The sequence below is a fragment of the Suncus etruscus genome, chromosome X (assembly GCF_024139225.1).
Source record: "Suncus etruscus isolate mSunEtr1 chromosome X, mSunEtr1.pri.cur, whole genome shotgun sequence".
NCBI classification, from domain to species: Eukaryota; Metazoa; Chordata; class Mammalia; order Eulipotyphla; family Soricidae; genus Suncus; species Suncus etruscus.
In genome coordinates, this window is record NC_064868.1 from 118,698,750 (window position 1) to 118,987,107 (window position 288,358).

Genomic DNA, 288,358 nt, shown 5'->3' on the forward strand with positions numbered 1-288,358 from the left:
CCAGTCTCGGAAGATGGTAATTTTCCAGGAATCTGTCGATTTCTACTGGGTTCTCTAGACTAACTGAGTATAGTTGTTCATAATATGATCTTATGATGTGTTGTATTTCTTGGGGTTCTGTTGTAATCTCTCCCCTTTCATTTGTGATCCTACTGATTTGGATGTTTTCCCTCTTTCTTCGTGAGTTTTGCCAGTAGTTTGTCTATGTTATTTATTTTTTCGAAAAAACCAACTCTTGGTCTTATTGAATTTTTGTATTGTTTTCTAAGTTTTTTTTTAATTTTTTATTTTTAACTATGAGAACAAAGATGCAAAGAAAGAGGACAAGGTAAAGTTACAGTGGAAGGACAATCACCCATAAACAGAATTTTCAGAAATCCCCTTGCTGATATCTGAACTTTGAACTTTCAGCCAAAGAACATTAAGAAAAATAAAACAGAACCATGTACAATTACTTTGTCCCTCAAGTCCCCAGATTGTAATACATAATATTTCTTAGCAGCACACAAAGCACACTAAAGCCATAAAACTTATGTAACTCCTTAAACATTGAAGGCAAAGTACTTTTTTACATTTCTATGCACATGCATATTAGTTTAAGTTAACCTCAAAAGTTTAAGTGGGTTGTTTTTCTTTTTTTCTTTTTTTTACATTTTTTTTATTTTATTTTAATTATGACAACAAAGATGCAAAGAAAGAGGACAGGGTAAAGTTACAGTGGAAGCCCAATCACCCATAAACAGAATTCTCGGTAGTCCCATCGATGATATCCCAGCCTTGAACTTTCAGCCAAAGAACATTAAGAAAAACAAAACTGAACCCATGTACAATACAATTACTTTGTCCCTCAAATCCCCAGTTGTAGTACATACTAATTCTTAGCAGCACACAATATAATCTAAAGACATTAGACTTATGTAACTCCTTAAACATTGAGGGCAAAGTACATTTCTCTAGTTCCCTGCACATGCTTACTAGTTTAAGTTAACCTCAAAAGTTTTAGTGGGTTGTTTTTCTTAAGGATTGGAGTCAAGGGAACATAATACAAAACGGTATTAAAGTGGCATTTGTTTGCATAGGCCCACCAAAACATAAGGGACATGGAAAGACAAATTATGGTCTAAATACAAGGAGACCCTACCCCTGAAGTTTCCTGGCACAGGACTGACTCTAGGCTCCAGGCAAACTAGTTTGTCCAATTCAAGTCATCGTCTGTAGTGGCAATACACCTCCATTCCTCACATAGTCTCTGTTGTTGGTATCATGCTTCTGTATTAAAGATCCTGGAGTCTGCATATCCCATATTGCAGTCAGAATGGTGCAGAGCATCCTCTCGTTTCACCTCACACTTAAGGGGCACTAGAAAGAACCATGTCCTGTGGAGCAGGTCATTGTTGTTGTCAAGTCTTCTCAGTGTAAACGGAAGTCTCTTTTTAGGAGGTCGATGTCAGACCATTGGTAGTGTCTTTCCTGGTAGAGGACTGCTTCCAGCTGTTGCTATATAAGACCTTGGATGTTTCGTAGATAGCTTGCCTGGTTCTGGCGTGAATGGAGGATGCCCATTCTTCTGAGGCCTGTGCCAGGTCATTATATCAATGTTCAGGGTGTAAGGTACATTGTACTGAGATTTATTAGATAAGAACTTATCTGTATGTATGGTGTTTTCCCATTTTAATGTGTCTATGCAAACAAGGATCAATGCCATGAAGCGTTATTGGTGCATCTGGAAGCAATAGGAACAAGACCAGCAATTTCCATGACATAGTTCAATCATAGGCATCAAACTGAGGGACAGTTCCAACAACAATCCTTACTGAACAGCTTACAAAGAAAAGGCAAGATGAAAAGTGGATAGAAACATCATGGTAGAAGAATATATAGAGAGTTATATCAGTTAAAGAAAATACCCATAAAATATACAAAAGATATATGAGTTCAATATGTGTTCAATTTGTGTCCTTCTAAATAGTTCTAGGATTTGTTAGATCTACTGTATGTCTTAGGTCAGAGATTAGAACTGTGTGTTACTGAAGTTAAGAAGGGTAAATCTGGGGAACTGATGGTTGGGAGGAGCGCCCCCGCGCGGTTTGCAAAATGTAGACTAGTATGAAATTGCCAGTGACAGCCTGAGTATAGCTGAGCAGCTATCTGCCACCCACCAGATCAAACTCCACCCCCTCAGCCCCACCCTAGGCCAGTCTCTGGACAGACCCGGCCTGGGAGTGGGGAAAACCCAGGGTGCCCCTTCAACTCCTTCCAGGAACCCACCTGGAGATCCTGAGGAATGGGGGAGAGGGGGGTCGGGTGACCCAGGTCCGGGCCCCCCTACCCTGGGCCGGGCCAACAGGCCGCTGGCACATGCGGAGGCCTGCCAGCTGCCCACCCGTGCCGGCTAAAAATTATGTTGTTTATTTCTGCTCTGGTTTTTACTATTTCTTGCCTTCTGGTTGTGGTTGGATTTCTTTGCTTCTATTGTTCCAATTCATTGATATGATCCTTTAAACTGTTGATTTCGTCATTTTCTTCTTTCTTGACATAAGCCTGTATTGCTGTGAGTTTCCCTCTAATTACTACTTTTGCTGTGTCCCAAAATTTTTGACAATTTGTCTCTTCATTATCGTTTGTCTCAAGGAATCTTTTTATTTCCTCCTTGATTTGCTCTTGGATCCAGCTGTTGTTGAGCAGCATGTTGTTTAGTCTCCAGGTATTAGTTTTTCTCCATTGCTTCTTCTTGCAGATAATTTTGACCTCTCTTGCATAGTGATCTGATAGGGTGCTTCTAATGATCCTTACATTTGTAGTCTTATATAGGTTAGATTTGTATAATAAGACATGGTCTATTCTGGAGAAGGTTCCATGAGGGCTTGAGAAAAATGTTCTGTTTTCTGGGGGTGGAGGGCCCTATATAAGTCTATTAGCCCTAGATCTTCTAATTTTTCATTTAGGGCTCTTATTTCTTTGCTATTTTTCTGTCTGCTGGATCTGTCCAGTGGTGATAATGGAGTATTGAGATCTCCTACTATTATCAGATTTCCTTTCATGTGTTTCTCCAGGTTAGTTAGCAACTGACTCACATATTTTGCTGACACTACATTGGGCGCATAAATACTGATCAGGGTTAGTACCTCTTGATCTATTGTTCCCCTGATTAGTATGTAGTGACACTCTTTGGAATTTGGTCTGATATAAGAATGGCTGTCCCTGCTCTTTTTTGTTTTCCATTGGATTGAAAGATTGATTTCCATCCTTTTATTCTAAGCCTATGACTGTCCTGTACTTGTAGGTGTGTTTCTTGCAGGCAGCAGAAGTCTGGTTTATGTTTTCTAATCCAGTTCTCTACTATGTGTCTTTTAATGGGAGAGTATAGTCCGTTAACATTTAGGGAGATTATTGACAGAGAGGGCTGTTGTGCAGTTGTGTTGTGTAGAGTGGTTGTTGTTACAATCAGGGTTTGGATTGTTTAGTTTGTCTCTGAGTAGGCCATTTAGGAACGGTTTTGTTTGCGCAAATACTGCAAGTTTGTTTTTGTTTGAGAATGTTTTTAGTTTCTAAGTAGAGTATCATGTCGTCTGCAAACAATGAGAACTTGACTTCTTCCTTTCCTAACTGGATTAGCTTGATATATTTTTCTTGCCTAATCGCTATAGCAAGAACATCCAGTACTATATTGAAGAGGAGTGGTGAGAGAGGACAGCCTTGTCTTGTACCAGAATTTAGAGGAAAGGCTTTTAGTTTTTCTCCATTGAGGATAATATTTGCCATTGGCTTGTGGTAGATGGCTTCAAATAGATTGAGAAAGGTTCCTTCCATTCCCATCTTGCTGAGAGTTTTGATCAAGAATGGGTGTTGGACCTTATCAAATGCTTTCTCTGCATCTATTGATATGATCATGTCATTTTTATTTTTCTTGTTATTGATGTTGTGTATGATGTTAATAGATTTACGGATGTTAAACCATCCTTGCATTCCTGGGATGAAACCTACTTGGTCATACTGTATGATCTTCTTGATGGTGCATTGGATCCTATTTGCCAGGATTTTGTTGAAGATCTTTGCATCAGCATTCATCAGGGATATTGGTCTGTAATTTTCTTTTTTGGCAGCGTCTCTGTCTGGTTTTGGTATCAAGGTGATGTTGGCTTCATAAAAGCTGTTTGGGAGTGTTCCCGTTTTTTCTTTTTTTTTTTTTTAATTTTTTATTTGTAATTATGAGAACAAGGATGCAAAGAAAGAGGACAAGGTAAAGTTACAGTGGAAGGACAATACATAACATAATTCTCAGAAGTCCCCTTGCTGATATCCCAACTTTGAAATTTCATCCAAAGTACATTAAGATTGTAACACACTATAATATTTCTTAACAGCGCACAAGGCAATCTAAAGCCATAAAACTTACATAACTCCTTAAACATTACAGGCATAGCATTTTTTTTTACATTTCCATATTCATGCATATTAGCTTAAGTTGACCTCAAATCTTAACTGGGTTCTTTTTAAGGATCGTGTTCCCGTTTTTTCAATTTCATGGAAGAGCTTGGCTAGGATTGGTAGTAGCTCCTCTTGAAAGATTTGAAAAAATTCATTAGAAAAATCATCTGGGCCTGGGCTTTTCTTTTTGGGCAGATGTTTGATTACAGTTTCAATTTCCTCAGTAGTGATGGGGGTGTTTAGATATGCTACATCCTCCTTACTTAAATGTGGAAGGATATAAGTGTCCAAGAATTTTTCCATTTCTTCTAGGTTCTCATGTTTTGTAGCATAAAGTTTCTCAAAGTAGTCTCTGATTACCCTTTGGATCTCTGCAATTTCTGTCGTGATCTCCCCCTTTTCATTTCTAATATGGGTTATCAGATTTCTCTCTCTCTCTTTCTTTGTGAGTTTTGCCAATGGTCTGTCAATCTTGTTTTTTTTTGTTTTTGTTTTGGTTTTGTTTTTTTGTTTTTTTGTTTTTTTGTTTTTTTGTTTTTTTTTTTTTTTTTTTCAAAAAACCAGCAGCTTCTGCTTTCATTGATCTTTCGGATTGCTTTTTGGTTTTCCACTTCATTGAGTTCTGCTTTCAGCTTTGTTATTTCCTTCTGTCTCCCAATTTTTGGTTCCTTTTGTTGGTCATTTTCTAATTTTTTGTGCTGCGCCATTAAGTTATTCAGGTATGCTCCTTCTTCCTTCCTGATGTGTGCTTGTAGAGCTATAAATTTTCCTCTCAGAACCGCTTTTGCTGTGTCCCATAGATTCTGGCAGTTTGTGTATTCATTATTATTTGTTTCCAGGGAAGTTCTGATTTCCTTTTTTATTTCATCTCGAACCCACTGGTTGTTCAGTAGAAGGGTTTTTAATTTCCAATTGTTAAAGTTTTTCTTCTGTGTGGCTTTGTAGTTCACATCTAATTTCAGAACCTTGTGGTCAGCAAAGGTAGCCTGCAAGATTTCTATCCTCTTGATTTTATGGAGGTATGTTTTATGTGGCAACATGTAGTCTATTCTGGAGAATGACCCATGTACATTGGAAAAGAATGTGTATCCAGGTTTTTTGGGATGGAGTGTCCTGTATATATCTACTAGTACTCTTTCTTTCATAACTCTTTTCAGGGCTAGTATGTTTTTGTTGGGTTTCAGTCTGGTTGACCTATCAAGTGTTGATAGGGCCGTGTTGAAGTCTCCCACAATGATTGTGTTATTATTGATTTCTTCTTTCAGATTTGTCAGTAATTGTATTAGATAATTCGCTGGTTTCTCATTGGGTGCATATATGTTTAATAGTCTGATTTCTTCCTGTTGCACATATCCCTTGATTAGTACCAAGTGTCCATCTTTGTCCCTTACCACTTTTCTGAGTATAAAGTTGGTGTCATCAGATATTAATATGGCCACCCCAGCTTTTTTGAGGGTGATGTTTGCTTGGATGATTTTCCTCCAGTCTTTGATTTTGAGTCTATGTTTGTTCTGACTAATCAGATGTGTTTCTTGTAGGCAGCAGAAGGTTGGATTCATCTTTTTGACCCATTTTGCCATTCTGTGTCTTTTAATTGGTGAATTTAGTCCATTGACATTGAGGGAGATGATTATCATAGGATTTAATGTCATCTTTGTAGATAAGTTTGCTGTGTTTGTTGGTCTCTCTTGTCTAAGAGTAGAAATTTCAGTTTTCCCTTTAAGGCTGGTTTTTCATCTGTGAAGTTTTGAGCTGTTGTTTATCCATGAAGCTGTGTATTCTTCCTTCAAACCTGAACGTAAGTCGGGCTGGGTGCAGTATTCTCGGTGAGGCATTCATTTCATTCTGTCTTGTCACAATATCCCACCACTGTCTTCTGGCCTTGAGATTTTCTTGTGACATGTCTGCTGTAAGTCTTAGGGATGCTCCTTTGAATGTAATTTCCCTTTTTGATCTTGCTGCTTTTAGTATTCTATCTCTATCTATGGGATTTGTCATTGTAACGAGGATATGTCTTGGAGTGTTTTTCTTTGGGTCTCTTTTAGCTGGTATTCTTCGGGCATGCAGGATTTGATTGCATGTAGTCTTTAACTCTAGGATTATCTCTTTGATGATGTCTTTGACAGTTGATTCTTCTTGGAGATGTCCTTCCTGGGTTTCTGGGACTCCAATGATTCTTAGGTTGTTTCTATTGAGTTTATCAAAGACTTCTATTTTCATCTGTTCACATGCCTTGAGAACTTTTTCCATTGCCTGTTCGTTTGTCTTAAGGTTCTTTTCCAATTTCTTCTGTTGAGTTGAGCTTTTCTGCATCACATCTTCTAGTACTCTGATTTTCTCCTCAGCTGCTGATAGCCTGTTGACGAGGCTATTCGTTGAGGTTTTCAGTTGAGCAGCTATGTTTTTCAGATCTGTTATTTCCGTTTGGAGTTTTCTGATTTCTGTCTTTGTGTTCTCTTCAGATCGATCTATGCTTTTTTTGAGTTCTATGAACATATTCCATATTTCTATTCTAAACTCCTTATCTGAAAGGTTAATCAGGTGGTTGGAATTTATTAGGTCACCCGAGCTTTCATCTTCATTCTCTGTGGATGGTGTTTGCCTGCGAGGTTTCCCCATTGTCACGCTTGTAGTGTGGTTTTTCTTGCGTGTTGTGGTGGAGTTCATTGATTAGAAAAAGTGCGTGGCCGTGAAGTGAAGCAGCCACACTCTTCTGCTGCCTCTAGTTGACAGTCCTCAGAGTGAACAAAGGCACAGCAGGGCAGAGCGATCCCGCAGCCAGAATGTACTCACTCAGCAGCTTCAAAATGCAGTTTTTTGGGGGTGCGCTCCCTAGGCCTCTGAGGAAACCTTCAGGGATTCAGAAGCACAGTCTCAGGCAGACAGAGATAGAAGTTTCTCAACTCCACTTTTGGACATCTAACTCAAAGACAAAAATCAATCAAAAGGAAATTTGCATACTATTATTCATTGTTGCACTTTTACAAAAGCTTAATTATATAATCAATCTTAGTGTCCAATGACAGATGAATGGATTGTGAAGATTGTTGTTTATACATATAATGAAATGCTAGGGATCTGCAAGAAATGAAGAAATCATTCAATTTGCCGCAACCTGGTGTAACTGAAAAATATCATGTTGAGTGTAGCAAGCCAGAAGGACAAAAGCAGAATATCATTTATCTTTGGTATATATATACAATAACTGGATGAGGAACTAAAATATATGTGGCTGTGCACTGGAGATATCACAGTTTGTTGAAGAAACAAAGATCAAAACCATGAGAGCAACTCTGGTGCTTTATAACTACTGAGTCATATTTGTGCTCCTGTTATGGTTGTTTTAATAAAAATAGCTTTACTTCTTTTTGTTGTTTAGGGGCCACACTCAGTGATGCTCAGGATTTACTTCTGACTCTGAACTCAGGAATCACTGCTGGAAGTGCTCAGGACACCATATATGATGCCCGGGATCAAACCCAGGTCAGTCTCATGCAAGGCAAGCACACTAGCTACTGTACTATCACTCCAGCGCTGGCCTTTACTTCTTACAGGTACACTGTGAAGCATTTCTAGAATAAAGATAATTTAATCATGTGCCAAACAATCAACTATCATGACTTTGTAAATCTATGTAGGTTTGGAATCACAGACATTTACCAAGATATCATATAAGCTAGAAGTGTAGCTGTAAGATATGTTCGGTGAAGTAAGCAAGAAGCAGAAGAAAAAGCACAAGATAATATGTCTTATCTGTGATCTATAGAATACTAAATGATGAAATATATTGTAGTAAATCCATCTTTTGCATTTTGGTCTTTATTCCTACCTGCCAGCAGGGAAGCTTTTGGTTGTGGGATTTATGTAAATTTATTTTTTAAAGTAATATCTTTATTTAAGCACCATGATTACAAATTTGATTGTAGTTGGGTTTCAGTCATAAAAAGAACACCCCTACACCAGTGCAACATTCTCACCACCAATATCCCCCATTTCCCTCCTTCCCCACCCCCTGCCTGTATTCCAGACAGCCATTGTACTTCTTTCACTCATGTAAATTTAAATCTTTGTAAATATACTATGCAGATTTCAACAAGTCTAAGATTTGCTTCAAAAGAATTCATTGCTCTTGATGGTCCTTCTTCCTTTATCTCCCTTTACCTTGGACTTTTGCTTGCTACCAGATTTCATTCCTGAGAAATCCCCCTCTTGAGGACACTTCCTGATATGGGACTGTTGGGAGCCCTCTTTCCTAGACTCCACAAAACCAAATCACAGGTTGAAGTTGCACCCCGATCTTACCTTGTCCCCGCCTATTTCAAAAGATTTAAAGAGGACATATAAATTTCCTTTATATATTTATTTTAGATACCCTCCTTTAATAGGCATAACTTTTATAGAATATCTTCTCATGTAGCAACAATTTCCCCTATCCTCGGATTTCATTCAATATAGGCTACTAGTAGACAAATCTCTGTTCAGAGTTCATGTAAGCAAAAGGCTCTGGGGACTGTTGGTATTGATACCTTGGCCTCCTGCATAGAATAGTAAATCCCTGTGGCATTGTCCCTTTTTGCATAGGCACATTAAAATGGGAAAAGTTAACAGATACAGACAAGTTCTTATATAATAGAGATTGGAACACAAATTTTTTATACTGCAGTGGGACCATACACCCTAAGCACTTGGCATAATGACCTGGCTTAGACTCCAGTGGATTGGACATTGACCGTTCACCCCTGAACCAAGGATACCACCTATGGGAACAAACATGATTTCCCACACCAGCACCAGGAATATAAATTCTACCAAAGGAAGGCCCCACTACCGCCATGGCACTGAATTACTCCAAAGACAGTTCTTCTATCACCCTGACAACTGGGTAACAGCAATAGTTTGCTTTTAGGGCAGGATTCTCTGTGATGCTAACTGATGGTGAGATGGAACCAGAAGACACTACACATCACCCAGTCTTCGACACAGGACTTGTACAGAAACCTATAACTACAGGAACCTGACAGCAACAGCTGTGAGACTGAAGAGCTGACCACCTAGAATTACTAGGGGGTTGGACAACCGACTATGCCCAGAAACTTGAGTTGGTCTCATGCCAAAATACTTTGGGGGAAAGATCCCTGTTTTTTTAGGCCAAAGGTCTTTCTTACCAATTTCTTCCATATTTTGCTGTGTTTACACAAACAACTGCCACACACACACACACACACACACACACACACACACACACACATATATATATATATATTTAGTGTATCTTCCATCTCTAAAGAAAAAAAGGAAGCATACTAAACCTTCAGCTATTTTATTAAAGACTTTATTGGGCATACAACAATTTTCACAAATATAACTGCTAATGAACTCTTTCACCCTCTTTTTCCACTTTATTTTTAATTCTCTATACTCTTTCTATTTCTTAATAACTTTGCTTTCTGTCAGCCTGAAACAAGTGTATTATGATCAGTTATGTCAACTCTGTGATACATTTTTAAATAAATTTAAAAATTATTCATTGTTTGGGGAGTGGATGGTAGGTAAAGGTAATGATGAAACTAAATTGTCTATGTTGATAATTACTGAAGCATATGAAATATGCATTGTGTACTCTTTTTGTTTGTATTTCAGTTTTTCCATAATAAAATTCTTTTGATAGTTATTTCTTTACTTAAGCACCATTATAAATGGAGCCTCAGCTTCCAAAATTAGGATACGGTGAGACATAGGTCTGAAAGCAAACATAGATGCAGAAAATAATCCACAAAATGAAAAGGTACAAGAAAGGGTTCAAAAATTCCAACACTCAGGCCAGGAATCCCACCACAAGAGCCTTCTGCTCCTAAGAAGGAAAGCAGTTTAGACCAAAGAATGAGCTCCTTTTTTTCTGAAAACCCGGTTTTTATTAGCAAAAACCAGGCCACACCCTAGGTTGGAGGAAGAATACCAAATAAGAAGTGATCCAATAATCCCATCATCAGATCACACCCTAGGGTGGAGTGTGAATACTGCTAAGGGTAGGGGAGGACCAGTAATTCAACACACCATGGTTACAAAAATGTTCATAGTCAGGTTTCAGCATCAAGTTTACACTACCCTTCAGAAGTGTAACTTTCCCACCGCTAATATTCCCCATTTTTCTCCTCCCCCACCTGTCTGTCTTTGAGACAGGCATTCTAGTTCTCTCTATCTCTCTCTCTATCATTGTCACAGTAATTGTTGGTATAGTTACTTCTCTAACTGCACTAATTACTCCTTGTGGTAAGCTTCGTATCATGGGCTGGTCCTTTTAAGCCTCATTTCTATTTTCTCTAGGTATTAGATGGTAGTAGTAAACAGAGAGAATAAATGCTCAAAGAAAGTAGTGGGCTTGGAAGGAGGAAACTTTGTATATTATTTTACATTTGTTGAAGGAAACTACTATAAAGCTGTATGAATATAAAACACAGAAAATTCAATATGGCTTTTGCAGAGATCACTGTTCCCTTTCTAGAGTCTTTGGGGGAAATAAGAAATTTAGAATCTAGGCAACTGAAAATAAAGAATTTAGAATCTAGGCACATGCATTGCCTGGGTACGTGGTGCCCAAACACATGTCACCCAGTTCTCCCCTCTTGAGACTTTTATGGTGGTTTGTGTACCAACACTCTCTCCTCCTTTGGAGAAGCCAACATTATCTTGAGCAAATTTATTTATTATTCTCTCTTGTCCTCTCCATCTCCTTCCTGGGTATCTTCGTTTTTTACCCAAAGAAAAAAAGAAATTTAGATTTTGGGTTTGAGAGATAGTACAGCTGGTACACTTACACTGCATGCAACCCAACCAAGCTTGGTCCCTGGCATCCCATAAGGTCCCTTGAGCCCCACCAGGAGTCATTCCTGATTGCAGAGCCAGAAGTTAAGCATTGCCAGTTGTGACCCAATAATAAAAACAAAAAAACAGCATTTATATTCATCCTTAATACAGTTATCAAATCAAGCAATTGCTCATAGAATAATTTTTTGATTTTGTTCCAATTTGAAAATGAGTTTGGGCCAGCTGCTGTTTTTCTAACTCCAATTCTTTCTGCTTTAAAACAGCTTAAAGTTCTCACTGTATTGACCCTAAATTAACCTAAAGAGGTCCTCTTAGATCTCATAGATCAACGACTCCTTTTTTTTTTTGCCACACCGAGGAGTAATGCTCAGGGATTACTCCTGGCTATGCACTCAGAAATTGCTCCTGGCTCAGGGGAACATATGGGACTCCGGGTATCAAACCAAGGTCTGTCCTGGATCCGCTGCATGCAAGGAAAACCCCCTAATTCTGTGCTATGTCTCTGACCCCAAAGACTCCTTTTTTCACAGATAAGAAAACTGAAGCTCAGAGAGCAGACGCCTTTCACATCATATAGTGTCCAGCACAATCTGGATACATAGTAAGACCTCAAAAACATATGTTTGAATCCAAGACTGACACATAATAATATGACTATACAAAACAATTATAGCTGGCATCATTTATATATCTGGTGCTCATGCCATATAGTTTTAATATCAATCTTAGATGGTGCAAAAAGAAATAAAGCAAAGCAAAATTGTTACAGATATGAACATTCTTCTTTACTTTGGGTTCTTATGGTCTCTAATTGTATACTACCTGCAGGCAAGGAAGTTCTTGGCTAGGGAATTTACAGCTGATTCTGGCTTCTTGGTACTGAGGCATAGCACTTTTACTCCCTTTTTTATCCTTCTTTTATTTAAATATTTTATCAAAGAATACTTCCTTACTTCTTTAGTAACCCTAATGTACTGGCAGCCTTGTTTGGAGTTGCACAGAATAATGGACATCAAACCTCATGTTAAAGATGTGAATTTGGGGGGCCGGGCGGTGGCGCTCGAGGTAAGGTGCCTGCCTTACCTGCGCTAGCCTAGGAGACGGACCGCGGTTCGATCCCCCGGCGTCCCATATGGTCCCCCAAGCCAGGAGCGACTTCTGAGCGCATAGCCAGGAGTAACCCCTGAGCGTCACCGGGTGTGGCCCAAAAACCAAAAAAAAAAAAAAAAAAAAAAAAAAAAAAAAAAAAAAAAAAAAAAAAAAAAAAAAAAAAAGATGTGAATTTGTTCTCCATCTGGAAAATCTGGCTAAAAGGGAAGCAATTACCCATTCATCTATCAAGAAGCATCTACCAGGAATGCTGGTAGAAAAAAACAGGATTTTGTCAGTTTCCATCTACATCGAGAATAAGATGATTAAGACCTATATATTTCTCCAAGCAACTTAATAAATGAGAAAAGGAGTACTGGAGATACAGTACAGCACTCAGTAACTCAGATTTGATTCCTAGTATCACACAAGTCCCCCAGCCTTCAACAGGAATAGTCCCTGAGCTCAGAGACAGGAATAAGACATGAAGGAGACAAAGAATACTACAGAGAAAGTGGGAGACATTTTTATTCTAAATATTTAAAACATAGGTGAGTAAGATTCTAATATCAGTATTTCTAACTAGATATATATCATAAAATTATTTAAAACAGTGCAATTCTGACAGAAATTTGCAAGAAAAAACATCTAATCTCATCAAAAATGGGGAGAAGAAATGGACAGACAATTTGACAAAGAAGAAATACAAATGGCCAAAAGACACATGAAAAAATGCTCCACATCACTAATCATCAGGGAGATGCAAATCAAAACAACTGTGAGTTACCACCTCACACCCCAAAGATTGGCACACATCACAAAGAATGAGAACAAGCAGTGTTGGAGGGGATGTGGAGAGAAAGGAACTCTTATCCACTGCTGGTGGGAATGCCGTCTAGTTCAACCTTTATGGAAAGCAATATGGAGATTCTTCCAAAAACTGGAAATCGAGCTCCCATACGACCCAGCTATACCACTCCTAGGAATATACCCTAGGAACACAAAAATACAATACAAAAATCCCTTCCTTACACCTATATTCATTGCAGCTCTATTTACCATAGCAAGACTCTGGAAACAGCCAAGATACCCTTCAACAGATGAATGGCTAAAGAAACTGTGGTACATATACACAATGGAATATTATGTAGCTGTCAGGAGAGATGAAGTCATGAAATTTTCCTATACATGGATGTACATGGAATCTATTATGCTGAGTGAAATAAGTCAGAGAGAGAGAAAAAGATGCAGAATGGTCTCACTCATCTATGGGCTTTAAGAAAAATGCTAGACATTCTTGCAATAATAAATTTCAGACACAAAAGAGAAAAGAGCTGGAAGTTACAGCTCACCTCATGAAGCTCACCACAAAGAGTGATGAGTTTAGTTAGAGAAATAATTACGTTTTGAACTATCCTAATAATGAGAATGTACGAGGGAAATAGAAAACCTGTCTAGAGTACAGGCGGGGGTTGGGGGGAGGAGGGAGATTTGGGACATTGGTGAAGGGAATGTTGCACGGGTGATGGATGGTGTTCTTTACATGACTGAAACCCAAACACAATCATGTATGTAAAAAAATTGTTTAAATAAAAAAATTTTAAAAAAGAGTACAATTAGAAAATGTGACATTATGTATTTAGTACAAAGATGGTAATCAGTCTATCAATGTAAACTAGATTGTTATTTGCAATTTGGGCAATCTCACCTGAATTTCCATATCCAGATAGGAGGAATTTCAGAGATTGACAAAATAGGAGGGAGGATATTATGTGAGAAATAAGATAATGTATCAAAAATTAAGTGTTTTTAGATCAAAAGGACTTGGAAAAACCTAGTCTATTACATTAAAAAAATACCAGAAGATAATCATTGTCAATCATTTTCTGTTTTTTTTTTGGGGGGGGGGAGAGGAATCATACCTAGCTGTGCTCAGGGCTTACTCCTACATCTTTGCTCAGGAATTATTCCTGGTGGAGCTCAGGGAATCTTTTATGATATTGGGTATGAAATCTGGATTAGTTCCATGCAAGACAAGTGCCCTACCCACTATACTATAGCAAGGAAGATTAAATAGCAATAGGAAAGTAAAATTTTCCAAAGCAATTCTTAAAATCAATAACATACTAAAATAATAATTCTCAAAATTCTAAAAGGTAATTATTTCTAGTCAGGGATTTTTTCACTAGTGAAAATTTTAGTTATGTTTGATGAGGGGAGGAAACTATAAAACCAATGACCTTCCATGTAATCTTTCTAAGAAAGTGCAGGGTGTGGTGCAGAAAAAGTAGAACATAAAGCAAGAAAGAAGACAACCAAAAATAATAGGAATCTGTTACAGAAAAAAATTCAGAGAACTGGCCAAATGATTATAATCATTGCTCAAAGATGCCTTTTGGGTGGACCAAGCAAATAACCACTCCAGAATGCAAGCTAGCATCCCAGTGGTTGCTTCCATGAAAAAGAAAAGATTGCCTAATATCTCTAATCAAACAGAATGGAGTTTCACAGTTCTGTGAGAATTTGGGTGCCAAAATCATGATAGGTGCCTAGAAAACAAATCAAATCAAATCAAAGAAAAAGATAGTTGAAGAGTCGGAGCGATAACGCAGCTATAGGGCATTTGTCTTTCAAGCAGCTGATCCAGGACCGACCCAGTTCGATCCCGGCGTCCCATATGGTCCCCTGAGCCAGGAGCGATTTCTGAGTGCATAGCCAGGAGTAACCCCTGAGCGTCACTGGGTGTGGCCAAAAAACAAAAACAAAAAAAGTTGAGAGTAAAATATGAAATAAATTATGTACAATTAATCATATATTAAGAGAATCAGCTGGAAGCTACATCTATATGATCTAATTCAAAAAATAAATATTTTAACCTAAATTTTGTTTTATTAATGGAGAGTGTGAGTGTGTGAGGCGTATGTGTATGGGGAAAGCATGAATGAAAGACAGTTTTTCACCTACCATAGCATAAATTTATGAAATAGTTTCTAAGCCTATGTTAAAATATAAGTATAGGGGCCGAGTGATAGCACGGCTGCAAGGCTTTTGCCTTGCACGTGGCCAACACAGGACAGACCCCAGTTGGATTTCCAGTATCCCATATGGTTCCCCGAGCCTGCCAGGGGTGATTTCTGAGCGCAGAGCCAGGAGTAACCCCTGAGCGCTGCTGGTTGTGACCCCAAATTCACAAATAAAATAAAATCTAAGCATTAAGTATTAGGATAGTATCCAAAATAGAGTCATATACCAAAATAAAGTGTTGAAAATGTTAGTGTGTTTTGAAACAACACAAATATCTTATGGTACACTTTTGGAAGTCATTTTCTGCTTAGGTCTCACAAGATTTTCAGGTTAGGTGGCTCAGACTTATCTGGAAGCCCTGGAGGAGAAAAATTACCCAGGCACACCGGAAGTATTAGCAATATTACAGCTAGTTCCTTCTAGCCCTCTCTACAAGGCTTCTTCCTCCTCACATCAGCAAAAGCTTTGAATCTTTTCTGTGCTCTGGGCAATTTTTTTAGTACCAGGGATCAAATTTAGGGCTTAGCCAATAAGCCCATAAAGAGTGAGAACTCTTTTCAATGCTTTATATTTCTCCTCACCTGCTCCCAGCCAGAGACATTTGTGTACTGCTATTAAGGCTTAGAAATTATTGATTACATAAATGTAGAGTCTGAAAAATAAAAAATCTAATTTTTGTTTATGGCCCCCAAATATACATACAGACACATACACACTCTATAAAAAGCTAACTTTGCTGGGTCAAAAAAGATAGGACTACCACTAAAGCATTTGCCTTGAATGCAATAAACCTAGGTTTTTTTCCCCCTGACATTATATATGTTCCCCTGAGCCATGCTAGGAGTGATCACTAAGCACTGGTCCAGGAACAAACCCTGAGAACAGTTGAGTGTGGGCATCCTCCTCCTCAAAAGCCCTATAAACAAAAAAAAGGCTCACTTTTCAAAAAAAATTATTTAAGCCCCCATTCTTTCAGAGCTGAGATGTTTTAATAGTTTGGGCATATTTTTTGTATGCTACAAGGCTGGATTCAAACCCTAGTACAAACAGTCCTTCAAGCTCCACTAGAAGCAACCTTTGTGTATCACTGAGTGTGGTCCTCAAACAAAACAAACCAAATCAGTCTTCCAGTTGAGAAACAATATAATAATTTGAACTAAGCCATTTCTTCTTTGCAACTTTAGAACAAATACAACACAGACTGCTTTAAAGTCAGGCTGACCTGAGTCAAAATTCTGTCTCATTGACTTAGTGATATTTCAAACATAACTCTATCAGTTTGTTTCTTTATACATCTTTAAAGTGAAAAATAAAAATGCAACTCTCTCTTGGGAATTGCATGGGATAGTGACGTAATACACATAACTTGGCCTAAGTTAGCTTCAAGAATTATGACTTCTCATTCATATAATGACCTATCTAATAAATAAGAAAAATGAGTAGTAAAATATTTTCCTGTTGCTAATGGTAAACTCAAAGTTTGAGCATTAAGAAATACAGTTAACTGCCAAAAAATCCTGACAAAATTTCTTCTACAAATTGATGTCAAAACAAAATCTAACACTTACTAAAGGACATAGTTAAAAGAACTGAAATCTGTCTAGTCAATGTAAAACCCCAAATTTGAGCCTTGGCATTGTTTGAATCCCAATCACCACTGGATATAGCTCTGGTGGCCAATGGCACCAATGCATCTGATCAGTGAATCATCTAGCACAGTTGTCAGAGTATTTCAGGGGGTTCTCCTGAGCACTGATTATAAGACAACCCCCCAAATAGCTAGGATATCCAAATCTCAGTAAAGTTCTTCCTTGTTTAAACTCATGACAGATCAAGATTTGTCAGTACTTTTCGGTTTTTTCTTGCTGATTTTTCTTTTCTTTTTTTTTTAATTTCTTTATTTAATCACCATGGTTACAAGGTTATTCATAATAAAGCTGGTTATTTAACAGGCACAAAATTGATCATGATTGAGTTTCAGTCATACAATTTACAGAACATTTCACCAGTGTACATCTTCCAATATGAATGTCTCCAGTTCCCCTTCTACCTTCCCCCACTGCCTCTGCTGCAGACATTTTTCTTCTCTTTCTTCCTTTTAAATCCTTTTAGAAACTGTGATTACAATTATGTTTGTAATCATAGTGTTTAAATAAAGAAATTATAAAAAATAAGATATTCAAGATTGGCCTACCCTCCAGAACTCAAAAAACTGTGATTTATAATATTGTTATTGAAAGGGTAGCATACCTATTTCTTCATATCATTTCAGCACTCAGTTGTTGTCCAGTGTGATCATTTCCAACTATCATTGTCATAGCGGGCCATTGTATCCCTAATTGCACTCCCCACTATTTTTGGCAAGCTTTCTACCATAGACTGGTCCCCCTAGCCCTTGTCTCTATTATCTCTCTATGCTGTTAACATACTATCTTATTTTTTATATCCCACATATAAGTGTGACCATTATATGTCTACCCCTTTTCCTCTGACTCATTTTGCTCAGTATAATACTCTCCAAATCCATCCAGGTATCAGCAAATTTCATGACTTCATTTTTCCTAACACTATGTAGTATTCCATTGTGTGTGGCTACTTCTTTATCCATTCATCTGTTCTCTGGCACTTGGGTTGCTTCCAGATTCTGGCTATTTTGAATAGTGCTGCCATCAACTTGGAATGCAGAGGGCTTTTCTACATTGTGTTTTGGGCTCGTAGGGTATATTCCTAAAAGTGGTATTGCTGGATTATATGGAAGCTCACTTTTTAGGTTTTTATTTTATGAATATTCACATTATTTTCAAAAACACTGGAATAGTCTACATTCCCAACAGCAGTGAATAAAAATCCTTCATCCTTATTATGTGCTAGCAGTGGTTTTTCTTGTTCTTTGTGAGGTGTGCCAGTCTTTGTGGTGTCACATGACATATCATTGTTTTGATTTGCACCTCCTTGATTAATTTATGATGTGGAACATTTTTTCACTTGTTGTTTGGTAATCTGTATATAATATCGAAGAAAATATTGGTTCATTTATTCTTCCCATTTTTTGATGTGGTTAGATGTTTTTAATCTTGCTAGACACTGATTTATATAGCTTAGATATTAACTTCTTATAAAATGGTATAGGGTTAATTTCTTATCAAATGTGTATAGGGTTAATAGTTTCTCCCATTTCTTGGGCAGTCTTGATATCACAAACAACATTTCCTTTGAGGCTTCTTAGTTTTATGTAGTCCCATTTGTTTATCTGTTTCTACCTGCTTGGCCATCTGTGTTTCCTCTTTGAAGATGCCTTTAGCTTCAATGTCACAGAGTGTTCTGCCTAATTTTCCTCTATATACCTTATGGTTTCAGGTCTAATGTCAAGATCTTTGGTCCATTTTGATTTGACTTTTTGCATGACATTAGAAAATGCCCTAGTTCACCTTTTTACATGTAGTGACGAATTTTCCAAACACCACTTGTTGAAGAGGCTTTCCTTGCTCTACTTCATATTTCTTGCCATTTTATCAAATAGGAATTACTCATATCTCCGAGCTTAATTCTCAGAATATTCAAGTCTATTATATTGATCTGAAGATCTGTCTTTATTCTAGTACCATGCTGTTATAATGACTACTGCTTTATAGTACTGTTTGAAGTTGGTGAAATTGATGCCTCCCATCTTTTTCCCCAAAGTTTGCTTTAGCTATTTAAAGAGGGTTATAGTTCCATATAAATTTCAGGAGTATTTGATCTGTTTCTTTGAAAATTTTCATGGGTATCCTTATAGGGATTGCTTTAACTTTATAAAATGCTTTGGGAAGTATTGCCATTATTATTATTGCAATCCTCACAAGGATTCTCCCATGAGCAGTGAATGTTTTTTCATTGCCACGTGTCCTCTTTTATTTCTTGAAGCAAAATTTTTTATTTTTCTTTGTATAGATCTTTAACATCTTTATATGACTTCAAGGTACTTGATTTTATGAGGCACAATGGTGTATGGAATAGATTTTTTCATTTCTCTTCTCTTTCATTTTTTGTGCATAGCAAAGTAAATTTTGGGGTTTTAATTTTGCAGCCTCACACTTAACTATACAGACCTGTAGTAGTTTCTAGAAACATTTTGATAGCCTTTACGACTTTCTAAATATAGTATCATGTCACCTGCAAACATTGTGACCTTGGCTTCTTCCTTTCCTATGTGGACATCCTTGTTATTTTTTAATTAATTGCTGTGACAGGTAATTCCACTACAATATTGAATAGAAGTGGTGAGTGTGGGCAACCTTTCTTGTGCCAGATTTTGGGGAAAGGCTTTTAATTTTTCCTCATTATGTATATGTTGCCATGGGCTTGTGATAAATGACTTTGACTAAACTGATGATCATCCTTGAATTCTCATCTTGTTGAGAGTCTTTAACATGAATGGGTGCTGGACCTTGTCAAACACTTGCTTCTGCATCTATTTCTATGATCAGATGATTTTTTGTGTATGTGTTTGGGCCACACCCGGTTATGCTCAGGTGTTACTCCTGGTTATGTGCTCAGAAATCACTCCTGGCTCGGAGATCATATGGGACACTGGGGATCGAACCTGGGTCCATCTTGGATCAACCACGTGCAAGGCAAACACCCTACTACTGTGTTATAACTCTGGCCCCAATGATCAAATGATTTTATATTGTCTTTTACTGATATGGTGTATATTATTTGACTTATCCTACTTGGTCATGGTATATGACCTTGATGAAATGTTGGATTCTATTTGCTAATATTTTGTTGATCTGTTCAAGGATATCAGCCTGTAATACTGTGTGTGTGTCACTGTCTGCTTTGGGTATCAGGGTCCTGATAGAAACTGTTTTGGAGTGTTTCTATTTCTTCAATTTCCTGGAAATGCCTGAAAAGGACTGGTTGTGAGTTCTCTTTAAAGGTTTGAAAGAATTGACTCATGAAATCATCTGTCCCTGGGCTTTTGTTTAGGAAGCCTTTTGATTACCATTTAAATTTCCCCAATAAAATAGATCTGTTCATGTATTCCAGATTTTCTTGGTTCAAATTTGAGAGTTTATAGAAATCCAAGCATTTTCTTTTCATTTTTTTCCAGATTCTCTTGTTCTGTGGCACACAGATTCTCAAATTAATCTGATAACCTTTTGAATTTCTGTAGTACTTGTAGTGACATCCTCCCTTTCATTTCTGATTAGATTTATTAAGTTTCTCTCTCTTTGGGAGTCTTACTAATGGTTTATTGATTTTTTCAAAGATTTAAGTTTTGCTTTAGCTGATCTTTTGGATTGTTTTCTTGGGTGTCCAATTCATTAATTCCTACTCTAAGTTTTATTATTTGCTTCCACTTGCCTGATTTGGGCTCATTTTGTTGGCCATTTTCCAATTTCTTGAGTTGTGCCATTGTTATTTAGATAGGCCCTTTCTTCTTTCCAGATGAATATTTGCAAATCTATAAATTTACCTCTTAATACTACTTTTTCTGTGTCCCACAATTATGATAGTTCAAGTCCTTATTCACTTTTGTTTCCAGGAATCTTTTGGTTTTTGGGGCCACACCAAAAGCGCTCAGGGGTTACTTCTGGCTCTGCACTCAGAAATTGCCCCTGTGAGGCTCGGCGGACCATATGGGATGCTGGGAATCAAACCACTGTCCATCCTGGGTAGGCCGCGTGCAAGGCAAAAGCCCTACCACTGTGCTCTCTCTCTCTCTCTGGCCCCTGTATTCAGGAATCTTTTGATTTCTTCTCTGACCCTCTGGTTGTTGAGTAGTTATCTGTTTACTTCCCAAGAGTTAGTTATTTCTCCATTTCCTATTGTAATTCACTTTTTTTCCCAGTGTATTATGGTCTGAGAAAATAGTTGGTACAATTTATATCCTTTTAATTTTATGAAGATTATGTTCTGTGTCCCAGCATGTGGTCTATCTTGGAGAATGTCCCATGTGCATTGAGTGCATGAAAGCTAAATATATACACTAAGACTTTATTTCATTTCGTCCTTCAAAGTCTTGTTAAGTTTTAGCCTGTTCAATCTATCAATACCACAAGTACTTTGTGATCTAATGATTAGAATTTTAAAGAAAAACAGTCTCTGAAACAAATGCACTTGTTCCCTTGTTTTACTCTAAAATGACTAAAATGCAAGGAGCATAATACGCATACATGAGAGCATAAAGTTGTATTTGTAAAAATGCAGGTCCTCATGAATTCAAGAAAAAGAGCAAAATATTCTGGAAAGTACATATGTTGAGATCATTATGGTTCCTTTCTCTCTGAGATGAAGTTTCGGTGTTTGTGGCTACAGAAAATCTTGCATAAAAATTCAATATATTGTAAGTCATGATGCCTAAAATATTTAAAATTAAGATTAAAACTCCATGGCACGCAGAAAGCATTATGTAACAAGAAATTGGCAAATTTTGGTGTGATCATAAAGTATCACTAGAACATAGTCTGCTTATTCTTTTTAAAAAATTCAATACAGAAAAGGAATTTGTATTCCTATATTCATTGAAGCACTATTCACAATAACCAGTATCTGGAAGCAAATCATGTGCACAACACAGATGAATGAAGAAAACTGCCTTAGTTTCCGATCTAATCGGAAAATGTGATTAAATATAACTTAGAGGTCTTACCACATGATAGCATTCCTAACTAAATTATTCTCTCAGCTTAATATGAGAAAGTCTCGATTCTCTTTTCTGTCATTATTATTACCACAGTTTATCAAATGTTTATGATCCTTTAGGTGTTGCACATAAAAGTGTACTAAAATTAGGCTAAGTGGGTGCCCTGATCAGAAAACAAGTATATTAAGCACAACCAGAAATTTATGATTAAAAAGACTAAGATAAATTAGCTATTTTGGAATGTTTTCTCAATATTTATTCTTTTAGCTCCAACTTTCCCTGCCACCATGACTCATAACACTTTGCACCAAAAAAGACCAAATAAAAATACTTGGTTGACATACAAAAGATAATTCGTATTTATTTTATTCAAGCTTTCCTATAAGAAGTTAAACAAAATTATTCCTAGTTGAAGACATTGCCATAAAGATTTTTAACATTGTTTCATGGATCCCTTCAGTACCCCGATGTGTCTCTAAATAAAAAATAAGCACAGCCATCTTGGCAGTGGGTTTACTGAGTTACCTGTAGAAAAAAAATCCATATTAAGAAAAAATAGTAAATAAACCTACTGGTATCTTACAGATGAAGAAGCATCTTGCTGATGTACTAAAATCTTCAAGCTCTCCCAAAACTTGTAGATTATTTTCAGTGATTATAAAGCAGATAGAGAAACTCCCATGATTCAATGTTTCCTTTATTCCTCAATAATGTCATCGCGAAAAGAAGGTGACAGAGCTAGACAAATAGTACAGGGGCTAAGGCACTTTCTTTGCATACCACAGACAAGCCTAGTTCTATCCTTGGCACTGTATATAGTGCTGTACATAATGCATATAGTGCATTGCCAGGGGTCAGACCTGATCACAGATCCAGGTATCAGACCAGGGGTGTTTCCTGAGTACAGTGTCAAATGCTAAATATATTGAATAACCATAAAAGTGACTAGGATGAGGAAATGAAAATGAATTTTAATTCATTTCCAAAATTAAAAAGACCTGGCTAGGAAGCAATCTCATGCCTACATGAGATTTTCTCAAGAACTGTATAACAGAGCACATCATCCATTATGGTTATTTGTGGGCTCAAGAGAGGCACCTTTAATATTTAATATCATCATACTATCCCTTATAAGCTCTCTATCCCCCAAATTTCTCAGGAAAGCCCAGGCCTGGTGCTCCTTCACTATGGTACAAGGATATTGCCACTCTTGCCCCGAATCTGAGGCAATCAGAAGTCTCTGATCCCCTGTGCACTAAGAGAAAGAATTGTACTAAAGCATCACTTTATTAATATATAAGTGGGTGAATGTTGGGAGAACACATAAGGTTCCCATGTTCCCATGGGTAATCTGAATATGAGGGGAAAAAGGAAGTTGGGAAGTATTTGTTATTTTCACACTTCCTTAAATTTGGAGGAAGTACCAGGAGTAGAATCTACATGTATCTATATGGACATGTAAGATGAGCAATAAAGAAACACTCATATAGGTTAAAAGAAGTAAAAATAGAAGTGGCACTTTGAATGCCAGCCATCAATGAAAGACAAAACTACTTTATCCCCACTGATAGAATAAGGAAAACAGGGCTAGGCTCGGGCACAATTTTTGCAAGCAAAGAAATATTATAACTGAATATAACACTTTCTGTTTGGAAAGTGCAGGACAACGTCTGTAATGCTTAAAACTTCAAGTCAATGCAGGCACACAGAAGTGACAAACTATTCAAGCACTATGGAGTCTCAAACTTCTTGCTCTTTACTGAGGCAAATGTGACACTGCTCCTCTAGCTATTTTGAGCATATTTCTATTCAAATTTCAAATGACCAATTAAAGACAGTAAAAAGAGTGTGGGGAAAACTGGTGTGAATATTGGGAAGATAAAAGATGAAAAAAATGATTGTTGGAGATTATACAAGAATTGAGGGGTTCCAATTAGATTCCTACCTCAGAGTTGAGGGTCTAGCCCAATCTGGATATCTAATAAACACTTGATTTCAGTAGCAGAGGCTCAATGAAAAATTAGTTGGAGAGGTCACATGATTCAGACTCTTAATACCCAATAATCCATTTTTCCATTACTGCCCTTTAAAGTCTTTCTTGGCTTTGCAAGATTTTGCTTGTCAATAGGCTGCCCCTCCTTTTCCATAGTTACCATGGGGGCCAGTACTAAAGCCTTTCAAAGCAGTAAAATTGCTGCTGATGGACATGATGATTCCGAACTATTCAGTTTTGTCTAATAGCCTAAAATACTCAACAGGATGACACACAACAGATCATTTAGTTAGTCCCTCTTTTGTTGGTTAGAAATTTTCTGGAATTCAAGTCTGGCATTAACCTTTGCACTCAAAATGAGTTCCTCCACAAATACATTTTTTGTTAGTATTGTTTGACACAAAGACTACAAAACAAGCACAAAGCCCTCAGGATGTTGTCACAATTCTTGATGAGATTAATTTTACTGCAACCTCACTTTTTGCTGTACTCCCTAGTTATATGCTATTACAAAGAATGCCTGCTTTTCTAATTCAGCAAGAATGGCTTCGTCCTCTCTTCCAAAAAGCCCATTATATTTCCTTTTGCCCACTCAACATAAAGACCTGACTCTAAAGAGCTGCCTGTTTTTAAAAGGTCCAGTAGTTTCCATTTCCAAGTTCCCAAATAACAGATGAAGAATGGGATAAATCTTCACAAGGTCACATTTGAAGGTTCAAATAAATTAGGCCCATCACTGAGAAGCTCTCTTCAGGTTTTCTATCAGCACTACTTCATCAGTTTCTTCTTTCATCTGTTTCTCATAGATGTCATATTTCTTCCAGTGCTGAAAGGAGGAAAAAAGCAAACAAAATGACTTTTCTAAACAAAGATATTTCTCGGAGTACTCATTATCAATGGTGTTTATGTTTAGGTTACTTGTGATTGCCTGTTGCTGTTATTTATTTTTTTATTGTTTGGTGGTTGATATCTAGGAGCACTCATGGCTTTCTCCTGGCTCTGCACTCAGGAATCACTCCTGTGTTGCTTGGGGAACTTTCCAGGGTGCTGAGGATTGAACCTTTGTCAGCTGTGTGCAAGGCAAACGTCCTACTGACTATTCTATCTCCCAAGTCCTATACCTATTTTGTTTTTTACCATGGATTTTTAATTTTTTAATATGTTTATTTAAGCACCATACAAGAATGTTTGTAGTAGGGTTTCAGTTTCACCAGTGCAACCTTCCCAACACCAATGCCCCCTATCTCTCTTCTCCCCCACCCCCTGCCTGTATTAGAGACAGGCACTCTATTTCTCTCACTCACTACCATTGTCATGATAGTTGTTTGTGTAGTTATTTCTCTAACTGGACTCATCACTCTTTGTGGTAAGCATCATATTTTGAATAGGTCCATCCAGCATGCATCTCTATTGTCTCTGGGTATTATTACCATACTATCTTTTATTTTTTCTAAATCCCACAGATAAGTGAGATTATTCTGTGCCTATTTCTTTCCCTTTGACTTATTTCACCCAGCATAATAGTTTCCAAGTCCAACTATGTATAAGAAAATTTCATGACTTCATTTTTTCCCTGATGGCTGCATAGTATTCCATTGTGTATATGTACCACAGATTCTTTAACCACTCATATTTTTTAACCAAAGATTTTCATCTAATTGAACAATGAAACACAATAGTCAGGCATTAACACACACGTTGTGAGGGGAAACACAGGATTAACACCTGTGTTTAAATACCTCAGAAAAGAAATAAATTTGAACATTCATAAAATTGGAAATAAAGTCTTTTTTGATGATATTTAAGGGTGGCATGCTTTTCTTCAACTTGCTCTATATTTATTTTCTTACCACTTAGATTTGACCATTGTCTGAGCTATAAAAAGCTCAAAACTAAACTAGTATCTAGGAGAACAGTAATAGATTAACTATTTCCCAGTCAGTGTAGTTCAGGCTTTGAAAAGCCAATTAGTAATAGCATCATGCAATATTATTTGTGAGAATAGGGAATTAAACACATGGTAAGTTCTTTCTGAATTCAAATTAAGTGTTTTTTATGATAAAACCCAATAATCTTGTTCTTCCATATTCCACTTAAAAAAGAGAAAAAGGTTGAAAAAGCTCAGGTCTTTTGTCTATAAATTAAACCTGTTAGACGTAAACCAGAGGTCAGCAGACCTCCCAGGGCTAAATCCACAAACTCAGCAGGCCACCTGGTTTTGTAAATAAAGGTTACTGGCATAGGGGCATGCCCATTCTTTTTCTTTATTATTTGAGGTTTTTTTTTTTTTCAATCAAAACACAGCTGAGTTGTTATGATAGAGACCAAATAGATATGACAGAAACTAAGATAAAAAAAACAGTAAAAATCTGGTCCTTTGCATAAGTAGCTTTCCAACCTCTAGACTAGATTACTTCTAAACTCTTGACATTTGGTGGCCCAATACACATAAGGGAGGAAACAGCAGAGAGGCATAAACAAGAAACAAGGACTGTTCAGAGGTCAGAACAACAGTATATTGGGTAGGGCTCTTGCCTTGCAAGACCAGATTTTTAATTCGTCTCCAGCAACATATATGGTTTGCTGAGCCCATAAGGGGTGATTCCTACGTGTAGATCTAGGAGTAATCCCGATCACTGAAATGTGTAGCCCAGAAACAAAAAATAATCACTATTCAGTTATTTTGGTCTGTATAGCTAGAGTTGGACTGAACATCTAATCTTCAGTAGGTCTGGGGGTTTCTCTCAAGAGGTGCTTGTGTGTTTCAAGCCACTCTTGGCAATACAGGACCTGTTGCAGCTTAGATCCAGCAATTCTTAGGGCCACCACATATAGCCTGGACATACTTGGGGGAAGTAGTACCATAAACAGAACCTGGAGGTTCTGCATGTGAGTCTTTGCATGCACTCAGCCCTTTGAGCCATACCCCAAACCCTGGGCATCCACTCTTAGAATGGAGGTATAAGAGTTGTGAAACAAAGAAAAAGATACTGTTTAAGTACTGGAAATAATTTAGAAAATAAATCGTTTTTGTGTGGTTTTTGGCTTTACCTGGGGGTGCACAGGGCTTTATCCTAACTCTGTGCTCAGGAACCATAATTTTGGGAAACCATATGCAGTGCTGGGCATGAAAACTGGGCCGGTTGTATGCAAGGCAAGCATTTTATCCACTGTACTATCTCCCTGGTCCCTACATTAATTTAAATGATCATTTATCTTGATAACTTCCAGCAGTATGGCTAAAATTTAAAAATATACTGACAATTCCAAGTGCTTACTTATAATAATGCAAATTAACTCAATCTCTTATATGCTTTTGGTGGAAACATATAAAGCAAAACCAGTGTGAAAAGTAGTCTGGAAGTCTTTATCGATTGAAACAAACACTTCCCACATGACCCAGAAACTCTACTGACAGCTATTTACCCCAAAGGAATTAAAACATACAACAACACAAAGTCCTCTAGAAAAATGTTTAGAGCAGTTTTACTTATGAAAGCCCCAAACTGAAAACAAATATAATGTCTTTAAACATGTGAATGGTTAAGTATACCAGGGAATATTATCCATATCCTGGAATACTGCCCATCATAAAAATAAATTAACAACCGGTATACGTAACAAATGGAGAACTCTTTTTTGAAGAGGGACACCTCGATGAACTCAGGGTTTACTTCTGTCTCTATGCTCAGGAATAACTCCTAGCAGGGCTTAGGGTACATTATGTAGTGCTAGGAATAGAAGTAGGCGCAACTGTGTGAAGGTAAGTACTTATCCCAGTTTAGTCATCTCTCTGACCCCAAAGACGGATACCTACTAAATATATTCTTGGATAGAAGAGGCTACACAGGGTAGGGCACTTGTTTTGCATGCAGCCAATCTTGCATTTAGATTAAATCTCTGGCATCTCTTATAGTCCTCTAAGCCTACCAGGAGTTATTCTTGAGTAGAGAGCCAATAGTCACTCCAGAGCACCACCAGGTATTGCTAGAATATCTGGTGTTATTCTAAATGAAAAAAGCTGGACTCAAAAATCTATGTATTGTATTTATACTTTCTAATGACCGTAAAAAAATTTGGGGCAGAAAACAGAAAACAAATTAGTGCTTACAAAGGTATAGTATCAGTGCAGGAGGCTATCTGCAAAGCGACCTATGGGATAGGGGTGCAAATTCTCTCTCTCTCTCTGTCTCTCTGTCTCTCTGTCTCTCTCTCTGTCTCTCTCTGTCTCTCTCTCTCTCTCTCTCTCTCTCTTTCTCTCTTGGTTTTTGGGCCACACCCGGTGACACTTAGGGGTTGCTCTCAGAAATGGCTCCTGGCTTGGGGGACCATAGGGGACACAGGGGGATTGAACCGCAGTCTGTTCTAGGTTAGCGCGTAGCAAGGCAAACACCCTACCGCTTGTGCCACCGCTCCAGCTTTCTCTTTATTGAAGAAGTTGAGACAAAATCATATGCGGGCGCTAGAGAGATAGCACAAGGCGTAGGGCGTTTGCCTTGCATTGAGAAGGATGGTGGTTCGAATCCCAGCATCCCATATGGTCCCCCGAGCCTGCCTGGGGCAATTTCTGATCATAGAGCCAGGAGTAACCCCTGAGCGCTGCCGAGTGTGACCCTCCCCAAAATCATATGCGTTGCTAAAATCTTCTATCTGTACATTTGAAAAGAATAAACTTTATTGTATGTAAATTTACAAACCAGATATTTTCATGGAAATGCATATAGTTCTCTCTCTCTCTCTCTCTCTCTCTCTCTCTCTCTCTCTCTCTCTCTCTCTCTTTTATTTTGGTCACACCCCTGCAGCGCTCAGGGGTTACTCCTGGCTCCATGCTCAGAAATCGCTCCTGACAGACTCAGGGGACCATATGGGATGCTGGGATTCTAACCACCGTCCTTCTGCATACAAAGCAAAGGCCCTACCTCCATGCTATCTTTCCGGCCCCACACGAGTACTCAAGTTATATAATATTAAAATAATGGCTTACCCTGACAATTTGTTGCATTATTTGAGCAGTGATTAAACCCCGTGAGCATGAGTTTCCTAATTGTAATCAGGAACTAATATGTCCCCCCGGGGGAAGAGTAAATGAGATAATACAAGTAAAGTGTCAATAAATCTTATTTAGTTGTTAAAAATAAAATTAAATAGGGGTCAGTGAGGTGGCACTAGAGGTAAGGTGTCTGCCTTGCAAGCACTAGCCAAGGAAGGACCGCAGTTCAATCCCCTGGCGTCCCATATGGTCCCCCCAAGCCAGGGGCAATTTCTGAGCACTTAGCCAGGAGTAACCCCTGAGCATCAAACAGGTGTGCCCCCCCAAAAAAACCATTAAATTAAATAATGTCTTACACCATAAATGCCAATAAGACAACTAAGAATTTGAAATATATAAAAATAATATTAAACCCTACCTTACAGCCTATGCAGATAAATTTCCTATGAATTAAAGAATTAAGTGTCAAATATCAGACTAATATATGTACAGAAAAATTATTCTGAGCATCTATTATATAAATCTGAGGCATAAAATACATTCAAAACATAATAAAGACATGACTGCATAAGAAAATAAAATAAGGAAGTGAAGGGATAATGGATTTCAGGTGCTTGCTTTATACCCAGCTGATACTGGTTTGGTCCTCAGCCCTGCATGATCCCTCTGTCAGGAGTGATCCTTAAGCACAGACCTAGGAATATCCCCAACCACCTCCAGGTGTGGTATAAACCCCTACCAAGTCACTTTTGTACATCATTAGTCATCCTGTGTACAAAACTAGAGTACACACAGATGATAACTAAAGTTTTCATAACTATATTTTTGGGTTGTTTTTTTTTTGTTTTTGGTTTTGGGTCACACCCTGCAGCACACAGGGGTTACTCCTGGCTCTTCGCTCAGAAATCGCTCCTGGCAGATGCAGGGGACCATATGATATGCCGGGATTCGAACCACTATACTTCTGCATGCAAGGTAATCTGCCCTACCTCCATGCTATCTCTCCTGCCCGTCATAACTATATTTTTAAGTCTTTAAAAACATGAAGAAAATTATACACATTGCAAGGGAAAATGAACAATGAACAGAAGTTTCATAAAAAATTGATTCAGGCCAATACATTTATGAAAAATGTAAACTCTGCGGATCAGAAAGGTCATAGCAATTAAAAGGTTATAATAAAATCACTCACCTAGCTACTTTTTGAACAACTGCATCTGGCAGGAGACTTACCTACAAAGGTAACTAAAGATAAGGGATTCACAGTCCTGCTAGGAAGTCATGTGGCCCCAGGAGCTTTCTAAACATTTAAAGCCACTCCCAGGTGCTAGGAAAAGAGCTCGAAGGGTTCTGCATGCCAAAGACCCTAAGTATGATACCTGCTTGGCAATCTATGGTTCACCCCCAAAAAACCTATGCTACTAAAGAACATCCTATCACCATAGTAAAAAAAAGGGAAGAAAAAAAAGAAAAGAAAAATGAAAGCTTCTTTCCAGGATAATGTTGCTCTACTACGAGAAAGTGTTGAAGATAAAAAAAAAAACTCCACACTGGCTAGGATATGAACAAGAAAAACCAAGCAGAAATCCAAATAAAATTAGTCAAAGTATGGGGACAGAGTGATAGCACAGTGGTAGGGTGTTTATCTTGCAGGAGGCTGACCCAGGAATAATCTCGGTTCGATCCCCCAGCATTCCATATGGTCCCCCAAGTCAGGAGCAATTTCTGAGCACAGAGCCAGGAGTGACCCCTGAGCATCACTGAGTGTAGCCCCCCTTCCCTCCAAAAAATCAAGATAAGTACATAGATAGAACCAGGTCTTTTCAAAAGGGAATTCACCTTAATTTTGAAAATTCTCAAAATAATTGAAAATTGAACCCTATAACCAATATTGAACTATATTACAAAATGGGAAAGCGAGAGCCCAGTATTTATCAAACCTCAGTTTAATTCTTCAGACTAGCTGCAGAGATAGTTTATATCAAGCTGGGGTGCATGCTTTGCAGGTAAGAGGCCCAGGTTCTATTCACAGCACCCACTACCACTGAGCAATTCCTGGGACTTGGTTCCAATTTTTGTTGCTTTGGCTTCCTAAGCAGTGTTCAGGGAACTACTGGACCACTTCTGACAGTTCAATGTGAGATCTGAGAAGGAAGTGCCACTTTGTCCCTCTTGCAAGGGAAATCTGGGAGCACCATGGTAGTGCTTAAGGGCCTCCAAAGTCACACACAGAAATATTCAGGGGCTTACAGAACGAGGCAGTGCTTGGAGGGTCATGTAATGCCATGCCAACTTGTGCCTTAACCCCTGCACTATCCCCCACCCCAGTACTCTGTCAAAATTATACATGGATTTAATTTTATGCTTATCCCTAGACTTTTACATCAATGTCTTTCCAGTCATAGTCATGGTTTAAAGCTCTAAAATTTGTCCTGGGAAATTACATGGTAGTGGTAGCTCCTAGCAGAGATGAAAGTGATCCCAAGCACCTAGTTAGGAGTAGCCATTTTAGTATCACTGGGCATGGCCCCCAAACAATATGTATGTATATATATATATATATATATTAAAAATGAAACTGCTTAGAAACTTGGAGTCCAAGCTATAGTACAGGGGACAAAGCATTTACCTTGCATGTGATCAACCCAAGTTTGATCCCCAGTATCACATGTGGTTGTTTCCCTGAGCCCACCAGAAATGATCACTGAGTGATGAGCCAAGACTATCCCCAAATTATGGCCAGGTGCGCCCCCCCCCAAATCCCACAAAACCTCAAAGAAACTAATTTAATGTATAAGCAAGCATTAGAATAATATATTAACAGAATTAAATAAGTCACAAATATATGTCCTCAAAACATGTGAAAATGATCACCTAATATGTCATAACTAGCTCAAGTATAGTGCTATACAATATGGGGAAATGTGCATGCCAGGAAAATAAATAAAATTGAGACTTACTGTGCTCAGAAATGACTTGGGAAAAAATAGAAATGAAAGGAAATGATCATTTCAGAAATAATAGTTAACCTAAGAGGACAATAGGCAAACAGGCCAGATAGGGGACTGGAGAGATAGTGGTGGTGTTAAGGCACTTCTCTAGTATGTGGCTCACCCTTTTTCAAACCGTGGCACTGATACGGTGCTCTAAGCACTGTACTCAGTCCCTTGCATTGAACCTCCCACCTAAGTGGTCAATTGCTGCCCCCAGTAGCACCACATAAGTCCAGGAAACCCCTCAAAACCCAAAACTCCAGATATATATTTAGAGGAACAGAACTTGAAAAAGGAGAATAATCTCCAAATAATGAAGTTAGATAAATCTAGGGCCCGGAGAGTTCGCACAGCGGCGTTTGCCTTGCAAGCAGCCGATCCAGGACCAAAGAGGGTTGGTTCGAATCCCGGTGTCCCATATGGTCCCCCGTGCCTGCCAGGAGCTATTTCTGAGCAGACAGCCAGGAGTAACCCCTGAGCAACGCCGGGTGTGGCCCAAAAACAAAAAAAAAATCTATCCTGAAAGATGTAGCAAACATAAGAGACATGCAAGGAAAAAAAAGGGGGAACAAAGTCTATAAGGGAAGAAATCTTACTGAAATTAAAATAAGATCTGAAACTGGATTCTGGGGCTAGAGTAGTAGCAGAGCGGTAGGGCATTTGCCTTGCATGTGGCTGACCCAGGATGAATGCAGGTTGGATCCCTGGCATCCCATATGGTCCTCCGAGCCTGCCAGGAGCGATATCAGAGCACAGAGCCAGGAGTAACCTCTGAACTCTGCAGGGTGTGGTCCAAAATAAAAGAAACCTTCATTCTGAAGTGCACAACACATACCTGAAAAAATCAAACCAGACTGACCCACCACATTAAGATATTCTGCTAAAATGAAGGAAAGAAAAAGACCTTGCAACAACCAGCCCCCCCAAAAAAAAGCAAGTGTCACCATACAAAAAATAAAAATTATACTGCCAGCTAATGTTGACAACATTTTAGGCCAAGAGAAAATTGTGACATATTTAAAGACATTCAAAGAAAGAACATGTGTTACGAATTTTACATTGAGACATTACTTGTTAATGCAGAAATTGCCATCCATGTGTAAATTGGAGAAATGTAGATCCCATGTAATTTCCCACGACAAATTTTAGAGCTTTAAACCACGACTATGACTGGAAAGACATTGATGTAAAAGTCTAGGGATAAACCCAAAATTAAATCCATGTATAATTCTGAGTACTGGGGTGGGGGATAGTGCAGGGGTGAAGTCACAAGTTGGCATTACATGACCCTCAAAGCACTACCTTGTTCTGTAAGCCCCTGAATATTTTTGCATGTGACTTTGGAGGCCCTTAAGCACTGCCATGGTGCTCCGGAAGATCCCTCGCAACAGGGGCAAAGTAGCACTTCTTTCTAGATCTCACATTGAACTGTCAGAAGTGGTCCAGTAGTTCCCTGAACACTGCTTAGAAAGCCAAGACAAAAATTGGAACAAAATCCCAGCGATTGCTCAGTGGTAGAGTGCATGACATGTATATATGAAACCCCAGGTTCCATCCCTGACACCACCAAATGCATATGTGACACCTACTACTGCAATAAGTGTGAACCTCCAGCCCTGCCCTAACCAAAATTTAAGAAGATAAGACTATGACTCAAGAAGTTGGAATTTATCCTTTACATGGGAAAGCTCTGGGTTGAAGCTCTGGTATCACATGGCCCCTGAGCACAGATAGGAGTGAACATTATGCAGAGAGTAGTCCCTGAGCACTGCTGGAGGTGACTCCCATTCATAAATATAAATAAATATAATTAAAATGAATTAAAATGGAGAACAAATTGGGAGAACATATTGAAAACCTGTGCTTTTTAGTGATCACAAAAATTATTTTATATTGGGGCCGAGAGATAGCACAGCGGTAAGGCATTTGTCTTGCATGCAGCAGACCCAGGATGAATGGTGGTTCGAATCCTGGCATCTCATATGGTCTCCGAGCCTGCCAGGAGCAATTTCTGAGCACAGAGCCAGGAGTAACCTCTGAGTGCCGCCAGGTGTGACCCAAACACACACACACACACACACACATTATCTTATAACGTGTCAAAATTTCAGAAATATTTTAGTCTCACATAAATGCATTTATTTTAACTAAAAATAATCAAATATTTAATAAAATTTAAATATTTTAAATAAAGTTTTAAAATAGACATCTGGTGATGTGCATGGTGTATCTAACAGACATTAACACCTATACACATAAACTTGTATGATCTCAAAAAAAATTTTTTGAGAGGGGCCACACCTGGAAACATGCAGGGGTTACTCCTGGCTCTGTGCTCAGAAATCACTCCTCCCCTGGGGGATCATATGGGATGCCCTACCACCTGCACCTCTGCTCCAGCTTCCAAAATAAAATTTTTTAAATGCATTTAGAAAGACAGAAGAGATGATACATTGTTTAGGGTGCCTGTCTTTCACGCATCGCTAAACCAAGCACCACATCTAGTGTTCAATCTTCAACAGGAGTGATCCCTGATCTCAGAACTCAGAAGTCCTGAGTACTGCCAGGTGTGGCCCCCAAACCCAACCAAGCCAAACTAAAAACATATTTATAATACGACTGTTTAAAAATACATACTAGATTATCAGGATGCCTTGGTCCAGATTCTAGATGAAACATGTCTTAATCCAATTTCTGTCTATGTACTTGGAGTCTTACACATAATCCGTCTGGTGCTTTCTTTTCTTCAGCAATATAAAGGAGTTGATATTTTTAAACTATTTTTTAAATTTAAGAAGTTTGACTTACAAAGTTATTGATGGTTGAGTTTCAGGCATATAATATTCTGATACTAATCCCACCACCAATGTCAACTGGCCTCCACCAGAGTTCCCATGTTCCCAACCCTACCAGACACCAGAGTTCATTGCTTGATGCTTAGATCTCATGTTTTCAGTGTTGTTGAATCTGTGCTTTTTGTTTTGTTTTGTTTTGTTTTAGTCATTGTTAGAAGGTTTATGAGCTCTTTTTTCCTGTTTATATCTTATTTTGAATAATATTTTTATTTAAACACCTTGATTACAAACATGACTGTGGTTGGGTTTCAGTCATATAGATATACCAGTCTCCCACTTTATCAGTATATCCAAGGCCCATGACTATGTTCCCCCTTTATTCCCTTTATCATCTTAATTACTCCTTGATTTCTTTCCTTCTCTTCCCAAAGGATAGGGACTAACTAATGAGAGGAATGCTTAGAACAATGTCTGACATATGAAAAAGAGTCCAGTAAGAAGTAAATTGTTGCTAGCATTACATTTATCAATAAAAAGTATTTCTTTTTATAGCTGCTGTTCAAATAGCAATGTTGGTGACCTGTGAACTGTCAAATTATAGAGAATTTCTCTTCCACATTTGGTCATCTCTATTTCTCCCATTTCTACAATAAATATATAGTACATTTCAAAAAAACATATCTTTTATTGTTTTGGGGCCATACCCAGCAGCACTTATTCCTGGCTCTGTGATCAGAAATCATTCTTGGCAGGCTCAGATGGATGCTGGGGATCTAACTTGGGTCACCCATGTGCAAAGCAAGCACCCTATCCAACTCGCTGTACTATTGCTTCAGCTCCAGAAACATATCTTAATTTTTAAAATGGACTGTGAACATTACATTTTCATGGGTTTCTGATCCTAAGATTCAACGCTAAAATGTGATGGACAGGAAGAAAATCAATCTATTTTAATGCAGTAGCACTGCCACAGAAACAGCTTCCAGGAATATATTAATTATGGAAATTGCTTTTTTTCACTTTTAAATTATGGATAATTCTCATCTTCGTCATTCACCAGCCTTTAGTACTCACCTGGCCTTTTCCTGAATATGTCTAATAAATATGTCCATACAAGGAAAAGGGAACAAAAGCAAAATATGTAAAAATGGGAAGCCCACAAATTTACCCATCTGTAATTCAATTCTTACACTGTCAATTTTTATCAAAAGTAATCAACCACATAATGATGAGCAACAATGAAAAACGTCAAACATGAAAAAAATAGCAGAAGGCCAGCTCAAATGGTTTTTAGTTGTTCGTCACCTAATTTGTGAAATGGCTTGTTCTGCAGGCTTTTCTATTTTCAAGCTATAAACAAATTTTGCAACAGAATGGAACATCAAGTCTCAATTTAAGAGAGTTCTTTCAAGATTCAGCTCTCTCCCACAGCGAACTTACCAGAAGTAAGGAGAGTCACATGACTCTAAGTGCCTTGCAAAGACCTGGCCTTTTATATATGGCCCCATTACTAGCCCCAGTGTCTTCAGATCATATTCGAATATTCACAACTGGGAATTCACAAACCTTGCAAAACAGCTATTCCCATACCTTACAAATCAGTGTAGTATGTTGTAACCTTGCTTTGATCCCCAGTATTAAATATATTCCCCCCACGCACCACCATGAGTAAGCTCTGAACAAATCTGGGTAAGGCCCAAACCTTCATTTACATAAAAATACATACCAGTACATCGGTATAAGGGCTTGGGAATGCGACCAGTACTTTGCATGAGATGGTTCTGAGTTTCATCCCTAGCATGATCTCTGGTGAATAGCAAAATATATATTATTCAGGGCACACAATCAAGTATGTGTGACAAGTGAATGAGAGAGCCATGTGTGCAAATCCTAAATATCATGCCAGGTGTGATTCCAAAAAAGGAATAAGAAAAATATTGTGAAGAGTTTTTTTTTTTGGACCACACTTGATATAACTCACAGTCTTGTGCTCAGGAGTCACTCCAAATGCTATGATAAGACCATATGTGGTGCTGCAAATCAAACTCAGTTCTCCTGCATATAAAGTATGTACTCAGTAGTCTGAGGTAGGTCAAAGGGAAAAGAATGTGCACTGTCCCTTTAGAAAGAATTAATTGAGAACCAAAGTGGTAGTAGAGAGGGTAGAGCATTTGCCTTGCATGCAGCAGCAGCTAACACAGGTTCAATCCCCAACACCCCATATGAAACCCCAAGCACTACCAGGTATGATCCCTGAACACAGAGTCAAAAGTAAGCCTTGATCATCACTGGCTGTGGCCAAAACAATTAAACAAAAACAGAAGCCCAAAATATTGATCATGTAAGAAAAAAATTAAATATGCATCCTGACTTTAGCAAAAATGAATTTCAGGACAACAAAACACCTTAGCACATCACTGATTGTAGAACTTTGTAGAATGGAATGCTGGGTCATATGAATATGATTCAAGTTATAGAACACTTAACTTGATTGTGTGAGACCCAAGTTCAGTCCCTGACACCACATAATTCCCCGAGCACCACCACAAGGGACTCCTGAGCATCAGACTAGGAATAGCCCCTGAATATCCCCTGGGTGTCACAATCCCCCCAACAGAAAAATTTACATAAATAAATACTGGCTTTTCACAAACCCCTAAAGAAACAATTAATGCAGAGGATAACAATGGGCATAAAAAAAAACAGCTAAAGAGTTTACAGGGTATCAATATAATATTCAGATTATCTTCAGGTGCCAAAGGAGGGAATATGTAGATGATCAATCTGTGCCTCACTACTATGATGCATAACTAAATATATCTACTGCCTGACAAGTGAAATGAAGAAAAATTTCAGCTGGATACTATTAGGGAATTACTAACTTTTTAGGTAGAGCCACATCCAGTGGTGTTTAGAGTTTACCCCTAGCTCTACACTCAAAGATCACTCCTAGCAGGCTCAGGGTACTATATAGGGTGCCAGGATTTAACCAAGGTTAGCTGTGTGCAAGGCAAACATCCTATCTGCTGTACTATCATATCAATTCAAACCCCCGAATTACTAACTTTTAAAGTTAGGTTATTTGGGCTCTGTAAGAAAGCATTCTTAGTATTTGAAAGCATAATGAAATTTAAAAACAACAACAACAACAACAGCAGCAGTACTTGGAAGTTAATCCAAGTTAAACAGTAATGTTTTCAAATGCAAAACTGGGATGAATATTGAAAATAGGGTTTCCAGAATCAGGGGAAGAAGAGTACTTTCTTTTTAAGGAGAAGCAACTCACCGTGCATTAACCCTTTATGCATCGCGTGCATGCAAGCGCGTGCATGCACACACACACAAACACAAACACACACACACACAAACACACATGTAAAGCCAAGAGTCCAGTTAGTAGCAAATTAAAGGCAAGCAGCAAAGCAAGAGGAAAAAATGACATTGACCAAAATTATACTACAGTGATGCTCAAAACATTATCAAAACACTTGAAAAGCTTAAGGAGAACAATACAGAATTAATTTGACATTCCTAAATAAGTTTTGTGGTTTGGTTTTGGTTTGGTTTGTTTTGGGAACCACATCCAGCAATGCTCAGGGATTACTCCTGGCTCTGTGCTCAGGGATCTCTCCCAGCAGGACTCAGGAGACCATGTGGTCCTGGGTATCAAAGCCAGGTCTTTTTCATGTAAATCATTTGAACTAGCTCTGTGGACTCTAATATTTTTAAGAACTATGCTTAATATCATAATATGGAAGAAGAAAGTGCTAAGAGAGGGCATGAGGTGTTTTATTTTTGAAATTTACTCTTGGTTTTGAAATCACACCACAAACATACTCCTGATTCTGTGCTTTGGGATGTCCCTTTACATTGCTAAGGAGACTACCACAGTTCCAGGGATTGAACATTTGTCTCAAATAAAACATATGCTTAGCCCCATACTTCGCTATTTCAAATATAAACTTACTTTATGTTAAATAAAACAGGAATTTTACTTTCAGTAGCACTGTCCTACAAATCTGTAAATGTTTCTATGTTTCAAGAGTCCAGTTAGCCACACCACCATCCATCCTCATAATAATGGAGAATTGTCTTGGACTGAAAATAGGTCAATTTGAGATTCGGTGGTTTCTAATTTCTCTCTGGTTCCTTAGTGTCTCTAGCTTGAAAATAAGAGGTAGGGTGATCATCTAGATTTTTGTTTTTCTGAAAAATAATTTTTAGGGTGAAGCAATAGAGTTTTTATTGAATCTTATTTCGAAAGATATGAGGGAAGAGGAAGTGGGAAGAACATGTTTGAGAGAGAACAAAGGCTTCTCCAAAGTGAAAACGAGCAAGCAAAGAAACATAGAGATAAGCAAGCAAAATACATGTTCATGGAGAACACAAGAACCTTGATTTTTGAAAATTTAAAAATTAAACACTTAAACATGCAAACATACACCTCAGTGGATAACCTCTGGGTCATGTTCATTCTCTACTGCCCTGCTTCTAGAAGTTAAAGGTTAGGTTTTCTGTGCTCTATACAGTTCAATTTGGGAAGATTGCTGTCATGTAAAGAAAGATTCTTTGATTGAAAAGCAAAGATGAATACTTGTTCTATTACCCTTGCCCTTGGCTGGCACTTTATTATGCTTTTCATTTTAAAACTTGATTTTATTTAATGGTTTGAAACCACCACAAACAAAAACATTTTATGCTTTTAGTCGCCTGTCTTGTCAGTGTCCCCACCTCACTAAATTAGAGACTTATCTGACTCATCGGGACAACCTATTATCCTCTAGACAGCAAATTGGAAAAAAGCAATTTCCCCATCTCTGGGAAAGGTAATTGATCTGATTTTGCTGTCGATATTGCCATCTTTCATGCTAGCACCCACGCTGAAAACCTTGAGGCTATTTTTCTCTAAGCCCCCCTCCCCACGTTCACCCCCCACAATGAGTCACCAAGTCCTAATGAGTTTCTTTTAATAATGTCTCTTGCATCAATCTCCTTGCTACCACGTAAGATCAAATCCCTATTATCTTTGAGACCTTCATGACAACAATATTCTTTTTTCTTTTAATGACTTGCACAGGGTTGCTTTTTATTATAAGAGTAATATGGGCTTATTAGAGGCAATTTGGAAAAATTTCAGAAAGTAGAGTATCAATTATATATAATCATTCTACCCATAGAGAATAATTTTCTTCCACTCATTGTTCTATGTTCATGCTAAGGCTTTTTTTTTTTGAAAATTAGGATTACAATAGACTACACATTTACATATTTTTAACTTTCATGTCCTTAGTATATTTCTATGAGATTAAACTTTCATAACTTGACATTACTTTCCTTCTTTCCATTTCTTCTTTCTTCCCTTTTTTCTGGTGAGGGGGACAAAATTAAACCTTGGGCCTTAGATCTGAACACTAGGACTCTATTACTGAACTCTATAATTAGCCTTGAGAACATAACTTTCTAGGAACAAATTCTCAACCAATATGGATCAATTGGTTTCTAATTTCCAATGTTGCAACAAATGTTATGTTGACCATGCATGCAAGTTAAAAAAACAACTTTTTTTAAGACTTATTTCCTTACAATGAATTTCTGAAAATGTAATTATAGGATCAAAGATTATTGTTCATTCTTGTTAATTTAACATAATTATTTATGTTAAATAAAACAGAAATTTTACTTTCAGTAGCACTGACCTACAAACTTTTAAATGTTTTTGTGTTTCAGCAGTATAGTTAGCCAGACCAGCATCCATCCTCAAAATAATGGAGAATTTTCTTGGACTGAAAATTGGTCACTTTGAGATTCAGTGGCTTCTAAGTTCTCTCTGGTTCCTCAGTGTCCCTAACTTGAAAATAAGAGGCAAGGTGATCATCTAGCAGTGTTCCAGAAAAATATATTTATATTATTTTATCAACCCACCAGCTGGGCAAGTGAAATGACAGTTTCCCTAACCACTTGTCAACTCTAGACATTAAAACTAGTTTTGATTTTTTTATGACACATCTAATGGTGCTCAGGGTTTTTTCCTGTTTCTGTGCTCAGGCATACCAGCTGCCAGTGCTGAGGAACCATATGGGGTGCCAGGTACCAAAACTGGGGAGGCTATTTGCAATTCAAGCACCCTATCAGCTGTACTTTCATTCCAGCCAGTGTTTTGAGGTATTGTTAGAGCTAAACCCAATCAGGAGCTTAAGGGTCACCTCCTGGCAGTGCAAGTTGCAAGGGATCAAACCTGGTCTTCCTGCATGCAAAACCTAGTGAGTTATCTCTCTGGACTCTATTTAGTAGTTTCTTAAGCTGAAAAGGTTTTGATGGACATATGCAATAAAATTGCATTTTTTTAGTGACTCGCAGATACTATCACACCATTCTGACCGGGTTTCTTTCTATTGAGCAGTAACAAATTCCAATAAGTAAGGATAATAGCTGGAACTGGATATGATAGTCCCCAAGAAAAATTGCAGTGTATACTTTGCTGAAGATTACAAATTGAAAAAATAACAATAAATATATCACTCTAGCCAAATGGAACATCTTTGGTGTAAACTAAAGTACAAGTAACCATGTACAAGTACCATGCTGGTACCACCTGTCTCTAATTTTTCCCCTCCTGATTTCTGTTAATATGATATTTCTGGAACGAGGGATGTGACTCAAGTGGTGGGGTACATAAGTAGCATGATGGTGACCTGAATTGATCCTCAACACCACAAGCTACCCTTAGAGTGAACCCTGAGAACAAAGGCAGGAGAAGTCCTGAGCACTAAGTGTGTGGTCCCCCAAACCACCAAATATGGCCATCTGAATACTTTCTCCTCTAAAGATATCTCCCAATCTTTACTCAGTATCCCTCTACACCAAACTACTACTTCTATCACACAGAAACACTTAGAGGGTGATAAGACTCCTCAGAACAAGCATTCTTGTTCCCAGAGTGAGAACTCTAGAATAAGTCTTGTGTCCAATGCCACTTTCCTGTCCACTGATGCTGTGACTACAGTGGTGACTGAACTTCATCTATAAATGGTGTTTTCTGTCAGGAACCTGGTTACTTGTCCAACCTGCTTGCTAGTGACATATATACCTCAGTAGTGAATCAAAATCAACTATTCTTGGAGACCACATCAGACTCACTGCCTTCCTTTCCTAGCTATGAATCATTATGGTCTCTGTGATCCTTTTGCAATAAAAGAACCATCTCAAGATCCACAATAAATGTGAAGTATTCACAACAGTAACACTGATCACTAACACTTATGAAGCACTTCTAAAGTTCTAATCATGTGCTGCAGTTTTAATTTCGTCAATTAATTTCACACATATAATTATCCCATGTGACGGGGTAAGCATTACCTTCACTTTACTAAAGGGAAAACTGAAGCACAAAAAGTTCCAAAAGTTACTTCAGCCAAAAATAATCTAAAAAGGCAAGACAAACAGTGATAATGAAGCAGGCATAGTGCTTGCTTTACATATGGCTTTCCTGTATTCAATCTCCTCAATCTGTGTAGGCTCTTGAGAAGAACCAGGAGCGATCCTGAGTGCAGAGCCAGGAGTATTCCTGAGCACCACCAGGTGTGGCCAAAACAGAAACAAAACTAAAAAAATTTGTGCCAAAATACCCAGCTGAAATACATCCCAAAGTTTTGTACAGAACTAATGTAATCTGTATAATGATACCCGGGTCTTTTTTTTTAATAATTAGGTAAAGCATTCTTGAAATTCATATGAAACAATAAACCTCCCTGAATAGCTAAAGCGATCTTTGGGGAAAAGGAAAAGAGATACATCACTTTCCCCAACTTCAAACTGTACTACAAAGCTGTAGTAACTAAAACAACATGGTATTGGAAATAAATATAAACCCTCAGATCAATGGAACGGACTTGAATATTCTGGGATTGATCTTGAGGTATATGAGTAATTAATCTTTGATAAAGGGCCAAAAATACTAAGTGGAGCAAGAGAAGCCTCTTCAACTAGTGGTGTTGGGAAAATTGATCAACTACATACAAAGAAGTGAACTCAGACCTTTATTTAACACCATGAACAAAAACCAAATCAAATGGATTACAGACCTTGATCTTGGACCTTAAAACCTAAGGTTAACAGAGGAAAGTGTAGGCAGAACACTGCACAACATTGAAGCTAAAGGCATTTTCAAGGATGAAACCTGGGAACACTGAGAGAAGGAAGCAGACACTGATGGTGGGTCTGGTATTGGAATATTGTATATCTGAGACTAAAATATTATTAACAATAAAAATTACAGTGTCTTAATATTAATACAAAATACACTTAAAGTAATTACTATTTTATGGACCCAATTTTTATCTGAGATGACAAAGTATGTTTTAGAAATAGTGATGCACAAAACTATAGTACTGTTGCTGACAGGTTTTATACAATGCACTGCATTATAAATACGTGTAATCACGTTGAATTCTTCGCAGAAAATGGTTACTTTTTTGCAATATATATTTCACACAAAATTTATAAAGTACCATAGCCAATTTTGAATACCATAAAGTTGGCACTTACCAAGGTATCATCATTCTGGTCTCCAAACATTTCTTTAAAAATCTTCCCAGGGTCAGGAATTGGAGGGAATATAATAATCTTGAGCCTTTAAGAAAACAAGAGAGAATTGTGATGTCATTTCCCAACTGGATAAACCTCCTTAAATACAGCTATAGTTACAGGTGGCTGGGAGGGAGAGGTCAAAGGCATGGAGCACTTGCTTTCCATTTGAGTGGCCTCAAATTAGATGACCATCCCAAACCCCTGCCATCACCAACAGATGTCAGAGCTGAGCTACAGGAGATGGGCCCACATTGCTTGTGTCCATGGAGTCTTACAGTTAAGACTGTGACATATATCACAGTCTTATTTATTAGAGATGCTCGGGGCCTATGACAAACCCCTAGGCCAGGAGAGAGAGAAAGAGAGAGAGAGATGGGTTTGGGACCAGGGTAAGATCAGATTGAGGACCATGTAAGGTAAAAGGATGCAGCTGAAAATAGATGAAGGTCTGAACAAATCTGGAAGAAAAGCTGCAGCCAGGGGTAGAAAAAGTTCAATCCACTTGCTCCTCCAACTGTCCCTTCAAACTACCAACAAACTCTCTACCACCCCAGTCTTCCCTGGGGTGGGAGTTATAGTCACAGTCAGCCAATCACGATCAGGATCTTACCTAGAGAGGTGGATCCCTTTTATGACTGGATGGTGCTAGACTGTAGGACTAGAACTAGTGTCCCCATACAAAGCAGCATAACATAACTAGTCCTGCACCTCCAGGCCAAGTAACACCAGAGATGGCTCCAGGCACCTAACACATAAGTGCATAAATATCATCTCCTTGCCAAGACCTACATGATCTGGCCCTACTAACATTTAAGGACATATGATATTGCTTTCCCCATTGCACACTACATTCCACAAGATCCATTAAATTCATCTGATCTCAGGCCTTGTACATGCTACTCTCCTGACTTGAAAGGCTCTTTCTTTGAAGGACTTACTCCTTTACTTTGAGTTTCTCCTCAGCTATCATATTCTTAGATGAGTTGTCCTATGTACAATGAATTCTATTGCTTTCTCATCTATCTCCTTATCCTGCCCAGCATCTCCAGATTTATTGCTCCCTGTGTGAAACTGTAATCTTTCTTATGTAATATATCTACATTCGTAATGAATGTACACATGTATAAATGCCTATATCCCTTTGAATATGGCCAAGACTTTTGTCCTGGTAATAGTGGTGATGCTAGAAATTAGAGCAGTGCTTGGCACATCTATAAACACATAATCCACTTATGTTGAAAGCATATGGAAATAATTATAAAATATTGGCTCTGGACCCAACTTTATAATCACATTCTATTCTTGAGTATTTACTGTAGAGCAAACAATAGCACTAGATAAGTCCCCATGGTGAACTAAAGAAAGTAAAACAGTCTCAAGGAAGTAGTACCACATATTCCAGACAACTTGGTGACATTCTCTTCCTGAACAACATATTTTTCGTTAGGACAGATGGGGTAGTGCTCAAGGGACTATGTGGTGAAATGAGCCCAGGGTTCTTTCATGCAGAACACAGGCTTCACTTATTTGAATAATCCCCCCAGGCCACTGTTTCCTACCATTGTAAGTAGTAATGTCCTGATCTGGTTTGTATTTATACTAAAAAAGCCATTTAATGAGCAATGAATCCCATTCCTAAAATTTCATTTTAAGAGCTACCAACTACTGTTGAAATATTAGGCATTTGAAAGAATAGGATAAACTTAAAAGCCTATCAATAATTCTACACATTGTGAGAAAGCAATAGCTAAGCAGAGTCCCAAGAAAAGAATCCAACAATTTCCTTATCATAAAATAGACACAATAGTACATCTTTGCTATGTCATGTACCCAAAGCCATTGATAGACTACCTCTAAGAGAGATTACGCTGGGTAGAGTTCTTGCCTTGGTTTACCCAGGTTCAATGCCCAACATCTCATACGGTCCCCTAAGCCCTTCGAGGAGTGTTCCCTGAGCATAGAGCCAGAAGAAAGTCCTGAGCACCATTGGTTGTGACCCCCAAATAAAAATAAATAAACAATAACATAAAATATTATTTTTAAAATGAATGCCTCTAATGCACCAGGCAAACATAAGCACCTGCAAATAGATGAAGAGCCATAGCAACCAGCTAGCGGAAACTGAGAGACCTGCCTGGGCAGCTTTTTTTTTTTTACCTTTTTAGGTAAAGCAGAAGGACTATGATTGCAGCTGCAACGATGACGGGAATGATGAGTAACATGATTATGTACAGAGAGGTCTTGGCCTTCTTGCCTGCAAAATGAAAAGCACACAGAAAAGCATGATAAATAAAACCCTTCTAGAACTAAATAAAGTAATAGTATTATAACACCACTAAGATGACAAGTATATCTGCTCTCTGTCACAGCCTATTTTCTAAAACACAGGATCTTATATTCTATTATCTTCATAGTGAAAGATAAAAAATATCTACTTGGACACCTAAAATCAAAAGGATGAATAAACACATTATGGGTGTCTAAATCCAGGTTATCTTAACTGATTTCATGATGCTATTAAGACATTATATCTGCTGATTATGCCCACTCATGAAAAGTGACTCTTTTCCTATTGGTCACATATTAGTATACTTAAAATAAGAACCACCACCCTGTGACTCCACCCTGAATTTAGGTGTAGCTACCTGAGACCCACCCATTTCTGGGAGGGGTCTTGGAAACCAGATATTATGTGTGACCTTACCTGCAAGACCCTGCCCATTCCTGGGAGGGGTCTTGGAAAAGATAGATAAGCCTTTGAGCCAGGGGATTATGGGTTTCTGCCCTGCTGGGCTCTTTGGCTTTTGGGTCGTTGCCCCGTTTGGTCTTTTGCCAGCATGGAGGTCAAAGGGAAGATGGCTGAAAGGAGTTAAGATGCATGGCTAGCTAAGAATGGCTGAATGCTTGAAAGGTTATGAGATAGGCCACACACATGTGGTGAACAGGGCATGAATAAAGTTGATGCTTCCTGATGCCTGCCTGTGAGTGAGTTCACTACCCGTCGCTTTCCTGGACCCCCGACCCGCCGGTTGATGGGGGATGAAGCCACGTGACTGGGGCCTAAGGACAAAGGCCTCCATCCACCTCCATCCTTCACCATCCATCACCATCCAGGTCAATCCTTAATTATTTAATACAACACCACCCATATTATTATTTTATTTTATTTTTTTAATTTTTGGGCCTCCTGATATACAATACTATTCATGCAAGTGTTTATGATTGTTCTAACCCCATTCTCCACCATTTTTTCAGTGGCTCCCATAAATCTTTAGTATGCTTGGGCTTGTGGCTGCATCAACACACTCTCTGCACTTTCATCTTTTTGGGTGCCATACCCTTTAGTTCTCAGGACTTACTCCTGACTCTGAGTTCAGGAATAAGTCCTGGTGGTATCAGGGAACCACATGGAGTGACAGGGATCAAATGGTGGTCAGACACATATAAGGAGAGAATCTTAACTCCTATCTCTCTGACCCTAGTCTATATTCTTTGAAGGATACCAGTCATTGAAAGTGATGCCTATCCAAAGTTCGGAGATCCTCATCTTAATTACACCTGCAAAATCTATATTTTCCCATAAGGTTGCATTCATGAGTCTTTGGAGGCAACTACTATTTGATATATAGATAGCCTTCATCCCACAGCTGGACAGGAATTATTTTTTTCAATACCATACAAATAACTTTACCAGTGGATTTTTCAGCTATCCTCAAACCTACAATGACAGTCAACAGTTTGACTCATAAGAGAATTTCAGTCAGAGGTACTTAAACTGTGCCAGATTCCACAAAAAATAAGATGGTAGATTAGATGTGAGAATCTCCTTCCCTCTTTGGGGAGCAAAGGGCACAACTAGAAATGCTCTGGCCTGATGTTTCACAAAGGCCAAACAGGACCACACTTTGCAGTGCTTAGTGTTTGGGGGGCATGTGGTGCCAAGGCTTGAACCCAAGACTTCACACATGCAATACCTATGCTCTACCACATCCCCCAACCCATAAATGTGTTTTTAGGCCACTAAATGTGGAGTAATTGTTTATCTAACAGTAAAGAATTAATACAACAAGGCATATATTACCAGGTTTATTTATTCTCTTATCAGGAAATGAATTAATTTAACAGCCTGTCTTTCTGACTGTTAGAGAATTATGGAAAATTATTAGGGCAGTACTATTTCCTCAAGGTGCCACAAAAAAGTACAACAAGGATAGGATCCGTGGTGCAAGCAGTAAGGCTTTGCCCGAGCTAGCCTAGGACGGACCACAGTTCGCTTTCCCGGCGTCCCATATGGTCCCCCAAGAAGGTGCAATTTCTGAGAGCATAGCCAGGAGTAACCCCTGAGTGTCACCAGGTGTGCCTCCCCAGAACAAACAAGCAAAAAATGTACAATAGTCTACTCCTTTTCCTACATGCCAATCCTTCACATAAGCAAATCCTGTAACGATGACTTCCCTGGCTTGGTTCAGAAAAGGCGGTCCCTACATTTTCAAACTCTTCAATAGCCTAAATAGCATTTCAAGGCCAGATTCTAGTCTGCCAATGCACCTCAGGCATTACGTTGTCTGAAGAAACACTGAAGAAATAATGATCTGGACATTATTTTTTGTTATGTGTACTACATTACCATTTCTGCTTAAGACTGCATCTATCTTGGGAGAACATGGAAAGTTTCACATAGAATCACTTTATTTGCATACAGTCAAATAAAATCCACATAACACAGGATTTTCCAATCTTGTACTAGATACTGTCTCTTAGACAAAAAATCATAAAGTTTCTTTTTCATATCAAAAGGTACAGGTTTATCTACTCATGGTCATCCAGGTCATGGTTCTACTTTTAATTCTGTCACTGACATCTAGGGCAGTCATCCAGCATGATAAAATCCATAGATTTCATCACACCAGCTTTCTATATTTTTGTTCAGATTTTTAAGAAAGACAATATAACAGAAGAGATGATAGTACTACTGGATTGTAGATTTGCAAAGAGGTATATCAAGGAAATGAGCCCAGAGAGATTTGACAGTTATTAAACAGAAACTATATTTAAATTGCTAGTATTCTCTGGCTGATATCAAGAATGTAAATCTAATGGTTCTTTCTCTACATCTATTTTCAGCATCAGCTTAGTTTCCAAGAATCAGTGGTTTAAATTTTAATGAAATCTTGTTCTCTTACCTATACTCATGGCTTGACTCCAATTACTCCAGATTTTGTCATCTCCATAGCAATATGTATTTGCTTTAGCTCTTATTCTCACGGTGTTCAAAGACTCAGGAAGAACAGCGGGGACGTTAAGACAATTTATATCCTTAGACATCAAATAAAAATGCACAAGGAATATTAACACTTTATTCTCCATTTTGCTAAATTGTCTATATGATTAAGGATTGCAATCCAAGTGACTTGACTAACTCCTGGGGAAAAACTCAGCAATGATCTGAAGTATGAGAGGATTTTTAAGCATTTAAGAATTAGGCTCTGCTTACACCACACCATCCCCAAGTATTCTATGCCCCAATTGTAAAAGTTGAATTGACTGACCTCCAAGTTTTCTTCCTCAAATTCTGAATTCTGACATTTGGCATCCTTAACCTTGAAAATATATAATTATAAAAGAATCAATTAAAATTTATAAAAGACAAAATATTTATATTATTTAACCATTTTTGACAAGATATCATTTGATCTCATTACAAGAAGACATTTTATCTCATTGAAAGTACAAAAAGTGGGCCCGGAGAGATAGCACAGCGGCGTTTGCCTTGCAAGCAGCCGATCCAGGACCAAAGGTGGTTGGTTCGAATCCCGGTGTCCCATATGGTCCCCCGTGCCTGCCAGGAGCTATTTCTGAGCAGACAGCCAGGAGTAATCCCTGAGCAATGCCGGGTGTGGCCCAAAAACCAAAAAAAAAAAAAAAAAAAAAAAAGAAAGTACAAAAAGTGGGCTTTATAAAACTTGGTTCTGGGTCAATCATATCCCAATTATATTCAATAAACATAATTTTGACCTCCTCTCCCACACTATTTACAAAATTAGTTCCAGATGGATTGCAGATTTACACAAGAAAGTTAATATAAATAAATAAATAAATAAACAAAATATTTCTAAATGAAAATAAGAGAATAAATTCAGGTATTTGAAGTAGGTAAACATTTTTCAGATAGAACCAAATATTAAGTTTACAGGGAAATTTTTTATTTAATTTAAATTTTTATTTAAACCATAGTGATTTACAAAGTTATTCATAGTTGGGTTTCAATATATAATGTTTCAGAACCAATCCCATCACTGATGTCAACCTCCATCCACCAATGTTCCCAGAGTCCGTCCCATCACCACACCCTAGCCCCAGCCTGCCAAAATAATAGGACAGTTTTTATATTTTGTTTGTTAAAATTTGGGTCTCATATTTTCATTGTTGTTGAGTCTAGCTTGGATATTTAGTTCTGTACTTTCTTAACACTACCAGTGCACATGAGACCCCTTGATTCCTATATTTAAAATTTTTTAATTATTCTGTTTACCAAAAAAAATCCTACTGATGGAAATAAAATTGTAATACACAGAAGATATTTTCAGTTTCTAACAATGGACTTGAGAATATACACATATAATACTTATATTCAATATACATACATGTTTATAAGTTATGTTCATATACACCCACAACTAGTAAGGAAAAAACTAACTACACAGTAAAAGTTCACAGAACACTTGAAAAGACATTTCAACCTTAACCCTAAGATATTCAAATTGCTAGTAAATATATGCAAAAGTATTCAACTTCAAGGAACAGGGTGATGACTCAGAGGACTGGAAAACATGCTATATATATTCACATATATATCTCAAACTCATGCCCTCATACATATATAAATATTTACAAAGTTATTCATAGTTTATTCATATATATATATATATATATATATGAGGACATGAGTTCGACCCAGTCCTGCAGGGGTTATCACTGACTCAGGATGCTGATGACTCTCAGTCTCACTAGATTCATAGGCCCAGGCATTGAACGGTCAGCCTCATTGGTTAAGTATAGTTAGAAGTGGCCCCCTGCTCACTGCCAGCATTGTTTGAAAGGACCACCCAAAAAGTGTTGTATTTCATCAGTTATCAGGGAAATGCAAATGACATACAACACTTAACACTATACATACCTATTAGACAATCCCAAGTATTAATGAAGCTATGATACACTTAGCCCTCTCCTTTTCTGGTTCTAAGTGATGAAAATTGGCAATTATTTTGGAAAACTGTTCATGGACTACTAGAAAGAACTACTTATAACCCTAGGCCTTACATATGACTAATAGAAGCCTCCACACATGTGCACCAAAACATAGTCTGCAAGCATTCATTAAAAATTTATTAAAAAATCCACAATATAGGGGCTGGAGAGATAGCATGGAGGTAAGGCATTTGCCTTTCATGCAAGAGGTCATCGGTTCGAATCCCAGCGTCCCATATGGTCCCCCGTGCCTGCCAGGAGCAATTTCTGAGCATGGAGCCAGGAGTAACCCCTGAGCACTGCCGGGTGTGACCCAAAAACCACAAAAAAAAAAAAATCCACAATATGGAAACTCTCCAAATATCTACCAATGGGAGAAAGGCAAAATCCAATGAGACATGTTGATAAGATGCAATGAAGCAAGGGAAATGAAACATCTACAATTACACAAAACAGTGTCAGTGACTTTCAGCCACAACACTGAGTGATAAAAAGACCAATAAAAGTAAATCATTTCATTGATCAAAAGTGCGAATGAGGGCACGGAGGGATAGCACAGTGGTGTTTGCCTTGCAAGCAGCCAATCCAGGACCAAAGGTGGTTGGTTCGAATCCCGGTGTCCCATATGGTCTCCCGTGCCTGCCAGGAGCTATTTCTGAGCAGACAGCCAGGAGTAACCCTGAGCAACGCCGGGTGTGGCCCAAAAACCAAAAAAAAAAAAAAAGTGTGAATGAGTCAATCGAAATCACCTTGGGAATTAGAAGTAATCCTCAACAGGCACTGTTGAGAGTGAGCCAAAGGCAAAAGGGGGCACAATCTTTTGTTGAGAACATGACGTAGCAAAAACAGCTGGGTTAAAAAAATGAAAGTCTAATTCAAAATTGTCCACCATGCACTTTAAATCACTTGCTGTTGATGTAAAGGGAATAATCAGTTTCTAATTGGAATTTAAATGAGATAAACAGAGTTTTGCATTAGTTTAAATACTTCTGGAAAACAGGTATATAAAGATGTTTAGTATCTCTAAGCAAAGAAAATGATGATTATCAAAACTTCAATGAAATGTTAGAGTCATCTAAGAACTGTTAGAGTGACTGTCAACGAAAAGGCCAGAAAGAACAAATGCCAGAGTATAGTGAAAAAGGAATCCATGAGCTGTTGCAGGAATATAAACACTATAGGCAATTTAGAAAAACAGTAAGAAGCTGCCTCAAAAAATTTAAAAAGGGAATAGAGAGATTGTATAGTGTAAAATAACGCTTCCCCAACTCCCTTTTACCTAAAGCTTTCTTTTGAGATGTTAATCCCACCTGGATGATCAGACCCACCCACACCTGGAATTAGATGGGCTGTTTTAAATAAATAATAAAAGGTACTGGCTTTGGTGGAGGAAAAAAAGACATAAGAGCGAAGCAAAGAGAGAGAAAGAGAGAAAGAGAGGATAAGCAGCATAGGGAGAGCTCAACAAAAAATGAGCATATAGCAGAGAGACTCATGGCAGAGAAAAGTCTTAGAAATAAAACAAGCTAACACCATTGAAACTTTGACTGCTTGTGAATTATTTCTCCATCACTACTCTGCATCTTCAGACCCATCACCCTGAAAGGTTAGAAACACAATGCTTGGGGCAGCTTCACCCAACACGTGGAACACTTTATACTTTATAGTTTTACTCCACAGTATAGGGTTGTTAAGATGCTTGTTTGCTCTGTATGCTGAAAATCCTAGTTCCACCTCTAACAACACATATGATCCCATAAGTATAGCAGAGTGCACCCCTAGAGACGCCTAAGCACCACTTGGTGTGTCCCAGCATCACAAGATTTCAGTGGTAGCACATACTTAGTTTTTAGTACTGAAACACTTTCCAGGTTGATGAGGACACATCCTGAGACACTGGGGCCCAGTGGAGGGTCCACAAAACAATATTTAATTAAAACCACAATGACTCTATGGCCCAGAAATAGCAAGTGTGGGTATTTAGCCAAAGGGAACAAAGTTAGGATCTTGTATTGAAACTTCCCTCCCATATTTACTAGAACATTATTAATGGTAGCTAAGCCAATCAGTCCACAGATGAATAGGGAAAATGTAATATAATATATGTATATGATAGAATATTATTCAGCCATATAAAAGAAAAATGAATGAGAACAAGTGTGGGATTTACAGACACACAGAAATGTGACAAAAGTGGTTAAAGAAAACAAAACTGAAGAATTAATCTACTGAACTGAGCTTATAGGGAGGGTGAATGATGGGAATGGCTTTTGGATGCTTGGGGAAAGAAATAGATACTCCAGCAGTGTTTGTGTTTGGTGTTAAAAAGCTCAACAACATTGTAAATTACAGTACCTCAATAAAGATTTTAAAAGATGAAGAAAAGGGAGCCAGAGAGATAGCATGGAGGCAGGGCATTTTCCTTGCATGCAGAGGAACAGTGGTTTGAATCCCGGCATCCCAAATGGTCCCACGAGCCTGCCAGGAGTGATTTCTGAGCGTCGAGCCAGGAGTAACCCCTAAGAATTGCAGGGTGTGACCCAAAAACAAACAAAAAAGATGAAGAACAGTAAATTCTGCCATCTTTGGTAAAATTCATGACTATGGTGAAGGCACTAGGTTAAATGAAATGAATGAGAGAGAATGGCCATTACTAAATGATCTTCCTTATATGTAGAATTTTTTAAAAGTTGAATTTTTAGAAACCCAGAATGATATGGAGGTTGTCAGAGCTGCAGGATGGGAAAAGTGTGAAGATGGTTAAAGAGATAATGGATAGCATGATTGCTGTTTATAAATCTATATTATTGGAAGATGTGTTGACTGCATACAACAAAACCATAAATGCTCACACTATTGCAAGCATGTGACCAAAACTATAATTAAATTAAAAATGAAAAATCTTTATTATTATATACTTAAAATTTACTGAGAATATATCCTCAATGTTTCCACCATATACAAAGAAAAGGTAAATTGTGGGACCAAAAAGAAAATATATGGTTAAGAGGCTTATTGTGGGCCCGGAGATATAGCACAGTGGCGTTTGCCTTGCAAGCAGCCAATTCAGGACCGAAGGTGGTTGGTTCGAATCCCGGTGTCCCATATGGTCCCCCGTGCCTGCCAGGAGCTATTTCTGAGCAGACAGCCAGGACAGCCAGGAGTAACCCCTGAGCACCGCCGGGTGTGGCCCGAAAAAAAAAAAAAAAAAAAAAAAGAGGCTTATTGTGTATACCATTGCCCAGTTGTATTCTTCTCACATATGATTCTGGCACCACATGTAGTCCAGCCAGAGGCCACTCCTGAGCACAGAGCCAGGAACAGCCCCTGAGCACTTCCAGGTGTGGCCCAGTTTCTCCCATCATAAAGGAAACTTTGGGGAGCAGACCAATAGTCTAGCAGATTTGGTTTCCACAGGCTGACCCAGATTAAATCTCAAACACCTGAGAACCACAGGGAGTAATCTCTGAGAACTAACAGTTGTGCCCCCCCAAATGGTAACTTGTAAGGTGATATTTATATGATAGATACATTAACTTGATTGTGGTAATAATTTCACGTAGTTAATTTATATTAAATCAGCACATTGGAGGACAGAGATATAGTACAGTAGGTAAGGTGCTTGCCTTGCATGAGGCCTACCCAGATTTGATCCCCAGAACCACATAGTGTTTCCTGAGCATGGCCAGGTACAGTCTCTGGGTATAGAACCAGGAATAAGTCCTGAGCACAGCTGGGCTTGGTCACAAACCCAGAATAAATAAGACAGAAATACCTCAGCATATTGTGTACCTTAAGATTTCATTTTCCATGATTTTAATTGTTCCAGCTAACATAAGTAATAAAATTTGGTATTTATATGTTAATTTTTTAAGATTATTACATTTTAAAGGCTGAAGACACTATTCAGTTATAATAAGTAGGAATAACTTAAGTTTAGATGATATAACATAGTTTATCATTTATTGAGTTCTTATGCATCCACATTTCTAAATGCTTTATGCATGTATTCTTTATTTGATCTTTCTAACAACCTTTGAGAAAGTTGGCATGTGTCATATGGCAATTTATGGTCTACATTTCCTAAGGACAAGGAAACGAAGATACAGAGCTACTTATATATTACCAAAGCCATGGAATCCACATTTAAATCCAAGTCTTCTAATGTTGGAGCCTAAATTGCAAACAAGTTTTCTGGCATCAATGTTTACGCTCATCAATAAAATAAACACTAAGTTATACAAACAAGGCATACATACCAGAGGCTAAAGAACACTTAATTTACAGGGTAAAAACTCAAGTTGCCAGGCCAGGAGCAATAGCATAGTGGGTAAGGTGTTTGCCTTGAACTTGGCCAACCCAGTATAGATCTGGGTTCAATCCCCGGCATCCCATATGGTCCCCAAAGCCTGCCAGGAGCTATTTCTGAGCACAGAGCCAGGAGTAACCCCTGAGCGCTATCAGATGTGGCCCAAAAATAAACAAAAAAACTCAAGTTGCCACCAAAAAAAATAAATAAAACAAATTTTCTCTGAAAAATAATCTCTCTGAGCTAGAGATGTAGCTCAGCAGTAGAGGTCATCCTTCGCATGTAAAAGGTTCTGGGTTCAATTCTTGGCACTGCTTAAATATGGAACAAGGATCAGAAAACACAGTTTTGAGTTCCAGCATACTGTGGCATTAACTTAGTGCTTCCTAACAGTATTTTCAAAGAGTTTCAGGGTTATCCAGAGTTGATATAGGAGCAGAGAAAAAGTTAGGAGATACTGTACCCCATTTCTGCCAATTGGAATCAGTGCCCTGTGGGGATTCACAAGTGTTAACAAGCCACGGGAGAGATTGAGTTGTACACTGATCTCCCTCCTCTGAAACCATCTCTCAGTATATTCATGTGTGTTTGTAGTATTCCAAGTCATAAATCATTGCATCATTGGAAAGTTCTGGCTCTTTTTCATATATGAATTTCCTTGTGTATTTTATCAGATATCTCAGGTGTAAAAGAAAATAAAGACATGAAGCAGGCAGGAAATGGTTTATAGGAAGTGGAAGGGTGGTCAAAAACAAGCCTTTCCTTATTTTTTCATGAGCTGCCTCTGGCAATAGCTGTCATAAGGGCCCGAGTTCATATCCCAGCCCACTCCTACATGCCTCCTTTGACTGAAACAGCATGCAGAATTCCTACAAAAGGCTTGCAACAAAAAAGACAAGCTGTATAAACTAGCAGAACTCAAAACCAGTGAACACTCAAAAACAAGCAGATGCCATTCCCAGGGAGGAAACAGCTGGGGGACATCTGTTTGGAAAGAACATGAAACTCAAATGGATCAACAGAGTGCATTCTGAAGACTAGATTCTAGTCTGCTTGGGCAAATGCCAGGGTATGCATGCAGAAGTTTTTTTTTTAAAGGTAGCCCAATTGAACAAGAACCCATTCATTAATGATTATGCACGAGTTTACAGCAAGTTTTGGGTCAAAGTTTAGGACATAGATAGCAAATTTACTGTTACTATGACAAGCTATGTAACCTCTTTCATTCAACCTTTCTCAATGACGTGTAAAAAAACTATTTTGAGGATTGTTATGAGATATGGTATAAGAAGATTATAGAAAGGGGCTATTAGTAATAGTTAGAAGTACTGAGTTCATCTCCAGTATTTAAGAATACAAGTTTTGGGGTTCAAGGAGATAGGTTAAAGGGATGAAGTGTATGCTTTGCAAACAGGAGCCCCAGGTTCAGTTCACAGTACAACATGGTCACTAAAATTCTGCCAGGTTCCCACTCCCAATAATACAAATTTGAAGTTAAACTTTGTTGAAATATTAACTCTTGGGGTGAGGGGATTGGTCTACAACTAGAGGTGCCTCGGGCTTACTTTTGACTCTGTGCTAAGTAAGGGATCACTCAGGCTCAGAGGACCGCATGGGGTGCTAGGAATTGAACCTGGGTCTGCTGAGTGCAAGGTAAATACAACCAACTCTATTATTGCCCCACTCTTTAACTTAAGTCTTACTGATTAGAAATAAGATCTTAGTGTTTGAAACTGGCTTTTATCATCTATATAACAGAAAAATGATATTCCGGGCTGGAGAGATAGCAGTGGATAAGGTTATATCCATGGCATCACATATGATCCCCAGATGATTGTCAGGGGTGTTCCCTAAGCACAGAGCCAGAACACAGCTAATTTAACTAAACACAGCTAAATGTGGTACAAAAGTCCCACAAATGTTTAAAAACACAAAAAATTTTAAGAAACATTACATAGATTTTTAGAGTTATGGCAAAGATATAGTGAGACAATTGAAATAAAATGTTTATTAAAATATCTAGTGCAATTTAATTTCTCATTTCTTATTAGATCCTTAGTGACAGGAAGAACACAAAGTAAACACCCACAGGAGGTCAGGGGTTACTCCTGGTTCTGTGCTTAGAAATAGATCCTGGCAGGCTTGGGGGACTATCTGGGATGTTGGGGATGGAACCCAGGTCTGTCCCAGATTGGCAGATTGCGGCAAATGACCTACCACTGTGCTATTGCTCTGGCCCCCAGATTTTTTCTTTACTTATTTTTATGTTTTAATTATTTTTTTGGTTGGGAGCCACATGCAGTGATATTCAAGTCTTACTCCTGGCTCTGTGCTCAGGGATCACTCCTGGCGGGTGTAGTGAACCATATTGGGAGCTAGCAATTCTAAGTCGGTCACATCCAAGTCAAATACCTACCAGCTGTACTATCTCTCTGACCCAGGAGCTCATATTTTTCTATGGGAAAAAGGCCCCACATATGATCAGCATAACTAGTAGAATAGAATTGAGTACCAAATGGGTAATGCAAGGAGCATGATTCAGAGTTTCAAAGACAGAGCAGTGAAGGCAGTAAGTCTAATTAGTGTTTTGGCCATCAAGTTCATTTCACTAGTGGCGCCTCCATGCCTCACCTGTTAACCACTGGGAAGCATTTGCTTTTTTGTCTTCTGCCATATTTCATGGGGATATGAGTGTTTGATAGAGATGATTGTTCTATTTCAGCAGAGACTCATTTGCAAAGGAGCAGAGAAGCTCTACTCAGCTGTGCTTCGATACTCCCTCTAGAGTTACAGCCTGTCAACACTGGCTTATTTTAGTGAAGATTTGGAAACGGCCATGATGAGTTCAAACAACTGGACCAAGGACTTGGCACACATGCAAGATGTTGAGTTGCTTTACAACCCAATATCAAACACTTGCTCTGGAACCTCAAAAGGCAAATGGACATAAGGCTCAAGCAGGTGGCCCAGCGAGGGAGTGGCACCTTCTTCTTGGTCTCTAGGCACCACCTTATGGATACTACACTTGAAGTGCCATATGTTTCAATCTGTGCAAAATGTTAAACCAGAGGTTGGGCAGCTATCTATCTCCAGTGTCAGAGGCATATGTTTTGCATGTGGGATACCCTGTTTGATCTCCAGCACCATAATTTCCTTCAGAATCAATTTTTATCACCCTGGAACCCCCAAGCAATGCCAGGATGGTCCTGGTGGTCCCACTGGGCCATTAGGCCAGATTGGTTGATAATCACCAGAAAAGAGCCTGGAGTCCCTTCAGTCCGCCTAGGGAGACTCCCTCTTAAATTCAAATTTATTAAACAAAACTTCCTTTTGCTTGAGATCAAAACAAAAACATTTGTGATCTCTACTTACAAGTGTAGCAATGGGCCTCAGGTTCTAAAGTTATAACACCATCTAATCAGTGCCCTCATAGTGTATTTTTCTTTGGGGAGCCATGGTTGCATACCAAGGACTGCTGGAGGTAGACTATGTGCCTGCATTCACAAGCACCAGGAATCAAACCCAAAACAGCATATATTCAAGGCATGTCCTCTACCACTTAAGCCCATCTCCATCCCATCACAGCATGTTTTGTAACAGATTCCAAAGAGCACACCCACCCAAAATCTGATATGTCTGGACTACTCCAATTAGACTACTTTAGTGGCCACTAAGCCCAAGAAAAGTGACTGGCCAAGAGGTAATCTAATCGCTAATCTAATCTCCTCCTGCACTATTTTGCCATCACCATTCCACTGTTCTGTCTCTTCCACATTCCGAGGGCTTTTCTGCCTCATAAGTCTTCAGACTTGCTGTCCCTACCTCTACTGGCAAATCTTCAGAATACTTCTGCTCATCTTTCTGTTCTCATCTTCAATATCATGCCTATACTCTCTAATATCTCATGTCTTCCTACCACCCCTCTCATTTTCTTAGAATTAATCCTTTGAAAATCACTTAATTATTTGTCACAAGTTCTTATAGCAGGGGTCTCAAACTCAATTTACCAGGGGGCCGCAGGAGGCAAAGTCAGGGTGAGGCAGGGCCGCATAAGGGATTTCACAAAAAAAGTCCTCAAACGTCATTATTAACAGCTTTAATTATTTCCTCTGAGCATGAATAGAAAATTGAGTGAAGATCATGAACAGTTCTTCTGAACATGGCATCTTTTGCCTATTCATTACTGCCAGAGACTTGACAGCATTTCTTCTCACAAATCTGAAACACATTTGGCTTTAGAAAGGAAACAGTTGAGACCCTCAGTATGGCTTGAAGATGATCATCATTAAGTCTAGACCTGTACTTTGACTTATTGAAGTTCAATGTGGAGAATAACTTTCCACACAAATATGTGCTCCCAAAAAGGAACATGGTGCGCTTGAACATTCCGGAAAGCTCAGGGAAGCTGGAGTGGCGGGGGAATTCTCTCAAAAATTGCCCATGCATAGCTGCTTTTCCACTAGTCTCCCTGAACTTGGCTTTGAGATCAGAGTTGCACTGCAGGTCAATGAGCTCCATTTGAAGCACAGGAGGGGCATCTTGCACATCAAAGGAAAAGGGGTCCACAAAAATTTGGAAAGTGGCTCTGTGCTTTTTGAAGTCTGCAAATCTGTGATCAAATTCCTTCTCTAGCACAAAAATAGCATCAACATATTTCTCACCACTGAATGGTATGCCTGCATCCACAAGTTCCTTGCATGCTGGGAAATGGCAAAGGTTTGTCTGAGAGAGCTGGGATTTCCAAAACACAAGTTTTGTGGAGAATGCTCTCACGTTGTCATAGGCAGCACTAATAAGCTGCCCCGGGCCTTGTAACATCTTGTTTAGTACATTCAGCTTATGTGTGATGTCAACAAGAAAAGCTAAGTCCATGAGCTATTTGTGATCACTCAACTCAGAAACAGCATTCCCATCCTTCTCCATGAAGGCTTTCACTTCTCTCAACTCAAAAAATCTTTTCAGGACATTTCCCCTGCTGAACCAATGTACCTCGGTGAAATACAGCACATCTCCATATTCTGACTCCATTTCTCTAAAAAAAAAGCACGGAACCTCCTGTGCTTTAAGCCCCTGGATCTGATTTGGTTGATGCATTTCACAACAACAGACATCACATTGTCACACGGCAGGCATTTACTGCAAAGAGCCTGCTGATGGATAATGCAGTGAAGAACAATGGCCTTCTCTACACCCTCCTCTTCAAGTTTTTTTGAAAAAGTGCCACCAGTCCATTTTTCTTCCCTGTCATAGATGGCACTCCATCGGTTATTATTCCAACAAACCTCTTCCATGGTGAACCTGCATTTTCAATGGCATCACACAGATGCCGAAATATCTCATTAGCGGTGGTCTGGCCATGCATTGGAATTATTGTGAGCACCTCCTCTGTAAATTCAAAATTGCAGTTAACACCACGGACATAAATTGTGAGCTATGCAGTGTCTGTTATATCTGTGCCCTCATCAAGAGCAACTGAGTCTGCATCAAAACATTTGGCTTTCTCACACAGTTGATGATAAATGTCACTTGACATGTCAGAAATGCACTCTGCCACAGTGTTGGCAGAAAGGCTGATTTTGCTAAACTGACCTTTCTTTTTCAGATACTTGCAGCCTGTAACATGCTTTTTTAAACAAACTCTCCTTCTGTGAATGGTTTCCCTGCCTTAGCAATCATCTCACTAACCATGTAACTAGCTTCAACTGATGCAACGTTCTCTTTGGTTGCTTTATTGAAGAAATCTTGTTGCCTCATTAGACATGCTTTAAGACTGGCAACCTGCTTGGCTCTCTCATTTCCTTGATATTTTGCACATTCCTCAGCATGTTTAGTTGAATAATGGCCTTTCAAGTTGTATTCCTGGTGCACTGCAACTTCCTCTGAGCAAATAAGACTAGTGGGGATGCCCCTGTACTCAACAAGAAATACTGTGTCTTCCACTTTTCCTGAAATTGTCTGTTCTCGTCATTAATCTATCTCTTCACTGCAGGCTTTGATGAAGTCATGATGAAGGTATGACAAAATCTAATTCTATAATAAACTTCTCTCCCTTCTCTCCCTTAGGCCTCTGATAATGCAAGGGACAGCGGGCAGGAGCAGCGGAAATGATGTCTGCACTAGGCGCAAAGTATTCGTGATTATTTGCTTACCAAATATTCGCAATAAAAATCACATTAGTAAGAAAAAAATTGCAAAAAAATCACATTAAAGATTTGTATGCCCCGAACTGAACTGCTCGAGTATGCGAATGTTTAATCCCCTTTTTTCTTACTAATGCGATTTTTATTGCGATTATTTGGTAAGCGAATAATCGCGAATACTGCAATATTTGAAGGCCGGTCACGGGCTACAAAATGTTGTACAGAGGGCCGCAAACGGCCCGCAGGTTGCGAGTTTGAGACCCCCCCGTCTTATAGGGTCATTAGTTATAGCGGAAAATTCTGTTCATCAGGTGCCATCACAGAGTGTATGGTAGACCAGTGATAAACATTTTTGAATACATGAATTAATGAGTGACTCTATTCTTACGAGAAATCCTCAAAATTTACACCATGCCCAAATTCAGGCAGAATGTTTCCTTATCATCATCATGGGACAAATGCCATTATATTTCTATTCATTTCTATTCAAATGAAGTGAAATGATTTACTCTATCATACTGCAAGAAATTCCAGTGAGGGGCCAACAGAACATCAGGTAGGGCATTTGCCTTGCACAAGGCAGATGAGTTCAATCCCTGACATCCTATATGGTCCCTCAAGTCTGCCAGGAGTAATTTCTAAGTACAGAGCTAGGAATAACACTCGGCTAAGTGCAGCCAGGTGTGACCCACAAGCCAAAAATATTCCAATGATAGACAAATGCACAAATAAAAAAAACCAACTATGTAAACAGAAAAACTTACCGGGAAACGCTGGGTTTCCTTGGTGTGGCTGTTGCTGACTTCTACTTCATACTCTAAGCATTTCTTTACAAATTTTGGTGGAGTCTCCCATTGAACATCCAAGGTACTATTGTTGAAAGAAAGCTTTTTAATACGTGGAGGATCGGGTTTCACTGAAAATTAGAAATTGGAGAAAACCATTTAGATTTCAGAGTTTCTTAGATTTATACATCAAAACAATTAAAATATGGCTGGTGCTATCTGATCAGAGAGAAAATTCTGTTCTTTATATTTTTTTTATTTTGTTTGCAATACGGTTATTTTTCCCTTTCCCTCCCTCTCCTGATATTTTTGAAATGACTTGAGGTTGCACAAATCTCCTTGTGGTGTGAGATTCCTTTAGTTGGGGCACACACAGATTTTGGTTGTAGCATTCATTGGTGTTTCTACAGTGGTCATGCATGTGTGCACTGGGGTCACATTCATAGGTATGGTGTGTTAAAATATCATTGTAATAATGGATATTATAGACAGCAGAACTACCAGGATTACCATTGGTGCATATAGCAGAAGCACATGGTATCAAGTACACAACCTCATGCTTACAGGGCAGATTTTTTAGTTAATACGACATTTCCTGTCCCCCCCCAACATAATTTCTGAGTAGCAACAATAGATGTGAGATGTTTATTTTATTTATTTAGTTTGAGCACTAGAAAACTTATTTTATTTTTTTGGTTTGGAGCTATAACCAGCAGTTCTCAGGGCCCATTCCTGGCTCTATGCTTAGGGATCCCTCCTGATGCAAGGTATTGGGGTATTAGAGTATACAATCCAAATTTAATTATTAATTAAAGCTTATTTTAATTATTTTTATTTAATTCAGCAATGTAATGGTACCAAGGATCACTAGGGTCACCTCGGTTTTGCTTGGAAATTTCCAGGGAGGCATTGAATGCGGTACTAGGGATTGAGCTTAAATTGGCCACATGCAAAGCAAGAGCCTTACATACCATACCATACCATATATCCAGCCCCAGAAGTTTATTTTAAAATGTTTAGGAAGTTCTAAGGAACATTGGAGGGAATGCCTGACAGATAGCATAAACCCTAACTTGCAACTGGTAGAACATGACTGAGGGATATTCAGGACACTCAGCTGCATCAGAGAGAATAAAGAAAGTGATTGGATCAATATATATGTATATATACATGTATATATACATATATATCCAGGTAAAAAGGGGTATCAAAGGACACCTTATACAAAGGGGTTATCCAGCTGTCACTCACTTGTGCCAATCAAAGAACATAAGTAAAATATTACCCTAAAGGCAGGGAAATGTTTCAATAACCTATAGCACATGCACATGCAGCACATGTAAAGCACATACTTTATATGAAAGAGAATCAAGTCCAATTCCCAGGTTACCATAGTCCCTAAACACCATTAAGAGTGACACCACAGAAAATTGTTCACCTACCTGTAAAGAAATGAATTCAAGCCTCTTTTTAATGCCAGGCACAAAGTCAAATCAAAATGGATTAAAACAGCAGAACTCTCCATGACATTAAAGTTAAAGGCATTTTCCAGGATGAAATACCACTGACCAAGCAAATGAAAGCAAAGATAAACAAATAGGGCTACATTAAACTATGAAGCTTCTGCACCTCAAAGGAATTGGTGACCAGAATACAAAGTCTGATCTTAGATTGTGTTCACCCATCTTATAAAAGATTAATATCTAATATGCATTGGTAGAGTTTCACAAGAAAAAAATTAGCCCCATCAAAAATGCAGAGAGAGAAAATTTCTCAAATTTTCTCAATGAATAAATAGATAAAGCTTAATTTCTCAAATTTCTCTATTTTATATGCCAAAAGGCATATGAAAAAAGTGCCCCACATCATTAATCACCAGGGAGATACAATCAAAACAACAATGCAATATCATTTCATGCTAAAGAAACTGGCACATATCAAAAGGAACCAGTGCTGGTGAGGATGTAGGGAGAAAGGGACACTCATTCACTGCTAAGAAGAATGTTGACTGGTCCAGCCTTCTTGGAAAATAATATGGATATTCCTCAAAAATCTAGAAATTGAGTTTCCATTCAATTTATTAACAGTGCTCCTGAGAATATATAACCTCGAGGTCCAAAACATAATGCAGAAAAGGCATCTACATTCTTATATTAATCGTAGCACTATTTACAAATAGCCAGAATCTAGAACCATCTGAAATTCCCTAGAACAAATGAGTGGATAAAGAAACTATGGTCCATCTACACAATGAAATACTAAACATTTTTCAGTTAGGAAAACTGAAGTCATGAAATCTGCTTATACATGGATTAATGTGGAGCGTATTATGTTGAGCGAAATGAGTCAGAGGGAGAGAGATAAGACATAGAATGATCACACTCATTTGTGGGATATAAAAAAGAAAACTTTTTAATAATAGAGAAAGACAATAGAGAAGAAAGCAAGGAGAACTTGTCCATGTAGGAAGCTTGCCACAAAGAGTGGTTAGGACAGTTAGGTAGTGTAAATAAGGGACCTCTATGACAATGATAGTTGGAAATACCACTCTGGACAAGAACTGGGTGTTGAAAGGAGTTAAAGTGAAATGCATGATACCCATTCAGTAACAATATTGAAAATCACAAAGTTTAAAATTAAAAAGAAGAGAGAGATGGAGAGAGAAAGAGAGAAGAAAACTGTCTGCCAAGTAAGCAGGTGGGGGCATAGCAGTGGGTTGGGCAGGAAGGAAATGGTGGTGGGAAATATGCACTGGTGAAGCGATGTGTGTTGGGAATTGTATGACTGAAACTCAATCATGAACCACTTTGTAATTGTGTATCTCACTTTAATATAATTTAAAATTTTATTTTAAATAAAATAGTGGCCGCTCAGAAGCACTAAATATGGTCCCTCCTTACAAAGAAAATATTAATATTAGCATTAGTTTTCTTTCTTTTTTTTTTTTTTGGGCCAAACCCGTTTGATGCTTGGTGTTTACTCCTGGCTAAGCGCTCAGAAATCGCCCCTGGCTTGGGGGGACCATATGGGATGTTGGGGGATCGAACCACGGTTCTTCCTTGGCTAGCGCTTGCAAGGCAGACACCTTACCTCTAGCGCCACCTCACCGGCCCCTAGCATTGGTTTTCAAAGACATTGTGCTAAATAAAATAAGGTTGTCGCAAAAAGAGAAGTTCTATACAATTTGGGGTTGGAGTGATAGTATAGTGGTCGGAGCTTGCCTTGCTTGCTGCTGACCCAGGTTCAATATCCAGCATCCCACATGGTCTCCTGAGCTTTCCAGGAGTGATCCCTGAGTGTAGATCCAATAGTAAACCCTGAGTACTGCCAAATTTAGGCCCAAATCAAAATACCATGATAGGTAAGAATACCATAGGAAGTAGGAAATAAATATGCTTTCTATTTTCTAGGAGGAAAAGGTATATATAATTGTGTGTGTATATATATAAATATATATATATATATACACACACAGTTAATTTTCAATAAGGGGCTGAGAGCATGAAATGGAGCAAAGATAACCTCTTCAACAAGTGGGACTGAAAAAAGCTAGATCAATATCTTATATTTTACACAAGTCAATTAAAAGTGGTTCATAGACCTTCAGATCCAACTAGAAACAAAAATGTACACTTAGAAAAAATAGAAAGAATGCTCCAATATTTGGACTTGAAAGAAGTCTTCATTGATCTGATACCACTGGAAAAATTATCAAAAATACATAAATGGGATTACATTAAAATAAAGAGATTTTCCCTGGCTAAGGACACAAGCTAAAACTAAAATACAGCTAACTGAATGGGAAAATATTCATATTAACATATCAGATATAGGGTTGATATCATCAAATCTTTAAGTCATAGTTTGTTAAATAAAATAGCAAAAATATTTTCAAATGCGAATAAATGATAAATAAAGTTTTGCTCATACACTTGGTAATTTTCTTCAAGTCATTATTATTTGCCTATAAATCTTCAGAACCTGGAGAGGTTTTACAGAAAAGAAATAAGCCTGATGCTGTACCCGTCTGCTTTAGAGATTCACAGAATGCATTTGACCCTTAAGAGAATCTTTTTCGGGGACTAGAGAGATTTTATAGGGGTTAATGCACTTTTCATTGTGTGATTAACCCTGATTTAATCCCTAGCACATCAAGTCTTCCAAGTACTTCCAGGAGAAGTTCCTGAGCTCAGAGTCAAGATCAAGTATTGAGCACCCCTGTGTGTGACTTCTATTCCAAAAAATATTTTAAGAAATGCAATCCGTTGATGTCTACAGAGATTCTGTGTCTTTTTTCAAGATGAATAAACAGCTTGTTTTGTTTATAATTTCCTAAGAATGCCTCCAGCGGTACTTGAGGGCCCTAGGAGCCACTTCCAGTGCTATTGGGCCAGCTGTTCAGTGCTTGGCCCAGAAATGTGAGCACAAACCATTTAAAGTGAGTTTATATGCCATATTAGATGAATAATCCAGCTTCTACTTCCGGAAAATATTTTGTTCTCAGAGCTCTTTCTTTTTCTTTTTTTTGAATAAATGCTTTATTTTAAAATATTTACAGAAAATGGAAGGGTAGCCCAGAATTCTTAATTTTTTTTTTATTTTTATTTTTTTTATTTAAACACCTTGATTACATACATGATTGTGTTTGGGTTTCAGTCATAAAAGGAACACCACCCATCACCAGTGCAACATTCCCATCACCAATGTCCCAAATCTCCCTCCTCCCCACCCAACCCCCGCCTGTACCCTAAACAGGCTCTACATTTCCCTCATACATTCTCAATATTAGGACAGTTCAAAATGTAGTTATTTCTCTAACTAAACTCATCACTCTTTGTGGTGAGCTTCCTGAGGTGAGCTGGAACTTCCAGCTCTTTTCTCTTTTGTGTCTGAAATTTATTATTGCAAGAATGTCTTTCATTTTTCTTAAAACCCATAGATGAGTGAGACCATTCTGCATTTTTCTCTCTCTCTGACTTATTTCACTCAGCATAATAGACTCTGTGTACATCCATGTATAGGAAAATTTCATGACTTCATCCCTCCTGACAGCTGCATAATATTCCATTGTGTATATGTACCACAGTTTCTTTAGCCATTCGTCTGTTGAAGGGCATCTTGGTTGTTTCCAGAGTCTTGCTATGGTAAATAGTGCTACAATGAATATAGGTGTAAGGAAGGGATTTTTGTATTGTATTTTTGTGTTCTTAGGGTATATTCCTAGGAGTGGTATAGCTGGATCGTATGGGAGCTCGATTTCCAGTTTTTGGAGGAATCTCCATATTGCTTTCCATAAAGGTTGAACTAGACGGTATTCCCACCAGCAGTGGATAAGGGTTCCTTTCTCTCCACATCCCCGCCAGCACTGTTTGTTCTCATTCTTTGTGATGTGTGCCATTCTCTGTGGTGTGAGGTGGTATCTCATTGTTGTTTTGATTTGCATCTCTCTGATGATTAGTGATGTGGAGCATTTCTTCATGTGTCTTTTGGCCATTTGTATTTCTTTTTTGTCAAAGTGTCTGTTCATTTCTTCTCCCCATTTTTTGATGGGATTAGATGTTTTTTTCTTGTAAAGTTCTGTCAGTGCCTTGTATATTTTGGAGATTAGCCCTTTGTCTGATGGGTATTGGGTGAATAGATTCTCCCACTCAGTGGGTGGCTCTTGTATCCTGGGCAATATTTCCTTTGAGGTGCAGAAGCTTCTCAACTTAATATATTCCCATCTGTTAATCTCTGTTTTCACTTGCTTGGAGAGTGCAGTTTCCTCCTTGAAGATGCCTGAAGTCTCAATGTCCTGGAGAGTTTTGCCTATGTGTTGTTCTATATATCTTATGGTTTGGGGTCGGATATCGAGGTCTTTAATCCATTTGGATTTTACCTTCGTACATGATGTTAGCTGGGGGTCTAAGTTCAATTTTTTGCAAGTGGCTAGCCAGTTGTGCCAACACCACTTGTTGAAGAGGCTTTCCTTGCTCCATTTAGGATTTCCTGCTCCTTTATCAAAAATTAGGTGATTGTATGTCTGGGGAACATTTTCTGAGTATTCAAGCCTATTCCACTGATCTGAGGGTCTGTCCTTATTCCAATACCATGCTGTTTTGATAACTATTGCTTTGTAGTAAAGTTTAAAGTTGGGGAAAGTAATTCCTCCCATATTCTTTTTCCCAATGATTGCTTTAGCTATTCTAGGGTGTTTATTGTTCCAAACAAATTTCAAAAGTGCCTGATCTACCTCTTTGAAGAATGTCATAGGTATCTTTAGAGGGATAGCGTTGAATCTGTATAACGCCTTGGGGAGTATTGCCATTTTGATTATGTTAATCCTGCCAATCCATGAGCAGGGTATGTGTTTCCATTTCCGCGTGTCCTCTCTTATTTCTTGGAGCAGAGTTTTATAGTTTTCTTTGTATAGGTCTTTCACATTTTTAGTCAAGTTGATTCCAAGATATTTGAGTTTGTGTGGCACTATTGTGAATGGGGTTGTTTTCTTAATGTCTATTTCTTCCTTATTACTATTGGTGTATAGAAAGGCCATTGATTTTTGTGTGTTAATTTTGTAGCCTGCCACCTTGCTATATGAGTCTATTGTTTCTAGAAGCTTTTTGGTAGAGTCTTTAGGGTTTTTTAAGTAGAGCATCATGTCATCTGCAAACAGTGAGAGCTTGACTTCTTCCTTTCCTATCTGGATTCCCTTGATATCTTTTTCTTGCCTAATCGCTATAGCAAGTACTTCCAGTGCTATGTTGAATAGGAGTGGTGAGAGAGGACAGCCTTGACTTGTGCCAGAATTTAGAGGGAAGGCTTTTAGGTTTTCTCCATTGAGGATAATATTTGCCACTGGCTTGTGGTAGATGGCCTTAACTATATTGAGAAAGGTTCCTTCCATTCCCATCTTGCTGAGAGTTTTGATCAAGAATGGGTGTTGGACCTTGTCAAATGCTTTCTCTGCATCTATTGATATAATCATGTGGTTTTTATTTTTCTTGTTGTTGATGTTGTGTATTATGTTGATAGACTTACGGATGTTAAACCATCCTTGCATTCCTGGGATGAAACCTACTTGATCGTAGTGGATGATCTTCTTAATGAGGTATTGAATCCTATTTGCCAGGATTTTGTTGAGGATCTTTGCATCTGCATTCATCAGCGATATTGGTCTGTAATTTTCTTTTTTCGTAGCATCTCTTTCTGGTTTAGGTATCAAGGTGATGTTGGCTTCATAAAAGCTATTTGGGAGTGTTTCCACTTGTTCAATTTCATGAAAGAGTCTTGCCAGGATTGGTAGTAGTTCCTCTTGGAAAGTTTGATAGAATTCATTAGTGAATCCATCTGGGCCTGGGCTTTTGTTTTTGGGCAGACTTTTGATTACCATTTTTATTTCATCAATGGTGATGGGGGTGTTTAGATATGCTACATCCTCTTCTTTCAACCGTGGAAGATTATAAGAGTCCAAGAATTTATCCATTTCTTCCAGGTTCTCATTTTTAGTGGCATAGAGTTTTTCAAAGTAGTTTCTGATTACCCTTTGAATCTCTGTCATATCAGTAGTGATCTCTCCTTTTTCATTCCTAATATGAGTTATCAAGTTTCTCTCTCTCTCTTTCTTTGTTAGGTTTGCCAGTGGGCTATCAATCTTGTTTATTTTTTCAAAGAACCAACTTCTGCTTTCGTTGATCTTTCGGATTGTTTTTTGGGTTTCCACTTCGTTGATTTCTGCTCTCAGCTTTGTTATTTCCTTCTGTCTTCCTATTTTTGGGTCCTTTTGTTGAGTACTTTCTAGTTCTATTAGCTGTGTCATTAAGCTACTCAGGTAAGCTCCTTCTTCCTTCCTGATGTGTGCTTGCAAAGCTATAAATTTTCCTCTCAGTACTGCTTTTGCTGTGTCCCATAAGTTCTGATAGTTTGTGTCTTGATTGTCATTTGTTTCCAGGAACCTTTTGATTTCCTTCTTGATTTCATCTCGGACCCACTGGTTATTGAGTATGAGGCTGTTTAACTTCTAGGTGTTAAAGTTTTTCTTCCGAGTCCCTTTGGAATTCACAAATAATTTCAGAGCCTTGTGGTCAGCGAAGGTAGTCTGCAAAATTTCTATCCTCTTGATATTATGGAGGTATGTTTTATGTGCCAGCATGTAGTCTAGCCTGGAGAATGTCCCATGTACAATGTGGAGAAGAATGTGTATCCAGGTTTCTGGGGATGGAGTGTCCTATATATATCCACTAGGCCTCTTTCTTCCATTTCTCTCCTCAGGTCTAGTATATTCTTGTTGGGTTTCAGTCTGGTTGACCTATCCAGTGTTGACAAAGCAGTGTTGAGGTCCCCCACAATTATTGTGTTGTTATTGATATTGTTTTTCAGATTTGTCAACAGTTGTTTTAAATATTTTGCTGGCCCCTCATTTGGTGCATATATGTTTAGGAGAGTTATTTCTTCCTGCTCTACATACCCCTTGATTAATATAAAATATCCATCTTTGTCCCTTACAACCTTCCTGAGTATAATGTTTGCATTATCTGATATTAGTATGGCCACTCCAGCTTTTTTATGGGTGTTGTTTGCTTGGATAATTTTTCTCCAGCCTTTTATTTTGAGTCTATGTTTGTTCTGACTATTCAGGTGCGTTTCTTGTAGGCAGCAGAAGGTTGGATTGAGTTTTTTGATCCATTTAGCCACTCTGTGTCTCTTAACTGGTGCATTTAGTCCATTGACGTTGAAAGAAAGAATTGTCCTGGGATTTAATGCCATCTTTATATCGAAATTTGGTGTGTCTTTTGGTCAGTCTTATCTTAGATTAGGTCTTTCAGTTTTTCTCTTAAGACTGGTTTTGAAAGGTGAAAACCGGCGGGCTTTCACAGAAGCCAGCTGCCCTGTCTGGGACATCAGGCAGGGAAAAGACACGAATCTGCGCCCGCCCAGTGGAGCCCGACTGTGAGTGCTCCTTGTAAATGTTTCTCTACTGTCCTCTTGCGTGAAACTCTTGGGAGTGGGGCAAAAGAGGCTCCAGAAATCTGCGCTTCCAGACGCCATTTCCAGGGCGGGTCTCCAGAAGGTGAAAACCGGCGGGCTTTCACGGAAGCCAGCTGCCCTGTCTGGGACATCAGGCAGGGAAAAGACACAAATCTGCGCCCGCCCAGTGGAGCCCGACTGTGAGTGCTCCTTGTAAATGTTTCTCTACTGTCCTCTTGCGTGAAACTCTTGGGAGTGGGGCAAAAGAGGCTCCAGAAATCTGCGCTTCCAGACGCCATTTCCAGGGCGGGTCTCCAGAAGGTGAAAACCGGCGGGCTTTCACAGAAGCCAGCTGCCCTGTCTGGGACATCAGGCAGGGAAAAGACACGAATCTGCGCCCGCCCATTGGAGCCCGACTGTGAGTGCTCCTTGTAAATGTTTCTCTACTGTCCTCTTGCGTGAAACTCTTGGGAGTGGGGCAAAAGAGGCTCCAGAAATCTGCGCTTCCAGACGCCATTTCCAGGGCGCGTCTCCAGAAGGTGAAAACCGGCGGGCTTTCAAAGAAGCCAGCTGCCCTGTCTGGGACATCAGGCAGGGAAAAGACACGAATCTGCGCCCGCCCAGTGGAGCCCGACTGTGAGTGCTCCTTGTAAATGTTTCTCTACTGTCCTCTTGCGTGAAACTCTTGGGAGTGGGGCAAAAGAGGCTCCAGCAGAGCACGGCCGCTTCGCTTCGCTACGTGGCTGTGCGCTCTTTCTAAGAAAAGAACACCATCGTAACAAGAAGAAAAAATCACACTAAGATCTGAGATATACCACAGAAGCAAGCATTCCTCCTCGGACTGTCTTCTCCGTTGAATGCTTGGGCCTAAGATTTGATCCAGTGTGAGGCTTCACCCACGGAGGACTCCCATCCCCTAGAGACAAGTCAGCCCATCCAGAAAGGGCGGAGCCAGAGAAGTGTGCTGCCTACATCATATAGCCAATGAATACCACCACAACACGTAGAAAAACCCAAAATACAAGTGTGACAATGGGGAAACAACGCAGGCAAGCATCAGACATAGAAAATGAAGAGGACAAGTCTGATGACCAGATAATGGCCAACCAACTAATCAACCTCTCAGATAAGGACTTTAGACTAGCAATATGGAAGATGCTCAACGGACTCCAAGAAACCATGGATCGAGTTGAACAGAACACTAATAAGAACCAAGAAAATATGAAGACAGAAATCACAAAACTCCAAACTGAAATAACATATCAATTAACAGGCCTGAAAAAGTCAGTAAACGAAGTGAATGACAAAATGGATAAACTCTGGGACAGGATGTCAGAAGCTGAGAATAGACTTGGTGCTGTGGAAGATGAGATACATAACAATTCCATACAGCAGGAGAGATTGGACAAAAAACTTAAAGCAAATGAGCAGACAATGGAAAAATTAGTCAAAGAATGGGAACAGATGAAAATAGAAGTCTATGATAAGATCAACAGAAACAACTTAAGAATCATTGGAGTCCCAGAGACCCAGGAAGAAAATTCCCAGGAAGAATCAATGGTCAAGAACATCATTAAAGAGAAACTTCCAGAGCTAAAGAATATAGGTGATCAAATCCTACATGCTCGAAGAGTACCAACCAAAAGAGACCCCAGAAAAAACACCCCAAGACACATCTTAGTCACAATGACAAATCCCACAGATAGAGACAGAATTCTGAAAACAGCAAGATCAAAAGGGGAAATTACATTCAAGCAAGCTTCCCTGAGATTTACAGCAGACCTGTCACCAGAAACACTCAATGCCAGAAAGCAGTGGTGGGATATTGTGACAAGACTGAATGAAATGAATGCTTCACCCAGAATACTATACCCAGCAAAACTCACTTTCCGGTTTGACGGAAGAATACATGGTTTCACAGACAAAAAACAGCTCAGAAACTTCACAGACACAAAACCAGTCTTAAGAGAAAAACTGAAAGACCTAATCTAAGACAAGACTACCCAAAAGACACACCAAATTTTGATATAAAGATGGCGTTAAATCCCAGGACAATTCTTTCTCTCAACGTCAATGGACTAAATGCACCAGTTAAGAGACACAGAGTGGCTAAATGGATCAAAAAACTCAATCCAACCTTCTGCTGCCTACAAGAAACGCACCTGAATAGTCAGAACAAACATAGACTCAAAATAAAAGGCTGGAGAAAAATTATCCAAGCAAACAACACCCATAAAAAAGCTGGAGTGGCCATACTAATATCAGATAATGCAAACTTTATACTCAGGAAGGTTGTAAGGGACAAAGATGGACATTTTATATTAATCAAGGGGTATGTAGAGCAGGAAGAAATAACTCTCCTAAACATATATGCACCGAGTGAGGGGCCAGCAAAATATTTAATACAACTGTTGACAAATCTGAAAAATAATATCAATAACAACACAATAATTGTGGGGGACCTTAACACGGCTTTGTCAACACTGGATAGGTCAACCAGACTGAAACCCAACAAGAATATACTAGACCTGAGGAGAGAAATGGAAGAAAGAGGCTTAGTGGATATATATAGGACACTCCACCCCCAGAAACCTGGATACACATTCTTCTCCAATGTACATGGGACATTCTCCAGGCTAGACTACATGCTGGCACATAAAACATACCTCCATAAGATCAAGAGGATAGAAATTTTGCAGACTGCCTTTGCTGACCACAAGGCTCTGAAATTATTTGTGAATTCCAAAGGGACTCAGAAGAAAAACTTTAACACCTAGAAGTTAAACAGCCTCATACTCAATAACCAGTGGGTCCGAGATGAAATCAAGGAGGAAATCAAAAGGTTCCTGGAAACAAATGACAATCAAGACACAAACTATCAGAACTTATGGGACACAGCAAAAGCAGTACTGAGAGGAAAATTTACAGCATTGCAAGCACACATCAGGAAGGAAGAAGGAGCTTACCTGAGTAGCCTAATGACACAGCTAATAGAACTAGAAAATGCTCAACAAAAGAACCCAAAAATAGGAAGACAGAAGGAAATAACAAAGCTGAGAGCAGAAATCAACGAAGTGGAAACCCAAAAAACAATCCGAAAGATCAACGAAAGCAGAAGTTGGTTCTTTGAAAAAATAAACAAGATTGATAGCCCACTGGCAAACCTAACAAAGAAAGAGAGAGAGAGAAACTTGATAACTCGTATTAGGAACGAAAAAGGAGAGATCACTACTGATATGAGAGAGATTCAAAGGGTAATCAGAAACTACTTTGAGAAACTCTACGCCACTAAAAATGAAAACCTGGAAGAAATGGATAAATTCTTGGACTCTTATAATCTTCCACAGTTGAAGGAAGAGGATGTAGCATATCTAAACACCCCCATCACCATTGATGAAATTAGAATGGTAATCAAAGGTCTGCCAAAAAACAAAAGCCCAGGCCCAGATGGATTCACTAATGAATTCTTTCAAACTTTCCAAGAGGAACTACTACCAATCCTGGCAAGACTCTTTCATGAAATTGAACAAACGGAAACACTTCCAAATAGCTTTTATGAAGCCAACATCACCTTGATAGCTAAACCAGACAGAGATGCTACAAAAAAAGCAAATTACAGACCAATATCGCTGATGAATGCAGATGCAAAGATCCTCAACAAAATCCTGGCAAATAGGATTCAATGCCTCATTAAGAAGATCATCCACTATGATCAAGTAGGTTTCATCCCAGGAATGCAAGGCTGGTTTAACATCCGTAAATCTATTAACATCATACACAACATTAATAACAAGAAAAATAAAAACCACATGATCATATCAATAGATGCAGAGAAAGCATTTGATAAGGTCCAACACCCATTCTTGATCAAAACTCTCAGCAAGATGGGAATGGAAGGAACCTTTCTCAATCTAGTTGAAGTCATCTACCACAAGCCAACGGCAAATATTATCCTCAATGGAGAAAAACTAAAAGCCTTCCCTCTAAATTCTGGTACAAGACAAGGCTGTCCTCTCTCACCACTCCTATTCAACATAGCACTGGAAGTACTTGCTATAGCGATTAGGCAAGAAAAAGATATCAAGGGAATCCAGATAGGAAAGGAAGAAGTCAAGCTCTCACTGTTTGCAGATGACATGATGCTCTACTTAGAAAACCCTAAAGACTCTAGCAAAAAGCTTCTAGAAACAATAGACTCATATAGCAAGGTGGCAGGCTACAAAATTAACACACAAAAATCAATGGCCTTTCTATACACCAACAGTAATAAAGAAGAACTGGACATTAAGAAAACAACCCCATTCACAATAGTGCCACACAAACTCAAATATCTTGGAATCAACTTGACTAAAAATGTGAAGGACCTATACAGAGAAAACTATAAAACTCTGCTCCAAGAAATAAGAGAGGACACGCGGAAATGGAAATGCATACCCTGCTCGTGGATTGGCAGGATTAACATCATCAAAATGGCAATACTCCCCAAGGCGTTATACAGATTTAATGCTATCCCTCTAAAGATACCCATGACATTCTTCAAAGAAGTGGATCAGACACTTTTGAAATTCATTTGGAACAATAAACACCCTCGAATAGCCAAAGCAATCATTGGGAAAAAGAATATGGGAGGAATTACTTTCCCCAACTTTAAACTGTACTACAAAGCAATAGTTATCAAAACAGCATGGTATTGGAATAAGGACAGGCCCTCCGATCAGTGGAATAGGCTTGAATACTCAGAAAATGTTCCCCGGACATACAATCACCTAATTTTTGATAAAGGAGCAAGAAATCCTAAATGGAGCAAAGAAAGCCTCTTCAACAAGTGGTGTTGGCACAATTGGATAGCTGCTTGCAAAAAATTGAACTTAGACCCCCAGCTATCATCAAGTATGAAGGTAAAATCCAAATGGATTAAAGACCTCGATATCAGCCCCCAAACCATAAGATATATAGAACAGCACATAGGCAAGACACTCCAGGACATTACAGGCATCTTCAAGGAGGAAACTGCACTCTCCAAGCAAGTGAAAGCAGAGATTAACAGATGGGAATATATTAAGCTGAAAAGCTTCTGCACCTCAAAGGAAATAGTGCCCAGGATACAAGAGCCACCTACTGAGTGGGAGAAACTATTCACCCAATACCCATCAGATAAGGGGCTAATCTCCAAAATATACAAGGCACTGACAGAACTTTACAAGAAAAAAACATCTAATCCCATCAAAAAATGGGGAGAAGAAATGAACAGACACTTTGACAAAAAAGAAATACAAATGGCCAAAAGACACATGAAAAAGTGCTCCACATCACTAATCATCAGGGAGATGCAAATCAAAACAACGATGAGATACCACCTCACACCACAGAGAATGGCACACATCACAAAGAATGAGAATAAACAGTGTTGGCGGGGATGTGGAGAGAAAGGAACTCTTATCCACTGCTGGTGGGAATGCCGTCTAGTTCAACCTTTATGGAAATCGATATGGAGATTCCTCCAAAAACTTGAAATCGAGCTCCCATATGATCCAGCTATACCACTCCTAGGAATATACCCTAAGAACACAAAAATACAGTACAAAAACCCCTTCCTTACACCCATATTCATTGCAGCACTATTTACCATAGCAAGACTCTGGAAACAACCAAGATGCCCTTCAACAGATGAATGGCTAAAGAAACTGTGGTACATATACACAATGGAATATTATGCAGCTGTCAGGAGAGATGAAGTCATGAAATTTTCCTATAAGGATGTACACGGAATCTATTATGCTGAGTGAAATAAGTCAGAGAGAGAGAGAAAAACGCAGAATGGTCTCACTCATCTATGGGTTTTAAGAAAAATGAAAGACATTCTTGCAATAATAATTTTCAGACACTAAAGAGAAAAGAGCTGGAAGTTCCAGCCCACCTCAAGAAGCTCACCACAAAGAGTGATGAGTTTAGTTAGAGAAATAACTACATTCTGAACTTTCCTAATAATGAGAATATATGAGGGAAATGGAGAGCCTGTTTAGAGTACAGGCAGGGGTTAGGTGGGGAGGAGGGAGACTTGGGACATTGGTGGTGGGAATGTTGCACTGGTGATGGGTGGCGTTCTTTACATGACTGAAACCCAAACACAATCATGTATGTAATCAAGGTGTTTAAATAAAAAAAAAAGACTGGTTTTGAGTCTGTAAAGTTTCTGAGCTGTTTTTTGTCTGTGAAACCATGTATTCTTCCGTCAAACCGGAAAGTGAGTTTTGCTGGGTACAGTATTCTAGGTGAAGCATTCATTTCATTCTGTCTTGTCACAATATCGCACCACTGCTTTCTGGCATTTAGTGTTTCTGGTGACAGGTCTGCTGTAAATCTCAAGGATGCTTGCTTGAATGTAATTTCCCCTTTTGATCTTGCTGTTTTCAGAATTCTGTCTCTATCTGTGGGATTTGTCATTGTGACTAGGATGTGTCTTGGGGTGGTTTTTCTTGGGTCTCTTTTGGTTGGTACTCTTCGAGCATGCAGGATTTGATCACATATATTCTTTAGCTCTGGGAGTTTCTCTTTAATGATGTTCTTGACCGTTGATTCTTCCTGGAAATTTTCTTCCTGGGTCTCTGGGACTCCAATGATTCTTAAGTTGTTTCTGTTGATCTTATCATAGACCTCTATTTTCATCTGTTCCCATTCTTTGACTAATTTTTCCATTGTCTGTTCATTTGTTTTAAGTTTTTTTTCCAATCTCTCTGTTGTATGGAATTGTTATGTATCTCATCTTCCACAGCACCAAGTCTATTCTCAGCTTCTGATACCCTGTCCCAGAGCTTATCTATTTTGTCATTCACTTCGTTTACTGATTTTTTTCAGGCCTGTTATTTGACATGTTATTTCAGTTTGGAGTTTTGTGATTTCTGTCTTCATATTTTCTTGATTCTTATTAGTGTTCTGTTCTATTCTATTCATGGTTTCTTTGAGTTCTTTGAGTATATTCCATATTGCTACTCTAAAGTCCTTATCTGAGAAATTGATTAGTTGGTTGGTCGTTAACTGGTCATCAGAATTGTCATCTTCATTCTCTATGTCTGATGCTGGCCTGCGTTGTTTCCCCATTGTCACACTTGTATTGTGGGTTTTTCTACGTGTTGTGGTGGTATTCATTGATTATATGATGCAGGCAACACACTTCTCTGGCTCCGCCCTTTCTGGATGGGCCGACTTGCCTCCAAGGTAGGGGAGTCCTCCGTGGATGAAGCCTCACACAGGATCAAATCTTAGGCCCAAGCACGCAGCAGAGAAGACAGTCTGGAGAGAAATTCTTGCTTCTGTGATCCAGCACAGTTCTTAGTGTGGTTTTTTTCTTCTTGTGATGGTGTTCTATTTTTAGAAAGAGCGCACGGCTGCATAGCAAAGTGGAGCTAAGTGCCTTCTGGAGCCTCTTTTCAGCCCACTCTCAGGAGGTTCACGCAACAGGATAGCAGAGAGACACACACAGGCAGCACTCACAGTTTTTCACAGTCGGGCCCCACTGGTCAGGCGTAGTTTTCACTCGCTCGCTGGGCACCTTCAGAATGCTGTATTTTTGGGGTTCACTTCCCAGGACTCTGAGGAGAGTCACTGGCTAGCTGGGTAGCTTCTGAATGTAGTTTCTTTGGGGTTCGCTTCCCAGGGCTCTGAGGAGAGCTTCCAGAGTTCAGGAAAGACAGAGAAGGGTAGGACAGGGCTCCCTTCCGGTGCTCAGTTTCCTCAGAAGAAGCACAGCCGGGTGGAGACTCTGCAGGTAGAGCAATCAGCACTCTGCCTGGAAACCCCCACATCCAGCCATTTCTTACTCACTCACTGGCTCGCTGGGTAGCTCCCGAATGTAGTTTCTTTGGGGTTCGCTTCCCAGGGCTCTGAGGAGAGCTTCCAGAGTTCAGGAAAGACAGAGAAGAGTAGGACAGAGCTCCCTTCAGGTGCTCAGTTTCTGGTTCGCTGGGTAGCTTCCAAATGTAGTTTCTTTGGGGTTCGCTTCCCAGGGCTCTGAGGAGAGCTTCCAGAGTTCAGGAAAGACAGAGAAGGGTAGGACAGGGCTCCCTTCTGGTGCTCAGTTCCTCAGAAGAAGCACAGCCCGGTAGAGACTCTGCAGGTAGAGCAATCAGCACTCTGCCTGAAAACCCCCACATGCAGCCATTTCTCACTCACTCACTGGCTCGCTGGGTAGCTCCCGAATGTAGTTTCTTTGGGGTTCGCTTCCCAGGGCTCTGAGGAGAGCTTCCAGAGTTCAGGAAAGACAGAGAAGAGTAGGACAGGGCTCCCTTCCGGTGCTCAGTTTCCTCAGAAGAAGCACAGCCCGGTGGAGACTTTGCAGTTAGAGCAATCAGCACTCTGCCTGGAAACCCCCACATGCAGCCATTTCTCACTCACTCACTCCAGAATTCTTAATTTTCTCTGTTTCCTGTTATTAGCATTTTTATAATAGTAATGATTTTATTTAATATAATAAGAAAAATTGGGTGTTTGCTATTACATTTTATGTGCCCATTTTAAAATTAATTTTCTTTTTTATAATTTTCTTTATTTAAACACTGTGATTACAAATATGATTATAGTTGTATGATTACAGTCATGTAAAGAACACCCCCCTTCACCAGTGCAACATTCCCACCACCAATTTCCCAGATCTCCCTCCTCTCCACCACCCCCCCACACACACCTGTACTCGAGACAGGCTTTCTACTTCCTTCATTCATTCACATTGCTATGATAGTTTTCAGTGTGGTCATCTCTCCAACTGCACTCATCACTCTATGTGATGAGCTTCATGTCATGAGCTGCACCTACCAGCCCTCATCTTTCTTGTCTCTGATATACTGTTAAAAATGTTTTTCATTTTTCTTAAAGCCCATAGATGAGTGAAACTATTCTGCATCTTTCTCCCTCTGACTTACTTCACTCAGCATAATAGATTCCATGTACATCCATGTATAGGAAAATTTCATGACTTCATCTCTCCTGACAGCTGCATAGTGTTCTATTGTGTATATGAACCACAGTTTCTTTAGCCACTCATCTGTTGAAGGGCATCTTGGTTGTTTCCAGAGTCTGGCTATTGTAAATAGCGCTGCAATGAATATTGGTGTAAGGAAGGGATTTTCGTATTGTATTTTTGTGTTCCTCGGGTATATTCCTAGGAGTGGTATAGCTGGATCGTATGGAAGCTCAATTTCCAGTTTGTGAAGGAATCTCCATATCACTTTCCATAAAGGTTGTACTACACGGCATTCCCACCAGCAGTGAAAAAGAGTTCCTTTCTTTCCCCATCCCCACCAGCACTGCTTATTTTTCTCTTTTGTGATGTGTGCCAATCTCAGTGGCGTGAGGTGGTATCTCATAGTAGTTTTGATTTGCATCTCCCTGACAATTAGTGATGTTGAGCATCTTTTCATGTACCTTTTAGTTATTTGCCTTTCTTCTTTTACAAAGTGTCTGTTCATTTCTTCTCCCCATTTTTTGATGGGGTTAGATTTTTTTTTCTTGTAAATTTGTGTCAGTACCTTGTAAATTTTGGATATTAGTCCTTTATCTGATGAGTATTGATATTGAGTGAATAATTTCTCCCAATAAGTGGGTGGCCTTTGTATTCTGGGCACTATCTCCTTTGAGGTACAGAAGCTTCTCAGCTTAATATACTCCCATCTGTATATATCTGCTTCCATTTGTTTGGAGAGTGCTGTCTCCTCCTTAAAGATGCCTTTAGTCTCAATGTCCTGGAGTGTTTCACCTACATGTTGTTCTATATACCTTATAGTTTCAGATTTGATATCAAGGTCTTTAATCCATTTGGATTTTACCTTTGTACATGGTGTTAACTGGGGGTCTGAGTTCGCTTTTTTGCAAGTGGCTAACCAGTTGTGCAACACCACTTGTTGAAGAGGCTTTCCTTGCTCCATTTAGGATTTCTTACTCCTTTATAAAAAACTAGGTGGTTATATGTCTGAGGAACATTCTCTGAGTACTCACGCCTATTCCACTGATCTGAGGGTCTGTCTTTATTCCAATACCAGGCTGTTTTTATAACTATTGCTTTATAATACAGCTTAAAATTGGGGAAAGTAATGCCTCCCATATTCCTTTTACCAAGGAGTGCTTTAGCTATTCGAGGTTGTTTATTGTTCCAAATGAATTTCAGAAGTGTCTGATCTACTTCTTTGAAGAATGTCATGGGTATCTTTAGAGGAATCGCGTTAAATTTGTACAATGCTTTTTTCATGAAAGTATTGCCATTTTAATGATGTTGATCCTGCCAATCCATGAGCAGGGTATGTGTTTCCATTTCTACGTGTCCTCTCTTATTTCTTGGAGCAGTGTTTTATAGTTTTCTTTGTATAGATCCTTCACATCTTTAGTCAGGTTGACTCCAAGATATTTGAGTTTGTGTGGCACTAATGTGAATGGGATTGTTCTCTTAATGTCCATTTCTTCCCTATCATTATTAGAGTATAAAAAGGCCATTGATTTTGTGTGTTAATTTTGTAGCCTGCCACTTTGCTATATGAATTTATTATTTCTAGAAGCTTTTGGGTAGAGTCTTTAGGGTTTTCTAGTAGAGTATCATGTCATCTGCAAACAGCGAGAGCTTGACTTCTTCCTTTCCTATCTGGATTCCCTTGATATCTTTTTCTTGCCTAATCGCTATAGCAAGTACTTCCAGTACTATGTTGAATTGGAGTGGTGAGAGAGGACAGCCTTGTCTTGTACCAGAATTTAGAGGGAAGGCTTTTAGTTTTTCTCCATTGAGGATAATATTTGCCACTGGCTTGTGGTAGATTGACTTAACTATATTGAGAAAGGTTGCTTTTATTCCTATCTTGCTGAGAGTTTTCATCAAGAATGGGTGTTGAACCTTATCAAATGCTTTTACTGTGTCTATTGATATGACCATGTGATTTTTATTTTTCTTGTTGTTTATGTTGCGTATTATGGTGATAGATTTATGGATGTTAAACCATCCTTGCATTCCTGGGATAAAACCTACTTGATCAACATGAATAATCTTCTTAATGAGGCACTGGATCCTGTTCGCCAGGATTTTGTTGAGGATCTTTGCATCTGTGTTCATCAGGGATATTGGTCTGTAATTTTCTTTTTTGGCAGCATCTTTATCTGGTTTTGATATTATGGTGATGTTGGCGTCATAAAAGCTATTTGGAAGTGTTCCTATTTTTTCGATTTCATAAAAGAGCCCGGCCAGGATTGGTAGTAGTTCCTCTTGAAAGGTTTGAAAGAATCCATCAGGGCTTGGGCTTTTGTTTTTGGGCCAATTTTTGACTACGGTTTTAATTTCCTCAATGGTGATGGGGGTGTTTAGATGTGATACATCTTCTTTATTCAAACATGGAAGGTTATATGAGTTCAAAAATTTATCCATTTCATCCCGGTTCTCATATTTAGTGGCATAGAGTTTCTCAAAGTATTCTCTGAATACCCTTTGAATATCTGGTGTATCTGTAGTGATCTCCCCTTTTCATTTCTAATACACGTTATCAAGTTTCTCTCTCTCTTGCTTTGTGAGTTTTGCCAATTGTCTATCAATCTTGTTTATTTCTTCGAAGAACCAACTTCTGCTTTCATTGATCTTTCAGATTGTTTTTTGGGTTTCCATTTCATTGATTTCTGCTCTCAGCTTTGCTATTTCCTTTTGTCTCCCTATTTTTAGTTTCTTTTGTTGATCATTTTCTAATTCTATAAGCTGCATCATTACGCTATTCATGTATGCTTCTTCTTCCTTCCTGATGTGTGCTTGCAAAGCTATAAATTTTCCTCTCAGTACCGCTTTTGCTGTATCCCATAGGTTCTGATAGTTTGTGTTTTCATTGTTGTTTGTTTCCAGGAAATTTTTGATTTCTTCTTTGATTTCATCTTGGACCCACTGGTTGTTCAGTAGTAGACTGTTTAATTTCCAGGTGTTAGATTTTTTCTTCTGTGTCCCTTTGTAGTTCACATCTAACTTCAGAGCCTTGTGGTCAATAAAGGTAGCCTGCAAAATTTCTATCTTCTTGATTTTATGGAGGTATGTTTCATGTACCAGCATGTGGTCTATCCTAAAGAATGACCTGTGTACATTGGAAAAGAATGTTTATCCAGGTTTCTGAGGATGGAGTGTCCTATATATATTTACTAGGCCTCTTTCTTCCATTTTTCTTTTCAGGCCTAGTATATTTTTGTTGGGTTTCAATTTAGTTGACCTATCAAGTGCTGACAAGCCTGTGTTGAGGTCTCCCACAATTACTGTGTTATTATTGATATCCTTTTTCATATTTGTCAACAATTGTATTAAATACTTTGCTGGTCCCTCACTGGGTGTGTATATGTTTAGGAGAGTGATTTCTTCCTGCTGTACTAATCCCTTGATTAGTACATAATATCCATCTTTGTCCCTTACAACTTTTCTGAGTATAAAGTTTGTGTCATCTGATATTAGTATGACCACCCCCGCTTTTTTAAGGGTGTTGTTTGCTTGAATGATTTTCCCCCAGTCTTTGATTTTGAGTCTATGTTTATTCTGACTATTCAGGTGTGTTTCTTGTAGGCAGCAGAAGGTTGGCTTCAGTTTTTTGATCCATTTCACCACTCTGTGCCTCTTAACAGGTTCATTTAGTCCATTGACATTGAGAGAAATAATTGTCATGGGATTTATTGCCATCTTTGTGTAGAAGTTTGGTGTGTTTTTTGTTCTGTCTTGTCTTTAGAATAGATCTTTCAGTTTTTCTTTTAAGGCTGGTTTATCATCTGTAAAGTTTTTGATCTGTTGTTCATCTGTGAAGCCATGTATACTTCATTCAAACCTGAAAGTGAGTTTTGCTGGGTGCCTTATTCTTGGCGAAGCATTTATTTCATTGAGTTTTGTCACTATATCCCACCACTGCCTTCTGGCCTTGAGTGTTTCTGGTGGCAGGTCTGCTGTAAATTTCAAGGATGCTCCCTGGAATGTAATTTCCCTTTTTGATCTTGCTGCTTGCAGTATTCTATCTCTATCTGTGGGATTCATCATTGTGACTAGGATGTGTCTTGGGGTGTTTCTCCTGGGGTCTTTTTTAGCTGGTACTCTTCGGGCATGCAGGATTTGGTCACATGTTTTCCTTAGCTCTGGTAGTTTCTCTGTGATGATGTTCTTGACTGTTGATTCTTCCTGGAGATTTTCTTCTTGGGTCTCTGGGACTCCAATGATTCTAAAGTTGTTTCTGTTGAGCTTATCAAAGACTTCTATTTTCATCTGCTCATATTCTTTGAGTAATTTTTCCGTTGTCTGATCATTTGATTTAAGGCTTTTTTTCCCAATCTATTCTGCTTTGTAAAGTTGTAATGCATCGCATCTTACAGCGCACTAATTCTATCCTCAGCTGCTTTTAACCTGTTGGAAAGCTCATCCATTATGTTCTTCAATTTGTCTACTGAGTTTTTCAGACCTGTTATTTGACCTGATATTTCAGTTTGGAGTTTTCTGATTTCTATCTTCATATTCTCTTGATTTTTATTAGTGTTCTGATCTATAATTTCTTTGAGTTCTGTGAGCATCCTCCATATTTCTTTTCTAAACTCCCTTTCTGAAAGACTGCTTAGGTGGTTGGCCATTGTTGGGTCATCAGAGTTTCCATCTTCATTATCTATGGCTGATGTTGGTCTGCATAGTTTCCCCATTGTCACGCTTATGCTGTGAGTTTTTCTACGTGTTGTGGTGGTATTCATTGGCTAGGTGGAGTGCGCGGCCATGAAGCAAAGTGGAGCGGCCACACTACCTGCTTCGACGCCTTATAGGTGTGCTTAAGGGGGTCAGCAGAGTTAGCTTTATCTGCAACTCCAGCCTGGAAAGACTCACCTCAGCCGAGGCAAGCCGTCAGGGGATGAATGCCAGAGAAGATCAAAGTTCCCAGGTTGAAGCAAGCTGGGGGAAGCCCCAAAATGTCTGTCAAGCTTAAGGAGCCCAGCAGAGTCTGTCTTATCCAGAACTCCAGCCCGGCAAGACCAAGAGCTCTTTCTTTTTTTTTTTTTTTTTTTTTTTTTGGTTTTTGGGCCACACCCAGTAACGCTCAGGGGTTACTCCTGGCTATGTGCTCAGAAGTTGCTCCTGGCTTGGGGGACCATATGGGACACTGGGGGATCGAACCGCGGTCCGTCCAAGGTTAGCGCAGGCAAGGCAGGCACCTTACCTTTAGCGCCACCGCCCGGCCCCCCAAGAGCTCTTTCTAATACTGGTAGTGCTAGGGAATATTCCTAGCATATTGATTGGTAGATGATATGATGCCAAGAATCAAACCCAGAGGTCTCCAGTCACCTGGACTTGGTCTCCAGCTCCTACTAGATATTCTTTCTTAACTTACTAAGCAAGGAAGCCATGCCTGTTGTTCTAATTAATCACTGTTGATACCATGTGGAAAGTTTATATAACATTCCTGATTACTCCACTACCAGCATACAGAGTTCGAATAACATTCCTGATGACATCATCACCAGCATAAGCCTTTCCTAAGTACTGTTATTTAGGAATTGTATATAATTTATTCTATATATAAGATTATTCTATATCCTATTTATTCGGCAGGATCATTCTCTCAAGAATAAGAAGTAAAAGAGGGGGCCGGAAAGATAGCACAGTGGTGTTTGCCTTGCAAGGAGCCGACCCAGGACCTAAGGTGATTGGTTCATATCCCGACATCCCATATGGTCCCCCGTGGCTGCCAGGAGCAATTTCTGAGAACATAGCCAGGAGTAACCCCTGAGCACCGCTGGGTGTGGCAAAACAAACAAACAAACAAACAAAAAAAGAAGTAAGACCTTCAGAGTCAGAGAGCCCACACTTCAATCTTGGTAATATATCTAGCTGTTGGCTGTAGTCTAGGCTTACTCACATGTAAACAAGGATACAGTAGATAGTATGTGTTCAATAACTATAACTAATTCCCAAAAATGGTCAGCCCTAAATACCCAAAACAATGTCAATGACAGTAGAATCAAGAGACCCAAATTATAACAAGCTATACACAAAATGGGCCTGTCAATGGGGCTAAGGGTGGAGGTACAGGATGCATGCTGGGAACTATGGTGGAGGGAAGTCAACACTGGTGGTAGGAATAGCCCTAATTCCCCCATCACTATGTTACTGAAATACAACTGTGAAAAACTTGTAAAAAATTAAAATAAGAAATACATTTAAAAAAAGAATTCCCAAACTTGTGTCTTTGAAAAGTATCTATTCAGGAGGTCCACTGAAATATAGTACTTCTTTTCCCCTATGAATATCTCCACAGTCCAGTCATATCCTTTATTATTCCTATTAATTATCTAAAAGAACATTTTTATTCACAATGTCACAGAAGACTGGAATGAACTTACCATGAGATGCTAAATGCACAATATGAAAGAAGGGTAGACTTTTTTCCTCAGAATCATTGACCATTATTTGGACATTGTATTTATAAATATTGTCATCTTTCTGCTTCGTCAGATTAAAGGAGCAGCCAATGTAGTTATCTTCTCTAAAAAGATTTTTACACTGAAGTATTTCTTCCAGGCTGCTGTACCTATAACAGAAAAGGAGACGTTTCAGACTATTTTAACAGATATTCAAGAAACAAGAAAATAATTTATATTTAATGACTGAAGATGTCTATGATATGCACTATTGGCAGGGCCTAACGGAGTAGTTAAAGGGTTCAGAACAGTCGTTATCAGTCTTTGTGCACCTGCAGACCAGGACCTGTCTATATATGGTTCCACAGACAGGCAGCTATATGTAAATATATATAATATAAGTACAATATAAATATATAAGGCATATAAATATGCCCTATCAATATATATGTCAATAAACTAGTGGTTTTTAACCTTTCTACACATGCAACACAGCACCAGTCAATGGACTGGTGGTTGATAAACAATGGCTTAGAACACCTTTCCTACAACCATGTGGTCATGAGCTCAAATTCCGAAAGTCCCACTTGTACCAATGGTGATCCTGGCAGCTATGTTATCTTCAATCCCAGCACCACAGGCAATTATTGGTCACACAGTGGGTGGGTGGATGTGAGCATCTCAGAAAAGGGTTGAATCCCTGGCAAGTACCACAACTAAAAAACTATACAAATATTACAGACAAGAAGTGAGCACACGAGTGAGCATCCCAGTGGTCTCTACCCACAACCATAATGTATGTGCCTCAAATTAAAATGTGCTCCTAGCAAGCACTGCCATTAAAGAAGCATAACAATGAACACTGAAACCTGATGAGCCCTAAAGCTAAAAATGTGTGAACATTTTGTGTTCAATCTCTGACTTTGCAGCAACATCAACAATGACAAAAGGAAAGGACAGATTGAAAAATAAAAACCAATAGAAAAGAATCAATATTTGTAATAAAGAAGGATAGTTCTCGCCAAAACTCTATTTTTCATGTGGTTCTATTTCATACTCCAGGACTAAAAGATTGTTTTCCCTTGAAGGAAATGAAGAGAGGGGAACAGAATAAGAGAATGAAAATGAATCCAATTTAAAAGAAGAAATGTTATTATTTGGGGGACACGCTTATCTGGATTTATCTTGGGTTTGAGAGAGGCACTAGGGGCAACTTCATTGTGTTTGGGTATGTATTATTCAAGGATTAAACCCAGGGCTTCATATATGCAAGATATGTACCTTAGTTTTCTCTATTTAACCAAGTTATTTTTCTTTTCTTGTTTGTTTTTTGTTTTGGGGCCACACCTGGCGGCACTCAGTGCTTACTCCTGGTTCTTCACTTAGACTCCTGGCAGGCTAGGAGGACCATTTGTGATGCCAGAGATCAACCCCGGGTCCGTCCTGGGTTGGCCACATGCAAGGCAAACGCCTTACTGCTGTGGGGCCCATATTAAACCAAGTTTTCTATCCATAAAATGCAAGTGGTAATATTTGCCTCATAGTAGTTTTCTGTTCTTGTTTGTTTTTGTGTAATAACTGTCAGTGACCATTTGGAGTGTAAAAACAGAAGTGGTGTGTCAGCCTTATGCAAGAACAGCACATTACTGATAGTACTATCTCTCCAGCCATCTTCATAATGTTTTAAGAATTTAAGGACCCAAGAGAAAAGTGAAGTACCTTGTGCTTAACCAATCCTGGTTCTAGACCTGTCAGGTATGATCCCTGAGCACACAGTCAGGAATGGCCCAAAATTAAAAAAAAAAAAAGAATTTAATAAGTGATTATAAGGCTTGTACTTCAAGTCCTTGTTATCTCTTGAACATGTATCTTACATGTCTCTTCCTTTATTGCCTGTCTTGGTAACATTCCCCCTTTCTCCTCAGATCTTTCCTTTTTCTTTCTTCACCCCTTCCTAATTAATTTTCACTAAAAGTATCTTGTTTCATAAAAAATTATGAATGCAAAGAATTTTGCACAGTATCTTGGCACGTTGCCAATAACAGTTACCACTATAATCTAATACCTCATATCCTTTCTTTCCATGCTCTTGTTCCTCTCCATTCTATCCATAACTAGATTTAATAACATTAAATCTGACCATTTGCCTCTTTATGTCCCAGAAAGCCCTTTTAACAGTTTTATTTGTTTTCTAATGCTATCTTTATTTAAGCATATGATTACAAACACGTTTGTAGTTAGGTTTCAGTCATAAAATGTACACCATCCTTCATCAGTGTAAGTTTCTGCCACCAACTTTCCACATCTCCCTCCTCCCCGATCCCCTGCCTGTCTTCGAGACAGGCATTCTGTTTTCTCACTCACTATCATTATCATGATAGTTGCTTAGTGTAGTTATTTCTCTAACTGCTCTTACCACTCTTTGTGGTAAGCTTCGTTTTATGGGCCAGTCTTTTCAGCCCTCATTTCTATTGTCTCTGAGTATTATTTCATACTATTTTTTATTTTTCTTAAATCCCACAGATGAGTGAGATTATTCTGTGTCTATCTCTCTCCCTCTGACTTATTTCATTCAGCATAAAAGTTTCCAAGTCCATCCATGTATTTCATGACTTCATTTTTCCCTCTGACTTATTTCATTCAGCATAAAAGTTTCCAAGTCCATCCATGTATTTCATGACTTCATTTTTCCTGATGGCTGCATAGTATTCCATTGTGTACATAGAATATACATTTTTGATGGGGTTAGATGTTTTTCTTTTTAAGTTCTGTCAGTACCTTATATAACTTATATATTAGTGTCTTGTCTGATGGGTATCAGATGAATAGTTTCTCCCATTCCATGGGTGGCCTTTGTGTCCTTGTCACTATTTTCTTTGAGGTGCAGACATTTCTCAGTTTAATGTAGTCCCATTTGTTTATCTCTGCTTCTACTTGTTTGGACAGTGGTGTTTCCTTCTTGAAGATACCTTTAGTCTCAGTATCATGAAGTATTTTACCAATGTGTTCTCCTATATACCTTTTGGTTCTGGGTCTGATATCAAGGTATGTAACCCATTCTGATTTGACCTTTGTGCATGGTGTCAGATGGAGATCCAGATTCCTTTTTTCCATATGGATGACCAATTGTCCCAACACCACTTGTTGAAAAGGATTTCCTTGCTCATTTTGTATTTATTGTCCCTTTATAAAAGATTGATAGATTGTATGTCTGGGGAGCATTTTCTGAATACTCAAGTCTAGTCCACTGATCTGAGGGTCTGTCTTTTTCCAATATCATGCTGTTTTAATGATTATTGCTTTGTAATACAATTTAAAATATCATTTTAATAAGGCTATATAGCTTTCCATCCCCCCATTTTATCATGTGGTTCCATTTCATACCCTAGAAAGTAAATAATTTTATTAACATTAATTACTCTTAATCGTGATGAAAATAGTGAGAGAACTACTGACTCTTAGTCTTCTTCATATGAAAGACAAGGTTATGAGGCCAGGATGAGAAGTCTTATACTTAAGAATGCCTCATCTTCTGTCTCTGATTCATCTGTATGCCCCTTCCTTATACTCTTGATGCGTTTCTCTTTTTTCTCAAGTTATAGAGTTTTTCACACCTATCATCAGCCCTCTTCATTTCTCCTATTTCTTACTCATCACCACAAGTTTACACCATCAATTCCTTGAATTTTTGGACTTGGAATATCTAATATTGACCTCACACCATGGAGATAGTCCAAGATTCTAACTGGCTTCACTTGAGATTACCCCTCTTGTCTTGAATTCAGCAACCAGAACACATGTGCCATTTCCTTGCCAAGTTGCCTTTTCTTCTAACTTTCCCAATTCCATCAATTGGTGCTAATTTTTCTGGGGCTCCTCAGTTAGATCATTTGAAATAATATCCACATTTACCTATACTTTTGACTCCTTCTTCTGTATTCTATCATTAAATTGTTTTGCCTTCCTTTGCAAACCTTATTGGATCCATTTCAATGGGATTATTTTACATGGCTTTCATTCTGTTTCATGTCTGAATCACATCCAGCTTCATGGACTCTCCAGATTAAATCTTGTTGATCTTCAGTATTAATGCCTTCCAAATTCTGACAGATGCCTGCTTCAGAATACAATCTTCTGCATATTATATTCCACTGAGACTTTATTTGTTTGTTTGGGCTCACTCCCAGTGATGCTCAGGGGTAACTCCTGCCTCTGCAGTAAAGAATCACTTCAGGTGGTGCTAAGAGAACCATATAGAATGCCCAAGATTGACCTCCAGCTCAGCCATATTCTAGGCTTGTGCCTTATACTATCTCTCTGGCCCCTTCCACTGGATGACTTTAAATGTCTTCCAGAGTAGTACTGCAGTGATTGAATTTCCCATTTCATAAACTTACATGCCTATCACAATGTTTATCAGAACTAGCACAGTATAACCAGACAGAATGTGTTCATTACAAATGATTGTCTAGGCTACTGAAAGACTATTTTGTAATAAAACTAGCAAAGAAAACCAGAACCAACCCTTACATCAAGAGTCACAAGAGGAGTAAAGTAAAAGTTCTGTAGAAAAGAACATGTTTTAAAAGAACTAAGTGCTAAGGCCCCCAAACCTTAACTTCATACTGTCTGTAGTAATTTTTAATTATTTTGGGGGCCACACTTGGCATTTCTCTGGGAGCTATTCCCATGTAGTGCCACGGAAGGATCCTACAGTCTCACTCATGCAAAGCATGTGTTCTCCCATTGGAGCCACATCCTGACACTTCCTGGAGTCACTTAAAATATCATATTTCATGAACCTGCTACTAGAGAATCTGACCTAGATTCTGTTCAAGGTATGCAAATATGTATGTTTTTTGGTTTGCGGACGACACCCAGGAACACTCAGGGGTTACTCCTGGCTCTGTGCTCAGAAATTACTCCTGGTAGGCTTGGGGGGCTATCTGAGATGCTGGGGATAAAACCAGGGTTAGCCTCATGCAAAGAAAATAAATGCCCTATATGCTGTGCTATCACTCTGGCCCCATGAAAATCAAAAAACTTCCCCATGAAATGTTAGGGGGAATCCTGTTGCAAATGAAGTTTTCTAAAGCTTAGATCTACTCCATACATCAGTCAACCGATCTTTGACAAAGGAGCAAGGGCAATAAAATGAAGCGAAGATAGTCTTTTAGCAAATGCTATAAGGAAAACTGTACAGTCGCATGGAAAAATGAATTATCACTTGCCTTATACTCTTTATAAAATGAAATGCAGACTGGATAATGATTCTTGATAAAATGCAAATTCATAAAATGCCTAATAATTAACATAGGAGAAAGCCTAGATAATTTTGGATCTAGAGATGGATTTCAAAATATAATGCCAAGAACATGACGTATACATTAAAAAATGGATTGGAGAGATAATACAGGAGGTATGATTCTTGCCTTGCACATGGCCAACCCAGGTTCAATGTCCAGAACCAAATATAGTTCCCCCAAGCACTGTGTAGAGTGAACCCTGTGCAAACGGCCAGTCTCATGAGCACTGCCAGGTATGAAACTAAATTTCCCCAAATAATTAATTTAATAAGTTTACAATTCATTACAATTTATACCTTCAGTAGCTTAAAACACTTCTATGAGGGGGCTGGAGCAGTGGCACAAGCAATAGGGTGTTTGTCTTGCACACGCTGACCTAGGACGGACCACGGTTCGATCCCCGGGTGTCCCATGTGGTCCCCCAATCCAGGAGCAATTTCTAAGCACATAGCCAGGAGTAACCCCTGAGCATCACAGGATGTGGCCCAAAAATAAACAACAAAAACCAAAAATCCCTCTATGAGTTTGATCCCTGGTGTCAGCACAATCACCATGCATAATTATGACAGATCTGGTATTTGTGATCTCTGACACTACAAGTGATTTTTAGATACATATGTAATCCTCTCCAAGCTAGGGCAAAACTTGCAACCAAAAATTATGTGTATGCACCAAAGCAGTGTGACTGCTGGTAAGCACAAGTGTGAATATTCCAGTGACGCTAGTGAGTATTACCACTGAAACATGCATGCCACAATTAAGGAGATGACACTTGGCAAACACATGTGCAACTACCACAAATAAAAGAATGCCAACTCTCAGCAAACACCTCAGCTTAATATACGAACACTACATATGACCTGATATGTGGATCTTTAGCAATTACGCCAGCTAACTGTGGAAGTACTTCAGCTAGGATGCCTATAACTCTCCAGTCATCATTATTACAAAAACAGAGTGAAGGAAAGGAATTCATTTTTTGTTCTGTGAAAGATATTGTCAAGAGATTAAAATAATTCGAAGAATAGTAGAAGGTATACAGAACGCACATCTCATAAAAGACTTCTAGTCCAAAATAAAAGGAACTCTGAAAACTCAGCAATAAAACAAACGACACAACTAAAAATGAGCCAACAAGCTTAGTAGACATATTACTAAAATATATACATAGGAGAATAACCATAGGAGATAATGATCCACATCACATGTCATCAAAAGATGTAAAGTAAAACAACGAGATACTACCAAATACTTATGAATAGCACTATAAGCCAGAATAGACATCAGCAAAATGATACAGCAAATTTGAAAAGAGAAATTTACTTGATACAGCAATCATATCCCTTCATGTTTATCAAAAGGACATGAATTAATATCTCCACACTAAAACCTGTATGATATGAGTTTTATTTGGATAAGTTGGCCACAGGTAACTGAAACTTCAGAAAGCAAAACCATGAAAAAGGAGGACTGGTATAAAGCTAGCATATGTTGAGTTCTGAGTCTATATGTGAACAGTTAGGCACTGTTTCATACATTTTCATACAGTCTCAGCCCTCAGAGAAAACTTAAGAAATGCATAAGTATTATTACTCTATCCATTTTACAGGTTATAAAACTGAGGTTCAGAGAGAAGGAATTTGCCCTTACTCATGCTTATATTAAAAAAGCATCAAACAGGGGACAAAGAGATAACATGGAGATAGAGCATTTGCCTTGCATGCAGGATAGTGGTTCGAATCCCATCATCCCATATGGTCCCCCGAGCCTGCCAGGAGTGACTTCTGAGCATAGAGCCAGGAGTAAACCCTGGGTGCTGCCGGGTGTGACCCCAAAACCAACCCCCCCCCAAAAAAAGTAAGGATCAAACATTGGAGCCAGAGAGATAGCACAGTGGTAGGGCATTTGCCTTGCAAGCCGATAACCTGGGATGGACTCAAGTTAGATCCCTCGATCCCTGGCATCCCATATGATCCCCTGAACTTGCCAGGGGTGATTTCTGAGTGCAGAGCCAGGAGAAACCCCTGAGTGCCACTGGGTGTGACCCCAAAAAAAGAAGGAAGGAAGGAAGGAAGGAAGGAAGGAAGGAAGGAAGGAAGGAAGGAAGGAAGGAAGGAAGGAAGGAAGGAAGGAAGGAAGGAAGGAAGGAAGGAAGGAAAAAGAAAGGAAGAAAGAAAGAAAGGAAGAAAGAAAGAAAGAAAGAAAGAAAGAAAGAAAGAAAGAAAGAAAGAAAGAAAGAAAGAAAGAAAGAAAGAAAGAAAGAAAGAAAGAAAGAAAGAAAGAAAGAAAGAAAGAAAGAAAGAAAGAAAGAAAGAAAGAAAGAAAGAAAGAAAGAAAGAAAAAGAAAAAGAAGCAAACATTTGTAAAAAGGCTTGTATATGGTTTCAACAGAAAATAAGTTGCAGGCTGAAGCAAGCCTGGCAGGAGTAATTTCTGAGTACAGAACCAGTAGTAACCCCTGAGCACTGCTGGGTGTGATCACAAAAACAGAAAAAGAAATAAAAAAGTTGCATTGAAGTGAGGGAAGAAAATAAATCATCTATTCCAGGGCCAGAGCATTAATATAGTGAATAGGGTGTTTTCTTTGCATGCAGCTGACCTGGGTTTGATATCCTGCATCCAAGATGGTCTCTTGAGCACCACCACAAGTGATTCCTGAGTGAAGAGCCAGAAGTGACCCCTGAATGGTGAGGTGTGGCCCTCACTACAGCTTAGTCACATGCCCAGCCCTAATTTGATTTTAATATTAATTCCATTAATTTAACAGAGCAATAGCACATGTGGCTAGTAATTTTCATCTTGGAAAGCACAGTTTTAAAAGGAGAGTGGAGGGAAAGCCAGGAGGGAAACTGGGGGCATTGGTGATGGGAGAGGTGCATTGGTGAAGGGTGTTTTACATTGTATGACTGAAATCCCATCATTACCAACTTTGTAATTGTTTAAAAAAAAGCAACTGTATTATGAACAACCTCGTAAGCACAGTGTTTAAATTAAGTATTTTTTTTTTAAAAATTGGGGCTTGTATCTTGTAATTGTGGTTTGTATCCAGTTCTTGAACGTTCAGGTTGTTCCTAGATTGTATTCATAAAATATATTGCTGCAAAAAAAACTAACAGAGTAACACAAATGTGTACGACAAAGCACTTTCCCCTTTTGTCTTAGAAGAACTCCTAGCTCTAGACAAACTTTCACCTTCAGTGCCTTCTTTATTGACACCTGATTAACTTGCATGCATGGTCTGCCAGAGACTGAGATAGTTTTAGAATTTCTTCCCTTCCTTTCTCTGCCCTCTAGAATCAGACACAAAACGGTTTTATGGAGAAACTAGAAGGGTTAACAGAATATCACAGGATGCTACCAGGTTAGAAGCCATCTTAAAAAGTCTGGAGTAGGGACCAAAGCAATAGCACAGCAGTATAGCATTTGCCTTGCACGAGGTCGACCTGGGACGAACTCAGGTTTGATCCCCAGCATCCCATATGGTCCCCCGAGCCTGTCAGGAGTGATTCTGAGTGCAGAACCAGGAGTAACCCCTGAGCACTGCCGAATGTGGCCCCAAAACAAAAAGAAAACAAGAAAAAAAAGTCTGGAGTAATGGTTCACTTGACGTTCTGTTTACATGCACCCTTTACCCCTTGCTTCCCTGAGCTTCACTAGTACTTCAGAATTGAACCTTCCCAGTCCTCTTCTCATTGTTTTGCTAAAATTTTGACCCTCTGGGGTTGCTTCTACCTTCTATATCATCACCCCAATCCAAATGTTCTCTACAAAACATTCAAATTTTATCATGGAACACCGATCCTGGGACACTCGGGAAATAGGATTGGGGAACTTGCTTTTCAAAAGAAAACTCAGGCTGAAGGGAAGTACTAAGTAAACAGGAAATGACAGCACAATGTGCTAAATACTCTTCCATGGCAAAACACACAACGCCATAGGATGCCACCACAGAGGCACACAGCTAGAAAGACTTGAGAGATCAAAGAAAGTTTCCTGAGGAGGAAATGGTATAATTAACAAAGTAAGAGGTATCCCGGTGATAGGGCAAGGCATGGGCTGCGAGAAGAGACAACTCTGCACGACTCTCAGTATTCTCTTCTAGTGTTTGAAGATCTGGTTAAGGCGCTAGAAGAACTTCGGTAGCAGGGTACAAGAAAGATATGGAGGGCGGGGGAGACTGATGCCAAAGAAACTGACTTGAACCAGATCTTAAAAGTTCTGTTATGCTGAGATATTTGGCCTTAATCCCAGAAAGAAGTGATCTAAAGTCAATGGAGAGTTTTAAGGAAGGAGGAACAATAGGGACCATAAACACACAAGTTAAATGGCATCTGAGAATGATTTTTATCAGGAAACAAACCCATCCCAGAATAAAGCACAAAATCTCAATGGTGTCTGGCTTCACCAATAGTGCTCCCAAAATTACTTTTTGCAACAGGAAAGAGAGTGAGGGAGAGCAAATCCTGGGTAACTTGAAACATTTGTATTCACACTTTGCTATATTTGCCTTCCAGATCATGCTACAGCTTGAGTGTTTGACTACTTCAGACAAAATATACTCTGTGTGTTTAAAAAAAAAACAGTCATGGATATAGGTTTGAAAGGCCTAAACCCAACACTACATGCTCCATTCTCTCAGAAGTAATTTTAAACAAAATTAGAGAAGGCCATGGCAAAGACAATCTGCACTTATTAAATCTCCTGATTCCCTACCCAGGTATCTCACTGATTAAATATCTCCATTCCTCAGAACTTACTCCCTCAGAGGACAGAGTATCCATACCAGTATTATACTAGATGGCATAGACTGAACACTGAAAAGGGTAATAAGAAACAGTGAATGTCGTTACTTAATGGTTAAGGGACATAAACCTCAGGAAGAATTCACACTGCTAAGCATATATGCACCTAACAAGCCTACTGATGCACTATCACTCTGGACTCAGGAGCTGTGGGTAGAGTGATAATTTTTATGTAGTGATTTCTGAGTACAGAACCAGGAGTAACCCCTGAGCACCGCCAAAAACCCAAACCCCTCAAAAAAAAAGAATAAAAAAGAGTGGGGGCCAACTGGGAACACGGGTGGCGGGAAATGTGCACTGGTGAAATGTGGTATATATTATATGACTGAAACTCAGTCATGAACAATTTTGTAACCACAGTGCTTAAATAATTATATAAAAAGAAAAAAATAAAACTTAGTTTTACATACCCAAGCCAATCAATGCGACACATGATATAAATAAAAGTAAAAACATATCATATCAGGGGTTAGAGCAATAGTTCAATGGATAGGGTGCTCACTTTGCACTCGGCCAATACAGGTGTGCTGCCCAGGATCCCATATGGTGTCATGAGCCCACAAGCAGTGGTTCTTAAGTGCAGAGCCAGGAGTAACCCCTGAGCATTTTTGGATGTGGTTCCCAAACAAAACCAAAACCAAATAATAATGCCAACAGATTCAGATAAAGCATTTGACAATATCCTGTATCCATTCATGATAAAAAAAAACCCTCAACAAAGTGGGAACATAAGGAAATTTTCCTCAACATAGTCAAATCCTATAACCACAAGCCCACAGGAATCATTACACTAAATTGGGAAAGCTAAAAGTCATCCTTCTAAGATGACTAACAAGAGAAAGTTGCCAACCATCAACATTCCTATTCAATATAGTACTGAAGAATTTGAAAATAGTTATTAGAAAAAAATACTGAGTGGGGCTAGACCGATAGCACAGTGGTAGGACATTTGCCGTTAACGTGACTGACCCAGGATAGACCCAATTTTGATTCCGGCATCCCACATGGTCCCACAGCCTGCCAGGAGCAATTTTTGAGCACAGAGCCAGGAGTAACCCTGATTGCTGCCGCCGGGTGTGGCTCCAAAACCAAAATAATAAACAAAATAAATATAAATAAAGAATAAATAAACTAAGATGGCAGCGCGGAATACCACATGAGATACCATACCTAGCTTGCAATATGAGATGGCCCCGAGAAAACTCTTTAACATACATTTTATCTCTAGGTTACACCTTCTTTTAGGAACTGAAGCACGTGACCAGTCAGACGACCAAAGCAGTAACCGAGACGTACAGACTTAAACTACACGCTCTATTCTGTGAACAAATTCAGGCAAACTAGCATTCCCCTGCTATTCTCTCCTCTCTTCTCACTACTTTCTTTTTTATTTTCTATCTTCTTTTTTTTCTTCTCTTCTTTATTTTTTTCTTTTTCTCTTTTCTACTCTTCTCTTTACTTTTTTCCATTTATCTTCTCCCTTTCCTTCTAAAGTATTTTCTCTTTTCTCCCTTCCTACCCCTTCCATATACCTTCCCCTTTTCCCCCTCTGGAAATCCAACTATCCCTTCACCCCTCAATCCCATACAGACCTCCCGCCATATTAAAACTCTCCACCCTCAGTCCTTAATCTATTAGGCATCAAGATTGACCTCCTACCCCAACGAACCATTACCCAGCACCCAGTCGAGAGGACACCCAGTCAAACCCACATCTCGTCTCCTGCATGAAAAGGCAGCCAACTCCCCTGCGGATCCATGCTGCGAGGCCCTCCCCACCAACTCCCCCTAACGTGGACTGTTACCTGAAACCGGACTTAGGTCTAAAAGTATCCTCAATGCAAGAACCCTTCCAGGACCTCCCTGCCACAAATCTTTTGCCACTCTGAAGAAGATCTGGGGATGGGATGGAAAGATGCCTGGGGACCCACACACCACAAGAAAAACCAAAAAGACAATGGGAAAACCTGTATTTCCAACATAAGCATAAGAACTGTATCACACCACCTCTTTACCCGCTTTTCCCCAAATGTAAGATAGTCATATGCATCACTTTGGCCCTTTAAATACTTTGCTACCTCATTTAAAAAAAATCTGGCCTACATATACATATGTAAGCACATACATTTTTGATACCTACTTTTTTTATTTATTATTTTTTCATCTTTTTTTTTTGGGGTATGTAACCTGTTTCTGTTTTCCCCTTTTGACCACCCCCAAATGCACCAACAATATAAGGTAGCACCATTTCCCCCTGCAAAGGCACACTAAAATAAAGGGAGATTCTTACATATATATATATATATATATATATATATATATATATATATATATATATATATATCAAAAAAAAAAGAGAGCTCTTATCTATTAGAGATAGGAACTCATAGTTGTTTACAATAGAGGGATATCTCCTACCTTGAAAATATGTCATGTGGAATTAACTTAGACCTCAGGTGTTTAGATACCATCAATCCAGCCTTGAACCCTGGATCCCAGACACAGGAACGGCACAGTCCTTCACAACTGCTACAGGAAACAAATCCCACCCGGGACAGCCGCAATACTGCGAGGCCACCAACAAATGCCAGCTCTAATATGACATCCTGACAACGAAGAAAATGGGAACAACTTGACCTAAGTGAAAGTTATCCAACCTTTCTAGCTAACGACAAGACAAAATCAGAAGACTTGTCACCCTTTGGAAGGCCCAAAAGCCAAGATTTCGAGTTACAGATGACTGCTGCTAGAACCATGACCAGACTGTATACAGCTTGGGACCAATAAAAAAGCCCTAACCTAGGGTTTGAACTACGATCTGCACAATGAACATGATCCCCAGATTCAAAGGTCTGGCAGAGACCATTGTAATGGAATGGGGCTTCTGGAAGCACAAAGACACTGTCCTAGGTGCCATCCTAGCTTCAGTGCAAAGATCAAGATCACCAACCACAGAAGATGAATTAAAATGACAATGATGGAACAGAACTTCTAGAACCACAAAGACTGACTTCATCATAACTCCCACCGCAGGATCTGTGCAGATACTGAGATCCCTAGTCACAGAGGCCTGATAGTATCACCCAGGACAGAGCAGAGGTCTTACAAACACCACAAAAGCACCACCAGGAGAGTAAGTGATCCTGAACAGAGTCTATAGTTGATCCCATGACAATACACTCCAAGGGCGGAGAAACCCCATATCTCTTAGGCCAAGTGAATTCCTTTTCGAATGACCCCAATATTTACTGTGCCTGGACAGGAGGGAAAAAAAAAGCACAAATCATTATTTTTATATATATATATTATTTTATTTTCATTTATTATTATTATTTTTATTTACCCATCTATTTTTGGTCAATTTCTCTGTTTGGGTGTGATAATTGAAGTTGTCCCCAGTTATACTTATTCTTTCTCTTCCTTTCTGTTCTTCCTTTGTATGCTATGCCATGTTTCCTAAATCAAGACCATGACATTTTTTTGTTTGTTTGTTTGCTTGTTTTGTGTTTATTTTTGTGGGTTTTTATTTTTTTTTGTTTTTTTTTTGTTTGTTTTGTTTTGTTTTGTTTTTGGTGCTTGTGCTTATTGTTGGAGCCCTCACGGGATATTTGACACTTCTTTTTGTACTGGTGGAATGTTTCACCTTTTTTCTCTCCTTCATTTCTCAAACCGATGTTGAAAACCTCTGGAAGAATTCCACTTATTTTCGGCGTATTAGACTTTTACCCCAGTTTATTACTTTTCTCTCCTTTAAACAAAACCACGTAACTTGAACTAGCTAGTCCTGCCCCCCCAATTAGAGGGGGAAACAAGGGAGACACCAGGACCAAAGAGGTGCAAGACTACTATGCAGTAGGCTAGATACAGAGGAGACCACACATCCTAGCTACCCTGGGGGTGAGGGAAGAGGATATGGGTGGTAGGACAAAAACGGAGGTGTAGGGAGGACAATTTGGTGATGGGAATTCCCCCTGATTTTATGTAAATATGTACCTAAAATATCATTGTCAACAATATGTAAGCCACTATGATCAAAAATAAATAAATAAAAAAAATTAAAAAAAAATACTGAGGGAATCAAGCAGGAAAGAATGGAGTCAAGCTTTCATCATCTGTGGATAACAAGATACTATATTTAAAAATCCTAAAACTACAATAAAGCTTCTAGAAACAATAGACTTGTATAAAGTGGCAATGTACAAAATTAACACACAAAAGTCTATGGTTCCTGCAAATAATAAAAGAAAAGAGAGATTAGAAAAATGGTCCCATCATAATTGTGCCTCAGAATATCAAGTACCTTGGAATCAGCTTACTTAAAGAGGTAAAAGTCCTATACAAAGAAAACTACAAAATAATGGCCAGAGCAATAGCACAGTGGAAGGCTTTCGCCTTGCATGCCACTAACCCAGGACAGTTCCAGGTTCGATCCCCGGCATCCTATTTGGTTCCCCAAGCCTGCCAGGAGCAACTTCTGAGCACAGAGCCAGGAGTAACCCCTGAGTGCCACCGGATGTGGCCCAAAAAAACACACATTAAAACCCAAAAATATACAAAATACTACTTCAATAAATAAGAGGTCACAATTATGTGGAAATATAACCTCTGCTTATGTATTGGGAGAAGTAACTTCAGCAAAAAGGCAATACTACCAAGCATTATACAGATTCAATGCAATTCCTATAAGGATACCGTGACATTTTTCAAAGAAATAGATTAAACACTTCTTAAATTCATATGGAATAATAAACTCCTATAAGTAGATAAAGCAATCCTTGGGGAAAAGATGGGATGCATCGTTGTCCCCAACTTCAAACTGTACTACATTTTAAAGCTGTAGTAATTAAAACAACATAGTTTTAGAATAATGACAGACTTCCAGATCAGTGAAATAAAATTTAATATCCTGAGAGATATCCTCAGAATATCGGGATATCCTCGGGATATGATAAGTTAATTTTTGATAAATGAGCAAAAAATATAATTCATAGATCAAGGAAAGCCTCTTAAGCAAGTGCTGCTGGGAAAATTGGTCAGCTACATGAAATACATGAAATGTCTAATGCTATGCACCAATGTCAAACCAAAATGAGTTAAAGACCTTGTTATCAGACTTGAATCCAGAAGGTTTATAGAAGAAAACATAAGTTGAACTGTCCATAACATTGAAGTTAAAGACATCTTCAAGTACCACACATCACTGACCAAACAAGTGGATGGAAAGATAACAAACAAGACTACATTAAATTTAGAAGCTTCAGCACCTCAAACAAAATGATAATCAGGATACAAAGACAACTCATTGTGGGAGAAATCTTTTACCCTACACTCATCTGATAAAGGATAATATTAAATATATAAGGCACAGGTTGAACTTTACAAGAAAAACATCTAATTCATAAAAAAATAGGGAGAAGAGATAAAGAGAAACATCCTCAAAGAAATTCAGATGGTCAAAAGACACATGAAAGAATGAATGATGAAATATCATCTCATGTGAGATATCATCTCACACCACAGATACACATCACAAAGCACAAACACATCCAGTATGACGTGGATGTGGGGAGAAAGGGACTTGCATTCACTTCTGGTGAGAATGTGGACTGGTCCAGCCTTTCTGAAAAACAATACAGACATTCAAAAAATAGAAATTGAGCTTCCATTTAATCCAGCAACTCCATTTCTTAGAATATCTACCAAGGGAACAAAAAAACTAGAGAAAAGACATTTGCACCCTTACATTCCTTGAAGCACTACTCATATTAACCAAAGTCTGGAAATATCCCCCATTTACAAGGATATGTGAAACCTACATAGACTCAGTGGAATATTACTCAGCCATAAGAAAAGATGAAGTCATGCAATTTGTTGCTAAATGGAAGGACCTGTAGAGGCTCATGCTGAGTGAAGTTAGTCAGAGTTCAAGACACCAACACACAATGATCTCTCTCATCTGAGGGATATGCAGAAACATAATGGTAGAATGAGAAGTACCTAAAGGCAATGGTAACAAAGAACATAAGAACTGGTATTCAGCAGGACACATGCCACTTGAGGGAGCTGGAGGAGAGATCAGAGACTAAGCAGGATCATGTACTCTGGCCTTTGCACTAAATTCGTCATCCATGTAGCCAGTACGAAGCACCAGTGGAGTGCCCCAGACCTCCTAAGCACCAAGTGGAGACCACACTCACTCCAACAAGAAGGATATTTTTTTAAAAAAGTAATCAGGCTAGAGAAATAATGGGCAGATAGTAAGCTTGCCTAGCATGTGACCAACCTGGGTTTGAACCCAGTCAACCCAATGGGTTCCTTCAGCATAGTCAGGAATGATCCCTTAGCATAGAGGGAGTAATCCCTGAGTACAGCCAAGTATAGTCAAGATAGTCAGCAAAGGTAGATTTATTTGACACAGCAGCAAATTAACCGTCTTCTTGGATTTGCAGGAAAAAAAGAAATTATTTTTGGTTTTTGGTTTTGTTTTCTTGGTTTTCTTTAAACTATGTTAGGCCCAAGGAACTCCAACTCAAGCTCTAACACAATCACAATCATTCCTTTTCCTTAAGGCTATACGCCTTAAATAAGCCTATTCTGTGTCTAGGGATCACTCGTATCAGAACTCAAGGAACCATATGGGGTGCCAGAGTCAAACCAGACGTTCAAAGCAAAGCACCCTACTAACTGTATTATCACTCCAACCCCATAGTTTTGGAAGTTAGTCGGTGGCCATACTCACCAATAGTAGAAAGTATAGTTAGTGTCCGGGCTTGTGTTCCTTCCTGGCAGCCAAGTACACTTCACGTAGTTCAGATTATGCCAAATGCACTGCATGTTAGTCACGGATGACTCAGGATCACCTGGAATAGCCAGTGGAAAGTTAAGGACCCTTTTACCTTACAATGCAAGGCAACTCAATCCAGAATTGGGAATTGCTGAGCACGACTCCTGCTCACTTATCCTCTCTTATACCCTTATACCTAGAAAGTACTCCATATGGAGAAAATCAAATAGTATTTGTTTCCCAACCATTCCTCCTCCTACAGCAAAGAAAATGGACATAATCTCACCTAGAGATGGCAAACTCCTATGTCCCAAACTGGAGAGAGGATAAAGGTCAAAGAATATTCTATCAGCGGCTTATTTCAGAATTCCTTTCTTTTTTATTTTTGTGTGCCTTGAGTCTTTGTTTTTGTGTTTTAGGGGGTGACATCCAGTGCTTACTACTAACACTTAATCTGGTAGTACTCAGAGTTTATTCCCAATTTTATTCTTAGGGATCACTTCTATCCAAGCTCAAAGGAACCATATGGGGTGCCAGAATCAAACCAGACATTCAAAGCAAAGCACTCTACTCACTGTATTATCACTCCAACCCCATAGTTTTGGAAGTTAGTCGGGTTTACGCCTATCTCTGATGCTTAGGATTAACTCTTTTTAATACTCAGGGTACAGGTACGCAGTGCCAGGATCACACCAGGATCAGCTGCATGTAAGGTAAGAATCTTAACCAGAGTACTATCTCTAGGACCCAAAATTATTAAATTGTTAAATTGGTGTGAAAATATTGACAATCCCCATACACACCTGCCTTAAATTTGCGTATACAAATTGGGGGGGTTGGGACCACATCTAGTGATGCTCAGGGGTTACTCCTGGATATGAGCTCAGAAATTGCTCCTGACTTGGGGGACCATATGGGAAGCTGGGGGATAGAACCGCAATCTGTCTGAGACTAGCATGAGCCTTACCACTTGCGCTATCACTTTGGCCCCTAGGTATACAAATTTAAATTTAAATATACACCCAAATTTGGGTGCTGGGGTAATAGCACAGTGGGTAGGGTGTTTGCCTTGCACACAGCCAGCCTGGGTTAGATTCCAGGCATTCCATATGGTCCCCAGAGCCTGCTAGGAGTGATTTCTAAGCACAGAGCCAGGAGTAAACCCTAAGTGCCATAGGATGTCTCCCCCGCAAGAAAAAGCTCACAAACGTATGAGTTGAAGAGATAGATAGGAGGCAAGACACTTCCTTGCATGTAGATGACATAGGATGTGACCCCTGACACTGCCAGTAGTGAACCCTGAGAGGTAGAGTCAAGAATAATTCCTGAGCACCTCTGGGTGTGGACTGGCCCATCTCCCCAGAACAAGGTTAACTAATTTATATTTGGCCTTCTTTTTCAATGCTGACAAGCATTTTCTAAATTAAGCCAACATTCCTCCCTGGGAGGTAGGAGAGGCTCCACTCTCAGAGCTGTCCATTGTGCGCCATGACCTTAGGAGTTCTTGATATCCTCAAGTGGCTACTCTTCCTTTGGGGGAATCTGGAATGCTTCAGAGGTTACTCTTGGCCCTGTGCTCAGGAATCACTCCTGGCAGAGCTCAGGGGACCATATGTGGTGCTGAGAATTAAACCCAAGTTAGCTGCATGCAAGGAAATGCCCCACTTGGTGTACAATCTCTGGTCCTTATCAGCTTTTGGAGTTGTTAAGTCAGCCTGTCTGAAAATGATCTGCCTGTGTAAATGCAAACTTATTGTCCTGAAAAGCCTCGAGGGGATGAAATTCAGCCCTTATGAATCATTTACTGACATAATACAATTTGGTCTTTTCCATGTTACTTATTAAATTCAGAAAGGCATGATAAAAAAAGGAGATAGGTCGTTTTGCTTTGTTTTGAATTTATCTGGTTTTCATTTTGGGGCAATATGTGGCTGTGCTCCTGGCTTAGTATTCAGGGATGATAGGGCTCAAGGGACCTCATATGGTGTTGGGGATCAAACTCAAGCCAGCAAAGCAAAAACCTTCTCTATTGTACAACTTACCCCGTAAGTTGTTTTAAACCAGTCTCCCAGCCTACGAGTTATAAGTCCAGTACTAAATTCTAGAACTGTATAAATTTGGACTTTTAGCTATTTGTTTAATATAAGAGAGAATAGTCTATATAGCCAATCATATAGTACTAAGATTTAGCTGTAGGATATGGATCCCTGGCACTCAATGAATAGAGTAACACTAACAAATGATACATTTTCTATATTTCCTCTCAGCCAGACACTGTTCCAAGCACCTTTCATACACTGCCTGATTCAATCATTTGACAATCCTGAAAAGAAAATTATTGTTGGACCACAGAGATAGTACAATAGGGCATTTGCTTTGCATGCAGCTAACTTTCGTTCTATCCCTAGCACTCTATATTGTCCCTGAGCCCTTTTAGAAGTGTTTACTGTGTGCAGAACTAAGAGTAAGTCCTGAGCATTTCCAGGTGTGGCCACCCCCCAAAAAATAAAACAAAGAAAATTATCATCCCTATTTGGGGGAAGGTTGTTTTATGGGGGAGGGAACAACACCAAGCAATGCTATGTGGTTATTTCTGGTTCTGTGTTGGAGGGCCAAGCAATGCGTAGGGAATCATGTGGTGTTGGGGATTCATCTATTTCTCTACAAAGCAGGTGCTATGCCAACTTGAGTTATTTCTTTAGTCCTTAGTCACTTTTTTGGGTTTTTTTCTTGGGAGGGGCACACCTGGTGAAGCTCAGGGGTTACTCCTGGCTATGTGCTCAGAAAACGCTTCTGGCTTGAGGGGACCATATGGGATGCCAGAGGATGGAACCGTGGTCTTTCCTAGGATAGCGTAGCCAAGGCTTACTTCTAGCGCCACTACTCTGGTCCCACCTTAGTCACTTTTTGTGGGGATAATTCTGACACAGCCTGAGGGAATACTCACAGCTTTGTATTCAGTAATAACTCCCAGTAGTGTTTGGGGGAACTTATGTGGTGCTGAGAATGGAAATGTTGTCAGTCACATGCAGAGCAAGTGCCTTACAACCTGCACTGGCCCTCAATCTCACTTTAAAGATGAGGAACTACAATTTTGAGGAGCTCTCACATTTCTGATCTACAGAAAGTGTGGCAAAAAATATATAAGGTTGCTTTAAGTCACTAAGTTTTGAATAATGTGTCATGCAACAATAGATAACTATAGATAGATAACTATAGATGATAACTATACAACTTGTATCATGACTAGAGTGCTATCAATAATAAACCTCTAAATTGAAAAAAAGATGAGGGAGATAAAGAGGAAGAAGGTATGTGATCAGCCTAGAGCTCACATACACAACTAGCAACCTTCAATTCTAAGATAAGTACTTGGATATCTGGGTTCCAATAGCCTTGCTCTGTATATGTACATGCTAAATCTCTAACTATAATATTAGAGCCAAGACACTGGAAAATAAAAGAACGCTGAAGGATTGGTGGGGACAGAGTGGATGACAGTATACAACCTACCCATGAGAAGTTTTTCCTTGAACTAATCTTGAATTAGAGCTAGGCCAGCAGGTCTATTGTTCTATTTTAAGATCTTTACTTATATAATTTTGCATCTCAAACTAATCTCTCAAACAGAATGAGATAATATTTTAGCATTTTAAAAACCTCCTTTTAATGCTTTATTATAGTGTAGCTAACAGGGTTAGAACAATGTTTAATTTTGTTAATAATGCACAAAGTTACAGCAATTTCTAATCTCTGAGATGCCCATGGCCCTCCACTCCCATACCAATGTCATATCTTGTCTGATATTTCTTCTCCTACATCCACCTCCTACTACAACTGCTGGTTGATAGTTATGGTTCCAGTGCACACTGTTACTGTCCTTAGCCATCTCATATGTGCTCTTGAAGCACCACTTATGTTCCTGTGTTACTTCCAGTCAGCATACGCATTCCACTCCCATCTCCCCTCAAACCTACCACTCTCAGGTCTGCAGTACAGTGTCCAAGATATCTTAGCAACATTTTTGTTTTGGGGACCACAACTTAAAGTTTTCAGGGCTTACTCCTTCCTCTGTGCTCTGGGATCATATCTGGCATGGCTTGGACTCTAAACCATGTTGGCTACATTAAAGGTAAGTACCCTACTTACTGAACTTTCACTCTGACCCCTACTTTAGCATTTTTAAGACATTAGATCTAAAATCAAAGGAATTACTCAGTTTATTCAATTCTCATCTTCTTGGCCATCATATGAATCAGGGTGATAGTACAGGCCTTCTTCATGCCACAAGATATCTTTGCAAGGTTCCACCTAGAGAAGCATGTGTGTATCATTTTCCAAATTATTAAGTGGTACATAGGTATACATCACTGCATGAAATCTGGGTCAAAAATGGATGCCATGATAAATGACAGACCCAAACGGCTACAACATACATCCTGATTGTGTAGAAATGAGACCACTTAGGTTGCTGTCATTATACTCTGCAAGGTCTACACAAAGATCTAGCTGTATATTGAGTCAATTTTTGCATTTGTTTATGTATTGAGTTTTTGTTTTGTTTTGCCTTTATTTTTGTATCATACCCAACAGTACTTAGAGTTTAATCCTGGCTCTATGCTCAGGGATTACTCTTGCTGTTGATCAGGGTATGGAGTGGCAGGAATCAAATCCAGGTGTGTCACATACAAGGTAAGCATCTTACTCCTGCTGTACTATATCTCCAGTCCCACAAAGACCTAACTCTAAAATGATGTATTTCTGTTTTGTTTCTCTTGGGGCAAACTTGACAAAGCTCAGAGGTTACTATTGGCTCTGAAATCAGAATTCACTCCTTGTGGTGTTTGGGGGATCATACGGGATGGCAGGGATTGAACCTAAATTGACGGTGTGAAAGGCAAATGCCCTGCCCATTTTACTATTGCTCCATACCTCAAAATGATGAATTTCTTAGAAACATCTGCAAGCACTAGGTGATACATGACTCTTTAACTATTAGCATTGTTATACAAGTTGTCTGGGTAGCTCATACAGGTAGGGGCACTCTCATGATTGCTATCATATGCCCAGCACCTTCTTCAAGAGTATGTCACTTATTAAACTGAGACATGTTTTAGCATTGAATTCACATTGATGATAAAAGCACATGGACAATTAGGTCTCATTTCAAGAGACTGAGACAGGAACTTCAGGGGTAACTTACCTTTAGGGGGCAATATACACTTTTCTTCTAAAATGCTAGCATTTTCACTTTCATTGGTGTCGCACTGGGACCCCACCTGCAGACATATCTTCTCATTCAGTGGTACTTCCTCTGAACGACTAGTTTCTGAAGTAATTATCTAAGGTTAGGAAATGGGAAAAGGCATAGCTGTAGTAAACACACAGAGATACATTTAATATCTAAACGTATTTTTTATTTTTATTTATTTATTTTTTGTTTTGGGGCCACACCAGTGATGCTCAGGGGTTACTCCTGGTTATGAGCTCAGAAATCACTCCTGGCTTGGGGGACCATACAGGATGCCAGGGGATTGAACCACAGTCTGTCCTGGGTGAGCCGCGTGCAAGACAAATGCTCTATCGCTGCACCAATGCTCTGGTCCCTAAATGTGCTTTTTAAAAAGGCAAGTTCTCTGCTGATGCAAATTGGTAAATCTCAACTGGGGTGATCCTGCTTCCCCACCTCTAAGCACATTAATTCTAGTTGTTATGAATATGAGAGGGACTACTACTGGAACTGAATTGGCAGAGGCTAAGGATACTGCTACTTTGCAGCACTATAGGAAGAATCTGGAAACAAAGCAAGTGCTTAAGAACAGATGAGTGGTTAAGGAAAACAAGGTACATCTATGCAATTGATTACTATACACCTTTGGCAAAAATGAAGTCATGAAATTTGCTTCTACATGAATAGATATGGTGAGTACTATGCGGAGTAAAATGAGTCACAGGAAGAGGCATGGACATAGAATGATCACACTCATTTGTGGTACATATAAAAAGATAGTATGGTAATAATATCCAGAGACAATAGAGACAAGGGCCAGAAGGTCCAGTCCATGGAAGAAAGTTTGTCATAAATAATAGGGGAGTGTTGTTAGAGAAGAGTATGGCAATGATAATGGGAAAAGATCACTCTGGACAAGAACTGGGTGCTGAAAGGAGATAAAGTGATATGTATGATACCCTTTTAGTAACAATATTACAAAATGCAGGGTCTAAAAGGAAGAGAGAGAAAGAAAGAAAGAAAGAAAGAAAGAAAGAAAGAAAGAAAGAAAGAAAGAAAGAAAGAAAGAAAGAAAGAAAGAAAGAAAGAAAGAAAGAAAGAAAGAAAGAAAGAAAGAAAGAAAGAAAGAAAGAAAGAAAGAAAGAAAGAAAGAAAGAAAGAAAGAAAGAAAGAAAGAAAGAAAGAAAGAAAGAAAGAAAGCAAGAAAGCAAGAAAGCAAGAAAGCAAGAAAGCAAGAAAGCAAGAAAGAAAGAAAGAAAGAAAGAAAGAAAGAAAGAAAGAAAGAAAGAAAGAAAGAAAGAAAGAAAGAAAGAAAGAAAGAAAGAAGAAAGAAAGAAAGAAAGAAAGAAAGAAAGAAAGGAAAGAAAGAAAGAAAGAAAGAAAGAAAGAAAGAAAGAAAGAAAGAAAGAAAGAAAGAAAGAAAGAAAGAAAGAAAGAAAGAAAGAAAGAAAGAAAGAAAGAAAGAAAGAAAGAAAGAAAGAAAGAAAGAAAGAAAGAAAGAAAGAAAGAAAGAAAGAAAGAAAGAAAAGAAAGAAGCAAAATGCTACATAGGAAGGCAAGAGAGATGGAAGGGTGTAGGGCAGGAAAGAAATGGGGAACACTGGTAGCAGGAATTGTGCACTGGTGAAGGGTGTTGTACATAGTAAAACTGAAACCTAATCATGAACAACTTTGCAACTTTGCATCTCATAGTGATTCAATTGAATAAGTTATTAAAAATAAACATAAAAAGGAAAATACTACTAAATGTCCTATGATGTATTGGTCAGACTTCCCTCACTAAAAAAAGCAATAATCCTGTACCAGGTACCAAGTAAAGAACCATTCTTGTGCTTGAAGTATATAAACATCCTGACATTGAATCAGGAAAATCCAAAGAGCTAGAGTGTCTAGATTGAATGCATGAGACCTGCGTTTCAATCCTAGTACCAAATAATCTACAAGCATTTTATAGAAGTGGCCCCTGAACACCATACTGGTCATAGCTCCGTAGCAATGCAGAATCTGTGTTCCCTAAACCCGACCTAAACCCGACCTTGCTAACACATGCGTTTTTAATTTTCTTCAAGCTCTCTTGTATGGGAACACAGTTAGCAGGTCTGGGAACTACTTCTGGCACAGCACTTGGAGGGATATGTGTTACCGGAGATCAAGCCCAGAACTCCCCCTGAGCTATCTCTCCAACCCTCAAAAAACTATTTAGGTAGGGTGAGGGTTTGGGTCACATCAGCAGTGCTTGGGGCTTACTTCTGGCTCTGTATCTGGGCTTCACTCAGGAGACCACATATAATGTGAGGCATGGATCCAAAATTAGTCATATGCAAAGCAAGTGTCTTACCCCATACCAACATTTCAGTTCCTCGAACAGCAATTTGAAGGGAAATAATATTACGAAAGTTCAGTTCCAAGTAGATCTAGTACACCCTCAAGCTCAAAATAAAAAGGAATATTTTGGGAATTCTGTCATCCTGATCCCTCCAAGAAAAGCAAGAAGGGCGGGGGTGGAGTGTCAGAAAGACTTGTCATAAAACATCTTTCTGTACTATTTAACCTTTTGGACCATCTTATATACACTTATATTTTAAGGGTTGCTAGATACACTGGGCATACCATTTTCTGCTTTTTTAAAATAGAGAAGCCTTCTAGAAGCACAAAAAGTCAACTTACAGATAGATCCCATGCAAATATTAATCACACATCTAATGGTTAAGAATTAGACTATCCCAGGGATATAAGTCATTGGTAGATATAGCACTTACCTTGCATGTATAAGATCCTGGGTTCGATCTTCGTACCACAAAAAAAAAAAAGGATTCCTTGGGAAATTTAGGAAATAAACATTTCCTGAGGTGACAGAGTTGGATTAAGAAACATAGATGCTTTTAATCAGAGCTCCAAGAAGTTTCCTGTTTTGTAATAGCTACTGCTTCAAGCTGAAAGAGCATTTCCTTTTAAAAACGTGCTGATCATCACAAAGACTTGTATTGGTTCCCTCTGTCTTCCATGCTAAGTAACTGGTTTATTATTTCACAGGTTTGCTGCTAGCTGAGCATGATGGGCAACTGGATGAAAGAAGGCCAGTTAAGGGGTAGCTAACCAAAAAGCAATTAATGATCCAGAGCAAGACATGGAGGGTGAAGGCTGGGGGGAGGGATATGTCTCTTTCAAGAGATAAAACAGCTATTAGGCCTAGGCAAGACAACATTCTGAAAAGAAAAAATCATCCTTGGAAGCAAATTAAAAGTAATATCTATGAGCAAAATTTTATTGAGATTAAAAAAAGAGGATTACTTCTCTCTGTAGGCACAGAACATAAGCTTAGCTTTTCCTCAGAGAGGCTGCAAGCCTGTCTCAATCAAGCAGTTTCATGAGTTATCCTTGAGTCCTTGCCAGCAACCCCCACAGTCTCAGGCTTTCCATAGAGTTACCATAGAGTGAGTGATAGAGGGTGCTAGGCTACCACTCTTGCCATAGAGTGAGAGAGATAGACTATATAAGTTGTGTTGGCAGCCAGGTTTCTAGAATGCTCTACCTTTAGACTTTTCCTGGGAAAGGAATTGAAGAATTGGCCCCATCGCTAGAGAACTGAAATCGACTGGCCTGATCCTTGAATGTGGTGGACAGACTAATGGAATGGAGCTGAAAATGAAACCTGAGAAAAGGTTCTCAGGGTTGAGGTTGCTGAACACACAAATATATGTTCTGAGAAATTAATTGCTGTGTCAACATCATGTGTAATCACACACTTCCTAAAAGGCTTGATACATATTTATAGGCATCCCCTGTTGGGATCACCTGCACTGGTAGCAGTTCAATGCTAATCTGTACCTCTTCTCAGGGAATCTGACTTCCTTTCAAAATTTATCAAAACATAAAGTTCTGAACTAAGCCCTCCCACTGAGGACTAGTATTCATTATTTTTGACCCCTTTCTATATTCTAGACACCTTTTCTCAGAAGCAAAAGTACATAGGCTTTACTTTATATTTCTCTAGAAACCAAGACAAGAGTATCCTTTTCATTGATTCTTGAGTCTTGCCTAATTTTTAGTGATGAGTGATACCTCTAATCTGTGCCATATCCTTCTCCTTGTCAAACTAGGGAACTATCAGAAATGCTAAAAAAGGTATAGAAGGCAGATACTTCAGCGTAGCATCAATTTTTTTCCAAAAGAACTTGTGAATTCCATGTCATATCTTAATATTAAGTTCTGCCAATTTGAAGATTGAAAGAGTCCTTGGAATCTTACACCCTAAGCCCACGAATATGCAGACTATCATGAAACTACTGATTGGCAGCTGTCAATGCTGTCAAATGAATGGACTAATCAAGCAGAATTTAGGTAGAGTGCATCCTTTATGATCTATATAGTCTCCAACTGTTCTCTTCAAGGCAGAAGAGAGGGCACAGTATTAAATGACAAAACTAAGATGAATTATATACTAGGACCTCTAAAATTGAGAACTTTGGTTGGTTCAACTCATAAAAATTTATAATAGCAATAATAAAACTATCAAATATGAGCACCATTCCTTTTTATTTATTTTATTTTGTAGAGGGACTGGAGCCACACCCAAAACCAGTGCTCAGGGATTACTCCTGGCTCTGCACTCAAGCACTCTTGGCAGGCTGAGGACCACATAGGGTGTTGGGGATGAAGCATGGATTGGCTACAAACAATGTCCAGAACATCAGCTCTTTGAATTCATATTAATATGAACTAGCTAATATGATTCATCTTTTCCTCTAGCATTTTACAAACAAGAAAGCTTCAGTGACTTGCCTTAGGTCACACAGCTTAAAAAGGGTAGTATGTACAATTTCATATCTAAGTCTGATTTTGCTGACTCCTAAAATTACACTGTTTTGTTTTGTTTTGTTTTCAGCCACATTCAATGTTGCTTGGGTATCAGTCCTGGCAGGGTTCAGGAATACCAGGATCAAACTCTCCTGAGTTATTACATGCAAGGCAAGAACCTTACCAGCTGTAGTATCTACCTTTCTGGCCTAAGACTACATTTAAGTCAAATTTCCATGAGAACACCCCATACCAAAGACCAGAATGAGTGGGTAGGTCGTTTGCCTTGCACGTTACTGACCTGGGTTTGATCCGCAGCATCCCACATGGTCCCGTAAGCCTGCCAGGAGTAACTTCTGAGCATAGAGCTGGGATTAACATCTGAGCACCAAAGGGTGTGGCCCAAAGTCCAAAGAGGAATAAAGAAAACAATCCATATCGAGAGTATTGACATGTCTACCAGATTGATCCTAAATGTAGTTGTCAGCCTAATTAAATGGAGCTTGTTAGAGAAAAGGTGACTTTTTCTCAGGGTTTCAATTAAATACAAGGGGTTGCTTAACACACAAACATATGTGTTAAGAAATCCATTTCTGTGTCAACATCATATTTTAATCACACAAACCCAAAAGGCTTGCTACATACTTAAATAAAATAGCATCCTCTGTTGAGACTACCTGTGCCTATGACTTGCATCTTGACAAAAGCTTCCAGAAGGGCTAGAAGTATCTAGTCAAAACACTTCCTAGAATTTCAAGGCAGGCTAAAAATCAGGAAAGTAACCACTAAGACTTCAAATGCCTCAGACCCCTCTTTAGGAAGAGAGGAAGCTAGCCCAGTGGAAAGGGGAACTAATTTTATGGCTGAGGTATAGAAAGTTTCTGCATTTATAACCCTCTTTCCTGAGACTCAAATCTTTATCAAGGAATGACTAAACCAAAAAATACCTCTTCAGGAAGGAGCAAGATAGGTAGAGGAGAAAGTATCTTCCTCATTTTAAATCTACACCTACATCATTTTCCCAAGTCTCAGCAAGCTACTATGTGAGTTCCACACACAGGAAAACAAGTTCAGAAGAGTTGATTAAGTGACTGACTCCAGGACACTGAGCTGCCTAAATAGAGGCTTCTGAGAACCACAGATATTGGGTCAGGAGAAATAATATAGCAGATAGGACACTCCTCTTGCCTGTGGCCAACATGAGTTTGATTAATGGTATCCCATATAATCCCCTGAGCCCATCAAGAGTGATCACTAAATGCAAAACCAGGAGCAACTAATCCTGGAGCACTGCCACATGTGGGCCAAAACAAATAAGAAATTAAAATAACACAGAAAAAGTGTGACATATCAGCTAGAGCCTAATTCCTGGTACTTTTCCTGCTACTAAAGTAGCTACAACACAAGAGTTTCATAATTCATTGATCCAGGAACCTATTACTAATTATGATTTCTCATTGTATTTCTTCAAAACCCTGGATAAAGTCAATCATAAACATCCCCCAACTCCTACACACACTGAAAGAAGATATAAAGATATAAAGTAATGCTGGTTCAAACCAAGAAGATCGAAGAGAAAACTCTCCTGAGTGATATTATCATAAAGATCCCAATTCTGTTAACTAAAGTTCAGCTCCATTGATCGACTACATCTGAACAGAGAGGCTGAGAATTCCCCATATTTCTCCTCAGGCATCAATCAGAAAGCTTTTTGGTCAACCCCACCAACAATTTATTCTTCATTTTCCATTTGGCTACATACTTTGGACATTACATAGCTCTTGGATTATCAGCAAGATAGTCAATGTGAAAATTCCCTAAAAATCTAAAAGCACCGTGGAGGTATAAAATGGTAAGCAAGAACACAGGAACCCATTTTTTTTAGTATTTTTTAATATAATTTTTATTTTGATCATAGAGAAACATGGTCAGCCATCGCCCATCGATCTTAATTGCATTGGAAGCTCAAAGATTCAGCAAAATTTTCAAGTGTTCCATTTTCCCCACTGTGCCCAGTTCAATGCTGGTACAACTTTTAACAGTCCACTTTAAAATAAGATTAGAGGAGCTGGAGCAGTGGTGCTAGAGGTAAGGCATCTGCCTTGAAAGTGCTAGCCTAGGATAGACCGCGGTTCAATCCCCCAGTATCCCATTTGGTCCCCCCAAGCCAGGAGTGATTTCTGAGCGCATAGCCAGGAGTAACCCCAGAGCATCAACAGGTGTGGCCCCCAAAACAAAACAAAAATAGAATAAATAAAAATAAATAAAATAAAATAAGATTAGGATTCATCTTATTTTTGTTTCCAATTTTTGGTGATCACTTGACCTCATAAATCCTGTATCTTTCAGAAAAACTTACCTTATCTTTGTTGTTTACGTGACTAATATATTGCAGACTACAGTTTGGGCTGACTCCCTCCGGAGGATTCCACTTCCATGTGACTGTGCAAAGATGTTCCACAGAAACTCTCAAATTTGTCACAGGGGGATGACTTTCTGTTCCAAACAAGCAATAATCAATAAATCAATTTAAAGCATCAGCCAGTGTTTCATAGCTCATTTCATATACCAATAATGTAATGCATTGATTTGTTGATGAGGACTAGGAATCTTGAGTCACTTGCCCCACAGCCCATAGTTGGGAAACCACGAAGCTCAGTACAAACCCAGAAGGAGGGGTTCTACGATCAAATTCTTTTTGGGGGGTAGGTGTCTGGGGGAGATCTAATTCAGGCATGATGAAACCTTGCAGTGCTGCTGATGGATCCCAGCCTCCAGAGCTTTGAAATCTCTCCCCAATGTTCACAGCCACATGCTTAACTCCTTCCTCCACTTCAAAACCAGCGCAATATGCAATCTTAAATACCTATGTTTTATTCCTAAAGGACCCTTAGAATGCATCTCTTCCTCAAGGCGATGAGCACTTCAGTTCGAGCAGCTTTGGACTTGATAATATGACAAGCCATTGTTTTTATAACTTTTCCATAGAAGTACTAGGACAGAGTCGACAGTCATGCAGTTCCCCTGAGGTCTTACACTAAACAGCTGGAATTACAGCTCTGACTAATCTGAAGGGGAAGAGAAATACAAGAAACCAGTAAACCAGGGTCTTAAGAATGTGTTTCCCTTGGAGAAAACCCACCATTGTCTCTGCCAACTATGTACTATTATTTTGGACTCAGTTCCAAGATCAGGGAAAGGAGTTGTAGTATTTCTGCCAAAGGGAGAGAAATAGAGATAAAATGGGGTGGGGAGAAAACTTCATTTAAATTTTTTCTGAGAACTTCGGAGCTAGAGCTACCAAAATCATCCCCCAGAAACAGGATAAGGGCTTATATAAGGGTAGCTAACTTCTTACACTTTAGGTCATGATCCTATATAGGGTTGTGTAACAGATTGTGGAGCTTTAGGAACAACTGGCCACAGTAAGAGGTCTCTAAAAGCTGAAAATTAAACAAAAAATAATATATTCGATCTATTTCTGGCAGCATTTACACACATTATCTTTCATACTTGAGCAAAAAGAAGTCAAGAGTGGGAAAGGTTTAAGAAGCCTTAGCCAATCCTATCCTTGCAAATTTTCTATACATGAACATGTTTTCCACATAGCTTAGTGGTAGAGCACATAACTTGGATGCTATACCCTAGGGTCATTCTATCCAGTATCACATTTTAAAGTGGGGCTGTAGGGTCCAGAGAAATAGTATAGTGGGTAGGGTAGTTGCCTTGCATGGAACCCACCTGGATGCAATTCCCAGCATAGCATATGATCTCTGAGCACTGCCAAGAGTGATTCCTGAATGCAGAGCCAGGAGTGAGCCCTTAGCATCACCGAGTATGGCTCAAAAACTTTTTTAAGTTTTAAGTTTTTAAAAAAAAAACTTTGTTTTTAAGTTTTAAGAAAAATAGAGGGCCGAAGAGATAGTAAAGAGGTAAAGTGTTTGCCTTGGATGCAGCTGACCCAGGACAAATGTTGGTTCAAATCCCGGCATCCCATAGGGTTCCCCAAACCAGCCAGGAGTGATTTCTGAGTACAGAGCCAGGAGTAACCCCTCAGCGCTATAGGGTGTGACCCAAAAACACAAAAAAAAATAAAAATAAAAGGACTGCAGAGAGAGCTCAGGGTGTGGGAAGTATAGCTTATATGTATAAACACAAGGACCTGAATGTAACCCTTAGTACTATCTGGATCCCCCAAGAACTGCCAGCTGAATGACAGGGCTTGAGCACTGACTAGTTGTCCAGTTAGCTGAGTATCACTGGGATTGGTCGCCTTGTCCTTGGAACATTGCCTGGGAGGTCTTTCAACTCACATATATATAACATATCATATATATATACATATATGTACAAATGTTACATTTTCAACTAATATTTATTAAGAACAAGGACTAGAGTACATGCTATGCATTCTTGAATAACAGGTTTTACCTGCTCAGCATTGCATGGTCTTGCAAACACTGTCAGGAGTGACCCTAGAAGACTGAGCTGGGAGTATCTCCCTCAAGTCCAATGGATATGGCCCCAAACAAACAAATGAGACCATCTTACTGAGAGAAAAATTAAAACCAAGTTCTTCAAGTGGTCTCGAGTGACCAATTTATTATTTAGTACCTCAAATATTTGCATTTTATACACCTAATAATACTTTGAAGTGTATATAACTTTTATTAATTGGCAATGCCATGATCCTCATATATTTTTAGTATTGGGGAGGCTACACCCAGCGGTGCTCGGGAGTCACTTCTAGCTCTGGACTCAGAAATCACTCCTGGTAGGCTCGTGGGACCATATAGGCTGCCAGGGATCCAACCCGGGTCAGCAGCATGAAAGGCAAATGCCCTACCTGCTGTGTTCTTGCTCCAGCCCCTATCTTCGTATTTTGGAATTGTTTTTTGCTTGTTTTGTTTTGTTTTTCAATAGTACTCAGGGCTTACTCCCATGGCTGTGTTCAGGGATCACTCCCAGTTGTGTTTGGAAGGGGATCATACAGGATGCTGGAGATCAAACTCAGGTCAGCTGCATGTAAGGCAAGTGTCCTAATACTGTACTATCACTCTGGCTTAAATCTGTTCTTGAATTGCACCCTAAAATTCCATTCAGCCAGAGATATAGATAGCTGCACCGGATGAGTGTATGTTTTGCAGATGGAGGTCCTTATACTGTACATGTGAAGTCCTTGTGCTCAATTCCCAATACCACAGGATTTCCCAGTACTGCTCAGACGAACCCCCGAGCACCTAGCCAGAAGTGGATTCTGAGCACTGCCAAATGGGGCCTACCAACAAAAGAAAATCTATTTGCTTCCCAAATATCAATCCTTTCTCACCTCAGAAAGAATTAAGGGACTCAGGAACTCCCCCAACTAGACTTAAAACCTCAAATAAGAAACCAGAGAGATAACACAGCAAGGAAAGTCGATTGCCTGCATGCAGCAGATGTGGGTTGGATATCTGGTGCCCAATATACTCCCCTCAACACATGCCAGGACTGATCCCGAAGCAGGGAGTCAGAAGTAAGCACTGAGCATAGCTGGGTGTGGCCTTAAAACAAATAAAAAAAAGAAAAGAAAACACCTTGAAAACCCCTTAGTTAGCATCTAGCTAACACCTTGAAAACCCCTGAGCTAGCATCTAGCTTCTTAAAGTTTTGTTGTGACCCCTTGTGGAATCATATAACTTTCTTAAAAGGTATTTTAAGGGTGGGGGGGATTGCTCAAAGGTATAATTCTCTTGTTTTGTATATGGGATTCTCAGTTTCCATTTCAAAACGTGCTCATTTTAGCCATTAATCCAGACACCACCTCTGATTAAAAAGTCAACTCAAATTATTTTATATATTTTTGTTTTGCAGGTTAAAGTTTTTTTTAATAAAGATACTATTTGCAGTCGCGCAGGGGACGCGAAAAATGTTTTCTTTTTCCTAGGGGGTCATGGCAGTACTGTGTGATCCCCTGAATACCACCAAAGTGACCCCTGAGCATCAAGCTGGCAGTCATCGCTAAGTTGTGTTGTGTATGGCCCCCAAACCCAAACAAGAAAATCTTGTTTCACAATTAATTCTTTCATAATTTAGTATGAGTACCTGTTGGGTCTGTTTATTTTACATATTCGGGGTCACATAAAAATTTCAGGCAAAAAAGGATTGGCAAATAAAAACAAAAGAAGCCCTGAGCTACTACCACATCATCTTCTAATTAGGCACTAACAAACAATCCTCAGTGCTCTGTGAAAAATACAGCACTTCACTCAGCTAATCGTCTTGTATCGCTCCCCTTCAATCACAGAAGCTGGCAGATGCGTGAAGGTTTTCGGGAAAGTTAAGGCAATCACAAAAGTCATAAGTGAGTCAGCCATCTGCTTCCCTTCCATCTCCTCCGCCATCACTTCTGTCTCCATTTTGAATTGCAACATCCTCACCTCCAGCACATTCCCTTCTCTGCTGGGTCCCATGGAGCAGTTAGATCCCAGTAAATCATGGCTCTGGAGAAAGAAGGGCTCACCCCACAACTTTCCCACCAAGTGCCTCAAGACTGTGATGGTCAGTCTCTGACTTGCTTCTCACCAGTGGTGGCTTTAAGTCTGCTAGCTCCCTTCTTCTCTGGCTCAGTTTCCCACTTCATGTGCCCAATTCAGCAACTCCAAGAGCCAGTGAAACATTTTTAATCCCACTGCCTTTGCCAAGTGCGCCCTTCTGCCAAGCAGGGTTCCTTACTGACCACAGAAGAGCATTCTCATCCTGAAGCCTGGGTCTCTACTGCTGCAATTCACACACACACACACACACACACACACACACACACACACACACACGGAAGTACTCCTTCACCTACTCCAATTGCATCCATCCTGAAGGTCTAGCAGAACTTTGACCCCTTCTACCATACTCCCAGTCTTCACATTCTCTTGCCTGCACACCTCAAGTATCTACACAGTCCACCACATCATCATGTCTTGCTTCAAACGATCTGGACGTGTTTGTACAGATCCCAGCTGGACCTGCCCTGGGAGATGTTGAGGTCCCTCTACAGACAAAGCCTGGCTTGTTCGCTCTACCTGCCATGAGACTACCGAAGGGCTTTGAGTTTCCTTCTGCCTCTACCTCCTCATCTGTGCATGCCTCATCTGGGGACACTTCACTTGATTGTGTTCTGCAGATATTGTGACTTTTGCAATTTACACACTCGTGGCAACCTGGAGTTGAACAAATCTACCAACACCATTTTTGATTTTTGCTATTTTGGTTTTTCTAACATGCCCGGTTGTGTTCAGTGTTTATTCCTCGGTGCTCAGGTATCAAATTTGGGTTGAATACATGTGAAAGGTAAGCATCTTACCTGATGTATCTCATTGACCTCAGGACCATTTTGTAACTAAGATGCTTATTCAGAGCCTCTGAACTGCCTTTAATTAAGGACTACATAGTGTTGTTTGACTTACAGGGGATGTGTATGAAGGGGGGGCTAGTGAGGTCACACCCAGCAATGATCATGCTCAGGAAAGACCCCTGGTAGTGCTTGGAGAAAGACCCTATGTTGTGCTAGACATGAAAACTACAGTTAGCTATATGCAAAACAAATTGTTCCAACTCTTGTACTATCTCTTCTGACTATGCATTTGTTTTAATTGCACAGAATATATTTTAGTCTAATATAAATATAACTTGTACATTGACCTAGGAAACCAAAAATTTTATATAACTTGCTTTATTGGTGATATTTGCTTCAATCCATTGCCCTGACACTGAACAGGTAGTTAATACACTGATGTAATCCCTGTATAAAATAGGGCTCTGGGTCAGAGAGATTAAAGCACTTGACTAGCATGTGGCTGTGGTCACAACACCGGTTCAAACCCCAGCAGCATATATGGTCCCCAAGCACTGCCAGAGGTGGCCCCGAGCAGGCACAACCCCAAACACAAGCAGGGAAAAAATCATCAAAACCAAAATCAGAGCTTTGTTTCAATCCATGCCCTGGAACTGAACCAACAATAACACCAAGATATGTCTGTACAAAACAAATTAATAGTAGTGTTTATAAGGTAAAGTGTGTATAAAAATTAAATAAAATAGAGGGGGCTGGAATGATAGCACAGGGTTAGGGCATTTGCCTTTCATGCGGCTGACCTGGTACTGACCCAGGTTCCATCTCCAACATCCCATATGGTCGTCCCGTTCCCCAGCATGCCAGGAGTGATTTCTGAGCTTCTGAGCACAGAGCCAGGAGAAACCCCTGACAACTCTGGGTGTGGCCCAGAAACAAACAAAAAACACTAAATTAAATGGTATGTGTCAAAAACTTAAAGGCCTAGGAAATAGCACAAGGCCAAGGGGCTGGAGCATATATGCAAGTGCCCTAAATTGGATTCTCAGAGTTGCTTGATTCCCTATCAACCTCCTTTCAAGCACAGGACTGGAACACTTCACCACCACACACACAAACACAGACACACATACTGTGCACTGCTGGTTATGGCCCCAAACACTGTCACTGTCAATGTAGGATAAACACTGTGACATGACACTCTGTAGTTTAGCAACCTACACAGACAAGGCTCTGATCATCCAGTGCTTCTCAAATAGTGAGGCTCCATAAAGGGGGGTGCGTTTGGCCTCGGCAAAAACTCTGTCATAACAAGCTAAGCCCCGTGTTTATGTCTCTGAATGTCTCTGGAGCTGAGAGTTGCTGTGTCCTGCTTCAAACCCGGCTTCGGAAAGCTATGCATTGCAAAACGTGCTCATTGTAGCCATTAGTCCAGACACCACCTCTGATTAAAAAGTCAACTCAAATTATTTTATATATTTTTGTTTTGCAGGTTACAGTTTTTTTAATAAAGATACTATTTACAGTCGCGCAGGGGACGCGAAAAATGTTTTCTTTTTCCTAGGGGGGCATGACAGAAAATAATTGAGAAGCATTGTGACATAACTTAAACTGAAAAGTCCAATCTCCTCATTTGACAGGTAAGAGAGTTGCCATACACAAGAGGAAAGAAATGCAGAGCCAGATTCCTTCTGTAGGAAAAGGTCAGATCCCAAAGACTCCATTGCCCTTTTTTACCTTCACCACACACCAGTGTATGTCTACCAATATCTCTCTCAGTATTTTTTAGGACCACAGCTGGAGGCTTACTCAGAAATCTGTGCTCAGGAGACCCCACGAGTGCTAAGGATTGAACCCAGGTTGGTAGCATGCAATACAAATTTCCTACTGCCTTTTTCTCTAACTCTCTATTGATATTTCTAAAGGGGGATAAACGTTCTAGGATTCTAAGTAGCCAAGACCATGGTGACAAAAAAGGATTCACTCAGGGTTGTTCTTATTGTCTTTAAGGCACCTTTTGTTTCAGTTGTTTGGGGGACTGAGTGAAGGGTGTGTGCGGGAGAGGGGGCCGTAGTGCCATATGCCAACCAGGAAACTTGGATTGGTGGATGACCCTAGCAGTAGGCCTCTTAAATCTTTTTTCCACTCGGGACTCCTTTGTGTGAAAAATGAAACAGAAACCGTAGCAAGCATTGCCAGAAACATGTCAGATTCATGTGGGCATAGATTTTGAAATGTTTTGCCCGTTGTTCCCTATAGAAGTGTATTGCTGTGTGAATTTCTTCCAACACCCCTCAGACACACACTATGATCAGTTACAGAGTACACAGGTGGCGTTGTGACCCACAGTTTAAGACTCCTTAAGGGTTAGACAAGTCCCTTCTGGGCAGGAGCGATAGTACAGCAGTAGGACGTTTGCCTTGTACGTGGCCAACCTGGGACAAACCCAGGTTTGATCCCTGGCATCCCATATCATTTGAGCCTGCCAGAAGCGATTTCTGAGTGCAGAGCCAGAAGCAACCCCTGAACACCCCCCAGATGTGGCCCAAAATAAAAATAAACAAACATGGAAACAAACAAGACAAGTCCCTTCTCTGGACTTCAGTTTCCCCGCACTCTTCCCCATGAAAGTGAGAGGCACCTTGGATGGGAGGCTGATCCCGTGAGTGCTAAGGTTGGGAGCAAGTCCCCAATAATAAGTTCAATACTTAAGAAATATCTGGTGGTCAACTTCCAAGCTTGCAAAGGTCAAGTCAAATACGACCTTTCCCCACCCCACCCACCCTATTTCCAATAGCAGTCCCTTCCCTGGCTTCCTGATTCTCTAGGGTACTCAGCGACATCTGACATATCTCAGAGGTTACTGCTCTCCCCCACACAAAGATAGAGACTAGCATAAACGTGCCACAGGGAAGGGACCCATCTGCTTTGGGCTCAGTGCTCCATTTTCAACCCGAAAGAAGAGTCTGGCATGAAATACACCCTGACTCCACGGAGAAAGGACATCTAGGTTTCCTGGACATTACAACTTGGGCGTGAAAGCACAGCACAGTGGAGCAAAAGCCCAAGGGAAGTGTTTCGGTCAAGAGGACCCCCAAACATAAAATCTCTCAATGCTACTACCTCCCCCCACCGAAATATTTAGAAGGCCGTGCAGTATGAGAGATATTAGTGAGGAAGCCATGTAACGACCCTAAAGAACTAGATGAAGAGCGGCTCGAGCTCTTTTCAATCTTTGTCCAGGATGGTTTGCAAAGCAAGAGTGATCCCCAAAACATAAAGGTTAACAAAGGGATATATACACATATATGAAACATGCTGCTTCGGGGTTCACGATGCATTTCTTGACGCCTGTGCCTCTGGAGTGACCCTCAAGACTCTTCTCTTCTTCTTTCCTTACTTTCCCTTCTTGCTTGCCCTCCCTCATGTCACTAGCCCAGTTCCACGCAGAGTCCGGGTTCATTTTTGACTCTCTTGGACTTCGGTGGCTCTCGCTCCTAGTCCTGATCACTTGATCTTTGCTGGATTCCCAGACAACACTGGGATCCGAACCCTGCACCCTCCGAGGCTGCCCCTGCCCACGCCAGGATTCCCTAGTTCACCCCAGACAGCGCAAAGGAATGTGGCGCCTAGAAATTGTTCCCTGCCCTGCCGCCTCCCCCGTCGAAAGTCCGGGATCCTGGAAAGTCCCGCAGCTCCCGGATTCCCCGCACCTCGAATCAGCCGAGGAACGCGACAAGGGCTCAACCGAAAGCTGTGGGGACGCGATCGGAGGACAGTGCCCAGAACCCCAACCCAGAGCGGCCGATCCACGACGGCGCCCTGGGCTCGTCTCCCGGCCGCGCCCTCCGCAGCCCTCCAACCTGCAGCAAAGGGGTCGTACTCACTGGGGTGCTCGGCGTCGCCACCCAAGCAGTGGAGCAGCGCCCACAGCCCGAAAAGTTGCACCGGCCGCTCCATGCAGCCCCTCGCCTCGGAGCCTCGCCGGGCTGGAAACTCCGCCAGTCTCCGCCTCCTCCAACTTGGGCCCCACTTCCCGGCTCCACCGCCCTGGAGCTGGGGGCCGGCGCAGACGGGAAAAGCCGTCGAGCCCCGCCCAGCGGCCGCAGGTAACCCCCAACCGGCTGGCGGGCTCGAGTCTACGGGGCGGGGCTCCCCTGTCTCTCTCCCGATCCCCACTTTCCCCGCACCCGCCCCCCAGCACCTGCCCTAGCCGCTGCGGGATCCCCAGCCCCTCCCGACGCCAGGCTCCTCCCAGACTGAACTTCCTTGCCTGGCCCTATCGCCAACTCCTGGTGCAACACCAAAACTGGCTCATTTGCGGGGACTCGACAGTGCCCAGGGCTATGCCCTACTGGGCAGCCGGGGCAAAGTCATCAATGGAAAGAACCTTGGCCTGGATCTGGAACTCCGGCTTCCTTTGAGTTCTTTTTTCCGAAACTCTGACTCCGACTTAGAAATTCCAGCTTTACCTCCCAGGGAAAGCTTGGAAAGGTTTCAAGAGACTCTGCTTGGTGTAAAGATACCTTTGAAAATTAGGTAATATTGGACCTGGCAGACAGCCTCAAGATGAGGAAACTTTTTTTTTCATGCCAGGATTGAACCTGGAATCTCACATTTCAGTGGCATAGCCCGTCCTCCTCCCCCTAAAAAGACATTTTTAATTTAATGAGGGTAAATTCCAAACAATGGAGTTTTGAAAAGCACACACGCGAGGTGAGGCTTCCATATTACTCAAAAGCAACGTATATATCTTGCATGCATGAGACCTGGGTCTGACCTTCAGCACTGCCAAAAATCTGTAGCAACACCAAAAATGCAGAGGAACAGTTTGCTACATATTTCTATTCCATGTAGAGAGAACATAGGGTGACCCTCCCTAAAAGGGCCACATTATTTTTTGTGGGGGCCACACCCAGAAGTCCAGAAATATTTGGGGCTTACTCCTGGATCTGCACTTAGAGATCACTCCTGGTGGATTCTGGGGACAATATAGGGTGCCAAGGATGGAACCCAGGCCAGTCACGCACAAGGCAAGTGCCCACGGTACTATCATTCTAGCCCCAAAGGAGTTACATGGAACTAGAAAAGTGGATGACTGTGAAGGCCAATAAGACTGGAAATAGGGAATAAAGTAAACCTATTTTTGGTGACTGTTGTAACAAATTCTTGTACTTTTACTAGCTTAAAGTGACAAAGGTTTTATTATATTACATTTCTGGAGATCATAAGTCTCAGTGACCTAAAATTAGGAAATAGACAGCCCCTAAAGGTTGTTATACACAATAGTTTCCTTGCTTCTTCTAGCTAGCTCCTAGGGTCTTCTTATATCCCTTGGCTTGTGGCTGCACCACTTAGATCTCTCCTTCCATTTTCATACAACCTCCTGTGACTTTGCCTCTTCATGCCTTCCTTTTTAACTTAGAAAGACCCTTTGTTAGGATCTTTTTAACTTATTTTAAGACCCTTTATTAGGGTCTTTTTAACTTAGAAAGACCCTTTTATTAGGCTTAAATTGGACCTAATAAGTAAACCCTGATAATCTCACCAGCTCAACATTTTTATTTAATTATCTCTGGAAAATCACATTTTTGTTGATTGATTCACAGGGATTTTTCCTGACTGAAAGCTTATTGAAGGTTCTCCAGCAATGCTCAGAAAACCATGAGGTACTAAGATTAAAGGTTTCTCTCATGCAAAGCCTGCTCATTAATACTTTGGTCCTCTTGAAGTGCCCATTAACCAAATAAAGTCACATACATCAGAAATCTAGGAATAAGGCATTATTGGAAGAAGGCAAGAGTGGGTCACCCCTCAAAATCTGTCTTTGGATGATGGAAAATGAGACCTAGTCACTGAATTATAGATTTTTAAGTGTATTTTGGTCCAATTTGCTACACAATTGAAATCAGATAAAAATAGAGCAATTAGCATATTGAGTATACCCCTTTTCTAGAGCCTACTCCAAGTGCACGGGGTGTTTAATTATTATTGGAACAAAGACTCTACCTTTGGAAATAAGGTCTTTATATTTGATAAATATTTTTTGTCTTTCCAGGAACTGTAGAAGACACTCATTAAAAGCAGGCTCTGGGGACAGGGAGACAGCTCAACTGATAGAGCACATATCTAGCTCGTTTATGACCTAATTTCCAACCACGCATGACATCATCCCCACCACTAACAGCAGAGTACTCCCTGGTGGACCTCCCAGAACCTACGTCCATCAGCCCATACTTCTGTGCAGGAATCATCCGGAATTGCTCCAGTTAGCTGTCTTTTACTTTTGACCTGTTTTTCTTTTGCAATGCAGAAACTCACTCTTTGATTTGATGGAGTTCAATTGGTTGGGTTTTTTTAATTGTTGTTCTAATGTTTTTACCAGTGATATTGTTTCATTGGAGACCCTTTTGAGGTCCAAATCTTAAAGAGTTTTGCCTATATAGTTTCCAAACAGATCTCAAAATCTTTGATCCACTTTGAATTGACTTTTATGTATTATGTAAGAGAGGGATCCAGCTTCAATTTTTTGTTTTGTTTGTTTTGTTTTGTTTTGTTTTGGGGGGTGATACTTAGTGTTCAGGCATTATTCCTGCTCTGTACTCAGAAATCACTCCTGGCAGGCTTGGGAGATCATATAGAATGTAGTGGATGGAACCTCGGTTGTCAACATGTGAGGCAAACGTCCTACCGACTGTGCTATCATGCCTGTCCCCAGCTTTAATTTTTAACATGGTTACCCAGTTTTCCCAGTGCTATTTGTTGAAGATGCTATCTTCACTCCATTTCATGTTCTCATCTCCTTTGTCAAAAATTCACTTTTGGGGGCTGGAGTAATAGTAACCACTGAGAACCGCTGGGTGTGGCTCAAAAAAATTCACTTTTCGTAGATATGGAGACTTGTTAGGTATTAAATTTTGATCAGAAAAATCTATCTTTAGTCCATAGTGGGTTTTTTGTTTGTTTGTTTGTTTGTTTGTTTTGGTGTTTGGGTCACACCCAGCAGCGCTCAGGCCTTACTCCTGGCTCTACGCTCAGAAATCGCTCCTGGAAGGCGAGGGGGACCATATGGAATGCTGGAATTCGATCCACCATCCTTCTGCATGCAAGGCAAATGCCTTACCTCTATGCTATTTCTCTGGTCCCATAGTCCATAGTGTTTTGATCACAATACCTTTATAGTAGCATTCCAAGTTAGGTAATAAGATATCTCCCAGTTTCCTATTTTGGGAACTCTGGTAGAAGAAAGTTAATACTTGTGGTAGGATTAGTGACAGAACTTTAAAACTCAATTATCAATAACATTTTAAATCACAGTTTCCTCATAAAATATATTTTAATAAACAGAAAATCAGGTCCTGCTAATGAATGATGAATTTTTTCTATTTGAGGGCTGGGACAACAACTTGCGGGATGCAAAGAAATATCTTATGGTAAGAAAAGGTTCTTGAGAAGCCATCCTGCCTGTGCTAAATAAATGTGGAGCTACTGAATTTTGGAGTTACAATCTCAGAAAAGAATCCAGAGACAGACAGACAGAGAGCTCAATGAGCTGACAATAAGCTTTAAATACAGGAGGCCTGGGTTTGATCTCCAGGAACCACATGGTCCAAAAAGCAGTGCCAAGAGCAACTCTCATTCACTGAACCCAGGGTAGCTCAAGAGCAACAGCAGCTATGGAGCATAAGTTAAAATACTAATGGAAAGAAAAGATAAACAAAAGTTCTGACTCCACAGCTTTAGTTCAGCCACTTGTGCTTGGCTTGCACACAGCTGAACTGGCTTCAATCCCCAGAACTGCAAAAGATTTGATCCCTTGAGCCTCGCCATGAGTGATCCCTGCATACAGAGCCAGAAAGAAGTCCTGAGTACTGGCTGGTGTAACCCAAAAACTCAAAGGGAAAAAAGTTCAGAATAATGTATTGCCTTGCATATATTCTTAAACAGAATAATATTTTTTTTGTTTTTGTTTTTTGTTTCTATTCTTATGAAAGTGCTCTAAACTCTGGGTTTGCAGAGATAGTTATCATTGTTTTCAAATCCCCCACACAGATTCCAACCTCTCTCTAACCTATTGCCTTCCTTCAGCATCACACACATATAAACTTGTTGACACTGGATATAAACATTATACAATAAGTTTATAGTAACATTTCCAAAAGTGATTACGTTATCTGCCTTTTATGGCATCTCCAGTTGGAGCAGGAGCCTCAAGGGACTGGCTGAACGCCCTTATTGGCACTGTGTGACATGGACCATGCTTAATGAGCAGTAATGACAGCAAATAACTAGAAAATAAGGATCAGGACTGGTCATTAGCCACCAACAATGGCCATGAGAATCGGAGACTGTGGCAGTAAAAGGCAAAGGACTGTCAGAGACTGCACCACTTTCTCTGAACCCAAAAAAAATCAAGCAGCCTGCTTTTGGAACGTTTATTTCAGGGAAGAGATGTGGAGGTTTGTATATGCTGTTTCTTCCAAATCAAACTTTTATTTGTAATCTCAATGTACAAATGAAGAGCATACTAAATTAAATTAGGCCATGGCTCTGGCCTGCAGGGAGATGGAGATGGATGGGAGGCTTTACAAGCACTGAAATTAATGAGATCTTTATTTCAGCTCTCTGTGATCAAATTTCTGAGTCAACATAAGTTTATCTTTAACCCTTAACTTATTGAGTCTTATGTTTGGGTATGGAATAACCAATCAACTGTCTTTCTTTTCTTTTCAACCTGGGTGGCTAGTGTGCATGCTAATGGGTATACCTGAGACATCCCAGTTGTCAGAAAAGGTACACACCTTATATACATATATTTGGGATCTGGAAAAGTATATATGCATACATATGCATATATGTATATGTTTGGGGTTTATAGGTGTGTTAAGGCATTTGCCTTGCATGCAGTTTAATCACAAGTTTAATCGCCAGTACCACATATGGTTTCCAGCATTGCATAGTTTCCCTGAGAGCTGCCAGAGTACAGAGCCAATTGATATGGCCCCAAAACAAAATAAATACAAATATGCTCATATTTGGAAAGAAAGCTGTATCCAAATTCACATTTCCTTTCAGTCTATTTAAAAGTTGTTCTAAGTCAAGGGGAGATAGAGAGTAAGAAAATGAGACTAGACAGAGTTGAAAGATGACAACGCTTAGCACTATATTACAAGACTAAGATTAGCATGCACATGGGGAGTGCTGGAAATGAAGGGGTGGACTAGATGGTAGAAGGTCTTGGACACTTTGTTAGTTATGAGGTGCAATGACTATACATCAATCCATAAAAATCTTTGTTTTTGTTGTTTTTTGTTTTACGTTTTGTTTTTGGGCCACAACCTTTGGCTCAGGGATTACTCCTGGATATGCACTCAGAAATCGCTCCTGGCTATGGGACTCCAGGGGATGGAACTGCGGTCTGTCCTAGGCTAGCGCTTACAAGGCTAGCTTACAAGACTAGCGCCTTACAGCTTGCGCCACCCATCCGGCCCCAATCCATAACAATCTTAACACTATTGTAAGCCTGTACTCTAAACTACAATAATAAGACTAATAATAATAATACAGAATAAAATTAAAATAAAATTTTAAAAAATCCTTCTTGGGTTCATAATGAACTTTAACAAATACCAATTCTAGGAATTCTGGTCCCTGGCAAAGTTCTCTCAAAGGATCCTCGACCTTTTACTGAGCAAAGAAATGGAACAGATCCTCAATACTACTGCAATGGAAAGAGAAATAGAAGGAAGGCCCAGATAGATAGTACAGAAGGTAAGGTGCTTGACTTCCATGCAGTTGACCAGGGTTTGATCCTCAGGAATGTTGGGCCAGAAGTGATCACTGAGCACTGTACAGTCCCCTCTCCCTGCCCACCAAATAAGGGAAAGTATAAATGAAGCATGGACTTTCTCTTCTTCTGACTCAGTTCTTCCCAAATTGAGAAAATCTGGCCTCCCTTGAGAAACAGAGGGCCTAGACTAGAGGTATTTTGAGGATTGGTGGAGATGTCAGACATACTGTTAAAGGTTCTGCCAGGCAGAGAACAAGCCCCCACATAAGGAATGATCAGACTCAAGTGTCAACAGTTTCCCTATTGAGAAGCCTTGACCATATACATGTGGGTACTTCTCCGTTTCCTACCCATTGTATCAGGTTAAAACCCAACATAGCCTTGGGTCCAGGAGCTACTATAGAAGTTAGGGTGCAATTTCACTCTGACCTGCTCTGCTTCATGCACCATATGAACCCCAGTTACCACTGGGTATGGCCCTGCAGCATCCTCCACCATTTCCAGGATGGCCTGAGTATCCCTTCACCAGTATTCAAGGCCTAGTAGCACCATATCCTCAGGCTCTTCAGTTGTAGTAGTTGGCAGAGAATCTCTGATGAAGCTCTTCGAATTTCTGAGCACCACTTGGGAGCCACCCCCTGAAAATTATCCTTTCCTGGGGCTCTTCTGGTGACCTTAGTTGGTAGATTCCTCAAGTTTAGTCATGGAATTGCTTTTTGTAAGTTTGTTTTGGTTTGGGAGCTTGCACAAAGATGACCTGCACCACTTTCTTAAAAATTCTGATGGTCACTGCAGGTAGTGCTCTGGGGACCATGCTAGGTGCCATATGCTCATGTTCTCTCTATTATCAATTAGCTCTCAGATCTCTTGTCACTTTTCTTCATCATCTCCCCAGTTTTCCCATCCTAGTGGTCAGTCTTTATTCTCTCCAGGAATATCACCCTCCCTAAAATGTCCTAGTATGCAATTATGAATATTTGTCTTCCAGTATAAGCTTTTGAAGTGACACCTACCTTCCTATAAGGCCACAAAGTGAATTCCCTAGTCTTTCACTTGTAGACTGATTCCTTCCAGGTTCTCCATGCTTACGACTTCTTCACCAGCAAGACTCACTCCTCAAGTTACTCAGCAGTCAGCCACTAGATGTCTGGCACTTTCAGGAAGAATGTCTCTTGTGTGGCCCATATTTTGTGACATTAAAATATTGGATGCCATGGAACTGGAGCAATAGTACAGCGGTACGACACTTGCCTTGCATGAGGTCAATTCAGGGCACACTCAGGTTTGATTTCCAGCATCCCATATGGTCCCTTGAGCCAGCCAGGAGAGATTTCTGAGAGCAGAGTAACCCCTAGGTGTATCCCCCAAAATAATTAGATGCCAAGGACTGAATGATAGTACAGTGGGTAGTGCATTTGCCTTGTACTTGGACAACCTGGGTTTGATCTTCAGCATCCCATAAAGTCCTTTAAGTCCTACCAGGAGTAACCCCTGAGCATCTCCAGGTGTGACCCAAAACAAAATAAATTAAAAAAATGGATGCCGAAAATAGACTCCCAATTCCATGGATTTTGCATAGCAACATAGAGGGTGTTTAGTTCAGTGGGCTGTCATACCTGGCTTCCACCATGTTCTGTGCTCAGGAATAATTCCAGGAGGGGCTTGGAGGATCATATGTGATTCTGGGTATCGAACACCAGTCAGCCTCCTGTCAGCCAAGAACCTTACCCATTGTAAGGGTGCCACCCACCTTGTTTTTTTGCAATCATCAGGACCATCTTGACATTGCTGAAGGGCCTCTGGGCCAGTTCCAGTAACTTAGAAAATGAGGAGCATGTGGAACTGGACAAAAAACAAAAATCCCACACATGTTAGGCACTTGAGATCTGTCCTCTGCTGTTTTATAAATCCTATTTTTTCATGTGAACACCATGATTTACAAAGCTATTGACAATAGGATTGCAGTCATGTAATGTTCCCACTTCCAACCTTACCACCACGTGACCCTATCTCCCCATCTGTGACCCCAGGTTCCTTCCCACCCACAATCTGACTCCTTGACAGCATTTTTCATGATTGTAATTTGAATCCGAGGCTTTTGATCATGTTGACTCTAGTGGTTTCAATACATATATATAGAAAATTCTCCTCTATATTAAAGACAAGCCCAACATCCCTGGTTCTTGTCTCTGTTATTTCCAGACCATTATACCAGGGTGCCATATTCCCAGTCCCATGGCCCTTCCTGAAGCTGCCTCTCTGATCATCTGTCCTCCTGCACCCTGAGCACTCTTTTCTAGATACATAGATCTATTGTTAGTCTTCTCTCCAGCCTCAGTGCCTTGCCCTGCCTCTTTCCTGTTCTTCACCTTCCTCAACTTCTGCTAATCTTGAGTCAACTGTGAATATCACTCCCTCGCCTCCTTTTCTCTCATGGAGGCTTCCTAGGCTACAAAACTTGCCCTGACAATAATCTCTATTATCTCTTACTGGGCCTTCTTTCTCTTACACTAGAATGTATGATTCACAAGACAAGAGGATTCATTCTGGGGTGTGTCATGTGTTTACAGTGTCTCAGTGTTGGGAATCACAGCATATGTCTAATAAAGAGCTGCATCCCAAGCCCATTCTCATTTATTCTCAGTTGTACCTCCAATGCTTTAAACTGTACCTAACTCTTAGTAGATTCTGAAGCATTATATTTGAGGGGCTGGAGCAATAAATAGTATAGGAGGTAAAGGTGCTTGTTTTGTATGTGGCCAACCTGGATTTGATAACCAACATCTCAAAGAGTTCCTCTTGAGCAGTGCCAGGAGTGACCCTTGAGCAGAGTCAGGAGTAATCCCTGAGCACTTCCAGGAGTGACCAAAAAGATCCAAACAAAAGAAATTAAGAAAATATATGAAAGAGTCAGGGGACCTCAAACTTTTTAAACAGGGGGCAGTTCCCTCAGACCCTCAGAACACTGAAGGGCTGTACTATAGTTTAAAATAAAACTATGAACAATAGTATCCTGTAGGCCATAATTTGAGGACCCCTGACTGAAACTGAGAGGAGGAGTCCAGAGACAGAGGGCAGGGGAGTTGGAGAGTGTGGTACACATCCCACATATGTGCACTGAGGGCCTGGGACATGTCAGCTGCTAAGCAGCCCATAAAAAACACCCAGTGGGCCTGGGCCAGATAAATGTCTCCGTTGGGCTATAAGTGGCCCAAGAGTTGTAGTTTAGGGACCTCTGGTCTACTAGGTTAAAAAAAGAAATGGATGCCCATTGAGTCTTCTTCCCAGTTAATCAGTTCCAACTGAAAATTCTAGGACCTTCTTGGAATGGGAACAGAGAGATTCCCTTTTCTTCCTGAAGGCACAGCAACCTATAGACACATCAACACTTCCAATAAAGATAACACTCTTCCAACAAAAATGACTCAGCTCCACAACTGAACTCAAATAATATGAGCAGGGGCCCAGAGCTATAAATAAGACATGAAAACCAGGGTTCAATCCCCAGTACTCATTGTGGTCTCCTGAACACTTCCAGGAGTGATTCCTGAGACCAGAGCCAGGTGTATCCCCCCACTCATAACCAGGTAGGGCCCCCAAACTAAAAATGAATAAATAGAAGAAATCCCCCAAATAATATGAGCAGCTGAGCCCTCTCAAGTGGGACTGTACTACAGGGACTGAAAACTCTGAGGGTATTTTGAGATTAGGGGCAGGCTAATCCCCACAGCAACTCCTGTCCACACCCACCATCTTCTCAGCAAAAATAACAATCCAGCTCCTCTACTAAGCTCCAAAAAAAAATGTTGGTCACTGACTCTTCCCGAGTAGTCTGAAATGAGTTGAAAAGTCTGCAGGAATCCCCAAACTATGGCCCACAGGCCACATATGGCCCACCAAGGACATTTATCTAGCCTGCTGGGTGTTTTTTTTTTTTTGCCACTTTTGCCTGTCTTGCTTTTCAGCAGACTCTGGGTTCGCAGTGCACATATGTGGGATGTGTGCTGCACTCTCCAATTCTCCTTCTGTCTCTCAACTCCTCCTTTCAATCTTGGGCAGGAGTCCACAAATTTCAGCCCACCAAAAGCAGCACCATAGTTTCCATTGAAAAACTGGCAAGTTTGCAGATTTAACTTTACTTGTTCTTTATTTTAAATATTGTATTTGTTCCCTTATTTTTTTGCTTCAAAATAAAGGTATGTGCAGTGTGCGTAGGAATTTTTTTATAGTCTTGTTTTATACATTATAGCCCAGTTCTCCAATGATCTGAGGGACAGTGAACTAAAAAAATGTGTGAGGACCCCTGCTCTAGTACCTTTGCAGAATGAGGACAGGCAGATTTCCCTTTTTTGCCTTCAGGGGTAGCAAGCCACAGTCAAACCCGACACTTTTCAAAAGAAAAAGTACACAACTTAGATTTATCAAACTGACAAGCTGCCAGATTTGTTCCAAGAGTGCAGCCGGGTGACATCTCAAAATTTTACATTAGAGTCAGCCCAATGTGATGGGAAATTACTATATTTTTGCTCTATAAGATGCACCTGACTATAAGACACATATTGTTTTTAGACGAGGAAAACAAGAGACGTCCGGAGATGGTGGCTGGGAACAACCGTCTGTGAGGCCAAAATATATTTACAATATATTGGTTCACACAACAACAAAGATGGAACAGAACTCTAGAACCCTAAAGACTCTATCCTAGAACTTGTCCTATGACCTGCACAATTACCAAGATTGCTAGCTACAGTGGCCTTATTTTCTCATCCACAACTGAGAGGAAAGTTTCCTGACACCACAAAAAAAACCTTGGGAAATGGTAATGAGTATATATGGAGCCTGTGGTTGTTCCCATGAAAGTATGCTTCAAAAGGGGAGAAACCCTGAATCTCTTAGGCCACGGGAATTCCCTTTATTCCCCTATACTTACTGTGCCTATGCAAAAAAAAAAGTGGGGATAACACTGAACCCTGCCACTCCAGCACTCCTTTTTCTTGTTTTGTTTTGTCTGTTTTTAATATTTTCATTCTCTTTTTTCTTCCACTTTTTTCTTTCTTTTTCACTCGTGTGGATATTATTTGGTGTTTTTTGTTTGTTTGTTTGTTTGGTTTCTTTTGGTTTTTTGTTTTGTTTTGTTTTGTTTTCTTTGTTTTTGTTTTTGTTTTTGTGCTGGGTGCATTTTTCTTTTCTTTCTTTTTTCTCTCTTTTTTTTGGTAGTTGCTACCAAATTTTTTCTTCTCTTTTCCTTATCCTTTTTATCTCCAAAAGAATCACATAACTTGAATTATTCAGCCTCATAAATTGAGGGGGGGAAATGATACCAGGACCAGTCATATGAGCATGTAGTGAAACTAAAAAATGATCAGACTTGAACACCAAACCCAAAGTCAATGAAAACAGAATGGATACCCAATCTACAACAAGCTGTAAAGTGGAGACCAGTTACACTAGTATTCTGGGGGGTAAAGGAGGGAGATATGGGATACATCCTGGGAACAAGGGTGGAGGGAGGACAGCACTGGTGGTGGGAATGCCCTTCATTCATTGTTACTATGTACCATAAATAATTCTGTGAAAGACTTGTAATACACTTGTAATACACTTCAATCACAATTAAAAACATTTACCTAACATTTTTTACATCAGAAAATAAAAAAACATCTTAAGTAATTATTTATTAATATAAAAAGTCGCAGTAGTGATCAAATACTCTGAAACGAAAGCTCTATATGTGATGGTGAAAGTGTGTTAACCTGATTGCTTGTACTAGTGGTATGACTGCACAATAAAGGGAGTGTCACACTGTGGAGGTCAAGTGGTTAGTATCTGCTCTCCTCCCCTGTACTCAGGCTTCAGCTCCAGGAGCATTCACTCCATAAGATGCACAGACATTTCCCCCATCTTTTGGGTGGGTGGGGGGAGAAGTGTGTCTTACAGAACAAAAAATACAATACATCAAGAACAGCAAGCTCAGTGATCCTAAACAGTAACAGAAGGCTCAGACCAACCATAGACCTTAGAAATTGACTTTAGTAACACCATTGGGAAATCGAGCAACTATTACAAATTTACCCTTATTGATTTAAGTTTTTAGAGTTCCATTTGCCTTTGTGTTGTAACAAATCATATGAAGTAAGTTTGTACCTGTAACAGGGCAGTCTAATGTGGTTTGTAAGAAACTAGGGTCACTGGCGGAGGGAAGATCACAATGATAATAGGATTGTTGTTTAAAATTAATGCCTGAACCACCTTTTTATGAACAACATGGTAAGTCACAGTGTTATAATATTTTTTTTAATTTTAGTATCCAGAGACAATAGAGATGAAGGCCAATAGGACCAGTCTATGGTAGTAAGCTTGCCACAAATAGTAGGGGGAGTGTAGTTACAGCAGAGAAAGAACCACTATGGCCATAATAGTCGGAAATAATCACTCTGGACAAGAACTGGTTGCTGAAAGGAGATAAAGTGATAGGAACGATACCCCTCAGTAATAATATTGCAAACCACAGTGCCTAAAAGGGGTGGAGAGAGAGAGAGAGAGAGAGAGAGAGAGAGAGAGAGAGAGAGAGAGAGAGAGAGAGAGAGAGAGAGAGAGAGAGAGAAGAAAAATGTCTTTTCCAGCGGTAGGCACCAGGGAGGGCAAGAAGAAAACTGGGACAGAGGTGACAGGAAATGTGCACTAGAGAAGGGTGATTTATAACGGAAACTCAATCATGAACAACTTCTTGCGTGTAGAAAAAAATATCAGCTGTATTATGAACAAGCTTGTAACCATGGTGTTCAAGTAAAGTAACTAAAAAATAAAATTTATCTAAAAATAAAGAGAAAGGGAGGTGGGAAGAGGACAAAGGAGAAGGGGGAGGTGGACAGATAAGGAATAAGAAAGGGAGGGGCTAGACTGCATAATACTAAGGATTTGAGCTGGAGCAATAGTGCAGCAGGTAGGGAAGCTTGCCTTGTACATGGCTGATCCAGGTTCCATCTCTGGCACCATTCAGGCTCCAGAGCCTGCCAGGAGTAAACCTTGAGCATCACTGGATGTGGCACACAAAAGATACCCCTAAAAATTTGAACACTAAAAGGTCTGCCATTAACAATGTGCAAATGTTGGGCCAAATAGATATTAAAGGTGTTAATCCTTTTGAATTGCATGCACTTAACCCTTGTTTGAGAACAGCTAGTAGTAATCTCTAAGTGCAGAGCCAAGATAAAGTCCTGAGCACCATCCAGGGTAATCCAGCCTCCCTCCACCCCAAGCAACAACAACCCCCAAAAAGTGGACAAAAGGAATTACCCATCCTACATGGATTTGGGGCCTGAAATGGTACCTTTATGGTATCTGAGAACCAAAAGCACCAAAGCCAGGGCCTCACACATGGAACTCTTATTTTTATTGTCCCAGGGCTCCATACTTATGGTTCTCAGAGGACCATGTAGAATCAGGAAGAAACTCAGATGTATCACATGGAAAGCCATGTGCTGTAGTCATCCAAATCACCTCCCACACCCACAGAAGCAGATCTTTTAGAACCAGTGGGGAGAAGGTGCAGGAATAAAGCTGCAGATGATCCTGGCTATCAGGTTGAGGCAGTGATGCCACACAGTAGCCACACAATCAGAAAGCAAAGGACAGGTCCTGGATGCTGCTTTCCCAAGTCTGTTCCTCTTTCTGAAACCAAAGGACAGCAGGATTCACTTTAGAAAAGGGTTTGTAGCCTGAAAGGTCTGGAGCTAAGGAGCAGTTAATGCACTCAATAGAGAGTAGGGCTTTGGAGGGATGCAGGCCTCAAATACTTGTTGTTTCCTAGAGCAGAACTCCAAGTCCTTTAACCCAGAGAAGACACATCTGTTTTCAGGAACTCTTGCTAATTCATCTTAGAAGACAGATATCCCGTGACCCTGTGCTTGGAGGTCACTCCCAGAGTTGGTCAGGGACTGTGAAATGCCAGGAATTGAACTCAGGGCTCTTGTATGGAATGTATGTGCTCCAGCCCATTGAATTAACTATTCAGCCCCAAACAACCTTTATTAGTGTTGGTATTGCTCTGGGATCACATCCAGCTCTACTCAGCGTTTACATCTGGCTCTGTACTCAGGGCTCATTCCTGGCTTTACTCAGGAGACTCTATGTGGTGCAGGGAATGAAAGAGAGGATGGCAGTTTGCAAGGTAAGCAAGAATCCTCGCCACTTATGCTGTCTCTGGCCCCAAGCAGCACTCACATGATGCTACTACTTTGCTTTGTAAACATATTTCTTTGTTCCTTGCTGTTAATAAGATGGAACCAGGAATGCTATGCTTCTCACTGATTCCTTTTAACTCTTCCTTCGCTCACTCTGTCTCTGTCTATTTCTCACTCTCTGGTTCTTCCCTATCCTCTCTGCAGTTCATCATATTTCAAGGTCTAATTCATTTTCCATTTACTTTATCAAGTCTTTAAGAACAACTCTAGCTCCAGTTCTGACGCCCTTTCTCTGAAACCTGTGCCAAGCACTTCTGCTATTTTATTTTTATCAGAGTAAGTATTAGTACTCCTTTTACCATACCATCTCATGTTGTTATTTCTCTTTTTTAAATTTTTTAATTAATATCTTTATTTAAACACAATGATTACAAACATGATTGTGGTTGGGATTCAGTCATGTAAAGAACAGCCCTCTTCACCGGTGCAACATTCCCACCACCAATGTCCCAAATCTCCCTCCTCCCCACCCCACCCCCGCCTGTACTCTAGACAGGCTTTCCAGTTCCCTCATTCATTCGCATGGTTATGGTACTTCTCAATGTAGTTATTTCTTTATCTTCACTCATCACTCTTTGTGGTGAGCTTCATGCAGTGAGCTGGAACGTTCAGCCCTCCTCTCTTTTGTCTCTGAAAATTATGGCAAGAATGTCTTTTATTTTTCTTAAAACCATTTTATTATTTCTCACATATTAATGCGATCATTATCCTCTGATCTCAGTATAATACTCCCCATATTCATCCATTTATAATCCATCCATTTACATTTCATGAACATTTATTTCTAACAGCTGCATAGTACTCCATTGGGTAGATGGAACTCTCTTTTCTTTACTCTTTCTTTATTCACTCATCTGTTCTTGGGCACTTGGGTTGTTTTCAGATTCTTGTTATTGTGAACAGTAGATATGCAGAGAGCTTTTCTACATTGTGTTTCTGGGCTCCTAGGTTATATTCTTATGAATATATTACTGGGTCATTTGGAAGCTCAATTTCCAGTTTTTTGAAGTATATCTATATTATTTTCCCAAAAGGCTGGCCAATCGACATGCCTACCATCAGTGAGAGTCCCTTTCTCCCCACATCCATGCCAACAATAGTTGTTATTGTTCTTTGTGATGAGTGGCAGTCTCTGTTCCATCATCCTTTCCATCTTCTCTTCTTCTTCTCCTTCAAATAATTCATTTGTGTGAAAAGTTTCCTTGTTTGCCTTTGACTTTATTTACATTGGAACTTAGAAACCAACAGACTCTCTGGACTCTTATTTGTTTCCTCAAATCCATAAAGACTCATCCCTCTATTTGGAATGGGCAGCTCTTTGCATATTGATGTCTCTGTCCACAGGGATCAGTATTTGTATTTGCATCCCCAAAGGTCACTTTGCTTATCAGGCTGTTGGATATTGTCCAGTGCAAGCAAGGAATGGAGGAATCACTTTCACTTGGAAAATATCCAATAGTTTTGGCAGGTGGTGGGAGAATGAAAACCATTTCTAAAGATTAAGAGTAGAAGAAAGACCAAAGGCAGAAAGAAAGAGGGATTATGAGAACAAGATGGAATTTCTAGTGCTTGTTAACTTACATATTTTTAGAAAGAAAATATACACTGTAAATTTGTTTTTTGTTTGTTTCATCATTATCTTTGAGGAGGATTATCTCCCACAGTTATTGCAGCCAACAGGCCATACTAGTTATTATGGATGGGATCAGGGGGTGACATGAGGATAGATTCTGGGGCCTTATGAGTGCCAAGCAAATGCTCTAGCATTTTGAGCTATATCCCTACTCCTCTACTTTTAACTGCAGTCCTGAAATTATTAGGCTTTTTTTCATGATTTGATTTTGTACCTTCTTTTCCCTGTATCTGATCCTGGCTTGGGGACCTTACCTGTATCTTCTTATCCTTTTCTTCCTCTTCTTTTTGTTGTTGGACCCAGCAATGTTCATGGGCCTAAAGGTACTCAAGGAACCATATGTAGTGTTGGGATTATCACTAGGATATGGCTAAAGCTGAATATAAGGCAAATGACTTAACCTTTATACTGTCTCTTCAGCTCGATCCTGTTTTCTCTTGATTTATTTTAAAATTCCTAGGGTGTGGGGCTGGAGTGATAGCACAGCAGTAGGGCGTTTGCCTTGCACATGGCTGACCCAGGACAGACCTGGATTCAATCCCCAGCATCCCATAGAGTTCCCCAAACCAGGAACGATTTCTGAGTGCAGAGTAACCCTTGATAGTCACCGGGTGTGGGCCAAAACAAAACAAAACAAACAAACAAAAACCGTAAGGTGTGAGGGAGATACTTTTTTCATTGCAAGAGTATGTACTTTTCTTTGGGAAACTGGGTGTAATAATAGTGCCTGCCATAGAATTTGCTCTAAGAATTAAATGAGATGAAGAAAAACACATGAAACACATCCAATGACTGAATCTTAGGAAGTGCTCTTAAATGGGGCCCTGTTATTAGAAGTTCTAGTCCTATTTCATCTTTGAAGGTTACCTCTTCCAGTTCCTCTTCTATTGTTCTCCTTTCTGCTGATGTGGTCTCATTTGTTCTAGTCCTTTTTTTCATTTCTCTTTTGCTGGTCTCCAGTTTCCTGTTTCCTCTTGCCCTTACATCTCCAGGAGTACAACATGTATTTGCGAAACCTGGTGCGGAGCAGAGGATAGAGAGACTCTGTGGCAAAGCAGGGGTAGAAGGAATGTTTGTGGTGCCTTTTTCATTGAATCTTGGTCCTCAAATTGACACATGGATAGCCCAACACATACAGACAACTCAAACGGTCACTCTTTGTCAACCCTGGAGAGAGCAGAACCAGTGGTATCATAGGTTTCTGTGAAATGGGGCTGAGTTCTAAAATTTCCTAGCTAGTTCAATTCCTCTGTGTTTGTGAATCTAGATAATAGCAGTTCAATGTCCACTGGAAAAACATTCTCATTGTGGGAGACTGGATGCTATTTTGCCAAGAATTTGTATATGTGCAAACCAGCATCTGGAAAGAGGAAACTTGTTCTCAAACGTATTTGTGGTCAGAGGAAAATGTTTTCATCACTGTTGTGGCAGATCTACAGCTAAATTTAGCAAGCTGTATGTGTGTATGTGTGTGAAAGAGAAGCTTGGATAAAGTAACATAGTATATTTACAAAAATTCCAAGCTTACCAAATCCAAAAGAAAAAGCCCTCTTCTCAGTGATTATGGCCATTCCTTACTCTCTATTCACCAGATCTTGGCATATTTGGCATCTTTTGTAACACAACTTTCATTCAAGTCTGATTACATCACTAGAGATGCATTGGCACTTGGAGTTTTGGGTGTTTTTCAGTTCTCGGTGGTTTCCACATTTAGACTGTAATAAACAATGGTGCCAAACTTCCATATTTCCAACTAACCTCTTAGAGCCTAATCTTTGGGTCCAATTAAGTATATACTTTCATTCATCACCATAGATTTTTGAAAAGATTCAATTTATAGTTTTTGAAATTTCTCAACTGCAACTTCAACTTATAGTTAAGGGGAGAATGTATGACATTTCTGTCTGCTTCCATACATAGTCACATGATGCCTTCTTCTGATGCAGAAACAAAATAAATAAATAAATAAAAATAAATAAACTCGCTATAATGTTCTATGTCTTTATCAAAGAGAAATATAACTGGCAGCTTGAAAATTGTAGCCATTTAACTTCTTGCAATACACAGGAAGGAATTGGAGTATAAGGTGAAATATGCATTTACTGGAGATATTTTCAAGAATACAGAGTGAGGACAAGAGTAATAGCAAAAAGCAGGTAGGGCATTTTTCTTGCACATGGACAACCCGAGTTTGATCCCAGCACCCCATATGGTCCCCGGAGCTTGCCAAGAGTAATTTCTGAGTGCAGAGCCATGAGTAAGCCCAGAGGGCCTCTGGGTGTGTCCCTAAAACCAAAAAATAAAAACATATAGAGTAGCATATAGAAGAGAACAAAAAGAGATAGGGGAGAGAGACTTCCAATTTCATTGGTCAGAGAAATGATGATTTGAAGAAAATCTCAGAGAGAAGGGACTAACTGTCCTCATTTTTCCAGAATGATGACTCATTTTTTTGCATCTCAAGACCTTTTTCAGTTCTGAAAAAGTTCAGAGGCCCAGATACTACTTTATTTATTTGAGACGGGGTAGGTGTCCGAGGCCACATCCTGCAGTGCTCAGAATTTATTCCTTGCTCTACACACAGGGATTAATCCTGGAGATAGTTGGAGGACCTAGGAAGTGCCAGGGATCAACTGGGGTTGAACCCATGCAAAACAAGTCTTTCAGATTGTACTAACTCACAAGCCTCTGATGCTACTTTTCTACATTCTCTGTAATCCCAAGGGCCCTCCTTTTTTAGCCAGTTCACTTCCATACTTACTACATTCTGCAATTCATTTTTCTGTTGCTGATACATTTGACCTTTCTTCTTTCCCTTCACATCATGTTGTTGGTGCAATAACCAATGTTTACATACATTGGTTGTCATGCACAGGAGATGCACACTTGATTGGAGCATTGGGAATGCTGGGATCACAATGTACACTGTATGTATGTATGTATATAGAGTGGTCATGGTGATCAAACTACTTTATGTCTGCAAGGTAGGAACTAGAACATGGAGCAGTCCCAGGCCTCATATATTTGATATTATATAACCAAATCAATAACCTACGACATCTGAGGAATATTTTATATTTTTAAAAGTGGTAGACTCTAATTTATTAATAAGAAAATATATGGGTTAAAGAGATTTGTGAGGGTTAAACTATTTGCTTGCACTTAGGTAATGGATCCCTCCAGCATTATATCTGGTCCCCCAGGCATCTCAAAAAGTGAACACTAGGCACAAGAGTAACCAACCAGGAGTAAGTCCTGAGAATTTCTGGGTGTGGCTCCCAGATTTTAAAAAAAGCATGTGTAATAGACAAAAAGAGGTAGTACAGAATTTTTGGAAATGCAAATGAAAGCCACAATGAGATACTACTCTACTCTCATTTGGCATGTCTATGAAAGAGAGAGAGGGAGGGAGGGAGAGAGAGAGAGAGAGAGAGAGAGAGAGAGAGAGGAGAGAGAGATAACATAGGGATGTGACTCTGTAATAGAGCACATGTCTCTTTAAATGTATGAGGTTCTGGATTTGATCCCAAGCACCAGGAAACCAAACCAAAGTTGAATGCTAAAAACAGATGAAAATAACAGAAGTTGCTCTGGGTGTGAAGTGGGAGCACTGTCTATCACTGGTGGAAAATTAAAGTAGTGTTGTCAAAGTGGAAAATAGTTTGGGCCAGGGAGATGGCTGAGTTGTAGCACAGGTTCTGCATTAGTAAGTCCCAGGTTTGATCTCCAACACCATCCAGTCCCCCACATGACTTGGAATGACTTTTAATCAGAAAGTTGACCCAGGAGCAATAGCACGTGTGGTCAAGCAATACATTTTATAAAACAATGTGGAGAACAATTCCTCAAGAGAATTCAGAATCATGCTGCCATATGTCCAACAATTCCAATTTTAAATATCTAGTTCTCTAGCCCCAGGACAGAAAAACATTCATTCAAAAGGATTTGTACACACCATAATGAAGTGAAGCACTCTGTCTGAGAGCTAGAATTTGGAGTCATAAATTGGAATCATAAATAACATAAGGAAGAATGAAATCATGCAATTATCTGGAACATGTAATGTTAAATGAAGTGAGCCAGAAGAAGGATGAATACAGGGTATCAATTATATGTGTTATTTAGAATAACCATGTGAGGGAATGAAAGGGGTTTCGAGATCACCCTTGGCCCCAGAGTATAGGGAGGATAAGGAAGAAATAGAAAGGAAAGGGACAATACCCGCCTTCACTATGGACTGTTGCTTACTACTGGATTTGGCTCTGGAGAGACCCTCAGCTCAAGGACACTACCTGATCCCTGTCTTCTACAAACCATTTCTCAGGCTCCACAAGACCATAGCTCAGGATGAAGCTGTGCTCTGTGTTTTATCCTCCCTCAAACTATCTCAAAAGTCTTAAAGAGAATATCTGTATTTTTATATTGTAGATACATTTTCTTAATAGATATAATTCTTAGTGTTTATTTACATATGTAAAGGTGGCTTCCTCCATCCCTTTTTTGGATCTCCTTCATAGGAAATTGTAGTAGATATGGCTCATTTGGGATCTGAGTTCAGGTTAGAACCAGGTTAGAGAGATTGTTTAGCTTGTTATTTTTACCCCCATATACACCAGTAGTATCATGTGGCATTGTCCTTTTTGTATAGGCAGTCTAAAATAGGGAACCCTTGGGTATAGAAAGAAGTTCTTATATAAAAGAAATAGAAACTCATAAATTTTATAGCTGCAGAAGTGCCTGAACATTTGTAATGGGGACTTGAACTGGGCCTCAGTTGATCGGACATCGAACATCTAACCCCAAACCTTGGCTCCTATCGTTGGAACTGGCATGGTTTTCTGCACTAGCATCAGAAATCAAACTCCCCTTGAAGGAGGCCCTAATGTTGCCCTCGCACCAACTTGCTCCAGGGTAGTTTCATATGACACACTGACGATGAGGAAAGAGCAACAACTTGCTTTTAGAACAGGTTTCCCTCCCTTGCCACTCAATGGTGAGATGAAATCAGAAGACACTCCGTGACATCCAGCTTTAACATAGATTCTGTTAGAAAAAAAACAAGCTCTCTATTTACAAAAGCATGACTGTGACAGTATGCTTTGTGGGTAAAAACATCCTATATTTTTAGGCCAAGGGTATTTCCTTTCTAATTTCCCCCAAATTTGCTGTGCCTATATATAAAAAAACTGCCACACAAACACCTTTTTAAAAATATTTTTATTTATATCTTCTAAATAAGGAACCTACCTTTTTTATAGAACCTTGGGACATGAATTACTGTGTTTTATTTCATATTTCTACATCTTCCTACAAATTGAGAAAGGGAAAAAATGTGAATGAGGTCCAGGAGTCAAGTGGTCTCAGGTGTATTGGATGGAAAAAATGTTAGAACTAAATATTCAAGTCAAAATCAACTGTGGAATGGTGAGGATCAAGAGACCCAAGTTATACCAGTCTAACATAAAATGGGCCTGTTACATTCATAGACCAGGGGGCTAAAGATGGGGGTCTGGGATGCGTACTGGGAACTTGGGTGGAGAGAAATCAATATTGGTGGTGGGAATGGCCCTAATTCACTAACACTATATGCCTAAAATACAACTATGAAGGACTTGTAATTTATAATAGTATCAATAAAAATAAAATGTAAAAAAATTAAACAGCATAAAGAGTGGTGAGTTCAGTTAGAGAAATCACTACACTGACAACTCTCATGACAATGGTAGTGAATGAGAGAAATAGAATGCTTTTCTTGAATACAGGCAAGGGGTGGGGGAAGAAGGAGGTAGAGGGCATTGGTGAGGGAAATGCTGCACTAGTGGAGTGGGGTGTTCTTTTTTATAACTGAAATCCAACTACAAACATTTTTGTGATCATGTTGATTAAATAAATATATTAATTTTAAAAAAGAAAGGAGGGGGGAGAAAGGTAGATTAGAAATAATAGTGCAGGGATCAAGGGGATTCAGGTACATGAGTGGTTTTAAGGAAAAACATACCTAAATATCCAAACCACAGGGTCAACACTACTGAAATCTTGAGAGCCAAACTTTTACAACCAAACTTAAAAGGTTCCTGTCAGGAGGGCAAGCTTGGAGGCAGAGTATTGGAAGAAACCTAGGAATTTAGTGAAAGGAGTTTGAGATTGGTGGTGGAATTGGCAAGGGAACATTGTACCCTTAAAACAACTATGAGTAACTTTGTAAATCACGGCATTTTCATAAATGAATTAAAAAAAAACAAACATGTATAAGGTTGAAGGAATCCAAAGATGAAATACAGAATATGACAAAACAGTCTAGTCTAATTGTATTATCCATATACGAAACAACTTCAGTGAATGGAGAGGTAAAAAATATGCTGACTCAAGAAACTGAAATTAATAGAGTCTAATATTTCATACAATGACCTCCATGTTAATTCCTTATATTTTGCATAGGACTATTAACAGTTCTGATGCTTTTTTAGTGCTTTCTGACACTAAAAAATTCATCAAACAGAAAATGATAGGAAAAATTTGTTTAAATAATTATGTGATCCAGCAATTCTCCTATGTATGCACAGATCCAGAAGAATAGAAATCAATGACCTAAAAATGGGTTTTCCTTCCTTCCTTCCTTCCTTCCTTCCTTCCTTCCTTCCTTCCTTCCTTCCTTCCTTCCTTCCTTCCTTCCTTCCTTCCTTCCTCCTTCCCTCCCTCCCTCCCTCCCCCCTCTTACTCCTGAATCTGTGCTCAAGGATCATTTTGAATGGGGTTTGGGAACCATATAGAATGTTATGGATCAAACCCAGACCATTCACACACAAGACAAGCTCCCTACCCACTGTACTATCTCTATAGGTCCTATGCATAAACTTAAGTGGCATTATTCACAATAGCTAAAGCAGGGAGGCAAGCCAAAGAACCATCATCAGTAAATGGCTCAGTTAGAACAGAGCCATGAATGTAATATAACACACTATGGAATACTGGAATAGTATTGAGTCTAAAAAAGAAAATAAATAAACTCGTTGCTAAAACATAAATTGGCATTGCAAACATTATGCTGAGAAAATATGCTAACCTCCAAAGACAAGAGATAAGAGCTCTAGATGAGAAAGGGAGGAGAAGAGGGGAGAGAGGGAGAAAAGAAAAATGCCTGTCACAGAGGCTGGTAAGGGGGTGGGAGAGAAGCAAACCAAGGGCATTCATTGGTGGCCAGAAATGTGCACTGGTGAAGGGATGGGTGTTGGACATTGTATAACTGAAACTCAATCATGAACAACTTTGTAACTGTATCTCACTGTGATTCAATTATAAGATTTATTATAAAAAATAACATCTCTAGAACAGGCAGATTCATAGAAACAGAAAGTAGAATGGTAATTAGTGGCCTGAGGCTGGGGAGAAGGGGAAATGGAAGTTATTGCTTAATGCATAAAAAGTTTCACATTGGGACGATGGCAAAATTCTGTAGATCATGGTATTGGTGCCTGCACATTAATTACTTAATGCCACTGTGAAGTAGCCTGAAAGAGGTTTAGTGTTATTTATACTTCACTATTGTATATTTTACTATAAAGTTATATATATATATATTTCAGTATTAAAAGCATAATAAATTCTGGCTGCAGTTTTGCAACATAGCAATCAATGTGTTGTGTGGAAAGGTTCGTGAAGCATCCCTTTTGGTGGTCAAGTAAAAGTTCACTGCATGGATACAACATCATGAAAACATGTTAACTGGAGAAGTTATTCATGTGAAATGACATTTCATCTAGTTCTATGAAGTGAGATGTCTGGAAAAGTAGAGATATAGAAAGAACTCAGTCAGATGGCTGCGTGAAAAATGTGCAGAGGACTTTTGTGGGTGATGGGCATGTTCAAAATGTGGTGATGGTCATAAACTTGATACATCTATTGATCTCACTTTATTTTTGTTTTGGGGTCATACCTGGAATTATCAGTGGTTTCCCTGACTCAGTTCTTAGGGGACCATGTGGTATCAGAGATCAAACCTCTTACAGGGTAATGGTGCTCAAAACATTGTGTTATGTCTCCAACTCTGAATCCACTTTATATGATTGAATTATATATCAATAAAGTTTATGAGTAAAATACCTCAATAAAATATTTTGATAAAGTATTTTGAGCCGTTTGACAGATAGTAAAGTGGGTGGGGCAGTTGCCTTATACATGGCTAATCCAGATTTGATTTCCAGTACCTTATTTGGTTCTCTGTGCCAGAAAGCAGTCATTCCTGATTACGGACTCAGGAGTAAGCCCTGAGCACTGCCTGTTGTGGCACCAAACAAACAAACAAAAATAAAAACTTCATAGTCAAAGAGATCCTCAAGTGCAGAAAATGTGTGTAGCAAGTATGGGACCCTAAGTCTGGTCCCAAATTATATACTCCCATCCTACTCCAGCATCAACAGGTGTGAACTTTTGGTACCCCAAGTACTACTCAGTCTAAGCACCAAAACATTGTGCCAAGAGTGGCTCCTATTTAAGAAAAAACTTTAGTGAAAATTCTTTTGAAAATATCTTTTGTGACTGACAAGAAATTGAGCCTTTTTCCTAAATGCAGACGTATTTTGAGTTTCATTGAATTTCCATTTAATGCACACTTCAATAATTATGCATTGAAATTTTACTGTGGGGTGAAATCTCTATTGAAAGTACATAGCAATCTACAAAGAAAAAGGACAATTACTTAAAGTATAGTGTTTGCCTTTCAGAAATTTGCTTGTTAAATAGTACAGCTGGCAGGAAGGTGCTTGCTCTACACACTGCTAATGTAGATTTAATCCCTGGTACCCTATTTGGCCCTGAGTTCTGCCAGGCATAATTCTTGAGCACAGAAACAGTGGTAAGTCCTGCATACAGCATAATATAGCCCCCAAACTGAAACAACTTGGTAATTAAGAAGACAACCATATACACATTTGGGGACCAGAATGATAGCACAGTGGGGAGTCATGTGGCTGGCTAGGGTTTGATATCAGGCATTCCATATGGTCCCCTGAGACTATCAGAAGTAATTTCCAAGCATAGAGCCAGACATAACATCTGGGTGACGCTGGGTGTGGTTCCCCCCCCAAAAAAACAAAGCAAAACAAATCCATATACATGAAATGCAATTAAGGCAATGTCGTAATGAAGTTTAGAAATGAATCCTGTTAATAGTCTAGTTTGTTACACTCAAACAACATGAGTATATTAACTATAAAATCAGTGATACTGGAAATTAGATTTCATAGTTGGTTAATAGGGTCTGGCCTGGCTTTGTTTTTCTAGCCTTGTAACCTTTTGCAAATTTATGAACTCTGTTTCTGCTTTTTTCCTTTTGAAAATGGTCATGATTATGCCAACCAGGGCACCTACTCCATGGCAGTTGTGAGGATTATATATTTCAGTACATGTACATTACTTACAACACTTTCTGAAAGATAGCAAATGCTCAATAAGGATTAATTACTGTTATTCTGCCTCTCCCAAATGAACAGTTGACATTTGTCCAGTGAAAAACTTCAATATACCCTTTGATTCATATTTGGTTTGAGGTCGACACCCAGCTCTACTTAGAACTTATGTCTGGCTCTGTATTGAGGGATCACTCCTGGTTGTGATAAGAATAGAACTACAATAAACTGTGTGCAAGGCAAGCACCTTACCTCCAGTCCTAATCTCTCATTTTAAGGATATTTTATAACAGAATGGTGACCTTTAGCCAGAGATTTCAGTAGCATTTGGTGACGGGAAGGTTGCACTGGTGAAGGGGGTGTACTTTTTAATGACTCATACCTAACTACAAACATGTTTGTAATCATGGTGTTTAAGTAAATGTATTATTGAAGTTAAAAAGGCCATAAAAAAATAAAATGTTTTTTTATTTTAAAAAAGGAAGTCATTTAGATAGTTCAGTATCCTGACTGAGCACAAAGTAGTTCAATAATAAAAATAAATTAAGGAATTTAACAAAATATTAACATTTGGGGCATGTTTAGATTGTAAATTTTTGTGCAATCTGCTCAGGAGCTGTTCCTGGTGGTGCTCAGAGATCATACAGTAACAGGAAATGAATTTGGCTTCCCACATGCAATACATGTGGAGTCCTTTTAAACTATATTGCTCCAGTGCCTAAATTGTGCAATATTTTTAACTATTTTCTTTTTTTCCTCAAATGACTGTGGGTATTTTTTATTTGTACTTAAAATATTTTATTGTTCCTATTTTAGCCATTCACAAGTGGATGAGACCAACATGAAAAACCATATGTACCCACTTAATTAAAATAAAACTATAGTCCTATGTTATCTTTCTTTTCCTTTTCCTTACTGATTTACAGCATATATAAATTTTAGTAGCACAGTCCCACACCTATATCTGTGTATAAGCCTCATTGTACTTGAACCACCACTGAAATTCTGGTGACACTGAAGAAAAAAATTTAATAAATAAATCCCTAAGCCAGAGAGATATGATAGCTGGCAAGGCATTTGCCTTGCATGCAACAGAACTTGATTCAATCCTTAGTGCCACACAGAGGTACCACAGACTCATAAACTTCATCAGGAGTGATTCCTATGTAAAGAACCATGAAACACTACAGAATCAGGGAACTAGCTTAAAGGAATAAAGCACATGCCTGGCATGCAGAGATCATAGCTGCTATTCTCACATTGCATGCAAGGTACCCTAAGCACCTCCTGGGTATTCCACAATACCTTTGATGCAGTGTGACAGATCATGTGAACTATGGGAAGCACTGAGTGCTGCTTGTGAGACTTCTAATAATTAAGACATTGTAGACAAAGTTGATGTCCCATATACATCCTTCCCAGCATCATTCCTAAAAACATCTCTTCTAAAAGTGTCATTATCTTAACATTGTAATACTACTAATTCTACAACAAGGCAATTCATAAAACAATAGTAGGTTTGTACGTTTTAAAATCATAAATATTTTATTTATATATGACCAAGAATATGTGAATCAATAATCGTGAATCTTACCTTTCTCATTCATAGTTTTGTTTCTAAGACTCATTTATGTTGACACCTGGGCTTTATGTCAGTGTCTCTAAAACTTTTTCTGGCCATGGAAATATTCCAAATGATTTCCAGGTTCACCCAGACCACCTTTCTGGTTGACCCTCATATGATTTTTATCTATTCACATGGAATAACCTTGGAGGTACTATAGAGGCATATGACCCCAAGTTGAGAAACACTGTTCTAATTTGTTTATTTTCTTATAGAACATCGTAGAGTATATATGTTGACATTCATTCTCCTCATAAAAGTCATTTATATGGGTATGAGACCAGCAAAAGTGGCTATAGGCAGTGGCCAGAGTTTGAATTAAAAAAACTCACCAGTTTGAATAGAGGTGAAGTACATAAACCCAATCCCAGCAGCCTGTTGGTTGTAGGTGGAGTTTGAGTCAAGAAAGCACCAGTTCTGGGCCGGCGAGGTGGCGCTAGAGGTAAGGTGTCTGCTTTGCAAGCGCTAGCCAAGGAAAGATCGAGACCGCGGTTCAATCCCCCGGTGTCCCATATGCTCCCCCCAAGCCAGGGGCAATTTCTGAGCACTTAGCCAGGAGTAACCCCTGAGCATAAAACGGGGGTGGCCCAAAAAACAAAACAAAACAAAACAAAAAAAGAAAGCACCAGTTCAAAAGTATGAAAAAAAAAAGGAAAAAGAAAGCACCAGTTTGAATTAAGCTGAGGTGGTAAGACCAACAAGAAGGCAGCCAGTCTGCTTCTCTCTGTGGCTATGCATTTCTACCAAAGAGCTACACCACAACAGAATAACAGTACCAAACAACAAAGGTCACAATGGTAAAACTATGCAGAACCCCACTACACCTTGTGACTGAAGATGTTGGTTTTGGAGTCCCAATAAACACCAGCAACCTACATAACCACTCTGATCAGGGCTTTGGAGAGGAAATGTAGGTTGCTCAAAGAACTTAAACCATGAAACAGACAGTCCATAAGACTCAAGAGGACATGAGAGTACAAATGAGAAAACGTCAAAAGGAAATATCAGAGCTGCAAAACATGTCAAGTGAAATGAATACTTCAAGGAAAGCCTCAACTGCAATGTAATAGCCGCTGAGGAGAGAATTAGCATGCTAGAAGATGAGCTGAATGATACCTCCATACAACATAAGAGGCTGAAAATATCCTCAAAAAAGTGAACAAATGACAATAGAATTCTGGGATAATCTCAATAGAAACAACATAAGAATCACTGGAGCCCCAGAGACCCAAAAAGAAAACCCACACTAACAGTCAAGGACATAATTGTTGAGAAATCCCCAGAACTAAAGAGTGCATGTAACCACATCTTAGATGCCTGAAGAGTACCAGCTAAAAAAGATCCAAAGAAATGAATCCCAAGGCACATACTAATCACAATAATAAAAACCACAGATAGGGATAGATTACTGAAAACAGCAAGAACAAAAAGGGAAATTACACACAAAGAAGCATTCTTAAGTTTTACAGAAGATTTATCAAAAGCAACTCTCAAGGCCCAAAGGCAGTGGTGAAATACAGTGACAAAACTTAACGAAATGAATGATGCATCAAGGATACTTCACACAGGCCAGAGCGATAGCACAGTGGGTAGGGAATTTGCCTTGCACATAGCAGACCCAAACTGAGTTGAGTCATATTCAACTCCGGGCATTCCATATGGTTCCCCTAGCCTTCCAGGAACTATTTCTGAGCGAGGAAGCAGGAGTAACCCCTGTGCACCACCGGGTGTGGCCCCAAAACAAAACAAAACAAAAAACAAAAACAAAAAAAGAATACTTCATCCAGCCTGACTTGAATTTAGGTTTGAAGGAAGGGTAAAACAGTTGCATGGATAAATATCTCAGAAATTTTACAGATTCAAACCAACATTTAAAGAAGAGTTGAATGTTCTACTTTAAGGCAGTGAAGACACAAAAAACACAGTAAATTCCTATAAAAGATGTCACTTAATCCCATGGCAATAATTTCTCTCAATATCCATTGACAGAATGCACCAATTAAGAGATACAGGGTGGAGAATTTATCAAAATATTAAATCTAATATCTTGCTCCTAAACATATCTGAGTAGTGAGAAAAAACATAGACTCAAATTTAAAGATTGGAAGACAATAATTCGATCAAGCAACTCCCTTATAAAGACTTGCCTGGAGCCTAGAGTTGGTCTTATGCCAGGAAACTTCAGGGGTAGGGTCTCTTTGTATTTAGGCCAAAGTTATTCCTTTCCATGCCCCAAATATATATGGTGTTCTATTCCCAAAACCTGAATACACATTCTTCTCCAATGCACCTGAGACATTCTCCAAGATAGAACACATGCTGGGCCACAAAACATAGCTCCATAAAATCAAGAGGATAGAAATTGTATCAACTAACTTCTCAGATCATCATGCACTGAAAATAGAAGTTAATTACAAACAGACACAGAGAAAAAACTTTTAACAACTGGAAATTAAACAGATCATTACTGAACAGCAGTGGGTTAGAGACAAGATCAAAGAGAAAATCAAAAGATTCCCGGTAACAAATGAGAATCAAATCATGAATTATCAGACCTATGGGAAATGGCAAGAGCAGTACTAAGAGGAAAATGTATAGCTTTGCAAGCATTTATCAGGAAAGAAGAAAGAGCCTACATAAATAACTTAATGACACAACTTAAACAATTGGAAAATGATCAACAAAATAAACCAATAATAGGCAGATGAAGGAAGGAAATAACAAAGCTCAGAGCAGAAAATAATTAACTGAACCACACTAAAATATCCAAACTATCAATAAAAGCAATTTATTCTTGGAAAAAATAAGCAATATTTATAAAACACTAGCAAGATTCACAAAGGAAGAAAGAAAAACTTAATAAACAATTAGAAATGAAAAGGGGAGGTTACTACAGTTACTGCAGAAATTCAAAGGGTAATCAGAGACTACATTGAGAAACTTTATGTCACAAGAGAACCTACAGAAATGGGAAAATCCTTGGACTCATAACTTCCCAAGGTTGAACCAAAATGATATGGTACATCTTAACAGACCTATCACTATTGGGAAATTAAAATAGTAATCAAAGGACTTCCCAAAATCAAAAGCCCAGGCCCAGATGGATTCTCTAATAAAATTTTTCAAACCTTTAAACAGGGCCTACTGCCAATCCTTTTTCAGATATTTCCAGGAAATTGAAGAAACAGAAACACTCCCAAATAGTTTCTATGAAGCTATCTATTATCACCTGATATCAAAAACATATACAGATTCCTACAAGAGAACTACCAGACATTATCCATGATAATCACAGATTCAAAGATCCTCAACAAAATTTTAACAAATAAAATCCAACAGCTCATCAAGAAGGTCATATAACATGATCAAGTAGGATTCTTTTCAAAGATAGATGCAAATCAATATAAGTTATTCATTATATAATCAAAGAAAAAATAAAAACCATACAATCATATCCATAGATGCAGGAAAAGTATTTGACAAGTTCCAAAATCCTTGGGGAAAAGAAAATGGCAGGCAATGTCCAAAATCCTTAGGGAAAAGAAAATGTCAGGCATCACTTTCCCCAACTTTAAATTGTATTATAAATCAACAGTCATAAAAATAGCATGATATTGGAACAAAACCAGATTCTTGGATCAATATAACAGACTTGACTGTATTCAAGACAGTCATTCTATTTCTCTCACTCACTACCACTACCACAGGCAGGGGTTTTGGGAGGAGGGAATGGAGGCATTGGTGGTGGGAATATTGCATTCGTGAAGGATTTTGTCTTTTTTATACCTGAAACCCAACTACAAACATGTTTGTAATCATGGAGCTTAAATAAAGATATTAATTTAAAAAAAGTAAAGAACAGACTTGAGTATTCTTAAGATTGACCCCTTGCTATACATCCAATTAATCTTTGACAGTGGGGCAAGAAATAGAAAGTGAAGCAAGGAAAACCTCTTTAACAAGTGGTGTTGTGAAAACTGGTCAACTACAAGCAAAAAATTGAACTTGGGTGTCCCCTTAACACCACGCACAAAGGGCAAATCAAAATGCATTAAAGATCTTAATATTAGACCAAATCATGAGGTACATAGAGGAAAATATAGGCAATTCAGTCCATGACATGGAGACTAAAGTCATCATCAAGGAAGAAATGTCACTGTCCAAGCAATGGGAGCAAAGATAAACAAATGGGACTACATTAAACTGAGAAGCTTCTGCACTTCAAAATAATGAGTAGGATACAAAGGTCACCCATAGAATGGGAGAAACTATTCACCCTATACTCATCTGATAATGTGTTAACATCTAAGATGCATTAGGTACTGACAGAACTTAATAAAAAAAATCTAAACCTATCAAAAATGTGGAGAAATAAATAGACATTTCCTCAAAGAATGCTCCACATCACTAATCATCAGATTAGTGCAAATCAAACAACAATGATGTATCATCTCACACCACAGGTAATGGCACACATCACAAAGAATGTGTGTAGATGTGGAGAGAAAGGAACTTGCATTCACTGTTTGTGAGAATGCCATATATTCCAGCCTTTCTTGAATACAATATGGATATTCCTCAAAAACTGGAAATTGTGCTCCCATATGATCCAGCTATAGCATTCTTAGGGATAAACCCTAGGAACACAACAACACAATACAAAAATGCCCTCTGCACTCTTATATTCATGGCATCACTATTTATAATAGCCAAAATCAGAAAGCAATCCAGGTGCCCGACATCAGATGAGTGACTAAAGAAACTGTGGTAAATATACTCAATGGAATACTATGCATCTGTCAGAAAAATGAAGTCATGAAATTTGCTTATGCATAAATGGACATTGAGATTATTGAGCTGAATGAAATTAGTCAGAGGGAGAGACATAGACACAGAATAGTCTCACTCTGTGGGATTTAAAAAAATAATAGTGTGGGATGATATCCAGAGACAATGGAGATGAGGATTGTGATGAGGACCAGTCCATGGTAGGAAGCTTGCCACAAAGAGCGAAGAGAGAAGTTAGAGTAGAGAGGGGTCTACTATGAAAGTGCTAGTTGGAACTGATCACTCTGGACAAGAACTGGGTGCTGAAAGGGGATAAAGTGATGTGCATGGCATCCTTAGCAATAGTGCCAACCACCGTATCAAAAAAGAAAAGAGTGTGTGAAAGAGAGAGAAGTAAAATACCTGCCCCAAAAGCCGATGGGGAAGGGTGTGTGGGAGGAAAGTGGGCATCAGTGAGGGTAAGTGGGAAATTAAGGACACTGGTGGCAGAAAATGAACACTGGTGAAGGTTTTTGTACATTGTATGACTGTAATTCAAACATGAACAACCTTATCTTGAAAAAAAGCTATTAGGAACAACCTTATAACCACAGTGTTTAAATAAAAAATTAAGTTTTTTATATGGTGTTCATGTTTTTGCTCTTTCACATAGGGCTTCTATGCACATTCTTGGGTATACATGCACAAGTTTATCTAGGCATCTCTCCAGAAGTAATATTTGCAACTTCAGCTTTATTAGGTGCTGCCAAATTGCCCTAAGGAGTTCCTGTGCTCTTACCAGCAATACCTGGAAGCTTCCATTACCTCACATCCATGTTCAAACTTGTTAAGTGTTGTGCTTCTTAAAGTTTTGCCAATTGACTGGGTGTGATGCATTATTGTATGTGAAGCTTTTAGTGTGTTTCCTGGTATATGGTAGGGTCCCAATAAGACTAAGTTAATATTTAGGGGGAGTTTACCCAAGCTCAGAAGGTCTGGGAGCCATTCCTGATGATACAGAGTTGTGTGTGTCCTCAGAGTGCTGGGTGCCCCCAGGGCCACCTTAGAGGTATTTAGGGGATGCGGCCATGTGGTGCCAGAAATAGGCTTCTACATGCCAAGTATGTACATTTCTTTAAGATAGCTCTCTGGCCCATACGTTATTTTAATTAATATTTTGTTTATTAATATGGATGTTGAGCATTTTTAAATTTACAAGTTATCCCTTGAAGCTTCTTCTTCTGTGGCACTGTCCTTTCCACATTGTTGCTTGCTACACCATTTTTCTTTTAATTTTTGTTTTGGGGGTCACACACAGCAGTTCTCAGGATTCACTCCTGGCTCTGTGCACAGGATGACTCCTAAGGTGCTTGGGGGAATCCTAGATAGTGCTGGGGATCAAAGCAAGATCAGCTGGATGCAAGACAAGTACCTTAACTTCTATACTATTCTCTGTGGCTTCTGATGTTACTTTGCTGTTATCCCTATCAAAAGAATTCATTCTCTGTACTCTCTCTCTAACTTGATCTTTTTCTTGTTGGCCATACTGGATTCTTTATACTTTCTTGCCCCTATCCTTTGTGTTGACTCATGTGTATATATAGTGTGTACACATGACTAAAATACACATGTAGATATCTTTAACTTCATTTATAGTGTTTTTAGTATGTCAAAACTCCTTTTTATTTTCCCTCATTGAATAATGGTGAATTACAAAGTTACTCATGATTAAATTTCAGACGTACAATGTTCCACCACCAATCCCGTCACTAGTACCCACTTCCCACCACCATGCCCCCAATTTCCTCTTGCCCCCAGCATAATATACCTGCTTTTTATCACTGTGTGTTCCTCCTGAGACAATCTCTTACACTAATATTGTAATCTAACCTTTCCTGAGCTACCTACCCCAGTAACAGGCTTCCTACTGAAAACCAATTCTCATGCTTCTATTACCTTTCAGCGTGTTATTTTCATACTATTCTTTATATCCTCACATGAGGGAAACTTTTAAAATTAAACTTCTAATTGATCATTTCCCCCTTTTTAAAAGGTATTTGATTTTATTTAGTTTTGATTGTAGGTCCATTAGTGCTTGGGGACTACTCTTAGCTCAGTGCTTGAGGATCACTCATAGGGGAGCTTAGGGATTGATTTGAAACTGGAGTGCCAATATATAAAGCATGTGCTTCAAGCCATTGAGTATCTTCCCAGTCTGGGTTGTGCTTTTTGAAAATAATTTTATAAGGTATTTTCTCCAGACAGGAGAGATAGATGAGGAGGTAAGTTACTTACCTTATATGTAGCTGCTACAGTGTGATCCTAGTCCTATCCTTTACACCACGTATGGTCACCTGAGTTCTGTGAGGGGCTCATTCCTGAACACAACCATGAATAGTCCTTGGGCCCAACCTTGTGGCCCAACCCACACCAATCCTTCCTGTTAGTTCTCAAAAGAACTCTTATTCTTCAGAGAATCCAGGTCTAGATAAGGCAACCATTCATTTATTTCACCAGTGTATAGGATTTTTTTCTTAAATTGTCTCTTGCCTGAGGAAGTGTATAAGATTAACATGAAATAATCATGTATACAAAAAAAGAAAAATCATATATACCCACTTAGTTTTTAAAACCTATAGTCCTGTGATATCTTTCCTCTCCTTTCCCTTACTTATTTAGAGCATATATCAATTTCAGTAGGATAGCCCCACACCTGTATATGTGTAAAAGCCTCATTGCACCTGAACCATTGCTGAAATTCTGGTGCCCTTCACATTATCAGATTGCAGAAAAATTGAGAAACAAAAACATTGCCTTGCATGCAGTAGACCATGATTCAATTCCTAGAACCACACAGGGACCCCTCAGCTATACTAGGAGTTTTTCCTTTGTACAGAACCATAAAACACTATAGAACCAGGAAAGTAGCTCATTTGGAGAGATTCTTTGTTGTGTAATCACCCAAAGCTGAATGAGGAAGAAGCTCAACTTTATAAGTAAAAAGGAACTATATAGAGAGGAAGTATAAAGCCTTATAAACAGATCAATCACACATAAAAAAATTGAAATAGTAATTAAATGTTTCTCTGAAAACAATAATCCTAGTCCAAATAGATTCACTGATGAGTTGTACACCTTTAGAAAAGATTTTTGCCTTTATTCCTTAAGGTCTTCCAAAACATCAGACACTGGAATCCTTCTTAACACATTCTATGATATGTTAACATTACAATAATACCCAAAGCAGACAGACGTCAGAAAATAAAATTTTAGACCAATTTAACCTATGAACATCCATGCAAAATCCTTATCAAAATTTTAGCTTGCCAAATCCAACAACATGGCAAAAAAATAAAACAACCACACACTCTGAGGTGATATTCACATCAGAAGTGCAAGGACGTTTCAACATACACAAATCAATTAATGTAACATATTACATTAAACGGAAATATAAGAAACACGATCATATTAACTGATGCAAAGAAAGCTTCTAACACAATCCAACATCAGTTCATTATGAAAAAGCCACAATAAAAATAGGGGTGGATGGAACCTTCCTCAATATAGTAATGGCCATCTATAATAGATCCACAGTCAGTATCAAACTTAATGGTGATAAACTAAAAGCATTTGCTCTGAGATCAGATACAAGGCAAGTATGTTCACTGTCTCCACTTTTATTCAATATAGTTTTAGAAGTACTGGCTACAGCAATAAGGCAAGAAAAACAAATCAAAAGGATCCAAAATGGAAAAGAGGAAATCAAATTATTACTATCTGTAGATGATGATATCCATATAAGACCCTAAAGAGTTTACCAAAAAACTCTGCACTCTACAAACAATAAATAGTGAGATCATTATGAAGTCTATACACAAAATTTAGTCATATTTTCATAGATGAATAATGAATCAGATGAGAAAGAGATCATGAATCCATCTTATTTAAAATGGCAAATTTTAAAATGGTAACCCAAAATGGCAGCCATTATTTTCTTTTGGAGCTTAGTAGTGGAGCTGAGTCTTTAAAAATAATTTGTTAAAAACCATTGAGACTTACAAACCCAACTTATAGTTGGGTTGCAGACATACAATGAATCAGGGCCAATTCTACCTCTAGTGTTGACCTCCCTCCACTAATGTTCCCCAAGTACATTCCATGCCATCCTCCCTACCCCCGAGCCTGCCAGGATAACAGGCCCATTTTAAGTTTAGATTATTAAAGTTTGGGTTTCTTGATTCCATTATTGCTGCCTTTGGCTTAGATATCTAGTTCTGTCCTTTATTAACTCTACCAATACACTTGAGACCGCTTGGCACTTGACCTCAATCCTTTCATATTTGTTTCTACTCTTCCAATAAGTTTCTGATCTCTCTCATATATGGGTTGAAATTTGTTTTGAAGAGAGGACACAGTGGATCCAGGAAGTGGAGCTCTCTTGTTTCAAACACAAATCATTATGTAAATAGCAACTCCATCCCTTCTCCTTTGCTGAAAATTTCACTTATTTCCAACCTGAATCGCATTTAAGCTATCCTTAAAGGTTCGTGGAGTTGGACAAGAGCAGATTTGTTCCCTTCATCTTTCATGTTTATTTACTTCTTTAATAGGACTATCTGGGTCAATTGAGCTTTGTTCTCTTGTTTTGTATGTGTGTGACAAATTTAGTTTGGGATGACAGGCACAGTACTATTGGATGAAAACATTTCAGTTCTTGACAAATTCCATAGAGGAAATCTGAAATCATCCACTGCATGAGTACTACTGGTACTGGTCAGGTCTATATTGTATAATAACACTGCGACGGTATTCCTTTGCATTCACTTCTCAGTATTAAATGTTCAAAATACATCAATACTAGGTACTTTTTTTGTTTTTGCCTTACACCCAGCAGTGCTTGGCATATTGAGCTCATGCTTCTAGTATGTAAACCATGTGGCTCTAACCCTTTGAACTATTTTCTGAGCCCCTACATATTATAATAACATTCTGTAAAGAGACTTTTTTTGGGTTTTAGGACACATTTGCTGGAGCTCAGGGATTACTCCTGGTTCTGTGCTCAGAATCATTCCTGATAGAGCTTAGGGTACCATATGTGATATCGAAATGAGATTAGCTGCTCGCAGAGCAAATACCCTACCCACTATACTTTCTTTTTCTCTCCTGCATCTATTTAAAGACACAGACACAAAGGGACCAAGGAGAAGGCTTAAAGAGACAGAACACATTCTTGTATGTGTAGCCCCAGGTTTTGTCCTAAATGCATGATCCCAAGTATTGGTGTGGTGTGACCCTTAAGCTCTGAACCACAAGTCCCTAATTCTTGGTATGACTCCTAAAACATAGAACTTGAACAGAGAAAAAAATACAACTATATAGGAGACTCTATTTTTTTTTATTTTTGGGTCACACCCGGCAGCACTTAGGGGTTACTCCTGGCTCTATGATCAGAAATAGCTCCTGGCAAGCTCAGGGAACCATATGGGATGCCGGGATTTGAACCACCGACCTTCTGCATGAAAGGCAAATGCCTTACCTCCATGTTACCTCCCCGGACCCTAGGGGACTCTATTAGACCATCACTCCATTCCATCTCTTTTACCTCCACCAAATACTGCCTTGAGCATTTATATAGCTCTATTTAATGGATGAGCCACAAGTGTATAATGGTGTACAGTTATGATTGCAGAGCTTGCCTGCAAGAAGGCTGGCGAATCTATCAAAAGCACATACAGTCAGTATGGTGGATGAGAGGTTCATGTCTTTAAAACATTCAACCCAATAGAAACCTGGAAGCTTTGTTTTCTTTTTTTATTTTGGTTTGGGGCAATACCCAGAAGTGATCAGGACATATTAGTGGCTCTGTGCTCAGGGATCACTCCTGGCAGTGCTTATATTGTTTGCTGGAGATAGATAGACCTCGGAGGGTACATGCAAAGAAAGTGCCTTACTTACTCTACCATCTCTCCAGCCCAGAATGCAGTGATTTTAAAAACAAAAAAACCGGCCTACCCAGTGGTTCCCAACTGTGAGAAACTATGAGTGTTGCTTGTGTGTGTTTGTCTGCTGTCCTGTATCCTGAACCTCTTGGGAGTGGGCTGAAAAGGGCGCAGAAAAATCGCTCTCCCAGAGTCTCCAGAAGAGCACTTACCTCCGCTTCGCTTCGTGGCCATGCGCTCTTTCTAATAAAAGAACGCCACTTCAACAAGAAGAAAAAAAATCACACTAGGAACTGCGCTGGATCACTGAAGCACAGCATTTCTCCCTGGACTGTCTTCTCTGCTGCATGCTCGGGCCTAAGATTTGATCCTGTGTGAGGCTTCATCCATGGAGGGCTCCCCTTCCTTGGAGGCAAGTCGACCCACTCAGAAAGAGTGGAGCCAGAGGAGAGTGGCCATGCACATCATTTAGCCAATGAACACCACCACGACACGTAGAAAAACCCACAATACAAGAGTGACAATGGGGAAACAACACAGGACAGCATCAGACATAGGGAATGAAGATGGCAACTCTGATGACCGGAAAATGGCCAACCAACTAGTGAGTCTCTCAGATAAGGAGTTTAGAGAAGAAATATGGAAGATGCTCAAAGAACTCAAAGAAACCATGGATCGAGTTGAATAGAACACTAATGAGAACCAAGAAAATATGAAGACAGAAATCAGAAAACTCCAAACTGAAATAACAGATCAAATAACAGGCCTGAATAACTCAGTAAACAAATTGAATGACAAAATGGATAAGCTCTCCAATAGGGTAACAGAAGCCAAGGATAGAATTAGTGCTGTGGAAAATGAGATAAATAACAACTCCATACAGCAGGAGAGACTGGAAAAAAAAACGTAAAACAAATGAACAGACAATGGAAAAATTAGTCAAAGAATGTGAACAGATGAAAATAGAAGTCTATGATAAGCTCAACAGAAACAACTTAAGAATCATTGGAGTCCCAGAGACCCAGGAAGAAAATTTCCAGGAAGAATCAACGGTCAAGAACATCATTAAAGAGAAACTTCCAGAGCTAAAGAATATATGCGAACAAATCCTGCATGCCAGAAGAGTACAAACCAAAAGAGACTCCAGAAAAAATACCCCAAGACAAATCCTAGTCACAATGATGAATCATTGTGAGACAGAATGAGATGAGACAGATGAGACAGAATTCTGAAAACAGCAAGATCAAAAGGGGAAATTATGTTCAAGCAAGCATCCTTGAGATTTACAGCAGACCTGTCACCAGAAACACTCAAGGTCAGAAAGCAGTGGTGGAACACAGTGACAAAACTCAATGAAATAAATGTTTCGCCTAGAATACTGCACCCAGCAGAACTCACTTTCAGGTTTGAAGGAAGAATACATGGATTTACATACAAAGAACAGCTCAGAAACTTTACAGACTCAAAACCAGTCTTAAGAGAAAAACTGAAAGACCTACTTTAAGACAAGACTGGCCAAAAGACAAAGCAAATTTTGATATATAGATGGCATTAAATCCCAGGACAATTTGTTCTCTCCATGTCAATAGAATAAATGCACCAGTTAAGAGACACAGAGTGGCTAAATGGATCAGAAAACTCAATCCAACCTTTGCTGCCTACAAGAAACGCACCTGAATAGTCAGAAAAACAGAGACTCAAAATAAAAGGCTGGAGGAAAATTATCCAAGCAAACAACACAAATAAAAAAGCTGGAGTGGCCATACTACTATCAGATGATGCAAACTTTATACTTGGGAAAGTTGTAAGGGACAGAGATGGACATTTTGTATTAATCAAGGGATATGTACAACAGGAAGAAATCACTCTCCTAAACATATATGCACCGAATGAGGGGTCAGCAAAATATTTAATACAATTGTTGACAAATCTGAAAAATAATATCAATAACAACACAATAATTGTGGGGTACCTCCAAACGGCTTTGTCAATACTGGATAGGTCAACCAGACTGAAACCCAACAAGAATATACTAGACCTGAGAAGAGAAATGGAAGAAAGAGGCCTAGTGGATATATATAGGACACTCCACCCTAGAAACCTGGATACACATTTTTCTCCAATGTACATGGAACATTCTTCAGGATAGACTACATGCTGGCACATAAAATATACCTCCATAATATCAAGAGGATAGAAATTTTGCAGGCTACCTTCGCTCTGAAATTATATGTGAATTCCAAAGGGACACAGAAGAAAAACTTTAACACCTAGAAGTTAAACAGCCTCATACTGAATAACCAGTGGGTCCGAGATGAAATCAAAGAGGAAATCAAAACTTTCCTGGAAACAAATAATAATAAAGACACAAACTATCAGAACTTATGGGACACAGCAAAAGTAGTACTCAGAGGAAAATTTATAGCTTTTCAAGCACACATGAGGAAGGAAGAAGGGGCCTACCTGAATAGTTTAATGATGCAGCTCATAGAATAAGAAAGTGCTCAACAAAAGGACCCAAAAATAGGGAGACAGAAGGAAATAACAAAGCTGAGAGCAGAAATCAACGAAGTGGAAACTCAAAAAGCAATCCAAAAGATCAACGAATGCAGAAGTTGGTTCTTCAAAAAAAATAAAGAAGATTGATAGACCATTAGCAAAACTAACAAAGAAGAGAGAGAGAAACTTGATCACTTGTACTAGAAATGAAAAAGGGGAGATCATTACCGATATTGCAGCGATTCAAAGGGTAATCAGAAAATACTTTGAGAAACTATATGCCACTAAATATGAGAACCTGGAAGAAATAGATAAATTCTTGGACTCATAACCTCCCACGGTTCAATAAAGAGGATGTAGCATATCTAAACAACCCCATCACCATTGATGAAATTAAAACAGTAATCAAATGTCTGCCAAAAAACAAAAGCCCAGGCCCAAATGGATTCACTAATGAATTCTTTCAAACTTTCCAAGAGGAAATACTACCAATCCTGGCAAGACTCTTTCATGAAATCAAAAAAACAGGAACACTTCCAAATAGCTTTTATGAAGCCAACATCACCATGATACATAAACCAGACCGAGATGCTTCCAAAAAAGAAAATTACAGACCAATATCGCTGATGAACACAGATGCAAAGATCCTCAACAACATTCTGGCAAATAGGATTCAATGCCTCATCAAGAAGATCATTCATTATGATCAAGTAGGTTTCATTCAAGGAATGCAAGGATGGTTTAAAATCCATAAATCTATCAACATAATACACAACATAAACAAAAATGTAAATAAAAATCATATGATCATATCAATAGATGCACAGAAAGCATTTGATAAGTTCCAACACCCATTCTTGATCAAAACTCTCAGCAAGATGGGAATGAAAGGAACCTTTCTCAATACAGTTAAGGCCATTTATCACAAGCCAGTGGCAAATATTATCCTCAATGAAGAAAAACTAAAAGCCTTCCCTCTTAGTTCTGGCACAAGGCAAGGCTGTCCTCTCTCACCACTTCTATTCAACATAGCACTTGCAGTCCTTGCTATTGCGATCAGGCAAGAAAAAGATATCAAGGGAATCCAGATAGGAAAGGAAGAAGTCAAGTTCTCACTGTTTGTAGATGACATGATACTCTACTTAGAAAACCCTAAAGACTCTACCAAAAAGCTTCTAGAAACAATAGACTCATATAGCAAGGTGGCAGGCTACAAAATTAACACACAAAAATCAATGGCCTTTGTATACACCAATAGTAAGAGGGAAGAAATGGACATTAAGAAAATAACCCCATTCACATTAGTGCCACACAAACTCAAATATACAGGGCACTGACAAAACTCTACAAGAAAAAATACCTAATCCCATCAAAAAATGGGGAGAAGAAATGGACACTTTGACAAAGAAGAAATACAAATGGCCAAAAGGCACATGAAAAAATGCTCCACATCACTAATCCTCAGGGAGATGCAAATAAAAACAACTATGAGGTACCACCTCACACCACAGAGATTGGCACACATCACAAAAAATGAGAACAAGCAGTGCTGGCAGGGATGAGGTGAGACAGGAACTCTTATCCACTGTTGGTGGGAATGCTGACTAGTTCAATCTTTCTGGAGAGCAATATGGATATTCCTCCAAAAAACTGGAAATTGAGCCTCCATACGATCCATCTATACAACTCCTAGGAATATACCCTAGGAACACAAAAATACAATACAAAACCTCCTTCCTTACACCTATGTTTACTGCAGCACTATTTACCATAGCAAGACTCTGGAAACAACCAAGATTCCCTTCAACAGATGAATGGCTAAAGAAACTGTGGTACATATACACAATGGAATATTTTGCAGCCGTCAGGAGAGATGAAGTCATGAAATTTTTCTATACATGGATGTACATGGAATCTATTGTGCTGAGTGAAATAAGTCAGAGAGAAAGAGAAAGACGGAGAATGGCCTCACTCATCTATGGGTTTTAAGAAAAAATGAAAGACATTTCTCAACAATTTTCAGAGACAAAAGAGAGGAGGGCTGGACGTTACAGCCAACCTCATGAACCTCACCACAAAGAGTGATGAGTTTAGTTAGAGAAATAACTACATTGCGAACTATCCTAACAATGAGAATATATGAGTGAAATAGAAAGCCTGTCTAGAGTACAGGTATGGGCGGGGAGGGGAGGAGGGATTTTTGGGTCATTGGTGATGGGAATGTTACACTGGTGATGGGGGGGTGCCATCTTATATGACTGAAACCCAACCACAATTATGTTTGTAACCAGGTGTTTAAATAAAAAATATTTAAAAAATATAACAGGAACAATCTGTGCTGTCATAGATGTGGTGAGAAAAACACTCTCATTCACTACTGGAGGAATGCTGACTGGTCCTGCCTTTTTGGAAAACAATATGGACATTCCTCAAAAAAAAAAAAAAAAAACAACCCTAGAAATTGAGCTTTTATATGACCCAGCAACAACACTCATTGGTACATACCCTAGGAATCCAAAAACACAATGTAGAAAATCCTTCTGCATCCCTTTGTTCATCATAGTACAATTCACAAAACCCAAGTGCAGAAAAACAGATGAGTGGATAAAGAAATGGGTCCATTTACTCAAAGGAATACTGCATAGCTGTTAGAAGAAATGAAGTCATGAATTTCACATATCCAGGAAGGGATAGGGAAATTATTATGCTGAATGAAATGAGTCAGAAGGAAATAAGTAAACATAAAATTATTTCACTCATTGTGATATATAAAGATAGTATGGTAATAAATAATATTCAGAGACAATAGAGACTAGGGTCAAGAGGATTGGTCCATAGAGGAAGCTTCTCACAAATAGTGGAAGAATGCTGTTAGGGCAGAGAAAGGACAGCTTTGACAACAATACCTAGAAATGATCACTCTGGATAAGAACTGAATGCTGGAAGAAGATAAAGTGATAGGCATAATATCCCTTAATAGCAATATTGTAAACCACAGTGTCTAAAAGAGGTTAAAAAAAGAAAGTAAAAGAGATTGAGAGACAAAGAGAGAAATAACTAAAAATGAAAAGAGAAAGAGAAGAAAAATGTCTGCCACATAGGCAGACAACGAGGGAGGACAGAAGGGAGACTGAGGACATTTTTGGTGGAATATGTGCACTGGTATTGTACATTGTGCGACTGAAACAATTATAAATATCTTTGTATCTGTAGAAAGTGTATTAAAATACCCTTGTAACCATGGTGATTAAATAAAGTAATTAATTAAAAACAATTAAACCACATTAATTGAATCATCTTGTTCAGCCTCATAAATTGAGGGAGAAAAATGAATGGTACCAGGTCCAGACATCTGCATGAACATTTAGGGGAAATAAAAAATGATCAGACCTGAATATCAATCCCAAAGTCAATGAGAACAGAATCTATACCTAATCTACAGCAAGATCTACAAGTGGGGACCAGTTGCACAAGTATTCTGGGGGTAAAGGAGGGAGATATGGGATACATACTGGGAACAGGGGTGGAGGGAGGACATCACTGATGGTGGGAATGCCCTTGATTTATTGTCACTATGAACCTTGAATATTACATTGGCCACAAAAAAATTAATTAAAAACAATTAAAAACTGCAGTGGGGTCATATCTGGCAGTGCTTGGCAGAAGAACAGGTGATACCATGAGGTACAAGGACCAAACTCTGGATTCAAATCCATGTGGCTCTACCATATACCTAGTTCCCCCAAACAGTGATTTTTGTTTAAAAAAAAAGCTACAGGACACAGAATGAGCCTTGTAGATCAGAAATAAGCTAAGGGTCAGAAGGAATTGTGTGAGCAGTGGCTTTTAGGATGCTTGCCTTGCATCCTTGCATATGGCTGCGAGTTCAAGTCTCTAGTGCCACATGTGATCCTCATAGCACAGGGAAGGGAGTGACCTCAGGTGAGTACCACAGCTCTAACTTGCATGCCTTTACTCAGGGTAAATTTGGGTGATCATTGTGGCCAATGATATGTTAGCCATGTCCAGCACCACAGCCAAATATGTGAGCACCACAGCTTGTCTTCATAGCAATAATTGGAAGATGAATAGGGTAGGGAATCAGAAAAAAAATAAAAGAAAATAAACTAATGGAGAAACATGTCTGGGAAAGTTTTATGCTAAGAGAATGAGGTGAACAGAGCATGCTTTCTGGACCAAAGAAATCTATTTGAGGGACTAGAGAGACTATTTGAGGGACTACGTGCTTTGCATTCAGGAAGTCCAGGTTCCATATCCATCACTGTATGTTTGCCCAAGCATCACCATGAGTGATTCACAATCACAGCACCAGCAATAGCAGACAAGCATCACTAGGTGTGGCCCATAAGTCAAAATTGTTTTAAGTTTGAGTCTAACACCAAAGGTAAAAGGAGTCTGAGACAAACAAGATAAAGAATGATCTCTCTCCTATGTGATTCTTAGAGACACAGCAAGGCATCAATGAAGAACCAAAGACAACATAATGGGAGAATTTATCCACACAACAGATTTAGTTGGGTGAGAGGAGTATGGAAGAGATGTAGATACACTGGTGATGGGTGTGGTTTGGAATGATGTGCATAAAAAAACCATTATTCAGAGTATTGTAAACAATAATTGAATGAATTGAATTTCAATGAAAAAGCATTTAAAATAAGAATACTATGACAAAACACAAATGAATAAATTTAACAAGTGAGCAAATCTTTACAATGCTAAATATAAAACACTGTTGAAAGAAATAAAATGCCCAAATAGATGGAAACCACCTTCTGCAAATGGATTGGAATACTGCTGAGCTATAACTATGGTCCCAGAAAAAGTTATATGCCACACACAGAAACAAAATCTTTGAAGAATTTAGTCACAACTTCAATCAAGAGTCAATGAAACACAGATATTCTTCGTTTAGAGTGTGACCATTATTTAGTTAACTAGAATAAAAGAATTTACTTTAACTGGAGCCAGACAAACAAAGAAATATTACTGGCCAACTTGCAGGATAGGGGAAAAGCTTCTGAAACAAACCCATTCCAATCACCAGTGAACTTCTATTCTATCCATATCCCACGGCCTTTCAATATTTGGAGTAGTGTTGGGGTAGTAGAAAGAGACTGAGATACAAGTTAGCTCAACATTTTGTAGAACCAGAGGCTGAACTGTACCTGCTGAGATTTTTGGAAATTTCTAGAATTTGTAATAAATGGCACCAGTTCTGCATCTCAAATAAAACTATTATTTGTAATAGAAAGCTTGGGTCTGCTGCGAATGTAACCTACACTGGTAAGGTGGCATGCCTCACTTGTGTGAGACTGTTCAATTCTCAGCACTACATGTACTCACACACATCTTGAACTGTTAGTATGATCGCCACTTTAGTTTATTCATTAACCAATGAGGCATTTCTAGTTCTAGGATGATGGTTAGTCAAAGTCCCAAGGCTTGTTGCTGCCAGAGCTACTTTCAATTTCATTTAAAAATACATTTGCTATATTTATAGAACCATGAAATTATATAAATTTGATCATAGAAAGAGTCCATCTATAGATAGGATGCCACTTTAAGTGAAAATTTGCATAACACAACTTATTTTCTCTATGGATTATCACTGTAGCAAGGAATGAACAAATATGATTCACATTTACACAACATGTAGAAAACCCATCAAAACAAATGTAGTTTTGAATGTGGCTTAATCTTTAGAGGCCAAATTACTTTATGAAATGATAAATCTATGTAACAATATTTAATACCTAAATAACACTATTAACAGTAACACAAGATTTAAAAAAACACATGTAACATTATTTTCTCCAGGCAAGCATACCTTGTTCTCCAACCTACAGCACTTAGCCTGGAAATGACAATGACTAAATCAGTCTAGTGAAACTGTGCCATCTGGAAAAATCACAGGTGACTGATCACAAAATTATCTTAAACTTTTGCATTTTCTTTTCTTGGTTACCAATAAACTATGTTGAGTCTTTTCACATATGACTTGTCCCCTCTTCTCCCTTCTAGTTCAGATATAGGCTCTTATGGAGTTATACTTAGATGGTTGCAGTGGCTGCCTACTTGCCATATTTCTATCTTTTTCTGCTTCAAATATATTTAACAACATAATGAAACACTAAATCTATTTTTCTAATTCCTCTACTCAAGTAACCTCTGTTTAAAAACTTGACTTGTTTCCCCATGTTTGCAGAGTTTCAAATACTACTGGCCTGACATTCAAAAATTTATAAAAATGTAAGTCCACATGTTCTTTCTTGATTGGTCTACCACTGTCTGAATAAAATTGGCTTTCCCATTATGCTATAAGCTTCCACTAATTATTCTGAACCTTTAATTTCAATGTTGCTCCTGCTAGAATATCTTCCCATCTTGTAAAATCTGTTCAGGGTTAACTTTTAATCTTTAAAGTATTCTTGCATGTGAGAAGTGATAGTGACCGCTCTTTTCTTGAATGCTATTACAGCAGTGGAGTGTGCCATTCATTTGTCAATCTAATATTCAACTATTCTTCTTATTATTTAATTTCATTTACATATTAATCCCCAACATTAATGGAAGATTTTTAAGGGTAGGAACCATTTATTATACTTATAAAATATGTAACATTGTGCTGTGGGCATGAGATAGGGCCTCATTTTTTAAAAAACAGAACACTGGCATTTTCCAAAAATGTCTCATTCTCAGTTGGCAATTCTCAATCTAGCAATGGCTCCTTAGACATACTGATTACAAGTCACCACTTTAAAGATTAAAATACCTCTATAAGTTACACTCCCTGATGATGCCTCAATTTATGAGCAGAACAGGATGATTCAAGTTCTGTGGTTCTGTTGGAAAAATAAAGCATCTGAAATACTTCCATATTCCTTTTAAGAATATAAAAGTCACCTTCAATGAACCATTAAATTACCTGATAACTTAAAATTATATGTAAAGAAAAATACCCAAGAAGTGCCAGCTCTATAGGATTTACTCCAATCCAAATATGAAAAAGATAAGGTTTCATGTAACCCATATGTTTCAGTGTTTGCTATTTTGTTTTTGTCTGTAATATAGGCTTAAATGCCTAAGAAAGAGAAGTCTAGAACATAAAATGTTCATGAAAGGCAGCCAAAATAATACAGATAATTCAATGTTAAGTTGTTCACCTTTTGGTTTCTTTTGCAATTATTTAGATAGTCTTTAGATAGATTGATAAGTCTTTATTTAGATAGACTTTAACAGTAGAAATACAATCCTCAACTCTCTGGTGGTGGGCAAATCTCCTGATCCCAGAAAAGCTGGGAACATCAAATTAGATCAAAATGCTTTAATACCTTTCTTTCAGCCTGTAGAAATTCATCCTTATAGAATGTTTACTTCAGACTTGAACACTCAAGTGTCGAAGTAGCATGGACGTGCTGACTGAAAATTCATGGAAGTGTTTTGCTGAGCATTAAAGAGAGAACATCTAACTGATGAAACTTTGGCAACGAGAGTTGCTAGCTAAAAAACCAACACCAAAATGAATGAATCATCTTTTGTGTCACAAAGAGGTCAACCAGATTAACTAGGATTAGCAGCTCAACACTTGAAAGGAATTGTACGTGTTGTATTGATTTCTATGTCTATTCTTGTGAAATTTTCCGTGTTAAATAATGTTTTTGCTCCCATTAGTCCAACCTTGATGCCTCGTACGTAGGCCAGATCTAAAGTCATCATTCCCATTTTAAGTATCCCTGATCCTACAGAAATGTTATCAATATTTTAATCTGTATCAGTAAGATAACAAATTGAGCTATCCATCAAGAAAAGACTTAGTTCAAAAGTATTTTCCTTCACTTCTAATTGCAAATAAGTTTTGCCTTTTATTGTATTTCATTATACAATTTCACAGAGTTCCAGGGTTATTTTAAGCAATAACAAAGCAAATGGAATTAATGTTTTGAGCTCTTACTCAGTATATAGATTTACCTTAAAAAGTACAAACCAAGCACAGTGGTGCAATTTTCCAGGCACTTTCAAATTGCTTAAATATTTACACAAATGTAAGCACCCTGTTTGAAACAGCATGAACATTTTGATGTCAGGACGAAACATTCCATGTACAAGTCTCCAAATTGCAACATTTACACATCTCTGGATATTCCTGAGAAAGGTCAGTCTTGGCATCTTTTCACACCTGCACATCTTCAGACTTCAGTAGTATATCTTGGCGAACCATAGCCTCTGTCACTCGATGTACCACTAATTGCACAAAATACATGTAATGTGTTGCTCGTCCAGGGAGAATGCATAGTGTCTTCTTGTAATATCTAAAACAAGAGAAATCCGTATGTTTATCATGAAATCAAAACGCGACTGCCCCCAAAAGTATCTGTATGTGAAATTACAGGCACAATTCAATTTATCACTGACACATAGCTATTTAAAATGGCAGAAAGAGCAAAGAAAAACATTACCTACTTAAGTCTTCAAAGCTGTGTTACAAGGGCGGCATAGCAAAAAAGCAAAAAAGATTGGGTTACTCATAAAGATAAAGGAAAGATTGTAAATTGCAAAGTTCAGCAAAAAAATGAGAGGTAATGAAATCTCTTAAAACATATAATAAGTGCTTTAACAAGCCTCCTGGTTATACACTTATGAATTATCTTTAACAGAATGATTTTCAGGATCACTTGTAGGGGATTTCAAATATGTAAGTGCCCACTCTCCTCTCCCTGGAAACACGGAAACTAATGATACTAAATGAAGTTAAAAGTCCTTAGAATGGATTTGGAAAGATGTCCTGCAATTATATAATTGCATAAGTAGCTGATAATAAAAAATTGCCTGGAAATGAACTTTATACATGTAAAATATAATTTTATATTCCAGAAGTATATCGAGGCACCTATTCATTCTATATAAAATTTTATTACCCATTTTGTGTTATCACAAACAATATCATATTATTTCTGTTTTGTTTTTTTTGGGGGGGTCACACCTAGTATTGCTTCAGGGCTTACTCCTGGCTCTGTGCTCATGGATCACACCAGGCAGGGTTCTGGGGGAGGAAGAGACCTGTGGTACCAGAGATCAAACCTTTCATTCATGTGCAAAGCAAGTCCTGTCTCTTAGCCCCATCAAAAATGATCTCTGGTTGCAGTTTATGGAAGAAAACAATGTACATCACACCTTTGTATTACGTCATGGTCCCAAGTAAGGCCTCAGCATTCATTAATTTTAAAATTAACCCTGGAACTTCTATAGTAGTCTACAAATTGGACTAGTGTGATACTAATAATTACATCACTGATATTGCTACAAATAATTCTACAGAAAAATGAAAGGTTTTTCTCATAAAAAATCACATTCATGTCACAAATCTGATAGTAAAGTCAAAGTTTAAGAGATGACTCACTACTGAAGAGATAATATAGGAGATGAGGTGAGGTTAGGGTTAGGGTTGCCCTGTATGGAGACACCTCTATGCGAATCCCCAGCACAACATATGATTCTCCGGAGCACAGACAGAGGTCACTCCTGATCACAAACCAGGAAGAGCCCCTTGTGCACCACTGGGTGTGAGTATGGTTCAAAAACAGAAAAAGGACCAAAAAAAGGACACAAAACCGGGGGTATCATTGTGGAAAAGAGAAAATATATCAAACAGATGATCCCCCAAGATGACCACAAACTTACTCTAACAAAATATTTGCAAAGAATAAATTTAAGATACTAAAATATTCTTCTCAAAAGTGAAAGGCTTGGGGCCAGGAATGAGGCTTCAGTGATAAGAGCACAAGCCAAGTATACAGAAGGCCCTAAGTTCCATCCCTGATATACCACATACTTTCTTGAACATCTGGGCATGACCCAGGTGTACCCTACTACCTACCACTGGGAATGTTGCCTTTCCCAAATACAAAAAAGTAAAATAAAATCAGAAGTCAAAACCTGAACTTTTATGAGGACTTCATATTTTGAGGTACTGTAACAGAGAACACTAGACCACAGCTTTTTTTCACAAGTAAGCAGTTAAAGTGTGCCACATAATAATCCTTATTTCAGCATGCAATTATATACTATTTTTTCTTGTTTGGGGTCACATTAGGGAGTGAACAGGAATTAATCCTGGCAGGCTCAAGGAACCAAAAGGGTTGCAGGGGACAGAACCTGGGTCATGTACAAGGCAACTTCCCCTCCTGCTGTTTTATCTCTTCAGCCCACATGTTATCTTCTATTTTCCTTTGGAAAACGAGGTTACTAGAGCATATTACTAAAAAAAATGGCTCTGGGAAACTACTAGAAAACATTAATTCAAAAATGTTCACTATAAAGTTAATAGTTGCCTAAAGGAGGATGTACCAAGATGTAAAGCATGGGAAAAGGATAGATAACTTAAAGAAATTTGAGCCAACAGAAACTAGAGATTTCCTCGTTAGTTCTCAATATGTAATGATCTAAACTGTGTGTCTTTATGACTGAACACAATAACTACTGTTTATGGGAGTTAACAGAGAGACCTGTGGGAAATAGGATAGCTGACCTATAAAATCCAGGCTTCAGGAAGAATTAGAATCTTATAAAAATGATTGCTTTAAACACACTGATTACAATAATGGCAGTACATTGAATAATTTTCTCAGTTTGAGTAATTTAAGAGTTCAAGGCTAGGTCATGTAAATTACATGACTCTAATATTGTAAACATTGGCTTCTAACAATGTGTATACTTGTTTTTTTATCTTTTATGAAGAAATAGTTTTTCCCTGGGTTTGTTTGCTTTTAATAGTTCCTGAAGAACAGAAATGATGAACTAGAGAGAGTATGTAGTAACAAACTGTGCAGACTCTTTGGGAAAAAGTCAGCATCAGCATAGTGAAATACTTTGCTCTCTCCTAGATTCCTGGATTGGACTTGAAATATAGACATGAAATGATGTGGGATAGTTCTCTACCTTTTGAGTTCCAATCATCCTGCTGCTCATGGAAAGAGGGAAAAAAAAGGTCACTGGAAGCTGTGATGTGAAAAGGAGCTATCTCAGAATTGTTGGCATTAACCCTAAGTTGGCCAACTTGAGCAAAGATGCCAAGAAAAAAAAAAAGAACAACCTGTACCCCAATTCTAGGCTCCCCAAGCCAACAAGCTTAGAATGGGAAGGGGTTATGTAAAGAGATTAAACAGATGACTGAATTCTGGCTGATCATACTAAAAAGAGGCAATGGTTGGAAAATTAGACTCCTGGTCACTTGGTGCAATAAATGTAACTGTTTTTTATAGTTCATTTTGCTTGTTTGTTTTTTTTTTTGGGGGGGGGGTCACACCCGGTAGCACTCAGGGGTTAATCCTAGCTCTACACTCAGAAATTGTTCCTGGCAGGCTCGGGGACCATATGGATGCCGGGATTTGAACCACCGTCCTCCTGCATGCAGGTCAAATGCCCTACCTCCATGCTGTCTCTCCGGCCCTATAGTTCATTCTCAATTTCTTTTTTTTTTTTGGTTTGTTTTTGAGCCACACTCAGTGATGCTCAGGGATTACTCTTGGCTATGTGCTCAGAAATTGCTCCTGCCTTGGGGAACCATATGGGACGCCGGGGGATGGAACCCACATCCATCCTGGATTAGCGTGTGCAAGACAAACAACCTACTGTTTGTGCCACAGCTCTGGCCACCTCATTCTTAATTTCTTAGCAAAAAGCATACCAAAGCAATTCAGAGACATAGCTTGTTTTAGTCAATGAGTTTGTGTTTTTCTAAAATTTTTATTTCTTTTTTCCACCATTATGCTACAATTCTCAGGACATCAAATATGGCTGGCCTGTTTGTAAGCACATTCTTTGTATGTCAGTCTGATCTGCAAGTGCCTCTGAGCATTCCCAGAAATCTGACACTGGGAGAAACTAGATTCTCCTTTCTAGAATCTTTTTGAATAATGTGTTCTCTAAAGAGATGCAGATTTTCTGTTTCTCTTCAAGAGGTTTTTTTTTTGGGGGGGGCACACTTGGTGGCACTCAGGGGTTACTCCTGGCTCTGCACTCAGAAATCACTCCTGGCAGGCTCGGGAGACCATATGAGATGCTGAGGATCGAATCCTGGTCCGTCCTGGATCGGCTGCATGCAAGGCAAAAGCCCTACCACTGTGCTATCACTCCAGCTCCTCTCTTTAAGAGTTTTAATTTTGCAAGAACTGAGAATTTGCAGTTACAAAAGCAAATCTTTATCTTCTGGGGGTGTTTTCACTATTAAGACAATGAAGAAGACTTTTATAATAAATTTAAGAGGTTCATTCACACGAGGGCCAGGCTTTCACCTTATGACTTTTTCCCAATGTGAAGGGGGCTCCTGAAAAGGCTCCTCATTTATGTTCCCATTTCAAAAGTCTAACACACTAAGACCATTCTGACTAAGATAACCAGCGGTGCCTAGGAGACTCTGGAGGCCCAGGCATTGCTCAATTGTGGGCCACAGTTCCAAGAATTGGCTTGGACAACCCCACTTCACCAGTTCAGCCTACCAAAATATCCAGCCTATGTATCTGCACTCAAATATCAGAATTGGGTCCAGTACTTCCATCCAGAGAGAAGCTTAAATTATTTAATGAACATTTTACTATGTTTATATGATTTGCTTAGAACATGTTATGATCTATCCAAATTATTTTGTTTTATCATGATGCTAATGGATTAGCTTTTTTTTGAGTTTTTGGTCTACATCTGGTGGTATACAGGAGACCATATGTAGTACCAGGGATCAAACCTAGGTTGGTTGGTGACAAGGCAAGCTTACTACCTGCTATCCTATCACTCTGGCCCCAACTTAGGATGTTTTCTAACAATTTAACAATCTAAGAATTTATTTCCTTCCCAGAATTGACTACACATCTACTGCTCTCCCTGTTCCATGACTAATTAGTCTCTAAAACCCAGATGTTTTTTAACTAAAGAAGCCCAGAAGTGTGCTATAAAAAACATCTCTATAAATGCTAGATAAGGAGGGTAGGGTGCTTGTTTTACACACACCAGACCCGAGGTTGATCCCCGGCATCTGAGCACTGCCAGGAGTAATTCCTGAGTACAGAAACAGGAGAAACCCCTGAGCACCCCAGTTGTCACAGAAAAACTAAAAAAAAATACATTTTCTTTGGAGGTCACTTGACTATGTCACTCTGAACAGTATGCTATTTATCTTTAGTAACTTTGCTTTTGTCTTTATTAAAGTGTCTCACTCATGGTATATTATTTTATACTCCATGGCTCACACCCAGCAGGGACTGGGGTTGAGCTCCTCCTCCTCCTCTCCCTTCATAATAGTATTAAGATATTAAAATAATTAAGTGAAAAGTCACGTAGAGAGTATCACAGGAATGAAGACAATTCCTAAATTTTGGAAATCCTTTTGGATCTCAATAAAATGATAGTATTTAGTTTCTTCCATCCAAGTTAAAAGAAATTCACTTAGGGGCCTGGTGACTAAGTCAACTACCTTATTTCTCTGGGGGCCTTTTGGGAAGACTTTATATTTAAGTTTACAGCAGATCATTCAGACATGCTTAGTATCATATCATATCATATCATATCTAGTATCATAATAGCAAAAAGAACAAAAAGGCTTATTACTGATAATTGCTTTGAAAACGGCTTTAGGTAATTGCTTCAAATTCAATTTCCATTAATTCATTTAAAGGACGAAAGATATTATAAGTGCATTCTCAAATACTAACGCTAATTGCAAAGTAATGCAATTCCAAGGTACACATTTTGCTAAGTAATATGTTTTCCTTTGCAACCACACTAATACTTACCTGCTCGTGAATAATGTCAGATAATTCTTTCACCATTTCTCTGAAATTTGACTTCAGCCCTTCATGATACTCAATTTGATCTTCTTTTATTAGCCGCTCATTTAGTTCCAGGGCAATGCTACATGCTTGTATGAACTTCCTGTACATGAAGAGCAAAGGTTTGTTATTAGTCCCCGAAGGTTTCGTTAACTATCAGATTGATATTGTATGCCTTGCCAAGGAGAAAGAAGGTTCAAGTCCTCATTTTTTTCAATACGCCTTTGTTTACCACATCTTTATCATCTCAAAGAAGTACCCTCCCTTTTCCATCTTTCCCCTCCAGTCTCTTTCCTGCTTCAAAACCTTGTTCAAAACATAACATTTGGGGTGGTGTGCAGAGAAAGAAAACTCATCATGCTGAGTATATGCTTTGCATGTAGGAGGTCTGGTTTAATTCCTGATGCCACATAGTGCCGAGAGTAGTCCCTAGCACAAAAGCCCCTAAGAAAAATCATAACCCCCAAAGCAAACATACAGCATCTCAAAAACCCATTTGCACAGTTATTTCCTTGAGATGGTTAACATTAACGTACATCTGTAAGAAAAAAAGCCATTTATTTACAAAGTTATTGATTGGGGTCTTTTATGTGTTTAGAATAGCACTGGATGCTGGACATGTGAAAAATCTGTTCAGGGCTGGTAAGAGTGGCCAGAATTGATGAACTATTCAGGGTTGATGACAGCATTTTTCCATCCTTTCATAGGTTTGAATTTAAAGTCCATAATTAGATTCTAAGAAAACAAAGTACCTCAATGCCCATTTGTGCTTTAAAATTATCATAGCAACAGGCTCTTTGTGCATTTCAGAATTAATACATGCTGGCAAATGAATATTGGTTAGTCTGCAACCTGGAACAGCTGATAACAAACAGGAAAATGAAACAAAATAAACTGGGCATAACAGTGAATAAAGGTAACAGTTGCGACCTTTCTCCTGAGTCAATATTATACAGATATGGAAATGGAAATGGAATTTCATTACACAGGAAATAAAACCTCTGGGTGGTTTTTTTGTATTTGGTTTTAGGGCCACACCTGGTTTTATTTAGGGCTTATCAGTTACTATATTCGAAGGGATCACTTCTGGCAGGTGCAGGGGAACATATGGGGTTCTGGGGATTGAATTCAGTCAGTCATGTGCAAGGCAAGCACCTGATTCATTGTATTATTTCTTTGGCCCCTAAATGGAAACTATCTATTAAAAAGAGTCTTTATGACACAAAACCATTCATACCTTCCTCAGTATATAAGGTAACCCACATTTTATAAGATGTAGTAAGTTTTAGACAAGGCAGAATCAAAGTGGAAGTGCAAACACAGAATACAAGGGATTGTAGCCAACCCTGTCAGGTTCACTTTTATTCCATTCCTAATTGGTCTGAAATGCTATAAACACAGGGTCAATCGGGCACAAGAGGAAATCATATGATGAATGTAGGTTTGGATACAACATTATCCAAAGAAAGTTGTTATGTTTTATTTCTTGGGTCACGAGGACATTGTTAATATCTAGCAGCCAGGAGAACACATGGTTATTATTTAAATAATAACTTAAACATAAAAGAGAGAGATGAGTACACTGACAACTATCATGACAATGTTAATGAGTGAGAGAAGTAGAATGCCTGTCTCGAATATAGGCAGGGGGTAGGGGAGGAGGGAAAGGGGGGCATTGGTGATGGGAAGGTTGCATTTGTGAAAGAGGTGTTCTTTTTATGACTGAAACCCAATAACAATCATGTTTGTAATCATAGTGCTTAAATATATTATTTAAAAATAAAATAAATTCACAAATAACAACAAAAGAAATAAACATAAAAGAGAATAGAGAAAACGCTTTTTGAGAGACACCATTTGGTGGATATGTTGATTTTAGGAGAAAATGGAAAAATGGAAGAAAATGAGCTCTACTCTATAAAACCAATTACCTGAACATGTCTTTCAACTCATTTACTTTCTTAGGTGGATACTTGGTGGCTTGGCTGTCATTTAAAAAAGCCCTCGCATATGCCAATGGTCCAGCATTGACCTTAAACAAGAAGGAAAAATGAGTTATCAGATTGTAATCTAAAAGCAATTCGTGCATTTCTCTCCTTTACTTAAAAACTCCAAATACATTAAAAATTCTTATCTGAGGAACGTATTTATGATTCTTACTCAGTTTCTTTTAAATGATTGACTAAAGGCAAATAACTGAGATGATAGTTTAATAAATTCATTAATGATTGCTGATGAGTAAATAGAGGGCTTGGCTACAGACAGCAGTTTTTTTGCTGAGCTTCTCAGACATAACACAAACGTAAAAGACAGAGGATATCATTTCTTTAACGAATTAATCAAAGAACAAGGGAGAGGTTTTGTATATAGTCAAAGCAGAGCACACAATGACAATGAATGTGGCTCTGTATCCTGGTGAAAGCAAGAGAAATATCAATAATCATTTCATACCTATGTGAAATGATAGGCTGCTATCCTACCTGCACTGAAACACAGCCCTGCAATTTCAGTTGGAGCTGAATCATATCCACATCAGCAGAAGAGCAAAGCTTTTGCAGTTCTGTGGTTCGATCTTTGATTTCGTCGGTAGCAACATCAATCGGCTTCAAATTAATCTGCTGTTCATAGTTTATTGGGATCCTCTTCTTCACGTAGGGAAATGAGTTTGAAGCTAAGGAAATGTTAAGATTTATTTAGTGTCTTAAAAAAAAACCATTGGTTTAGTCATGTAAAGATAAAAAAAAACCCTTGTGTCTCATTCTCCCAGGCTGGCTCTAGGTATTATAGTTCATCTTCTAACTTCAGGATTGAGGGAGAAACTCTAGCAGGGACAGCTCTGAACAATCAGGAATTACATACAAGAAAAGTGTGGTTGATAACACATCCATGTTTGTGTAAGTCAATTACTGACCAGTAAAAGATGAATAAGTGGCTGTATTTTAGTGCTAGTTTCCTGCTGGCCAAATGCTACTGGTGTGTATCTCAAGAAACAAATCAAACAAGAACTTATACAGAGTCCTACTTACTAGTCAAGATTGTACGGCGTTTGCACTGCTCTTCTATACAGCCTTGCTTTTTGCCTGATAATGTATAAGGAGCCTCGAACATGAATCTGCTAATATTATGGTTTCTTTCAAACTCGGTTTTTCTTTCCGTGAGTTCTTTGTCATCAAAGTAGGGCTTTACATACGTTACTTGGATATGAGCATATTTGGGGTCAAGCTCCTTGGCATTTACCTATAAAAGAATGAAGTTTTGTTATTTAACCAAAAGATAAAGTGAATAGGGGTATGCTATGAACTTTTCTGAGGTCAGTTGAGACCACTCTTTGTAATAATCTTCAAAGATATATATTTTCTGATGATAAATAAGCTACACAAATCTATTCAGATATTTTAGAAATGCAAGATGAACATAATCATAGTCCATCATATAGCAATTTTCATGTATGTCCTTTGAATTCATTTTTATTGTAGATACAGTGATCCAATGGAAATCACAATGAACTATTTTTTATAATCTGATTCCTTAAAAATATAGTAACACTGGGCTAGCGAGGTCATGTAGTTTTAGGGTTCAAACTTAGTATGTATGCCTCAGGATCCAATGGCCTCTGTTGTGGAAATACCCCTTAATGACACAGATATAAGAAAGGCTAATTATTCTATTTCACAAATGATATGGAGAAAGGGAGACAAATGTTTAGTGAAGAGGAGTAACTGCCAGAACACAAAGATGAGTAAGAGGGGATTTAGGAATAATGCACAGTGCAAATAAAGCCCACAGAAAAGATACAGAGGTAAATAATATATTGGTTAAAGCATATTTTCTAAAACAGAAGTGGAAACACTTCCAAACTTTATTGTATCCATAGGTAGCTAAAACACATATAAGTCTCTTTAATGGAATTAATCAAGACACAGGGAGAAAAGGAACTATTTGAAGAAGAAAACTTTGTAAAAAAAATGTAGGGTTGCAATGAGTTCAGAGTCCTATAGTATCCTTTTTGGGTCTTAGAATGGAACCCTAGTCTAGAAACTAGTGCAAATACTCATAATTACTAAATTGGGTTGAGGCAGAGGAAGCCAGTTATGCAAATATCTAGAATTGTTATCTAAATTGAAGATTAGAAACTATGACCCTATTCCAGCCACACTGACCCAGCACTGTTTGTGACCTCTGCCTGGGTTCCCAGGAAGTTGACACTGCCCAGTTCTTGAGTCAAAAACTACACAGTGTGGATATGACAAGTTCACCCCTTCATTCCCACCAACTCTAAGAATGGTTGTTTTTGATATCTTGCATCAAATACCTCCATAATAACCCTCTGTTCAAATGGGATTATTAGATATTCAACTTTAGGGCCATTAAATAGTATCTTATGGGCACAGAAATTGTTAGGTTAACAGAAACACCTTGCTGGAAAAAAAAACAAAATAGATTAAATGTCAAACCACAGCATCTACAAATCTTTAAGAAAAAAACAGGGGAAGAAATTCCCATGCTCTGACAAACAGGGAGAACAATATCAGCAAATTATTGAGCTTAAATATAGCCCCAAACACCATCAATTTGGAATTTAAATCAATGTTCCATGCAAAGTTTATAGAAATTAAGCAATCAACTGGAAGAAATATTCAATCAACTCAAAGATGAACTGATCCAGGGTATAAAAAAAAGTGTATATGAGTAGAACTGAAGTAGTTAAAAATATAATAGTTACAGGAACAGAATTAAAAATGTAGAGGATCATATCAGTTGATACTGATCATAGAATACCATCACCAATAGTGAAGTGATAACAGAGAAGTAAGTGAATGGAAGAGAATGTAAGATTTGTGAAAGATAATAGATGTAGAGGAAAAAGTAAAGGGAAAAAGAGCTGGATTTTTCCAGATTTCTGGAGAGATCAAATTGAAGCAAATTGAAGCGGTCCAAAAAGTATCAAACAAAATATACTTAAACAAAACACCTATCTACTATATAGATTCAATACAGTTCCCATCCAAATTCAAATGACATTTTTCAAGGACCTAGAAAAGTTAATAGTAGTTTATATGGAATCAGAAGAGACCATGAATAACCAAAGCCATATTGAAAAATAAGAAATATGGAGGTATCTCATTACCTAATTTGGAACTATATCATAAAGCTATAGTGATTAAAACTGCCCAGTACATAAACTAAAATAGGCTTTCTGATAAATGGATCAGAATTGTATATACAATAACAAAATCCTCATAAAAATGGACAGTTCATTTTTAATAAAGGAGTTGTGAACATGAAATGGAATAAAGATAGCCCCTTTAGGGGCCGGAGAGATAGCATGGAGGTAAGGCGTTTGCCTTTCATGCAGAAGGTCATCGGTTCGAATCCCGGCGTCCCATATGGTCCCCCGTGCTTGCGAGGAGCGACTTCTGAGCATGGAACCAGGAGTAACACCTGAGCACTGCCAGATGAGACCCAAAAACCAAAAAAAAAAAAGATAGCCCCTTTAACAAACAATGCTGGGAAAACTGAATAACTATATGTAAGAAATTAAAGCTGGGAACATATCTCATACCTTACACAAAAGTAATGCCATTGGCAAAGGCAAAAATAATAGACTATTGAAAAGAGTTCTTACATGGCAAAAGAAGCACAGGCTAAAACTAAAAGACAGCTAACTAGAAAAACATATTTGTGTTCAACACATCAGATAAAGGATTGATACAAAACCAAGAAAACAAAAACTACATCAAAATAGTTTCTGAATGAAAAAAGAAGAACATGTTAAAACTAAAAGACAGCTAACTAGGAAAACATACTTGCATTCAACACATAAGATAAAGAGTTGATACCCAGGATATATAAAGTATTCACAAAGATCAACAGAAAAATATTTTTAAAGCCCTACAAATAAATGGAAGAAAGGAAATGATAGACACTTCTCAGAGGAAGACAAGTGCATTGCCAGTAGGCACAAGAAAAAAGTGCTCAGCATCACTTATTGTTAGAGAAATACAAATCAAGGCAACAAGGAGATATCATATCAAACCGAGGAAAATGGCACATATCAAGAATAGTAGAAACAATCTGTGCTGATAGGATGTGGTAAAAAATAAAAGGAACTCTCATCCACTGCTAATGGGAATATTATTTGGTTCAATCCCTGAGGAAAACTGCAAGGAGAGACTACTCAGTAAACTCAGAATTGAGTGTCAAATGACCCAACTATTCTGCTCTTGTATTATCTACACACAGGATTTAAAAATGTTTATTCTATAGGCTGGAGTGATAGCATAGTGGTAGGGCATTTGCCTTGCACACAGAAGACATGGATGGACCTGGTTTCATCCCCAGCATCCCGTGTGGTCCCTTGAGCCTGCCAGGAGTGATTTCTGAGTGCCGCTGGGTGTGGACCAAAAGCCAAAAAAAAAAGTTCATTCTAAAGGATGTATGTATACCATTGTTCATTGCTATACTTAGTACAATAACAAAGATATAGAATCAATCTAGATGTCCAATGACAGATGAATGAATTATGCATATGTGTATACACATGGAATACTATACAGATGCAAGGAATGATGAAATATAGTTTGTGCAACCTGAGTGGAACTAGAAGATATCATGTTGAGTGATGTAATAAAGAAGAATAAAGATAAACACAAGATGGCCTCACTTACCTGCAGTATACAGAAAAACTGGATGAGGAAATGTAATATAGAAAAGCAGAACCTCCTAGCTCACTCTTGACCCAAGAGTTTAAGGAGAATTACAGAGAAGAAAATAAATCAAGACAGGAAATATGATGAGAAAGAGATATAATGGGGAAATAGAGATTAGGGGTTGAGTCTTATTGGTGATATGGTAGAGTAGTACACCTATAAATCCAAAACACAGAATCAATAACACTAAAAATATGAGCTATGAGTTGCAAGCACCACACTTTGTAAAGTTCCTGTCAAGGTCGCAGGAAAGAAATGGTGTTGGCAGGGTAAGGTGGGGTGAATGGTGATGTTGTATGGTTCTAGTTCCATTCAGGTTGCACAAACTATATTTCATCATTCCTTGCATCTGTATATGTATATATATGTAATATGGGAACACTAATAATGGGAGTTGAGACTGGTGGCAGAATTGATGTTGAAATATTGTTTGTCTAAAATGTAACTATCAATAATGTTATAGCAATTCTTTAAATAAAATTTTAATTAAAAAATTAAACTGTAAAGTGACATTCCATCATCACTTCAAAAAACGAACTTTAGTCTTACTGTTGGTGGAATTATAAACTGGCATAGCCTCTAAGAAAAATGGTATTGAGAGTCCTGAAAAAAATTAAGATTTTAAATACTATGATACAGTTATAACTGTTCCTATATATTTATCCAAAAGATATTAAATTGCTAATTTGAAGGAATATTTGTACTACTATATTTATAGCAACATAATTCACAGTAGTTAAAACAAGGATCGAGATACTGTTAAAAATGTCTTTCATTTTTCTTAAAACCCATAGATGAGTGAAACCATTCTGCATCTTTCTCCCTCTGACTTACAAAAAAAAAAGAAACAAGGATCGATCTAAAAGTCTATTAATGATAAAGATGCTGTGGTAGATATACTCAATAACAATAACCAGGTATTAGATGGGTGATTATGTTACATAAAATAAGTCATAAAGATAAAAATGAGATTGTTTGGTTCTTACATGGAATACATGTATCTAAAGCAAATAAATTGTCAAAAAAACAACAAAACTAAACCTGTGAAAACTATGATAGTTACCAGATGATAAGAAGAAGGGGGTATAACAGGAATAGATGAAGTCTTCTGAACTTACAAAGATATTTTGAACTTTGGTGGTCGGTATAGTAAGAATTATATACAAATGGTGGTCTGAAACTATCCTCCTGAAATTTTGTAATATTGCAAGATATAATAAAGCAAAAATGATTTAAAATTTTAGTCTAAATATCAGAATTATCATAACTTTGTCATGGTAGTCTACATTTTGTTTTCTACATAACTTAATACATTAAGACTTAGTAGCTTATTTTGTTAGATGGACAATATCTACTCAGAAGATAGCTCAAGGCTATCTTCTGGCTCTTTGCTCAGTCATCATTTTTGCTCTCTGCCCAGGAATCATTCTCAAGATACTGCTCAAATTACCAAAAGTGTTTGCAATGGAACCAGGGTTGGTTATTTGCAAGGCAAACACTTTTTGTTTTTGATTTTTTTTGGGGGGGAAACACTTTTTAACCCCTGAGTTATCGCCATAGTCCTTAGCTTGTTTTTAAATGATGTGTAAAGATGCTAGAAGAAACATGGAAAATAGGATGGCAAACATAAAGAAAATATTTGAAAAGGGGTAGGGAAATTGACTAGGTAAAGTTTTCAAAAAATATCAACAAAGCTGATAAAATTTTAACTAGATAACTAGATGGATTAAGAAAATAAAGAAAACTCAAGGTCTGAGGAGACAGCTTAGAGGGTTAGAACAACTGCTTTCCCATTTTAGTACAATCAGGAATGTCTCTTGAGTATCAGACTAGAAATATTACCTAAACATTGATAGGGTAACCCCAACATTTACTTTGATAAAAAAAGAACAAGTTACTAAGATCAAGAATGAAAATGTGGGCATTATCACCAATTCTATAGAAATAAAAATAGGTAAACGAGACTATTATGTGCAAGTGTATGCCAACAAGTTAAGATAACCTAGGTGAAATGAACAAATTCTGAGATATACAAAATTTTCCAATACTAAAACCAAGAAGAAATAGGACTCTAATTAGTAAAGATTTTGAAACAATCAAAACAATCCAAGAAAGAAAACCTTTGGGCTTAATTCTTTCCTAGTAAAATCTAACACTTAAAGGATGATTATCACCAATTTTTCTCAAACTTTTCAACAAAACAAAAAAACTGGGGGAACGCCAGACAGGTCTTCAGGGCCACGCCTGGTTAATCAGGCCCTGGGGGGAGGGGGGAGAGAAATTCCTCCCTATGCATCCACAAACTACAGAGGCAGGGGCTGCACCCAGAAGACCCCACATGCCAGTTCTTCTGTTTCTCTTCAGCTGGTATGTTAGGGGCTCTGGGCAGGACAGCTAGCCATAGGCCCCCTGGGATGACCACTTAGTACAGGGGACTGAGATCCCCCCACACCAGACTGGACCCCATTCAGGAGTTCTCTTCTTACTAGTATTCATTTTCAAAAGCGTGCATGCACAGGCATATATACTTTTTAACAACACCCAAAAATGTTCTTTTTTTTTGTGGTTTTTGGGCCACACCCGGCATTGCTCAGGGGTTACTCCTGGCAGGCACGGGGGACCATATGGGACACCGGGATTCGAACCAACCACCTTTGGTCCTGGATCAGCTGCTTGCAAGGCAAATGCCACTGTGCTATCTCTCTGGGCCCCCAAAAATGTTCTTAATTCTCGACTGTTTCTAGGGAAAAAATGGAATTCCCTAGATTTAGAGGATAATATTCAAATAGGTCTCTAAAATCAGTGTATATGTAGATGTGACTTCCTATACAGTGGTGCTCTCTGACTACCAAGCCTAATCCATAAACAATTCATCTATACAATATATATATAGCCCCTCTGATATATTTCCCCTCCTCCACACCAGAGCCCCTTCTACTCCCTCATCTCCCAATCCGGATTCGTTATCTTCCCTTTAATTAACCCTCTTTACCCTCAGTTCTTTAATTTGTTAGGCACCAAGACCGACCTCCTGCTCCAACAGATTCTGCCCTTTCGCACACCCTTATAAAGTTCATTATTACTCCTTAACTCTCTCACCCCCAACCATCAGTACCTCACATTGACCCTTTCTAACTTAAGTACTACACAGTTCTAATCACGGACCAAAGTCGTGCATTGGATTTAACAATCCCCAACTATTTCAATGGACATAAAATGGACACATATGTCTTTTGAATATTTATGTGTATTTTCTTTAACAGCTATAACTCTTTCTAAATATTCTTTTACCGTGACGATTCTACCCACTTTTTATCTTGTCTTCTCTTTGTGAGCTGTTCAATAAGGAATTTTGGTGGAAGAGTCCCTCAATTTAATGCTTATGATTGTCATGGGGATTGTTGGACTTGTTCTTATGGCCCCTATATGCGCCGATAACGCCACGTGGCATTGTTCCTTGTTTGCATAAGCACATTAAAATGGGAAAATACTATACATACAATACATACATACAGGCCTTACACCCTGAACATTGATATAATGACCTGGCACAGGCCTCAGAAGAATGGGCATCCTCCATTCACCCCTGAACCAGGGAAGCTATCTACGAAACATTCAAGGTCTTTTATAAGAACACCTGGAAGCAATCCTCTATCAGGGAAGACCCTACCATGGCTCTGACATAAACCTGCTCAAAAGAGACTTCCCTTAACACTAAGAAGACTTGACAACAACAATGACCTGCTTACAGGACAGGGTTCTCTGAATTGCCCTTTAGTTGTGAGGACACTCTGCACCATTCTGACTGCAATATAGGATATGCAGATTCCAGGATCTTTAATACAGAAACATGATACCAACAACAGAGACTGTGTGAAAAATAAAAGTGTATTGGCACTACAGACAATGACCTGGATTGGACAAACTGGTTTGCCTGGAGCCTAGAGTTGGTCTTATGCCATGAAACTTCAGGGGTAGGGTCTCCTTGTATTTAGGCCAAAGCTTTTCCTTTCTATGTCCCTCATATTTTGGTGGGCCTATGCAAACAATAATTGCCACTATAACACCGTTTTTACTGTGCTCCTTTGACTCTACTCCTTAAGAAAAACAACCCACTTAAACTTTTGAGATTAACTTAAACTAATATGCATGCTCATGGAAATGTTAAAAAGTACTTTGCCTTCAATGTTTAAGGAGTTACATAAGTTTTATGTCTTTAGATTGCTTTGTATGCTGCTAAGAAATATTATGTACTACAATCTGGGGGCTTGAGGGACAAAGTTCAAAGTTAAGATATCAGCAATGGGACTACTGAAAATTCTGTTTATTGGTGATTGTCCTTCCACTGTAACTTTACCTTGTCCGCTTTCTTTGCATCTTTGTTCTCATAATTAAAAGTAAAAATCAGTAAAAAAACAAAAAAAAACAAAAAAAAACAGGGGAGCACTTTCTAAATTATTCTGTGAGATCGGTACTACAATGCTATCAAGGAACCTTAAAGACAATGTGGAAACCAATATTACTTACAAACCACTAATTCAAAAAGTCTCTTAGAATACTAGCAAACTTAATGTGGTTGCTATTGAAAGGATTACAGACCATTATTAAGTGGGATTTGTTTCTGGAATGAAAAGATGGTTTTCCTCACAAAATGGATGTGATTTATGCCACATTAACAGAAGAAGAGAATGGATCAGAGGGACAGCTCAATAGGCTGAGCACAGCCTCTGCAGGTAGGAAGTCTGGATCTGATACCCAACACTGTGTGTAGGCCTATAAGCATCATCAGGGGTGATTCCTATGCTCTAAACCAAAAGTAGCCCCCAAATATGGTTGGCTGTAGGCCTCTCAAAACACAAGAGGAAAAAGAAAAAAATCCCACCATGTGATTCACAATTGATGCAGCAAAGAATTAAATAAAACTCAACCTTTGTTTAATAATAAAAAGACACTTGGAACATAAAAATATTTCCACAATTTTATTAAGGGATACTAAAAAACTGACAGTGATATACATATGTGTTGGGGAAATGTGGAAAGATTTTCATCTGAGATCAGCAACAAAGAAAGGATACATCTGTTTCTCAAACACACATTTGTGAAAACACCATGTAATATACTTAAACATTTTTGTTAGTTGAGTTTTGTTGTGTATGTAAATATTTTAGGGGATTACTATGTTACTCACCCTAAACTATTTGGTGATTGTGCCCTACCCTATGGAGTGACCTGGCATTCTGCCCCCACCCTAGGGTAGTACCTGATTCTGCTTCCACCATTGGTTGGTATCTGATCCCACCATTGGGTGGTACCTGATTCTGGGGAATAAAAACAAGGGTCTGTGGAAGGCCAGGGCTTTTTTGGCTGGAACGGAAGCTGAGTCTTTGGACTTCAGTCATGTCCACCGAATAAAACGAATATTTCCACGAGCTGACTGTCTGCGAGCTGTTTACCCGCCGTTTCACCTCAGAACCGTCGGCTAGACAGGGTGGCAGACGCGTGCTCCGAGCTGGAAGGGAAAGACCTCATCCTCCATCCCTCCATCAGTCAACCTCTTCAGGGGCTGACTTGCTACAGAGTTTCAGTCATATAATGTTCCAACATCCATCCCTTCACCAGAGCTTGTTTCCTGACCTTAATTTCCCCAGTAATATTCTTGTGTCCCATCCCCTCTATATTCTCTCTCCCCTTGTCTTTCTCCCCTTCCCCACCCTTTAGTATCACAGGTCTCAAACTCAATTTACCTGGGGGCCGCAGGAGGCAAAGTCGGGGGTGATCTTTGAGTGCAAAGTCAGTAGTAAGCCTTGAACATTGTGGGGGGTGTGACCTAAACAACTAAAACAAAACAAAACAAGAAAAGATTCCTCTAGGGCAGGACCACAAAATGTTGTACTGAGGGCTGTTTGCGGCCGGCGGGCCGCGAGTTTGAGACCCCTGCAAGTTAGTTCCTTTCTGTCACCATGGTTTGCAATATTGTTAAGCATATCACTTCCTTTCAGTTCCCAGTTCTTGCCCAGAGCAATCATTTCCAACTATTATTGTCAGTGGTCTCTTCTCTGTCCTAACTGCATCCCCCTCTGAACAATTCTATTGTCTCTGGATATTATTCTCTTACTAAGTTTTTTTTAATATCTTGTAGATGACTGTGATAACTCCTAGCTCTATTACTCAGGAATCAATGATCTGAGACTCAAGGACCCATAAAGAGTGACAGTGATCAAACTTGGATTGGTTGTGTGCCAGTTAAATGCCCTACCCATTGCACTGTATCTCCAAACCCAATGATACAACAGTTTTCACTATTTTTAGCCATAATTGTAAGTCTTACAGCAACTAATTAAAAAGAGCATGCAAATTAGGAAGAAGTGAAATTATTATTTGTTCACATCTGGCATAGCTGCCACGGAACATATGAGGGTGGTTTCTCAAAAAATTAAATATTGAATTACTGTATGTTTCAGCAACTCCACATCTGGGACATACCCCAAATAAATAAAAGCAAGGACTTGAGAAAATATTTGTATACCCATGTTCATAGCAGCATTATTCATAACAGTTAAAAGGCATAAGCAATCCAACTGTCCATTTATGGAGCAAAAAATTGTAAAAACAAAATGTGGTATATACATAATTGAATGTTAGTTAATGAGCTTTAAAGGGGAAGAAAACTATAATATGCTAAAATATGAATTAACCTTGAAGATGATCTATTAATTAAAATAAGAGTACAAGTACCATATGGTTCCAGTGACATGAGCCATTCAGAGCAGTCAAAGTTACAAAAATAGAAAGCAGAATGGTGGCTTTCAGAGGCTAAGTGGAGAGGAAATAGTGACTATTTTTAATTGAGATACATTTTCAATTACAAAAAAAATGGAGCTGTGAGCACCCAGATCATTAGCAAGAATACCTTATAAGCATGAAGCCATGAGTGCAATCGCCAGAGCAGCCCATATGCACTGAATAGGATCCTGGTGGCTTGGATTTCTGAGATCCAACAGAGTGTGCTATATTTGGCACACAGCCAAGTGTGTGTGTGTGTGTGTGTGTGTGTGTGTGTGCATGTGTGTGTGCGTGTGTGTGTGTGTAAGCACCATTAACTAAAGTTATCTGACCCTCAAAATTAAAATGATGGGTGAAACTGTAGGAAGAAATAAGACCCCTGGCAGGAATCACAATGGGTGATATTCCTAGCATGATGTTCCAAGCATGCGTAACAACCAGCTAAAGTAAAAGCAAGACGAACAAAGGGACAAAAAATGAGGAAATATTACTTATTCCTATGACAGCATGCTTCAAGGGCAGAGAAACCCTTTATCTCTTAGGCCAAGGGAATTCCCTTTCTAATCTCCCCAATATTTATTATGCCTATGCAAAAGAAAGCACAAATTAATTTTTTTGTTATTGTTGTTTTTTCTTTCTTGTGCTTTGTTTTGTCTTTATTTCAGGACCGTGGTTATTGTTTGGTTGTTGTCTTTATTGCTGTGGTGCTTTTCGGGTTCTTTTGTTTTATTTTTTGTATGATTTTTATGTTTTTCTTTTTTAATATAATTTTTATTTTGATCATAGTGGCTTACATATTGTTGACAATAATATTTTAGGTACATATTTACATAAAATCAGGGGGGATTCCCATCACCAATTTATCCTCCCTACACCTCTGTTTTGGTCCTACCTCCCATATCCTCTTTCCTCACCCCCGGGGCTGCTAGAAAATGTGGTTCTCTCTGTACCTAGTTTACTACTTAGTAGTCTTGCACCTGTTTGGTCTTGGGGCCTCCCTTATTTCCCCCTCTAACTGGGAGGCAGGACTAGCTAGTTCAAGTTATGTGGTTTTGTTTGAAGAAGAGAAAAGTAATAAACTGGGGTAAAAGTCTAATGTGCCGAAAATGGGCGGAATCCTTCTAGAGGCTCTCATCATCGGTTTGAGAGACAAAGGAGATAAAGAAGGTGAAACATCCCAACAGTACAAAAAAAAGTGTCAAATATCCAGTGAGGACTCCAACAATAACAATAAGCACCACAAAAACAAGCAAACAAACAAACAAAAAAACAAAAAAACCATGGTCCTGAGATAGAAATATGGCAGAGCACATAAAGAAAGAAAAGAAGAGAAAAAAATATAAATGGGGAGAACAACTTCAATAACCACACCAAAACAAAGAAATCGACAAAAAGTAGATAGGTAAATAAAAAATAATAATAATAAATGAAGATAAAAAATAATATATAAAAAATAAAAATTGTTTTGTGCTTTTTGCTTTTTATTCTCTCCTGCACTTGCACAGTAAATATTGGGGTCATTCGAAAAGGAATTCACTTGGCCTAAGAGATATGGGGTTTCTCCAACCTTGGAGTATATTGTCATGGGATTAACTATAGACTCCGTTCAGGTTCATTTACTCTCCTGGTGGTGCTTTCGTGGTGTTTGGAAGACTTTTGCTCCGTCCTGGGTGATAAAATCAGACCTCTGTTAAACTGTTATTTATAGCCTCTAGAAGGACTCCTCCTGTTTCTTTTTTTGTTTTATTTTTACCCCCCCATTTTTCTTTCTTTCTTTTTTCTTCCCTCCAAACAGAACCACATAACTTGAACCATCTTGTTCTGCCTCACAAATTGAGTGGGAAATAATGGAGGGTACCAAGACCAACAGGTGTATGAACATTGAATAGAAATAAAAAAAATGATCATACTTAAATACCAAATCCAAAGCCAATGACAACATAATCGAAACCCAATCTATAAAAAGCTAGACACAGAGGGGGAACACTTATATTAGCAGCACAAGTGTCAAAGGAGGGGAATATGGGATGCATGCTGGGAACAGGGGTGGAGGGAGGACAACACTGCTGGTGGGAATGCCCCTGATTCAATGTCACTATGTACCTAAAATATTACTATGAAAGATTTGTAATCCGCTTTGGCCAAAATAAAAATTATTTAATTAAAAAAAGAAAATGAGGGAAAAGAGGTCCAAAGATGAGTTTGGAGAGAGTAGGTGCACAGGATGAAGGCAAAGTCACTGAATTATGCACTTGAAAGTAGTTAATCAATATATTTTCTGCCATATGTTTTATAATACACTTAAAATATAGCTTTATGTTATTGTAATTAACTTGGTTTTCAATGAATAAACATGTTTGATCAAATTTCTCATTAAGAGAAACAGTCTGGTGTACAACATTTGGATATTGCAAATAAAGTTCCAAGGAACAAGCTTATACTTTAAACTATATGAAGTCATTCTAATTTATTCCTTGGGATAGTATCCTACAAGAGTTTGCATAAAATATTTACATAGGGGATACAAAATATGTGCTTCCCCTGGTGGTCACAGAGAACAGTGAAGGAGAGAAGAATCTACCACGAGTTAGAGCTGACTCACAGATCCTGGTGCCATACATAGGTCAGAACCAGCCTTGTGCCAAGAAGAGCACACTTTTCAGAGAAGTGCTCCAGAGTACATGGAAGGTGGGAAGAGCCCACCTCTTGTCAAAGCTAACCTGCAGAACCTGGCATACCAGTTGAAGAGTAGAAACAAAAAATGATCATACTTAAATACCAATTCCAAAGCCAATGACAACAGAACTGAAACCCAATCTATAAAAAGCTAGACACAGAGGGGGAACACTTATACTAGCAGCCCATGTGTCAAAGGAGGCACTATACACAGATCAAACCTCCTACGGCACCTGCTCATGAAATCACAAGATAATATCACTCTGTGCATAGAAATTACTTAGGGAAAACCCTGGCAGTGAGGGGAGAGAACACTAGGAGTCAAGAAAAAAGACACATCTCCAAATTACCCCCCCCCCCAAATAAAACACGGATAAAGCAACACAGATCCTACCCTAGGTAGACAGGGTAGATTGTAATTCTGAAGATTCAATAAATAGTGACCCCCCTATAATATCTCTTTGGAGAATACTTCAGAATGAAAATGCTTGGAATGTTTAACAATGGAATGTACTGCCAAAACCACATGAGAATATGAGAGCAGAAATGAGAAAACTACAAACAGAGATGACAGAACAAAATGAGAAAGTCACTTGAAAAACTCATGAAGAGATTTAAAGCTGTTGAGTACATAATAGGTGCACTCCAAGATGAGGTCTAGAAAATTTCTAGTCAACAGCAAAAGATAAAAAAGCCTAAAATGAACAGATGATAAGAAAACTTTGGGATGAATTCAAGAGGAACAATATAAGAATCCTCGGGATCCCAGAAGACAGAGGAAAAAAACCCTATGAAGAAACAACAGTCAAAGACATCACTGCTTAGAAGTTCCCAAAACTGGAAAGTGCATGATCCCATATCCAGAAAGCCTGGAGGGTACCAGCTAAAAGATATTCAAATAAAAATATTCTAAGACTCATCCTGATTAAAATGATGAAAGCCACAAAGATAGAATACTGAATGCAGCAGGTGAAAGTGGAAAAAAACATACAAAGGAGTATCCTTAAGACTTACAGAAGATTTAGCAAATGATAACCTAACAGCCTAAAGACAGTAATGGAATAGGGTTAAAAAAATTCAATGAAATGGAATGCTCACCAAGAATTTTTTACTCAGCCAGACTCATTCAGATTTGAAGGAATGATACACAATTTCATAGATTAAACAATAATTCAGAAACTTCATATATTCAAAATCATCTTTTACAAGAAGGACTGCAGGGGGTACTTTAAGGCACTAGCAGGCACTCATGAAGAAAGTCAGACAGAGGGAGTAGAGGGAGAGAGAGGAGAGTGAGCCTAATAAAATGAATCAGAAATGAAAGGGGAGGTATCATAATAGACATCACAGAAATTCAAAATATCATCAGAAAGTACTTTCAGAAACTTTATACCACAAAACTAGAGATATAGAAGAAAAGGATAAATTCTTAGATCCTATAACATCCTAAGACTGAATCAAGATGATTTGGAATACATGAAGAGACCTATCACTATAAAGAAATTGAAATTAAAATATAAATCTTTCCCCAAACATAAGCCCAGTCTCATATAGATTCACTAGTTAATTCTCTCAATCTTTTATAGGGTACCTACTGCCAATCCTTTTCAGACTTTTCCTGGAAACTTGAAAAATACACACATTCCCAAACACAAATATCACCTTAATATGAAAAGCAGACAGACACCACGAAAATGAGAATTGCAGGCCTATATCCTTGATGAACAAAGATGCAATGATCCTCAACAAAATACAATATAATATATCAATAAAAATAAAATATAATTGGGAAACATCGGTGGAGAGAGTCCCACTGGTGGTGGGATTGACCCAATTCTGAAACTCAATTATCAAGGACTTTGTAAATCACAATGGTTTCAATAGAAATAAAATTAAAAAATAAAAATATGAATATATCAGTAGACACAAAGAAAGTATTTGACAAGATCCAGCACCTGTTCATGATAAATAAAAATCTCTCAATAAAATGGAAATTGGGACTGGAGTGATAGCACAGTGGGTAGGGTGTTTGCTTTGCATACAACCAACCCAAATTTGATCACTGGCTTCCCATATGGTCCTCTGAACCTGCCAGGAGTGATTCCTGAGTGCAGGTCAAGGCTTACTCCTGAATATAGCTGAGTTTGGCAACCCGCCCCCAAAAAAAAAAAAAAAACACAAAAAAACCCAGGAAATTGCAGAAACTCTCCTCAATATAGGTCAATGCCACTTACAAACCCATAGCATACATACAATAATAAGATATCATCTCATACCACCGAGACTGGCACACATCAGAAAAATGAATGAAAACAACCATTGCTGCGGAGAAAGGGATTCTTATTCACTGCTGGTGGTAATGTCAACTGTTCTAGTCTTTTTCAAAAAATATGGGCATTCTTCCAAAAGAAAAACCTAGAAACTGAACTTCCATTTTACCCAGCAGTATAGAATGCAAAAAAAGTTATTTTCACTCCCTTTTCATCTCAGTATTATTCACAACATTCAGAATCTGGAAATAACGTAGAAGCCTGAAAACAGATGGGTGGTTAAAGGAACTGTGATACAGCTACACAATGAAATACTATGCAGCTGTTAGGAAAATGAAGTCATAAAATTTGCTTATACATGGATAGACATCACGAGTATCATGATGACTGAAAAGAGTCAGAGGGAAAGGGACAGACATTGAATGACCACACTCTGTTTTTGGATATTAAAAAAGAATAGTATGAGAATAATACTCAAAGACAATAAAAATTAAAGAGAGAAGTGCTGGGTGCTGAAAGGAGATAAAGTACTATGCATGATGATCCTTCAGTAAATGTTGCAAACAGTGCCTAAAAAGAAAAAAAAGGAGATTTAAGAATAGTATCTCAGAAGCAGATGGAGGGAGGATGGAAACTGGGGACACAGGGCAGGAAAAGTACACTGGTGAAGAGATGAGTGTTGGACCATTGCAGAACTGAAACTCAACCAACAGCTCCGTAGCTGTGTATTTCATGGTAAGTCAACAAAAAGAAAGAAAGAAAGAAAATGAACATGTAACAGTGCTGGCCTGGGTAGTAAGGAAGGGAACCTAGGAACTCTGCTGGAGGGAAGTTGATACTGGTGGTGAGATTGCTGCTAGAACAATGCAGGTTTAAATGCAACTATCAGTAACTTAATAAATCATAGTTCTATAATAAATAAAATCTAGGGGCTGGAGCGATGGTGTTTTGCCTTCCATGTTGCTGACCCAGGACGAAATGTGGTTCGATCCCCCAGCATCCCCGATGGTCCCCCAAGCCAGGAGTGATGTCTGAGTGCATAGCCAGGACTCCTGCATATCAGTAGGTATGGACCAAAAATCCAAAATAAAATAAAATAAAATCTATTTAGAGCAGAGGAGGAGAAAGACAAATATGAGACAGGAACAGGAGCCAAGTAGTCTCAGGTGCATTGGTGGTGTTAAGAAAGGACAGAACTAAATATCTGAGCCAATAAAACAATAATGAAATAATGAGACTCAAACTTTAACAACAAAATTTAAAAACAGGCCTATAAAGATGGTAGGCTGGGGCCAGGGGTGGTGGCATGAGATGACTCTGGGAACTTTGGTGGAGAGAAGTTGATACTGGTGGTGGGATTTGGTCCTGAGATGTTGTATGTCTAAAACTTTTAAAATCCCAATGGTTTGAATAAATAATAAAAACACTACAAAATGATATTTATATAAGATGATGTGTGTTTATATTCATAAAAATATTTACATTTATATAAAATATCTAATATTTAAAATATAAATATTTATTATATAATAATATAAATAAATGCAAAATATATTTTCATCAGTGCCAAAAGTGTATTGATCAAAGAGTAGCCCCTGAGCACCAGCAGGAGTGAGCAGAGAGGGGAATCAAATTTTGTATCTAACCTTAAAAAAGTAAACTACAAATAAAAGGTATACAAGAAAAATGAAACAAAGTCTTCCCATGTTTAGACTTTAGTTTTTCCACTTGGGGTAACCATGTTTTTTTGTTTGTTTGTTTGGTTTTTTTTTTTGGTTTTTGGGCCACACCCGGTGACGCTCAGGGGTTACTCCTGGCTATGTGCTCAGAAGTTGCTCCTGGCTTGGGGGACCATATGGGATGCCGGGGGATCAAACCGCGGTCCGTCCAAGGCTAGCGCAGGTAAGGCAGGCACCTTACCTCTAGCGCCACCGCCCGGCCCGGGGTAACCATGTTTAATGTTACATATGTAATTTCTGGAGTCTCCTAAGCATACACAGATATGAGTATCAGTGTTCACAGAAATATGATCATACTATCCATACTTTCATACACCTCACCTTTTCTTCCATCAACAATCTATATTGGCATCTACATACCAACCACTACAAATTTTGTTTTATAACACTTTGGTAACTGCATCTGTTATATGAGTAATCCCACCACGTGGGACTCCAGTTTATGCTATCTTAACTGTGCAGTAAGGAACATCTTTTATTCTAGGTGCCAAGTGCTGAAGTTATAACTTTATATATGTGAAGAATACATAAATCCTTGGCCAAAGCACTTGAGTTTTTGGGGGGGAGTATCTCTAATGATTCAGTAAAAGGGGCACTATCAGCAATGCCTACTCTGGCAGCATGAGACTGACAGTGCTCAGGGCCACCATGACTATACCCAGTGGTGTTCAGATAAGCCAGGTGGTACCATGGAACTATATCATGGCTCACTCACACTAAAGCATGTGCTCTTCCACATTAGCCACAAAGTGCTTTGATGCTTTTTTTTCATTTTTTAAAAATTTGAGTAAAGCATTGTGGTTTACAAAGTAATTCCTAGTTGGGCTTTAGACATACAATTTCCAAGCACCAATCCCACCATCAGAGTCAAGTTCCTTCTATCAGTGTTTCCAGGTTCCCTCTCTTACTACCTACCTTTTTCAGTTTGATTATTAAAAATTAGGTCTTGTGATTTGTGTCGTTTACTCCGAGGCTTGGCTCTTTGGCTCAGTCCTTCCTTAACAACACTGAAGTATCTAAATAGCCTTGACTTTCATTACCTACCCATTACGTCGTCTCACTAGAATAGTTTTAAATATACACCTCTCCATGTATGTCTGGGGGAATATGTATGTCTTTACAGAGCAAACCTATATCCCCACATGGTCTTAACCATGAAGTAGAAAGGAAAATTCCAGTGCACATCTGAGTTCTTCCCCTGGCATAAAAATATTCAACTGTGTTGTCATACATCTGTAAAATCACTTTCCTTCTTCCGTTCACCTTTTCTGAGTTAATTAGCAAAAGTACCCTTAATTACATCAAACCTGACCCTCAGATGATTTATGTTAAACTCTGGCTACAAGATAAAATCTTCTATTTTATCATCATTCCCAAAGACACATTCAGTTCAAAAAAACACACAAAGGCTTTAATATTGCAAATTACTGCCAAACCCTTCTTCAAACAGCTCTAAAGCACATTTTGTTCTTTGGCAAGGTAACTGAGTGCTTTAAATTCTCGCTTTCACACATTAAGAAAGAAAGAAGCATTTAACAGGTAGCAACTGCCTATGGAGTCTGTTGTCTGTGGGCAATGACTAGAATATTGTGCATACAAACTGTCACTCTGACTCAAAGCACACGTTGAAGAGGCAGAAGACTATCCGTTGTTTAGAAAATCCAGGACTCCTTTCCTGCCCATTTATATCAGTGGTGAGTGAGGCACCAACACTAAGAGTGTAAGGAAACAACATCTTGTGTTTTGTTTCTTTTTCCCCAATTTTTACTGGGGTACCGTGATTTTCAATACTGTTAATAATACTTCTATGCATTCACTTTTCCATTCTACCCTCACCACCAATGTCAGCATCCCCTTCAAAAGTCCCTCCCACAGTCTCACCCCACCACATCTTCCTTGTTCCCCCAAACATAAAAGCATTCAACTGTGTCATCACACACCTGTAAAATCACTTTTCTTTGTCTGATCATCTTTTCTGAGTTAATTAGTACAAGTAGCCTTAATTACAACAACCCTGACCCTCGGGTGATTTATGTTAAACTTCAGCTAATAAATGCGGCAAGGAAAGCAGTAGAGGTAAAAAAGCTTGGCCAACTCAGTAAGAGCCAAAAAGCTGCTCAACACCCCCTGGACAAAATACATTTTCTCCTGTGACTCCATCTGATTCCTTGCTGCTGACCCATTCGTTCAGGTTGGCATGAACACAAACACAACAAATACTGTTAACTGCAGTGGCATGCAGAAGCCCCTGGGAAACCAGTGAACCAGCAATCCCCAGAATTTACCCCCACAAACTGAAAAGATATCACACTTACGTTATCTGCAGCACTGAGTTCAACAGAAATGAAACAACCATCTTGTGACAGTATTAGCACAGGCTTCTCACAGAACATAACTATATCCCCACATGGTCTTAATCATGGAGTAGAAAGAAGAATTCCAGTGCACCACAGGATTGCCAACAATAACCAGGGCCCAGGGAAATGACTCAAAAGGCTGAGCACAGAGTTTTGCATGTGGGAGGCCTGGATTTGATTCTCTATGCTGCCTGGTACCTTCAGCACCACCAGGAGTAATCCCTGAACACTGACCCAGCATTAACCCACTTTACACTTTTTTCTAGTAACCCAGAACAAACAAACCACCCCCCAAAAAATAATTGAGGCCAGAGAGATTCGAGTAAGGCATTTGTTTTACATGCAGCTGACCTGGATTTGATCCCTGACACTCGATATGGTCTTGAACACCACTAGGAGTGATCCCTATTCACAAAACCAAGAGTATAATCTGAGCATTTCCATGTCTTGCCCCAAAACAACACAAAATCTCACCAAGAACAGATTATCCTCTGTTGGATCATTATATTATCAGGTTATACTGATAACCTTGATTATAATGAGTCCCTTTAACATATAATCAACTTGTCACTTTGCAGATATTAACCTATTTAATCCATATAAAAGCTCCACAAGGAAAAATCTGTAATTATTTCCATTTCAATAATGAGAAAAAATGAGGCACAGAGAGACTAACTGACTCTCCCATGGTCACACAGCTAGAAAGTGGTGAGAATGGTGATGTGATTCCTATTATCTCTATTTTCAAAACTGGAGAGGTTTGGCTGCCATTTTTTTCCTCCATCAACTAAAAGAGGTAGCAAGGGGGTGCAGGAGTCAAGAGTACGGTACCATGTTTGGAACTAACCAATCCTAAGATCAAATTGCAGATTATATGTACATTACCTTGTCTGAATCTTGAATTATTCTGACATTATCTGTACCAAATTTTTCGCCATAAAGTTTAACAAGTCTCAGGGAAATCTCTGAGAGGCCAGTGAGCTTGGGTTCCTTATAGATATACTCTTTGCCATCCTCTTCTTCAAAAAAGGACTATTGAAAAGGCAAAAAAAAATAACAAAATCACATGAGGAAACAGAACATTATAGTCAAAGAAAATCTAAACAACACACAATAGTATATTTGAAATGCATCTTAGTGGGGAGGGCTCACTAAACACAGAGGCATCATGGGTAATTCTTGGCCCACTGGACTGATCATTCAATGCAAGGGTCCAAGGATGTGATGCTATTTGAATCCTCCAGTGCCAAGAACTATCCCCAATACTCCCGTGCTGGAGGTTAAAATTTATTTTAAATAACAGTATTTAGAGTGCAGCCATTCCACCTTTTCATTTCAAACCTGTGAGAAAGTCAGGCCAACGTCTTTCTAGCCTAAAGCTTTCCACCTTAGAGTTTTCTCATTCCCTCTAGACTTGACTGATTTCTCGCTTGAAAGCTTTGACAACTAGAGATTAAACAGACCCTTGAATAAACTGCACTGAAAATGAAACTCAAGAGAACATTTCCATTATCTGTGCTGTACTCCCTTCTAATGGATTTAGATCTGAACACTAAATGACCTTTATCCAACCTTCCTTGACCTGCCCATTTCTTACTATTAGGGAAGAAAGTGTCTTCCTGCCTCGGTAATCAATCTGAGTGCAACCAAAATCAAATCCGAGAACCAGTGGCTGCTACAACGGTAACCTCATAACTCAAACGCAAATGTTTCAAAGACATAGCTTTATGCACTTACAGCATACTTACTTGGCCATAAAAGGCAACTCTGAAGAAAGTACCTAGCAGTCTTTTCTTTGTGTGCATAACTTCTAGAATTTTTGTGTAAGCTCCATGAAGAGTTCTGTAAACTTGAGTCAGTTTCTGAAAAGTGAGAGCATGCAAATATTATTATTGTTATTATTATTGTTAAATCGCCATGAGAGAGTTTTTAAGAAGTTGTTGACATTTGTGCTTCTGTCCAAAATATTCCAAGATCCATCCCTTCACCAATGTCCCCAGCTTCCTTCCCGTCCTCCTCAACTGCCTCTATGGCAGCCACTTTTATTCTCTGCCCCCCCAACGTTTTTCCTTGAAGTCACTGTGGTTTAATACTGTTACTGAATGGATATCAATCATGTATATTACTTTATCACCTTTCAACACCTAGTTTTTGTCCAGAGTGATCATATCCAGCTATTACTGCCATAGTGATCACTTCTTTGATCTAACTGTAATTTCCCCCTTGCTTTGTAGCAGGAAGCAAATTAGTTTTGGATTTGGGTTAATTACTCTTTGCTTAAGGGTTTTAAACATAAAAAAGCAATAATATTCCCTTTTCAAAGTAGTTTGGGGGGGGGGTAGAAAAGAGTTTGAAGGGCTGGAATACAGACTTTGCATGTGGAATCCCCAGATTTGATCCCTGGCACCAACCTTAAGGTTGCCCAGGCACCACTAAGAATGAATCCCCAAGCACTGAACTAGGCACCAGGAAGTATGGTCCAGAAACAAACAACCTCCAAAGAGTTTCAGTGGATTCATTCACTTTCTTTTCTACTATTGTCATGACAAAAATCAGCAATAACTTTATGTCTGAGAAGAGAGCTAAGTTCTTTCTAAATACCATGTTTCATCTCCTTCATACCTTAATGGTACTACATACTTCCTACATAGTGCACCATTAACTATTTTCTAGAGGGCAGCATTATTTGAACTGAAATCAAAAAAGTTTTGCTTGAGCTAGCTATGAGAGTAAACACCCACAAAAGCATTCAATGGCAAAAAAAAGTGCAGATACAAAAATAGGGTATCAGTATCATCTTCAGTGAGGACTGAATTTATACAAGCTTACAGATGTTTGCAAGAAATAATTTTAAGGGCCGGAGCAATAGCACAATAGTAAGGCGTTTGCCTTGCATGCAGCTAATACATGACAGACCCCAGTTCGAATCCCAGCATTCCATTTGGTCCCCTGAGCCTGCCAGGAGTGATTTCTGAGCACAGAGCCAAGAGTAACCCCTGAGCGCCGCTGGGTGTGACCAAACAAAAATAATCTTCCACCAAGAGATAAGGGGTTCATTATGCAAAAAGTACTCTCAAGAACATAAAATGACAACCTACACAATGGGTAAAATATTTGCAAATCACAGAATAGACAAAAGATTGATAGCAAAAAATAATGAAGTGTTATGATCAAACAACAACAGTTCCATTGTAAAATAGTCAAAGGAGCTAAAGAGAACTTGGTTCTTGTATATGGGAATCCTAGATTCAAGGTCAGGGGCCGGAGCGATAGCACAGCAGATAGGGCATTTGCGTTGCATGCAGCTGACCTGAGATTCATCCCCAGCATCCCATATGGGCACCTGAGCCTGCCAGGAGTGATTTCTGAGTGCAGAGCCAGGACTAACCCCTGAGCACCACCAGGTGTGGCCCCAAAACCAAAAACCAACCAACAAAAAAAAATCCAAGCAAACCTTCAAAATGAAAGTAATTTCTGAGCATTTCTTGGTATGGCCCAGAAAAACAAAAACAACAACAAAAATACTCAAATAGGCAAAAGACTTTAGTCACTATTTTTCCAAAGAAGATAAGCAAATGGCCAAAAGCACAACAAAATGTGTTCTAAATTATTGGCTATTAAAAAAATACACAAATCAAAACCACATTGTGGGGCATCAGAGATGGCTTCAAATGTTAGCTTGTCAAGTAAAAGACTATAAGCTTAAAAGCTTAGTGCCTCCTAAATGCTCTGAGATCACCCATACAGTTCATTGAGGTTCCCTGGAATAAAAATGCCCAGGGGATATGTGAGACCAAGAGCTTAATTCCTGGTGTCATGTGCTGACATGATCGAGATTTCCTCAATTATCTCTGGATTCCCAGTAAGCAAAAGACCAAGACCAAATATAAAAGCACAATGTAATACAATTTCACATCTGCTTGGCTGGCTTGCTGACCACTAAAAAACTGATGGGATAGGAATATATTTCAGTGGTATATTGCCTGCTTTACTTGTTTTCAGACTCTAGATTCTATTCCCAACCACACAAATAAATAAAGAGTATTGGTCATGATCTGGAATGTGTGGGTATTATTGTATACTGACCATCAAATGAAAAAGCTATAATGACTCAAAATACAAGTAGAATTACCAATAAACCCCAGTAATTCCAAAGATAAGTGAAAACATACTTTATTCCCCAAACTTAGACATGAAAACAGCACTATTCTTTCAGCCCAGAGGTAGAAAAAAATGTCTGTCAATGGATAAATGGATGAAACACTGTAGCATGAACAAGTAAAAAATCTCTCTTTTAGCTATGAAAATATATGTTTCAGAGTGACTATGTTGCTGCAACATGAATCTACCACTATTTTATGCCAAATGAAAGAAAAGACAGCATCCTGTGTTCTTGTTTATGATATATACTGAACAGGCAAATCCATAAAAAAGAGAGCAGGTTAGTGGTGAGTAGGATTGGTGAATGCAGTGGGAAGTGAATACTTCATAGACATGGGAATTCTTATGAGATGATGAGAACATGTAGGCACTCGAAAGAGAAGGGTATACAGTTTTAGGAATGCTCTAACTGCCATTGATGTGTACACTTAAATGGTGAACTGGCCGTGACATAAATATCAGCCCAATAAAAAGCAAGTATTGAAGCATCTCTTCCCCCCAATTCTCTCTGTAATATTTTCCTGGAATTGAATTCAATTCGGGGAAAATTTTCCTTAACTCTATAGCTGTTCCAGGAAATCCTCAATGACTTTAGGAACACCATTATGAGAGATGGATTAGTGTTGGAACAGTGAATGCCTGAAATAGCTGTTTTAGGAACAGCTTGAAAAATCATGCGGCTATAATACGATTTTTATTTTAAAAAAACACACCTAAATGGGTGCTATCACTGATCATTTTTGGTCCACCCCATAAAGACAGACTAAAAAAAGTATCCACTGGTGTCCTAGAAATAATTGCATTTTAGAGAATCAAGAATATTAATCCCATTCAGGAATATACAAACTTCTGTTTAATTTCCTTTTTTGCAGAGATAATAGTTTTTTTTTTTTTACTTGGGGCCACATGTGGCTATGTTTGGGAAATCATGTAGTGTCAGAAATGGAACCCAGGGCTTCCACATGTGGAGTAAGTCTTGAATTCTTTGAACCATTTCCTTGGTCCTGAGTAGATTTTTTTCTCCTTTTTTTTAACTGTTAGTTGACGGGGTAGCAAAATACTACTCTCTCCAGAAGCAGAAATACTTCCTGGATTACTAGCACCTGATTTTTCACTTAGGAATCAAAACATGGACCTTTATTTTGAAATTTTTACAAAGAACTTTAATTTGTATTTCATTGACAGATTGCATAAGGATAATCATGATAATCTTTGACATCTAGGTGACCTGTATTTAATCATTTCATTCTTGCTTCTTGATATGATCCCTTAAACAGAGAGGTTCTTTAGGCCTGACTCATATATACTAAAAGCATGGCAGAGGAAGACCTAGGAGATGCTAGTGAGTTTGGGTTGGAGAGAGTGAACAACAGGTAAGGTGTCTGTTTGTCTTGCATAAAATGGACCCAGATTTGATCCCTGGCAGCCAGTAAGGTATCCTGATTTTGCTGGGAATGATCCCTGTAAAAATAGTGAGGAATAAGCCCAGAGCACTGGCCTCCAAACTAAAAAAAAAATAATAATTTGGTCAGTTTGGAGTCAAGTTTGAAATACTACTCAGGTGATAGCAAATATATAAATTTTCACTCTTGGAAGCTTCATCAACTATTCAAGGTGGGGCTAGAGATGGCACAACAGAAGCGTTTGTCTTGCATGCAGCAGATTTGGGACTGATGGTGGTTTGAATCCTGGCATCATAGGGTTCCCCGAGCCTGCCAGGAGCGATTTCTGAGCGCAGAGGCAGGAGTAACTCCAGAGCATCACCAAGTGTGGCCCAGAAACCAAACAAAAATTTTTTTCAAGGTGTGACAAATTTGCCTTCCACCTGTTGTGATGCAGGAATGATGCTTGCTAGACGGTTTTTTTTCTCAAAATGGATTTAATAGAGAAAACAGACAGGAATGGATTTAATAGAGAAAACAGGCAGGATAGGGAGGCCAGGGTCCTTTCAGCAAAACCCTTTGGAGCCAGCTTCAAACCAACAACCACCAATACAAATACTAAATTCCAACTGCACTCCAGCTGGGGATTCTTATCCTCCCTAGGCAACTGCTTCTCAATGAGTCACAGGAGTCTCTATTTGAGAGATGTCTCTGCTCCTAAAGGGACAGACCCCTTTTCTGGGAGCAGCAGAATCCAAAACAAGATTACCTGCTCAATTTTTACAAAACTATCTATTATACTTAAAAAAATTGCTTTCTTAACAGAGTAAATTGCTTTGCCTTTTATTTGGGGTGGGGGGTGGGGTTGGGCCACACTCTGTGATGCTCAGGGGTTACTCCTGGCTATGTGCTCAGAGATTGCTCCTGGCTTGGGGGACCATATGGGACACCTGGGGATCAAACCGTGGTCCATCCTGAGTCAGCTGCTTGCAAGGAAAACGCTCTACCGCTGCACCACTGCTCCGGCCCCTGCTTTGCTGTTTAAGAAAATGGCCCGAGTTCTTAAATCAGTTCTTAACTAGAAATGATATAGACTAAGAAGATGTTAATATTGAAAAATTCCCTTATATTATTCTTCTTATTATTGGTAGACTAAACTTTAGAAACTCATGTTAAGACTACCACAAATTTCTTACTACTTTCCCTTTTGTTATCTATCACTTACTTTAATTTCCCAAGCCAATAAAATAGTACACAAATTGCCTCTTTCTGAGGCAACAGGGAAATTCAATAGTATTTTTAGTGAAGTCAAATCATTTTTATTTAAAAAAATTTTAGATAGGAGAGAGAAAGAGATAGAAATATGTGTTTAACAATGGAATACTATGCAGCCGTCAGGAGAAATGAAGTTATAAAATTTTCCTAGACATGGATGGACACAGAAACTATTATGCTGAATGAAATAAATCAGAGGGATAGAGATAGACGCAGAATAGTCTCGCTCATCTGTGGGATTTAAGAAAAATAAAAGACATTATTGTAATAACACCCAGAGCCAATAGAGATGAGGGCTGGAAGGACCAGCCCATGATATGAAGCTTACCACAAAGAGTGAGTAGTGAGTAACATTAGAGAAATAACTATACTAACAACTATCATGACAATGGTAGTGAGTGAGAAAAATAGAATGCCTGTCTTGAATATAGGTGGGTATGGGGGAAGAAGGAAATGGGGGCATTGGTGGTGGGAAGGTTGCACTGGTGAAGGGATGTTCTTTTTATGACTGCAACCTAACTACAAACATGTTTGTAATCATGGTGCTTAAATAAAAATATTATTTTTAAAAATATGTGATTAAGAGAACATAGGCCTCTCCAGTCAAAATAGGCCCCTCGCTGACCCGAGACACTTTCAACAATGTTTTATAGGACAAAAAAAACTTGGATAAGTCTAGGGTGGCAGAACCACAGATATAGAAACATAGCTGAAGGGAGTGAGGTGCCAGGAAGAGATAAGCATAAACCCTGTGTCTTTGAAATGCCTTGGAAGCAACACAGTGTTGATAGGTAATCTCTCTTATAACCAGAGCTCTCTGTGAGGGAGGATGGCAGGCCTGGTGTCAAGCCAGAGATTAAAAAATGATCATAGGAACCAAACCCAAAGTCAACAACAAAAGAATCAATACCCCATCTACAACAAGCTATACACAGAGGACAAAAGTTACACTAGCACTCTGGGGGGCAAAGGAGGGAGTTATGGGACACATGCTGGGAAAAGGGATGGAGGGAGGACAACCCTGGCGGTGGGAATGGCCCTGATCAATTGTCAATATGTACCTCAAATATTACTGTGAAAGATTTTTTATTTACTTTTGGTCACAATAAAAATTATTTTTAAAAAGGTGGCTAGAGGAATATCAGCCAAATGTAAGATAGACACCATACCTTCTACACTAGGGGTCTCAAAATCAATTTACCTGGGGGCCGCAGGAGGCAAAGTCGGTGTAAGGCAGGGACACATAAGGGATTTCACAAAAAATGTCCTCAAATGTCATTATTAACAGTTTTAATTATTTCTTCTGAACATGAATAAAACACTGAGTGAAGATCATGAACAGTTCTTCTGAACATGGCATCTTTTGCCTATTCCTTGCTGCCAGAGACTTGACAGTGCTTCTTCTCACAAATCTGAACCACATTTGGCTTTAGAGAGGAAGCAGTTGAGACCCTCAGTATGGCTTGAAGATGATCATCATTAAGTCTAGACCTGTACTTTGACTTATTGAAGTTCAATGTAGAGAATAACTTTTCACACAAATATGTGCTCCCAAAAACTCACATGGTGCACTTGAACATTCCGGAAAGCTCAGGGAAGCTGGGGGGGGGGATTCTCTCAAAAATTGCCCATGCATGTCTGCTTTTCCACTAATCTCCCTGAACTTGGCTTTGAGATCAGAGTTGCATTGCAGGTCAATGAGCTCCATTTGAAGCACAGGAGGAGCATCTTGCACATCAAAGGAAAAGGGGTCCACAAAAATTTGGAAAGTGGCTCTGTGCTTTTTGAAGTCTGCAAATCTGTGATCAAATTCCTTCTCTAGCACAAAAATAGCATCAACATATTTCTCACCAGTGAATGGTATGCCTGCATCCACAAGTTCCTTGGATGCTGGGAAATGGCAAAGGTTTGTCTGAGAGAGCTGGGATTTCTAAAACACAAGTTTTGTGGAGAATGCTCATGTTGTCATAGGCAGCACTGATAAGCTGCTCCGGGCCTTATAACATCTTGTTTAGTACATTCAGCTTATGTGTGATGTCAACAAGAAAAGCTAAGTCCATGAGCTATTTGTGATCACTCAACTCAGAAACAGCATTCCCATCCTTCTCCATGAAGGCTTTCACATCTTCTCTCAACTCAAAAAATCTTTTCAGGACATTTCCCCTGTGAGCCAACATACCTCAGTGAAATAGAGCACATTTCCATATTCTGATTCCATTTCCTCTAAAAAAGCACAGAACCTTCTGTGCTTTAAGCCCCTGGATCTGATTTGGTTGATGCATTTCACAACAACAGGCATCACATTATCACACGGCAGGCATTTACTGCAAAGGGCCTGCTGATGGATAATGCAGTGAAGAGCAATGGCCTTCTCTACACCCTCCTCTTCAAGTATTTTTTGAACAAGTGCCACCAGTCCATTTTTCCTCCCTGTCATAGATGGCACTCTATCGGTTATTATTCCAACAAACCTCTTCCATGGCAAACCTGCATTCTCAATGGCATCACACAGATGCCAAAATATCTCATTAGCTGCGATCTGGTCATGCATTTGAATTATTGTGAGCAGCTCCTCTGTCAATTCAAAATTGTAATCAACACCACGGCATAAATTGTGAGCTGTACACTGTCTGTTATATCTGTGCCCTCGTCAAGAACAACTGAGTATGCATCAAAACATTTGGCTTTCTCACACAGTTAATGATAAATGTCACTTGACATGTCAGAAATGTACTCTGCCACAGTGTTGGCAGAAAGGCTGATTTTTGCTAAACTGACCTTTCTTTTCTGGACAGGTAATACTTGCAGCCTGTAACATGCATTTTTTAACAAACTCTCCTTCTGTGAATAGTTTCCCTGCCTTAGCAATCATCTCACTAACCATGTAACTAGCTTCGACTGATGCAACATTCTGTTTGGTTGCTTTTTTGAAGAAATCTTGTTGCCTCATTAGACATGCTTTAAGACTGGCAACCCACTTGGCTCTCTCATTTCCTTGATATTTTGCACATTCCTCAGCATGTTTAGTTGAATAATGGCATTTCAAGTTGTATTCCTTGTGCACTGCCACTTTCTCTGAGCAAATAAGACTAGTGGGGATGCCCCTGTACTCAACAAAAAAATACTGCATCTTCCACTTTTCCTGAAATTGTCTGTGCTCGTCATCAATCTTTCTCTTCACTGCAGGCTTTGATGAAGTCATGATGAAGGTATGACAAAATCTAATTCTGTAATAAACTTCTCTCCCTTAGGCCTCCGATAATGCAAGGGACAGCAGGCAGGAGCAGCGGAAATGGCGTCTGTGCTAGGAGCAAAGTATTTGTGATTATTCGCTTACCAAATATTTGCAATAAAAAATTGCATTAGTAAGAAAAAAATTGCAAAATATCACCTTAAATATTTGCATACCCCGAACGGAACTGCTCGGGGTATGCGAATGTTTACTGTGATTTTTTTCTTACTAATGCGATTTTTATTGCGATTATTCGGTAAGCGAATAATCGTGAATACTGCGATATTTGAAGGCCGTCTGCGGGCCACAAAATGTTGTATGGAGGGCCGCAAACGGCCTGTGAGCCACGAGTTTGATACCCCTGTTCTATACTATCTCTCCAGCCTGTAGTCCTTGGTGTTTTTTTTTTTTTTTTTTAGTTTTTGGTTTTTGGGTCACACCTGGCAGTGCTCAGGGGTTACTCCTGGCTCTATGCTCAGAAATCGCCCCTGGCAGGCACAGGGGACCATATGGGATGCCAGGATTCGAACCACTGTCCTTCTGTATGAAAGGCAAACACCTTCATGCTATCTCTCCGGCCCCCTAGTCCTTGTTTGTATTCTTTAGCTCACTTATTGCATTTTTGTCTTTCTTATGAATCTCAGTGTTTATTATATTTCTTATTTCAACTTTGTCATAACTTATTTTAAAACTATTCATTTAAATTATTTTAGTTTAGGTAATGTGCTTACATTGTGTTAGGCTTAGTTACCTTACTTCGTTAAAATCTTTTCTTTTTAAATATAAAACAAACTTATTTGAGAAATAAAGTGAAGAAAGGAAAAACAGTGATCATGGGAGATAGCACCCCTATTTGTGCTGTCTTTTCCCATCTCTGGAGCTGTGTCTCTGAAGATTTTGCCACAGGAGAACCCCCAGAATAATTGCTCTATGGGGTCTCTTGAAACAGTTGCTTTATGGGGTTCTGCCTGCCAGAAGGTTCGGTAACAGCATCACAGGGGAATCTAACAAGTGTAATAAAGACAATTCTGACTTTTTAACCTCTGACTTTTTCAACTCCCAGAACAGAAATGGGGAGACAGAAACAACGTAAGAACTACCAGTTATCATCTAACTTTTAATTTACATTTTGCCCTTATTTTCATTTGGGACTTTTAAATATAAGGTGGGATTCTAATTTAAAGCTTTAATAATGCTGTTTAAGCATTGAACAAATGTTCTAAAATGGTGTGCTCAATAGCCACATTCAATGATAAAATCCAAAATCTTTTAGAGTAAGATTAATTATATTATTGCTTATCCAAGACAGAAATAAAGTATATTGGCCAATGATAGAAATGGTTAAATATAGTACCTCAAATTCACGACGTTTCTCATAAATTGGAATGATCAACTTAGAAATTTCAGAAATCACTTCATAACGTTCTGCCTTCCACAAGCCATCCACGCACTGTTCTAGCAACTCCAGCAATACTTCCTGCATTTAAGATAGATAGGCAACAGGGATTAGAAATAAAACATATAGTTCTCAGAAAATAAATATTGAATCATAAAGGATAAAAAGAATGTGTAAAATTTCATTACATGTACACAAGGAATAGATTTGCATGGATATAATTGTCAATAAAATACTTGAAATATTTGAAATGGAAACTATTCTTTTTTTTACTTTATTTTTTGATTGATCAGTTTTGGGGTCACACCCAGTGGCGCTCAGAGATTACTTCTGGCTCTGCACTCAGAAATCGCCCTGGCAGGCTGGGGGCCCAGATGTTAGGAATGAACATGTGGGTGGGCCACATGCAAGGCAAGTGCCCTACCACTGTACTATTTCTCCAGCCCCTGAAACTATTCTTAAAAATAAAAATTAATCATGGTACCAGTAAACAACATCTATTTTCTTCATTCATACATGAAGAGTTAACTGTACTTATAAGTATTAACAAAGTAAGTAGGACTATCTTTAAAAAAGAATGTATTTTCTGTTCACAACACAGATTATCTGAATAAATACATAATAGACTGAACCCCAGCAATTCCAAATTTTTCATTTTTATTGAAATGTTATATGTTATCGCACTTTAGGAAAATCTGGCAGCTTTGAACTGTTTGTGTGTAGGTACTTTATTAAAATGATACAAGTTTGGCTACCTTCCTGGCTGTTGATTCAAAAGTCGATGAGAATGATAGGCTTGTCACTCAAGCATCTCCAACCTTGTCAGAATGAGACCAGTTGCTATAAAAATCATTTTATGAACCTTCCTGTCATGTTCTCCACAAAAAGATGAAATTCATCCTGAAGGTCTCTACGGATATTACTCATTTGTTTTTAACTTAGAGGTGCATTCAGACTTGTAGAGCCAGCTCTTTTTCTGTCCTTTAAGCAATTTTGAGTTTTTATACCTAAGTTATCTATTTCTTTATAATTAATTTGGGGGGGTGGCTTTGAGGCCATAACCAGTGATGCTCAGAGGGTATTCTTAACTCTACTCAGAAATCATTCCTGGTAGCACTCAGAGGATTCTACACAGTGAAGGGAATTCGAACCAGAGTTAGCAGCAAGCTAGGCAAACATCTTGTCCTCTATCTCCATCTTGTCTCTCTATCCCCAGACAAGTTAGCTCTTTCTGTAGTATTTTCTATGTAAATCAGTGACAATAACCTCTAAAATCTAGAGCAATTTTTCACTTTATCCTTTGTTATGGACTGAACTGGTTCCCTCAAAAAATAAGTTGAAAAAAAAAGATAGCTGACTCCTAGCATCTCAGAATGAGACTTATTTATAAACAGGGCCATTGGTTTTAGGATACTGGGTAAAGGTGGGTATTTCTTTCAATACAACTGGTGTCCACATAAGAAAAAAGACAATTAGGGAGAACACTAGCCCTGGTTGTATCCTGATGTCAGATTCCTAGACTCTAGCAGAGAGAGAGCAAGAGAGAAGGGGGAGAGAGAGGGAGAGGGAGAGAGAGAAACAACCTCTGCATTTTTGAGCCACCCAGTGCATCGATCTGCTCTAAGAAATTGTGCCAATGATAAAAATGAATATAGTGTCCTTCTTGACTCTTCCATGATCAAGTTTGTTACCAAGTTAAGCCATTTTTACACTTTAACTTTTTCCTCAAGTCAGATCCTTCCTCTCTATTGTTATTCATATTGCAAAAATTCAAGAACTCTTTTTTTTTAAATTAAGAAATTTTGGGGTAGTGTGAAAATTGGACACACTGGCAGAGGACCAAATATATATTCTGGTCTACAGGATGCAAGGCAACCACTTTATCCCTGTCCCTGTTTATCCAACCCAATACCTCTTCTTTTTCTTCCCTAACATAATGTCCTGTCTCCAGTCTTGAAACTTTCTAATATATTCTTCATGAAACTGAGACAGTGTTCTGACTTAAATACAAGCAAGACCCTGTCCACTTTCTCATTTTAAAATCTCATGGTGAGGCCAAAGCGTCAGCTCAGTTGATAGAGCACAGATCTAACATATGATAAGCCTTGACTGATCCCAGGCACTGTATGATTCCTGGGCACAAGTAGGTATAGTCCTAGTAATCCTCAAGTACTGGGGCCTGAGACTACACAAACTAATAGTGGTTGACTGCCTGAAGTGACTCTAGGCTTCTCAGGCACCATTTGGAGTAGCTCCTATAAAATAAAATTTCATGACAGCTCCCCACCATTTAGAGACCAGAGAGCAAGCTCTTTCATTTAGCATATAAGCCGTGTAATGGCTGGACCATGTATCTATCATTGCGATCATGCTCTATTCTTATATTTATGCTTCAGTAACAATATACTACTAGTAGTTCCTCTGAAAAGCCAATGATGTTGTCTTACCCATGACTTTGCCCTTTAACCTTTCACTTAATTAACCCCTATAGCATAGTTCAGGTATTTTTTTCCAAAATAATGCTCCTGATCAATAATAGTAAGATACTAGGAGCTAGAGTGATAGCATGGCAGGTAGTACATTTGACTTACATGTGATCACCCAGGATTAATCCCTCGAGTCCCATATGGACCCCCAAGATTGCCAAGAGTTATTTCTGAATGCCTTCAGGTATAACCCAAAAGCCAAGAAAAAATAGTAAGATTCTAAACACTTTCCCCCCTACCCTGATAATCTAAGGCCACATGCAAGGCAAACACCCTACCTGCTATGCTATTGCCCCTAAATTGAAATTTATTACCACATTACTTATTCACTATTGACTTGTCATACAGGCTATGATTGTTAAAAAAGAAGGGAAAATATTATATTCATGCTGGTTTCTTGTTAATTAGTATGTTTCATTGCATACCCCTTGTTTAATAAACATTGTGATTTGAATAAATGATTCATATTCAACATTGAATATCCTAATTAAAATTTCCGGCAAGAGTGAAAGAGAAGAACTTTTAGAAAATTAAAAAGCTGCTTTAGTGACATGCATGGGACTCCTTCATTAACAATAGTACAAACCACAGTGTCAAAAGGAAAGAGAAACAGAGAGACAGAGACAGACAGACAGACAGACAGACAGACAGACAGACAGACAGACAGACAGACAGACAGAGGTAAAATTCCTGCCCCGAGAAGCAGGAGGGACCAGGTAGGTGGGAGGGAAACTGGGGTATTGGTGGCAAGAAAAGCGCACTGGTGAAGGATGGTTTACAGTCTATGACAGAAACTCAATCATGAACAATTTTGTAAAAACAGTGCTTAAATAAAGTGAAAAAAAAAGTTGTTTTAAGGGCCAGAGCGATAACACATTGGGCAGGGCTTTGGCCTTGCACACAGTCAACTCAGATTCGATCCTTCACATGCCATATTGTCCTCTGAGTCTGCCAGGAGTAATATCCGAGTAACTTCTGAGGGCCACCAGTTGTCCCAAACACAAAACAAAACAAAAAATACAAAACAAAAACAAAAATACAAAAAATACAAAACAAAAAAAAAACAAAACAAAAAATACAAAACAAAAAGAACCTGTTTTATATTTCAGGGATATGCCCAAGAAATGAAAAACTGGCTTGCAATTAAGAAAAAATTCAAGGGGCCTGAGCGGTGGTGCAGGTGGTAAGGTGTTTGCCTTGCACATGCTAACCTAGGACATACTTCGGTTTGATCCCCTGGCGTCCCATATGGTCCCCCAAGCCAGGAGTGATTTCTGAGAGCATAGCCAGGAGTAATCACTGAGCATCACTGGATGTGGCCCAAAAACCAAAAAGAAAGAAAGAAAAAAGAAGGAAGGAAGGAAGGAAGGAAGGAAGGAAGGAAGGAAGGAAGGAAGGAAGGAAGGAAGGAAGGAAGGAAGGAAGGAAGGAAGGAAGGAAGGAAGGAAGGAAGGAAGGAAGGAAGGAAGGAAGGAAGGAGAGAAGGAGGGGAGGAGGGGAGGAGAGAGGAAGGGAGGGAGGGAGGGTGGGAAGGAGGGAGGGTGGGAGGGAGAAAAAATTCAATGTAATACATCACTGAAAATAAAAAAGTATCTCAAAAGAAAAGTTTGAAAAAATATTACTCATGCTATTAAAAAATAATGACTAAAAATGACCTTCCTCAGTCTGATAAATGAACCTACTGAAAACCTCAGACTACACATCCTTCTTATAAGTTGTGACTACAGGTATACGAATGTCTACTTTTACCACTTCTATAATCACTATTATGTTAAACGTCCTATAAACATCAATGCAAGAAAATGAGAAAAGATACATGCCAACAACATACAATGCTGACACCTTTCTGACAAGTACCAGATGATCTCACTTATCTATGGAAAAATGGAAAAACAAAACAAGGGAACAAACAGTACTGGAGACAAACCAGGCAATTGTCTACAAAGTGAGATTACTAAGCAGTGGTGGGAAGGATTTGAGGAAGAAGAAAGAGGACTAAATGGGATACAAAAGCAGTCAATGATTTGGGGCATTTTGTTGTTAGTTTATGTGCATAAACTATATAATAAAATCCTAAACATTAACAATTTTACATAAATTATAGCAAAAATCATTTTTAACTTAAAAAATAAAAAATTTTGCAGTATATAGATACTCCTAAGGAATATACAAACTACTATGACCAATGAGCTTATTTAGCCAGGCTGTAGATTATTATAAGATCAGTTTATTAAATTAGTTATCTTCTTCATGCTTGAAACAGTAAATGTTAAAAAAAATTAAAAAGCTAGCACGAGGGCCAGAGAGATAGCTAAAGGGGCTGATGGCATGTTTTGCATGTAGGAGGTCAAAGTTCGAGTCCTAGTACCACATGGTCCTATGTGAACCACTGGGCGCAACTCAGAGGACTGAGCCAGAAGTAGTGGCTATACCTGCTGTGGCTCCAAAAACCTGTGAAACATAAAAAGCTATACTATTTATGGAGCATTAAAAATCAATTATCAGGGGCCCGGAGAGATAGCACAGCGGCGTTTGCCTTGCAAGCAGCTGATCCAGGACCAAAGGTGGTTGGTTCGAATCCCAGTGTCCCACATGGTCCCCAGTGCTGCCAGGAGCTATTTCTGAGCAGACAGCCAGGAGGAACCCCTGAGCACCGCCAGGTGTGGCCCATAAAACAAAAAAAATCAATTATCAGATAACATCATCATAACAATAAATGTGGCAAAAAAATTCTACTCTGAAAAAATACAAAATATTGCTGGCAGACATAAATAAAGATGACTTAAGTAAATATTCACTGACTAACAGATTCACAGTATTAAGTTCTCCATCTAGTGATAAAAAATTTAGCAAAATCCTTGTAACACTTCCATCAGATTATTTTATGAAAATAGAACATACAAATTTAAATTTTATATGGTAATTCAAAGGACACAAAATTGTCCAAATAATTTCAAAAGAGTATAAAGTTAGAGAATTAATTCTGCCTGATTTTTAAGCCTGAGCATAAAATTCTAGTAGATAAAATACTGACATTAAAATGGGCAAATAGGTTAGTGATTCCGAAGAACCAAGCAATTTTCCACAACACAAAGGGTATCGTGTTGAGGTGAAGTCCATTCGCAAAAGGGGAGGGAGGTGGGTATACTAGTGATGGATGTGGTGTTGAAATTCTGTGCATGGGAAAACACCATTAAAAGTATTGTAAACCATTGAATTTCTCTCACTAGAAAAATGTTTTAAAGAAATTTTTTAAGTGGAATGTCTAATTCACAACAGGGTGCTAATGGAAATAATTCAAAGCTCTCAAAGATAATGAGGTCTTATGCCACTTTCACTCAGTACTGGGGTGTTCCTGCTGTTCCTGGGGTGTTCCTGGTGGTACTAGAGGTTCATGTATTAGTGGGGTTGGGTCTCCTATATGCAAAGGCCCACTGAGATATGTCTCTAGCCCAAGAATGCAATTTTATTGGACTATAACTCGCTTCTTTTCCTCCAAAATTCCCTCCTTCCTTTCGTTTCCCACTCCTTAGTCCATAATTTTGTCCTATTTTTTCTTGTAAGCTCCAATATGGTAGAGTGATTGCTTATCTCTCCACTCTTGCATTCTCAGCCATACTCACTGTGCTAGTTTTCACACAGCTATGACTTCCAGATGTGGCTTTGCAACCCAATCAGTTACTTAGATTCAGTTCTCATTTTCCAATGGCTGGATGGCTATTTCTATTTCCATAACCTTTAACTTTGAATTCCACAAACATCAAAAAATGTGTTCATCATTCTCCCTTAGAAGTGATCCATCTGTCATTTTTCAGCAACACCCAAACCCAAAATATACACAAGCTTCCTTTTAAATTGTGGTGGGAAGGCACGCATCTAATGGTGTTCAGGATCTACTTTTCTCAGTGCAGAGTCTGGGGACTAGATCCAGGCTTCCTGCATGCAAAGCATGTGCTCCAGACCATTGAGCCATCTCTCTGACCCTCAGAGATATCATTGTCTCTTCTTTTATTGGTCAACAAGTCTCCCTCCTTTCCTCACAGTTTCTAGAATTTATTTTTATTTTTATTTATTTATTTATTTTTTGGTTTTTGGGGCCACACCCGGCGCTGCTCAGGGGTTCCTCCTGGCTGTCTGCTCAGAAATAGCTCCTGGCAGGCACGGGGGATCATATGGGACACCGGGATTCGAACCAACCACCTTTGGTCCTGGATCAGCTGCTTGCAAGGCAAACGCCTCTGTGCTATCTCTCCCGGCCCTTATTTTTATTTTTTTAATAATATCTTTAAGCACCATGATTACTAACATGTTTGTAGTTGAGTTTCAGTCATAAAAAGAACACCCCCCCTTCATCAGTGCAACATTCCCACCACCAATGCCTGGATTCTGGGGTCATTCTGACTCTTCAGACTCTGTCTTCATCAGCATCTAATACATTTCCCCAAATAAATCTCCCTCCTTTTTTGCCTCCATCTTGTGACTAATCTACTTAAAATACCCTGATAACAACTTAATTTTCTATAGAATAAAGCCTCATAATTCAAAGCAACTCAAAACTGACCCCAACTGTTACTTTGCTCTATGTGAAACCAAACCTTTGGCTAATGCCAAAAGAAGCTACTGTGTCCCCAACATACCTTACACTCCCTAGCATTCTTCTTTTGCCTCTGCTATTCTCCTGTAAGAATGCCTATGTTCCTGTAGCCTCACTCAATGGGCCCTAATAGCACAACACAATTCTGCACCTTAATTTTAAGACATTGGTCATCCCTCATTTTGTAGGGAACGTCCTGTCTACTGACTGTTTTTCAGAAAAATAGTCACCTGAGCCTAAAGAGAAAGTGGTTAATATAGGGAATAGTATGCAGCCATCAAGAGAGATGAAGTCATGAAATGTTCCTATACATAGATATATATGGAATCTATTATGCTGAGTGAAATAAGGCAGAGGGAGAGAAATATATACACAGAATAGTCTCACTCATTTATGGGTTTTAAGAAAAATAAAAGACATTTTTGCAATAAATTTCAGAGACAAAAGAGAGGAGGGCTGGAAGGTCCAGCTCACTACATGAAACTCACCACAAAGAGTGATGAGTGCAGTTAGAGAAATAACTACATTGAAAACTATCATAATAATGTGAATGAATGAGGGAAGTAGAAAGCATGTCTAGAGTACAGGTAGAGGTGGGGTGGGGAGGAGGGAGGTTTAGGACATTGGTGATGGGAATGTTGCACTGGTTAAGGGGGGTGTGCTTTACATGACTGAAACCCAACTACAATCATGTTTGTAATCAAAGTGCTTAAATAAAGATATTAATAAAAAAGAAAGTGGTTAATATATTTGCCTTGCACGTAACCCAACTCCAGATAGAATGCCCAGTACCATATATAACAACCAGGGTTGTTAACCCAGCAATGGTCAAATGAGCAAGTAGTGCCAGGAACCAAACCCAGGTCCACACATCAGGCATGTGTTCCAGCCTTCTGAGTTAGCTCCCAGGCTCCTTAGCTATTATATTTTTAACAGAGGATCTTCAAAGGTATTGATGATTTTCCTCAATCATGCTCTGATTATGGGCGTGGTGGTTTGAATAAGATATATGCTGAATTTCTAAAACCAGAGACAGGAACAATTCAGAGACAGGATTGCATATTTGGAACCTTTTTGTCCTGTACTGCTTTAATGTGTTTAGGCCATCAATCTTCCAAATTATATAACCTACAATATCTTTAAAATGAAAATAAATTTCAAGACATTATACTCATATGACAATGTAGTCTCTGAAATCTTACTTCACTATAGTGGACATCCATCATTCCAGCATCTTCTTTCATTGCTCCTTCTTCATCTATATTGGGTGTGATTTTCTTGAAGGCTGAACATCCATTAGGGAATAATTCTGTGTAAATTAAAAATAATGGTATGAGTTCTTGTTAAAAAGTGTTGTACCAGGCAGATAACTCTTTAAAATAAGGACCAAAGCACTTCTACTTACAAACAGAAAAATTTAGGGAACCAGGAGGCTGGTTTAGTTGCCAAGCACCTGCCTTTACAAGAATGAGGCCAAGGGTTGGATCCCTGGTGCCACTCCTATGCACTAAACAGTGCCAACAGCTCTACACATACCCTAAATAAGTATGCTACCTCTATGGTATCACTGTTGATGAGGTATGCAAACACTGCTTCCATTATGCGTGTGTAACACCGGCACCTTTTGTGAGCACTGCAGTTAAATTTGTGTGAATGCTATAGCAAAGAATACAAACCCTGCTAAGCACCTGATGAGAATCACGACCACTCCCTGGTGAGCATTATCGTCAGAATGTGTATAAGCACCACTCATAATGAGCATGTGTGTGACACTCAACAAGCACCTCATTCACTTTGAGCACCTTAACTTGGCACAAACCCCGTCATGAATAGCAACACAACCAAGGGAGAATGGGCACAAAAGAATCTTACACATTATTCCTATCAACCACACATTCAATGACTCTTTTATTCCCCAAAGGGAGCTAAACTATTTACAAATAAGATTAACTCATGGGCTGGATGAATAGTACAAAGGGTAGTGCACTTGTCTTGCCTGCAGCTGGCCTGAGTTCAATATCTGACACCCCATACGGTCCACCGACACCACCAGGAGTGATGACTGAGTGCAGAGGCAGGAGTAAGCCAAGCACACTGACAGGGTGACCCAAAACAACCTCCCCAGAAAGACTCATTGGGACTAGGCATCATTTTTCATGCTTAGTCCAATTTTCCCTGCTGTGGTCTAAAAAGTGTCAGTAATATAATAACCCTGTATGTTTAGCCTGTCACTGCAATGTAGGGGTGGTGATGATCTTTTGAACTATCTCTAGTTCATCATTTCACTGGACATTAGAAATGGCTTATTGGGCTCTTGGGAGGTGTAGATTAGCCTGGGACTGTCAGGAGAGACAGGGTACAAAGCAAATGGCAGGGAAGAAACATCTCCGGAGTAATAGGACAAAGCAGTGCTGGAAGAGACAGTTTTTGCAGTTTGGCATTGCCACTTCTGTCCCTCCCTGGCTTATGGGAAGATATGTCAAGATCTCTGTGACTGAAAATGCCCCTTCTTGTGTGAAGTAGGAGCTAAATCAGAGCTATATATACTAAGAAGGAAGGAACTGAAAAGGTGTTTCGAATAAGGAGACTTGTGCACCTAAGAAATTCTCTCAATCAAATAATACCAAAGAAATTTACCAACGAATAAACAAGTGTCCCCAAGATAGAAAACTCTAATTGCTACCAGCTGGTACAGGGGCTAGAGCTGGATCCCCGGGAAGCAGGGAGCTAGCTCAAGCTGAGAACAGCTGCTGGAGAATTTGAGAACAAATTGTTAAGCAAGAGTCTAGGTACAGAAGGTCACATGGTGGCATGATAGATTCTGGGCAAAAAAACATGGCCAAACATTACTTCCAGGTCACCTTGACCCACATTGAAGCAGCTGAACATTTTTGACTTAAGACAAATTGAGCCTTTGCATCAGAGAATCTGCTGGGCAGGGAAACACAGTGGTTCACAAGTAGCTGTCGCAAGAACTAACCTCGCCAACAGTGGCATTTAGAAACAACCTACTCACAACGAAACAGCTGCTGGGAAACTTCCTGGTTTTAGAAATCTGGGAAGAAAGAAAGGTTTTAGAAAGTCAGACCCCTATGTGGAGATTTCTCAGAATTCTGCTAAGAGGAAAAGGCCACACATCGTGAATTAGAATTGCCAATTTTTGTCTAAATAGAAGCTCATTAGACCAAAAAAAAAATCTATGACAAGATGCTTACAAGACCACACATTAATGTGGAAGTCTGCATTGCAGTGCAGTAGAGAATGTCAGTCTGATGAGAAAAAAGGGGTTGGGCTTCATGGGGTGGGGGCTCTTTTATATAGAGGGAGCAGTGGTTTATGAGTGTAAATGTTTCCATTTTAGGCATACAATATTGCTATAGCACACCCACCACCAAAATGGGGTTCATCTGAAGCATTGTTTTTCAAGGGGATAAACACCTTAGGAGGCATCACAGCTGTTCTTTAACACCTTGATGCACAACACATACAACTGGTGGCTCACACTTTTACGTGACTACAACCACCCAAATTACAGAAGATGGGAAATGAAAATGAGATGTACTTTGACCCCAGGGCCCAGACCACTTTTGTTCCAAACAATTCAACAATAAGAGACACTGAAGACAGGGCCCTGTCACCTTTCACTTCTGCCGATATGAAGGCAAATATATATTCTATGACAGATCTCTGGAAAAGTTCTATTCAAAGCATTGAACCAGAAGATAAAGAAGTGGCAGCAGAGTAGATCAACTAAATTCCTTTTTCAACTGTCTTTTTTTTCTTGTTTTTGGGGCAACACTGGCCTGCACTAAAGAATACTTCTGGTAAGTCTTGAGGGACTATATGAGATGTTAGAGTTTGAACCAGGTCTGTAGTGTGCATGGCAAACACTATCCACTGTACTATTGCTCTGGTCCCAACCAAGTTTTTCAATGAAGTCAAGTCAGCTGGGTAAAAGCTGACATTCAGTGACAGATGGCTTTACACTCAAGATAACAGTCTTTATCTTATGGGTCAGTAAGTAATCAAGAATTTCTAATCTGAAACTAGTCCATGGGCATTCTTGCTTCAGAGAAACTTGTAACTTAGGAGGAAATGTTTCAGGTGATCAACTCTAAGGTGTCAAGAGTTAGCTGTAAGGAAGATGACCACCAAACTGGACTAGGGAGATGAAAACAGTCCTTACACAAAATAGGGGCACTTGTTAAAGGCCTCGGGCAGATAGATCCATGCTGAATTCCTATATGCTCCAAAGAAATGATTATTTTAAATGATTCCCAAATCTGTTTTTTTTCTAGAATCTTATGATTTAAGGGAGGACAGAGAAAGGCACACTACTGTGTCTGAAATCAGATGAGATATAAACAGCTTGGAAGAAAGTCTTCTGGTATGTTTCTATGTAAAAAAGAAAGCAACTGTAATTCTTTGCAGAAATAAACAGATCAAACCCCACTTTTTGAGGGTGTACTCTACATCTTCTGGAAGCAAGATCACTACTGCAGATTTTAGATCCTATGCTTCTGAACTAAGTCATCCTGATTCCTAGCCTGACATGCCTCAACCTGGAAGAGATTATACTCCCATTTACTTAAGTTCTCAATACCCACCAAAATACAACATGAGGGTTCCTTTTATTTGCTAGGGTCCTTAAAATTATTGGTGAAAATTCTAATTCTTCTCCATCCTGAAATCGTGTTTAGATAAAACACAATTTCTAAATCTAGAAGTGTATATATTCCAATAGAGGGCAGGGTGAATAAGAAGGATATTACATAGCCCTAAATACCCTTATAGAAAGTATGCCTGGAGAATTTGACCTCTTTTTTTCTGGTGTGATTCCAGGCATTTCCCTTCAGATTTGTAGTTTCCATACTTCTGATTATTATCTTAGAGAAAGCAAGATTGACACTATCCAAGATGCCACAATCTAGAGCACAAAAGGAACTCATAAAAAGAGTCAAGAGATGTTTCAAGAAATAATGAAGCAATCCAGCCCTCTGTAGTACTGCTAGCCAGAAGACAAGGCAAAAGCTATGAAGTCTGTGAGAAGGGTAAAAAGTGGAGAAACCAAGGATCAGGGAAGACTGAGAGAGGCAAAAAGTCTGTAGAACTTAAGTGAAAAGATCCTGGGTGCAAAGACTGAAAAGAGCAGCAATATGACCCTATTGGGAAAAAAAAGAAAAGAACAGACACTATGGGAAAGGAAATTCCTTTCTCTGGGCTTCTGGATGGTCCCTAAAGGCCTGAAGCTTTGCTGAACCACATATGCTATGGTAGAAGAATGTAGAGACCAGGTCACATATTTCCTGGAGGAAAACAGTTGTGCCCTCTCCCAGAAGAGGGAAAGATATAAGTTCAGCCTCCAGGGAATGAGACTTAGAAGATCTTAGATTTTACCCCTTATTTTTCAAAGGAGGCTGGGAGGGAGTAACACCCATGATCACCATCACTTGTGAATTAACTGAGATAAAGGAAAGAGAATAACAATCCTTACATTCTCTGATGGAAAGGGCAAGAGCTAGGGCCCTCCGAAAAAAGTCTAAGTAATGGGGTTGGGCCATTTTCTTTCTTTTCGGGATCTAGAAATGGCTCATTACTGGCGATTTCTAGTCATTTTAAGTCCACACACTAGGTAAAAAAAAACATTTTTTTCTTAAAAGGCACCCCCCAATAAAATAACCAGGAGAACATCTGTCTCCAATATGCCCATTATATGCTCATTATTTAGTATTTCTTGATGTCTAAAAAATTGTTTCCAATGGACTTCAAGGGAAAGTATACAGGCCATGGCGATGCTCAGGGGTTAGTCCCGGCTTGGCACTACTCCTGGTGGTGATATGAGATGCCAGGTTTTGAACCTGGGTCAGCTGAATGCCAGAAAAGTACTATATCCACTGTACTATATCTATAGCTACTCTGTGGCAGGATTCTTAAGCCTTGTCCACCTCTCTTCATCCCATAATGCCAAGAAGATGGTAGCGACCACCTCTCTTGCTTTCCCAGTAGTGATACTAGAGCTCAAGTTTGTAGTCTTTCCCTTGTCCACAAATTCTGGCTGGCTTCATGCACATGTCTGCCAAAAAGGCCCGTTGTCATTGCCATTTGTAGCAGGCATAGGGACTCAGAGGATAAGGAATAAGGAATAAGTGTCTGAAGTGCATAAGGCCCTGAGGGTCCTGGATACCAGTTAAAGGGAACCCTCAGGTGAGAAGTCTCTAGTAGTTTTTGGTAGGTTTCTTTTGAATAGCTGCCAAAAAGTGATCCAGGCTCAGGGGACCCTCCTAGTGATTGTTAGACAGCCAAGTCAGTGGTTCAATGTGAGCGTCTGAGAATGGGGTTTCTCCCAAGTGCATGCTACTGAGGATATTCAGACCAACCCATCAGTGCCAGGGGGCTAACAGGGTTGCAGGAGGCAATGCATGGCCAATCATGTGATGTTGGGGCAAGAACCAGGGCCGGGGTGCTCTTTAACCCCTGTTCTAATGTTGAAGCTTCTTGATGGTTAATAAGGCATCAGCTTTCCTACTGAACTCCGAGAGACCTATCTGCTGCTTCCCAGCCTTTCTGCCTCAGGTCAGGCAGCTCCTGACTCAGTGTTCTGCATGGTTTTTAAGAGGAGTAGTATTTTGTGTAACTCTGTGACTAGTTTGTATAACTTCTGTAACTCTGGTGAAGCACAATCTCATTTACTTGCCTCCTTCCTAAATAGGGAAAATCCTGGGACAAGAAATATTTTCTTGGTGCTAGAGGAAAAAGGAAACCATAGGTCTTTACCCTTGACATGTCCCCAAACTTGAAATTTGAGTTCCAACACTAGGCCAGAACCTCTCTACTGAACTCCTGGGCTTTCACCAGGTTCTGGTTCTCTGGTTTATGGTGACTGTCCAAGACAGGGATCTCCAGGGGGACCTTGGAATGTAGCCAAGAAAGCCACTTCATTAGCCCCAGAATGGCCCGCTACAAGGACTGAGGTAGACATACCCACTTCCCAACATATAGTTGGGTTAAATTTCTCCCAGGGTCCCTACTGTAGTGTGCTGGATCCCAGTGATCCCAAAAATGGCACTTGACTATGGATATCTTCCAAATTGTGGCTAAGGAGGTTACACAAATAATGATGCATTTCATTGGTTGACTTGCTAGCTAATGTACAGGCACCATTTTATTGTGGCTACAAAGCCAAAGTTTGGGGACAGTTGATAATAGAGTTGGGGCAAATCAGAAAAAATAGGTGATTTCTATCATCTAGAGCTTCTCATGAATTCTGTGAAAAACTTTATCTTTCAGGGACACAGTTCTAGAAAAAAACCATTCCGTATCAGGCCCAGATCTACACTATTTAATCTGGTTGTATACTTACTCTCATTAAAAACAGAAGGCAAAATTAGCAAGTCCATGTTTTTTAACATAACATCTGTTAAAAACTGAATGAGGTGAAAGATGACTATTTTTCAGCTCAATTAATATCTGATTCATCATTAAAAGCGTAAAACATAAAAAATAATGGTGAATATGGAAAGGTACACAGATCTCTAAAAACAAGAATGTCTTACTTTTCCGATGAAGAAATTCTGCAACCAAAGCTGCTACATGTACATAACACATGGCTGCCTAGAAATGGATGAAAAAGATAGAGGGTCACGGTGAGCTTTGACATTTCTCCTTTTATCAGGTAATGCTGAGATGAAACCTGAAATAATCACCTCTGAAAAATCTCCATTTTTTATATGAATCTTGGCCATGCTATCAAGCCAAGTTTTCCTTAGCTCTGGGGTGCTGGCATAGGACTTGGCTAAGCTATACTGGAGGTCAATTAGCATTTCTGGATCTTTCTCGTGCTCCTTCATTTGAGCTGTGGCCATAAGAACGGTGCGGATTCTCTTGGTCAAGTCTTTGACTTCGGTAGGAAAAGCAGTGGCCTAATTTAAAAACGAACAGAAATGACAAGTTAAATCAATATGGACAATGCTCTTTAGACATTGCTATCACATCCTGGGGAAAACATACAATTTGTACTGGTGACTTTTTTGACTTGTGTTTCTTGGTGTGGAGCATGACTCATACTTTAAACTCGTCCTTATAAACTATCCAGCTACCTAGCTCAGACTTTGAAGGTTCAAGACATGATAGCAATATATTTATAGTACATATAACTATGACTCCCAGCACCATCAAGCCTACCTCAGAAGCATCATACTGCCAGGTCCAAGCAATGATTCATCATCAGAAATATCAAGAGTGACTTCTTAAGCACTACTGAGGAAGCCCCTCCAAACACACAAAAAGAATGAAGTCTGGAGTCAGACTACCTGGCTTCATATCATTTTTTCTTCCAAAGGGAATTTCACCCTGATGAGTCATTTACCTTGTCAATTACTGTCTTATTTTTAGTTGCAATGGTAACTAAACTTTTGATAGCTGATGACATACCAGACCATGAACTATGTGCTTTGGCTATGTTCATTTTTAGAACAACTTTATGAATGACGTAGCTCTAATTTGTTCTAATTCAGCACTACAACAGAGGTGTACAGATTAGTCAAGAGGCTCAGCTAAAGACTTACTTACCACTATATGTCGCACACACTTTTACTAGTTAGCAGTCTAGATTCAGAGCTTGTGATATCAGCCACTCATGCATACACAAAAGAACATCCAGTCCTTCCACTACCTCCCCCGACACTAAAGTGCAAATCATACTGGTAGTCACTTCATACAAATCAGAGATTATGAATCATAGAACACTTCAAGAGTTTAAGGAACTTATTAACCTCTTTCAAAGTGTTGATTTTTGTTCCCTAAAACATTAAGTTAGAGAAGTTAGAGGTATAGCCTACTATTAACAAAATCCAACTATAGGACTGAGGAGATGGCTCAAAGGCCTGGAGAGCTTTCTGTGCATATGGGAGCCCAGAGCTTATATGCCAGCACCACAAGGATTCCTGAGCACCACCGGGGGTGGCCCTGGATCATGACTCGAGAACCTTCCAAGGACCACTAGGCATGACTGCCCCACAAAAAGCCAATAAGGGCCAGAGAGATAGCATGGAAGTAGGGTATTTGCCTTGCATGTAGATGGATGGTGGTTCGAATCCCGGCATCCCATATGGTCCCCCAAGCCTGCCAGGAGTAACCTCTGAGCGCTGCTGGATGTGACCCAAAAACCAAAAAAAAAAAAAGGACAATAAAGAAAATCTTGTTTTCTGAATTCTTCTGGGGTATTCACAAGTTTCTAAGATTTACAGAATATGTGAAAGGAGTAGGTGATAGGTATGGGGGAATGGGATTTAATGTGAAAATAACAAAATATAGAGGCAGTACCTTCTTGATCTTTAAAAAATAGTAATTATATAAGCAAAGCCCTGCTTGTACCTTTTTAGAAAATTCATTTGCTGGGCAAAGGCATACTTTTATTGTCAAAAAATGCTCTAGCAGAACAGAATCCAGGGCTATTTCAGAAAACGGGAAGGTGTAAAATTTCCAAAAAGAAGATTCCAAACTAGACACATTTACCTGTGGGGAAAAAGCTGAGGACCTGACTGTTATATATGGAGGAATTAAGGATGCTAATAACTGGATAAAGAATTTTAATGAGTAAATGGTCTTATATGACCTAATTTGCTACTGTGCTCATGAGTGTAGTTAGGTACATATACTTGCATTCCCCATGGAATCAGTTGAACTGGCTGAAAAGCACTTTCCCAGCCTGAGAATGGCTTGTTCAATTCTGTTTTATTCAGTCCCAGCACAATTCCTTTGGGAATCTTTTTTAAGTACATGGATTCTACACGTCCCAAGCATCAAATATGTTACGACTGCAAGCTTTTGGGTTTTCTTTTTCCAGATTTTACACAGTATTGTTAAATAATGCTAAAAGATGACCTTTCCCAAGAATGGGAAGAATTCCTCTGGGAAGAAAAGTCCTCCACAGCCTGAAGATGACAACCTGCTTCCCAGGCAACAACATTACAAACATACTTTGATAATCATGTCCGTTTTAAGCATAAAAGAGAGTCAGTGATCAGGGGATTGGGTTTAGTCACAGCCAACTAATGTTTAAGAACAATAGTCTTGGCTTGGATTTGCCAGTATTGATAACACTGATCACAAGTTCGTATTGAAATTATTGATCACAAGCAATCCAGAGATGATTCTTGAAATATTCAAAATCACCAGAAAAGAAATCCATTCTGTGACATTCCTCATCTCTTGGCAACAAATCAGACAACTGCTAGCTTACTCAACAAAGTGAGTTTTTGTGCACTTTTCAATCCCATGCTCTATTAACCAATAATATAAGTGGAAACAACTGTTGAAGCAGAAAGGATCTGTTTATTCCCTTGGCATGTTTTGAAATCAAGTCCAGAAAAAATTTCAAATTCCTTTGGCCTCAGGATTGAAGGTGCATGTTTTAGTCATTCATTCATCTATTCAACTGATAACTGAATATTTGCTATGTGCAGGTGGTGTTTCAGGGCCTAGGGTTACAGTTGGGTACAATATAAAAATCTCAACTCACAAAATTCAGTCTACATTATGAATCCAATGCAGTCGCACTTTAGGAGGGCAAGCATTCCCAACGAGGAAGTAAGAACATACCTTCATAGGTCTGTCGCTATTTGCAAAATTATTGATAATAAATAAAGATTCCTGAAATCTTGATCCTCCGCTGAGGGCGACATCAGCTATCAGTTGGCTTACAGCAATGATTATCTATGAGAAAAAAGCAAACATCTTTTTTAGAAATGTCTTTAAAGAAGTATAGTTTCTTATCATTGTATAAGCTTTTACATTAGGCCCTTAAAACTGCTGAGTATGGCCTAAAAGCCAAAAAAATTAATGGCATTTCATTTCTTTACACTAGACTCAGTGTACTGGACTTCCCACCCTGCAGTCTTGGTTTCTTGGTGTGGGTTACCTAATTTCTACTCCAGTTTTGTTTTGTTTTGTTTTGTTTTGTTTTGTTTGGTTTGGTTTGGTTTGGTTTGGGGGCCAGACCCAGCAGTGCTCAGGGGTTACTCCTGGCTTTGTGCTCAGAAATTACTCCTGTCAAGCTCAAGGGATCATATGGGATGTGGAGGATTGAACCTGGGGCCATGTGCGAGGCAAGGACCTACCCTTTGTGCTATTGCTCCAGCTCTACACTACAGTTTACATAATGGCCTTTGAGGGTGCTTTGTGCTCTCAGCCTCCTTTGTAAGAATGGCCTGGTTAATATGCTAACCATTGGATACAAGGAATACATGGCTACATACTTGGCCCCAAATCTGGGAAACAGGGTATTACAGAAACTATGACTGAGGAGTCTAGAGGCAAACTCCCAGATTCTAGTATTCACTCTATCAATGATTCACTGGAGGGCTTTGAGAAATCTGTACAACCCTTCTGTGCTCACTTTCCTCATTTGCAATATGGAATGATAAAAGTGACAGCTTTACTGAGCTCTTAAGAGGATTTAAGAGATAGCAGTCATAATCATTTAGGTAGCCTTTTATTAGCCACTTACTATGTGGCAGATGACAGGGTGCTAAATCTTCACACTTAGTAATTCATGTCTGAAGGACTGAGTAAATTGAAACCTTGACTCAGAAGAATAAACCCTAGTAGAGAATTTCTGACAAGTCGGCACACACACAAAAAGATATCTGCAGTGAAGATGATCATTGAAGTAATAATATGTTAAAGGCTATGGTATGGGGTTAGGGAGATAAGGTAGAGGTTAAGGAACTGTTTTGCATGTACCCAACAACAGTTCTATTTCCATAATATGATCCTTTGAGTATCACCAGGTGCAGCCCTGGAAAATCCTGACCACTGGGGTACCCCAGTAATGCCAGGCACTGCAGGGCTCAAGCAGCAATGCATCCTCCAGCTTGGATGCAGATTCATTAGCCAGGATAAATGAGAATCTCTGGGAGTCTCCTGAGCTCTGCTAGGGAAGAAATGGTAAAAAAAAAAGCCCTAATATAGACTTAGTGCTGGCCTTGTATCCAAAAGGAATTCCATCAAAGAATATTATGGGAAGCATATTTCCTATCAGATTTTTACATTTCTAGTGACAGTTAAAAAAACTGCTTATGGCTATTTCCCCATTTATAACCCAGTCTCCAATGACCAAATCCAATGGGACAGACCATGGCTGAGAAGATAAAAATATGACCAAGAATTTCCTGTCTTACAGAGGCCTACTGAGCCAAGAAGTTTCAACTGTATTCTAGTTCAGAGCTAATTCATCAAATAAACACAAAACCATGGAGCTGCTGAATAGCAACTACCATGGACAGTATCCATTATTGCTATATACTGTGCCAGCTTCCATACACAGGCATTGTCTTTGATCCTTATAACCCTAATACAATAAAATGATTATTCGCTTTACCGAGAAGGAATACTGTCAGGACATTCTGAGTGATCTGCCTAGGGTCACTGAGTAAAAAAAGCAGCTGAGCTATGACTTAAGCCTGACCAGGTCAACGGGTACTCTTGGCACATAAAAATTCACAAACTCCGAGGCTGGAGTGATAGTACAGTGGGTAGGGCATTTGCCTTGCATGTGGCTGTCATGTGGCATGCATATGGCATGTTCGATCCCCAGCATCTCACTTGGTCTCCTGAACTTGCCAAGAGTAATTTCAGAAGTCAGAGTCAGAATTTAGTGCTGCTGGGTGTGGCCCCCAAACAAAACAAAAAAAATCACAAACTACATGACCTGTTACAGAGCATAGAGCAAATACTTTCATGCTAGTTAAATATCTCATTCAATCTTTACAATCCAAGAACATAGGTGCACTTACTGCTTTCGGGGAGGTGGGCTATATCTAATGAATGCTCAGAGTGTAATTTTGGCCCTGTGCTTTCAAAACATTCCTGGCAAGACTTGGGGGATCCAGGTGGTGTGGGGATTAAACAAAGGTCAGTCATGTGCCAGGCAATCACTTTATCCCACAGCATAATCTCTCTTGTTTTATCTTACATCAGGAAACTGATATACCAAGAGATTACAGGAGTAATATTTTGGGTTATGCAATAGATGGAAGCCATGGAAACTTGAAATCGAGTCCAGGTTATTAACTGCTAAGCTCTAGCCCCTAGCTTCTAGGAGAAAGCCTGAAGACAGGAAAGAAGAGATTAGAGTCACACTGACCTGCAGATGAGTCCTCAGAAAGGTTTTCCTTTTAGTATACTCAAAGTTGTTTCTCATCAGGAGATACAAAAGTGCAGAAGCTTCATTCCTGGTTGAGCTGATCTTCGAGGTACAGCACTTTAGAACTTCATAGCAAAACGCAGCACACATGTTTACCCTACCTTTGAAAAAGGCAGAGGGAAACTGAAGACAGAAAACACAGAAGTAAGTACCTGAAGACCTGATCATAAAACCAACCTGAAGACCTGATCATAAAACCAACCAATTCAGTGCTATCATAGAGGCACCTAAATATTTGTAGGGCGCTTTGAAGATAGAAAATCACTGAAAGGCTCTGACTCTGCTTGCAAGTGAATTTGAGCTAGTCAAAGATATAAATGCCAGTGACAGTACAATTCCAATTAGGGTATCAATGACTCTAAAAACTGTGAGGGGGCCAGGGAGTAGATTAAATTATTCAGGGGATGCCTTGCATGTACAAGGTACTGTATTTTATCCCTGGCACCATGTGTCTCAACCCTCTAGAGTAGTCTTCCCAACAAAAAACTGAAATAAGCTGGGAGGGCCAGGAAGATAGCTAAGAAGTCATGGGGAAATGCCTAGCATGCACTGGGACCCAGGCATGAACTCGAGTCCCACCTGACCCCAACCATCTCTACTTTGGCTCTCAAGGCCCCCAGTAGCACAAGGTCTGAGCATTAAACTGATTGATTTGTTAAACTGAAACCAAGTGTTAAAGTTGGTCTGATTCCAAGAATCAGTACTGCTGAGAACAGCTCCCTGGGCTCCCAAGTAATCTGCCCTCAGAGGTGGGTCGATGACTATAAATGTAAAGATCATCAGAGTTGCCAGGGATCGAAACTGGGTCTGTCCTGTGTTGGTTGCATGCATAAGGCAGACGCTCTACCGCAGTTCTATTGTTCTGGCCCCAAGATCTCTGGAACACCACCAGGAATGATCTGAATGCTAAGATAGGAGTAAACTCTGAGCACTCTTGGGCTTATACCCCCAAAACCAAAATATATTTATAATTATGTAAAATTTATTCAATGCTTATTGTAAAATTAAAACTCATTAGAGAAATATAATATTTGAATGACATTTTCAATATTTAAGCATCCATTTGAATATGAACGTTTTCAATATTTAAATGTCCATTTGATTGTACAATATTTGAATAAATACATAAGATATTACTTTATGAATGGTATATATTATCATATTTGTGAAGTAGCAAATGAAAGTGCTCTCTATATCTTGTAGACAATTGACTCTGAAAGTGTCATTTTTGTGTGATTTTTTTCTATATCTCTATCACTACAAATCAGAACAGATTATAAACAAAAGAAATATTTAATTTAACTGAACAAAGTTTGAGTGCATTTCTTTCGCTGCCTTTTAATTATTCACATGTTATCAATATAGTATTTTACTACAGAGGTCTTTTACTGGGAGGACCACACCCATAGATGTTTAGGGATCACTCCTGGTTCTGTCCTCAGGAATAATTCCTTGAGTTGCTTGAAGGGATCATCTAGTATTATGGAGAATAAACCTGGGTCAGAGGCATGCAAAGTAAACACTGTATGTACTATACTATTGATCTGGTTCTATATTATGTCTTCTGTGTTAAAGATGGTTCTGAAAAAGGAGAACCTACTAAATGAATACAGCAGTGCCAGGTTCAATCTCTAGCACAACATGGTGCCCTGAGAATTGCTGAGTGCAGCTCAGGAGTCCCCCTTTCTCCCGGCACCAGTGGTTTAGCCTGAGCAATTCATGGCATGGCAAGGCTTTAGCAGAATGTCATCCTTGGGCCCTAGCACTGAATCCCTGGCCAAGTTGTCTGAGAATGGCCAGTGAGAAACCCTTGCAATTGGCTTGGGAAGTCCTGCACAAAAGGAAGTAAAAGAAAGACTAATTGATGAATTTAATTTGGGTCTTAAATTGGAAAGGATCATCTTTTTTACTTTTGGAAGGGGTGGGAGTGGACTCCACTCAGTGGTGTTCAGGGTTCTGTGTTTGGGGATCCATATATGGTACTGGGAATTGAAACTGGGCTGAAGGCATGCAAGGAAGACACCTTAACCTCTGCACTATCTATCTCTCGAGTCCCCACTCATTTTACTTATAGAGTTCTTTATATTATGAATATCCAGATGCCGAGAATCTACTCAGCAAGTTGCCCATTCAACAAAATAAGGAACCGATAAAGTGTACATGTGTGTGTCTTCAGCTCATAAATAGGGTTGGTTAAAATACACAGTGGCTTAATGAGAGTAGAACAAAAGGAACACACTTTCAAAAGAGCCAAGAGGCTGTGATTTTAAGAATGCATTCCATCTGTTTTGTGGAAGAGAAATTAGGCCTAAACATAAGATTGTTATAACCTCCCATCCATACTCATCGAAGAAAGCAAGTAGTAAGAGGCTCGCAGTACAAAATAATAGATGTTTTTTCAGGGCATGTGAAACCAGAATGATGTACCTTTTAAAATTATTTCTTGTGTCCTTGAGAAAGCAAAAACTAAAAAAAATAAAATATGCAATTAAATATTTTAAAAACCTGCCTTACTTGACTAAATAGGATTATTTCTTGGGAACCTTGAATTTTAACTCAAATCAAGATAGATATGAATCTTTTTATCAAGTTAATATGAAGCAATAAAGTACAGATAATAAATGCTTGAGAAATGTTCTCTCATAAGCCACTGAAAAATTTCACCAATAGTTCCAACTAATTAAACCAACTCTTTTTACAAAAAATGTTCTAGGGGGCCAGAGAGATAGCATAGCAGTAGGGCGTTTGCCTTGCAAGCAGCTGATCCAGAACAGATGATGGTTCAAACCCCGGTAAACCATATGGTCCCCTTGGCCTGCCAGGAACGATTTGTGAGCGCAGAGCCAGGAGTAACCCCTTAGCGTCACTGGGTGTGCCCCTCCCCAAACAAAACAAAATAAAACAAAAAAGATGTTCTAGTATGAAGATGTTTAAGGGGGGCATTGCTGAAGTCCAGCAACAACCTCCTTAGACATTCACTAGAAGACTTACCTATGTCACTTCTCTGAGCTTGTAATGGCAAATCATTCATGTCCTCTTTGTTTAGGGACTATACCTGGGAGTGTTCAGGGTTTAGGTGCTTAGGTTTTATGTTCAGAGACTAATCCTAGGTGGGCTCAGGGCACCAAATGTGGTGCCAGGAATCGATCTTGAGTTGGTCCACTTACAAGGCAAATTCCTTACCTGCTGTACATTCACTCTAGTCCTAATAAACTCTTTTTGTTTATTTTTGGTGTGGGGGCCACAACCACCACAACTGTTAGTGCTCAGGGATTATTCCTACTACTGTGCTCTCTGATATCTCTCCTGGTGGTGTTTGCAAGACCATATGTGGTGCTGGAAATCAAATGGGGGTTGGTTGCATGCAAGGGAAGCACATAAATCTCTGTATTTCCTCTCTGATCCCTAATATCTGTGTTTTTATCCCTGTCTCCAGGTCACTACCTTTTATTAGAACCTCAATGCTTATCAACCTATTATAACAAGTCTTATTGCCTTTTGTATTCTCACCAATCCATCTTTCATACTACTTTTATCCTTAATAAGGAAAAACTAATTGTGGGGCTGGGGGTCAGGGAAACATGTCTTGCCTACCCTTGAGCACTACCTGGACATAGTCCTAAGCACGGCAAGGGTGGCTTTGATGGCCCCTGATCTCAGGACCAGAGTAATAGTGATCACCAGGCCCAAGCACTGACTGGGCAGGCCTGCTGCTGGATCAACTGTCACCAGGGCTGGCCCCCAGGCCTTCTGAGCACTGCATACTTGTGCTTTAGAAGAACTCTCCCTGGCCCCAATTACATTTAAAAACAAGTAATTAAATGACTTTCATGCTTCCTGCTGCCTAAATTATGAGGGCTGGCTCCCGAGTGCTAAGTCTCCATATAATTCTTCAGTCTTTTTTGTTTGTTTGTTTTTGTCTTTATATTTTATTTATCTATTTAATTATTTTTATTATTCCTTTTAATACTATATTTAAGCACCATGATTACAAACATGTTTGTAGTTGGGGTTCAGTCATAAAAAGAACACCCCCCTTCAGCAGTGCAACCTTCCCACCACTCTTGCTGTTTTCATTTCATTCTTCAGTCTTATCTCTTGCTGAGATCCCACTAGCTGCACTGCTGAAAACCTTCACCTCAGTATTTCACTTCTCTGTGTATGCATATTGCCCTCTACTGTTTCCTCAGGGAAATTGTCTAGCACCGGTTGAATGTGGCACCGGTAACAGCTGGCTAGATTAATTATTTTCTAAAAAATATGATTGAATCACAATGAATCACCAAATTTTACAAAAATTATTCATGCTTGAGTTTCAGGTATACAATGTTCTTACCAGTGTTTACTTCCCTCCACTTATGTCCCATTTGCTTCCCCCAATCCCCATGGCAGGCACTTTTACCATTTTCTTTTTTTCCTCCTTAAGCCATAATAGTTTGCAATACTGTCACTGAAATTCTATCATTCATAGCACTTGACCTCCTTTCAACATCCAGTTCTCCTCTAAATTGACCACTTCCCAGGGAGAGAAATAGTACAGCACATAAGGCATTTATTTCCCTTGCATGGAGTCAACTCAGGTTCCATGCATGATATCCCATATAGTGGGTTCCCTGAGCAACATTACAGATGATTCCTCGGAATAGAGCCAGAAGTGACCTCTGAGCATTGCTGGGTGTGTCCTCTTCCCAGAAAAAAAATGAACCACTTTCCCCTATCATTGTCCTTGGGGTTTATTCCTATCTAACTCCCTTCTCCCTACTGTGGCAAGCTTCCTGCCCTTTGTTCCCATAATAATGTTGGGCATTATTCTCCTACAAGATTTCCTTATATCCCACAACTAAGTGAGATCATTTGATGTCTGACTCTCTTTCTCTTAGTTTCTTGAAACTGTTTATAATAAACTCAGTATTCCACACACTTCTTCTTTAAATAGGTAGAATGTTATTCTCTGGAATTATTGTAAAAATGGACTGTTCCAGAACTTAAGAGCCATCTTTGTTCAACTGAAAGAAGTTTCTCGGTGATCTTTTCCTGATCACTAATATTATTCTTGCAATAATTTTGAGAGACAAAAGAGAGGAAGGCTGGAAGTTCCAGCTCACTTCATGAACCTCACCACAAAGAGTGATGAGTTTAGTTAGGGAAATAACTACATTGCGAACTATCCTAACAATGAGAATGTATGAGGGAAATAGAAAGCCTGTCTAGAGTACAGGTGGGGGCGGGATACAGGAGGGATATTTGGGACATTGGTGATGGGAATGTTGCACTGATGATGGGGGGTGTCCTCTTACATGACTGAAACCCAACCACAATCATGTTTGTAATCACGATGTTTAAATAAAATATTTTTAAAATATTATAATTATCAAAAGAAATGAAAGCTATCTCTCTGGATACTTTCCATAGTTTTCTCTTATCCATGGTTTTCTCTCAGAAAACACCGTATACAGTCCCACTATATTTGAGGTTACAATGAGTTAATTTAAAAATTAAGCTGGGGGTGTTTGATAGAGGAATGTAGACAATGGTGGTGAGACTGGAATTGAAACACTGTATGCCTGGAACTGTGCTGTCAACTTTGAAAATTGTGGTGCCTAAGTAAATTTAAAAAATGCAAACATTTTTATTGACAAACTGCATAAAATTGGGGAAAAGGGGTGCATATTTATAGTTTTTGCTTCACAATCTGGGTTCAAACCCAGCAGCAGAGTTAGGAATCAAGCCCAACCAGGACTCATCCCTAAGCACAAAGTCACGGTTAAGCCCTGGGCTGTGTTGGCCCCAAAACTACAGGAAAAAATGGGGAAGAGGTTGAAGAAATTATATGAAAGTTAAAGTATTTGCCTTATAGTTCAGCAGATTTCAATTCCTATATGGTCCTCTTAAGAAGATAAAGCCCTCAGCAACACTGAACATGGCCCAAACTCCCAAACTCCCCCCCAAATATTGAAGAAAACAGGCTGCATAGAACATGAGGTTAAAGCACTTGCCTTACAGTTCAGACAATGATGCTATGTCAATAACTTGTGTTATATGGTCCTCCAAGTACGCCCAAAGGTCACTTGTGGGCAGAGTGCCAGGAATAACCCCTATTGAACACCTACTGAGTGTGTCCCAAAATAAAAAAAATAATAAAAAAACACAAAGCTTGTGGAGAAGGAGCAGAGAAACCTCAAGCTTCAAACTCACATACTTTTTTTTTTACCAATTAAATCCAAGATAATATCGTAAATATATATACATATATATGAACAAAACAGTTTTCCAGGCTTTGTAAACTATTAGCAAAATCAAATTATTGGATTTCTAAATGGAGTTAATACTTAATTAAAGGCCAAGATTGTGCCTCTCCATAATTTTTAATCCATCTTGGTTTATGATATTAAATAACTTTAAAAGGTACCAAAAGCTAAGCAAAAAATAGTGCTGAGGTCCCCCAGTACTATAGGGCTGAGCCAGATAACTCCCAAAAATGCAGTGCCAATGTTGTACCACATCCTCAGCTGTTTGGGCAGATAGCTACCTGGCCAAGGTAGCTAAGAATCTCCAGGAAGGGCTGTCAGTGTCCTGAAAGTCTCCTTTTCAAATAATAATAAAATAAACAAATCATTGTTCTTTTCAGTTATTTACTTCTAAAAGTCTAGGTTGAATCTATTTTTAGATTAGTTAAGAAGCCTAAAAATGCCAGACCCCAAAACACAAAAGTAAGTGAAAAGAATGATTCATTTGAATGTGAATTGAATGCCTAGCACTGGCTAAATATTAAATATGACCTTCGAGTTGTAAAAACGTGGCCTCTGTTTTCAAAGTGCCTATTCATTAAAGCACTTACAGCATTTACATAGCTAACATGATAAGAGTTTAACAGAAAAACAGAACAATATTTGGCTATTCAGTTCATTTGTAATTGATTTTCATATGAATATACTAAAAAAAGTAAGCATGACAAAGTGAAATAAAAATCAACTTTTAGAGGTATCTTCAATGATTGAAACCATTGGCCACATAAACTAAAAAGAAAAAGAGATAAAATAAATGGGACTACATCAAACCAAGAAACTTTATATCACAACAGATACAGTTGGCAGGATAAAAAGATACTCTGACAGCCTAGGAGAGGTTATTGGTTCATGATTAATCAGATAAAGGGTTGCTATTCAATTTATAAAACACTAGAACTCTACCAAAGTCAAAACAAAATCATATGAAATATTAGGGGAAAAAACAAACAGAAACATGCTCACAGAAAATGTACAAATGGCAAAAAGATATCTGAATAAATGCTCTGCATCACTGTTTCTGAGAAATACAAATCAAAACAACTCTGAGATATCATCTCACACTAGTGAAATTGGCACATACATCACAGAGAACAAAAACAACCAGTATTGGCATGGATATGGGAAAATTAATACACTGCTAATGAGAGTATTGACTGTTTCAACCATTTTCAAAAACAGTTGGACATGGCCCCCAAAAACTAAATATATACATATATAAATAAACACACAAATATATATATGGACACATTTAAAAAATTAGAAGTTGTCCTTCCTTCTATATGACCCACTTGGGCATCTAGCCCAAGGGTCCAAAAACTCAAATTAGGAAGGATATATGTGCCCCTATAAGTTCAAAATAGCCAAAATCTGGGAAGGGGGGGAATCGAAGAATCCAAGATCAGATGACTAGATAAAGAAACTGTGGTACCTATACACAATGGATACTACTCAGCTATAAGAAAAAAATAAATTATGAAATGTTCTCCATCGTGGATGGAACTAGAGAAAATCAAGATTAGTTAGTGAAAATAAGAGGGGCAAACATGAAATCATCTATCTCTCTTCTGTGTAGATATGAAGAAACAAGATTAGGGAAATAACAAAAATTGAGAGCTTGCTGACTGGACGCTTACTAGACCTAGGGGATGTGAGGAAAGGACACTAGGACAACAGTGGAGGGAAGGGTAACAGAGGTTATGGCATGTAATATTTCATATAAAAATCCTACTACTAATAACAGTTTATAAACCATGGTCCCCTCCAAAAATAATGTATGCTTTTGGAGCCAAGGAAATGGCTCAATGTACTGAGCCCCTGTTTTGCATGCAGGAGACCTGGGTTTGATCCCTGGTACCTCTTCTCTGAGAAACACCAAAAGCAACCCCAAAGACCCAGACAAAACACACTGTGGGTGTGTTCCACAAACTATACCATAATGTAAACACACAACTGTTGAGTGTTTTTTCTCCAAACTATACCATAATGTACACACATGTTCTGATTTGAGGTGATTTAGTATGGATATTGTTGCTCTGTATTTGTATTTATGAAGGCAGAGCTCAACAGCTACAGTTGCTATGGGTTGCAGATTTTATGTCCAGCCACAAGCAGTGCAAAGCTCTTCTCTTCTCCTTACCTTACTGATGAAAGCTCGCAGGGAGGCAAATACATGCTTCAGCGACACTTCAGATTGGCCGTTTTTAAGAAATGCAAGGTGAATATCAAAAACTTTTTTCATTAGTGGATTGTGGCCATCATTATTTAAAAGCTGGCTCTATAAAACATGAAACAATAGGAAGTTCGTAACCATATATTACACTGCCTGCCCAGAATGTCAGAACAGACCTGGTTAATTAACCCCTGCTTAGCAAACCATTGCTTGAAAAAAATCGGGGGGAGGGGGAGGGAGAATCGTGTGAAAATTAAATTTTGCTTCATTTCAAAACATTTGAATCATCTTTCAATTTGCACGTCTTGAACACACACAGAAACTACATCTATACTAAAATCTCATCATTTGAAACAGAGAAAATCACTTTCCACTGGAATAGAATAGAGACCTAGGGTGAAAAACAATTCCCTAGTAACCTCATCATATTTCTTGTCAATTAAGATTTTAATGAATTCAGAATGGATATAAGGCAACCAGCATTTGTGTTTCCTTGGGGGAGCTTAAATAACTGAACAATTCAGAACAACGTACATTTTATTTTAAAAGTATATTATTTAATTTACTTCTATGGTTATATGTGGTTAATACATGAAGCCTTCATGAGTAGAGATAATAATTAATATCAATTCCATAGCCTCTATACACCGTTTAAGTGTTTCTTGCAAAGAGACATCAAAGAAACCAATTGTAGACAAATATTTACTGGGGTATAAACACCTTTTTAAAATGTGGGGGCCAGGGGCTGGAGCGGTGGCACAAGCGGTAGGGCATTTGCCTTGCATGTGCTAACCTAGGACAGATGTCAGTTTGCTTCCCCAGTGTCCCATATGTTCCGCCAACTCAGTAGCAATTTCTGAACGCAGTGCCAGGAGTAATCCCTGAGTATCACGGGGTGTGGCCCAAACCCCCCCCCCAATGTGGGGGCCAAAGAGACAGCTCAAAGAGATTAGAGCATATACTTTGCATGCTGAAGACCCAGGTTTAGTCCCTGGCACAACATAAATCACACACACACACACACACACACACACACACACACACACCAAGCTGGGAGCAGTCTGGGAGAAACACTGGGTTTGGGTTTTAGAAAATGGGGGATTGACTTCTACAGCCCAATTCTGCTATTTCTCAAGAAACTAATAAACAGATTCCAACTTGTTCTAAACCACAATGAATACAAAGCAATAAGAAAATTGTGACAGATGTAATGATAATGTCACCAGCCAGTATTCCTGGAGCAGAATGATGTTTTTTCTGGCTCTTTCTTTCATGTACCTTCAAACACGGTTTAGTGATTAGAAGCAAGGACTGTTGGAACAGCTGGCTTAGATCTGATTCCAGATTCTACCACTGACCAGCCACGTGACATGTCCAAGAAGCCTCAGTTTCCCCATTTTTGCCAAGAGAATAATAGCAGTAGCTATATCATAAAGTTAACTGTTGGATGAAAAGTGAGTTCAGATTTGTATTTTTGAATTTGTTGAGGCTTAATTTTATACCATCCAATTTCCTGATTGAAAGCAGATGATTCCATTAATCTTAGCAAAGTTACATAGCCATCACAATTCAATTTTAGAGTCCTTCCATCACCTCAAAAACATCCCTGGTGCCCATCTGCAATCACTCCTTGTTCCCGTTAGCAGTCCCAGAATAAACAAGTTAATATTTGTGAAGCACTTAGGATGGTGCCTGGCATGTACTAAGAGATATGCTTGTTAAATAAATAATATCTGAATAAGAGGAAGGAGTACAACACAAGCCTGGAACCAAATGTCCTTCTGATTTATTGGTACAGGGGGGAAATGAATTTGTGTTCCATTTTAATCAGAACAAAGTTAATATGTCATGAAGTGTTTCTGCACTTTATTACTTATTAGTATCTAATTGGGTTTTTCCTCTTTCAAAAGCACAGGCCAGGTTTCCATAGTAAAATCTGTAGAGCTTGAAGCAAGATATTTTTTTCCATTTTAAATGATCGGCAGAAGTCAAATTAAAGCAAAATTTATTATTTTTCAGTCCTTCTTCTAACATTACCTTACATTGTGGTTATATAACATTTGCTTTTCAAAGCAATCTTATATTCATTATCCCCCCACACTGATATTTTTTTTCATTCAACATCCTTGCAAGATAATTACTTTTACCTTCTCTTATCCTTTCTCCATTTAATTATAGCACTGGTGACCTGTACCAAGAGGCAAGCATTTGAGAAAAACACTTAGTGCCTGACTAGAGAAGCCAGCCAGTTTATCTGAGCACATTTTGTATTTTGGGTATTTTGGCAAACTCAGTCAATCATAATTTAAGTGAAAAATTCTTGAATAATGACCAAAAAGATGGCTCAAGGACTGAAGTCCATGCTTTGAATATAGGCATTCTGAGTTTGAGCCTTGGCACCACACAGACCCTTTCTGTGGTAACAGTAGCTGTGGAGGCACCTCTGCATTAGGTCCAAAAACAAGACCAAAAGAACTACTGGGCATTTTAATGAAAGGAAACCTTTATGGTGGCTGGAGAGATAGTACAGCAGGTTATGGTGCTTACCTTGCATGCAGCTGACATGGGTTTGATTCTTTAATACCACCCATGGTCCCTTCAGGACAGCCTGGAATAAGCCCTAAGCAACACTAGGTATGGTCCAAAACCATACAAAAAACAGCAATCTTTTAAAATACAGAACAAGAGAATTTAAGAGTTAATAAGAATACTGAAAGGCAGATAAGTCCAGTCCCCTCATTATTTGGATAGGAAAGTATATCTTGATCAATTACCAAGGTCACACAGGAGTCAACATTGCTCTGCAATCCAAGTGTCTCAGTGTCCTATCGGGTTTTGTTTTCCCATGATACTAACATGTGAACTTCGACTTAACTAATTTTGATAATTTCTTGCCTTTTACCTTGAAGCACTGGGTGAAAAACGATATGGTGTCTAATACTGTTAGAGAAACCTCAGTAGCTGTATTGCCTTCTAGAAGTGCTTGATGAAAAATGTCAGCTTCTGTTGTTGCAGAACCTAGGATTTAATTAAAAAAAAAAAGAATGAACACTGTGCAACACAAAGATGCACATACCAGGTTTGAAGGACCCATTCTATGCCCAACATTCAGAAAGACTAAGAAAAAGGACCTTGTGTTAGGGAGCTGATACTGCAGGGAAGGCAGTTAACTCACATGCAGGCGACCCACATTCCATCCCCTGGCACTGCCAAGGGTCCCCCGAAGCCCACCAGAAGGGATCCCTGAAAACAGTCAGGGGAAAGCTCTAAGTATCACTGTGTGTTGCCAACAGCAAGCACTCAAAAAGTGGGGCCTTAATAGCTGCAAGCCTAAGTGAGTTTCACTGCATTTATTCTCCAATATGCCTTTAATTAATCAATTCTACTAATATGTTCCCCAACTCTGTGTCCACGCTTCCTCACCATATAATAAGGAGTGCGCTTCTTTGAAGACCAGATTTTAATGGTCCATGTTGATACAACAACTAGGAAATAATGTGGGAGCAATTTTAGGATCTGCCACTGATCATGTATAAATATAAGAAATGCATATTTGAATATTGAGAATGCACTACTGAATATTGATATAAAAATGACAACTGTCATGTAAAAATTTGAAACTCATAAAATATATTCATGTGTCAGTAAATATATTAAGGCAAAAACCTCTGCATCTGTGAAGTCATATGGCCAACTGAAGCCAGGGTTCATTTTTTCCCATTAAGCTTTCTTTAATAGGTCTCAACATTTTGACAGATTTTGTTTTTACTAACCTGTTTCTATTCTGAGTTCCTTTTTTCTCTTTTTGTATAATTTTTATTGAAACTAATGTGAATTACAATTTCACAGTTATATTTCAGATAAATAGTGACAGTGAGTTAGGGCCATTCCCACTAGCTGGGTTGACCTCCCTCCACCGTAGTTCACAGCATGCCTCCCAGAACTCCACCCTTAGCCTCCTAGACTGCCAGTGTTACAGGTCCCTTTTGCATATAGTTTGTTGTAGGTTGGTTCTCTTGATTCTATTGTCATTGACTTTGGTTTGGATATTTAGGTCTGACCATTTCTGATTTCTACTCAATGTTCCTGAGACCACTTGGCCCCTGGGTCCCATCCATTTTTTTTTCTTTTGTCAATTTGTAGGGAGACATAGTAATATGAGGCAGAACAAGATGATTCATGTTCTATGGTTTTGTTAAAAAAAAAAAAGTGGGCGGGAGCCCATGTCTAGAAGCTATAAATATAAATTAAAAAAGAAATATAAATAAACAAACAAATAAATGGGAGAAGATATGGCAATATACTTGGGTTTTGTTTTTGTTTTTGGATAGGTGCACTAAATATTGGAGAAATATAAAAGGAAATTCCTATTTTCTGTGTTCTCAATGAATCTTTTGCCAATCCCACAACCATTCATAGATTAGGTAGCCGTAGTGGTGGACTTGGTTGTCCAATGACAACAATGCTGCTGAATCTTTTCCTTTCCCTTTTGGCTTGAGTTCAACTGTGGTTTTCAAAAAACCTGTGTTTGGGCAGCAAACCCACTGCAAGAAAGGACCAGGGTTTATCGTTAAAGAATGACGTCTGTTTCAAATGGGGACTGTGCATACATTTTACTTACTGTGATTAAGGGTAAAAGAACTTTCCAGACTACTAAGATGCTGAAGCCGGGCCTGCATTACTCCTGATCTGTTTCTTAGGGCTGGCATGGTTTGTGATTTTCGGTCAATTCCAAAGTGTTTTGACAGCCAGGCATCATGTATCCTAAAATAAACATAAAGCTAAGAATTTAGGACTTCAATAATCGCTCATTTATTCTACTTTTATAAACTAACCAATGATTAGGGTTCCACATAAACACTACTAGACTTAATCAATAGTTTACTATTTCTAGACTCATATGAAGTACCACCAGAAATGGTATGGCTTTTTCATGTCCATTTAAAATAGTTCCTTCTATAAGAATATAAGAAAGCAATTTAGAAAAGCATGCTTCCCCCCCCACCCCCGGGAACATCCCATACAATCTCAGAAGCTGAGGAAGGGTAAGTGTCAGAACACAAAAAGATACTTCAAGTGAGCTGACAGGAGATGGGAGAAGATATGTCCTGGAGTTCGATATTTAAGAGTGAATCCTAACCTAAATTATTTCTAGGCCTGAGTTAAACTGGGGTCAGAAATTTATATTCTAAACTGATCTGTTGTTTTAACATTTATATTTTTTTGTTTTCAATTCAGTTGAAGGTTTCATTTTAAAAATATTTAACTGGAACGTAGGCATAGTACTGGGGGTATGGTGCTTGCTTTGCATGAAGTCAACCAAAATTCAGTCCCCGGCATCTGTTATGGCCCCATAGCACCACCAGAGGTAATTTCTTAGTGCAGAGCCAGGAGTATTGAGTTTTGAGCATTGCTAAGTATGGCCCCAAAACAAAACAAAATTTAACTAAGGGATACAAAGAACTAAAGAAGAAAAATTATTTTCTTGCCCTCTGGTAAACAGAGGATAATAAGAAACTAGGAACAAACATTTACGGTGGCACTTTCCATACAAGTTCATATCAGGGAAAGACAATGGAAATCACTACCTGAATTATCCATTTTGATGATGTTCTAGAGAATCAATAATAAACCCATCAAAACAACCTCTTGAGTTTGATGAAAGTACAAATGAATGTAATTAAAAAAAAAAAGAACAAAGAAATGGGGGGACATGAGGTCCAATAGTATAGCAGACTAAAATTCAATCCCTAACACTGCATACGTCCCTGAGCATTGCCAGGAATGATCCATAGCAAAGCCCTTTGTGGCCCCGCAAACAAAAGAACTACTGAAATTCATTTAATTTCTCATTTCATTAAAATAAGAGTAGAAGTAATTTAAAGACAGAACTGGGCATTTTGGTGTCAGTAAAGGTATAATATACTTTGTTAGTTCTATTATAGCCATGTTACCCAGAGAATAATATGACATATATAATATGCAATCTTTTTATTTTCTATTTTTAATCTATGTCCTGGGGTAAAACAATCCATGTGCTTAGGGTTTATGCTTTGGGTCACATGTGTGAGGGCCTCGCACATGCAGTGTGTGCTTTACCACTCAAAATACAGCACTAAACCTTCCTTAGACATTTTCTTTTAAAAATTTTATTGTGAACAAAGTGAATTACGAATCTTTCACAGTAATATTTAAGGTACACAGTGACAATGAATCAGGGGCATCCCCACCACCAGTGTTGTCCTCCCTTTACCCCTGTTCCCAGCATGCATCCCATATCTCCCTCCTTTGCCCCCCAGACAGCTGGTGTAACTGGTTTCATCTTTGTATAGTTTATTGTAGATTGGGTATCGATTCTGACTTTGGATTTGGTGTTTCAGTTTGATCATTTTTTATTTTTACTCAATGTTCATACGACTGTTTGGTCCTAGTACCATTATTTATTCCCCCCCCTCAATTTATGAGGCAGAACAAGATGATGCAACTCGTGTGGTTCTACTTAAAAAAAAAAAGAAAAGAGAAAATAACTGGGAGGAGTCCGTCTAGAGGTTATAAATATCCATTCAAAAGAAGAAAGGGAAAAAGGAAGAAAAACATAACAAAAAATCTAAAATACTCATTTCATAAAAGGTTAAATAGCAAAAAGAAGAATTAGATAAAATATAGTGTAGGTGCCTAACTGCTTCTCAGAACTGCTATGTACCTTGTAACAGAGGCACATACTGATTGACTGCATCAACACAACTGACACATTGTCTAAAACCATAGACCTCACAGTTGTTTTCACATTCCAATTTCCTGCCTCTCCCTGGATCTAGCTCTTCCTCATATCATTCAGAAAAGACAAGCAGCTGTTTTAGGATTAGGAGAGAAAAATATGCACATCAGTCTATGCAAATCACCCTGTGGAACAATTCACACTGTAATTTATATGCTGAGAGTTAAATTAATTCATGGTGGTCTTATTCACAACTCAAAATCGATCATTGAGGTTTTACATAGGAAGATAAAGACTGCCCTCTGTTGGAAGAAAATAAAAATGCAGAGTCATGGGACTTACCTTGCTATATTTCTTTTCCCCATATATCTAAAGTGAAATAAACAAACTCTAGAAAGAAAAATAATAGCATATTATCAATATATCCTCTGCAATTCGACAAGTACTCATTTGAAAAACTATACATTACTAATAATGATTGTTCTAAACGATAATACAATCATTTTGGTGTGGAGAGAAATAAATCCAAGCAAATCTACTTGTGGGTTTGCCTGATATTTTTCAACAATATACAAATGTATGTTTCTATTGGGTACCATTAACTCATCATGAAAAATCCCGTCCTTATACATAATTCTAGTGACATAGTCTAAAAATTCTGTCAATGCAAATCATCCTTTGAGCACTATAAAGCTATGAGTACCATCGAAAGCTCTCTAAGAATACTCATTAAAACCTTTTCTAAAAAAGTCCTTATCTCTGAAAATAAAGCAATTGTTGTAATTTTCACAATCGCATTAAAATGCTATTAATTAAAAACCTTAAACAGATGCAAAAGTAGTGAAGCCAGCAGATAAAACTTCCATTCACTTCAACAACTTATGGCTATCCTATTCCTGTTTAACCCCATACAAGTTTCTTCCTACCTTTCCCTCCATGCTACCTCCTAGCTTTTGAAGCAAATCACCAACTTCATGCCACTTTTGTTAGTAAATATCTCAATAATTAGAGTAGCATAATCTCAGAATAGTTAGAGTAGCTGACAAATTTAGACATTAAAAACATTCAGTGTGGAGCCAGAGTGATAGCATAGCCGGTAGGACATGTACCTTGCATGTGGCCAACCTGGATTCAATCCTGAGCATCCCATATGGTCCCCTAAACCTGCCAAGAGTAATTTCTGAGGGCCTGGAGTAGCCCTGTGCATCTCTAGGTGTAGCCCCCAAACCAAAGAAAAATATTTATGCATTGATATCTTTTTGTGTTTTTAGATATATACATAATATCACAGATTTTTTTTTGTTTTTGTTCTGGAGCCATAATCAGTGGTGCTCAGGAGCTACTTCTGGCTGTCCAGGAATTGTCACTGATCAAATCTAGGCGTCCTATAGGTACTCCCACCTGTTATTTTTCTCCGGCCCCCTATTTTTTATATTTCATTTTACTTTTTCATTTAGTTTTCAATGATTGATGTAAGAATAACACAGAATCCAATATAGAACAACTTCCCAGACCCACCTATAAAAAAGACTTACTTTTTCACTATGTGCCTTAGAATGGATATATCTATATCATGTATATGCACATATTTCCTAAAATGAATACGATTACACTTGGTTCTACAAAGAGTGCCAACTCCAATAATTTAATCTCTTCCATTAAGCTGGCATCTGTTCCAAATGAATGATTGAGGGCAGCTGATACCATAATCTAGCTCTCTATATCATAGTAATACTGCTTTTGGTCTATTAGTTGGAGTTTTCTGTATTAGCACAAGGATCCATACTTCCATGATTTTCTTCTGTGAATGAAATAGCTCGTGCCAGCCTCTACATATAAAAATAGCTTACTCGAATATGCATTATTAGCAAATAAGCTGTTGAAAACAGAAAAGAAGTGGTATTTTATAATATATAAATAAAGGAAAAGCTTCTGAAAAAAATTAATGTGACTTACTCAAGAAGTATAAGAACATTTATAAGCTCCTGAGGCGAGACTTTATTCCAGTAAGTTAAGAGAGTGTCTGAAAATGGAATTAAGAAAGAGTTAGGGTTAGATCTTTAAAAATTGGAGCAAATCAAGGTCTAATAACCCAGGTCAACAACCACCTGACCAACTGTTTCGTCTCTATCCTCATCCAGCCTACTGTTAAAATATGCATTGAATACTTCTAAATTTGCTCTCAAGATATTGTAAAAATCTGAACCTATTTGAATGTGAATTACTTTAACGTTACAGATTTTCTTTTGCAAGGCTTATTTCAATCTTCATATCGTCTCTGTAGTTATCAAAAAGAATAGGCCTGGGGTTTTAATGAGATCTTTAAAATTGTGTGCAAGACTGTATAATTTATAAATTTTTAGAAGGGGATCAAGTACCGTTGGTGCTACATAATCTGAGAACTTAAACTTTAGAGGAAGGAACATTAATTTCCCCTGATTGCGAGTTAGGCTGGAATATAAATTGGTTATTGTTGGATTTGGTTTGAGGGTGGAAGTGAGGCATGATCTGGTGATACTCAAGGCTTTCTCCTGGCAGGACCCATCCTGGGTCAGCTGCATGCAAGACAAGTGCCTGACCCACTTCACTTTCTAGCTAAGAGTTATAAAGCACTAAACTGAAGCATACTCACTAATTCCCCCTCTATATCTGTCCTACATATATGTGATATATATGTACACACTAACATATACAGAACTATTTGATATAAAAGTTCCTCAAAACTATCACATATACCTTTCATCTTTTTATTATTTATGGTACATAGTGACAATGAATGAAGGGCATTCCCACCACCAATGTTGTCCTCCCTCCACTCCTGTTCCTAGCATGTCTCCCATATCTCCTTCCTTTATCCCCCAGAATACTAGTGTAACTGGTCTCCACTTTACAGCTTGTTGTAGATTGGGTATCTATTCTGTCATTGACTTTGGGTTTGGTGTTTCAGTCTGGTCATTTTTTATTTTCACTACATGTTCATATGACAGGTCCTGGTATCATCATTTCCCTCCTTCAATTTATGAGGCTGAATGATTCAAGTTATGCTATTCTGTTGAAGATAAAAAGGTTAAAGAAAAGAGAAGAAAAATTTGGTATCAACTACTAAAAATATCACCAAATAATATGCGCAAGAGTGAATGAGAAAGAAAAAAGTGGAAGAAAAAGGAGAAGGAAAATAATATCAAAAACAAACAAAATAAGAGAAAGGAATGCTGGAGTGGCAGGGTTTGGTGTTCCCCCTACCTTTTTTTTTTTTTGCATGGGCACATTAAGTATTGGGGAAGGAAGGAAATTCCCGTGGCCTAAGAGATTCAGGGTTTCTCCACTCTTGAAGCATATTGTCATAGGAACAACCACTGGCTCCATACATACTCATTGCCATATCCCAGAGTTTTTTTTTTGTGGTGTCAGGAAACTTTCCTCTCAGTTGTGGATGAGAAAATCAGGCCACTGTAGCTAGCAATCTTGGTATTTGTGCAGGTCCTAGGATGAGGCCTAGAATAGAGTCTTTACAGTGCTAGAGGTTCTGTTCCATTATTGTTGGTGTGTTCAGTTTTCTGTATCATGCGCTTCATGTTTTTGCTCGTTCCCTAAGCCGAAGTCTAGGAAATTATGGTTCCAAAGGTTCTACTCAGTCTCTGTTGTCAAAATTGGGCCTCTGTACTAAGAAATCTTGATTTTTGTAAGAGTCCTGGGCTATAGCCTAGGGTAGGGTTTTCCTTATTGGTCTCAAGTTAAGTTCTGCCCAGTCTCTGTTGTATTTGACCATTTTTTACTTCCCCAACTGAGATGTTAAAAAAATAGTGCCTTTTGTATCATCCTATTCAAATATATTTAGTGATGTTTCAAAGATGTTTACATCTAAATGTAAAAAGCTTTAAGGCATGACCAAAGTGATAGTAATACTATCAAAATTGCCAACCATGTTACACCCTCTAGAAGACAAGAACAGGCAGGAAATCAGTGAAAGGATTGGACCAGAAAAGGTGTAGATGTGGGAAAACATGCGTGGGGACAAGGTTTGACTTGATTACTTTCTATTATTTCTAATCTCAGCCTGTTAGTACTAATCATTCTTAATAATTATGAAAATAGTTACTAACAGAAAAAATGCCAAAACAGAGCACAATTAGTTTTGTTTAAAAATTAAAACATCATCTGGTACTCTGTGATCAAAGATTAGGACTTATACATTATACATTATACATACATTATACATTATTATTACATTTATACATTATACATTATACATGTATTCTCCTGATCAGAGGCTGAGTTCTCAGAATGAACCACTTCTTTCTGGTCAGACATTGGATTTCCCAGAATGCACTTCTTCCTGGTCAGACACTGGAATTTTCCAGAATGCACTTTTTCCTGGTCAGACACTGAAATTTCCCAGAATGCACCATTTCTTCCTGGTCAGACACTGAAATTTTCTCAGTATGCATCACTTCTTCCCAGTCAAACATTGGGATTTCCCAGCATGCACCAATTTTGTGGCTTTTCTCAATGGGGTTTGCTCATCAGGAGATCAGTTCAACCTTTCCAGTACCTGTGCCCCAGCACTTCTGCCCTTTTTATGATTAATGATTGTTCCTCCATCCACTTACCAGATTCCTTTTTTCTTTCATCCTGTAACTTCTGTGCCTGCCTTGTTTTATTTAAGCACCATGATTACATACATGATTGTAGTTGGATTTCAGTCATAAAAAGAACACCCCCCTTCACCATTGCAACATTCCCACCACCAATACCCCCATCTCCCTCCTTCTCCAACCCCTGCCTGTATTCGAGACAAGCATTCTACTTCTCTCATTCATTAAAAATTTTACAGCAAGAATTTTATGATATCCAACAATGTCATCTTAAATATATTCCTCAGATCTCTCTAGAAAGAAATCAACTACAAGAAGAAATGGAAAGGTTTCCTGACCATCTAAAATCAAAGCAGCAACAGTTCTGCCCATCTTTTTGTGATGATATCCTCCCTCAAAGTTCAGCTCATGGGCACTTGCCTAGAAAATGGTTAAAAAACTTACATACTGAACAGAAGAAAGGTGAAGAGAGAAATATCTCCCAGCCAAATCCTGTGATTGTAACCTCATGTCATAGTAAGACTGAAATACAAGTGCTAAGAACTCCTTCAGTGAAGACTTCCTCTAGTCTTGATAATTAACAAAGAAGTTAGGGGAAATCAGAAACTCCCTTTAAAATTTTTAGCAACACCTACTTGGCTTCTCGAATGGGACATGGATTGATTTGCAAGGTGCCTCACGACCTCTTGAATACAAGTCTTGCCAACCAAAAGTAAGAACCTACATATAAAAGATCTCCTCATAAATATGCAAATCTCAGACTGGCTTGTTTTAGAGCCTTTCCAGTATATCTGCAGGAGAAAATCAACCAGCTCAAATAGAAGTTGAAACTGAAGATTTTTCACAGATAAGACCAAAGGTTAGATTATGTGTTATTCATGAAAAAATGCTCCACATCACTAATCATCAGGGAGATGCAAATCAAAACAACTATGAGGTACCACCTCACACCACAGAGAATGGCACACATCACAAAGAATGAGAATAAACAGTGTTGGCGGGGATGTGGAGAGAAAGGAACTCTTATCCACTGCTGGTGGGAATGCTGTCTAGTTCAACTTTATGGAAACTGATATGGAGATTCCTCCAAAAACTGGAAATCGAGCTCCCAAACGATCCAGCTATACCACTCCTAGGAATATACCCTAAGAACACAAAAATACAATACAAAAACCCCTTCCTTACACCTATATTCATTGCAGCACTATTTACCATAGTAAGACTCTGGAAACAACCAAGATGCCCTTCAACAGACGAATGGCTAAAGAAAATGTGGTACATATACACAATGGAATATTATGCAGTTGTCAGGAGAGATGAAGTCATGAAATTTTCCTATACATGGATGTACACGGAATCTATTATGCTGAGTGAAATAAGTCAGAGAGAGAGAGAGAAATGCAGAATGGTCTCACTCATCTATGGGTTTTAAGAAAAATGAAAGACATTCTTGCAATAATAATTTTCAGACACAAAAGAGAGAAGAGCTGGAAGTTACAGCTCACCTCAGGAAGCTCACCACAAAGAGTGATGAGTTTAGTTAGAGAAATAACTACATTTGAACTTTCCTAATAATGAGAATGTATGAGGGAAATGGAAAGCCTGTCTAGAGTACAGGCAGGGGTTGGGTGGGGAGGAGGGAGATTTGGGACATTGGTGATGGGAATGTTGCACTGGTGATGGGTGGTGTTCTTTACATGACTGAAATCCAAACACAATCATGTATGTAATCAAGGTGTTTAAATAAAATATATATAAAAGATTATGTGTTATTTCCTTTAGATTGTACTTCAAGATATAAAGGAAGAAAATAAATGGATGTTTCTTGTATCAATCAAAGTGTATTAAGAAAATATAACTATACACTATCCAATCAATTTTTGTTAAGACTATTAGTGAATCTCCAAATGAGTATGTGGCTGACCCCCAGAGCATTAGGCAGTCTACACTCAAGAGAAAAGCAAAGATGCAGTCAGGAAGAATGAGAAATAATTCTCTTCCCTCACTTAAGGAAAAAGCAATTTTTACAAGAGGAAAGTCTTTTCTATCAATTTAGAGTGTATGACTTAAAACTCTTCACTCTGATTCCATTTATCAGGATATGACAAACTAAATCACAAGGCAGTCAGACTTAAAATGAGTTTGGGCAAATGACTTTTGACTTTGACTTATTGCCTTTTAATAACACATCACTACAAATAGAAAAAGGAATTCTTCAGAACCCTTCTACATCCATGTAAATGTATAAACTTACAGCATAGTTTTTTTTACATTGCTACTGTTTTGAAGCCAATAAAAATAAAGCTAGATGTCCTGTCAGCCACGGATATTTGAAAGTTCAACAGCTAAAGCGCATACTGAGTGACTGAACTACTTGCCAGAAAAGACAACTAGAATACATCCCGACAAAGATCCACAAGTAGACATTTCTTTTCAAAATACACTCAACATGATTTTGTAGAGATCATACAGCATGACTTTCTGTGTACAAAAATAGAAGACATAATACAGAGCGTACATAAGTTACTTAAAATGTGCTTGAAAAGATCAAGAGGCAAGAACAGTGGAAAAGCAAACCTAACTAACAAAGACTATTAAGCAAGCAGAGCCATTTATGAGAGAAGAAAGAAATTATGGAGTTCGGAAGAAACAAGGCAGCTTTACCCACCACGTCACAAAAGTTGTTGAAGGCTTATCATTGCTTATCACACTATATGTATGGTATGTGGGTACAAGAATGTGAATGTGAGGGGGTACTGGAATGGAAATTTATATTTTCCCCCTTCCTTTCTTCTAATTATGTTTCTTGTTTTCTAGAAAGTGAGGCTAAGGTAATTGTGCATAATATTATGCATAATAATGCATAACATATGCATATATTATATTATGCATAAATTATGCATAATAAGCTAACCACTACAGGTTTCGTCTTTTAATCATTGTATAAAGGAAACACATATATATTCGCAATCACTTTCCACATTCTCCCAATTTTTATTTTGTGGGAAGACAGATCCTGAGTTGTCACTGAAATTGTTTCCTTATTCATTATCCCTTGGAATGAAATATCAATCGGACTAAAGATGATATCCCCCCCTTTACTGGAGTTTTTCTGACAAGCATAGAAATGAGACTATCACATTATAATATAATCTTTGACTTTTATTCTAGAAGATACTCTTAGACCTTAAATATTTCAGTTATTCATTTAATAGTTCTATTAATGTACTTTAGAACTAGGTACTCATTTGTTGATACTGATTTAAGATTTCTGTAATTAACTTAGAGCTAGTTATTCATATATAACTACTGATTTACTTAAGGTCTCTCTCCTATCCTGTAGTTGAAAACTATTTATTCAAATATAGCCATTAACTTTAATGTTTGTCTAGCTGATTAACAACTTATGCCTTTATATCCGTAGTAGTACAAAAGAAGAACACAAATAATATTAAAATTTATAAAAATAGGGGCCAGCAAGGTGGTGCTAAAGGTAAGGTGTCTGTCTGCCTTGCAAGCACTAGCCAAGGAAGGACCGTGGTTCGATCCCCCCCCCCCGGCGTCCCATATGGTTCCCCCCCCAAGCCAGGGGCAATTTCTGAGCACTTAGCCAGGAGTAACCCCTCAGCATCAAATGGGTGTGGCCCGAAAAAAAAAAACAAAAAATGTATAAAAATAGAAAAATGCAAAATGAGAAAATATAACTACATTCAGAACCCACAGTCACTTTTCTGTTCTAAATTGCTGCCTAATTTTTTGATTCTATTATGTCACATAATGCAAAAAGGAAATGATAGGAATACATTATAAATGTATGATATATGAAGGAAGGAACTAGAGCATGAAAATGTGACATCACACCTATAGAGTGGCAATGTTTGGAAAACAAGGCATCCCTTACCCTCAGTTCCCAATTTGTTTTGCTTCTCTTTTCCTAAATCCTGGAACAAATAAAAGCTAAAAGGTTACATATTATTCCTGGTATTGACATTTCTTTCTGATCACTTAATGCAGAATATGCTTTTTATGAAGAAAAAAGGTGCTTAGCATTTCTCAAACTGGTCTAATTATAGAAACTAATTTTTAAAGAAAGTTTCAAATTGTTTCAAAGAACCAAAGCAGTGAAACTGAAATAAACTTATTTTACCAGTAAGTCAAAATATTGGAAGGTCAGAATTCTTTAAAAGTCTATTACTAGTGCACCAGTGTTCTAGATTTAGATTGTGGACACATATTTGCTGCATGAACATGTGTGTGAACTTAGGAGGGTTATCTAATCTTAGGAGGAAATCTAATAAAGTCTATGTTGAATATCTGGTGACTCACCTTCAGAAATCATTTTCACTATATATAAGTAGCACATCAACAGGCTTCTAATTTCATATTGATCCAATCGGTTATACTGGGAAATACTACTCCTTGTAGAATTCTGTCGGGTCTGTAATATAAAGAAAGGACTGGTAAAGTAATAGTTTTCCAGATTTCCCTTTTTGAATGGGTAGGTTACACCTGGCTCTGTGTTCAGGAGTAACTCCTAGAAGGGCTTGTGGGACCATCTGGAGCAGGGGGTCCTCAAACTTTTTAAACAGGGGGCCAGTTCACTGTCCCTCAGACCATTGGAGGGTCTGACTATATAAAAACAAAACTTATGAACGAATTCTTATGCACACTGCATACATCTTATTTTGCCATGAAGAAACAAAACAGATACAAATACAATATGTGGCCCGCGGGCCATAGTTTGAGGACCACTGAGAATATCAGAAATTGAAGCTTGGTTGGATGTGTGCAAGGCACCCTACCCACTGTACTACCTCTCCGGCCCCAGGTCTTTTTAACAACTTTTTATCATTAGTGTTGGTTGGAAAAAATTCTAAACATAATTAAAATATATTACAATCAGAATATAGTAAGAGAACATCTCTTTATTGCTACATTTTTGGTAGCAAGTAATATGGTAAATTCCTTTGAGGTTTTCATCAAGACAATTGTCAGGAACACTCTGTGTATTTCTGTCCCATTGGTCTATGTTTTAAAAATAAAACAGTTTAATTATTTGTGGCCAGTGAATGAAAAAAAATAGCTTTTACTTAGATAAAAAAACATTATGGAGAAACAACTCTTTAACATTTTAAACCCTTTTATTTGAACATTTCCTTAATTTCTTGAAATCCAACCTCTAAATATAGGTCAGAGAGCACATATGAGGGGCCAGAGAAAAAGTACAGGTGCTTTTCTTACACAGGCTAACCCATATTTGATCGCTGGCACTGCATATGGTTCCCTCAGCACTACCAGGAGTGATCCCAGAGTGATCCTCAGAGCCAGGACTAAACCCTGAACACCACAGATGTGACCAACAAAATTATTTTAAATAGCTAAAGAAAAGACTAATGATATCATAAGGTAAATACACTAAGGATGATCCAGCAAGTAACACTTTAAATCTAGAGCTTTATGAAGTACTGCTGTTTGTACTACTTAATGACAAAATAAATCCATTGTTGGGGCTGGAGCAGTGGTGCAAGGGGTAGGCCATTTGCATTGCACGTGCTAACCTATGATGGACCACAGTTTGATCCCCCACCATCCCATATGGTCCTCCAAGCCAGGAGAGATTTCTGAGCACATAGCCAGGAGTAACCCCTGACCGTCATCAGGTGTGGCCCAAAAAGCAAAAAAAAAAAAATCCATTGTTGGGGCCAGAGCTTTATTGAATGTACATGCTTTATACATGTGAGGCCCTAGGTTCAAACTCCAAATACCTCAAGGAAAAAAAGTCAGTTATAACAACAATATTTGACTGACTTGAGGTTTATATAACAGAATAATCATCATATCCTAAATATTTTACCCCTGGTAACTAACCCCAAGACTTCCCCTTCTAATATTTTGCTTGCTAGAGGCAAATGAAAGGAACAGTTATAGGGATCTTTGGGGGATCCGATGGTACTGAGACTTTGGTGGTAGGTGTAGTGAGTCCTAAACACAAATGGAGGGGCTCGAGAGATAGCACAGTGATAGGGCGTTTGCCTTGCATGCAGCTGATCCAGGACAAACAGTGGTTCAAATCCTGACATCCCATATGGTCCCTGTGCCTGCCAGAAGCAATTTCTGAGTGCAGTGCCAAGAGTAACCCCTAAGCACAGCTGGGTGTGACCCAAAACCAAACAAAAATAAACCAAAAAATAAAATCTAAACACAAATGAAAATGTAAAGTTATACCCCTAAAATTCTATAGTGTTATCAATCAATGGCAATTTAGCTTATAAAAATAATTTATCCTTCTTAAACACAAAGGTTTTCAGGGCTGGAGCAATAGTACAGTAAGTAGAACACTTGCCCTACACATAGTCAACCTGGGTTCAGTGCCCAACTTTTCATATTGGTCCCCAAGCCTTCCAGGATTAATTTTGAGTGCAGGAATAACCCCCTGATAATTGCTGGTTGTGCTTGGAAAAAAAAGAGATAAAGACTTTCAATTGAGTTCAACTGGACTGGGGATATACATTTCCTACAGTAAGATTTGATATGAAAGAAGTCAGAGAGGTGGCTCAAAGGACTGGAACACCTACTTTGCATGTGGGGGGGCCCAGATTCAATCCTGGGTACCAGATAGTTTCCAGAGCACCACAAGTTATGGCAATCAAATTAAATGAGAAATACTACTTGTCATTGTTGTTGTTGTTGTTTGGGACATACTCATTGGTGCTCAGAGGTTACTTCTGGCTGTGCACTCAGTAATCATTCCTGGCAGGCTTGGGGGACCATATGGAATGCCAAGAATTGAACCCAGATCAGCTGCATGCAAAGCAAGTGCTTTGCCCACAGTATTATCAGTTGGGTCTCTGCTTTATTTTTAGTAAATTATATGTACTGGGATGTGGGGGGGGGCACAACCCAATACTGCTCAGGGCGTACTCCCTGTTCGGTGTTCAGGTATCACTCTTGGTGAATAAACACTGTTTTTAAAAGATTTACTATGAAAAAACTACACTAGGAAGAAAATATGTAGGTTTCTTTTATTTTAACCTCTTCCTCACCCTTCACATTTTGTTGCTATGAAGAGGTACTAAGAGTCACTTCTGGCTGAGGTGCTTATAGTTATGGAGTCAAGAACCACAATTGCATCAGAAGTTATGTAGAGTAGTCTCAGGGCTCAAACTTGCAGCATCACACATGCAAGGCGAGTTCTCTACCACTGATCCATATCCACAAGCCTTAAACATGCAGATTTTACTTAACTGGATTTGGGTGATTGTGAAGAGGTATATCAGGAAGTGCTCAGTGCTTACTCCTGTACATCGCTGTGTTCAGGGGTCAGTGCTAGTGGGACTTTGGGGACCTAGTACCGCAGACAGAATCTAAGTTGCTAAATGCAAGACAAAGAATCTACCCACTATACTATCTCTCTGATTCCACATATGTGAATTTTAAATGTTTGCTAACTGTTGGGTCCAAAGAGATAGTATAATGGGTAGTGAATTTGCCTTGTATGTTGCTGGCCCAAGTGTGACTCCCAGCATCCCATATATTACCCCTGAACCCACCAGGAGTAATTCATGAATGCATAACCAGGAATAGCCTCTGAGCACTACTGGGTATGGCCCACAAACAAAACAAGTTTGCTAGCTGCATGACTAATAAATTAATGAATCTGGTAAATGGGCCTATGTTTGCCATACCTAGGTGTATTAAGTTATGATTGTCTTGACTTAATACAATACGGTGTGAAAAAGAAAGTCATGTAAATAAGTTACTGTGTGCCCAAAGGTTCAAGAGAGTTCATTATAGCCCAGTAGTTCTCAAGAGTATATAGCACTCAATCAGCAGCACTAGCATTCCCTGGGAATTTAAAAATATCAATTAGCAGGGCCCATTCCAGACCAACTGAATCAGAAACATTGAGGGAACCCCAATTATACACTTTTTAAAAGTCCCCTAGTGATAATGATACCAATTTATTAGTCCCATAGTATCGGAGAAAAAAATACTACGATGAGAACAAAATTTTCTAGGAGGAGGAAAAAAAATTCAGGATTCAGACCTGTTCCCAACTTCATTGTTTATTCTAAATCATAATCCCAATTATCCATTGTAAATTAAACGTTGGAATTCATTGTTTTTATAAATATGGCAGTAAAACCATGTTCCAAAATGAGGTTTTTCTGCCTCAAGTCAAACATATTCTAAACATTAGTGTTCAGTGCAATTTGATGAAATAGTTGGAAATATATCTGATTAAGCAGTGCTAGAATCAATAATTTGGGGACCTAAATTTTTTCAAGAAAGTGTCAATTATAATAATTCCAAAATGATAAAATTTAGTTAATAGTTTAAATTTGGACCTTTCCTCTAGAACAGGCTACTGTGTACGAAGGTTAAATTAATGTATTCATAATTAGAAAGCTTAAAAATGAATGCTTTGTCCATATTAACAGTTTAAGAAATAAATCTACTAGTTGCTAGGATACAAAAAATTGCTGAAATACTTCAAAACTACGTAATTCAGATTCAGATTCAGAATGGACACAAGAGGGTAGCCTCTAATTTACATAAAAGAAAGGTTTTTTGTAGCTTATTGAATCACTAGGATAATTCAAGACATTTAAGTTCTTACATGTTCACCACTGCTACTCTGGTCTGAAAATCCTGTTCCTTCAGGTATGAGGGAACCTCTTGAATCTTCCCTCTTAATTCCATGTCCATTTTGAAAAGACCCGTAAACTAGAAAAAAATAAAGAGGTTAGATATAATCTAATGAAATTATTTTTAATAATGATACATTATTACTGAATATTATTATTGAATATTATTGAAATAATTTATATTTCTTTAAAAAATAAAGTAAGACTTTAAAAAATTATTTTCATTTTCATGATAAAAATAAGTGATTTTCATTATACTTTCAAAATATTATACTATACATAAAATGAAAACGTATTTCTAAATGTCATAAAATAAAGCACTATAAATTGAGAGAACTTTCCAGATATTCAGAATTCAGAAAATAGAAGTGCTTTATTCAAGATAGAGAAAGAAAACATTGTAATCTAGCTTTATATTACTCTTTATTTTCTAAGTATACCATGCTACTTTTTGAATATGTGTCAGCAAGGAAACCTAAGCACAAAAATTTGGCTGCAATGATGATGAGAACTGAAACAAACTTTAGGAAGATCACGCTATGTACAGTTTTAGTTATAAAGTATTTCAAAACTACAGAAAGGTGCACACTTCTAAACAGCCACGCAATAGAGGCTATTTAAAGGGTTCATTACCAGTATCTTTGTCAGTGCTCAGGCTTCCTCTGCTCGTAGGTGAAGTAAAGCCACATGCAAAGTCATCTCTGGATGTCTGTAACACAACATGATACCACTGTCAGCTACTTAAACACATTTATATACCAGGATAAGAAATTAAGGAGTGTACAGATTGAGAGGGTCAACTAATTTTAAACAAAGATCAGAGTTAGTGAGAAACCTCGTGATTGGTCGGTTTTTCCTTCTTCCAAGACAACAGAAAATGTTGAAACGGAGGATATGGAACTACATGCACAGCTGCCTTGCTTTTCTGAGAGGCGGGGTTCAGCCGTCAGATCTTTATAGATTTCTTGTCCCAAGTCTTAGGTTTCAGCTATGACACAGGTTCTGATTTTGGTTTAGAGAAATAAATGTCCCAATCCTGTCACATAATTTCTACCTGATAGGCCCACCAGTCATGAGGATTTCTCATTAACAAAGGTAAAATTCTATGGCAGGTATCAACTCTCTTTTTTTAAATGGGGTATCCGCATACTGTTTGTATAAATGGCATATTCATAATTCTAGATCATTAGTAAAAACTGAAGCTGGTGCAGACTGAACAGGGCTTTTTGTGAGAACAGCTCTTCAAGTGTGTTTACTTTTATTTTCTTTCTTTTTAAAAAATAATTTTATTGTGACCAAAGTGAATTGCAAATCTTTCACAGTAATATTTAAGGTACATAGTGACATTGAAGCAGGGCCATTCCCATCACCAGTGTTGTCCTCCCTCCACCCCTTGAACAAGGCTTTTTTTAAATGTTTTTATTGAAACCAATGTAAATTACAAGTCGTTCACAGTTATATTTAAGCTACATAGTGACAGCGAATTAGGGCCATTCCAATCATCAGCATTGACCTCCCTCCACCATAGTTCCCAGCATGCTTCCCATACCTCCACCCTTAGCCCCTGGACTGCTAGTGTAACACGTCCATTTTGTGTTGAATGGGGCTTTTATTCTTCCTTGGAGACAGAGAACACTAGGAGAAGTGATTAGAAGTCAAAAGTATGATCATGAGAAAAGACAAAGGACCGGAACGTTGGCTCAAGGGGTAGGGAATCTGCTTTGCATGTGCTAACCTAGGACAGACCAAAATTTCTGAGTGCATAGCCAGGAGTAATCCCTGAGCATCACCGAGTGTGTCCCAAAAATGAAAAAAAAGAAAGGGAAAAATGAAAAGGTTAAACCATGAAGTTTGCTGTTATGTGAATGAATATGGAGAATATCACGTTGAGTGGAGTTAGTCAAGAGGAGAGGGAACAGAATTTTTTTTTGGTTTTTGGGCCACACCCGGCGGTGCTCAGGGGTTACTCCTGGCTGTCTGCTCACAAATAGCTCCTGGCAGGCACGGGGGACCATATGGGACACCGGGATTCGAACCAACCACCTTAGGTCCTGGATCGGCTGCTTGCAAGGCAAACACCGCTGTGCTATCTCTCCGGGCCCAAGGGGACAGAATTTTATCTCTCATAAATGGGGTTTTAATAGTTGGGGTATAATATCTAAAGGTAACAGAAATTAAGAAATGAATAAGTGGTCTTTAGTATAAAGTTTGCCATAAGGGAGGGAAAATGGAAAATAGGACATATGGTTGGGGGTGGGGAACATTGGAACAATGATAGAGGGAAGTAGACATTGGTAGAAGGTGTGGTGAAGAAATATATTATAGATGAAACCCTATTTTAGTAGTATTGTAAGCCATGGTGCGTAAAAATTTTTTAAGTTAAAAAATCCTGAGGCAAACATGAGCTACCAAAGAGAGATAGTCAAATATTTCCATGCACCACTGTCAAATGTGGAGTGTAATAAATACAAGCTAGTGTGGTCATGGTAGGGAGAGACACAGCCTGACACAGAATTACGCAGAGTAGCTGGCCTGTTTAGCTGACTTATATCATGGGGAGCTACAGGCAACAAGCTATCAGAGGCTTAAAAATAGTTTTCTGGGAATAGAGAGCAAGCTTGACCAATCATCTGACAGGGGGACTTTCCAAAGAGCATTGTGAATTACCATGTCAGGTAACAATGACTCATGATAACAGTGTGGCATGACAAGCTGTTATTACTGAAAAGCACCACATTTTATGAGGATTGTTGGTAAGATGGACTATCACCAAATGAGTGTAACCAAGAACCTAGAGGCTTTGAAATGGCAAACAAAAATATGGAGCTATTTTTTTGCCTAGAAAAAATATAGAAGGGATGTGTGGATGAGACTGTGTCCTATATGTGTCCCAAATCTAGAATGCATGGGCATAATATATTGTAGGGTAAAACTGGAAAGATATACTGGAGAGACAGGTCAATATGAAAGATGATTGCATTGCATAAATCCAATCTGGGTTCAATCCCTGGGAGCACATACAGTTCTCTGAGTCCCAACAGGAGTGATCTCTGAGCACAGATCTAGGAGTAAGCACTGAAAACCAACAAGGGTAGCCTCCAAACAAAAATAGGGGCAAGTTGCAATGAATACAATGGCAAAAGGTTGTACAAGTAGGAAGAGATTTTCAGGGAGTTAGAGATTGAGGAAGGAGGGAAGAACATGCAACCCATAGCTGGAGCAACCTGATTTGCACAAATAGTCTGTGCCCCACCAATACAGGTAAATCTGCAAGAAACTCTACAGCTTCCATGAAATATTGCTCGCAATGGGGAAGACTGACAGTGATATAAGAAAGCAGCACTTTGAGACTATAAAAGGAACCATGGGAAAGCAGTGCAAAACCCTACCATGCCTTGTGTGAAAATTGGATGTAGATTGCAATCCTGCAGACCCGATCAACAGTAGCCCCCTACCTACCCTGCCTGAAATTCAGTTCAGAGTTAAAATTCAATGAGTTCAAAAAAAACAATGGAACATACTGCTGAGAAAACAGGATGTGAGCGCAGAAATGAAAGAAAGAGAAATAGCAGAACTGAAAAACTTGATTGATAAAATGAACAATTCATTGAAAGGCCTCACCAGTAGAGTAACAGATCCTGAGAACCAAATTAATGAGCATGAAAATGAAGAGCAGGAAAAAAATCTCCAGAAAAAAAGCCTCAAAATAAACAAACAGATTTAAAAAAGGAACTTTGGGATCAATTCCCAAAGATCAAGAGAAACAACATAAGAATAATTGAGGTCCCAAAGAGCCAGGAAGAAAAATCCTAATGAATCATTGATGTCTTTGACTAAGAAGTTTCCAGAGCTGGAGAACACATATACCTTCATCCTGGATGCCACAGGAGTACCAGATAATAGAGACCCAAATAAAAACACCCCAAGCACATCCTAATTGAATTATTGAAACAATAGATAAAAATAAAATACTGATAAAAAAAAAAAGAAAAAATAGAATACTGGGGGCCAGTGCGGTGGCACTAGAGGTAAGGTGCCTGCCTTGCCAGCGCTAGCCTAGGACGGACCGCGGTTCGATCCCCTGGCGTCCCATATGGTCCCCCAAGCCAGGAGCGATTTCTGAGCACATAGCCAGGAGTAACCCCTGAGCGTTACCGGGTGTGGCCCAAAAACCAAAAATATATATATAATACTGAAAGCAGTAATATCATAAAAGGAAATTGAACACAAAGGAACATCCTTAAGATTTACAGCACATTTACCAATGGAAATTCTATCTGGACCCAAAGATAGTGAGGATGGTATACAATAAGAAAAGAGAATACAATGAAAAAAAAGTAAAAAATGGATACCTCACCAAGAATACTTCACCCAGCCAGATTCTGAATGTATTTGAAGGAACAATGCACAAATTCACAGATAAACAAAGTTCTAGAACTTCATAGACTGGAAACTATCCTTAAGAGAACTAAAGGAGCTACTTTAAGACAAGACAAACCTCACAAACACACTTAGACTCTATAGAAAGATGGCATTAAACTGCATACCAATAAATCATTCAATGTAGACAAAATCAAAATGGATCCAAAAGCACTGACTAAAAGACAGGCAGGATAGATTAGAAGAGTGACTTGTATATTCTTGTTTACCAAATACTCATATGGCTTTGGGACTTTGATATGGTGATTATTCATAGTGTATAAAGAAGCATGATATATAACCTATGATTTTAATAACATAATGGATATTTAGTAGTAGAGGTAATCAGGACCTAGAAGGACATGTCAGACTTAACTGCAATTGTGACTATGTTCTTTGCTTGTTATTTTCTATATTCTATTCTATACATGTTAACTTCAAAAAAATAAAAACTTTAAAAATCTGTAAAAAAAAATAGAAAAAGTAAAGATCCTTAACAAATTCTAGCAAATAAAATCAAACAATGTATTAATAAATGTACATTTTGGGGCCGAAGCAATAGCACACGATAGGGCATTTGCCTTGCATAGGGCTGACCCAGGACTGACCTGGGTTCAATCTCTGGCATCCTATATGGTCCCCCAAGCCAAGAATGATTTCTGAGCATCACTGGGTATGGCCCCCAAAAAACAAAAATAAATAAAAAATAAAAAATAAATGAGGGGTCAGAGAGATAGCATGGAGGTAAGGCGTTTGCCTTTCATGCAGGAGGTCATCGGTTCGAATCCCGGTGACCCATATGGTCCCCCGTGCCTGCCAGGAACAATTTCTGAGCCTGGAGCCAGGAATAATCCCCGAGCACTGCCGGGTGTGACCCAAAAACCACAAAAAAAAAATAAAAATAAAAATAAATGACTTTTTTTGGTTTTTGGGTCACACCAGCAGTGCTCAGGGTTACTCCTGTTCTATGCTCAGAAATCGCTCCTGGCAAGCTCGGGGGACCATATAGGATGCCGGGATTCGAACCACCATCCCTCCACATGCAAGGCAAACGCCTACCTCCAAGCTATCTCTCCGGCTTCAATAAATGTACTTTTGCTGACCAAGTAGGATTCATCCCAGGGATGCAAAGATGGCTTGGCATAGGCAAAGCAATCAACATAAGATTCCATATGAAGAAAAAATGAAGAAAAATTATCTGGTCATATGGGTAGAAGCAAAGCATTTGGTAAGACCTAGCACCCATTCATGATGAAAACTCAACAAAATAGGAATCAAAGAAATATTCCTCAATAGAACCAAATTCATTTAAGACAGGCCCACAGCAAACTTTAAACTCATTGAAAAAATCTAAAAGCCTTTCCTCTGAGATTAGGCACAATACAATGTTGCCCACTCTCACCACATCTCATCAACATAGTACCGGACGTACTTGCCATCAGAATAAGGCAAGAAAAAATTATCAAGGGCATCCAGAGAAGCAGAAAAAAAGTCAGTCACTCAATATCTGAAGAAATATGATACCAAGAAAATTCTCACAGTTCTTAAAAAAATATCCTAGGAACAATAGATTTCTAACAGTAATCTAACAGTAGCAGCCTACAAAATTCACACAAAATTCTATGGCTTTCTTATGTACAAATTAAAGAGAAGAAAAGATATTTAAAAATCATATTCACAATTTTGCCTCATAAAAATCAAATACCTGTGAATCAGGTATTAAAGAGGTGGAATATCTATACAAAGAAAATTACAAAATACTACTTCATGAAATAAAAAGGGACATGAAGAAATGGAAACACATCTGCTGCTCATGGAATAGAAAGATTAACATTAAAATGGCATTACTTCCCAAAGCACTATACAGGGTCCATGCAGTTCCTATAAGAAACACACAGTGTTTCTCAAAGAAATATGTAAAGCACTTCTGAAATTCATAGAAACAATAAAATTTCCAAAAATAGTCAAAGTAATTATTAGGGAAAAAAAGAAGATGGGAGTAGCATCACCTTCCCCAATATCAACTGTGCTACAAAGCAACAGGAATTAAAATGGTGTGGTATTAGAATAAAGACTCTAGGATCAGGGCCAGAGAGATAGCAATGGAGGAAAGGCGTTTGTGTCTGCATATAGAAGGAAGTGGTTCGAATCCCGGCATCCCATATGGTCTCCTGAGGCCTGCCAGGAGCAATTTCTGAGCATAGAGCCAGGAAGTAAACCTCTAAGTGCTGTCAGGTGTGACAAAAAAAAGACTCTCAGATCAAATGGATAGAACTGAATATCCTTTGTTAAATAGATAACAGAGGTATATGATAAGTTAATTTTGGATAAAGAAACAAAAAATGTGAAGTGGATCAAATAAACCCATTCTTCAAAGACCGGTCAATTACATGCAGGAAGCTGAACTCAAGACCTCTTTCTGGACACAAATATAAAAAGATCAAGTAAAAATGGATTAAAAACCTTGATATCGTGTCTGAAACTCTAACATACTAGAGGTAAATGCAGAAAAAACTCTCTATGTTATTTGGAGCAAAGGGCATTTTCAAGGATGAAATAGCCTGACCAAGTAAGTGGAAGCAAAGATAAATAAATTGGAATTAAATTAATAAATGTTGGGGTCGGGCGGGTGGCGCTAAAGGTAAGTGCCTGCCTTGCCTGTGCTAACCTTGGACGGACCGCGGTTCGATCCCTCGGGTGTCCCATATGGTCCCCCCAAGCCAGGAGCAACTTCTGAGCACATAGCCAGGAGTAACCCCTGGAGCGTTACTGGGTGTGGCCCAAAAACCAAAAAAAAAAAAAATTAATAAATGTTTTGCACCACATGGAAATGATGACCAGGATACAAAGATTCTAGGGAATGGAAGAAATTACTCTAACCAATACCCATCAGATAAGGGATTAATATCTAAGATATATCTCTCCCAATATCTTTTCTCAATAAGGCCCATGGATCAAAGAGATTTTCCTCTATTTGCTCCAAAGTTTGCTTGTCTACCCTACTTATGGACTAGCAGGAATTTATTTGATTAAAATGGCAATACTTCACAAACAATTTTCAGATTTAATGCACCACCTATAAGATTACCCCATTTTTCAAAGAAGTAGATCAAACCATCTTGAAACTCATTTGGAACATAAATATCCGATGAATAACAAAAGCAATCCTTGGGGAAAAAAAATGAGAGGCATCAACTTTCCCCAACTTAAATTGTATTATAAAGCAGTATTCATTAAAAATAGCATGGTACTGGAATAAAGACAGGCATTCAGATCAGTGTAAAAGACTTGAATATTCTGAGACTGACCACTATGTATATGATCAATTAATCCTTGATAAAGGGGCAAGAAATGCAAAGTAGAACAAGGAAATTCTTTTCAACAAGTAGTATTGGGAGAACTGGTCAACTACATGCAAAAAAAGTGAACTCAGATCTCTTTCTAACACCAGACATGACATGGATATCAGATCTGAAACCATAAGGTACTTAAGAGGAAAATATAGTCAAAACACTGTTTGACATTGAAGATATCACTATTCAAGCAAGAGGAAGCAAAAATAAACAAATAGGACTACGTTAAACTAAAAAGCTCTGCGCTTCAAAGGAAACAGTGATGAGGATACAAACACTACCCACAGAATGGGAGAAACTATTGACCCAATACCCATCTGATAAGGAATTAATATGCAAGATATACAAGAAACTGATAAACTAAGCAAGAAAAAGAAAACTTCTAACCCCTTTCAAGAATGAGGAGAAAAAATGAACAGATATTTTCCCAAAGAAGAAATACAGATGGCCAAATAAGGCACATGTAAAAATGCTGCACATCACTAATCATCAGGGAGATGCTAATCAAAACAACAATGAGATACCATCTCATGCCACAAAGACTGGCACACATCACGAAGAACAACAACAACTACTGCTGGTGTGAATGCAGGGTGAAAAGGATTCTTATTCACTGCTTGTGGGAATGCCAATTAGTCCAGCCCTTTTGGAAAACAGTATGGACATTATGCAAAAAAACTAAAAATTGAGTTTTTATATGATCCAGCAATATATATAGATATATAGAGAAATGCCCTAGAAATACAAAAAACATAATTAAAAAAAATAAGCCCTCTGCACTCTTGTATTCATTGTAGTACTATTTAAAGTAGCCAGAATCTGGAAGCAACCCAAGTGCTCAACAGCAGATGAGTGGCTAAACTGTGGTACAATAGAATATATGCAGCTGTTAGGAAAAAATGAAGTCTGGAATTTGCTTATACATGGATAGACATGGAGAGTATTATCCTGAGTGAAATGAGCCAGATGGAAAGGGATAGACATAGAATAATTTCATTCATCTGTGGAATATAAGGCAAATAAAAGACAGTGTGGGGGTGCTATTCAGAGACAATAAAGATAAGGATTTGGAGGACCAGTTCATGGTAGGAAGCTTGCTATAAAGAATGGAAAGTGCTGGGGTCGAAGTGTTGGTGCAAGCGGGAGGGTGTCTGTCTTGTACGCTCTAAACTATGGTGGATTGCGGTTGGATCCCCCAGTGTCCCATATGGTCCCCCAAGCCAGGAGTGATTTCTGAGCGCATAGCCAGAAACCGCTGAGCGTCACTGGGTGTGGCCCAAAAATCAAACAAAAAAATAGAATGGAGAGTGCAGTTTGAATAGAGAAGGGTCTACTATGAAAGTGATAGTTGGAATTATCAGGCAGGGGAGAAGGGAAGGAAAACATTACTGGTGGAAAATGTTCATGGTGAAGGGTAGTGTACCTTGTAAGACTGAAAATCAATAATGAACAAATTTGTAATCACAATGTTTAAATAAAAGGAAAATAAACTGGATATCAGAGATTCGTGGAATTCCTTGATCCTCAAAAAGGTCCCTGAGCTGTTAACAAGCAACCAAAACCTTGTTAGAAAAGAAAATTTCGGGGCCGAAGCAGTGGTGCAAGTGGTAGAGCACCTGCCTTGCACGCTCTAACCTAGGACGAATTGCGGTTCGATCCCCCGGCATTCCATATGGTCCCCCAAGCCAGAAGCAATTTCTGAACACATAGCTAGGAGTAACCCCTGAGCATCACGGGGTGTGGCAAAAAGAAAGAAAGAAAAAGGAAGGAAGGAAGGAAGGAAGGAAGTAAGCAAGGAACGCAGGAAGGAAGGAAGGAAGGAAGGAAGGAAGGAAGGAAGGAAGGGGAAGGAAGGAAGGAAGGAAGGAAGGAAGGAGGAAGGAAGGAAGGAAGGAAGGAAGAGGAAGGAAGGAAGGAAGGAAGGAAGGAAGAAAGAAAGAAGAAAAAGAAGAAGAAAGAAAAGAAAGAAAGAAAAGAAAGAAAAGAAAGAAAAGAAAGAAAGAAAGAAAGAAAGAAAGAAAGAAAGAAAGAAAGAAAGAAAGAAAGAAAGAAAGAAAGAAAGAAAGAAAGAAAGAAAGAAAGAAAGAAAGAAAGAAAGAAAGAAAGAAAGAAAGAAAGAAAGAAAGAAAGAAAGAAAGAAAGTAAAAGAAAAGAAAAAAGAAAGAAAGAAAGAAAAAGAAAGAAAGAAAGAAAGAAAGAAAGAAAGAAAGAAAGAAAGAAAGAAAGAAAATAACATTTCAAGGCAGTATGCTTGCCTTGCACACAATCAATCTGACTTTAATCCTTACACAGAGAGAAATTCCTGAGTGTAAAGCTGGGGAAAAGTCCTGAGCATTGCCAGTGATAGCCTCAAATCAAAAAAGAAAAAAAAAGAAAAGAAAAGAAAATCTCATATTCCAACCAAGGCTCACTGAATCATATTTTGTGGATCAACCTATTTCCAGAATGTTCATTTATCAGAAAAATATAGAAAGTATAAAGTGGAACCAAAAGTGAGCTATTAAGATTGAGAACCCTCTGGGGCCGGAGAGATAGCATGGAGGTAAGGCATTTGCCTTGCATGCAGAAGGACAGTGGTTCGAATCCCGGCAACCCATATGGTCCCCTGTACCTGCCAGCAGCGATACCCCTGGCATAGAGCCAGGGGTAACCCCTGAGCGCTGCTGGGTTTGACCAAAAAAACAAACAATAAAACCAGATTGAGAACCCAGAGTATATGGCCACTTGCCACTAAATACATTTGGTAAATTCCAGAAGAAATATGACTACTTACAGAATTGGGCATGGCTGCACAAGAATACAGGGTATCTCGACCAGCTAATCGTTGTATATTTTCCAAAAGCAGTCCGACAAATGGGAGATACAATTGTGCTATTTTGGCTTGCTGGTTCTGAAAAATAATATTAAAACCTTATTTTTTCTCAGAGTATTATATATAATATGTATAAACTATACAGGATACACATACACTACAAATAAAATCTCCCTATCAGTGTAAAGGCTATAAGCTACAACAAATTAATGAGGCATTGATCATTATATATTTTCAAAATTAATTGCCACAATATTTTCTGGACCTTTGTCTTACTAGATAATGCAGAATGGAATCTCTGCACTCAGACAGAGCTATATAAAGTGAGAGGCTAAAAGATGGATGTAATAGCAGCTGATCCATAAGGCAGATGTTATTCGTCCTATTCAACTCCAGTGTGGGTTGATTTTCACAAGAGCAGTGATTGTGTTCATCCCCAGTGCCTGGACACCCAGCAGATGGTCAATACACAGCTGCTAAAAGAATAAACAAAAGAAGCAAAAGCCCAGTGAATTGCTCTATTCATTCAAGAAACATGTTTTTGGCTTTGATTAAAGCTGCAATGCACATCATGTGATCTTGTGCCTGCGATGAAGCACCTGCTTTGCCTGTTGGTGGCCCTGGATTCAATCCTCAACACTGAAAGTAAAGAACGTAAGAACATAGACTAATGTGACCATGGCTAGCTCCATCTATTTTAAGATAAAAGATAAATGTGCTCACAAACATATCATTAAAACTGGCCAGTAGTTGGGGCTGGAGAGAGAGCAAGGAGGTAAAGTGTTTGCCTTGCATGCAGAAGGACGGTGGTTGGAATCCCAGCATCCCATATGATCCCCCGAGCCTGCCAGGAGTGATTTCTGAGTGCAGAGCCAGGAATAACCCCTGAGTGCTGCTGGGTGTGACCCAACTCCCTCCCCCCAAAAAAATACTGGCCAGTAGTAATCTTAACACAGTATAGCTTATCCAATGTGTTGGGTTTCTTAGCCAAAGGCAGGTCTCATGAGCTATGTATGTACACTGAAGTTAGCAAAACCCGTGTGGGTAGTACTTTCCAGTACCAAATTCCAGAAGTTTCTTTGGGAACATAAACATTAAAATTGGACAACTGACTTAGTCCTCATGTCAAATGTACAAACTACACCAGAAACTGGGACAGTGACAGACTGCCAAGTCAACTAACTTGTCTTAAAAAATTTGTCTACTCATTGAACACCCACTTGAAGCTTTGGAACAAAAGGAAAGCAAGCGAGAAGTCACTGAAAGGGTAATGAGCTTGGCATTTCAACCATTCCCTTAGTCTACACATTTCAACAGGCACTGTGTTTACATATTGAACAAAAGTGTTGTGTACATGGACACGTGCACAAAACTGCACAAAACTAGTAACTGCACAAAAATAGTAAATACTGTTTATATGGGACTAAAATATTTAAAGCTCCACCCCCAGGTAAAATACTATTAAAATACCACTTGCCTTCACTTGCATTTAAAGAGACAGGAAGGAAAAATATTACTTCGTTCTGCAAAGAGAGGTAAACTCACTTTGTTGCCTTTGTGTAAATCCTTTGAAATTGCAGCTGACCGCTTTGCAGCCAGCCACACTACATGAGATCCTTTAACCTCACTACCATGTGCAAGCTGCAGTTAATAAGAACTAGTAGTAACTGGTACGAGTGGAGGGGATGCTCCGTACTCAGTAATGCTCAGGGGATACTCTTGGCTTTGTGCTCAGAAGTGACCCCGCACAGTGCTTGGGAGACCATGTATGGTGGCAGGAATTCAAACCAGGGTCAGTGCATATAAGTAAGCACTTCATTCCTATACTATTATTTGTATACACTATATGCTGTGTGAAGACAGTGGGGACGTGAATCACTCAAAAGAAAATGACACATAATGGAGCAAATTACTTGAGGGTGAGTGAGCTGTTGGAACCAAACCCAACTAAGCTGAAAGAGTGAATAGCATGTCGAAGCTATGGAACTGAAAACTATTTTATCACAGAATTCAACTTAGAAAATTAGCAAGGTTTATAAAGAAAAAATTCTCTGTAACTAAAGAAATATAATTGGAGGGGCCGGAAAGATAGCAGAGCTGTACGGCATTTGCCTTGCAGAAAGCCAACCCAGGAGACGGGTGGCTCGATTTCCAGAATCCCACATGGTCCCCCAAGCCTGCCAGGGGCAATTTCTGAGCACAGAGCAAGGAGTAAACCCTGAGTGCCACCAGGTGTGAAGCACCCCCCAAAAAAAGAAATATAACTGGATAGGGCAGAAATTCTATTTATTAAGGAATAATCTAGAAAATAAATAAAATTTATTTCCAACTCCAATATAATTACAATAAAATAATCAAGACTTTCTTTATATTTGAAGGTAAACAAAGGGTTACAGTATTCACCCTGAGAGCAATGCTTCCTAAAACATTTGTTGAGGTTTGGGGTATTCAGAGTTAGACTAAGTGGTGCTTGGAGGATTGTTACACCAGGAATCTAAGATCGACAACATACAAGCCTGTACCCTAACCCCTGTTTCCTCTCTCTCTCTCTTCTCTCTCTCTCTTCTCTCTCTCTCTCTCTCTCTCTCTCTCTCTCTCTCTCTCCCTCTCTCTCTCTCTCCCTCTCTCTCTCCCTCTCCCCTCCTAAAATCATTTTATTCCTACACATATGCATGTCAATCTGTTTAACTGTTTCCCAGGCCCTTAGGCCCTATATGTCAAAAGCACAATAAATAGCAACTATAGCCATGGTCTTCACACATAGATAATATGAAATATATGAAAGGTTATAGCCACACCCACATTTTTAACTAAGGAAGGAAATATCCAATTACGTATTTTACTATATTATCTCTATATTTATTTAGCATGTCTTCTTAAATTCATCAACAACACACTACATTAATTTAAGGAGATTATTTTATTTTATTTTATTTTAAGGAGATATTTAAGAAAATATACTAAAATGTGTGTATGAAAGTATGCATGATGGTTACAATCCTATCTGACTTGACTTGGCTGGTTTGGTTTTGGTTTGTTTTGTTTTGATTTGGTTTAGTTTGGTTTGGTTTGATTCATATCCAGCAGTGCATAAGGACTATTCCTGGCTTGGTGTTTAGGGGACCATATAGTGTCAGGGATCAAACTCAGGACCTCACACATGTGAAGCAAGTCCTCTACCACTGAATGACATTCCCAGACCTTTCTATGACTTCTTATTTGAAGTTTGAAGGAACCCTTAGGTGACACTCAATATTGCTCAGAAGCTCTTCCTGGCTTGGTGCTTAGGGGTCACTTGTAGAAGTGCTTGGGGGACCAGATGTGGTGCTGAGGAATCAAACCACAGTTGGCTGTGTATAGGCAAGTACCTTAATCCTTGTACTATCTTTCTGTTCCAGAAAGTCATAATTATATATAAATTATAAAATAGTTGCTTTGTTCCTTAGACATGCTTTCAGAGAATAGAGTTCTTAAACAGTTAATGAAATAGCACTTTCAAAATTTAATCATTTAAAGCAAACATATGTAATTTGTGAAAGTGCATGTGTATGTACTGTGTTCTTTACTGAAAACATCATCTTGACTGATGATCAGAGAAGAATTTTATTTATGTGATAACTTATGATGATCTAGGTATCCTTACCTTGTGTTGATATCTTGTGTCAAATGCATGTTTTATCAAAAGATTCTTGATGACAGAGATAGCTGTATATCTGATCTCATAACTGTCTTGAAGAGCCATGGAGGTTTCCCTCAGAAGTAGACCAACCAAGAAGTGATGTTTGCAGTACTCATCTGATAAACTGCATTCAAGGTTTGAATCTGCAGCACAATGAAATTAAGACCCATTTAATTCTCAAAATGACTTTTGCACAAGAAGTCCAAATTATTTAGTAATATGTGATCATGCCATCAGGTGCTATTGTATTAATAAAGCTCAATATTTCTTAGATCATCTAGAGCATGCAAAAGTCTATAAGATTTTTATAGGGTTAGCAAATAACCTTAAAGACAATTGAGCTAAATAACAACTTGTATTTAAATATTGTATTGATTTCCCCCCCCCTTTATTCTTTTTAAGTCCTATGAAGGTGGAACTTAGAATCAAAGATCATTTTTGATAATGTCTTAACACATCTTTTTCTAAAGAAATTCTGTTATAACTACGAAGTTGAATCACTATATAATATGGCAATTGGCTTATCTTTTTATTTATGTCAAGTAAGAAATGGAAGAGAAAAAAGACCAGTGAATCATTCTAAGAATATTAACTATGGACTGTTTAGCAAATAGTACCTATATAAGGGTATATAAGAATAAGCAAAACAGTTCATCTTTGGCCAATTCATCATTGCACAAATACATACAGCTTACTTCATACAGTCAAACTATGCCTCTCATTCCCTTTTAAAGCCCCAATCCTGTTTGAATCCCAGCAGACAGTATTGTGCTTGTGACAATACTCAGAACAGATTGTGATCAATTTCAGTCATTTATTCTCACTCTAATCTTCTCCCTTGCCAGAAACCTAAAAGACAAGTTTTTGGTTTCTTCTATGGCCTCTTTAGCACTTCACAGAAAGCTGCATAGTCACCTGGGCCTTAAATCCTGTGACTAAAATCCTGACCCACCTCCTCCTCCCACAAATTTGCCATTGCTTTCCATAGGAGGGGAAGCATTTGAGAGATACCAATGTAGGCTCTGAGGGAGGGCTAACATGAGGAGGGGTGTTTGATTTGTCAAATACTTCCTCCTCATTTTCACCAGCTGTAATTCTATCTCTGAAACCACAGGCCAGTACCTATTCCTGCTAGAAGCCAACACAGTTTCTTCCTATGCTGTTTCTTCCTGCCTTGGTGACAAGTAGATAGCCATCATTTTCTACATACTAGGGCCAGTCCTGACTAACCTTTCAAAGCTTCATTGGGTGACAAGAGTGACAGAAATGATGTACACTTGAAGGAAATCTACTAGTTCTCCCACCCAACCACCCTTCCCCAGGGGACTGGCTTGAATAGAAACTTTTTTCTACAGGCAGTATTCAGAAGTTGGATCTAAGCAATGCTCCGCCTTACTTTTCAAATAGACACTGCCTCCTCATCTATTTCTGGGTCCCAAAACCAAAGGTGCCTTTGGGCTAGGCAGGAATTGCAAAGCAAACAAAGCCCCCATCCACCTGAGCCATTCATCAAATCAATTGTTTTCAAAGACAGCAAGCTTCTTGAGAGTGAACCGAGTTAAACCTACCTACTGAAGTCAAACGGTCCACGGCAAATGAAAAAAAATCTAATTAATATACGAAAAGAAAAGGGACAAATAAAAAACATAGTAACATAAGAATAGAGTTACACAGCAAAGCATTCAATAAAACTTGCATTGGTGATAACTTAAGTTTATGGACTCAGTGCATGCATATATCTTACTCTGCCTTTCTATTTTCTCTTTTGAAGGTTCGTTCATTTGAGTAGAAAAATACATTTATGTTTCTTTTACTTTAGTCTCATAATAATGCAAACACGACTACAGAGAACAACTTGAAAACAGTCTAGTATCTGTGTTTAAGCGGTAAATTATAAAAATTTGAGATTTCTTCATACAGCAAATATTACCAAGAGATAGACTAAGCTGCAGGAAATACAGAAAACCATTGTCTAGGCTCAAAGAATAACATGAGCATAACTGTAATTTGCCCAATTGAATTAGAAAACATTGTGCTACACTAGCATTAGTAAAAATGTAAAAAAAAAACAAATAAACAAAAATATAAAAAAGAAACAGAAAACCGAAACACATACCTTGAACACGCTGAAGTTTAGGTTTGGCAAAAGCCATTGGCAAGTTCAGAGGAATGTAATGTTCATGATTGCAGATGGTTTGTAGAAATTCAAACTTGTACTCTGCCAGAACCTAAATGCAAAGGAATCATGCATCCATTCATAGTTAGTAGATGTTAATGAAGTGAATAATAAAATATATTTTCAATTTCCTGTTGGAAGAATTTGGGGTCAGAAATCTTGAAGCCCTGAAGCCTTACCTTGAGGCAGGGCCTGTGTACAGCAAAGACAACACAGCAGACCCCAGGCTGCTATACCTTAAAAGGCCATGGTGGTTGGCAGGCCCTTGGAAGACTGAATTTTGAATCATTCCCTAGATATAATGAGTTTGTATTTCCCACAATTATTTGTAAAAATCGATTTATGGCCACCACTTGCTTATCCTTCTAAGACAATAACCCTGGTCCATGGTCAGCCACTTATATAATCCCTAAATTTAATAGGAATCACAAAAAAGAAATGTCCGGCATCTATGGGGTACTCTTCGCAGGGTGTGGGGGTTTCCAGGATGCCTGCAGATGGGACACATTAGACTCTCTTTTATCTCTTCTTCCCTTATTGATCCTGTTGAGCATCTATCGTGGGCTGCTGTAATTAATCTTATATCCCTGAGTAGATATTAAGTCCCAGGAGTCTTTCTGGATAACGTATGTAATCTTAGGGCATCCCAAAACAGCATCCAATGCTTTTGACTTTGATATATAGCTCACTGTACCTAGATAACACAGCAGTTCAAAATCTACCCAGGAGAAAATAAAGTCAGCCTGAAGTTTATAGGGCATTGAGTAACCTTGTTTTTGTCAAGAACCATTTGAATACTGTGTAGTCTAGGGTTGGTGTTTTCTAGGTTCTGTGGTGCTTAGGGACTATTCTTGGCTTTGTGCTCAGTAGTGAACTTTAGGATTTTCAAGAAATGCTTGGGGAACCATTTATGTTGACAAAGATTCAAATTGGGGCATCAGTTGTGTGCCAGGCAAGTGCCCCAACCCCTAATATGCCTGTTTGTAATATCAATCATGGGTCCTACAATACATGCAGCCAATGAGAAGGATCTATGTCTGTCTCATCACACACCAGGGTCAATTCCAGGATTGTGTGGGCCTAACACAGTCCATGTGTCAAATGTTTCCAACCCTCTTACAGGTATACTCTTAGAACTTACCTTAGGATCTTTGGGACTGAATCCAGATATATAGTCATTTATCAGATTAAAAACAAATCCTCTATCCATTAGTGTCAAACAGCGCTATAGAAACCAAATCAAAATGCAATTAGTAATATACTATGAAAAATATTGTGCGCATTTTTATTTTAATATTGTCTGCATTCAAGGGGTGAAAATATCACTTTTACATACAAATAAAAAATAACAATTTCCATGGGTCCAGAGTGATAGAAGAGTGGAGAGGGTACTCGCCTATCTGACTGGGGTTGAATCCCCAGCTCAGAGCCAGGACTAAGTACTGAATGAAATCCCGAATTTGTTTAATAAAACTTTTAGGAATTTGGGCTGGGGATGTGACTCAGTCAGTGGTAAGACAGAACCTAACTTGAAACTTCATCAAGCACAAAAGTCTCAACTGTTTCGAACTAGGGAGATATCCCAAAGGGTTTGAATTGATATCTTGTATGTTCAAGGCTCTGGGATCCCTGGCACTGAAAGTTTTGCCAAACATCACCAAAATGGCCCTTCAGACACTCATCACTACTGGACCTTTAGCAACATGGCATCGGTAGCCCTGTAGGGCCCCTGAGCATTGCTTGGAAGTCCCCCAAACCCCCAAAGAAATTTTGGCACTTCTCCCAAGTCATTTCCCTCAGATATAACACACAGAGAGAAAAAAGTTAAGTAAATAAAACAAAAAACAAAATTCTAAAGGCTCTAAGAACAAAATGCAGGTGAAGAGAATGGGCTAATCAGGGGAAAGAGCTCAATTAGAAGGTGCAGGATGAAAACCAAGCTTTAGCATGTTGGACACAAAGTCATACATGCAGAGGTTGATTTATAATGCTGCATGTATACTAGAAACCTACAGGCTATTTCAATTAATGAAATCTACCATAAAAATCTTTGGTGGTCCTTAGGCGGACATCCAAGATATTTTATTATCTGGCACTGGGAAGCATTTTCAGCTCAACCCACACACATTCTGAACTCTGTACATAAGCTGTTCATCTCTAAACTATTCCTAAATAATTTCTCCCTGTACTCATGAATACTCTACTACCAATAACCTTAACTCTTGTCATCTTGATAAACTTTATTTCTTGGAATATGTACGGATATGTGCATATGTGTCTATATTAAATCACTCGTTCATTTATTTCCCTCTCTTCCATTTGTTGTTCTTTTGTTTTGTTTTGTTTTGGGGAGGGCTACAGCCAGTGATACTCAGGGGTTACTCCTGGCTATGTGCTCAGAAATTGCTCCTGGCTTGGGGGGACCATATGGGACGCCGGCGGATTGAACCAAGGTCCGTCCTAGGTTAGCATATGCAAGGCAAAGGCAAACGCCCTATCACTGCGCCACCACTCCAGCCTCCAGTTTCTAATATTCTTTTTTTTTTTTTTGGTTTTTGAGCCATGCCTGGTGATGCTCAGGCATTACTCCTGGCTATGTGCTCAGAAATCGCTCCTGGCTTGGGGGGACCATATGGATGCCAGAGGATCAAATTGCAGTCAGTCCTAGGTTAGAACGTGCAAGGTAAATGCCCTATAGCTTGTGCCACCGCTCTGGCACCCCACTTGTTGTTATTAATGTTGTGATGACTGGGGATGGAGAGGATCACACACTAATGCCATATTTTTTGTACCAGGAGACAAACTTTTCCTCAAAACGATGCATCTTATGCAGCGAATGCCGCCTGCAACTGAAGCCTGAGTGCAGGGGAGGAGAGCATCTAAAAACTATGTGCGTCTTATGGTCAAGTACGTCTGATGGAGCAAAAAATATGGTACTTGGACTTGCTTTAATCACAGCATATAGGGGTGATGCCAGGAAGCAAAGTGGCTTCATGCTAAATTCACATCTACCATGGGAGCTATCCAAAGGACCCTGTGCAGGGGTCTCAAACTCAATTTACCTGGGGGTTGCAGGAGGCAAAGTCGGGGTGATCCTTGAGTGCAAAATCAGTAGTAAGCCTTGAACATTGGGGGGGTGACCCAAACAACTAAAACAAAACAAAACAAAGATTCCTCTAGGGCAGAGCCACAAAATGTTATACGGAGGGCCATTTGTGGCCCATGGGCAGCGAGTTTGAGACCCCTGCTAGGGGGACCTGAAATTCTTTGAGGCCCGGTGGTTCTCTTTTCCTGTTTCCTGGATTTTGTCAGTACTCAATGTAACTACTGCCCCACTTTATCTTGAGTGTGCATTTGAATCTGAAGATAGCTCCAGCCTCTCAAAGCTTTGAAAGCCCACAGTAGAAGACAAAGGTTTTTGCAATCAGAATTCAATCCATTCTGTTCACATCCTCTTAAAATTCAAGCATAAAGTCCACAGAGGGAGCTGCAGTTTTACATTGCTGAAAGGTTCTTTAATTTACAAAGAGATGTGGAAGTTTGGGCTTTTAATACAACTAAGTGCTAAGAATATTATGTTTTTGTTTTGGGGCCACATCTGTCAGTGCTCATGGATTACTCCTGTCTCCACACTCAGAAATTGTTCCTGGAAGACTTGGGGGACCATATAGGATGCCAGGAATCTAACCTGGGTCAGCCACATGCAAGGCAAATGCCCTGCCACTGAGCTATCGCTCCAGCCCCAGGAACCACACCCAAAAACAAAACAAAACAAGTTTATGTGTGTTCTGACTGGAAAATACTATTTGTAGTATTTTTTAATATTTATCATTAAAATATAGTTATTGTTGATTTGTTTAGTATCTTTTTGTTTTGTTTTGTTTTGGAGCCATACCTGGTGGTGCTCAGGAGTGGCTCCTGGCTCTGTGCTCAGAAATCACTCCTGGAATGTTCAGGGGATCAGCTGGGATGCTGGCAATCGAACCTGGGTCCACTCTGGCTCAGCCACATGCAAGGCAAACAAGCACCCTACCACTGTGCTATTGCTCCAGCTCAAAGAACTAAGATTTCTAAAAGAGTGCTACAATTGTATTTTCAGTTGTAAAATTCAAATACAGCTGATACAAGAACTCTGATAAGAGAACTCCTGGGCTGGGTTTGATCCCGGCATCCAACATGGTCCTGAGTCTGTTGGGAGTGATTCCTAATTGAAGAGCCAGGAGTAACCCCTGAGCAGTGCCCAGTGTGCTTCACCATCAAAAAGAGAAAAGTTTTGGGGACAGAGTATTATTACATCATGTAAGGTGCTTATCTTGGATGTGGCCAACCTGGGTTTAATTCCTGGCATCTCCTAGGGTGCACTGGGCCTGTCAGGAGTGATTCCTGAGCTCAGCCAGGATAATTCCTGAACACCACCATGTCTGATGCAAAATCTAAGAAAAATAAGAGAAGTTTTTAATTTTTTTTCTTTTGGAGGCTTTTGGCTTATTTATTAGACCACACCTGACTGTAGGGTAAATCCTGGCTCCACACTCAAGAATTATTGTTGGTGGGCTTGGAGGACCATATGGGATGACAAGGATTGAACCTGGGTCGACCAGATGCAAGGCAAATTTTCTACCCACTGTGCTATTGCTCTATTCCCAAGAGAGACAGGTTATGTACTGTTCCAGAAAATTATTCTCTGGACATTTAAAAACTAATTGAGAATATTGAAATTTCTTGGAACAGAGCACAGGCTCTTATTATAGTGTTTAGACTTATGATATGATAACAAACTTATTATACCCCACTGTCACCAAAGTGCCCAGGACCTCTGTTCTGGTCTTCTTTCCCTCTTCTGCTCCTCCCTCTGTTTGTAAATGATCTATATTCAAATGCCAAGGGTTTGTCATTGTGTAGTAACTACATGTTTTCTTATTTTGAGTCCCTATTCCACAAATGAGGGCGATCACCCAGCATTAGTCCTTCATCTTCTGCCTTATTTCATTTCACATGATGTCTTCCAGTTCTATCTATATCATAGCAAATTTTATGATTTCATCTTTTCTTATATTTGCATAATATTTGTTGTGTACATATGCCAGAGTGTCTTAATTCATTCACCTGTAGCTGGATATATTGGGTTGTTTCCATAGCCTGGCCCTTATATTTAGCACTCAAATGAACCGAAGTGTGAACAAGTATCTTAATATGTAGTTGGTAAATGGCAAGGCACTAATAGAAGAGTGGGTATAATTTTTACTAAATATATTATAAGAATATACCTGTTATTTATAACCATACAAATACTGTTGTCATCTACTTCGTAGAATGATAACAATTCTGGTAATGCCCCTTCCATATATACAGATAAAAGACAAAACAGAGGCCTAGCATTGTGGTTTGATGAGTAGAGCACACATCTTACATGTTCAAGGCTCTGGCACCATAGGCACCATTCACAAGTGTGCTAAATGTGACCTTCACAACAATGACAAAATCACATACAGCATAATGGTTTTTGGGGTCTTAGGCCATACCCTGCTTTGCTCATGGTTTACTCCTGGCTCTGCACTCTGGGATCACTCCTGACAAACTCAGGGGACTATATAAGGAATCAGGGATTGATCCCTGGTCAGCCACATTAAAGGCAAGTGCTTAAACAATGTAGTTTCTCTTGGGCCTCATAAAATATTTAAACCAAAATATAACAATTATAAATTATAAATGTGTTTCTTTAACAAACACATGGGTTTCTGTGTTTCTCAAATAAATTAATCTCAAATATCTTCCACCACTAATATTTTCAAACAAAAGAATCTTGCTGGTTAAATTTAACATTTTCTTTACATATGTTGGCAAGATGTTTCAAAAAATAGATTGCTTTTATTCAAGGCTGTAAACTTTATGTCTAAAATAAATCAGTCAATTTATATGTAGAAGAACAGAGGGTAGCCTAAGGCATGGTGGGGGACTGTGATAAACCTAGAAAGAACATGACCATCTATAGACATTTAAATTAATATACTTGAAATGCCATCATGCCAGGCATGCTATCTGACCAAGATGCCAAGGCAATTCTATCTGTGTAGAATATCTGATTTAATTAAACAGCCATTTCAGGTGTGGAGGGGCATCAAACTTGACTATTTTCACTCAACTGATGGATTCCCCCAACATCCTTATAGAGACCAAGTGAAATCTCGAAGAGGTGGATAATTTTTCTTTTGGCTTTTAAGATTGCATTGGTGCAAAAAAAAATCCCTTACCAAACCCTGCTTGCATTGAACTTACCTTAAGAAAGCTAGCCAAACTGTAATTGACATTTCTGGACTCTTCGGGAATCTCCCCAAAACGAATAGTCACATGAGGAATTATTGCCAAGAGCAATGAATGCAATACATGATGATATGCCTCAGGAAATCTCTGGCCTCTGGGAAGCTTAAATGGGCATAGAAAAAAGGGCAGTTAGCATATGTCTAAATTAATTGCCATTTTTCCCATTTTTGGGGGGTGAGTCACACATGGCCGTGCTCAGTGGCACTCATGGTAGTGCTCAGGGCACCATATATGGTGTAAGGAATCAAACCAGTTTGAACAGCATGGAAAGCAAGCATCTTTTTTTTTGGTTTTTCGGTCACACCCCCGGCGTTGCTCAGGGGTTACTCCTGGCTGTCTGCTCAGAAATAGCTCCTGGCAGGCACGGGGGGTGGGGGGGGATATGGGACACCGGGATTTGAACCAACCACCTTTGGTCCTGGATAGGCTGCTTGCAAGGCAAACACCACTGTGCTATCTCTCCGGGCCCGGAAAGTAAGCATCTTAGTCCCTGTACTATCTCTCCTGCCAACCATTTCTATTTTCAAGCACATTCTATATTCTAAGCACTTTTCACTGGAATCTAATTTTTTTTCTCCCAATGTACTGTATGCTGTCAGAATATCGAAAACTTTAGTATTAAAATTGACTCATAACATGAATGAGAATGGGTCACTCTGGGTTTAGGGATGTGTGTGATTCAGTGGTACACATTTGAGGTTCTGAGATCTATCTCCAGTTTGGGAACAAAAGAAAAAGTATAGGTCAGTGGGTCATTCTGAACCACTTTAGACTCAAGACTTTAGACTCAAGTTTCTAATATGCAGACATGTCTTTGTTTCTTGTTCCATTTTTTCTGAACAAAGCATACATACATTTCAATTTCAGTCAAGTCAGCCAGTGAAAATTCTAGTAAAATGATAAAAAAAAGTGAGCATATTTTCACTTCACAAGATTTGCCTTTACAACTCCTATAACTAAGACTAATTCTTTGTGCCTTTAAAGTAGTTTTAAAATACAACTAAATGTATGTATCATGTTACAGAAGCACATGTATTACATAAAATACTTTTATGTGTCTTAGATGACATGCCTTAGAATTGCAAGGAAATTCTAATTTGAGACATTTTCTCACAAATGATGTTTCCAGCAAAGATGTCTTTAAACCATAAGACAAAGGTAACCATTTAAAGGCAATGCATTTTATGTGGCAAATAATTAGAGAAAAATTCTATATAGAAGAATCATTGAAGATTGGTCTTTGAGAACATATGAGCTGTCAGATCTCAAATTTATGCAATGCAGCCACTTTAAGTTTTTGGTTTTGTCTTGTTTGGAGATGATGGTTATCAAGAGCAGTGCCCAGAATTTTTTGTGCATAAAATTCTATTACTAAGCTATATCCACCACCCACTTTGATTCTTTTAAAAACAGAATTGACTAAGAACTATTAAACAAATCAGGATTTGGGGGCCAGAGAGATAGCACAATGTTATGCCTTGCATGCGACCATCCCGGGACAAACCAGTTTTCAACTCCCTGCATCCCATATGGTCCCCTGAGCATGCCAAGAGTGATTTCTGAGCTAGGGCCAGGAGTAACCCCTGGGTGCCACAAGGTGCGCCCCCCCATCCCCAAGAAAAACAGTATTTGTATGTCATTGTTATCTGTAAGATTAGCTTTCTCTGTTAGCTATGAACTTTTTGGTTTGAGGTCATATACAAGGGTACCCATATGACCACATGGTCCCAGGGATCAAAATCTTGTCTTCCCCTTGAATAGCAAGCCATCCCATTTCAAGTCTCCCCCAGGCAAAGCATGTACTCCAGTCTTTTGAGCCATCTCCTCAGCCCCCAAAATCAGGTATTAGTTTTCATTCTACTTACCTTAATTTTATTCTCTTCCAACAAGTATGTGGCCATAGACTTGGCAATAATTTCGAAGAAAAACCATGAGTACTAAAAAAAAATAAAGTCAATTTTTACTTGATCTTTGAAGTTCAGCAAAGGGTGACAAATCAGAATGGACATTATTTCCCAGTACTTTTCAGTGATCACTACTCACTATCAAAAGTACTACAGAACATCTTCAAAATGTGTTGACACAAGGGTAATACGATTCACCACAGAACGAAAAGTGGTTAAAAAGGAGGATAATGGGAATGTTCACTTCAGCAAGAAGGCATCACTTAGCAGACATGTATTGAACTGTCACATGAGATTATAAGAGTATTTTACCATATTATTGCTTGGTGATGGGTATTCCCCTGATTCAATATTAATATGTACCTAAAATACTACTGTGAAAGATATGTAAGCCATTATGGAAAAAAATTGTGTTTTTAATCAGAATCTCTCTTTGACTTACATGTATTATAATTATATCAATTATATTATATGTTATGTTATGTTACTATAAAAAAAAAGAAATTCTCTCTATACAACAAATGTTACTGCCCTGTACCCAAATGTAGGATACTATGTCCTAGCCCTAAGCATTCAAGGGAGAGACATGATGCTAATTCAGGTGCTTCAGGTGACAATTCTCTCGATTCCCTTGGAGGGAAGAAATTAAAAAAAGGTTCTGTGGAGAACTGAAGTAAAAAGTGCACAGAGGGGGGAGGACAAATTTGGTGATGGGTATTCCCCTGATTCAGTGTTAATATGTACCTAAAATACTACTGTGAAAGATATGTAACCCACTATGATCAAAATTTTTAAAAAGTGCACAGAGCCAGGCCCGAGAAAGGAAGGGTCCCCTGAGAAAAAGAAGGGAGCCTAGAGTTGAAATGGGAGCGCCTCCAACCAACATCTCTTTGCTACTTTTGGCTCCCGTTGGGCCCCTCATATCCTTACCTTTAAGAGTTTGTTTATAGCCAAGAAGTCTGCTGACTGTTTCAATATGGCAATCATGGTAGTAGCCAAGGTTTCGTGGATGAGTGCAGCTTGAGCAGGGCTCGGTTTTTCAGGACGGAAGCTATACTACAAAGCCAACCAGAATGAAAAAATAATGTCAGATCAAATTCTCCCAGGAAATCCCTCTTCCAGAAGAAAGCCCATTCTACACACCTTTATGAAGGATCTCAAATAATTATCCAAGCCTTCTTCGTGGCACTTTGAGACAATATGCAAAAGAACCCTGAAACAATATTCACGAAAGACAGCATGTCAGGGTAACCATGAATTTGCATCCTTTGACTATTCAATTGGCTCATATAGTCTCTCTCTGTGGCTGTCTTTCTCTCATGGATTCTCATCCTTAGACTATTCAATTGGCTCATATAGTCTGTCCTTTCTCTCCACCTCACCACCTAATTTAAAGTGGAAGATGACATAAGAGGTTATGTTTGGGTCTAAATCAGATTCCAGTATCTAGCATGTTCAGGGCCTCAGAATTTCAGTGCTAACGCTGGAGCTTTTCTAATGGACGCCCAGGGATTTCATCCCTTTCTGAATCTCTGGATACCTTTGAAGTATGGACACAGCGACAACATAATAAAAGATCTGAGAAAAGGCTGACCTCGAAATCCCCTCTGGTAAGAAAAGAAAAAAAAATCCAAGAACAAAGGAAAAGCACATGAACAGGTAAGAAAAGGGAAGGCAGAGACAAGATAGGTATAATGACAGGAACCTAGACTGGAAGGAAATGTACGTTTTATGGCAAGTTTTAAAATGGAGAGCGTGAGAGCCTAGCTAGTGGGTCTGCAAATGGAGCTCAGTGCAGCATTGTTAAAAGGTCTGACTACTGGGCCATTTGTTCACCCACATCTTTTAAATCTGGGTTAAAGTTCTGCAATTAGTTTTTTTTCCTCCTTTTTTTTTAACTTTTTTTGGGGGTGGGGGGCAATCCTGTGATGTTCAAGGGTTACTCCTGGCTCTGCACTCAGAATTCACTCCTGGCAGTGCTCAAGGATATGGAATGCCGAGGACTGAGCGTGGCTGAGTTACAGGAATGGCAAGTAAGTCCCCAGCACTATAGCTCTGGCCCTCTTTTTTCTTCTTTGGCAGTTCCAGATTGCAAACCCAGGACCTCACATGCCTGAGACAAGTGCTTCTCCACTGAGTCACATCCAGAACTGCAAGGATTAGCGCTTTAGTGAGTTTTGAGACCACAGCCCAAAGTGCTCAAGGGCTACTCCAGTCTTTATACTGAGGGGTCACTCCAGGCAGTGCTGAAGATCAAATCAGGGTTATCGACAAGCAAGTTAAGCACTTAGAACCACTGGACATTTACATCTCTCTGATTAGCATTTGAAAGAGCTTCTAAGTGATACTAATGCTGATGTGGGAACCAGGTTGTGAGACCCACCAGATTTCAACAGGACTCTGTAAACATTCAAACAGACTGTTTGCTGTTTCAGAGCAGAAACAGCAAATGTGGCCTGTATCTCCCTTGAGCGTTGGGAGATGAGGAGGTGGAGGTTGCCACACTAGTAGAGGCAACATAGCAAAAATCAAGCAGCATTGAGTTCACACCCATTGTCTCCAGTAGCTTGCTTTAATTTTTAAATTCAGGCGATCTTGCAGCTTTGATTTATCCTGTTTTTCTATCAGAATGACTCAGTCGAAACTGATGGTGCATGGGAAACCAGTATTAACATACTAATGGCTGGAGGCATATTAAAGTAGATATGGTGCTTGCCCTGCACAGGCTGACCCTGGTTTGATCCTCAGCACACAATCTGTTCCATAAGCCCCACCAAGAATGATCCCTGAGCTCAGAGCCAGGAGTAAGCCCTAGGCATGGCCAGGTGTGGCCCATAAACAAAAAACAGTATTATAATTTATAGAACTTCAA

The 288,358-nt window shown here is 38.9% G+C and overlaps 2 protein-coding genes across 2 annotated transcripts in view; both read right to left on the minus strand.

Moving 5' to 3' along the window:
* Nucleotides 1–24,153: 24,153 nt before the first annotated feature.
* Nucleotides 24,154–124,459, minus strand: IL13RA1 (interleukin 13 receptor subunit alpha 1). The gene is made up of 11 exons (XM_049767657.1): nt 124,287–124,459; nt 115,435–115,571; nt 108,252–108,390; nt 103,004–103,124; nt 86,140–86,327; nt 61,816–61,967; nt 48,904–48,954; nt 48,538–48,670; nt 45,512–45,608; nt 43,313–43,397; nt 24,154–24,816 (listed from the first exon to the last, which is right to left on the minus strand). The coding sequence occupies exons 1-11, from the start codon at nt 124,357–124,359 to the stop codon at nt 24,724–24,726; spliced, it is 1,269 nt and encodes a 422-aa protein (XP_049623614.1). The 5' UTR covers nt 124,360–124,459; the 3' UTR covers nt 24,154–24,723.
* A 47,705-nt stretch (nt 124,460–172,164) lies between these two features.
* Nucleotides 172,165–288,358, minus strand: part of DOCK11 (dedicator of cytokinesis 11) — a 238,753-nt gene continuing 122,559 nt past the window's right edge. The window contains exons 14-42 of the mRNA XM_049767019.1: nt 286,630–286,699; nt 286,417–286,542; nt 285,448–285,519; nt 283,538–283,684; nt 278,403–278,486; nt 277,202–277,313; nt 275,050–275,228; nt 271,368–271,484; nt 261,456–261,531; nt 260,795–260,901; nt 256,501–256,612; nt 249,536–249,602; nt 247,922–247,969; nt 245,483–245,625; nt 243,764–243,879; nt 240,829–240,966; nt 232,345–232,527; nt 229,800–229,913; nt 226,904–227,119; nt 226,754–226,811; nt 220,403–220,509; nt 212,079–212,201; nt 202,423–202,536; nt 201,560–201,706; nt 181,166–181,376; nt 180,620–180,810; nt 180,071–180,171; nt 178,104–178,242; nt 172,165–172,631 (exon numbers count right to left, since the gene is read on the minus strand). Coding sequence (XP_049622976.1) covers nt 172,509–172,631; nt 178,104–178,242; nt 180,071–180,171; nt 180,620–180,810; nt 181,166–181,376; nt 201,560–201,706; nt 202,423–202,536; nt 212,079–212,201; nt 220,403–220,509; nt 226,754–226,811; nt 226,904–227,119; nt 229,800–229,913; nt 232,345–232,527; nt 240,829–240,966; nt 243,764–243,879; nt 245,483–245,625; nt 247,922–247,969; nt 249,536–249,602; nt 256,501–256,612; nt 260,795–260,901; nt 261,456–261,531; nt 271,368–271,484; nt 275,050–275,228; nt 277,202–277,313; nt 278,403–278,486; nt 283,538–283,684; nt 285,448–285,519; nt 286,417–286,542; nt 286,630–286,699 — 3,541 coding nt within the window. The 3' untranslated portion in view covers nt 172,165–172,508. The remainder of the gene's footprint in view (nt 172,632–178,103; nt 178,243–180,070; nt 180,172–180,619; nt 180,811–181,165; nt 181,377–201,559; nt 201,707–202,422; nt 202,537–212,078; nt 212,202–220,402; nt 220,510–226,753; nt 226,812–226,903; nt 227,120–229,799; nt 229,914–232,344; nt 232,528–240,828; nt 240,967–243,763; nt 243,880–245,482; nt 245,626–247,921; nt 247,970–249,535; nt 249,603–256,500; nt 256,613–260,794; nt 260,902–261,455; nt 261,532–271,367; nt 271,485–275,049; nt 275,229–277,201; nt 277,314–278,402; nt 278,487–283,537; nt 283,685–285,447; nt 285,520–286,416; nt 286,543–286,629; nt 286,700–288,358) is intronic.

What these genes read in the sequence shown, in the direction of transcription:
- IL13RA1 (XM_049767657.1), bottom strand. Translation starts at nt 124,359, where the DNA reads ATGGAGCGGCCGGTGCAACTTTTCGGGCTGTGGGCGCTGCTCCACTGC. An exon ending in GAGTCAAGCCATGAGTATAG is followed by an intron (nt 45,609 to 48,537) that starts GTAAGAGAACAA and finishes TTCATTTTGCAG; the next exon opens with GCAAGAAGGCCAAGACCTCT. An exon ending in ACCAGAATGATGATACCTTG is followed by an intron (nt 24,817 to 43,312) that starts GTAAGTGCCAAC and finishes TCCTCCTTTCAG; the next exon opens with CACTGGAAGAAATATGACAT.